The sequence below is a fragment of the Canis lupus genome, chromosome 32 (genome assembly GCF_048164855.1).
Source record: "Canis lupus baileyi chromosome 32, mCanLup2.hap1, whole genome shotgun sequence".
NCBI classification, from domain to species: Eukaryota; Metazoa; Chordata; class Mammalia; order Carnivora; family Canidae; genus Canis; species Canis lupus.
In genome coordinates this window covers 8888439-9147262 of record NC_132869.1, presented here as the reverse complement: position 1 = coordinate 9147262, position 258824 = coordinate 8888439, and the positions used below count along the sequence as shown (strand labels likewise).

Genomic DNA, 258824 nt, shown 5'->3' with positions numbered 1-258824 from the left:
GATGGTCGGCCAGATTTGGGAACTGCAGCCTAAGTGCTGTTTTTGATAGCCTACCTTAGCTCTCCTGAACGGTGTTGTGTCCCTTCCAGGTGAAAGATACTAAAGGAGATACATCCTACTATTCCTTTGGAAGGTTTTGAAACAGATCAACAAAACATTCAGATCATTCATAATCTGAAATACATTTCTCTACTCAGATATCAATAGAGACGCACAAACATCTAAGCCCTGGATAAGTGTGTCCATTAACACCTATTTCCCCACGCAGAAAAGAAGAAATAAGACCTTCTTAAGGGTGGGTTTGTAAGGAAAGAGGGATTCAAGTTACAAGATTTCCTACACTTGAGTAAGGAATAATGTGAACAAATAGATTAAAAGCACTCTTTAAATTTCACTGGATAGTTCTAATCTGATGGGATTTATAACTAAAAATTCTATAAACGCAGCAGTTTCTGAGTTCAAAATATTGCTTAAAAATGAAACAAGAGGGCATCCTGGGTGGCTCAGCGGTTTGGTGCTGCTTTCAGCCCAGGGCGTGATCCTGGAGTCGTGGGATTGAGTCCCACACCGGGCTCCCTGCATGGAGCCTGCTTCTCCCTCTGCCCGTGTCTCTGCCTCTCTCTCTCTCTGTGTCTCTTATGAATAAATAAATAAAATCTTTTAAAAAATGAAACAAGAAAATGCTATCATGTATCAACTGAAATTCTGCCCAACCAGCAGTAACTTCTAAAACACCTGTTTGGAGAGCTTTCTAAAACAAAGGGAAGAGGAGGAGGGCAAGATGGTGGAAGGGTAGGGTCTTCAACTCATCCGGTCCCACCAACTCACCTAGATAACTTTAGAAACATCCTGAACACCTATGAATTCGACCTGAGATTTAAAGAGAGGACAGCTGGAACGATACAGAGAGAAAAGTAAGTAAGCAAGCAAGTAAATGAAGGGAAGGGAAGGGAGGAGAGGGAAGGGGAAGGGAGGGGAAGGGAGGGGAAGGGAGGGGAAGGGAGGGGAAGCGGAGGGAAGGGGAGGGAGGGGAAGGGGAGGGAAGGGGAGGGAGGGGAAGGGGAGGAAAGGGGAGGAAAGGGGAGGGAAGGGAAGGGAAGGGACACCTGGATGGCTCAGTGGTTAAGTGTCTGTGATCCTGGATCTCAGAATGGAGTCCCACATTGCGGGCTCTCCGTGGGGAGCCTGCTCCTCCCTCTGCCTGTGTCTCTGATTCTCTCTATGTGTCTCTCATAAATCAGTCAATCAATCAATCAATCTTTTTAAAAAATAAAGCAAAGTGAAATTTCTGATCAGAAAGACTTCATCAAGGAGATTTTTGTGTGTTCTTGGGGACCTATCATATATAAATAAACATTTTTCTCTCAGCTTTTAGGATATGGAAGAAAAGATTGACTTTTTCAACAAATATACAATTTGATTCCCTCAACTGAAATAGCCATCAGATTCAAGAAAAAGATAAAAAGTGCAAGGATTTTTTAAAAATTTCATGCTAGGTAAAAAATATTTTGAGCTTGTGCTAGTGATGGGAAAGGTCTGCTAGAATTTGGTGCAAGTTATAAAGATATGTACTAATCAAACTCTAGGACTAAGGCATGGGTCAGGTTAAAGAATGGTAGTTGGTCATGGTTATTAAGAAAAATACTACAGAAATAAAGAAATATTTCTTTATAATGTGGCACTGCACAAAGATAAACAATAGATCTAACAGCAGTTTCTTTCAAGGTATGGGTTGTAGACTGTAAGATTTTCAGTAATCTCAAGATATTTTAAAAAGTAAGTAATAGAAAGCAAGAAATAATGTGTTCATAAATTAGTCCCTTAACAATCAACACATGTGTTCACAATGACTAGTGTTCACAAATGATTAGTCCCTTAACAATCAACATGTTAACAAAAGACGAAACTAGATAAATTGGACTTCATCAAAATGAAAAACTTTTGTGCTTCAAAGAACACTGTCAAGAAAGTGAAAAGATGACTGATAAAATGGGGGAAATATTTGCAAATCCTATATCTGATATGAAACATGTACCTAGAATATATAAAGAACTCTTACAACTCAACAATAAAAAGACAAATAACTCAGTTAAAAAAATAGGCCAAGGATCTGTGCATACATTTCTCCAAAGTAGATGTACAAATGGCCAATAAGCCCAGGAAAAAATTATGGACATTATTAGTCACCAGGGAAATGCAAATTAAAAACACAACCACTAGAATGCCTATAATCAAAAAGCCAAATTATAATTCCCATCCTATATATTCATCTGTTTTATTTCTTAAATTCCACATAAGAGTGAAATCATATGGTATTTGTCTTTCTCCAACTGACTTATTTCACTTAGCATAATACTCTAGTTCTATCCACATCATTGCAAATGGCAAGATTTCATTCTTTTGATGGCTAAGTAATATTCCACTGTGTGTGTGTGTGTGTGTGTGTGTACTATATCATTATCCATTCATTAGTCAATAGGCATTTAGACTCTTTCCATAATTTGCCTATTGTTGATAAATATCAGGGTGCATATGTCCCTTTAAATCTGTATTTTTGTATACTGTGGGTAAATACCCAGTGGTACAATTGCTGGGTTTAGGGTAGTTCTATTTTTAACTTTTGAGGAACCTCCATACTGTTGTCCAGAGTGGCTGCACCAGTTTGTATTCCCACCCAGAATGTAAGAGGGTTCCCCTTTTTCTGCATTCTCACTAATATCTCGTTTCCTCTGTTGTTAATTTTAGCCATTCTGACAGGTGTAAGGTGACATCTTATCATGGGTTTGATATGTATTTCCCTAATGATGAATGGTATTCGGCATCTTTTCATATGTCTGTCAGCCATTTGTATGTCTTCTTTGGAAAAATGTCTATTTAGTCTTCTGCTCTTGTATGTGAATGTTTGTAGCAGCATTGTTCCCATAGTCAAAAAGAGGAAACAGAAGCACCAACTGATGAATGGATAAACAAAATTCAGTATTGTCATACAGTGGAATATTATTTGGTCATAAAGAAGAATGAAATGCTGACACATGCTATACTGTGGATGAACTTGAAAATATGCTAGGTGAAAAAAGTCATAGAAGACAGTGTATGATATGTATGATTTTACTTATATGAAATGTCCAGAATAGATAAATCCATAAAGACAAAAAATATATTAGTGGATATTAGTGGTTACCTAAAGCTGGCGAGAACAGGGAATGGATTTGGGGAGTGATAGCTAAAGTGTCCAGGGTTTCTTTTTGAAGTGATAAAAATAGTCTAAAATTGAAGGTCAGAGGTCCCGCATTCCTAAGTGTGTTGGTACAACTTGTTTGTACAACTCTGTGAATATACTAACATACACTGAATCGTATACTTTAAGTGGATGAATTGTATGGTGTGTGTGCTATATATCTCAGTACAGTGGTTAAACGCCCCCCCACACACACACAAATTAAAATGACATGTTGAATTTGAACTGCCCGAAGCAAAAAACAGATTTACCAAGGTCCCCATATGTAAGTCTAATTCAGAGATGGTGTATCAGTAAACCCACTTGGCCACACATTGAAAACCACACTGTCCAATCAGCTTTATTAGGCAATAAAGATTTTTTTAGGGGTGCGTGGGAGGCTCAGTCAATTAAGTGTCTGCCTTTGGCTCAGGTCATGATCCAAGGATCTTGGGATGGAGCCCCAAGTCGGGTTCCCCACTCAGTGGAGAGCCTGCTTCTCCTCTCCTCTCTGTTCCTGCTCTCTCTTGCTATCTCTCTCTGTCTCTCCCTCAAATAAAATCTTTTTTTAAAAGATGATTTTTAAAATCTACATCTTTATAAGTCCTATATATGCACCTTTCACCTGCTCCCAAACTCTGGGGAGGAAGAGAGAGGTGTAATAAGGCTGATCATTAAAACTTCAGTATAGTATTTCAGCTTTTTGTTCAATTCCATGAAGCTATCTCCCAACTGTCCAAAACATTATTTTTAATTTAAGTTACTTTCTATTTGCTTGCCACCAACCAGAGCAAAGGGAAACCTCACTCAATAAGTATTTAATTGAAGCTAAAATTTATAGTAAAACCAATTTAATTTAGGAGTAAATGTTATAGAATAATATTTAGATGCATTTAAAAGGAAAGAATCCCTTTATCCAGAGTCCTTTAGCTGCTTCCTATGACTTCAAAATACCCTAGAGTCCAAGTCCTGTATAAATTATACTGTTGACGGCGGACTCATTTTTCATTCCATTCTCATCAATCCTATTTTATTACCTTAAGTTGCCAGGTTTCTCCTAAATTATAGCCAATTCCATTCATTACTATTTTGTGGTTTATTTCAAATTGATTACAAGACAAATTTAATGATCATTAAACTAGAAGGGACCATGATTAAGATTTCTGAAAGTAAATTTTACCTGGAGTCTGGATGTGATATCTTTTAACATATAATTTTTCTTTCCCCAAAGAAATAGTATCAAATTAGTCCTTGCTCTAATAAATTATTACATAAAACTATTTTTTAAGAATCAAGTAATTTTCATGTCATTCTAAAGTGCATGCTTGAAAAAAAATAGGTAAGATTTAGCACTGTTGGAAATGCAGTAGTCTCTCAAAACAAAATTAGTATCTTTATACCTGAAATGAAAAAAAGCATAGGTATGTCACAAGTCCCCCCCTTTTTTTTGTATAATTTGTGACAAATTTCCAATGGTTATGTTTTCTTGAAATGCTAAGATAGATGTTGGCCTTGTTACTTAGAGTGATGAGGTCATATTACATTGTGTGCTGCAAACCAGGAGTCTGAAATAAAATGGATAGGCATTGAAAGGACACTCAGGATATGAGATCACAGAAGAATCTGGGAGATATTTTTGAGCCTTGTTTTATGTATATATATATGTATATACATACACACACACACACACACACACACACTCACTCTATAAAGCTCGATTTTTTACAAGCAGGGAATGCTAAAATGCTGATTATCCATATAGAGTTTGGAAATGCCAGGCAGACCCCAGCATTCCAGCCCCCATGTCATCCTCACCCACTTGCTCATTTCTAGAATTCCACCAGACATCTTGTGTCAGTGTTTTGGCTTGACCTCGTGTCAGTCATTGAGATACAAAGGCCACCCAGCTCTGGGATTCATAATGGTTTAGAAACTGGACAAAGTGGGAAGAACCTGTGTTTTAATCCTCAGCTCATCACATGTTAGACTACAGAAACAACACGAGGACTTAGCTGCAAAGACTTGGCTTGCCATCGTACCTGCCACAGTACTGAGTATTTTATAAAAGCTCGTTGAAAGAGAACAAATGCCCCAGCATTCTGCTCCCGCAAAGAAAGCATCAGACTCTTACAGGCCTCTCTGGGACCAATCCTTTAAGATCACCACCTGGCCACTCCCAGGAGAGTTGGGACCTTTGCAAAAACTCAGACCATCCCAGAGCCAATGCCACACTTGTCCACCAACCGCATCCCCATGCTACTTTAGGGCAATTTTACTTCAAAGGACCTTTAGCCAGGGTCCATCTCAGTGGTCCACTCAACAGGACTCCCTAACTTTGACTCTTTCAGGGTACAGAGTTTGGGATATCAGTTCCTTCCACCCCAGGAGACCCAAATCCCCTTATGACAATTGTTCCACTTTCTCCCCTGGGGCTTTGCTTTCCGGTTCAGACCGCTTCCCAGTTTTCCGAGAGCAACAACAATCTGTGATATTTGGCCAAATCATAGAACTTTATCTGAAGACACAGGGAGCACTTTGTTATGAACTGGTGACAGACTTTACTAGATAGTAGAGGGTGTTCCTTCTATTCTCACCACTCTTGTTCCACTTTAGCAAGGTAGCAGTTGGAGTGGAGCAGATCCAGACAATGCCAGAGCAAAAGTGGGGAGGGGAGCAGAAGGGGGCTCTTCTTGCGAGGGTCATGCCATGCCAGGGGTGGGGCATCTTATCTAGGAAAAGCAATGCCTAGCAATGATCCCAGAGCCATATGACAGAATGGGAGAGGAAAGGGATGTGAAGGTGGGTGGCAAGAGGATGCTGGAATGTAGAAGCACGCATCAGGTATTCTAGCACAGGAAGGAAGCAATTTCCTGCGAAGACTGGGTCAAAGGCTATTGTTTAGTTGCAGGATACATAGTCTTTCGTTTACATTTTTAATTTTTAAAACAAAAGCTGAGATGATTGGCTCCTAAGACTAGAATATTTTAAAATCTAGAGTAAGTACAGCAGACTCCTCTAACAGAGTTGGCAGGGAGCTTAGAGTTATTCAATTCTCCAATAGCTCCCTGCATTGAACTTGCCCTCCAGCCAGCGACTCCCACAGCCCCTCCTTGGACACCAGTTCTCTCACAAGGCAACATATCCTGATCGTTGGACCAAATTATTGGATTGGCAGGCTCTCTATCAGACTCCAAAATGGATGGATTCAATGTCCCCAAATCACTACTATTCACAGATCTGCATCCTAGATTAAAACAAACAATGTTACAGTCTATGAGGTTTCAGTTCATCTCTCAAGAAGGTTTTTTTTTTTAAAAAAAGGAATACTTTGTTATTGAACAAAGTGTTTATCTCTTCGGGGACCATTATCAGGAATCCAATGATTCTGAAGGGAGAGTAGCCAAAGGAAATAATGCATTTTCCCTATGAAACCAGATGGGGTGTCATATACACACAAGTACCTATCCATTGTTTTATCCAATCAGCACATACTAAGGACATACTATGTGCAAGACTTTATGCTCAGAAACAAAGGAGTCCAGCACTCGATGAGCTAGTCTACAACTCAACAAAAGAAATTTCTAAGACCCCAGGGCCCTTAAAGATACCCAAATTGCTTTAAGAGGTTAAAAGAACTGCTTTGGTTCTCTTGTAGGGCTTTGGAACACAGATCAACAGAACTGTGCTCAAAGCGAGCTGGGTTTCCCACGAGTGGACCTTTGGAGGTGCTGTGTCCCAAACCCTCATCCCCGATGTCTCTGTATGCCTCGCTCATGTTCTCTCTGGGAGAACAGGGGAAGGATTCATCTGAAGAGGGTAGGCAACTTACAAAAGGGGAAACGAGGAATTTCAATTACCTACTGTTCCCATGCTTCTGGGACTTCTTCTCATCTGAAGCCATGCAACATAAAACAAAAAGCCCTGAATATAAGTGATTTCAAAGAGATGCAGAACTTGCTATGATTCTCTAATTCAAACACACTGGAGCCACCAGCTGGCAGCCAGTGCAGCCCAACAGAATAAGGAGGAGGCTCTAGGAGGAGAAGTGGCCACTAGGGGGGACCGCAGCTCCAGGGAGCAGAGGGAGAAGCCGCAGGGACATTGCGAGGGTATCGATTTCAAAATTCTTACCCAGAGGATTTGTGCCTCTTCTCTGAAATATCCACTAGCAGGAGAGCACCCAGTGCTGCATTTACACATTAAAAACAACCGATAGAAACAAAAGGATATTAAATACAAAGTAATTGAGGTCTCCATGAAGGGTCAGGAAGTTGAGAGTCTCATCTCAACCTGTCCTTTTAATTCTATCATAATTTTTTTTTTACTTTTTTAAAATTGAAGTATAATTAACATGCAATGCTGTATTAGTTTCAGGTGTATGACATACTGATTCAACAACTCTGTACGTTACTCAGCGCTTACCAAGACAAGTGGAGTCACCATCTGTCACCATATGAGTTATTACAATATTTTTGCCTATATTTCCTGTGCTGTACTTTTCATCTCTGTACTCATTTATTTTATAACTAAGTTTGTACCTCCTAATCCTCTTTATTTTTTTCATCTGTCCCCGTACAAGTCTCCCCCCAGGGAACCACCAATTTGATCTCTGTATTCAATAATCTGTGTTGGGGGTGCACCTGGGTGGCTCAGTCTGTTAAGCATTCAACTCTTGATTTCAGCTCAGGTCATGATCTCAGGATTGTGAGATTGAGCCTCACGATGGACTCCATACTGAACGTGGAGCCTGCTTGAGATTCTCTCTCCCTCTCTTTCTGCCACAACCCCTGCCCCGATCCCTGCTCACGTGTGTGCCCCCCACCAAAAAAGGAATTTGTTTTTTATTTCTTTGTTCATTTGTTTTGCTTTTTAGATTCACAGTTTTAGCACGAACACAAAACAAGAGCTAGACGAGATAGAAGGGGGGGAAATCTCATATGTTAAGGGGCAAAGATGCTCAGACCTAGTAATGGGATCGTGATGGAGAGTAGAGTCATCGCCCCACCCTGCTTCACCGAGGTCAAAAACTTTCAAACTGTACAGACTGGCAAAGGTAATGTTTTAGAGGTGAGAGGCATTTCAGTTACTTGCATCTCTTATCAGCTCAAGAATGTGACGCCTGCCTCTCCCTGAATAAGACAGGTGCCTCGCTGAAAACACCCAAGACAGGATGGGCTCAACTTTCAGAAAATTCACAGTAAATTCGAGATTGGATGGAACCTATAAAATAACAAGATACAGACCTCTATTCATGTTACAGATGTGCTCACATTACAAAAGCACTATCACTTTTTAAAAGGATGTGCTTGTTGTGGGTTTTCATTTGAATAAAATCTTCCTAGTATATTTAAGATAGGTGAAATTGCAAAAATTTAAAATATGTGAATTGCCAGAATTTTAGAAACATACCTTTTCAGCAATGTATTTATGGCACGCTGAATTACACTCATAATAGACAGAGAAAGCAAATCTTTATATGAAAATCAGTGCCATTGCCATCGCTTTTTTATTGAGGTTAGTCATATGCACAACATAATTATCTAATAATGGTGGTAATTAAAATATTAGATGCAAGACATTACCATTTAAATTTGCGGAGGAAAGATCAATTGTTCAAAAAACATGACAGACACATAAAGGGCAAGCTTAAGAGCAACAGGAACAAAATCTCTACTCAAATTGTTTTCTCCTTTGTTCCTAAATATTTAGCACTTCAACCACTTACTATTTAAATGCGAAGATTTCCATTCTACCACTGAACTGGAAATTGCTGAGATCTTCAAAAATATAACTTACAAAGGGAAAGAAAATGTGCATGAGCCCCCACATTAAATAAAGTTATGGATATACATTTTTCAGGAAAGATTTGAGCTTCTGGTTAATCATCTCTGCTTCTGACTAGAGGTACCATAGGCTCTAAGAAAAGATGGAATACGAGGAACTTGAAAGGCCCATCCACCCTAAAATAGCATCTGTTCCTCCCACCCCCTGGCAACCAGAGTGTCAGGCAAAGAACACCTCTGGCAGCGAACCGAACCAGTAGGGTCTAAGTTTTGCACAGGAATGACCCAGACCCAGGAAAGCGAAACACCCAGCAGCTGGGCCTGCAGGTCTGGGGTAGGCAGCGGGGGGTCAGGTTAAGCAGCTGCGCCCAAGTCTCTTGCCTCCAATCCAACCCAAGCAGCTACATCTGTTTACAAATTGGGCTTCCAAGTACGATTTTATTGGAAGAAAAGATTTTTTTGCTGCTAAAAAATATTAACTAGAGGACTTAAAAGTGCTGAAGACTTCTCTCTGGATGATTTTTATTTTGGGGATCATCAGTGATTATTCTCCTATTTTTGCATTCCACATCTGCAGGGCATCCTCATCAGGTGGAGGCCAGCAGGTAGTGACTAGCAGCGTGGTGAAAGAATTCACCAGAGGCAGAGCAAAGGAGATAGAAGTTTATTGAATACACAACAAGGGAGGGGTCGGCGGGACAGCAAAGGAGAGACTGTCTGTCCCAAAGAAGGAGGCAGTCGGGGAGGGGGCTGGAGTTAAGGGGGAAGGTGAAAATGTGTGGGAACGTACTGAATTCTCCTTCTGGGTTACGTGTGCCATGCTGTAAGTAGCCCCTTGGCTACCAGTAGCTCGGGCTCCTGGCTATTTTGAGGTGGGTGACCCAATAAGCCTGTCTATTTTGTGAGTGGGGTCCCTGTGGGCCTTTCTACCTGACTCAGGCTTCCATCATTCAAGTTGTTTACCTAAAAGCGGCCTCTCCAGCATCTTCCAAATTTTCAACCATGAAAAGTCTTACTTTTATTATAAAACCACACACAAAGTTATATCAAAATAAAAGAATAAGTTTTGCCTACTTCTCCAAAAAAAAAAAAGTGCTGAAAACAGGCTTTCCGCTAGGATCAGGGCATTTTGAATGTGAGTTGCAGTTTTCAAACATAAAGCACAGCTGTTTTGTCTCTTACCCTGAAGCTGTGAAAAAGGGGAAAGATTCTGAAAGCAGGAACAGGAAAAGACGATTGAGAAAAGTGGCTGCTATTTCTAGGCTAATGTCTCCCTGGCAACACTGTTCTCAGAGGCGATGCCTTCTTACACGGTCTTATTGGGATTCATGAGTGATGAATCCAGAGGATTCACTGGACCCAAAGTCAGCAGAGACCAGGAGAGATTTGAGACGAAGCAGGGAGTCAGAGCAGGCCGGAGAGATGTGATAGACCGTTCACTGCAGGCGGTGCAGCCTCATGAGCAGTGCAGCCACCTGGTCCCCAGAGACAGGCTGTGAGGTAGGAACAGAAAGGTCTCACTGGGCTGACAGCCATGCAGGTAAGGATGAGGGTCCTGGGATGCAAGAGGGTGGAAGACCTCAGGGACTATGGCTAAAGAAAAAGTGCAGCTTCAAGAACAGTTACAAAGAGCAGAAGGTGAGCTTAGTCACCAGTTGGCCCATACAGGAAAACTGAAGCATCATAAAAAAGTGGTACTGGAAATCGGGAGTAAGAAATGATTTAGAAGTGAGAAATTCTAAAGCCAACGCCATCCAAAAACAAACAAACAAACAAAAAAACAAAAAAACAAAAATCCCACCCACACAAAAACCCTAAGCCCAGGGCAATTTTAGAACAAAGTGCAACAGATAAGGCTAGTCCTAGTTTTCCTGACTAGATCACAGAGATTCTCTGTTCATTTGCATAAGGCAATACATGAATGCATGAATGCAAGGAAACAGCGATACACCAGAGATTTAAAAAACAAAAACAGGAAACTTGCATCAGAAAAGGCATAAAAAACATACATAATGGAAACTGGACTGCACCTGGTACAGGGAGAGCCTGAGTGCCCTTGGTAATCATACATCTGAAGCAATGGCTCTCAAAGGACGGTCCCCAGCCCAAGAGTTCCAGCAGCACCTGGGAGCTTGTTGGAAATGCAAATTCCCAGGCTCTGCCTCAGACCTACTGAACCACGAATCCCACCCCCCCTGCAGTGAGGGTCAAAAGTTTGCTTTAACAAGCCCACCAGATGATTCTGATGCTCACTACATTTTCAGAACCAGTGGTCCACAGGCATTAAAATCATCAGGAAAAGCTGACTATTGAACACAGCAAAGCAAGGAAAGCAAGCAAAGAGCATTATGCCAAATGCAGCCCCTCGAGGACTGTGACTCAGCGCTCAGTCCCCATGGCTAGAACGCTTACCAGTGTCTCTACCCTAGTAGTTCAAGTCGCCACTCTCGCCTGGACTACCATCGCAGCTCAGTGACCGTCTGTCCTGGTTTGGCCAGGGAAGTCCCGGCTGGAACCTATATGGTCCTAATGTAAAAGGTCTCATTTTCACTCTCAAAATTGTCCAGATTTCTTTTTTAAAGATTTTATTTATTTATTCATGAGAGAGAGAGAGGGAGAGAGGCAGAGACACAGGCAGAAAGAGAAGCAGGCTCCATGCAGGGAGCCCAACGTGGGACTCGACCCCAGATCTCCAGGATCAGGCCCTGGGCTAAAAGCAGCGCTAAACCGCTGAGCCACCTGGGCTGCCCTGTCCAGATTTTAAATATTATATGGCTCCCCTAGTGACAGCCTCCTGATCACTTCTGCTGCTTCTACCTTCGCTCATCTTCAACGTGTTCAACATCTTTCCAAAAGCCAAAAGTATAAATTTTCCATGTTATTCTTCTGCTACAAAACCATTCAATGACTTTCCATTGCTTTGAGTTAAAACTCAAATGCCAGGGGATCCCTGGGTGGCTCAGCGGTTTGGCGCCTGCCTTTGGCCCAGGGCACAATCCTGGAGTCCCGGGATCGAGTCCCACGTCAGCCTCTTGGCATGGAGCCTGCTTCTCCCTCCTCCTGTGTCTCTGCCTCTCTCTCTCTCTCCCTCTGTTTCTATCATAATAAATAAATAAATAAATCTAAAAAAATTAAAAATAAAAATAAAACTCAAATGCCGGACAATGGCCCACAGTGCCTACCTTCCATCTTCATTTAATTCCGTATCACTCCATGCTTTCTTTGTTCCAAGTACATTAGCCTCCTACCAGTACCTTCCCAGGCCAAGTTCCTGGACCTCAAGGCTGGTCCTTCTTCCTGGAGGGTGCCCCAATCTCCATCCCTCTTCCAATGTAGGCTCTTGTTTTCATTTAAGAATATCTCAAATGGGGCAGCCCCCGTGGCGCAGTGGTTTAGCGCCGCCTGCAGCCCGGGGTGTGATCCTAGAGACCCGGGATCGAGTCCCACATTGGGCTTCCTGCATGGAGCCTGCTTCTCCCTCTGCCTGTGTCTCTGCCTCTCTCTTGCTCTCTCTGAATGAATAAATAAATATTAAAAAAAAAAAAGAATATCTCAAATGATTTCTCAGATATTCTTTGAAGGTATTATTTTAATAACTGCATAATTTCCCATCATGTGGACGTGACATGATTCATTTAGGTATTCCCTGATATTGTTGATTAAGACTCTTCCCTATGTGTTTGCTATTATTAAAAAAAACTGTTGTATGAATTAGTTATGGTTCTTGGTTGCAACCAACTCAAAGTAGCTCAGGCACAAAGGGAAATTTATTGGAATATTAGAGTTTCTCCATAAATGGAACAAGGGTTAAACAATGAAACTGCAGGAAAGGCAGGGTTAGAAGTACATCTGGGACCAAGGACGTAAATGTGTACCAGGACACACTCAATAGATGATTGATAGATAGTATGTACATGTGCATATACACATACACACACACATATACATATATGTACACACACACCCATATATGTATATCATTCTTTCTACTTCCAACTTCAAAATTCCCCAAGGAAGGATTCTAATTGGCTCAGCTTGGGTCAAATGCCCTCTCTTGGATTAGTCAGCTTTAAATAGCATCTGTACAAACCCCATGGTTACCGAGGAGGATGAAGCCCAGAAAAAAGGGACTGCTCTTCCCAAAACAAAGGCAGAGAAATTCTGATCAAACACAATTATGAACATTTACTAGAGGTAAAGATATTTTCTGTAAGGAAACGGGAGAGGGTTTTTTTAAAAATCACATGCATATTTTTAAATAACTTAAAAGTCGTAAAAGGAAATGGTTTTTAAAACCCCTAATTTCAATCTCCTAAATGTCTTTTATTTTTTGCTATTTCCCCTCAAATATTTTCTCACATGTATAAGTTTTAATCAATTGCATTCAAATTAAACAAAAAAATTATATATTAATGATTTAGCTATTTAATATTTTATCAAACATCTTTTCACACTTCTGCATTTTTTTTTTCCTGGCTTTTCTTTTTATCTCATTATAAAAATATATTTGCCCACTTACTACTACTATTAATACTAATGACTAAAAAAATAAAATAAAAAATACTAATGACTAAATTTTGTATGTTATAGCTTGTGTGCTGGACACTGTCCTATACACATTATTATATTTTAATGCATTTAATCTTGGCTCACCTGCCTTAGTCTTGACTTCATGATGTGGGTGCAATTACTATCACAATTTGTTGGGAAGAGGAAACCAAGCACTGAGAAGTTAAGTGACATGTGCCCCAAAGTTGCAGAGCCAATCCCAAAGAGGCCAGCTCTTAGATCATCCACAGTAGCAACACATAGAGGAAGCTGGAAAAACACCACATGTGATCCTGACTCCCTCAGGCTATGTCTATTTACATTTTGGTATAACTTCCTCACCTCTCTGTTTTGTTTGCCTTCTCCTTAAACACCAACAGGATGGATGGCAAATATTTGGCAGGAGTCACACCATTTCCTCCCCTGATCCCCATCCCACCCCAAACAACAACACCCCATGTCTGCTTTCATTCACACCATTCTGCCCACTGAGTTCAGATATGGCCTCAAAATCTACCTGAAAAAAAAAAATTAAAAGGACTGACTCATCATCAGTTCTGGTTGATAAACAAGATAAAACTATATACAACTCCTGTAGGCTGTAGTACATATCATTCTGATTCTTGCAGAGCCCCATGTTGCTGAAGATCTTTTAAAAACATCACTTTTAAGCCACTTTTCCATTTCCTAAAGATGATCATTTAAATCATTTAAGTATTTCCCTATTATTAATAGTATTTAAAAATAGGGCTATTTTTAAATAATACATAGGGCTGGAATGAATAACATAAATTTTGTCTTGACTTCTATTTTTTTTTTTTTTTTTTTACTTAGAATAGGTTCCAGTAAGAAGCAGAAATGTCAGACCTTTTATATCACAACTTCCTCAATTTTCAGTTTTTCATTTGTACTTATTGTTCAGGCAGCTGCACTGGGGCGGGGGGCAGAGGGGCAGGAAAAGGAGGTACAGATTGATAGAGCAAGGGAAAAGGAGATGCTTCTTCCTTACTCCTGATATCACCAGTGGAACACCTGGCCCCCTTCACACCCCCTCCCTCACTTTTTGTGGGTGGGAGTGAGAGTGGAGAAGTTTGGGTCTAAAAATCAGGCATGTTTGGAATTGCCCTATTATTTCTGAATCAAGCCTGCCCTCAGGAAGCATCTGTTATGCTCAGCCCCTGCATGCTGAATGTTTACCAGGACAGACATCCACGTCAGGGAGATATTTGTGGGTACGGCTATCTCATCCTAGCCCTCAGTTAGCAAATCCAGTAGTTCATAGACACAAGCCATATTCTCCAATAGGAGCTTTGTCAGTAACATACGGGGAATATTTTAGCCCATCTGCCCAACTTCTATTTCTAAATCAGCTCAGAACTTGGGCACAAAAGATGGGTGCTGTTCACTGTTCCCCACATCCTCAATAAGTTGGAATACTTACAGTAATTTTCATATTTTCCAAACTCTAACATATTTTAAACTATCTTTGCATTTTTATATACAGCTATGCCGTGCCTAAACTTACTTGTTTATGACCATTTGCCTCAAAATTTTGGCGATTTTGCTACATTTGCACCTGGCCTTTTTGTTTCACAAGTGAAAGATCTGTGGCCGGCCTGGGTGCTGTTTCTTTATAGGTAATTTTGCTCCTGCATGAATGTTTTTAAAATCATTTCTAAAAATTACTGTTGATTTTTCTAAATTTCAGGTTATGCTTAAAGATGACTTTCTTTTCACTGATTTTGCCTGGAATGTGGTAAGCTAGTTCCATTTATATATCCTATTTATTTGATTTTACTTTTTAAGCTTAGGAAAAAATATCTTTATCTTTGGTCATGGTATATGCCCCAGTCATCCTTGTTTTTATTTGTTTGTTTGTTGTTTGTTTATTTTAATTACCAGAAACATCTATTCCTTCTGGATTAGACCTCCAATTCTTGTCCTCAATGTCGTTCATCTTCTCAGCCACATTCATCTCTTTGTTCTCCCTGCATTTTTTAAAATCTTCTGAAGTTTGTCTTCTACATCTCCGATTTAATTTTTACCATGTTAACTCTGCTCCTTACTACTTCTGTTTCTGTGCTTGGCACATAGGTGAACATTACATATTTTCTGAACAAATAACAAATGAATGATTACTACTGGATTTCAGTTTTTCTATCTGCTCTCTTCTCTCCTCTCATGTATCTCTTTTCATTCAATGCCACTTTTCATGTAAGCTATACTTTTCCTAGTTTTTTGTACACATTTCATAGTCATGTCTTCCTATATCCTAGAAGTACTCCAAACAATTTTCTCCTGGTTCTTATGATAAACCATTTTTCAGTTATCTGTCTTTTCTCTGAATCTTGAGAAAGATGCTTTTTTCCTTTTATTCAGCAATACTTTTCCCCATGAGACCCACATTTCACTCTGTCTTCTCATCCTAGAATGAGGTGCGCTCCATTGAGAGCTTGTGTTGTCTGATACCTACATGGAGTGCATGCTTTTCACTTGGCCCCACTCCAGGTGGGGTGCATTGAGTACCTTCTCAGATCTACACTTGATGTCTGTGGATGATGAGTTGATGCACACAATTTTTAGCTGGCCCCCAATTTCTGGCAGGATTTCGTCTAATAGGGATAAGCTGAAATGAAATAGAATCTTGCCATGCCGCACCGCATGAGTCCCAGATGCTCTGAACAGATGGAATTCATAAAGCACGACAGTCCCCATGCACCAACAATGCTTCCCGACCACTCCCACCGCAGCTCTTTACTTGTGGGAATCAAACCTCCCAGGATGAAACTCAGTCCTCCATTACTTCCTGCCCAGTTGTTTCCTGAAAGTGTGTTATTCTGCTGAATACAGAAAAAAGAGGTACAGATGGGAAACAGGGACAACACAGGCTGCTTCAAAAGAAAAGTGCCAACACAGGAGAGGGAAGTCTGCCTATTTTTTCATTTGGTACAGATCTTCCATTTCTGAATGACAGATGAAAAGTGGCTCATCTCATCTTTGTTCTGGTTTGCATCATAGCATGTAATAGATGACCAATGGTGTCCTTAAAACCAGCTACCTGGCCTTTATAATTGCTATAAAATTCTTCCAGATTCTGACACTGGATTGACTAGTAGTCAACCAACATTAGGAGGTGATTTTCATAATGTAAGCTTCCAGAGTCAGAAAGGCTTCCATTTGCATCCTGGCTTCTCCATTCACAGGCTTGTTGACCTTGAGAAAAACTCCAAGTCTGGTTGGCTCATCAGTAAAATGGGGATGATAATAATGTCCACTCTATGGACAGTATGTTTAAGAAAATAATTGAGTTAAACATCTATCACATGGTAAATGCAGAGACTCTTAGTGCTGTTGTGTTTCCATCTTTGTATCTCCACAGGCTTTACCAACTAATTTTTCTGTCTTATAGAATTAATGTATATTCATTGTATAAGATTTGGAAAATGTTGTCAAGCAAAAAGCAAAATAAATATAAATCACCAAGAATCATACCATGCAGAAAAAAATGCTTGGACATATTGTGTGTTTTTTTAGTTTTCTTCCCATGAGTGTTTGTGTGGTGGGGTAGATGGGGGGAGGTGTGGGTGCATATACACAAAAGCAAGCCAATCCTATTTTTCTGACCATTTTTTCACTGTTTTCTATAAATGTTTTCTCTGTTACTATTCTTTGACATCACTTCTGATTGGCTGCATAATATGTCATTGTGACATATTATGGCAGAGCTTATTTAATTTAACTTACCATTGGACATTTAAGATTCCTGAAATTATTTTACTATTAGCAACATATAGAAGGACATTCTTATAAACGTCTCCTCTTTATCTATGTTCATTTTCCAAAACAAATTCCTATAAGTGGAAGTGTTGGGTCAAATGACAAATGATTCATAGGTTTAGTAGGTGCCTCTTACATATTGCCAAATCACCTCTGCAAAGTCCATAGTGGTCATTAATAAGTATTACCTTCAACAGCACAAAAATGATAACTCCTTTTTGGTATAATTATAAAGAATGAACATTTTAATAAGTTTATCAGTAGTTTAAATTTCTTTTCCTTTTTTTTTTTTTTGTAAATTGCCTACTTGTGTTGTTTTCTGTTTTTAATGAGACCTTTTTTTCATTGACTTTTAAGAGAGCTCTTTATTTAGTAAGTACTTTAGTCCCTTATCAGTAGGAGATATTTCTTTATTAAATGTTTGGCATAATTCACTAGTCAAGTTAAATTAGCCTGTAATTTTCTCTGTGGGAAGGTTTTTAATCAGAGATTCAATTTCTTCAGTAGGTATAGGACTTCTCAGATTTTCTAATTCTTTTTGAATCAGTTTTGTTAAATTATGTTTTGCTAGCAATTTATGCTAACCCCATCTAAAATTCCAGAGTATTTACCAGAAATGACTTTATAATATCTTTTACTTTTTTAATTTGTAAGATATATATTGATGTCCTTTTTTTCATTCCTATTGTTAATAATTTGTGATATCTCTTTTTCCCTTGATTAGTTTTGCGAGAGGACTATCCATTTTCTTGGTCACATTGCTTTTACATGTGTTTCTACTGGCAGTGTATTGATTTACAAAAGTTTTATATTATTATGTAAGTCCATCATTTTCTATCTTTGTAATTACTTTTTTTCATGTTTTCCCCTCTCAAAATCAGATATTTATTTGTGTTTTCTTTTAGTTGTTTTTATTTCTTTAGTAGTTATTAAATTAAAATTTTAAAATAAAAATATGACCATATTTAAATAAAACATACCAAATGGTTCAGAAAGGTAGAATATGAAGAGTTACATTCTCTTCACCCCCACTCCCTATTTTACTGGATAGGATTTGTGTAATGGATTCTTGTGTATACTTCCAGAATTTATTTATGCCTAGACCAGCATATATGTGTGTGTGTGTGTGTGTGTGTGTATTATTTTAATGCATTTTCAAACAGACATGGGACTCAAGAATCTGCATTTTCAGAAAACCATCTGAGGCAATTTATACCATCCCTGCATGTTATGATTCTGATCTGGGGACCAGACAACTGGGGAAAAGGTTGCTTTTCCAGAGGAAGCAGGGAGAGGCATAATTTTTAAAAAGTAACAACAAACTGAAATAGGTGGCTGCCTATCACTAACAACTATCATTGATTAGACACCTCCTAGGTGTCCTGCACTCTTTCACCTTTTACCCCCTTTTTTCCTCACAATGTTATGATAAAATGGGGCAGCAGAGTTGAAAGAAGTGCTAGTAAGTGGTTCACTGTGCTGTGAACCCGTGCTTTCAAGGCCTATTCTTTTCCTGTTCTGTGCTGCCTCCACCATTGCTTTACCTGCATGACATAGGAGGTAGATGAGTGCACTCCTATCCATGTAGTGCCCATTGAATGGAGGGGTGCTGATAGTGGCAGAATTATTGGTGCTTATTATGTGGATGTGCCAAGTGACAAAGAGGAGAAGAATGGCTGAGTCCTGTGGGCATCTGGTGATATGGAGAACCAACCTGAACAATGAGAGCTCAAGTAGTTCTCAATCTAACTTGGCAGATTGGCCAGTGGCAATGCCTCATTCTCAGGCAACTCTTCAGTCAATCAGCCTGTGAGTCACCATCACAAAAAAACACTGAATGTGATTATAGAAACCCACCAGGCACCCAGAACAGTTAAGCATTTGGAGTCTGGGAAGGCCCCAAACGAACATTGCCAAGATCTCCTTCCTTCTAATTTTTAAATCCATGCGTGCTTCTTGGAAAATTTAATCCAAGTGTTTGGGGATCATTTATATTAAACCCATCAAAATGTAATTTTATAAGACCCACTTGAAGTCTGAGAAGCCTGATGTACTTTCTCTCTCTCTCTCTCTCTCTCTTTTTTTTTTTTAAGATTTATTTACTTATTTTATAGAGAGAGAAAGACAGACGGCATGAGTGCAGAGTAGAGGCAGAGGGAAAGAGTCCCAAGCAGACTCCCTGATGAGCACAGTGAGACTCCGGACTCCATCTCATGACCTGAGATTATAACCTGAGCTGAAATCAAGACTTGAACACTTAACCGCTTAACCGACTGAACCACCCAGGTATGCCCCTCTTTTTTTTGTTGTTAATCCTACACCTCTAAAAGCACATCCTTTCTCACTCCTACCCCTAGCTGGAAGTTATATTTTGTCAATAAAAACCAAGCCTAGAACCTGAAAACAGGCAACCTCAAGCCTAACCTAGTGTATGAAAAGTGACAAGTTTTAAGTCTGGACAAATATGTTCTCTCATTTCCCAGAAAAGTCCCCTAGCAGCTGTGGGAAGAAAGCCCACCATGCTGCAGATTCAGCCTCCTCCACAGACAGCCCTGCGCCTGGCAGGGGAACACAAGATGTATTCCAGACCCTTGTTTTTAATTCAAAGAGCACTCTGCCCACTTTTCTCAGGGCAGCATTCTGAAGCCCAACAGTGATTCATTCCAGTGAAATCCACAGGATACCAAACCATGATGAATAGACTTCAAACTGTTTCTGTCTCACTCTCATGGAAGTGTTTCTTTGGGAAGACCATCCCAGCTTTTGCCAGGTGCTGATCACCCAGAGCCTCTTTGGGGATACCTGAAATAGAAGGAAAAGAGTGAGCATTATCCTCAGCACAGTTCCAAGTAGGGAAAGAGTAATTATATCCAAATCCATTGTTCATTATTTATTTCATATGGTTTTTCCCCTTGTGCTTTGCTAAGTTGGTTGTAATTGCCATATAGTTTTTCTAACTTGAGGCTATTATTAAATTACTAATATTTAGACTCTGTTTTCAGCAGTCTTCTCAAAAGCAAATCCAAATCCTGGGTGAATCTTTCCCTATCATGAGATTCCATTTAAAGTTAAAAGGGATAAATTGATAAAAAACAGTGTGATGATTCCTCAAGAAATTAAAAATAGAATTACCATATGATACAGCAATTTCATTTCTGGGTATATATCCAAAAGAATCAAAAAGAGAGTCTCAAGAAATATTTGTACATCAATGTTCATAGCAGAATTAGTCACAAAAGCCAAAAGCAACCCCAAGTGTCCACTGACAAAAAATGAATAAACAAAACATGCTGTGTATACACACACACACACACACACACACACACACACACACATATGCACATAATGGAATATTATTTAGCCTTAAAAGGAGGGAAATTCTGACACATGCTAAAACATGGATGAACCTTGAGAACACAATGCTAAGTGAAATAAGCCTGGCACAAAAAGGACAAATACTGTCTGATTTCACTTATATGAGGTATCTAGTGGACACAAACTCATATAGACAGAAAGTAGAATGGTGGATGCCAGGGGCTAGGGGAAGGAAAATGGGGAGTTAATGTTTAATGGGTTTTACAAGATGAAAAGTATCCTGCAGGAGCATGTGGGTGGCTCAGTCAGTTAAGTGGCTGGCTCTTGATTTTGGCTCAGGTCCCCATCTCAGGGTCCCGGGAATGAGCCCTGTGTTGGGCTCTGCCCTCAGTGGCAAATCTGCTAAAAGATTTTCTCTCTCCCTCCCCCCTTACGCCTTCCCCAACTCTTGCTCTCTCTCTCTCTTTCATAAATAAATAAATTTTTTAAAAAAGAGTTATGGTGACAAGTGGTGATGGTTGCCCAATAATGCAAATGTACTTAATGCCACTGAACTATACACCTAAAAATGGTAGGATGGTAAATTTTATGTCTATTTTATCATTATTAAAAGAAAAAAGGAATAGATTGAACTCAATAGGTAATGAGTAGTTATTTATTGAAGTTATTTTGTAACACATCAGCATGTGTTTTGGGAAGTGTAATCTTGGAAAAAGCCTGAGGGATAATAAAGCCTTCTAGAATAGGTGGGCAGAGTGAAGTCAGATATTAATTACATCCTTCAAAACCCAAGAAAAACTATCCATAAATAAGCAGAATCAAGTGAGAAATATAGGCGCACAATCTTTAAAAAGTGGTGACCAAAAAAAAAAAAAAAAAAGAAAAAGAAAAATGTAGAAGCTAACTTAGTACTCCTACCTCCCCCTCCAACATAGCCCTCTAAATCAGTGGTGGCAAAAAAAAAAGAGTGGAAAAAAGTCCCTGAACCAATGAGTTTAGAGGTGGGTTGTACTTTTTTACTTTTAGGTGTCTTATCCTTTAAAATACAGTTATACTCTAGAGTTATGGCAAAGAATGATAAACAATCCCTTGATTTTTTTTGACTTGGACATTTATCTTCATCTTTAACATTTTGAATGAGACAAGAATTTAAACAGCCCTTGTAGGAGAGAGATACTGTGTAGAAACAGATACTGTGTAGAAACATCTTTTCAAAAAGAGGGGGTTGTAGGTACATGCAAGTTAGGATAGAAAATGTGTGACAATATATAGGGGCTCTAGAGACTGACCTCTTGAAGAGGAAGGGAGCAGCTCAAAGAAAATGTGGGCAAAAGTTTTTGATCATAGATGAAATCCTGGAAGACAAGCATGCACATTGTTACACTTGTCTTGCGATTACATGTCCGGAAATGTGAGGTACAGACCAGAGGGACTTGAAAGATGATCAGGGGAGCTTTTGGTGGAAAAATGAGAATTTGGATCTCTGCCATGGGAGAAGTTCAAGGGATGACTGATGGGAGGATCCCTGTGCATTCTCTACCATACAACCGGAATAACATTGAAGCTCTCCCACAGTGAGTTCCATCTTGGATATCATATCCAAAGAGAGAAACCACAACCTCTATTTGATTCTTAGCCACTGCCTGACCAAACAGGAAGCTTGTCCTAATGTCTACAGAATTCAAAATGTTTGTGGAAGGTGGAAGTCTTGCCAGCACACAATGAGTCAGCCGCCATTAACCAGAGGAGTGAGTTAGGGCAACCACTTTGGACAATATGTTATTTTGGAAGTGAGGATTTCTTTTACAACATTTGAGCCTGGGAACATGGTGTGCTTTATATAAAGCAGAAAATAAATAAAAGATTTCAAGGAATTCCTCTCCCACATGACCAATTCAAAAACCCAAGCTGACAAAACCAAGTACTAAATAGATTCAATGAGGACGCATTTACTCCAACTTTAAAAATACAATACACATGAAACTATTTTAGAAGTTCTTTCTCCTAAAAAGGGAAGTTCCTGAAATAGAGACAATTGGCCACAATAATTTTGTTTTTTATCAAGTGTGGGCTTACAAATGACATCAAAAAGGAATACCAGAAAGAATTGGTCTTTTTCCATAGAAGGGTTAGGGATCATGAGTTTGATGTGATGTTAGAAAGCCAAAAATCAGTCCTATCCAAAAGAACTGATAATAGTTTAGCATTGGTGAGTGAACTATTTAAGAGTATCTTGTTTTGGGGCAGCCCCGGTTGCACAGCGGTTTAGCGCCACCTGCAGCCCAGGGCGTGATCCTGGAGACCCTGGATCGAGTCCCACGTCAGGCTCTTGGTGTGGAGCCTGCTTCTCCCTCTGCCTGTGTCTCTGCCTCTCTTTCTCTCTGTGTGTGTCTCTCTCATGAATAAATAAATAAAATCTTAAAAAAAAAAAAAGAGTATCTTGTTTTTAGTTTGGGAAGGGGGCACTAAACACTACATTACTTCTTGTTTACTATTATAATGAGAGTTCTTTTGTGGCTGAATTACTTTTCCCCAATTATCCACCTTCTTCTCCTTCCATAATAAAACCCATGATTTTTAACTAAGCCCATGGCTGCTTGGAATAAAGACCATTGGTGTGGTCATGTGACTAATTCTGGCTGATGCAAAGAGAAGTGGTATATGCAACTTTCAAGTGCATCTTTAAAGAGAGGAGGCAAGCTCTGCTTTGCTCTCTTCCTTTGTGTAAGTCAGGATTCAGATGTAATGAGTGAAGTACTAATAATAAGTTAAGGCCATGGGATTCCTGAGAATGGAAGTCATGCTCAGTGAAGCAACACAATCAAAGGAGCCTAGGTCTCTGACACTATGCAGTGCCACAATTGTCCTGGACTGACAATCTCTAGATTCTTAGAACATGAAAGGAATAAATATCCACACTATATAAGCCATTGTTATTTTAAGTCTGTCTGTTACTTGCAGCCAAAGCTAATCCTAGCTAATAATCTATTTTAAAAATGTTTTGCTTGACTAGGGGAGTTGCAGAGAAGTCTAAATTCTCTAATATGTACAACTTAAACCTGGTTTTAAGATGACATGCTCATTATCAGCTACACTATCCCGGTCTATTATTTAGGCATTTGATCCTGTGGCTTCCAACACCTATGAGAGAACTGGGAGGGCTTTGAAATGGAACAGTTAAGAACAGTGAGGTTCTCCACCAAGAATAGATACAATATAGGCCAGATTCTGTATTTTGAAGGTAAAAAGGACCTGTGATTGCTCACATTTGTCAGGGAAAACTCTGACTGAACGAAAAATCCTAACGCTCCAGCTTGACATCTCATCACTAGGGTTTTGTTTTTGTCTTTTTTAAGATTTTATTTGTTTATTCATGACACACACACACACACAGAGGCAGAGACACAGGCAGAGGGAGAAGCAGGCTCCATGCAGGGAGCCTGACACCAGACTTGATCCCGGGTCTCCAGGATCAGGCCCTGGGCTGAAGGTGGCGCTAAACTGCTGAGCCACCGGGCTGCCCAGGTTTTGTTTTCTTTAGGTTAAATCTTTAGGTACATTTCTCTTTTAAAATACAAACTCACTGAAAGGCAAGAGTAAGTCCCTTACACTTTAGTGTAAAGCTTATCCTATTTCATTACTGATTTTAGAAAAGTCTTTGAAAGATAAAAGATAAGTATGTTGGAGGAGAGGAAAGAAAAATTTGAAAATTGGGGAGTTGGAAGTAGGAGAAAAAAGTGACTCAAAAAACTATCTTCAGAGATTTCATAATTATGCCAAGCAACGACCATTCCCTGGGTGTCTAAAACCATAATAATTTATGGTTATTTATTATTATTTATTATTTATTTGGTCTAAAAAAGTGACTCAAAAAACTATCTTCAGAGATTTCATAATTATGCCAAGCAACGACCATTCCCTGGGTGTCTAAAACCATAATAATTTATGGTTATTTATTATTATTTATTATTTATTTGGTCTAAAACCAAATAAATGACAAGACAATTCTGTGGAATATGAATCACATGATCTAAGCTGCAATTTTGCTCAAAAAAGTGTAAAGAAAAAAAATAAAGAAAAAAAAGTGTAAAGAGGTTAAAACTCAGTAGGAGAAGGAGAGTGAACACAGGTATTGGTAGGTTGTATGACATTATTCAAAACAATCCATTTGGAAGTTTCAGTGTTCACTTGACAGCAACCATTGAGCAAATTAATCAGCTGTGCTTTCCAACCCCTAATGAAATAATGAAGCTAGACAATAATCATCGATGACTGCTAAAACTATTCATTAAAAGCTAATAGGGATTATAAAATGGATGGGTCAAGCTGACAACATCAGAAATCTCTGATCAATCTTAACATCACAAATGAGAGACAACAAAGCAGTACAAGCTTCCTGATGTGATAGAGTAGCAAGTACATGATGCCACCTAGGAAGACTTCTTGCCAAAATTTGGAACCTGAATCTGATCAAGCTTCTGGCTCTAACTACTCATTTCCTGGGAAATTCAGGAAGTACAGAAACATGGTGAAGCTCTCTTGGGGATGCAATCAACAAAATCTAGGATGTGGGAAACTCTAGAGATAAATGAATGGCAAGGAAAAAAGACAACAAAAGGAGGACCTCTTCGATTTAAAGAGACTTGAGAGACTTATCACACAGATGCAATTTATGGTCTTTGCTTGGGTTCTTTGGTCAAACAAACACCAATAACAAAAAGACATTTTTGAGATCATCACAGAAACTTGGATATTGACTACAAATTTGATAATATTAGGAAATTGTTGTCATTTGTTTAGTTGTAACAATAGTATTGTGACCTTGGATTAGGCAGCAATCCTAAACATGACCCCAAAAACACAAGCAACAAAGGAGATAATAAAATGGAGTTCATCAAAATTTAAAACTTTTGTTCATCAAAGGACACCATAATGAAAGCAAAAAGAAAGTTCACAGAATGGGAAAAAACAGTTATAAATGATATTTCTGACAAGAATCTTGGATCCAGAATACATAAAGAACTCTTAACAAGGCAACAATAAAAAAGATAAATAACCCAGTTTAAAAATGGGCAAAGCACTTGAATAGACATTTCTCCAAGAAATATCTATAAATAGCTAATAAGCACATAAAAAGATGTTCAACATAATTAGTCTCTGGGAAAATGCAAATCCAAACCACAGTGAGATATCATCTCATACCTACCAGGATGATTATAATTAGAAAACAGATAATAACAAGTGTTAGCAAGAATGCAGAGAAATCAGAACCACACACATGGCTGATGGGAATGTGAAATGGCACAGCCACTTTGCAAAAGAGTTCAACAGTTCTTCAAAAAGTTAAACATACACTTATCATACAATCCAATAATTCCTCTTTCTCTCTCTCTTTCTCTCTTTATATATATATATATATATATATATATATATATACACACACACACACACCCACAAGAGAAATTAAAACATACACTCTCACAAGAAGTTATATGTGAATCTTTATGGCAGTGTCAATCACAATCCCAAAAAGTAGAGGTAACAACCCAGATCTCCATCAACTGATAAATGGATAAACAGAATGTGGCATAGCCATACCATGGAATATTATTCAGCTACAAGAAGGAATGAAGTACTGATAGCTGCTATGACATCAATGAACCCCAAAAACATATATGCTATGTGAGAGAAGTCAGACAAAAAAGGCTACATATGATAAAATTCCACTTATGTGAAACATCCAAATTAGGTAAATCTATACAGTCAGAAAGTAGACTAATTATTGCAAGGATGCAAGAAGCATAGAATTGGAAGTGACTGCTAATGGGGTCCTGGAAATGTACTGGAATTTTCTGTGCTCACTAGGGTGAAGGATAACTGTAAACAATAATACTAAGAGCAATTGAATTGTATACTTTAAAATGGCTAAAATGGTGAGTTTTATATTTTGTAAATTTTATCTCAATAAAAAATTTTAAATAGTAATAAATATAAAGTCTTTAAAAAGAATCCTCATCCATTAAAGCTGCATAGTATGTTTATGAATGGCATGATGATACCTTGGATCTGCTTTTTTAAAATCTAGTGGGGTGGGGAGTTGGGGGTTGCTTGGGAACTAGAAGGGTATGGTTGAAACAAGATTGGCCATGAAATCATATTTATCATATTTATTGAAGTGTTAAGTACATAATAATCTGTTATATCATTCTCCCTATTGTTGTATGTGTTTGAAATTTTTCACAAATAAAGAGTCAAGTCAACCTATTGGTTGCTATTGGATCACAAATGGGTTGGCCCTTAATAATAGTGGCAAAGTCCTAGCATGTTAGGCATAGATGGGTCCTTACAGATCATCTAATTCAGCTTACTCTTTATATTTAAGTGGAAATTGGTACCCTGGGAGAAAAAAGTGTTGGCCCAAATGGGCAGAGATAGGTTTAGAACAGAAGTCTGCAAACTGTGAGGAGACATATAGTAGATATTTTAGGTTTTGCAGGCCAGTTTCTGTTGTAACTAATAAACTCTACTGTTAGTATAGAAACACTACTCTCCCAAAGAGTGAAAACACTAACTCAAAAAGATACCTGTACAATAAAGTTCATAGAAGCATTATTTACAATAGCCAATACATGGAAACAACCTAAGTGTTCATCAGTGGATGAATGAATAAAGAAGTTGTGCATACAGTGGAATATCATTCAGCCATAAAAAATGAGGGAATCCTACCATTTGCAACACCATGGATGGAACTTGAAGTGAAATAAGTCAGGCAGAGATAGACTAATAATGCATGATCTCATGAATATGTAGAATCTAAAGGAACAAAAACAAAACCCAAAGTCATAGAAAAAGAGATCAGTGAAATGACAGGACACCTGCACCCCAATGTTCCTAGCAGCAATGTCCACAACAGCCAAACTGTGGAAGAAGCCACGATGTCCATTGACAGATGAATGGATAAAGGAGATGTGGTCTATATATTCGATTGAATATCACTCAGCCATCAGAAAGGACAAATACCTATCAATTACATCTAAGTGGATGGAATAGGAGGGTATTATGCTGAGTAAAATAAATTAATCAGAGAAAGACAATTATCATACGGTTTCACTCATATGTGGAGTATAAAAAATAGTGAAAGGGAACATAGGGAAGGGGTGGGAAGACTGAATGAGGAAAAATTAGAGAGGAAGACAAACCATGAGAGACTCCTACCTCTGGGAAACAAAGGATCACAGAAGGGGAGGTTGGTGGGGGGATGGGGTAACTGGGTGACAGGCACTAAGGAGGGCACTTCTTGGGCTCTCTTTATTAAACTATGGTTGCTATTATTTAAACCTCATCTACCAATTATACATTTTTGTGTGTGTGGGTGGGAGGAAAGAATCTGATTAGTAAATTTCCATGCTGTTGCTATTGGGCAAAAATTGAAAGATGTTGCATTTTTGTATTTTTAACAAATGGCTTCAAGACTCACTGAAATTTTTTTAGCTACAAAAATTTAAATAGGCTAGAAAACTATGATTCCCACTTTTAAACTGCTGTGCAGATGAGAGATTTTTACAAGTGCCAACCTGATATCATTTGCAAAACCAAAATCTTGAGGTGATGGAAATGTTTTTCAAACATTCCTTTTTCAAACATTCTCCATAGCACAAATTTCTTTTAGAAAGTGGTTCCTTGCTTACTGTTAAATATCATCGTTACTTTAAAGGAGTAGACCACGAATATTAGTTTTTTTAAAGCTGCTAGGTAATGTATAGACTTGTCTAATTACTATGCTGTATACTTGAAACTAATGTAACATTGTATGTCAACTATAATTTTTTAAAAATCTGTTAGGCAAAAAAAAAAAAAATCTGTTAGCATACTATCAATAACCAAATGGCATCAGAAAAAAATATCAACAAATTTAGTACACTTCATCTTTCACAAAACAAATCTTGTACTTTGTCCTCCCTTTCAGTGGAATTCTGCTTCCATCTTTGGTGGACTAGGTTGCTTCAGAACTACATTCCTATTTAAAATAACTAGAAAAATTAAAAAAAAAATTAAAAATTTATTTGAAAGTATTAGAGAGCCACTTAAGGTGGTAAGGAATTGTGGTCCAAGACACAAAACAGAGTGGAACCCAGAGGTGGCCCCAGCATTTAGAGCTGCTTTTTTTCCTCTGGGCAATTGCCAGTCTAAAAAGTGATGGCTGAAAGGCTAAGCAAGCTTCCAACAGATTCATAGGAGGAGCCCTGGTAAATATTTCACAGGCTAAACCTCTAAGTACGTTGAACAGAAATAAATTATCCCTCTCAAAGACTGAAACCTAGCTTTGAAGCATGTCAATTCCTTTTTGAATTAAGGTTATATGAAGTTGCCAGCATCCCTTACCTAGATGACAAAGCAAAAGGAAGATAACATAATCCAAAGCTTTAGAATATTTCTTCAGTGTCAAGATATCAAAAAAATAAAAACAAAAACGGGCATACAAGAAGGTAAGGCATAACTGACAATCAAAAGAAAAAGCACACTATAGACACAAATACACCAAGGATCCAAATAATGAAATTTTCTTATACAACCTTAAAATATAGATGATTAATATATTCAAAGTAATTTAAAAAACAAATCTAAGAATAATGGCAGAGAACTGGAAAGTGTAAAATATAATCAAATAAAAATTTTGAAATGAAAAAACAATACATGAAATTAAGACTTCAAAGGGTGGATTTAATAGCAAATTAGGCACAGCTTAAAAAAACTTGTAGGCTGGAAAATAAGTCAGGAGAAAATATCTAAACTGAAGTGTTAAGAAATAAAAGGATAGAAAATAAAGGAGATAGACAAGTACAGACATACCTTGGAGATACTGATGGTTCAGTTCCAGCCCACCGTAATAAAGTGAATACTACAATAAAACAAGTCAAATTAATTTTTTGGTTTCTTAGTGCATACAAAAGTTAAGTTTATACTCTACTGTAGTCTATTAAGTGTGCAATAGCATTATGTCTAAAAAAATCAATGTACATACGTATTAAAAGGTACATTATTGCTAAAAAAAAATGCTATCATCTGACCTTTCAGCGAGTCATAATTACTACTCACAGATCACCATAACAAATATAATAGCAGGCAGCCCAGGTGGCTCAGTGGTTTAGCACCACCTTCTGCCCAGGGTGTGATCCTGGAGACCCGGGATCAAGTCCCATGTCAGGTTCTAGATTCTAGGGAACCACCTCACTATTTTGAAAACTAGTAAGTTGAGGGAAAGAATCAAGCATCTATCCTGCCTGTTTGATATAAGCCTAATGGTAACCCAATAGTTGCTGAGAAAACTTCCCCTTCCTGGAAGCATCCTAGTTCATAAATGAAGAAACAGAAGAATCGGAACAGCATCATTTTGTAGTGCTTAATGAATTATTAGAACCAAACAGTGAACACTGATGGCTAATAATATCACAAAAAGAAAAACAGCCATACACCATCTCCTAATAGAAGCATGCCACCCATGAATTTATCTCACCAAGGAAAAACAAACCTGCATCTGACCAAGACTCTTGATCCAATTTCCAATTCCCACAAAATACCAGGTACATACTGGGGGATGTTAAATCACCAGAGATATAATCAGTAAAATCCAGACCTTGGAAACTACAAAACAAACAATGTCATTTGATCTTCAACAAAAATTTGCAAGGCAAGGACACCTGGGTGGCTCAGTGGTTGAGTGTCTGCCTTTGGTTTAGGGCATGATCTTGGGGTCCTGGGATCAAGTCCTACATCAGGCTCCCTGTATGGAACCTGCTTCTCCCTCCACCTATGTCTCTGCTTCTCTCTCTCTGTGCATCTCTCATGAATAAATAAAGTCTTTTTAAAAATTTTGCAAGGCAGAAAAACAAAATAAATTAAGAAAGACTTAAGAGATGTATCAACTAATTAGAGTGTATGAAACTTAAATGGGTCCTGATTCAAATAAGCAAACTGTTTTTAAAAAATTATGAGACAGACAATGAGATATGAACATCGACTTGGATATTTAATTTTAAGGAATTACTATTAACCCTTTTTAATTCTTTATAATTGTATTGGTTATATTTTCATAGGAGTCCTTATTTTTTAGAGACACATATTGAAATATTTACAAATTAAATGATAGAGATCCAACATAAACCTTTTAGAATTTTCTTTAGAATATTTGAGATAGGGAGAAAGTTAAAGTATAAATAAATAAGATTAGCCATGAGCTGATAATTGTTGAAGATGGGTGATACGTATTTTGGATGCTTCATCTTATTTTTATCCCATCTATTTTTGCATAGGTTTGACATTTTCATAATAAAACCGCCCCCCCCCCCCAAAAAAAACTAGTGTGCTATCTCAAACACAAGACCTCCACAGATGGTATTCACAGGGCACCAACCAGGCTAACAGGATGACTGCGGACAGAAGTCCAGCCCTGGCCTCTCTTGCTAAGCCATGTGTCTTGGAGGGCAGCGGTGTTAGCAGGAAGAAGGAACATATTTTTTTTAATGGTTCATTTAGAGAGATCATCTTTTTACTCTTCATAGAGGGGAAATTATCATTGAAAAGCTCGCACAAAGGTGACTACCAGGTAGCTCTAGAAAGGGGTGGCATTGAAGAGGTGGCACCACTGAGTAGTACAACCTCCTCTCTGTTTGGAGAACTGGCAGTGGAGTTCTAAGAGCAGCACCGACATTGTACCAGGAGGTGCTTTGGTAAGATCAGTTGAGAGAGAAGTGCACCAGCTGCATTCTTCCATGCATCTGCAGAAGGGGACATGGCTCCTATGAGCTCATGACCACTAGGAGGTGTATTATGCTCACTGTAGCCTTGGTGATAGGCAGGGATAAAAGGCATTCCTAGTTCTGGAAAGTGCTTTGCATGAGGCTCAAAGCATCCAGCTTGGAGTTATACTCCAGCCCATGTCCCTAGGATGGGGTAGCCTCAGGAAACATAGGCCTACAGAACACATGCACACATACCACCCTATCCCAATGCATTAATAGGTTCTTGATACCCACATGATGCTGGCTAATACGTCAGAGGTGGCCACTCACAGATTTCAGGCAGCTATGTGAACCTGTGTCTTCCCAACCTAAATCTATGCTTATTAGGTAACTAGACATTAGGAGCTTAGTTTTCAATGGGTGCATTTCTAAATGGTGATTGGCTTTGCTTCAGGGCACTATTATTCCAGAATGGCTAAAAATGTGTTTAAATTGCAGGCGGTCAATTGATTAGAAGTCAGTGTCATCACACTGCAGCACATGGTGACTTTCTCCACACCACTCCTCACACTCAAGCATGGACACAGTCTCCACACATTCCCACACTGCATGTGTACAGACGAGAAAATGTCCGTTTTCAGACTCGCCACATGGGGAGCCGACTTGTCGGCTTCCTCCCTGGTGATTTCCCAACTTGGCTTTCTGCAGGAAGCAGATCTGCTTTTCTCCCAGAGGAGGCCAAATGTCATAGAGAGGAAAAGGCTGCGAGCAACAAGGGGGCCCCAAATGAGAGAGCAGGAGAAAGGTTGGACCCAAGATCCTGAACAGATCATTTTACCAGAATGGAGAGAGAAAAATGGTTTTTCTAGGGCTGATTCATTTACTCCACACACTTCTCATCCTGATGTCTCTGCATTCCTTCCTGGATTTTGTCCCCCGCTCCCATATAACCCCTTCATTGCTAGTTTTGGAAATCAGTGAGTGATAGGTTAGCATGGTGATCATCCCATGGTGTCACCTAGCAACATGATGTTCATAAATAGCCACAATCATCTTTTCTCCAAAAATGGCTAAAACTTCTTTTAAAGACATCAGGAAAAATGCTTAGCTCTTTCAGAGCTGGTATAAAATATTCCCTTGTCTCAGCCCTCCCACTCCCAGCCTTCCTCTTCCCCTTCTCAAGTTGACCTCCCAGTATGTTTATTGTTTATACTCTGCTTTTTTTTTTTAATGCACATTTCCTTCTACAGGGTCACATAACAGCTGTTCATGTAAGAATCTCCCAGTAGTTTTGTGAACTTCCTTTAGCTCAAAAACAACTCAAAAGCCAAAAACAGTCCTTTTTTTTTTTTTTTAAAGATTTCATTTATTTATTCATGAGAGACACAGGCAGAGGGAGAAGCAGGTGCCCTGCCAAAAACAGTCCTATTTAACCCTCATCCTTTGCACTGTAGAAGAATTCAAATTAACAGTCATAGATTACTAAAGCTGAGGAAGAATTACGTCTAGGTAAGACCATATCAATTAGATGACACTGACATACAGTGACACAAAAGTCTTACACTTTGGGGGCAGCCCCGGTGGGGCAGCCCCAGTGGCACAGCGGTTTAGCGCTGTCTGCAGCCCGGGATGTGATCCTGGAGTCCCAGGATTGAGTCCCACGTTGGGCTCCCTGCATGAAGCCTACTTCTCCCTTTGCCTGTGTCTCTGCCTCTTCTCTCTCTCTCTGTTTCTATGAATAAATAAATAAGTAAAAAATCCAAAAAAAATAAGTCTTACACTTTTGTTAAGAGTGTAAATATAAAAGAACAAAAAGGGTTCCTTTAACTAGACCAGTAATCAGCAAACCTTATTAACTCATAGATCCAACACATATATTTTGGGTATCTACTATGTTTCAAATACTGTGCTAGATAATAATACAAAGATGAATAAGTTTACACCATTGAAAGGCTCAGTGTGTTGAGAAATGGCAGGAAATGTTCATTGCAGATGGACTACACAGCATTCAGCTAATTCTGTGGGCATTAAAAATGGAGAGCTTTAAAATGGAGGGCACAGATGAGCAACCTTTACATAAAAGGTGAGGACCCAACAAAATGCCAAAATTTTATAATAGTATAGAGTCTCAGGTCCTTGACTTGAGCAAGGGGATGTATGCTGGTACCATGGCTCAATGAATGGACTATTATAAGAGCATGGGCAAGGAGAACAACAAGTGGTGGTGAAGCTCCCTGAGACAAACCACAGCACAGAAGGTTGATCAGCTCTGTGCCTGAAGGGACAATGGGAAGAAGGGTGGGCTTACCAGAAGCCAGAGAGAATAGCTGTGGTCACTGGAGAGGGCCGACTCTGATAGAGGGTACTGTCTAGCCATGGTGAGCAGGCAAAGAGGAAGACAGGGGAATGCACGCTGGACCTCACTCTCCTCCTACCTTCCCATCTATTGCCAATGATCCAATATCTTTCCCAAAGAAAGATAGCTTGGTGATGCATAATGCATAATGCCTAATGGTCAGCCTCAGAGAGACGGCACAGAACAGAAAGGAGATGGGAGGAGAGTGAATCTAGATGGGAAAATGAAAAACATCTGGCATTGCATTCAAACGGAGATGTTAAGAAGGTTCTTTTGGTTATTCCAGTCTAGGATTCAGGGAGGGTTAGACTCGGAGATATAAATTTGGGAGCTCTTCAGTTAAAAATGGTAATGAAAGCCATATCCCCGATGAGATTACTCAGAGAAGACAAAAAGGCTGGGGCCTGAACCCTGGAGCACAATATAGCAGCTTAGCAGAAGAAGAGCTAGCAAAGGGGTCTGAAGAGGAGAAACTGGACAGTTTAGGGAAAACCAGAAAGTGGTATCCTTAGAGCTAAAAGATGCATGTTTCAGGAGAAGGAGGAGAAGTCTAGTGTCCTGAATTGTTTTTCACATAGAGATAAAAGGATAAAAAATACTCCACAAAAATGTACTCATTTTGTTGAATAAGTGGAACTTTAGGGCACAACAAAAAACAACTTAATCCCTTTCTCACAATTGCCTTAATAATTCTTTGAGTGGGCTAATTTTGCCTCAACCAGAAGCATAGAATTTAGGCCAGGCCCATGATTTTTCTGGTCACTCTCAGATATAATTACTTTAATTATTCATGGCTTCCTGAATGTTCCTTCTGTTGGCTATCAAACCCAGACAGGCCCTTCGATCTCAGGGACCAGTGGGCAGATGCGTTCTGTCCCTACAGGATCTCCAAATAGACAAACCCACATGCAGAAGCAATCCCAGGTATCAGGGGCAGCAGGGATGTCCTACCTAATCTTCAGCCCTCTACATTTCCTCTTCCAGGGGTCACTCACTCTCTGTTGCACTATTGTGGATCCAATGATGTCAGTGCCTTTCTGGGTGATTACAGACACTGAGGAAAACAGATCTACTAACTTGAAGTGATCTAGTCCTGAGGTACTTAGGCCTCGAGATAACCAGAGGAAGAGGGTAATGCTTAATAGTATTCATTTATTTTAAAAATATTTATCAAGCTCCTACTCTGCTAGGTGCTAGGGATTCAAATGATGAACAAAAGTAAACATAGTTCCTGGTCTAATGGGAATTATAGCTTACGATTTATCAAACAATCACATGAGTAAATGTCAAGTGCGTGCATAAAGCCATGAGAGAGCATAACTGATCAGGGAGTCCAGGGAAAGCTTTCTTGAGGAAATGATGCTAGGCTTCTCGAAAGGTGAATAGGAGTTTGTCAGGAGAGGAGGTATAGTGAGGGCTGTCAAGCTGGGGACTGCACAAGCAAAGGCCTTGTGGTGACAGTATGGATGGAAAGAATGAAAGAAAGCCAGAGGAGCTAGAGCCCTGAGGCTGAGGGGCCTGTAGAGAGCCTGCAGCACCATTAAGGGGCCAGTGGGAAGCCATGCAATGGTTCAGACCAGGGGAGGCACGTGGTCAGATCTGAAATGTAGAGAAGGGGTTGAAGGAGATGGGCCAGGGCACAGATGAGTGTAGGTGGCATAGTCTGGGTGAGAGGTGATGGCAGCATGGCCCAAGGAGGTGGTGCTGAGCTGTGATCCCAGGAATGGGGCTGCAGAACAGAGTGGATCTGAAGGATGCTGGGTTTCTAGCTTACAGATTGGTCTGATGGCAATGACAATCACTGATTCACAGAGCAAGGCAAGGGTAGAAGACCACAAGTAATGTGAGGAATAATGCCATCTCTTGGTAGAACCTGCTTTCAGCCATTTCTGTCCTTTCTGGGCTACCATCACTACAAAATAACCACCAATTTTGTTAAGGAAACAGTAAGCTGCTGAATGTAGTATTTCACTCTTCAATATGGGCAGGACTTTGCATAAGATGCCTAAACATTTTCAAAGCATGTTCACAACCAGCATTTTATTTTATCCTCACCATAATTTCATGAGTTCCCCCTACTCATCCTTATTTAAAGATCAGTGCGTTCACAATCTCGATCCAATTGTGGTGTGTATTTCTGGGCACATCATCAAAAACCTGCAGCTGCTAAATCCATTCTGAAATCTTAGAGTCTCAGAGGTTTAAGGGAACATTAGCTCCCAGTTACTTCCAAACCACTCATTTTACTTAGGCCCAAAGAGCTAGCTAGAGACCAAGCCAGGATGATAGTCAAATAAAACAAGTACACATCCAATGAATACTCACAATCTCTGATAGTTACTATATGACTTTCATCTAGGGTTAAAAAAATACATAGAAAAGTTAAGACTTACCTAAGCATGTCTCCATCATGCTAACATGACAATCCAGTTCTTCTGGTCGTCATCAATCAGCAAAAGGCATGTGGCTCCCTGCAATGTGCTATTGGCACAAAAAGACAAAAAAGGCTCAGTCCCCTCTCCTCTGTCCCTCCTGGGAGGGGGCTGATCCACACTAGGCACCAACTGTCCTCTTTTAGAAAGCTGCCCCTAGCCCTAGAACTTTGATAGAGACCTTCCCAAAGGGTGAATAGGTGAATCAGTAATGTCCGCTCTACCAGGGACCTGGGGTAGTTCTTTGAAGGTATGCTAGGGTATTGTAAATTGGGTAGTTGCCTGGAACTTACTGGTTGGGGATTTGAGGACAAGAAGACAGATAAAGGGATAGGAGATTATTTTTTTTTTTAAGAGTTGATTTCTTTTTATTCGGGAATAACTATGGTCAACTTTCATGAAGGTAGAAGTTGACTGAGAAATGTTAAGAATCAAAGTGTAGAATAAAGCTGATACCCATATTTAACATTGTAGTTGGCTTTCAGTTACAAAATATTTAGAATTTCTCTCCCTAAAACATTCACAGCAGAGGTGTTCATCTCACTTGCCTATTTCACCTCTAAATACCACCACAGTTAACTGGGATTGTGTGAGGTAAAGAAACAAACCCAATGGCTATTAACCCAGCGTGGCTCTCTGGAGTTCTGACAGAGAAGCTGCTTACAGCCAAGTCTTACAAAGTGCTTAAAGCTCAACCTAAGACCTTAAATAAAGCTAAAATCACTATTGCCTGAGTCAGTTGCATGGTGGTACTAAAACAAACAAGTAAACCAACAGAGCTCCACACATATAAAATGAACCCCAAAACTCCTAAGACCACAACAGTATTCACAATGAATTTTTGTGACTCCTTTACTTTTTGAGTTGCCCTTGATGTTTATTTGTATCTGATATGTTCTGCAGGAAGATGCTAGAAGCAAGAAATGAGAACGTTCCAAACAGAGGATTGTCCCAAATTTAAATCTGATCTCTCACTCTCAGGACTCCCTCTGCCTCAGGTCACTTGTTCAGCCAAGATTCCTTGAGTTCTCGTCAGTGCTAGGCTTCATGATAGGATCTGAGATCTTGATACAAACATGGAAAAGACACTTTTCCTGTCCTCCAGGGGAGTATAGTCTAGTGAAGATCCAGACTGCTCAACAGATAACACCATATAAAGATTGGTGCTCATTGGCACAGGAACCAGGAGAGACATAACAAAGGAGATGGTGTTTCACTGAAGTTCTGGAGTACATATAATTCGACAGGCAGCTAAGAGTATCCTGGGAAGAGGAAATAGGGTATACACAGGGCACAGAAACATGGAACCACGGAGAAGATACTGTCAGGTGATGGTAGGAGATAAAGGACCGGAGGCAATCCACCTCAATACATTCTATATATGCTCAGGGTGTTGGCACACCCTGTAGAAGCTCATTTTGCTACAGTGATGATGAAGAACAATAACCAGAATCTCAGTGGTTTGCAGCAACAAACCATTCATGTTATGTATCAGTAGTAGACCACCTGAGATTCAACAGCTTTGTGACACTGAGGTTCTGCTCTAGGTTGCAGGTGGAATGTGTGTCAGCCCCAAATCTCTTCCTGTTCTAGGACTCAGGCAGACTGAGCAGCCCATGTAGGATACTCACTGTTCTTATGGCAGAGGGCATGGAGCAAAGTGCCCCCATATCCTTAAGAGCTTCCACTTAGGAGTCACGTCTACTCACATTTCCATTGGCCCAAGCCAAACAGAGGAATAAGGAAGTAGACTTACCCTACAGGAAGTTATAACAAGGATGGTAATGTAAAATGTTCCTTCCTTTTGAGGGAAGGAACAGATGATTGGAAATGATAACACAATGTGCCACAAATGGATTGAGAAGGAACAAGGAGAGGTTGTTGCTGTAGTGAAAAGTTAATGGCAGTGTTGGCTGCATAACAAATTATTCCAAAATGTAGCGGCCTAAAGCAACGACAGTCATTTTATTATTGTTCATGGTTTCTGTGGGTCTAGGATTCAGGAAGGGCTCTGCTGGTTGGTTCTAACTTGGGGGTTTATAATGTACTTGCAAAAGGAGTTCAAGTGGACTGGAATAGCTCTTTCTCAGGGGCTCTCCAAATCATCTGGTTTGCTTTTTTCTACAACATGCTGACGCCAGGGCACTCAGTCTGCTTATGTGGTGGCTGAAGCCTTCCAAGTTCAACACTGCAGTCAATAGGAGAGAAGTGCACTACCTTTTATGATCTAGCCTAGGGAATTATATAACATCACTTCTGTTGTACTCTAGAGCAGGGATTGATAGATAGCCTTTTTCTATACAAGCCCAGACAATAAATGTTTTAGGCTTGGTGGGCCATATCATAGGTATCTGGCACAACCACTCATAACTACTTACGTTGACCACTGTAGTACGAAAGTAGCAATGGTCAATTCAAATCGAGAATGCTTAATTTATGGAAAATAAATTTGAATTTCATATAATATTTATGTCATGAAATATAATTCTTTTGACTTTTTTCAACCACTTAAAAATGAGGGAAACAAATTCTTAGCTTGCAGGCTATGTAAGAACAGACATCAGGTCAGAATTGGCTCCCATACTATAGTTTACCAAACCCTGCTCTACTGGGGAGGTGTCCAGTTGGTTATGTTCACAGGCAATTGGAAACACAAGTTTTACACTCACAATAAATACTGTGACCAGCATTACAGAATTGGGTGTCACCTGCATATGAGTGGCAGCTAAAGCCCCTAAAACCAATGCGATTTCCCCAGAAGTGTGCACTTTGTAGGAAGTCAAGATATCCTGGGATGGAATCCTCAGAACTCAAGAATTCAAGGAGTGATTTGAGGATCCAATAAAGAAAGGCCAGAGTAGAACCACAGCCCAGCCTCCCTTTCACCTTTTTTCTCCACTCTACATTTCAATATTTTTGTCTCCACCTCCCATTCCTGTCCCCAACACCAACTTTTCACTCCCAGACACTATTTTCAAAGTGCGAGTTAGACAGCAAGGCATATGACACTTGTAATTTGGAGGAGATATGCTTCACACTCCTTTCTATCCCATTCACTCATGCAAAAAAATGTAGTAACTTTATTTATGAAATCATGTATTATTTAAGTACTAGGTGGCATTATTATATGTTAAAGATTTTCTTAAAGCTTGCATAGTTACAAACCATAATGTTTACCAAATATAGAAACAGACCAATAACTTTAACCATATGAATTAGTATTATTAGTATTATTTGCACTTTATTGACTGAGAAGGAAAATAAATTTCTGTAGAGGAAGCACTAAATTGCAGCCTTTTGAAAGACTGGAAGTTGCTTAACTATGTTTTCTCCACTTTAATCTTCAAAAGTCTGTTCAAAACTTCTTCAGAGGAGGGGAGCTAAAACCAGGTAAATAAATAAGGTAATGAACCCACTTTCTATCCAGTGTTGAGGGGGTAGAGAATGATAGATTTCTTGGTACATAAAATGTCTGTACAGAACAGGAAGTAGTATTTGATAAGCAAGGTATTAGAAGAGAGTACAGATAATTTTGCAAATTGAGGCCAAGATAAAAATGACAAAAAGAATCATTAGTATCCTAATGTATAAAAGTAAAGTAGTATCCTAATGCAAAAGTAGTACAATCATGTGACAAGTTCTGAGAAGACAGGTTTCTAAGTGTGGTGAGTTAGGAATGTGGGAGATGGGACCCTTGGGGACCTTCCCCTTTCTGTGATTCACTGATATTGTTCCATGTGGCTTTAAATAACATGTAGCCAATTATTCACTTATTCAGCAAATATTTAGTGAACTTCTAAGCCGAGATATAAATCAAAATGAAGAGTACTCTGTCAGGCTGGATGATAAACAACATTTAAATAACATTCAATCCCTGCCCAAGGGAAATTATACCCTGTTAGGGAAGATTCCATATGTACATGAAAGGATTGCAATAGCTGACCTCCTTGTCTAGGCTGAGATTACTGGAAACTCTGCCTCAGGAAACTGTCATTTCAAAGTCTGGTTTGCTTGTGGTGCTGATGGACATTGGTACCCTTGTTTAAGAAAACACCCTAGAGATGGGGTGCCTGGGTGGCTCAGTTGGTTAGGTGTCCAACTTTTCATTTTGGCTCATTATCTCATGGGCCATGGGGTTGAGCCCTGCCTTGGGTTCTGGGCTCAGCCGGGAGTTTGGTAGAGATTCTTTCCCTCTCTCTCTGCTTCCCCATCCTTGCTCATGTGCATGCTCTCTCTCTCTCTCTCAAATATACAAATCTGAAAGAAAAAGGAAGGAAGGAAGGAAGGAAGGAAGGAAGGAAGGAAGGAAGGAAGGAAGGAAGGAAGGAAGGAAGGAAGGGAGGGAGGGAGGGAGGGAGGGAGGGAGGGAGGGAGGGAACCCCAGACAGTGTTTTTATGCAAATCAGGTTCTGGAGCCCAGTCTGCAAGACTAAACTTTCCAGCCAAATAATCTAAGAGATTATCTGCTATCTCCTTGACAGATAGGGGAAATTGTTGCCTAACTCTGAATTGCTAGAGGTTACTTTAGAATTTATAGTATAAATATTTACCAGTCAGCCTTCAAGTTCTAACATTTCATATACAGTCTTAGAACCATATAATTCTGTTTCTCTCCTCCCAGCTTTTGTGCTATTGTCATAAATTCTATTTCTACATCTTTATAAACACATACTACATTGTTTTTTGGTTAAACAGTTAATATTTTTGTAAAAAAATTAAATATGAAGTATTTATTTGATCATGTAGTTACTACTTCTAATGGTCTTCACTCCTTTGTTTAGATCCAGATTTCCATCTGGTATCATTTTTATTCTGGCTAAGACTTCTTTTCACATTTATTATAGTGTGGATTTGCTAGTAATGAATTATTTTGGCTTTTCTATACCTGAACAAATCTTTATTTCACTTTTGTTTTTAAAATATTTTGCTGGATATAGAGCCTTGATTTTATTTGTCCCTTTTTATTTGGTCCAATCTTTCCAGAGATTTATCAATTGTATTAGTTTTTTTCCAAACCAACTTTTAACTCTGTTAATCTTCTATATTGTATGTTTTTCAGTTTATTTAATTCCTACCTTATTTTCTTCCTTTATAATCTTTCTTCAACTTTATTATACTATTTTTCCTATTGGCTCTTTAAGTAGCACATTAGTTTTAAGACTTTCTTCTTTTCTAATATTAGAATTTAAAGCTATACATTTCTCTCCAAGTATTGCTTTAGGTACATTTTACATGTTTTGACATTTGATATCTGTAATATTTATTATTGCTTTGGTCTAAGGAATCTTAAACTTTTATCATAAGTCCCTCTTTGAACCATAGGTTATTTAACAATGTGATTCTAATGTACCTTCTATGGTTTCCTTTTTAATAATTATAGTTTTATTCCCTACCTTCAATGAGATCAGAGATCTGTCTGTGATCAACCTTTTAAATATACTGAAATTTGTGTTATGGCCCAATATATAGTCAATTTTTGTGACTTTTCTAAATGTACTTGATAATAAAATATGCTCTGCAATTTTGGGGTACAGTATGTGTTCATTAGATAAAGCTTACTTATTATGTAATTCCTAATCCTCTGAGCCCCACAAAATGAAAACTAAAGGTAAAAGCAAAATAACATATACCAATTTTACAACTCTAAATCTGATTGCTCCTTAAACTAATTTATATATTTAAGTTCCTATTCAACATCTCCATTTGGATGTCTAATAGTCACCTTAAATGTGATATGGCTTTCTTTTCCACCCCCATCAAGACTTGCTCCTTCCCTAAGCCTACATACGTCAACATCCCTCTAGACTTAAGCCCAAAGATTATTCTCTTTCATTCATTCCCTCCTCTCACACACTCCTTTTAGTCCATTAGGAAGTCCTTCTGATGCGTCCTCCAAAACTGCTGTGGAGTCTGTCCACCTCTGTTCATGCTTCCTAACACTACCCTGATCCAAACGAGATAATTCATGAAGACTACTATAACAGCCTTCTAATTGGCCATCCTGCTTTCTGTTTTGCCTTCCTCCTCCTCAATCATTTCTCCATAGAATTACCAGAGTAATCTTTTAGAATTGTAAATTATAAAATGTCACCCCCCAGTTAAAACCCTTTCATTATTTCCTCTCATACTTAGAGTAAAGCAAAAAGTCCTTACCTCAGTTTACAAAGCCTTTATGATCTGACCTCTGTTTTCCCATGCTCACTCTACTCTTCTTCTGGTCTTCTAGCTCATCCTGAAAGCTACAAAACTTGTTCCAACCTCAGGGTCTGCATGACACAGGATAGGATAGGTTATGTTCCTGCAATATAAAATCCCCAAGTCACACAAAATATCCGGTGGGGCTAGGCAATACCATAAGACAACTGATGTCCATGATGAGGACTCAGTAATTCAGGCAGCCTCAATCTTGAGCTTCCACAATTTCGGTATGCAACTTCATCAATATCTATTGTAGTAGAAGAGAGGGTCATACATCAGCCAGAAAGTTGTTTCTATCACTTTTTCTCATAACCAGTTTTCCAGAACTTGTCCATTACCCCATGTACTTGCAAGATGGTGGGGAAATATAATCCTTTGTATGTTAAGGAGAAGCAAGTCAGATAGGAGTTCCAGAACTGTTCTCTATTCCTGGAATGTACTCTTCTCATTTTCATATAGCTGGCTTCTTATTGACATTTGGGCCTCATCTCAATAGCCAGTCTCTTAGGCTGTCATTGGCCACTCAGGTACTCTGTATTCCAACTAAATATTGAATTTCTGTACACAACTTTCAATCCTCTGATTTAGTTGTTTATTGAACACTCTCTTCCCTACCTAGAATATAAGATGCATGAAAGCAGGTAACACGTCCATCTTGTTTACCCTGGTATTCCCTTAATAAATATTTGTTGAATAACTTAAAATAATCTCTTGGGGCATCTGGGTGGCTCAGTCGGTTCAGCATCTGACTCTTGATTTTAGCTCAGGAAATTGTACTTAGGGCCCATCTGCATAACCCAAGACAATCTATCTCAAGATCCTTTTGTTAGTCACACCTGCAGAGACCATTTTTTAATATAAGGTAACACAGGTTCCAGGGACTAGGACCTGTTATCTTTAGGGACAATTATTCAGCCTACTACAGTAACTTAAATCTTTTTTTATTATCCTCCATAACTAAATCTGAAGTGGGTTTTGGAGGCTATACAGCTTTCTCAGCTTCTTGTTGGTGAAAGTTCAGTGGTCCAAGGATTGATTTAAGTCTTGAACACCACTTTCCCAAAGTTCTTGTTCGATTCTTCTTAATTGATTTCTTCTACAATTTTCTAAATCAGATGAGAAGCACAGGAGAGTTTGGAAATTAGATACTGCTACCACTAATAAATAACAATTTATTTCTGCTTTAAAACACTATCATGGAGCAGCCCAGGTGGCTCAGCAGTTTAGCGCCACCTTCAGCCCAGGGCGTGATCCTGGGACCCTGGGATGGAGTCCCATGTCGGGCTCCCTGCATAGGGCCTGCTTCTCCCTCTGCCTGTGTCTCTCATGAATGAATAAATAAAATCTTTAAAAATAAATAAATAAAACACTATCATGTATCATTAGATTTACTCATATTAAAAATTGAAAAAAATTAAAAGCTGAAGAAAAATATTCATATAGACAAAGATAATTTTTAAATGTTGAAAAGGAGAAATTCTCTATTAAGACACACAGATTAAACCAAAAATAGAGATGGTTTTAATCAATTGTGGATCAAACTACAGGAAGAAATGGATGAGTGCCAGTATTTATTAAGCACTATAGACTTAATGTTATCCCATTACCAGGAAGAAAATAATGGCCTCTTTACCAGAATGTAAGGCACTGCAGACATATGCTACTGAGGCTCAGCCTGACTTCCCAATTAGTCATCTTCTAAGTCTTCAAGACACAACACATATGCAGACTTAATATCTTTTTAAGGTTTTATTTATTTATTGGAGAGAAAGAGCATGTGTGAGAAAGCATGAGGCAGGTGGGGCAAAGGGAGAAGCAGACTCCTCACTGAGCAGGGAGCCCAACACAGGGCTCCATCCCAGGACCCGGGGATCATGACCTGAGCCAAAGGCAGATGCCTCACTGACTGAGCCACCCAGGTGCCCTCAGGCTTAACATCTTTAAATGGCTTTTATGTAGATAGCAGTTATGAAACTAATCCTACAGACGGCCCTTTGAAAATCGAGTATTGAGTATCATTTGTGGATAAGAATAGATCAGTGAGTATAATAAGAGGAAATGCAGAATGTGAGAGAAAAAAACCCGAGTCAAGAATTTGAAGGAAAAGAAGGCAGAATAAGCAAAAGCAATAAAGGAATATAAATCAAAGTTGAGGAGAAACCAGGGACTTCAGGAGGGGACAATGGAGGAAAACCCCCCAGAGGCAGAACAGTGCCAGGAAAGTGGGAGTCAGAAAGAACAGGGTTTCGATTGCAGTTCCCACTATTAAAAAATGTAGGTAAGTTTCTTAATTTTGGTATGCCTTCAGTTTCCTAATTTGTGAAATGGCAATAATCATACCTACTGCAAAAATTATTGAGAAATTAGATAATATATGTGAACCTCTTCAACACAGTGCCTGGCACCTAATAGGCATATACACATCAAGTTCGCTTTCCTTATTACCTGACCACAAAGTACAAGTGGGAAAGAAAAGGAGATAATTGTCATTATGAAAAGAATGTATCTGAAACTATGATAATGGAAAACACAAATGTTCAATGGACAGAAGGTAATAAATCAATTCTAAAAATAAGAGACCTGAGAAGAGAAAGAGTGGAAGCAGGAAGCTGTCACGGAAGTACAGGTAAAAGGTGAGTGAGGCTTGGACTAAGATGGTAGTGGTGCACATGACGAGAACCATTCAGATTCAGTCTATCTGAAAATCTTTGATGAGGAAAAAAGCATTCCTTGAGCAACTGGGTAAACGATGATTATTTCTTAAAATAAGGCAGATTGGAGGTAGAACAGGTGTGGAGCGGGAGTCAAGGGTTGTTGTGGTCTCATGGAAATGGAAATGCCAGAGATACCCATGTGGAGATGTCAAGTAGAAGACCTAACTGTGGATACCACTAGCATATGTATGACAGGTAACTGGGACTTAGTGAAATCTCCTTGGGGGGAGTACTTCTAGAGAGAGAATCGATTACTGTATCCCAAGGAATTCCAAACTGTAAAGATTGGAAAAGGGGGGAGGATATTAGCAAAGAGAAGAGGGACCAGTGAAACAGGAGGAAGTCAGGATAGTGTAGTGTGAGAAGGAAAGAATATGTCAAAAGCTGTTCAATGAGGTGAGGTCTATCTAAGAAACATCCATAGGATTTAGAAACGAGGTTGGGGAGAAACGTGAGTTGGTGGGGGACTTTATTGAGAGCATTTCAGTGAAGTGGTCAGGACAGAACTTGAGGTAATACATGACAGCCCAACATCCAAAACCAGTATTGAGTCTTCTATTGAAAAAAACAATTCACTGGGGTGCCTGGGGGCTCAGTCAGTTAAGCATCTTCCTTTGGTTCGGGTCATGATCTCAGGGTCTTGGGATCGAGCCCCATGTTGGGCTCCCTGCTCAGCAGGGAGTCAGCTTCTCCCTCTACTCCTTCTGCCCACTCCCCTCCCTCATGTGCTCTCAAATAAATAAAATCTTAAAAACAAAAAGTTACATAGGAGGCAGACCACTTTTGATGTTTCTTTAGGGAAAAAGTCAGTTGTAAAAAGCAAAGAAATCCTTTTGAATATGGGCTCACCTGATTATGGAGCTACTCATTTACTTACGATGTGATTAGCAGTAGGATCCCAAAGGTTTCCAGCAATGGACTCTTCTTTCATCTAAGCTCTTATAAAATGACCACCACCACCACAAATAGATGAGCTTTTATTATGGCAGGGGGTGGGGAGGAAGCTTTAATAAAAGGTGAACATACAGTTTAAAGTTTATCAGTTTTGTAAGTTCGTGCCTTACAGTTCTGTTGCTCTTAAGTCCCTAACTGGTCCTAAATGCCAAAGTATTCTTCAAAGTCCCTATCATTTGATGCCTCAATCCCACCATAAAGCATTTCTTTTGTCTGAACCCGGGTATATTTCATTCTAGATGTCTACTTTTTATCATCATCTTGTTGCAGCCTAAAGTGCTTTGCCTTCTAATCGTATTTTAAAATATAGACCATCATTTTTTATTAAAAATAAAAATGTACAAGGAATTCAATGCCTAATCCCCAACTGATGTTGGCATCAGTAATGAGATGATGTCTACTAGTATAGTGGCAGTGACAATAGAGAACACAGGTTTGAGGGACATGCCACAAATAGAACTGTAAAAAAATGTGAATTAATGGTGGAAAGTAAGAGAAAATGAGAAACTGATGATGACCAGGTTTGTAGCTGAGACTACTGCATACACAGTGCTGTCACTACCCATCAAGAGAGAGAAGAGATAAAAAGGTTTGAAGAATGGAGGTATATCAGTTTGGCCCTTACTGAATTTGAGGTGCCGGCAAGAGATACACTTCAAGAAGCAGGATGCATGGTTTTAAAAATACAGGCTGTGTTATTGAGTGAATGACCTTGCATCAACAACTTAACCTCCTTAGGCCGGTTTCTGAATTTGTAAAATAAGCGTGCTGTGTGAATCTGTAAAAAGGGATTAGTATAGTCTCAATCCTAAAATGTCAGTGACCTCAACTTTATCAGCAATTTTAAGTACTTTGGTTTGCATCCTTTTTTCCTTAAAGTTTTGGAGTATTATCCTATGTGCATTTCACCTTAAAAATTTAATAACTTTAATAAGAACCATTAACTAGCTAGGAGTTCACAAATTAATACATCTTGTTTTCTCTTAAATTTTAAGTGATAGTCAAACGCTGGTTTCCCTTACTGATGAAAGACCTATATTTAAGCTTCCTGGTCATTCCTGGGAAGAATATAAGCATTTTAAAAAGAATTGTAATATACTGCTGAAATTTCTTCTCCATGAATTTTTTTTCCCCTCATGAATTTGGAGAGGTTGGAGACATTCCTATAACAGGGACAAGGAGGGAGGAAAATGCAGAAGATGCAAAAGGGGTTTATGTTAGACAAGTAATACCCTTAAGATATTCTCTATCACATTTTAAAATGAAAAAAATCATTTAGATAAGTATCTTACAATTTTACAATGCAAAATTAAGAATTAACAGAAATGAAAATTAAACAGGTCTCCTTAAAGTTTTATCATCCAGAAAGATCTTATTGCAGTATTAAGAATTGTGGAGCTCTTCCTGTCCTGTCTTCCTGTCCTTTCCAAATTGCACCCAACCTATAAACCAATATAAATTATTTCTAGGTTAAAATGAAGTTTGAGGGAAAGAAAGGAGACACTAGCCTCATGGTGACCCGTGTGTCAGTAGCCCTGACACTAAATGCAACTCTGGTTCAAAGACCGGCTTTCTGAAGAGTTGACATACAAATGGCTCACTATTTGAAAAAAAGAGTCCAGAATCCAGGAGAAGACTCATTCTGAGAACATTGTTTTCTACTGCCTCAACAGGAACTATCACTGCTTTGGTGAAAAAGAATCCCTCAGATTCAGAATCTTTAGGGAAATGCCATCCAATTGAGCCAAATGAACAATACCACAGGCTGGACAGCATGTATGTCTTCAGTACTTTCTATTGGATCAGCACAAACTGATCTATCTTGATGAAATGTTTAAGTACTATCACAATCTTATTCTTTCAATTTTAAGGATGCCTACAGGCCAGTTGCATAGTGCACCACAACTTAGTGAGGTAGATGAATAGTTCAACAAGAACTGAAACAAAAAGAATTAAGTTATTACTTATAAAATTTTCCAGTTTACAGAAAATTTCATTTTAACAGAAAAAGTAATTCTGTTAAGTACATCTGTAACCCTGATTACACACAATTGAAACACACAATTGTATTGTGACTAAAAAGTAAGACAATTTGGTTCGAATCCTGGTGCCTCTAATGTGATCTTGGGAATATTTTTTTAACCTCTTGAAGCCTAAATCTCTTTAGTAAAAAAGAAAAAAAAAAAAAAAGAAAAAGAAAAAAAAGGATCATTTAAAATATATTACATAACAAAAATAAAACCTGTTAGACAAAAGAAAACACCATTTCAACTATGATTTTGTTAGACTTTTATTATGAATATATTTTTTTGAGCCATCATTTCAAAGGATCTCTATAAAACTGCAAATCTTAAAGCAGTTAATTTTAAGAGTCAACAAGTTTTATTAAGACCAATGTTTTTTTTCTTTCAGGACCACTGTGAGCATGGACCACTATGATGGCCAAGCAGAAACCCTAGTTTTCAATTTCTCTAATGTAAAAACTATTTTACTTACTTGTGGATATTAACTTGATTGTGAAGAATGTAAAGCAAATTTCTGAAAATCTGTAAATAAACACGAGACTACATTTCATAATTCATGGCAAACAGTTAATTCTTGATTCTTCAAGTAAATATAACTGTAATATAGTAATCCAAAAGTTACTCTGGTGTTGAAATAAGCTATTATTTTTGAGTACTGTCCCCTTATTAATTTATCATCTAGATTATTATTTTTGTATATTACAAATGCAACTCTGAAACCGAGTAGGACACACAAAAAATCAGTAGTAGTCTTGGGCTAAAAATTTCCCACATATCATTCAAGGATTATCATTTAATCCAGATTTAGCAGTAACACGTTCTCAAACCAATAAATATAACGTGTATATTTATTGTATGTACCTATTTATAGGTACCAGACCATAATAAATCTGGATACAGTTAAGGATGAATAAATGTCAATAAAATGAACTATATACATGAATTTTCAGTTAAAAATATACCTTAAAAAATGACCAAAATAGTCCATTTCTACTGCTTTCTCCTTAAGTAATTATTCTCTTATGTGACAGTTACCCTCTAGAAGAGTAAGAAAAAGTCCTTTCATATTTAATGATAGGTTTAATCAGGTAATTAAAAACAAATTCTTATGATATCATCTGATATGTCCAATTACATGGGTATGATGTAACAAAAACAGTTACAAACTTATATATGCATATTTACATTATATATCCAAACTATCAAGCTAATCAACTATATCTAAGGAGATACATCATGACATGAGTTAAACAATTTTTCATTGCTTATTAGAAAGAATGCAGTCAGGCTTTTAATGGAATATACAAGTGAGGCACTTCTGAGGTCAAGAAAAAAAAGCAAATGACACTACATACTTGCAATGTTCACAAAAATCTCTGTGTATCTTTAATACAAAGGTTTTTCAACTAGATTATTCTTGAAAAGTTTCAAAACTAGCAACTTATGCAATTTAAGGAGCTTTCAGGAACAATGGCTAACATCAGTGTATCAAAGCATATGAAAGTTTTATAACCACCTGGCTGCTAGGCAAACAGTACCTTAATACCTTAAAGCCCTTCTTTTGTTGTTGTTGTGGATTTTTTTTTGGGGGGGGGGGGGAGGTTATATAAATCATCTCAGGTTGTGATTGCTTAATGTTTTGACTCATTCCAAACACCTTATGGTACTATTATTATCATGGTTTATAGGCCAATTTTTTTTAAGTGCAACAACAATGCAAGTTTCTAGTGCTTTCCCTTCTACTGAGAAATGTGGTCCTGGAACTCAAATTAAGAATGAGAATATTTGGTGAAGAATCTGTTTTCTAGGTAACTAAAGTTTTCAAAGTTTTATATGTCGAAATATGTTACACTTGCTTAAGGTATCTTTGGGCTAAAATTAAAAACCCAATCTTCCCGCATATTCCAAACAGTAATACCCGAAACCTAAATTTCAACAAAAGAAACATCCTCTAAATTGCCCATCTGGAAGAAAGTACGTTTTCTGTACTTTGTAGCTTTGTATGTATGTTAGAAAACACCTCTGTGGTATTCAATTAAGGGGGGGGGGGCAGTGGGGAGAAAAAGAAAAGAAAAAGCAAGACTTACCCAAGGTATCAGATGGCACTATACACATGAATTGAAAGTGCATTTGTATTACTTCAAAAGTTCATTTTAGGCACTGCTGAATAACCAATGAAAATAGGTAGTTTCAAGTTTTCCCCTTTAAATTTTAACCCCTGTCCCAACATCATCCCAGAGACATACACACACTCTCTGAAGTTGTCATGATCAAATATAGGTGACGTTTATTTATTTTTTTAAAAAAAACTCTCCCTGGCTGGTAATGGGAGGAAAATTAGAATACCATTTTGGTAATGGCTTTTGCAAGTTAAAAGAATTGGTTTTATAAATGCTTCGGCACATCCATTAAGTTTGATTGCCAGTTCTGAATATCAATAAATATTTTAAGACAGAATATGTAAGAAAAAAGTGCTTAAAATCTTTCAGTGACCAAAAGACACATTAGAGAAAAGGTTCATTTTACAGTTCCTTTGAGATATTTAACTCTTGCTTTGTTTGGAGGTGGCCACTACTTAAATAGCCCTTTTTATTGGTAGTAGTGATGAACCTGTCAGATCCTAATTGCCACCTTATGTCTCTGGTCTATGAATCATCCAGTAGGTGGTGCTGAAGTTCCATACCTCAGATTTCTTCAGAAGTCAAATGATTCCCCTGTCAAGGCAGGAGGAACATCATTTATGAATTATTAGTTCTGAACACAAGAAGCCTTCAGACCAAAGTCTTTGTTATGCCATCTAGACGATTTCGTTTTCAATATTTACTATAACTTAAGCTGGTTTAGCCATTTGTTTATGCTACCAGATTAAAAGCAAAGAGAAAGGTTTCAGAGGAAAAGCCAGTTGGCAGTGCCAAAACTGTCTGCAGAAGAAGAAAATATTCTTGAACAAACCTATACAAGTTTTAAGAATGAGGAATTTAAACTATCCTTTTTACACATTCTAATTCACTCAAGAGAACATTTTGACATAGGGATTCAGGTAACATTATATTATCAGTTAGTCTTCTAAACTGGTTTGGAATCTGAGTGTGTTAATTATAAAGATCCAAGGTGAAATAAAAAACATTTCATCACTATAGTTTTTAATGAAGAAACTTGTTTAAAATTGTAAAGGAAAAAAATGGGAATGGGATGGCAAAATCTTAGCAGCAAAGTGGTTAAACAAATTGAAAATATTAATGCACAAACATTAAAATATTAAAGCATATATGTTGCATATAAAATACAGTACAGAACCAGGAGTTGCACTATACTGATTAGTGCTTAACAGAAGAAATGATTAAATTTGTTCTTCCCAGAAGTATATACACAGTTCATTTCCACAGCATATTCCTATAAACCCAGCAAGTTATTTTCTTCAGTTATTCACACCTTGCTCAAACCTGAATTATGAACTCAGCACTTACAAATAAGAAAATTCATTCACAAGGAAAATCAATATTTCCATTTTACCAATAAAAAGTAATTTTGAAAGTTAACAGTCTATTCTAGGAAACCAAGTTTAGCTGAAAACTTCAGGGATGAAGATCATCTGATGTAGCAGTGTTCAATTATATAAACAGTAAAAATAAGTCTTAAAACTGCTGCTACAGTGTCATATTTTGGATTTAGTTCATCCAATTGATTTTTTAATACAAAACTAGAAATAACCTCTTCTTCATAACATCTATAGTTATCAATATATTTTTCTTCTTTTCAATGTGAAATAATACTTCAAGATGATCTATATACACAATGTTGTCAGTTCAAGCTGTCATATAAATATAAATGCTTTCTTAAAAAAAAGTATTTTACAGACAGTGTTATATACATTGTTCAGTTTGATCTGGGGCAAAAGAAGAAAGCTAACACAAGCTTAAATATGGTATGTAAAAAGAATGATACATAAATGACATTTTAAAACCTGCATAGAAATGAGCTTCAAATGGTAGTGTGATTTTAATCTTATCACTTCTGAAACTTCAAGCCATTAAAAAAAAGGCACACTTCTCAATTTTATCCCTCTAAGGGAATGTTCTTAAAGAACCTTTACTTGTTAGAGTTTTAATGTAACACTTACCAAAAACAAAAACAAAAACAAAAAACCAAAAAAACAACAACAAAACACCCAACCAGACAAATTGAACCCAACTACTTCAAACAATCTGTTGGAACATTTATCCAACTACTTTGTAAATAAAACATCCAGCAATACAATGCTCTGCAAAAGAAATAAAATTATATGTACAAGATATTTCATTCACAATGTTGGATTAAATACTTTCCTGGGATAGTTTAGTATTTATTTTAACATAAAATAATTTTGCTTTTGGCAAGTTTAAATAAAGTAAAATGCAACTGGGAAAAGTTATTGTTACATGAATAATATAAGCACTGAGAATGAAGCTAAAAGATGATTAACACAGCTGAACATATTCTAGTTTAGCAGAATGATAAATGGAGATCTCAGGAGAAAACTTTTACATGAACTATCCAGTTACATTTTTTGCTTTGTAAAACATTTGTAAATGCAATATGATTTTTTTTGAAGGAGGAAAATCTGAAAGAAAACAACTTGCTGGTTGAATACCACAAAAAACAAAACAAGAACCCCAAAACCTCACTTTTTTCTATGTTTACTCAGTCTTTTAATATAAAAATAAGTGTTACATTCCCATCAGAACATTAGACAATTACATCTGTGCTTAAAAAAAAAAAAAATTGGTCACTCAAGGCTATTAGAATATTTTTAAAGGTTTTAGATTACCAGAATGTATTGAGATAGAACTCAATATAAACTGTAGCCAAAGGGAAATAAGGATGAAAATATCAAATCATTCACATGGAATAAAAACGTTATTAACTAGATGAGTAAAATATTCAAAATATAATGGAATGTGACAGTAGATATATGTACATCTACTCCAGAACTAGGAAGGGGAAGAAAAGTTTAATATGTGATAATTCGTACCTTATATTTAGTTAAATATAAACATTTGTTATTTATACATAAAACCGCTTTCAAAAAACAACTAATAAATGATTTAGTTGTACTTGTTTTACTTCTTACAATTCCCAAGTGTTAACTTTTCTTAGACTGAAATCAACTGTCCCCTAGTGCACTTTTAGTTCATGTCTTAATGAATTCAAACCTTTAAAAGTCCCATCACCTAATGCATAAATATACAAAAATGCCAAAAATTAATCCCTTTTAGTTGGATATTTTATGCTCACTTTTTATAACCAATAATCAGAAACTGTTTCCTTTTGCAAATACTCTTTACAACCTGTAACAAAACATGCCATGCACTGAAGGGAAAAAGTTAGGCATGGCTAGCATCTGTGAAATGCCAAGAACTAACAAGTTCTGCTTCCTCCACGTGTGGCCCCAATGATACCAGGCAAGATTTCATATTGCTTGCCAAAAGCTTCCACAAATCCAAGTTATCTAATTCCTGGAAACAAAGATTTTAAGCTCATTTTGGCACTGGATCCTTTCATCCAGCAGCTTTATGTTTCCCGCCACAGCACCCACATGCCTCACCACAACGATGGCACATTCTCAAAGGGACATAGCAGCACATACATGGTACAATGAAAGACAAAGCTACTAGGGCTAACCATCGTAAGCAGAACTTGTCATCACTAGTGTCACATGAACAGGGATCAGAAAAATCTCCCTCTGAGTCTGACATACAATGATATAACATGCTCTCTGCACAGAGCATGCAACTAACTTGATATATGCATCTTTTAATAGGGTCTGGAGCATCCTGACATTTTCCCCTGCCATTTTCTTCATGATTAAACCTTTCCTGGCAGTATACGCAGCGGGAACGTTCACCATCTTCTTTTCTTCGTTTTGACTTCTTAAATTTTAACGAGGAAGGCTGTGTCTTAAATACCACAGAGTCTTTGAGTGAACTTAACTTAGTCTCATCCCCACAAGAGTACAGATAGTCTGATTTTTTACTGTCTGGTTTTGAAAATTGAATATTGGAATCAGTATCATCTCTCTCTAAGTCATTTTTCCACATGTCAGGATGTCTGTAGTCTGCATAACGACGTATTAAGATATCTCGAGGGTTTATTCTGACAATCTCATCCTCATCTTGAAAGCTGACATGTCGGATTGATTTCAAAGGGACCTTAAAAGGAAAGAAATGAAATTGGCAATAAGAATGGTGAAGGTTAATTTTACCTGTCAATTTGGAGGGGCTGCAGTGCCAAATATTTGATCAAACATTATTCTGGATGTTTAAGTGAAGATGTTTCTTGGATGAGATTAATCTTTAAATTCATGGATTGTGAATGAAGATTATTATCTTCCACTACATAAGCAGACTTTGTCAATTAGTTGAAGGCCTTAACAGTATAAAGGCTGACCACTCCCAAGCCAAGTCAGAATTCTGTTAGCAGACTGCCTTTGGATGGGACTGCAACTCTTCCTCAAGTCTCAGGCCCGAGAGCCCACCTGCATATTTTGCATATGTACTTCTATTATTTCATGAGCCAATTCCTTAAGATAAATCTCTGTGTATATATACACACAACTAGTTGATTCTGTTTCTCTGAAGAACCCTGATTCATTATAGATTCTAGTACCAAGAATTGGAGTGTTGCTGTTAACAAGGACCTAAAAATATAGAAATGCCTTTGGAGCTGGGTAATGGGTAGAGGCTAAAAGAGTTTTGGGGTGCATGTTACAAAACAGCCTGAGGAGACTGTTGGTAAAATATGGACATTAAATGTGCTTCTGGTGAAGGCTTAGATGAAATGACACTGGAGGAAAGGTGATACAATAAATTGGTAAAGAATGTGGATGAATTATATGCTAGTGTTCTGTGGAAGACAGAATTTGTGAGTGATGGACTTGGATATCTGGCAGAGATTTCTAAGCATAGTGTTGAAGGCACCCGGTTTCTCCTTGTGGCTAATATTAAAATGTGAGAGGAAAGGGATAAAGTGAAGTAGAAATTTTTAAGCAAAAAGCAGATCTTAAAGAGTTGGAAGTCTACGGATAGTGCAAAAATTGAGAAAGCACGTTCTGGAGAGAATACCAAAGGTGTGGCTGACCAATCATATAATAAAAAGATTACGATGTGATTCCTGAATCTAATCAACCATCTCAGTGACAATGCTGCCACATGGGACTACAGGGAACAGGTAGGATGAAATGAAGAACAGCTTTTGCACTTCTAGGATTTACAGGACTGGCAAATAGAGCTATCTGACTGAAAACATGTGCTATCCTTTAAGAATAGGAAAGAATGATCCCAAAGGTGAGGCTCTCTCACTTCCACAGGGCAGGGTCAATTCTCAGCTTCAGTGGATCAGAAACCTGAAACCTTGGGTATGAAGCTATATTACCCACTGTTGAGGGTTTGGGATCACCACTCTGCTGGGCCCACAGGACAAAGCATTGAGCCAAAGCCAAAGAGGATTATTTTCAAGGTTTTAGACTTGCTTAGGACTCATGACTGCTTTCTTCTTTCCAAGATTTCTTCCTTTTCAAAAGGGAGTATCTATTCTGTCTTTCCCATCATATTTTGAAATGCTGTCTTGCTTTACAGGTTTCCAGGTAGAGAGGAATCACATCTTAAGTCTCATCCACATTTGAGCTAAGATAAGATCCAGGACTTAGAATTGATACTAGAATGGGTTAAGACTTTAAAGGCTGTTGTGAGGGGATGAACCTGAGAAACCAGAGGGTGGGATGTTATGGGCTGAACTGTGTACTCCCTAAACCCCAGTACTTCAGAACGTGACTACATTTGAATACAAGGCCTTTAAAAGGTAACTACATATAAATAAAGTCTTTACAATGGGTCTTAATCCAATTTGACTGGTATCCTCTCAAGGAAATCTGGGGGCACCAGGGTGGCTCAGTCATGTAAGTATCCGACTCTTATTTTCAGCTCAGGTCATGATCTTAGAGTTGTGAGATCGAGCCCTGTGTGGAGCTTCACACTCAGCCAAGAGTCTGCTGGAAATTCTCTTCCTCTCCCTCTAACCCTCCCCCTGCTCACAAGTGCTCACGCTCTTCCACTCTCTAAAATAAATAAATAAATCTTTAAAAAGAAGCGGGAGTGGGGTGCAGCCCGGGTGGCTCAGCGGTTTAATGCCACCTTCAGCCCAGGGCGTGATCCTGGAGACCCAGGACTGAGTCCCTCGTCAGGCTCCCTGCATGGAGCCTGCTTCTCCCTCTGTCTGTGTCTGTGTCTCTGCCTCTCTCTCTCTGCCTCTCATGAATAAATAAAATCTTTAAAAAAAAAAAAAAAAAGAAAGGTTGGGGGAGGAAAGAAAGAGAAATTTGGACATACAGAGAGAGGCACCAGAAATTTGGGTACACAAAAGAAAGACCATGTGAGGATAGAGCCAAAAAGTAGACATTTACAAGCTAGGAAGAGAAGCCTCAGAAGAAACCAAAGATGCCAACATCTTAATTTTGGACTTTCAATTTTCAGAATTGTGAGAAAATAATTTTTTTGTTTAAGCCACTCTGTCTGGTATTTTGTTATGATAGCCCTTGCAAACTAATATATAGACATACATGTATACAGCTTGGCTATATGAATCTCTGAAAATGACTTAAAACACACTACACTCACTTGTTCTCATTTCCTCCCTTTCTGCCTTCTCCCACCCCCTTTCTGAGTAGACGTCTTCCTGAGGCCAGGGAGCAAATTAATCTTTTTGGGGATAAATCAAATGGAATCTAAGTCAAAATAACCTTTCCCTTTAGTTTATACAAGTGGGCTTCTTGTAGTCACATTTGTATTTCCTAGTCCCAGTCCCTGGACACAGTGACTGGCCTACAGGATAGCACCTGATCCAGGTTGAGACAAACTTCCATTCTCAAGATATTTGGAAGTGGGGCTAAAAAACACCTTTAGATCTGGGCTAAAGGTGGAATGATGGATACAGTCTATTCAATTAACAATATATAATTCCTATTGGCTTTATCCAGTGATAAATACACAGTGGCAATTCCCAGGCTCAAACCAGAAATTTAAATGAAATTTAACTAATAATGTTTATAAACATGCATGTAGCAAATCTATACATGAAAAAAAAGTTTTCTAGTATAATTCAGCCACATGGAAAATAGAAGGACTAAAAAAACTTCACTTGTATGCTAATTATATTCCATATCAGAAGATAAAACTAAGATCACTTACCCTATTTTGGGACTTTAGGCTTCCACATTCCTTGGATATTTGCCGTTGTACATATTCTATACTTCTGTCCTGAATGTCTAGGCCTGGATGACTGAACATTATCTAAAATATAAACAATTTCTACTTCAGTGACAAGAGAATGTATTTATTTTTAATAAAACTATATACAGTGTGTATTCCACAACTTCCTAGCCTATTAGTAGAGAAGTTTTTCAAAATAGTTTTAATAAAAATCATTTGAATCACTCCATTTATTATTTAAAGTCGGGTCATCTGTTACACATTTAAACTTTAATTTCAAAAGTAACATGAACTTCTGGTTTCTGATTCTGCATGTAAGGAACTTAGTAATGCTACTCTGTCCTAACAAGTAAAAGATCCAAATAGAAAAAATTTCACCAACTGTTCTCAGATCTGTAAGAGAGAGGAGTACACAGCACAAACCACTGCTTCCAAGACTGGAGAAAGACAGGAAAATAAAGGGAATCACAGCTCACTAGAGCAGATTCATGAGCAGAAACTGCAGCAGAAACCAGTGCTAAGGTAGGAAAACCTGAACTGTAATTGATGAGTTGCCGGAGCTCAAGGTATATAACTCAGGGTCAAAAACTCTAGGTGGACCCAGTCATGGTGAAGCTCTCAAACTTCTGAGTTACTGCCAAGAGCTCAACCAGGTTCTTGGGAGTAAATATCAGAAAAATCCCTGCCTGCTTTCCAGAAGGGGGAGGGGGATAAGGAACCATTTTTGAACTGTGCTAGAATACTCTGGGTATTATTGTTTGTTTGTTTTACAAGGTCTGCCCTCAGAAGAAACTAGTTAATCAGAGCCTGACCTACTAGAATATTATCAGACCCTACATGACCTAGGAGAAGAGAAATAGCCAACTCTAGTCAACTCTAACCACCTGACCCAACTAAAAAGTTAGAAAAAAATGTGAAATACTTCTGGAGTTCACAGTCTAAAAGCAAAGGCTCATTCTAAAAGACTAGTCCTAATCACAGGACTACAGAATGCTTCCCCTCCCCAGCCATACCTCACTACCACATACTAACGCCCTATTTATAGCAGTTCCTTTTACCCAGTACATCATGTCTAGCTATTAAAAAAACTGTAAAACATACTGAAATGCAAAAACACAATTTGAAGAGAAAAAACAAGCATCAGAACCAGACATGGCAAGGATGCTGGAATTAACAGACTAAGATTTCAAAACAACTATGATTAATATGCTAAAGGTTCTAATGAATAGATAGCATGCAAGAACAAATGAGGAATATAAGGAAAGAGAGTAAATTCTAATAAGGAACCAAAAAATGCTAGAGACGACAAACACTAAGAGAAACGAAGAATGCCTTAGCTGAACTAGACTGGACATTACTGAGGAAAGAATGGGAGTTATTTAAAATAGTAACGACTGAGAATTTACCTAAATTAATGTCAGACACCAAGCCACAGACACAGGAAACTCAAAGAACACCAAGCAGGATAAATGCAAAAAAAAACCCCAACCAACCAACCAACCAAACCAAAAAAAACAAAAAATAAAACAAAAAACAAAAACAAAACAAAAAAAAAACACACTATACCTAAGCATTTCATTTTCAAACTAGAAAAAATCCTGAAAAATGACAAAAAAAAAAAAAAAAAAAAGACCTTACTTATAAAGGAATAATTACATCTGACTTCTCCTCAGAAACCATATAAGAAGGAAATGGAGTGAAATATATAAAGTTGGTGAAAGAAAAAAATCTGCCAACCTAGAATTCTGTGCCCTGACAAAACAAACAAACTTCAAAGGAGATACAGACTTTCTCAGGCAAATAAAAACTGAAGAAATTTGTTGCCAATAGGTCTGCCTTATAAGAAATATTATGAAGTTGTTTAGAGAGAAAGAAAATAATACAGATCAGAAACTCAGACCTTCATAAGAGTAAAGGAATATTAAAGAAAGAATAAAATAATTTTCACAATAAAATTTTATTTTTTCTTATTAATTGAGCTAACAGAATAGCTTATTCAAAAATAATAACAACGTATTCAATCATATATGATAATGTATACATATGTATGTATATATATAAAGTGAAATAAATAACAGCAATGATATAAGAGATGGGAAGAAGGGATTAGGATTATTTTGTTATTATAAAGTAATCCCAAAGCTTGTAAAGTGGTTTAGTGTTCTTTGAAAATGAACACAGATAAGTTTAATATCTTACATACTGCAAACCACAAGGCAACCACACAAAAAAGGTAAAAACAAATATAATTTACATGCTAAAAAAAGGAGAAACTGAAACCATATAAAATGTTGACTTAAACCACTAAAGACAGAAAATAAGTGAAAGGCAAAAATAGAAACAGAGGACAAAGGTGACAAATAGAAAACTGTAAAAAAAAAAAAAAAGGTATTAATTCCACTGTTTCAATAATCACTTTGTTAATGTCCTATAGGTATCAGTTAAAAAATAGAGACTATCAGAGGGAATAAAAAAAGCTAAGACCCAATTACAAAAAAATACTGTAAGTATAAAGACACACATAGAGTAAAAGTAAATGAATGGAGAATACTACACTATACTAACATTAATCAAAAGGAAGCAAATTTAATTCATTTCAGACAAAGCAGACTTCAAAGCAAGGAAAGCTATCGGTCAAAACAAAGGAGCATTATATAATGTTATGAGATTAGTTTTCTAAGAAGACCTAGAAATCCTTAATGGTACATGCTTAAGAACAGAGCATTAAATTACACAAGGCAAAACTTGATAGAACTGCAAGGAGAAATAAATGTACCTATTACCACAGCTGGAGTCTTCAATGCTCCTCTATCGGAAATGGAAAGACCCAAAAGGCATAAAAGCAGTAAGGATCTAACTGAACCCAACACCATCAATCAAGTGAATATTAAGTGAAACCTATAGACTACTTAGCAGCAGTATTTTCTCAAGCTCACATAAACATTAACCAAGAGACCACATTCTGGGCTATAAAACAGACTTTAATAAAATTTAAATGAATAGAAATTATACAATGTTCACTCTTAGACCACAAAGGAATTAAATCAGAAACCAGGGCAGCCCGGGTGGCTCAGCGGTTTAGTGCCGCCTTCCGCCTAGGGCCTGATCCTGGAGACCCGGGATCAAGTCCCACGTCAGGCTCCCTGTATGAAGCCTGCCTCTCCCTCTGCCTGTGTCTCTGCCTCTCTCTGTGTGTCTCTCATGAATAAATAAATAAATATCTTTAAAAATAGATAAACAAACAAACAAATAAATAAAATAAACCAGAAACCAGCAACAGAAGGGTAAGTGAAAATTCCCCAAATATGTGGAGATTAAACAAAATAACAAATTTCCAAATAGCAAGTAGATCAAAGAAGAAATCAAGAGAAATTAAGAAGTATTTCGAACTAAATGGAAATGAAAATTGTGGGATGGAGTGAAGGAAGTGCTTAAGACGGAAATTTATAGCATCAGCTATGTATATACATATTAGAAAAGAAAAAGCTATAAACAATAATCTAAGTTTCCACCTTAGAAAAAAACAGAAAAAGAAGATCAAATCCAAAGCTAGAGTTTCTAGCTAATTCAATAAGAGGAAATAAAAAGCATATAGATTGAAAAGGAAGAAATAAAACTGTCCTTGTTCACAGATGACATAATCATCTATGTGGAAAATCTGAAAGAATTGATAAAATAACTCCAAGAACAGCAATTATAGCAAAGTTGCAGGATACAAGATTTATATAAAAAAGCCAATCACTTTCCTATATACGAACAATAAATACACAGTTTGACATTAAAAACATGATACTATTAAAAAATAAAAAAATAAAAAAATAAAAACATGATACTATTATTCACAGTAGCACTCCCCAAAATGAAATACTTAGGTATACATCTAACAAAATATGTATATAACATCTGTATGAGGAAATCTATAAAATGATAATGAACAAAATAAAAGAAAATCAATGCAGAGATATCTCATGTTCACGGATTGGAAGACTCAATATATCAAGATGTCAGTTCTTCCCAAATTGGCCTATAGATTAAATGCAATCCCAATTAAAACCCTAGCAAGTTATTTTGTGGATATTGACAAACTGATTCTGAAGTTTACAGAAAGGGGTAAAAGACCCAGAATAGCCAACATAACACTGAAGGAGAATTAAAGCTGGAGGACTGACGTTACCTTACTTCCAGGCTGAAGTAATCAAGACAGTGTGGTACAGGCAAAAGAACAAATAGATCAGTGGAACAGAAAGATAACCCTGGTTATGGCAATGACTTTTCGGATACAACACAAAAGGCACAATCCATGAAAGAAAGAACTGATAAGCAGAACTTCATTAAAATTAAGTCTATGTGCTCTGCAAAATACAATGTCAAAATAAGAAGAAGACAAACCACGGACTGGGAGAAAATATTTGTAAAAGATATCTAATAAAGGAATGTTATCCAAAATATACAAAGAATTCTTAAAAAACAATAAATAAACTACCAACTCAATTTAAAAAATGGGCTAAATATCTCAACAGGCACTTCACCAAGAAGATACACAAATGGAAAGTAAAGAAATGAAAAGATGCTACATACCTTAAGTCATCAGGGAAATACAAATTAAAACAATGAGATTTCACTACACAACTAGTAGAATGGCCAATATTCAGAACACTGACAACACCAAATGCTGGGGAGGATGTGGAGAAACAGAACCCTTACTGACTGACTGCTGGTAGGAATTCCAAATGTTACAGCTACTTTGGAAGACAATTTGGTAATTTCTTGTAACACTAAACATATTTTCCCCATATGATCCAACAATTGCACTCCTTGATATTTATCCAAAAGATTCAAAACCTTATGTCCACCCAAAAATCTGTACACCAATGTTTATAGCAGCTCATATTTGATTGCTAAAACTTGGAAGCAACCAAAATGTCCTTCAGTAGGTGATAAAGTGTGGTATACCCAGACAATAGAATATTATTCAGTATTTAAAAAAAAAAAAAAGACGTGGAAGCATTTTACATGCATATTACTAAGGGAAAAAAACAATCTGAAAAGGCGATATACTTTATGATTCCAACAATATGGCTTTCTGATACAGGCAAACTATAAAGGTAATAAAAGGGTAAGTGGTTGCCAGGAATTGTGTTTTTGTGGGGTAGAGAAGAGGTGAATAGGTGGGACACAGAATTTTTAGGGCCATAATGATACCATAATGATGGATATACGTCATGTATTTGTCTGAATCCACAGAATACAAAACACTAAAAGTGAACTCAAATGTAAATTATGGACTGTGGGTGATTATGATGTGTCAAGGTAGGTTCAACAATTTTAACTTTCCACTGGAGATACTTTTCACTTTGGCACTATATATTTACATACACACTCATGTATGTTTGCATTTATGTGGATCTTTGAAAATTTAGTGCTTCCTTACACTTGTTACATTATAGATACGTTTCTGTTTGATACATAGAGCTTTACCTTATTTCTTCTTAATATTCCATTGAATGAATGACTTAATTTATGTAACTAGTCTAATATAGTCTTTCCCCAGCTTTTGCTATTATAAACACAGCTGAACAATATCTTTATACAATAACTTTTAATACACATGTTCAAATATATTTGCATCACAAATTCCTAAAAGTAAAATTGTTGGATTAAAAAGTTTGTATACTTTAATTCAAAAATGAATTTAAATGGATATATCCAACTTGAACCAACTACTTAGTAGTGTCTTAAACAAAAAAGAAGTTTAATAAAAAGTTGAAAAAAATAAAAAAATAAAAAATAAAAATAAATAAAAATAGTTAAGGATTCAAAGAGGTTATTTCATTCCCAGCCTTGTTTCTTACTGTTTTATAATTTTACTTTCATTAGCACTTTAATCACATAGTAGGACCATAAAGAGAACAGAAGCAATCTAATTTTAAGCATGAGGTAGGACTAGAGGATTAATGTAGGATGAAGTACAGTTTCTGGATTATGGTGTTTACTCTCTCTAACCTGTCTTTATTATGCATTCTCCAATGTCTACCTTCTTCTATCTAGTGGGAAAAATTATGAGCTACTATTTCCCAGTTTTCCTTTTAGTTTCAATATATTCAACTCTATTTGATATCCTAAAAAATATATAGTACTAGGCATTATGGGAAGCATGATGTAGAAAAAATGGTTCTTAACCTTACTGACATAAACTTATGTAATTATAACTTAAGGTGGAATATGTAAGAATTCAGGAATTAATGGGAAGAAATCACTGGATTCAATAGTCTGGGATGGTGTCATGAAGAAAATGGGACCTGAAGTAAACACAGAATGAAGTAAGTATTTGGGCAGATTTAAAAAAAAAGGATCTAAAACATGCAACTTGATATATGAAGATGCAGCACAGCTTATCAGTGGGGGAAGTAATTCAATAAATAGTATGAGGACAATTAATTATCTATATGGAAAAAAATAAAACTGGTTCCCTACCACAGAAGAGGAATTAATTTGAAGTGGGTTACAGATAAAACTTTAAAACTTTTAGAAGAGGGAGAAAATCTTTGAGATAAAAATAGGGAGAAATTTGTAGAAACAGCATCAGGAAAAGAAGGGTAAATCAGTTGCATTAAAATTTAGAATTCATCAAAAACACCTTTAAAGAGAGTGAAAAACTACCATTAACTAAGAGATATTGCCTATATATAAAACTCAAAATGGGGAAATATCAATGAAAATTTTATTACTTGGATTGCTTGGGAACAAGGTCATATAGAACACTACATAATGAAAATCATTTTATAAAGGAAAAATCATCTATAATTTTGCAAATGCTCAATAAATATCTTAGTTATAGAACACATGAATCCTATATGCTAATTTGTCTAATTTGTCCAGAGTCTTCTGTACACATCAATGTCAAAAGCCCATTCTTATACACCTGAAGAAACTCTTGCATATGAATAGTTGGAACAAGAAAGTTTGTACTAGCAGTATGTTTAATAACAACAAAAATATGGAAATTACTGAAATATCCACTGGCCAAAGAAGAAGAAATAAATGGTGAAGATACCAAGAAAAGCACAGGAATGCAAAGCAAACAAAATCCAAGGTAATGGTTACCTCTAGAATGAAGGCAAGGGGATAGGACTGGGGGTGCTCCTCTCTTTGTTTGCTGGTTTCTACATATATTGTTTTCTATGTATTAAATATGTCATAAATTTTCTATCAGAAGCTCACTGATACATGTGCCTTTATTTGTCCACAATGAAATGACCTTCAGGAACTTGAAAGTAAGCAAAATCGAGTAAAAGAGACATAATGACTTCTAGGCCTATTAGACCTAACTAATATCTGACTGAGAGCATTAGCATTTTGAAAGAATGTACCTATCCATCAAAAGGATTTAAATAGCCCATGGAAGCACAGAAAATGAGTCAAAGACAAACACAATGCCTACCTAAGCATAACTTGAGGAAAAGCTAGTGTTTTTTTCAGCTAATGTTAGGTAACAATTCTCCATAGGTCTCATTTCTGCACATCTAATGAGGAAAGATGCCTCTGTTTCAGACTATCTATGCAAAGATGGGTATAAAGCGAAACCAATGAAAGATAGTGTCTTTCCTGTTTTCAGTTAGGTTTGTTTAATATCCAATATGACTATGACACTGTGTCTTCCCTGGCAGAAATCAGGCAAACCTTACTATCCTTTATAAAAGACTTTGGGTTCCCTAAGCCCAGGGTTCCAATGCTGCAATGCAAACCAGAGTGTGCAACATCCACCCTGAGCAGCTTAGCACCATCCCCGTGGGACTTGGAAGTTCAGGGGACCAACACAAACATGAACCTCATGCTACTTCATTGTGCTATACAGTAATAATGTCCTTTGTCTCTCATCTACCAGTCTTGTCTTCTGTCAGCATCCATACAATTGGCAGGTTAACCTGTTAGCCAGGATAAAATCTCAGACTGTTCATATTTCTTGACAGTAAGGAAGGAGTCTAGTCCTTTTGGCAAAATTGTTCTTCTGTTGTAGAGAAGAAGGCTCCATCAAGCTACCCAGTCAAAGGCAATTAAACATTCAAAGCACATAAGTACTCTGCTGAGCATATAAGCATGAAGCTAGATTTGGGCAATGATCTACATCTCATAAAAGACCTACTTTATGTAGACAATGTACTAAACAAGTTACCTCTAGTTCTACAATCCACAGGATGGCTTAAATTTTACATTCTAATTTTTACATACCATTTTCTTAAATTTAATTATTTTAATCCATGAAAGATGACTCCAGTCTTAACATCCTGACAAAATATGGTTTCTTTTTTTTTTTTTTTTTTTATGATAGTCACAGAGAGAGAGAGAGAGAGAGAGAGAGAGAGGCAGAGGGAGAAGCAGGCTCCATGCACCGGGAGCCCGATGTGGGATTCGATCCCGGGTCTCCAGGATCGCGCCCTGGGCCAAAGGCAGGCGCCAAACCGCTGTGCCACCCAGGGATCCCTAAAATATGGTTTCTGACCTTCAAATTTAAGGACACGTTCTGTTGTACTATGGGAAATTCACCATGTGAGGCCTATTGGGTGACATCCAAATGGAGAAATTATGCCACTATAACAGGGCTGTGCCAAATACAAGTGTGTATTATTCCTGTTAAGAAATTTCTGTAATTACTTATTAAATTCATAGGTAATATCTACCATAGCTTTAAAGGAGAATACGTGCTATATTCTAATTCCTAATAAACTGAGTTTGCTTATTTTAACATCAGCAAATGTGTGTAATTAAATGTCTAGTTCTACAAACTCATAAAACGTAACTCTTGTTTCTCTATGTCACATCAATCTTGGAGATAAGGAAAATATTGTAAAAAGCCTGGAATTTAGACCCAGAAACCATGTTCAAAATCCCTATGCTAAGAGCTTCCTGCCAAATGTTGTTTATTTCCCGGTTTGCAGTTTTCTAGCATTATTTTGTACTTTTCTTCATGTTGACCACAGACTTCAACCACTCCCACCACTATCATTGCCATTTTGGGAGAAGGGCTCAGTTTCTTCCCTTCAGTCAAAAGAGTAGCTTAAAGTTTATAGGTAGCCAAAAAGGTAGGTCAAATAATTCCCAGGGTCTGGGATCATAAATATTAGTCTATTATAACTTTGTGTTACATTCACGTTTTTTTTTTTTTTAAGATTTTATTTATTTATTCATGCGAGACACAGAGAGAGCGAGGCAAAGACACAGAGGGAGAAGTGGCTCCCTACATGGAGTCTGATGCGGGACTTGCCTGGGATCATGCCCTAAACTGAAAGCAGACACTCAACCACTCAGCCACCCAGGGGTCCGTACATTCACCAAGTTTTTTCTCACTGCTCAAACTATAGGAATCACTTGTCTAGTTCAGGATGTACATATATCCACTCTCTCCTCCACTGGTAAGTTTCTTCTGCCCATCACTCAAGATACTAGAACATATTTTGTATTTAAAAGTGTCAAACTGGGTATCTCTAATCTTAAATATCTTATTTCCTAGGATGTCTAGAGGGTGCTGATCAAATATAACTCCAGATGGATTATTTTGATTCCAAAATCCCTGGAACAGTGTAAGTGAACTATTTTCAGCCTCTATTTTTGCTATTATTTTTTCTCAAAGTAAGACAGGCTTAAAATTACTTTCTTCCTTCTTGTACCAATATTTTAATGTTTTTCTTAAATTTCTTATAATATTTCATAGTAAACTTAGAAAAAAACATGCACAAACTATAGACAATTTCTGTCCCCCAAATGAGGCAGTTTGCCATAGCAGTTGTTGTGAAGATCAATATGAGTTATATAGTGCTTTAAACAGTACTCAGCATATACTAGGGACCAGCTATGATAAGAATTAATAGGCCATACTTATCAGACTTAATGAAATATAAAGCTGCTTGTTTGCCATAAAACGAAATATTTTAATCTGTGCTAGAATACAAAAGGAGGAAAAAGGATGAAGGTAGAAACATTAACATTTGTAAATAATCTCAGAATTCTAATAATTCAGTAAGTATTAATCTAGTGACTTTGTTAAGGTATTTAACGATCCTATGCATGAATTTCTTCAGTGATAAAAACTAAAGATACTGGCTCTGCTAAAATGAAATACTGGAATCAAGAGCAATTAGTGAAGTACCAAAAGACTATAAAAATCTCTTAAATAGTCTTCTTGATTTCCTAAGACAATTACAAAAGTCAGATAAAATTATTAAACATGAAAACACATATAACACTTTAACAACTAATCTGCAAATAATTAAATATGAGAAGGAAAGTCATCTTCCAAAGTAAAACCAGGATGATTCTCAGAAATCTGAGTGTTGCTTTCAGTAAAGTTTTTTTATGTATGCAAAACATCAGGAAAAAATACTAACAGGTCTAAAAAAAAAAAAGTAATAGGTTTCATTATGCCACTTCTACTATGATACTAGAGGGGGAAAAATGTAAAGAGTATCACTATAATTGCAGTTGTACTTTCTGGGGGAACAGAGACCCATGTTTGACAGAACAAATTAAGACAATCAAACACTATCAAAGAAACAAGAGTCTTATCTTCTGAGAAGGAAGAAAAACCCTAGCAATAGATGATATTTGATAAATGGCCAACATGAACATGAAAGGAGCTATAAAATCTGAAGTCGGTGGGGAAAGTAAAATTTCAGTTAAGTAAACAATTAAAAACTATCTGATAAAAAAAAACCTATCTGATCACAAGAAATGTTTAAGATCCATCTTTTACCACCATGAGATAATCATGGCAGTTTATTTAATCATGATACTAGTCATTGAGAATATAAAAGCCTACATGTCGTAACATACAACCTCTGAATATTAGGCAAATCATCCACTGTGCTCTCTGACAGGACTGAGAAGTGGGAGTGGTTTCAGAGGTAACTCTCCCAGTCTTCTCCATCTCAGATAATGGCAACATCACTCATTCAACTGCTTAGACCTCAAACTCAGAAGGCATCCTGGACTCTAATCTTTCTTCAAGACTTTTTTGGTTTTTCCTCCAGAATTTACTCCTTATGTAATCATTTCTCATCATTTCTGTCTAGTCCAAATCACCAAAATCTTTTACCTGGATAAAAACAATAGTCTTCAAAATTGGTATTAATTCCACTTGTGACCATATCCTAACTGTCTATTCTCCGCACAGAAACCATAATGTTTTAAAAATGCAAATGAGACCTTTACTGGAGGTTTAAAAACCTTCCAACTGCTTTTCATTGAAACTAGAAAATGAGTCCAATTCTTCCCAATAGTCTGTCCTATCCAAACCTTATCAAATTCTCTCTTAACTTGTAGTAATATACTACACCTTTACTCACTAAACTGCAGCTCTATCAGCCTGTTTCTCTGAAATACCAAGCTGCTGCTTGGATAACCCGTCCCTCATCCCTGGATTTTCATATGGCTATTATGTTCGTTTTGATATTATTCATATCTCCATATAAAAAGCTCCCCAGAGGATTTTCCCTATCATTTTATTGATCTGTAGAAGTCCCCCTTTATATTCATACTATTCTACTTCCCATTACTTTGTTTCATAGCACTATCACTATCAGAAATATTATTGGTTTAACTTATTTACTGCCTGTCTCCCTTACCAGCATTTCTATCTTTCATGAGGCTAGGGCTCATACCTTTCTTGTTGACAGCTATTCTCAGGGCTTAAAATAGGGCCCAGCACATAGTAAGTGCTCTGACATTTACCACATGCATATATCTCAAATACATATCAATGCATCAATCAGTGATCTGCTTTAGCCCCTAAAATAATACTATGGGAGTAAGTTTTATTATTACTGATATTTACATATGAGGAAACAGGAAGATGGAGAGCATTAGTTTTGTAATTGTAAGTAAATTAAAAGGACGAGATTTAAAACTAGATCTGCCTGCATCTGAAGCCCAAGATCTTACCCACTGTTGGAGACATTTCTGTCCAGGGAATAACTTTTCCCCAATGCCTAGTTTGGGTCTATTAAGCAAACAGACCTTATGCAAAATGGAAAAATAACAAGTTTAGGCAGGAAATATAAAACTCACGGCTTAAATTTACACAAGACAAAAAGAAACATCTCCTTGCTCAAAGGTTGCCATGATTCGCCTTGCCACTCTGCCCATCAGCTGTAATTAGGATTAAACCAGGATTTGGCATTTGACCCAAAGGCAAACCATATACTTGTAAGATAGACTAGAATAAGAATGGCAATGTTGGATGGAGTGTGCATCATTTTATCTCTTCTTTACCTAATTGGCCCATCTTGCAACCTTGGAATGGACAGCCATACAGAATTTATAAATAAACTTGCCCTAAGTTGAGCCAATCACTTCCTTCTTATAAGAATATGGAATTAGTTTGGGACTATAGGGATCTAGGCTGGAATGTCAGTCATGTCAACTAAAGAGCTGAGCCTGACACTCTGATAGTCATAATACATTACTAATCAATGAAGCAACGAAGAACCTAGGCCACAGAGAAAAAGAAGAGAAGGGATATGTAAAGAGAAACAGAGAAAAATGGCCATGCTGAGTTTATATGAATAAGATAGAGGGCAAGGGTGGGAGTAGGGAGAGAAGCTAATGCCTAGCATCTCAATAGCTCTAGCTGTTATTTATTCTAAAATGAATTCTGAGGAATGCCACTGAGTCACTAAAATAAAGTCCATTTCCTTAAGCTACTTTGTTTTTTTGTTTTGTTTTGTTTTTTTAAGATTTATTTATTTATTCATGAGAGACGCACAGGGAGAGAGAGAGAGGCGCAGAGACACAGGCAAAGAGAGAAGCAGGCTCCATGAAGGGAGCCCAACGTGGGACTTGATCCCGGGTCTCCTGGACCACGCCATGGGACAAAGGTGGCACTAAACCGCTGGGCCACCCGGGCTGCCCTCCTTAAGCTACTTTGAATGGATATGTTATTTGTAAAACCAAATGATCCTAAATGCTGAATGATAGGACCAGGAATAAACAGAGTCCAAACATCATTTGCTTCCAAGGTGATGCTGTTAGCATTTATTCATTGTCTCATTCAATAACCAGAGGCTCACTTCATTCAGAAACTTCTGGGTTTCTAAAGTTATCAGGGAACAAATAAAAAGTACAAACAGAAAAATAATAAAGTCAGGAAATGATAAGTGTTATGAAGAAAAATAAAGGAGAATAGGGATATAGAAATAGAAAAGTTGCTATTTTATTTAGAGTGCCCAGGAAAGGCTTCACAGAAGAAGTGACCTTAAATCAGGAGCAAACTCGGTGAAGATCTAGGGGAAAAGTGTTCCAGATAGATGGAAGAGCAAATGCAAAGTAAATTTCTTCCCTAACAAGCTGCATGTTTGAGATCGCTCAAGTTAAAATGAGAATCATTAAATGAGAATCAGGTAGGCTTTAGTCATAGCTATTATGGCCCTGGACATTGATGCATCTTATAAATATCATCTATCAAGAAATATTTTATTTTTTGAGAGAGAGTGTACACATGCACACACGAATATGAGAGAGGAGGGTGAGAGGGAGAAGCAGACTCCCCACTGAACAGGGAGCCCCATGAAGGACTCAATCCCAGGACCCTGGGACCATGAACCAAGCTGAATGCAGTTGCTTAACTGACTGAGCCACGCACGCACCCAAGAAGAATAAATATTTTAAAACATTTTTTAAAAACCACTTTGGTTGGCTTCTGACTTTGTAGACATATACCATAGGGTATGGTTTAAACCACATGAGTTCACAAAGAAAACAACTAAAATGCTTATTTAACAATGAAAGCACTTGTTAATACCACTAAGAGAAATGGAGTCAAGAATGGTCTGACAGATTTGGTAACATTTGTGAATGGCATGAAAATAGAGTTATAGCCTATCATTAAGGTTTCCTTTTGAGATCAAGCTGGAGCAATTAGAAGGTTGAATACCCAAAGGAAACACTTTCACTGAGCGGATTTAGGAGTACATTATTAGTATGTGAGGTGAAGCTACAAGAAACAACTCTATGAAATTTATCAATGTATTTGCCACAGATATATTTGCTTGGGATATTTTTCATAGTATCTCTGATCTGAGAAGTTTCACGTAAAGCTCAGGAAACTTTTGGTTCCTAAGAGACTGAAATGCCTTTTTCTCCCAGATAATGAAAATGTAATATACTTTCTTTTTCACTTTTGTCATCAAAAAATGTGATGTCAAATTTATGGTTTGAGTAAGTCACATTCTCCTTAGATTTTTGTTTATTTTGTCTAATAAAAGGAGATGGTCTTAATGTCCTTCTCTAATACATCCAATTTCTATACATATGAATAACACACTGAAAAGTATTTAATCTTCTCACCTGATTGGCTGGGTTTTGCAAGTAAACTCTTCTGGCATTCAGATCTTCAAAGGCAGAAGGTCTTGAGCTTCTATATGGCTCACTGGTAACAACTGTCTCTTGCTGGAAAAGATGATCTTTCACTAGAGAACTGGAAGTATCCTCTTCAGTTGCCTAAAGGGAATAATCCCCAAAATTCATTAGTTGCCAGAACATAAACAAAAACAAACTAAGATCCTTTCAGTCTAGCAAGTATTTAGCAAATCATTATTTACCACTACCATCACATAAATGGCAATTCCCCAAACTCAAACAATCATGATTAGAGGCCAGGTCAAAATAAAATATTAATAATAAATCAGCTTTATGAGCAAAATGGGCTTCCTAAGAGAAAACTACATAGGAAGAATTAGAAACCTAACTATGGCTCGTGAGAAAGATAATCTAATTAAAATAAAGCTTTAAATTTTAACCAGAAGTGATACACATACACAGAAAATAAAGAAATTATTAGAGAATACAAATCAACTGGAAGTGTTATCTCACAAGTTAAAAAAGTATATACCAAGGACTGTGCTGTGCTTAAGATACAGGGGATCAAAAGAGAAAACAGCAGTCCATGACCTCACTGAATGAAAGATATGGGATATGCCCAATGACAGTCCCTAATGACATGCTTTTTTTAAAGAAATGAGATCATTATTTGCCATTACTTTTCTTATTACCATATAATTATTTGAAAAGATTGTGACAGCCAAATAAAAATGACAGAAATACCTTCACTGGCTTAACCTTAAATAATTGGAGTAATTACAACAGGAGTAATAATCTTAAAGGTATAAACCTTTATGAGCTTTAAAAAAAAATTTTTTTTTTAATTTGGTGCTCCAAAACGGAGCAATAGAATTCACAAAATAGCTAACATATTTTAGTTTATAAATTCACGTTCTAGTCCTTTGCTCTGGAACAAAGTAGGCTTGTGACATTTAATTTCTTTGGAATTGGGGCACCTGGGTGGCTTAGTCAGTTGAGCATCTATCTGCCTTCAGCTTGGGTCATGATCCCCGGGTCCTGGGATGGAGCCACATGTAGGGCTCTCTACTTAGTGAGGAGCCTGCTTCTCCCTCTCCTCCCTGCTCATGCTCTCTCTCTTGCTATCTGTGTCTGTCAGATAAATAAATAAAATCTTTTAAAAAAATAATTTCTTTGGAATTGGTTTTCTCAATTACCAAATACTTTTAATATCTATGCTATTTTATTACATGGATTTTCTTAAGGATTTAGTGAGATGATAATAAATGTGAAAATGCCCTAAAGCAATTAAACCTTTAAAAATATATTTGAGAATGTGTTATCATTGAAAACTAAATATGTTAAACCCAGTTAATTGTTTTTAAGTTAATTTTCATCACAGTTGTCCCTATGTGTTGATAGTTAATGCTAAATTAATTACTGGAAAGAAGTTGGTTAAATACTTATAACCAGCAAACACACTCTTTCAAAATGCATGATCAAAACTAGAAACAGTAAAAATTTCAAGAAATATATTTCCATGTTCTAGACACTTTTGAAAATAAATGACTCAAGTTAATTGTCTAAAATCATAAGCAAACTGAATAAAAGAAAAACATGAGAGGTGGGAAGGTTAACATTTAAGAAATTAACTTCTCTAAATTATGGGTTTATTATAAGTTGGTATATTTGTACTAATAACTTTGGGGTTACCTGAGATACTCAGATTAAAATCTATAAATAAGCATGAATTATTACTGTAGTTGTAGTAGTAGAAGTAACATCAGTAGCAATTACAAAATAATTATAATGGTGACAACCATTTGGATCAGGTTGTTTTTACTGAATTCCAATCTGAGGAGTCATTTAAGATTTGTAAGGTAAGGGCAGCCCTGGTGGCTCAGCGGTTTAGCGCCACCTTCAGCCCAGGGCCTGATCCTGGAGACCCGGGATCGAGTCCCACGTCAGGCTCCCTGCATGGGGCCTGCTTCCCCTCTGCCTGTGTCTTGGCCTCTCTTTCTGTGTCTCTCATGAATAAATAAATAAAATATTAAAAAAAAAAAAAAGATTTGTAAGGTAAAATAAAGCCTACTGAAAAATCCGTATCTGAACAACAAAAACTTGTTACATGACACAAGTATTTTACTCTACTGACTTGGGTTAATTCTACTTATATTCTGTACATTAAGCAAAACTTTTTTTTTTTTTAAAGATTTTTATTTATTCATTCATGAGAGACAGAGAGAGAGACAGAGAGAGAGAGAGAGAGAGGCAGAGCCACAGGCAGAGGGAGAAGCAGATGCCATGGAGGGAGCCTGATGCGGGACTCAATCCCTGGTCTCCAGGATCATGCCCAGGGCTGAAGGCAGTGCTAAACCACTGAGCCACCTGGGCTGCCCGCAAAAACTTATTTTTGGTTAAGAATTCATTTACTTTTTAAAGGCAACTATCAAGAGTGTTATTTCATTATTAAATAAATAAAAATGTGTTTATTGTTTGGGTAACACATGATTTAGCTGGACTTAAAAATGTTTGACAAAATAGCTAGAATTAACCTAACTGCAGTTCATATAAAACAGTAAATTTATAACTATGCACCTAAATGGGTCTCAGCTAATAAATAACAAAAACATCCTTCAGGTGTCTCATATGGTAAAAGCACCCCCCCTCCCCCACCTCAATCTGTTGTAGAGTTTAGAACTTACAATATTGTGAGAAACAAACTAACATTTTTATAGAATCCTAAACTGGGAGAATATTTTCCTACTACTTAATTATACCTCCTTCAGCAGTTTATAAATTTAGATGTATATGACAAAGTTTAAAAAAAAAAAGTGGTGATAAGTAAAATGGCCATTCTTATTCATTCCTAACTCTATATAGACAAGTAAAATCTGGAACAACCATTTATGAAAAGTGATTTTAGTAGAACTATCAAAAACTTTTAAAACAAACACTTTGAAAAATTCTTGAATCTAGCAAAAAAAAAAAAAAGTACTAAATGGAAGAAGCTTTAGGAAAAAGTATTGTTCTCAGAATTACTTTTAAAAGCAAAAATGAAGAAATAACCCAAATGTCCCCAAAATAAGGGAATGGTTACATAAATTATGGTATGCCTACTTTATACTGAGTGGTCATTTGAAATTAGGCTTATGAATAATATCTGCTATCTGGGGAAATGCATAATGTTAAAAAGTCAATATGCAAAATTTTATGTACAGTATTATCATAATCATAAAAAATAAAAATGAAAGGATATAAAGAGGAATGTTAATACCTATGCTTGCTGATGATTATGAGTAATTTTCCAATTTTTCTAGAACTTGCTTACTTTTATGTTGACCACAATTTCTCTTAAAATCTAAGTATATACTTTCTCCCTTGTTTGTGATACAGAATTGTCATATTTTGAAATATATTCTATTAAAATATCCAAGTAATTCAATGAAGGAATTAGTCGTATGCTTTTTGGCTTAAATATATTTTTCCCTGACTCTGTATCTGAAAAAATCAATTAAGACATTCTTCAACCCTTGCCCCAACCCCTTCTGGATTCGTGCAAAATACCCATCGATTAAAAAAAATTATTTTCTAAGCAAGTTCATCTTCTGAGTATCTTTCAAATCCATTTTTTCTCATGCAAGCCCTTACTATCTTTTTTGCGTATCTTATTTCAGTAGGATTTTAACTGATCTCCTGGTTTCCAGCCTTGGGGAAGGCTATTCATGCAAATCTATTTGATTTTTTGCTCAGAACCCTTCTAAGATTTCCAATTATCAAAGCTCTGTTGGGGAATCCTGTACATACAAGATAGGAAAGTAGAAGGGAAGAAAATCAGTATTATCTGAGGAACATCTTCTTCTTTTTTTTTTTAATAATTTTTATTTATTTATGATAGTCACACACAGAGAGAGAGAGAGGCAGAGACACAGGCAGAGGGAGAAGCAGGCTCCATGCACCGGGAGCCCGATGTGGGATTCGATCCCAGGTCTCCAGGATCCGCTGCGCCACCCAGGGATCCTCTAAGGAACATCTTCATAAGAAATGTAATTTACACAAATCTGTAGAAGTGCCCCCCCCCCAAGACAACACTGACATGCAAGATAAAAGTCCAATTTTATTTCATAGAGGGGAAAAAAGGAAATAAATACGTGAAAAGATTGAGCTTCATTTCTAATTAAAGTCATAAAAACATAATGCCAATTTTTTTATATAGACTAGAAAAGATAATACTTCGTGCCAACAAAGACATGGGGAAACAGGAATATTTTTGCACTGCTGGTGGTAGTGCAATTCTTTGAGCAAGTGATTGTATACGTAGATACACACACACACACACACACACACAAATTATGGTAGCACTACTTTAACAAAAAAGAATAGGAAAAAAAAGAAAACATCCTTTGGTTATATCAGCAGAGGGCTGGTTAAAAATTATAAATACATATACACACAAACACACACATATGTATGAATGGTGGAATTCTATACAGCCAATAAAAAGATCTATACACAGCACTCACAACAGCTAAATGAAAGAAAGGTATAGAACTGTCAGTAATGACATGATCTCGTTTGTCTGATAGAATATTTTAAAATTTTTTCAGTACCAGGATAGATAAACACTGATACATATTTGGTATTTCCCTAAAGAAATATTTTCTATAAAGAATTACATATACATAATGACTTAAAGAATGAAAAGAATGTGTATACTTGTTACTCAACTTTAGAAAGAGAATATAACCAATAACATAATGGCTGCTATCTGTTTCTCCATGTTTTCATCCCCTACTTTGATTACCAACAGGAAAACACAATCCTAAAGTTGTTTTTTTTTTTTCATTTTCGTACTCTATGGTTTTACCACACAAGTGTTCTTGCTAAAGAATATTTAGTTGCAGATGCTTCTGAATTTTATTTGACTGATATGATGCTATAAGGGACTTACTTTTGGGGGAGCTAAACTCATTCATGTTGACATGTATAGCAATAGCTCATTCACTGTCACTTCTTGGTAGCAATGATAACTAACACATATTGAGTATCAGATATCGCCCCAAGTACTTTCCATGAGTTAACTCATCTATATCCCCACAGCAACCCTTCAAAGTAGATAGTATTCCCTCTCTACAGACCACATAAAGAAATTAAAGCTCAAAGAGACGATACAGGGGTGCCTAGATGACTCTGTCAGTTAGGTATCTGACTCTTGATTTAAAGTCAGGTCATGATCTCAGGTCCAGAGATTGAGCCCTGCCTCCTGCTGAGCATGGGGCCTGCTTGGTATTCTCTCCCTCTGCCCCACCCCTTGCTGTGTGCACTAGCATATGCATGCAGCTTGCATGCTCTCTCTCCAAAATAAATAAATAAAATCCTTTAAAAAAGGAGAGAGATTAAGTAACTTGCTTAAAATGAAACAATTAAAATTTTCTGCTATTTCAAACAATGATGTTAAGAACATTCTTTTACAGATCTTGCTGTATATATGTACAAGTTTTTTTCTGGTAAATATCCAGGAATAAAAATGGTAAATTACCTACGTTCCAGTTTACATAATAAAAATTAGTTTCCAAGGCAGTTCTAACAATTCACACATCTACATTCTCACCAAACCCAGGCGTTATCACTCTTACGTATCTATCTACTATTTATTTCTACAATAATGGATCAGTCTTACTAAAAATTACATAGTATTTTCTTTCTGCAAACAAGAAATTCTAAGAATGAAGAAAAGAACTAACAAAAGAATGCATAGGTTTGTTATTTTACCATGGCTCCTAATACTATTTCATCCTCAAATATTTTGGTTTCAAAAATATTGATGCACTTGTTTCTTACCATCTTATCACTTTTATTCTTTGTACAGGTCATTTCCTCTGCCCACAATGACTATTTTCAATTTTTCCACAAGAAAAACTCTTTGTAACATCAGCTATAAAATCTCTTAAAAAGTCTTTGTTGATCCACTCCCAACTTAATCATTCCTTCCTCTAAAGTTACTCAAATATACTTGTATCTATCATCCTATATACTAAGTGTTCTTTTCTTTATTTCTACCCACAGTCAGTAATGGGAGACCTTGCCTAGTCTAGAGACATTTTATCTCTAGAATTTATAATTATGCCTATCATACAGTGAATATCTCTATGAATAATCTCTAATATGTAACCATCCACAAGCCAGATCACATTATAATAATATGAAATCTCGGGAGTAAATTTGGCATAACAGGATAAAAAAAATGTAGAAAAAGAACTCCTTAACAAAAAAAACTTCACCCACAAATGAAATAATTTTAATAACTGTAAAAATTCAAATTACACAAAAAAATTGTTCCCATAATCCCAATCCCAAGGAATAACAGCTACTATTATTTGACACAGAGCTTTCCAGACTTCTTCATGCATGTACCTTGGCTCATATCCTATGTACAAATATGATTCCATTTATATTGTAGACATTCTATCTGTGTGATGCTTTTTTTTCACTTCATAATATATCATGGGCCTCTTATCGCATCAACATATAAAGATGTATGTACCTTGTGCTTTGAAATGCTTGCAAAGTTCAGTATTTGTGTGTGTCAACTATTCTCTAAGCAAGACAACTGATGGACTTTTAGATTACTTCCAACCTTTTGTTATATATATTGCAATGCACGTCCTTATACGTATATCTGATGCAGTGGTAATATTATTTCTTCAGGATTAATTCCCATAAACAGAATCCCTGAATAAAGAATATGCATATATTCCCATTATATTACCAAGCTACTTTTATAGGGAGCTTATGTATTATTTGAAAACCACTCAATAATATACGACTGAGGGACCATTTCCTCACATCACTGTTCACACTGGGTTTTACTACTTACTGATCTTTTGCCAATCTAGTAAGAAAAATATTTTGTTATTTTCCAAAAACATTACCTGTACTATTTTCCATATTTAAATTAATAATAACCACAACACGTAAGTTGGATACAAGTAAGTATTCACATTTAGTCAAATTTGAATGTTTTTAACTGAATTACAACCCCTTAAAACTAACCATTACTATGGGAACATGGACATTTTCTAAAGTTGGTTGGTGAGAAATGCCAAAAATCCTTCACAAAAGCAGAAAATTTAACACGATACACACATTTGCATGATCTCCAGCTTTAAAAAAATTATCTATAGCAGTCATATACATTCATATTCAATGTTTTTAGGATTGTGCTGGCATAGGCTTATCTGTATTATCTATATAGTAACCTATGCCAATATTTGATGTACAATGGAAATCTGTTTCACTCTCAGAGGCTAGTGTAATAATTATTCTCCTATGGTTGCTATGAGATTGTTTAGCTTTTTCTTCTTCTAAGACTACTAAAGCAATTTTATGTGTATAGGCAAAAGGATGCTGGGTAAAGCCAATAAAATAATTCCAGCTGTAGCTCTCTATCAGGACATAAGGCTAGATGACAGTTGCATAGAAAACAGAAACAGACTTTGCTTCTCTTCCCACTTTGTCCCCTCTTACTGTGTAATTCTGAGTAGAGACAACTTAGCGTTGTTCTGCAAACCTTTTTAAATACAGGACTCCAACAAATAATTAGGTGTGAAAAAAGTATTACCAGTCTACCTATTGCTCAAGAACTGGACTCTTGTAGTTGTGTATTACAAAACACAGGTTTGAAAATGCATGGCTGGGTTATATCCAACAAGAAGATTTTAGTAATTATATTATTAATTTTAACATGATGAAAGAATTTTAAAATGTTCTTTGATAAGGATGTCTTAAATTTTAGCATTGCATGTTAAAAATGCTACCAAAAGTGCTATTCCTTTGGTATTTAAAATTATATACTCAAATATGCAAACTTGGGAAGCACAGAAAAAAATTATAACTATTCCACAAGCCCAGTAAAATCACCATTAATATTTTGGTACAGCACTCAGTACAACAATTCATTTTAGATTTGAACACAATTATCTTCTATTCTGTTCATTAGATTCCTTTAGTTCATTTGATTAGCTTAAGGGTAAGAACACACTAAACTGCGGGGTTTTTAATCTTGCATTTGTCTATGAGCTTTGTCTAAAAGCATTAATAGCACATATAGAATCTTAGCACAGTAAGCAGTAATGAAACAATATGGAAAGAATGATAAATGTATCAAGATTATGATATCTTACAAAAACAGAAAAAAGTAAACAAGTCCTCCACCCTAGATTAATCAACACACAAACTAAACTACTTTTTCTAATAAAGTTAGCTTGACTAATACCTAATACCAAATGTGGTATTATGTTTTCAGGAATTATTGTCTGTAAATTTGTTTTTTAGTTATGAGGCAGCAGTTACATAGTTCCTAGTAACTATATAAATCTTTACACAGTCCTTTAACTGATAAATCTATTTCTAGGATTCTATCCTAAGGTCACACTTGGAAATACCAACAAAAATTAAGGTTAAGAGTCTGTGGGAAATAAAATAAATGTTCAATAAAACATGAATGGTTAAATAAATTGTTTGGCAACAGTTACACGATTATAATGACTAAATACAAAAACTCTGAAGTTGGACTTTGTGAGTTCAAATTTTAGGATTTATACTACTTACATTCCAATTACTACTATCACTACCGTCAGCAATGCAAATGAACGCCTTTCAAAACACAATCGAGGGGTACCTGGCTGCCTCAGTTGGTGGAGCATGAGACTCTAGATCTTGGGGCTATGAGTTTGAGCCCCACACTGGGTATAGAGACTTAAAAGTAAAATCTTTGGGCAGCCCCAGTGGCGCAGCGGTTTAGCGCTGCCTGAAGCCCAGGGTGTGATCCGGAAGACTCGGGATCGAGTCCCACGTCAGGCTCCCTGCATGGAGCCTGCTTCTCCCTCTGCCTTTGTCTCTGCCTCTCTCTCTCTCTGTGTCTCTCATGAATAAATAAATAAAATCTTTAAAAAAAAAAAAAGTAAAATCTTTAAAACACACACACAATCAATCAAAACAAAGAAGAGACTGATTCTCATGGTACTTAAAAAAAGAAGTATGCATTCGAATACAATACAAAAGAACAAAGAAAAACCTAGGTAGAAGTATCTAAAATATTAATAGTGGTTATTTCTGGGTAGGAATAAATGATTCCTGATTCCTTCTTTACAATTTTCTAACTATCCAAATATTCTACTTGAAGAAGTATTATTAGTCTAAGAGTCAAGAAAAAAATGTAAATAACAAAACATCACACAAAAAGGTTATACAGTTCTTTTGCTCCCTTGTTAGATAATAAAATTCAATCTGAAGTATACTAAGGTTTTGGGAACTCAACCATGAGCAACTACTTAATGTAGGATGGTGATAGTCACAGTAATATAACATCCATTTGCTAGCTAACTAATGCCTATTCACAGGGTGTTGTGGTGGGTCTATTCATTGGGTATCCGACTCTTGATTTTGGCCAGGGTCATGATCTCAGGATTGTGAGACTAAACCCCTAAGATTTTTTTAAATCTTAAAAAAAAAGTGTATATCATAATCTCTTAAATCATTTTGGCTCAGAAATGATACTATCAAATTCTAAAAGAGTAAGTTAGTCAAGTATTTCTCAGTAGCCAAAAGAAAGAAGACAATTTTCACTTCAGATCAATTAAGTGTCATCTTTCTTCTTCCCAAAAACATGAAATCTGAGATCTTTTCTTCTTAGAACCACAAGCCTGTTGAAAGGTGCGTCTTATGGGTTTTGTGACCAATCTAGCATATCTAAACAAAAAGAGCTGTTCTATGGTCGGAGAAGCACTTTAGAAATGTTCTTGTAACAAATATGAGCTAGCATTTAAAAACAAAAACAAAAACAAATCTTAACTGGCTCATTAAAATAGTCAAAGAAAAGAACCAATGAAAACAACATTCATACCTTTTTTTTACAGCTGAGGTTAAAATCCTAAGTGTGAAGGTTTTTCTTTAAAAAACCCTACTTGGGTACCACATAGGTATATGATCATCACTGTACTAAAAACACGAGGGATAAAAGATGAGAAAGATGTGATTTTAAATCCAAATGATGATGTATTTCATATAACCCTTCAAAGACAGATATGAAATAAAAAGGTAGATGTCCTTCTGTTGATTTATGATAAAGACACTCAATTGTTGAAAGCTGAAAGGTGACCAAGGGCAAAGAACTAAATGTCTAGTATAGCTATAGAACAGAAAAGGTGCTCAAGTAATTGTTGAATAAATTAATAAATAAAATGAATGGCACTAAGGTAACTTTTAGAGTTTCCTTAGGCAGTTTTAATTCTGGACATCGGTTCTTTAAAAAACTTTTCAAATAGGAGGTTCAGAAAAATTTATCTCACATATTTGCTAGCATCTCAATATCCCCTACTCCTTTCTTGATATAATTAGGGTTAATATATTATATAATCAGGTCAGACTTTTTTAAACAATAAAGATGACTTTTTTCCTACCTGAATATACTCTTTATTATAGAAGGGCTATAAAAACTAAGATACAACACAATTTTCTATTAAAGACAGAATTCAGCATAAGCTAGAGATCATCTAAAAAACTGAGAATAAATGAGGATTAGGGTTAAAGGAACATGATAGATATTAGCTTTTGTTCTCCTATTTCCTTTCTGTTCATGTATTGGTTAGCTATTCCTGCACAATAAATCACCACAAAATAGCAGCTTCAAAGACCAAACATTTATTATCTCACAGTTTCTGTGAGAAATTTTGAAGCACCTTAGCTGAATAGTTCTGACTCACAGTCCTTCAGAAAGTTGCAGCAAAAGTAATAGCCACAGCTGCAGTTATCCGAAGGCTTGTTTGGAGCTGAAGGAGTTTCTTTCAAGCCTGACCTGTTTCCTTTCTGGCTGCTGAAACAAGGTCTCAGTTCCTCACCAAATGGATCTCTTCACAGAACTGTTCAAGTGTCCTGGCACATAGTAGCAGGCTCCTCACCTGGTGAGTGATCCAAGAGAGTAAAATGGAAGCCACAAATGTTCTTAGGACCTACCCTCATTTCCTTCACATTTTATTTGTTAGAAGTGAGTCACTAAGTAGAGGGACACTCAAAAAAGCCAGGAATTAAACTAAAGACAGGAGTATGAAAGAATTTGTGGACCTATCTTAAAACCACTATTGTTCACCACTCTTTGGAAAAATAATTTACTGTTTTCTCACATGCAAAATACACTCATCCCCATCCCCAGACTCCCCAAAAGTCTTATCCCTTTAGAGCAACTTCACATCCAAGGATGTTGCTATCTAAATAGATCCATGTATGGATGAAACTTCCCAGGTATAGTTCCTTAAGACAATCCGGAGTATATTCTCCCCCAACATAAAGACCTGGAAACTAAAGTGACAAATCATCTGCCCTACACACACCCAAAATACAACAGTAGGACAGGCAGAGGAAAACTGCTATAACACCATCCTGTACAAAATAAAAGAAAATGGGAAGCACAAAGAAGTCACTGATCCAAAATAATTCTGAAATCAAAGTAGAAACATCTTACAAGTTGCTGGAAGAGAACCTGGACCTAGGAATAATTCTCCACGGCTCCTGGCTCTGCCCTTGGAGATTTGGTCTCTGATTTCTGAGTCACCCTTCCATTTTATGAAAGGTAGCCCATGTTGTATACATACATGTGTATAGAATGTTTTAACCTGCCTCCTACCAGTAGAATATTGGGTATCTAAAGGGTCCAAATTGATGATACTTCTGTCAAAATAACTCTTTGAAAACACTGTGGATCTCTTGTGATTTTTATTGGAGTTCACATCATTAGATTAAAAAGCACTGTCAGATATCTGAGATAAACTCTTCTCTATTTTAAATTTCTGCTAAGGGACACCCTAATCTGATTATAAACCCTATCACTTTGATGGAAAGGGTCTTGAAGGCACACGTTAGATCTTTCTGAGGTCGTAAGAAAGGATTTTTTAAATCATACACTTGGATTAATCTTTAGACAAAGCTATTCTGAAAGCACCTTGGATTTGACCTTTGCCTGGAAGCCATTTCCTAATTTTAGCATAGTTTGATATACTGAGAGGATAAGCAGGTCCTGGCTCCATTTTGTTTAGGAGCCCTTCCTTACCCTATATACTATAAGTAAAAAGAAGAAACCAAGCAACAGTTTTAACCTTTTGCTTGAAAATCTCCTTGATCACCTAGCTGATTCAATACATGTTCTAGGGCCCACATTACATTTTTATGTATTACTGCAGATGACAGTGTGCTAACCTTTCTGCCACTATATAGTGACTCCCTTTCTTCCAGTTTCCAATATGGTTTTCATTTAAGCCTTTACTAGCAGTCTCCTCAAATGCTTGACATTAAACTTCCCATCGACTGTCCAAGTTCAAAGTCTAACCTGCATTTTAAGTATTTGATATGGCAGCACCCCATTTATGGGTGCCTAAATCTGTATTAATAACAAATTACCCCCAAACTTAGAGGCTTCAATTAACACTAACATTTTATAATTTTCGTAGGTCAGAAATTCAGGAACAGCTTAACTGTTAAATAGGTTCTGGCTCACAGTCTCCAATGAAGTTACAGTCAAAACATCAGCTATAAGGGCGCCTGGATGGTTCAGTCAGCTGAATGTCTACCTTTAGCTCAGGTAATGATCCCAGGGTCCTGGGACTGAGCCCCACAATGGGCTCCCTACTCAACGGGGAGGGAGCTCCCTGCTCCCACTCTCCCTCTGCCTGCTGCTCTGCCTGCTTGAGCACTCTGTCAAATAAATTAATAAAATCTTAAAAGAAACAAAAACAAAAAATACATCAGCTATGGCTTTAGTCATCTAAAGGCTTGTTTAAGAGTAAATGACTTGCTTCCCAGATGGCTCACTAGCATTGTTATTATCATAAGACTTCAGTTTCTCACCACATGGACATCTGTATTGGATTACTTGAGTGTCCTCATTCCATGACACTTGTCATTTTCTAGGACAGGTAATCCAAGAGAACCAGAAAGAAGCTGCAATGTCTTTTATGACCTACTCTTAGAAGTCCAAACATGTCACTTCTACCATAGGCCTATTTGTTAAGAAACAACTAAGTATAATGCATACTCAGGGGGAGAATTAGATTTTATCAAAAGGAATATAATTTAAGAATCCATTTTAAAAACACCACAGAATGTAAAACCAAGAATTAAAACTTGACATAAAAATTGCTCTTAGTAAAATTACATTTAAATGGAAGCTTACTACTATAGTCTCTAGTAACATTGCATATTTTCTATCTTATTATGAAAATAAAAAACCAAGCAAGTGATTTAGTCTAATAAAGCTAAAATATAAATAAATAACTCTTTTAGGGTGGTATACGTGTAACATTTTGGATTAAGGGCATTAGAAACATCTTACTATGAAGTAGCTGTCCCAAAGAGCTAGGAGAATAACTATCCTTACTGCTTTTCGTTATATGGTAACTGTACTAGACTCTTCCTAATTTTAACTTTTTACTCTTTCATCTGCTTCTGCGATAAATTTATTATTCTTCACTCATATCGTCCCCATTTTTTACTCATATCAAAACTTTGACAGGTACAAGTAGCAAATATGATCATGAAAACAATAGTTTTTTACAAAATCCATTGACTGTTGTATGTACAAAATGGTATACAAAGAAATGAGGTGAAAACAAATCACAAGATATAATGTCATTTTAATATTCTTGTGATTGGTTTCACCTCATTTCTTTGTATACCATTATGTAAAGGAAAAATTACTCCAGAACATAATTGTTTGCAATACTTTGTACATGAGTGCTCACTTCAGCAGCACATATACAAAATAAAAACGTTAAAAATTATAAACTTGAAAAAGGACACAGAAATAGTATATATTTCAGTGGAAAAAAAGACTACAGTATAGTGATATAATAACACACATACATACACATTTACGTGTATACAGAAAAAATCCCAACGGCTGTATTTAAAAATATATGGTCATCATGGATGGTAGTGTACTTATGTTTGTTTGTTTTTTTTTTCTTTAAACTTTGCTATCTTGCCCAGCCCCAGTGGCTTAGGTGTTTAGCGCCGCCTTCGACTCAGGGCATCATCCTGGAGATCCGGGATTGAGTCCCACATTGGGCTCCCTGCATGGAGCCTGCTTCTCCCTCTGCCTGTGTCTCTGCCTCTCTCTCTCTCTCTCTCTCTGTCACTAATAAATAAATAAAATCTTAAAAAATAAACAAACTTTGCTATCTTTCTCAAATTTTCCAAAATAAAAACATTTTCATTTTCTGATTATAAATGCACATAAAACATTTTGCCATATTTTTAGGTCATAACTATTTTTACAGTAATATAAATAACTGATTATTAATACTGGGTATATAAAAATTTGGGTTCTTTTACTGTTCTAATATTGTTATGAAGTATTAATACTACATCAAACTTGAAAAATATGGAAAAGTTCTAAAAAGAAAGTCATATAAGCTCAGAATCCCACAATTCAAAAGTAATAAAAATATTTAACATTTTAGTGGAGTAGTAACACCATATAATTTTTATGTTTTTATTACTCAGTATATTATAAGTGAATTAATAAATAGTTAAATGTTTAATGATTGCATGATAGATATATTCTAATTAATTCAATCATTCTGTTTCTCCTACTTAAATGGCTTATTTTTTATTATCAATACTTTAAATACACAAAACCAAAAATCTGTGTGTAAAAAATCTCTGTGCAAGAAAAAAACAAAAACAAAACAAAAAACCCAAACACTTTGTGCATTTCTATTCCTTAGTATAAATTACTGAAAATCTGTTCACTAGGGTCAAGAGGCTTTCAGGTTTCTGTTTTGAAGGCTTTTTTTTTTTTTTTTTAATTTTTATTTATTTATGATAGTCACACAGAGAGAGAGAGAGAGAGGCAGAGACACAGGCAGAGGGAGAAGCAGGCTCCATGCACCGGGAGCCCGACGTGGGATTCGATCCCGGGTCTCCAGGATCGCGCCCTGGGCCAAAGGCAGGCGCCAAACCGCTGCGCCACCCAGGGATCCCCAAAGGCTTTTTAATATATACTACCAAACTGCTTTCTAGAAAGAATCTACAATCCACATTTTTTTCCAGCAGGGCATCAATCTGTCAATCTCAGAGACAGTACCGGGCAGTGTCAATTTTTATTTTATTATTTTAATTTTTAAAAGATTTTATTTATTTGAGAAAGAGAGAGAGAGAGAGAAAGAGAGAATGAGAAGCAGAGGGGTAGGGGGAGCGACAGGCAGAGTCCACACTAAGCATGGAACCTAACACAGGGCTGATCCAGGACCAGGAGATCACCACGGGTTGAAACCAAGAGTCAGATGCCTTTCTTTTTTTTTTTTTTAAGACTTTATTTATTTATTCATGAAAGAGAGAGAGAGGCAGAGATACAGGCAGAGGGAGAAGCAGGCTCCATGCAGGGAGACTGATGTGGGACTGGATCCCGGGACTTCAGGATCACACCCTGGCCCGAAGGCAGGCACTAAACCACTGAGCCACCCAGGGATCCCCCAAGAGTCAGATGCTTAACCAACTGAGCCACCCACACGCCCCTAGAGGGGAGTGTCCATTTTTAAACCTTTATTTCATAACTAAAAAATGTTAATTTACACTACCTGTTGCTTACCATAGTTCATATGTGCTTATTTTATTAACAATTTGCAATTTCTTTTCTGTGATCTCAGGGTCCTGGGATCAAGCTCCCCGCAGAGTGGGGCATCTGCTTCTCCCTCTGCCCCTCCCCACCCCCATCTCATGCTCTCACTCATTTGCTCTCTCATATAATTAAATAAAATCTTTTTAAAAAATATTGTGCAGGTATTTTCAGATGTGACTAGTATTTAAATCAGTACATTCTAAGTAAAAGATATTACCCTTCATTAAGCAGACAGGTCTCATTATGAAAAGACTTAAAGACTGAGGTTTACCAAAGAGGAAGGAAGTCAGCCATGAGATTCTGCCTTCCAACTCAAAACTGAAACATCAGTGTATCAAAATTGTGGTACATGCCTGCCTGCCTAACCTGTACATTTCTGACTTGTCAGTTCCCACAATCACTGAGCCGATTCCTTTAAAAACAAACCAAAAAAACCAACCACCACCAAACCAATCCAAGGAAACCAAACAAAACCAAACTTTCTATAACACATGCATACCTATATACATGCCCATATATCCTATTGCTTCTGTTTCTCTGTATTTCTTGACAAATACAGTGTCTTAGAAATTTATGTAAGTTGCTTATTTATTAAAGATAGTGATTTCCTCCCCACCCTTTATGTTCAGAAATTCCTTTCAAGGCAAACTACTTACTTGTAAGTCATCTTCTGCTCCTCCAGCTTCATTTTTAAATGTTGGGCATCCTAAAAAAACCAAGCAGATGTTAATTAAGCAAAGAATTTTTGTCTTAGGTTTTAGTATTATTGACTAATTGATTGAATCATAATACTGTAGAACTGTTCAGAGATCATTCTGGGCTGCCTGGCAAAGTCAGATGTTGGCTACCCATATCTGCTTCTTTGTTAGAAGAATAAAGTGATTATTTCCTTCTTCTACGGGTATATTTCTAGTTATTTATGAAAGAGGTTTTCTTGAAAGTGTGCTATCTCTAGCTAGCCCTGCCCCTGATTTTTCTAAAATGCGCAAACTGCTACACAGAGTACACACATTACAACTCCTCTTGTGTTTAGATGACAGTATTTATTCTATTTTCTAAATATTCTTACCCAGAAAATACCTCAAGATATTAGTTGCTTTTTTAAGAGAGAAAACAAGCCTTAAACCACGATTGATAGCCAATAACCAATTGTTGCTATTGATCTTTGTGCATCAATGTTTCTCTGCACGTTTTCATGCTGTTGAAGAGTGCGTTTAGTTTCAATAAATAAGGAAGGATGTCTTAGCAAACTATGAGTTTATGCTAACTTTGAGAGACGTAGGTAGCATCGAAGATGAGAAATCTGTCCTTTGGAAAGGGTTGCATGGTTTATTTTTATTGTCATGGAAGACTAAGAGAGATTTAATGGGATTGCTGAAAGTCTACCAGTGGCTGGTAATAACAGTAATCAGTATGTTTTAAAAAATGTTCAAAAATAATGAGACAGATTAGTACTATAGCCTACTCTACCTGGCTAGGAATTTTAAGCTCCTCCATATATATCTAAACTGTCCTTTAAAAAGTGAAACCCAGGGACACCTGGGTGGCTCAGCAATTTAGCACCTGTCTTTAGCCCAGTGCGTGATCCTGGAGTCCCGGGATCAAGTCTCACATTGGGCTCCTTGTGTGGAGGCTGCTTCTCCCTCTGCTTATGTCTCTGCCTCTCTCTCTCTCTCTGTGTCTCTCATGAATAAATTAAAAACAAAAACAACAAAACCCCATGAAACTCAATCTATTTGATACTAGTGAAAAGAAATATGCTTTTATGAAGACATGAGTGTGGGCTTATTAAAAGCAATAAATACTTTAGGGAATACAAACTGGTGCAGCCACTGTGGAAAATAGTATGGAAGTTCCTCACAAAGTTAAAAATAGAACGACCCTACAATCCAGTAATTACACTACTGGGTATTTACACAAAAAATTCAAAAATACTAATTCAAAGGGATACATGCACCTCTATGCTCACTGCAGCATTTTTTATAATAGCCAAATTATGGAAGCACCCCAAGTGTCCAATGATGGATGAATAGATAAAAAAAGAGGTGGTATACATACACACACACAAACACACACACACACTGGAATACTATTCAGCCATAAAAAATTTGTATAACATGGATGGAGCCAGAGAGCATAATGCTAAGCAAAGTCAGTTAGAGAATGATAGATACCACGTCTTCATTCATACACAGAATTTAAGAAACAAAAGAAATGAGCAAAGGAAAAAAGAAAGAGACACACACACAAACCAAGAATCAGACTTTTAATTATAAAGAACAAACTGATTGTTACCAGAGGGGAGGTGCTTGGGGGATGGATGAAATAGGTGAAGAGGATTAAGAATACACTTATCATGAGGAGCACTAAGCATAGTATGGTTCAATCACTATGTCATACACCTGAAATTAATGCAACACTGTGTGTTAACTACATTGGAGTGAAGATAAAAAGCTTAATTAAAAAAGGTAAAAATAAGTTAAAAATTCTAGCAGCCACAGATAATGATTGTCTTTTTAAAGTACTGGATCTTGGACACTACCTAAATATCAGAGTCAACTGGCAAACTTTTAGAAAATATACTGGTACCATAGTATATTCTCAAACTGGTATTGTCAGAATCTGGGATGAGGCAGGCATAGGACATCACATATTTTTTATTTCTTGCAGTGGTTTGAGAACCACACCACTACTGGAGAATCTCAGGAACTCCCCCCCCCCCAAATTCATTATATTATCATTTTGCAATTTTCCATCACATCTGAAATAGATAGGAACGTGAAAGAAAGAAGAAAAGAAAGAAAAGAAAAGAAAAGAAAAGAAAAGAAAAGAAAAGAAAAGAAAAGAAAAGAAAAGAAAAGAAAAGAAAAGAAAGGAAAGCCCCAGCTCCCCTCCCTAGATAGACAGACTTGACTAGTCTGGAGTGGGGACCAGTTTTTCTATTTTCCAAAGTGTCCCAGGTGACTGAAATGTATAGCAAACAATGAGAACAATCTAGAAAGAACTTATAGGTTCCTGTCATAAAGCTAAAATGACTGCTACTATTCCATGGAATTTTTCTAAACTGTAAATCACTTTGTTTACCAATCATTAATCCCTGAAAATAGATAAATAGATTATTTAAGCACAGGTTCATGCACCAGCAGTACAGATTTATACTAAGCCTTTCCATGTTCTTGCCTATTGCCAGTCTCATAGTTCATTCATTTCTTCTAACTTTCCTATTAAAATATCTTCAAAATATACAAATCACAATGCTAATATATTTTGATTATTACTTTATAAGAAGGTTATTTCTATTTATAGAGACAATTTTCCTTCTTAATTAGAAAAACAAATCAAGCCTTAATTATAACCTCGTTGTGGGAAAGAAATGGGCCTTAAAGTGCTTCTTTTTGCTTAATTAAGCAGAGGCCAGTCTTACACGTAAATACATTCTTCTTCCTTTTAAAACCTGCAAGCTTTAGAGTTAATAATCTTAACAGACTGGCAAAATATACAAAGAGGTAGATGGGGCTGTGGTCTCTGCCAATCCTCAATAATGAAACCAGAAAAAAAAAAAAAATGAAACCAGGTAAAAAGCTAAGAATTTCAAGAAAGGGTTCGCCATAGGAAAAAATAGAGTCTACATATGAAAAAGAGAAAATTTCTAATAACCCAATTCAATTGAACCTTGAACAATGCAGGTGTTAGGAACACCCACCCCTGCCCCGCCCAAATGCAGCTGAAAATCCACACATAACTTTTGGTTTCCCAAACACTAAATAATCTACTGTCCACTGAAGCATTATCAGTAATATATACAATTAACACATATTTTGGGTATCATATGTATTATATACTGTATTCTTAAGAATAAAATAGAGAAAAGAAAACATTACCAAGCAAATCATAAGGAAAATACATTTATAGTACTGCACTGTAAAAAAAAAAAAAAATCCACATATAGTAGACTGGCACAGTTTAAAACAATGTTGTTTAAGGGTCACCTGTTTTTGATTATTTAAATTTTTCTTTTTTATTACCAAAACAAGGATATAATTGATATAACAACACACAAAGATTTTCAAAGTTCTGACCGCTCCCTCTTCTTCATGCTGTTACTTAGAACCATTGGAATCATCTGAAGTCTGTACTGATGAGTTTGAGGTAATACATGTAAGTGGTATATATTATGATGTGACAAATATAAAATGGATTTTAAAAAAGCATGATTTTATCTTTGCCTAGAGTGAGTTTTCAAAGCTAATTACATAAATCACAAAAGCTGTCTTGCTTAAAGTCACTCTACTCTACCATATAGGTTAAACAAATTAAGAAAGCAGTTAAGAAAACCTACCTTGAGAAATATCTTCTATAGCTCTTCGAATGCCTCTATCAAAAGCCCTAGCATCAGCAGGACTTTGAAAGGTAAGGCCAAATTTCTTGTCATCAATCTTCCAGTGGTGAAATGTTGGAGTGACCTTATTGTAAATGAGGTCTTTTTTAAGCATACATTCCAAAACCACCTGCCAAGAGTTAAATGCCAAAGATTACTATACTTATATCACATAATCTAATGTAGCTCTTAAATACAAATGGAGGTGAGAATAAGAGCTATTCTATTTTAGTAAATGCATTTCCCCCTTCTATTAATACAGACGTCTTGCTAGTTAATCTACTTCATAAAGTCACTCAATACAGAAATCAAAATGGGATTAAAGAGGATTCTGGAAGATGACAAAGTATGAAGGAAACTTTCTCCCCACTTAGACAATAATTACATTGGCAGAATCTGTCTGATGTAACTATGTTGGAAATCTGAAGTCTGTTGAAGGTTTGAACTCCCAAGGGAAGACGTGGACAGCAAACTGGGGTTAACTTTGGTCAATCTCTGCATTAGTACAATAGCAACTATCCATTTCCCATGGCAGGAAGATATGCACAACATATTCCTGGAGCACCCTGCACATAAATCACAGGAGCCAGGGTGGGTAAAAAGAACCCTGTCCTCCACATATCAGGGATCTGTGCTCTGATTACTGATGACTAACTCTGATCAGATAGGTGCAAAGAAGGGGATAGCCATAGTTGTTATATCTTCCCTTACTGTTTCAAGTCCCTCCTCAACAGAATCAAGAGATGTCTAGGTTATTTAAAGGATCAGCATCCTTTTTTTACCTATCATTTATTTTTTCCCATTTGGGGTGCTAGACATTAAAGACCAGGACATTCAAACAAAATTACATTCATGGGGAAAATTAGAAACTGACTATTCATACCCAGGGAAATACTCAGAAAAGACATGAGAAGATCTAAATTTATACGTTAGGCAGATCCTCAGCATAGAGACAACCTACAACGATTAAAAAAATAAATAAAATCTTACAGAAGGGACAACCTGACAATCTGATTTCCAGAGTTAGCACACTATTTGATTTAACGTTCAGTGTTCAACAAAAAAAACCTTAAGGCACACAAAGAAACAGTAAATTCATTTTTTCCTTTTCCCATTGTAAGAAAAAAAGAAAATCAACAGAAACTGTCCCTAAAAAAGGCCTTACGGCAGATTAGGCAAAGGCTAAAAAAAAATCCCACAAAACTGTCCTAAGGAGAAAGTCAAGAAAATGATGTACAAACTAAAGTATCAATAAAGAGACAAAATCTAAAAAGAAATTCTGGAGCTTTAAAGCATAATAAATGAAAAAAAAAATTACAAGATTTAAAGCAGATTTGAACAGGCAGAAAAAGATCTATGTACTTGAAAACAGACAACAGACATTACTGAGTCTGAAGAACAGGGGTAAAAAAGATTAAAGAAAAGCAAACACAGCGGGAACCCTAGGTGGCGCAGTGGTTTGGCGCCTGCCTTTGGCCCAGGGCGCGATCCTGGAGACCCGGGATCGAATCCCACGTCGGGCTCTCGGTGCATGGAGCCTGCTTCTCCCTCTGCCTATGTCTCTGCCTCTCTCTCTCTCTCTGTGCTCTGTGTGACTATCATAAATAAATTTAAAAAAATTAAAAAAAAAAAGAAAAAGAAAAGCAAACACAGATTAAAGGACTTGTGGGATACCATCAAGAGGACCAACATAGGGGTGTCTCAGTTGCTTAATGTCAGATTCTTGATTTTGGCTCAGGTCATAACCTCAGGGTCATGAGATCAGGCTCTGTGCTCAGCATGGAGTCCACTTGGGATTCTCTCTCCCTCTCCCTCTGCCGCTCCATTATGTACCACCCACTCTCTCTCTCAGAAAATAAATGAATAAATCTTAAAAAAAAAAAAAAAAAGAACAAATACACTGTAGGAGCTGCAGAAAGAGAAGAGGAAAAGGGGAAGAGAGTATTTGAAGAAACAACAGTTTAAAACTTCATACATTTGATGAAAGACATCAATATTAACATCTAAGAAACTCAACAAACTCCAAATAAGATGAATTCAAATGAGAGCCACATATCAGACACAGAGAGAATCTTGAAAGCAGCAAGAGAGATGTGAACTGTCACATTCAAGGGATCCCAAAAGAGTATTAGCAGATTTCTCTTTAGAAACTTTGGGGGACAGAAGATACTGGGCAGATATATTCAAAGTATTAAAAGAAAAAGAAGTCAATCAAGAATCCTTTATCTAACAAAACTGTCCTTCAAAAGTAAGATAGAAACTAAGACATTTCCAGATAAACAAAAGCTGTCCACTAGACTTGTCCTACAAAAAAAGGTCAGAGAAATCCTACAAAGTGAAATGAAGTAACAAGAGACAGTAACTTGAGGGAGTATGGAGAAATAAAGATGTCAATAAAGGTAAGTGCATGAGCACTTTAAAAAAACAGTAAAATTGTAAAAATACTGGTTTGTAACTGACACATAGTAAACCTTCAATAAACAGGAATGGAAATGGTGATGTTAGTCATCAGGTGATACCACTAATTCATAATACAACAATTGCTATGAAAAACTAGGAGACCATTACTTATGAGAAGAGACTTTTTTTAATAAAGGAGGAGATATTTGAATGATAAATAAAGGCATTCAGGAGCTCAAAGAGCTTATGGGTAGATTCTGAGAAGGTGAAGTCAACAGATTCTAAAGCCTGTGAAAAATTTCAATCTCTGATGCTTTTCCTTCTTCTGAAAGAAATTTTAGGGTATTTTATAGGGGAGGGGGTGAAGAAAAATGCCACAGTCACTAAATAACTAAAACTTCTGAAGATATATTCCGAGTTATTTTAGGAAATATAGAGCAAAACTCCTGTCATAAAATTACTGGACTGTTTGCCAGAAGTACTTTAAATAGACCAAGTCAAAAATGGGTACAAGTGCATTTTTGTTTCATTAATAACAACTAACAGTTTGGGAGAGCAGAGTAAAATTAAATATGTACTTTCAAACTATGTACTTTATTATAGTTGCTACCTTACAAATAGATAATTACATGTTTACAAATTGTATTATCTAAGAAGTAGTATAATTCGTAGCTAGACAAATTTTTTTCAGCAGTAACTTTCTGAAATATCTTTGACTCTAAGGAAATATCATTCCATTTTTGAAATAAAAATGCCAAATTCAAATTAAATTACTCCTAACCAAAATCAGTAATTGGTAGCTCATATAGTTGTTTCATATTATGAGCCTTAGTTTTCTGGATACAAAAGCTAGTATCCTTCATAAAGACACCAAGAAATATGAAATTATGCATATTATCAAATACATAATTTTACTAATTATCTATTAATAAAAATTTATCTTTAATGCTATGCTCTGAGTTGAGTTGGATTTTAGACATTTTTATAAAGGAACAGAAGGAGCAATGGCAGTGTTTCTCACATAACAGCAGTTCAGCGAAAACAGAAGGGAGGGAGCCAATATTCTTTAAATATATGCATGTCATAAAGGAGACTGGGGAACTGCTCCAGATTAAAAGAGAATAAAGACATGTGACAGCTAAATGCTATGTGATCTTGTACTGATGGAACAAAAAAGTTATAAGAATATTATTAGGACAGTTGACAAAACTGGAATATGGACTGTAGATTAATGTAGCATGTTTATGTTAAACTTCTTAAATAGGATAATTAAACTATGACCTTGTAAGAAAATATCCTCATTCTTATTTTTTATGATTTTACTTATTTATTCATGAGACACACAAAGAGAGACGCAGAGACATAGGCAGAGGAAGAAGCAGCTTCTCTGTGGGGAGCCCAGTGCAGGACTCTATCCCAGGACCCTGGGATCACAACCTGAGCCATAGGCAGATGCTCAACCACTGAGCCACCCCAGCGTGCCAAATACCCTTTTTCTTAAGACAAATACACTGAAGTACTAAGAGGTAAAAGGCAGAATATATGCAATTTACTTCAAAAAGTCCAGAAACAGGGATCCCTGGGTGGCGCAGCAGTTTAGCGCCTGCTTTTGGCCCAGGGCGCGATCCTGGAGACCCGGGATCGAATCCCACGTCGGGCTCCCGGTGCGTGGAGCCTGCTTCTCCCTCTGCCTGTGTCTCTGCCTCTCTCTCTCTCACTGTGTGTCTATCATAAATAAATAAAAATTAAAAAAAAAAGTCCAGAAACAAATAAGCGTGCATATGTATGTGGGTGTGTACACTGGGGGAAGGAGAGACACTGATAAAACCAACATGGCAAATGTTAAAAAATTGGTGTATTTGGAGGAAAAAATTCGGTGTGTTTGGGTAAAAGATGCACAGGAGATCTTATACAATTCTTGTTAGAAGTTGATTCTTTGCAAATGAGAAATGAAATGGATAAACAAAAAAGGCATAAAAGCACAATAAATGGGGGTACCTGGATGACTCAGTCTTAGGTGTCAAACTCTGTTCCAGCTCAGGTCATGATCTCAGGGTCATGAGACTGAGCCCTATGTTGGGCTCTGTGCTCCTCTCTGCTTAAGGTTCTCTTTTCTCTCTCTCTATGCCTGCCCCACCCGCCGTGCACTTTCTCTAAAACAAATCCTTTAAAAAAAATACAAATCATCAATATTCAGGAATGAAAAGTAAAACAAAACAAAACTGAAATCACAGCAAAACTTTAGAAAGAAAGAAAGAATACAATGTAAGGTTTTATAAACCCAAATTTGAAAAACTAAATGAAATAGCCAATTTCCTAGAAAAACTGTAACTTAATCAAAACTGGTTAAAAAGGAAACAGAAAGTCATTAGAGACCTGTAACCATCAGAGAAAATCAATAGGAAGTGAAAATAAAAGGGGATGAGGGATTGTAAAATGAGATATACTGTGATTCCTTCAGCACCTCTGAGAAGTCAGGCACTAGAGACCACAATCAAAAAGGTTATCCCCTGTAGAGAATTTAGGAGGAATTACTATCAGCAGAAAGAGGAGAAAACTGTAGTCCCTGACTTCTAATTAAGACACTGTTCTAGGGCCAGCCCTGGTGGCGCAGCAGTTTAGCGCCGCCTGCAGCCCAGGGCGTGATCCTGGAGACCCTGGATCGAGTCCCGCGTCAGGCTCTCTGCATGGAGCCTGCTTCCCCCTCTGCCTGTGTCTTTGCCTCTCTCTGTCTCTATGAATAATGAATAAATAAATAAAATCTTTAAAAAAAAAAAAAAAGACACTGTTCTAACTCCCGGTGCCCACACAAACAACAACATGAAATTCTTGGGCACAGGCAATAATCCCTGCTTCTTCACCTGGCTCTTTCTCAAGCCCCCATAGGCGGTTAGATGTCTGAATTGCCAGAGTAATACTAAACAACCTTAAATAATTCTCTTCTCCCTCAACTGGGTCTGCATAATTTGGAGAGGGGCCCATACAACTTTGAAGAAGCCATCTCAATGATCTAAGGATCTAATAGCCATGAATCTTTATTAATCAATTTATACAGCAATATCTATATAACATAAAAACCATTTAGAAACATAAGAATATTCAAAAACATAATAATAGTTGGAGAGTTTCAGCATCCTTCGAGCTGAAGTAGACCAAAACAGAAGAGAAAGGATATGTAAGAGTTGAAAAATTTAATAAACAAGGTTAAACTTTATAAACCCAAATCTTTATATTACAGTGAATTGAAGCTTTTCAAAAGGCTATGGACATTGGAATGTGGAAAGGTCGCAAATCCATAACTGAAGTTCCTCCCCAAGAAACTAGAACAAGAAAAACAGAGGAAACAGAAGGAAGAAAATAATAATAAACAGAAACCAATCCATTGAAATAATCAATCAGTGAAAACAGAAAAAAAAAAAAAAAACAATGAAACAAAATGCTGGTTTAAAGAAAACACTAAAATTGATTAATCTCTAATAAGACTGACAAATTAAAAATGAACACACATCACCAATTTCAGGAATGAAACAAAGGATTTACTAAAGATCTTGCAGCCTTTAAAACTATAATTGATGTACTAAGAAAACTTTTCCTTCATAAATTAGATAACTAGAAAGAAATGACCCAATTCTCTGAAAATTGTGTATTATCAAAACTCGATCAAGATAAAAGATAACCTGAATAGTCCTATAACCATTAAAGAAATTGAATTTGTAATTAAAAGCTATTCAAGAAATCTCTCTATATTAAAATGATTTAACTGGAGAATTCTACCCAATATTTAAAGATGAACTAACACCAATTGTACAATATCTCTTCTAGAAAACAGAAAAAGAAGGAATATTTCCCAATTCATTTTATGAGGTCAATATTACTTCAATACCAACACCAGACAATGATAATACCAAAAAAACCCATAAACAAACAAAACTACAGACCAATACCTCTCATAACTTAAATACAAAATTCCTTAATAAAATAGTAGCAGCAAATCAGGACACCTAGCTGGTTCATTTGGAAGAGTATGCAACTCCTGATCTCGGAGTCATGAGTTCAAGCCCTATATTGGGTGTACAGATTACTTAAAAAAGTAAATAAACTTAAAAAAAAATAGTAGCAAATCAAATCCAATGATATATAAAAATATTATACATCATGACCAAGCAGGACTTATTCTAGGCTACAAGGCTGGGTCAACATTCAAAAATCAATCAACAAAATCTGTCGTATCAACAAGCTAAAGATATGATCATATCAGTTGCCTACAAAAAGCATTTGACAAATTCTAGCAACTATATATGATAAAGAATATCAGTAAGCCAGAAATAGAAGAATTATCTTAATTCATGAAAGAGCACTATAAAAAAACTGTGCAGTAACATCTTACTCAAGGGTAAAAGACTGAATGTGTTTTCACTAAGATCTAAACAAGGCAAGGACGTTTCCTAATACCATTACTCTTGAACAAAGCACTTAAAGTTCTGGTCACTACAATAATCAAAGAAAAAGAAATAAAAAGCATACAGATCAAAAAGGAAGGAATACTACTGTTCCTATTTGTAGATGACATGACTATCTATATTTAAAAAAATCCCAGGGAATCCAAACACCTCATAGTTCAACAAGATAACAGGACACGAAAATTAACCACATCTCTATATAATGAGCAAGCAGAAATCAAAATTATAAACACCAATACCGTTTACAATTGCTCCAAGAAAAATAATACACTTAGCAAAACAAATACAGGAGTTACATGCTGAAAATCACAAAATGCTAATGGAAGAATTCAGACCTTACTAGAGACAAACCACATTCATGAGTTAGAACATTCAACATAGTAAAGATGTCAATTCTCCCCAAACTGACCCATAGGTTTAATACAATTCCTATTAAAAATCCTAGTAAGGATTTTGGTAGACATAGGTAAGATTATTCTAAAATTTATATAGAAAGACACAGACCCTAGAATAGCTAAAATAATCTTAAGAAAGAAGAATAAAATGAGAGAAATCACTATCTTATATACAAGGGAAGGGAGGGCTTAAAAAATAACTATAGTAACACAAGTGATACTTGTGGAGGGATAAACAGAGTAAATGGTGCTGGATAATCTGGACATTCACAGGCAAAACAAAACCCACTTTTACCTTAGTATTATACCTCATATAAAAATTAACTCAAATTTGACTGAAGACTTAAATATAATATAAAATATAAAAACTATAAAACTTTTAGGAAAAAAATAGGATAAATCTTTGAGACTTAGGACAAGACAGAAAGTCCCTGAACCGGACACTAAAATCATGATCTGTGAAAGGAAAAAAATGATACACTGATCATAAAAATTTAAAACTTTGGCTCAGCAAAAGACCCACGAAGAAGACAGAAGAAAAGCTACAGACCGGGAGAAAATATTTGCAAGCCATATATCCCAACAAAGGACAAGTATATAGAAAATAAAAAGAACTCTCAAAACTCAACATCAAAAACAAAACAAAACAAAACAACAAAAAAACACACACAATTCAATGAGAAAAATAGCTAAAGGACATGAATATTTTTCTGTTCAAAAAGCACATATAAAGATATTCAACATCATTAGCCATTGGGAAATACAAATTAAAACCATGATGAGCTCTCACTACATACCTATCAGAATGACTATAAGAAAAAATAGTAACTACACAAAATGCTGGCAAGAATGCCTAGAAATTGGATCGTTTATACTTTGCTAATGGAAATGTAACAGCATAGCCACTCTTGGAAAAAATTGGGCAGTTTCTTACAAAACTATCATATACTCAAGAATTGCACTCTTGGGTCATTTATTCCAGAGAAATAAAACTTAGGTTCAGAGAAAAACTTGCACATGAATGTTCAGAGCAGCTTTATTTTCAATAGCATAAAATTGGAAACAGCCTAGATGTCCTTCAATGAGTCAATGGTTAAACAAATCTGGTACAAAGACATCACAGAACACTAGCCAACAATAAAAAGGAAGTATTGATACACTCAACAATCTGAATGAATCCTCAGGGTACAACAGTGAATGAAAAAAGCCAATCCTGAAAGGTTACTTATTTATGATTCCAATTATACATTTTTTGAAATTACAAAATTACAGAAATGGAGAATAGATGAGTGGTTGCCAGGCCAAGGAGGAGGTGGATGTGGTTATAAAAGAGTAACAGGAGGGATGATTCTTGTGGTTACTGAGTTATTCTGTATCTTTTCTGTGGGTGGTAAAACTGTATGGTTCTAAATACACACCAATTTGTACATGTAGGAAAATCTGAATATGATGACTTGTATCAATGTGAATATACATTCTGATTATGATTATACTACTGTTTTGCACAATGTTACCAATGGGAAAACTTGGTAAAAAGTAACAGGATCTCTTCATATTATTCCTTACACCAATTAGTAATCTATAATTTGTCTGAATAAAAATATCAATTACAAAGTCTCTGGAACATACGCAAAACTAGATTTCAAAAAATGAATATCAACTTCCATGAGGGAACATAAGAAACATTAAGGACACTTTCTTATAATAAAGGATATCTGAAAGCAGTAAGTAAATCATACTTGTGTCTGCAACACTAGAAATTCCATTAAATTCACAAAGAAGCCAACATTAGCACAAACATTTAACCTTATTCTGAAGTTCTAACTATACAATGCTATACAAAAGGAAGATAAGTTGCATGAATGAGCTTTAAAGGATATCAGAAATGATCTCCCCCCCCAAAAAAAATCATTTACAACAGTCACACATTTTTTATGTATGTAGGCAAAAAACTTAAATGAGTGTACCTATACCAAAAGAAAAATTGTTTAATGTTCTGAATGAGCAAAAAGGGTAAAGACGAATAATGAGGGGGGAAACTAGTATTAGCAGATATTAAACTCTACATAAATTAAAAGTAGTTAAAAAGTGAAATATTTGCTTAGCAATTGACAAACCAGGAGAACTGAATAAGCACTGGTATGGATTGAACTGCATCCTTCTGAAATCAAGAAGAAAAGCTCTCATCAGAAAATGAATCAGTTGGCATCTAGATCTCTGACTTTGCAATAAATTTCTACTGTTTAAGGCAGCTATCTGTGGCATTTTGTTATGGGTGCCAAACAGACTAATATGAGAAGTCTATACTTCTTCTTAATATAAGAAGACTTCTTAATATAAGAAGTCAAACCCTCAGACTGCATATCATAAACTTAAAAAGTCTAGCAGATAGAAGGCACTCAAGTACCTGTTGATTGATTAAAAGAATAGTATCAATCAACTAATCAGTTAAAGGTATGCTACATTATATTTAGATTCTAATAAAGCAAAAGTAGTTAGGAAATGTTTATAGCTGAAGTCAATAATTTGGGGTCCAAGAGTTTGAGCTTTAATTTAGCTATCAGGGAGGCTATTAGCTATTGTTAATAGTTTAATGGCAGTTAGAATGTAATGGAAGGGATGTGCAGTATATCACCATCAGGTATAAAGCAGAAATATGAAGCCAAGATAATCCTGATGAGCCTGAAAGACCATATTAACCAGTATAAATCAATCATTAAAGAATGAAATATTACTTTAAAACTAATAATTAAATATTAAAGAGGAAGTATACTATAGGTAGTTAAAGAGAGTGCTGAAGCAAGTGTTAAGCTGAAGTTTTCTGAAAAGACAAAATAAAAGCAACCAGAAAGGTAATGTGGGACATACTCCAAATCTTAATTTTCAAGGAACAGCTATTGCTCGGCTCCAGAAGAGAAAGAATAGAAATGACAACAGGCAGCTTTTTTTCTCAAGGAATATTGGCAAAGAATAAAGAATTAACTCTTTAATTCTTTCTCTGCTGGGAGAAAGTCGCAAAATTCACAGCAAGACATATAAGTCATTAATAGTACAATTTATTATCTTTTCAATGGATTGACCCTAAAAAGAATTGGTAATTTTGGATTAGATGAATATTATTAGCATTTCTTGCATTCCAATTCTTCCCAGGAAAACTGGTTTGCCCAAGGTGCTTTCTCTAACACAATTTTCCTGTTTTTTCTATCTGTGACCTTACCTGTGACAATAAAAAGGCAATTGTTCCTTCTGTTACCATTTCCTCAGTACTCACAAGCTGTCTGCCTACGTTCTCTATTCCATATAAACTCTTAACATGCTATCTTTACAGTTATTTAGTTAATGTAAAAGAAGGGAAGGCATTTCCATAATTTCAGTACATGCTTTTGGTGAATCATGAATGAATAATGCAACATCATGAAAAGGGACTGCTTTGGGCAATAGGCAGATAAATTCAAGACAGCTAGGAAAAAAAAAAAAAAGAAAGAAAAAACAAGTAGTGACCAGATTATAATTTTTTTTGTGTTGAGATAAGGAGACAGAACTGTCTCAAGGTAATTTTTGGATTACTAAAGAAATATTAGACCCAGGTTTTATAAGTTCAGTCTGATAAGCAATATAGAAGCTAGAGAAAGTTAAGTAAAACTGGGCCATGAAAATTATTAGGAGCTTTATCTACAGGAATACAGGCAAGACAGGAGAATAGCAGAGATGAAAAGAATGAAAGAGTCACTTTTTATTTAAAAACCACTTTTTTTAATAAATGGAAGAATCGCTAATTTCTAGGTCTACGACTGTTACTGTTGAACGATATGAATCCATTCACCAAGTCCACAAAAAAAGTTCAAGATCTTGCATAGTGTAGCATAAAGTCTCAGCCAAAAAATACAGATTCCTCTACTTTAAGGATACTCAAGACTTGAAAATTCAAACATATAAACTAAACATAAGGCCTTATCCAAATAGAAATCTTTACTCAAATGTTACCTACTTTTTCTCAATAAAACCTTCCTTGGTTATCCCTACCTAAAGTTTTAACAAGCCTCCTTACAAAAAATTCCCTATCTCCTTTCCCGGATTTGTTTTTTCCCCTTAGCACTTAGAACTGTCTAGCATAGTATTTGTTTTGTTTATTATAATATTTCTTTGTCTCTCACCAAATGCATATTGCCTTAAAAACTGGGATATTGTTTATTTACATAACCCAGTGCCTAGAACAGTGTCTAGCACTAAGTAGCTACTCAATAAATATTTGTTACATGAAATACTCACTTTTACAAAGAGAGTATTTCTTTTTAGTAGTGCAGGATTCAATGAAGTTCCTTAAGTGCAAGGTGAGCCAAGAACTCAGCACATACTGGCGACTGAAATATGAATGAGCGTGGTTTGAATGATTGACAAGAAAAATTTAGACTGGCTTAAAAAAGAAAATAATAAGAAAGATACTGAAGCCAGAAGGAGTCTAGTGAAATCAGGAGAAAATTGGAGGTACAAAGTGATACAGTAAGCAGAACACCCTAAGAGCAAGAAAAGGGGAATAAAATAGAAATGACAGGAAATTGTAAAATTCCTCAAATAGAACAGCTTTGAATAACAACCAGATCCAGGAAAGTAGGTTGCTGAAATAAAGACCAGAAGGTCAAGACTATGCAAAGAAAAGCCGCCAAAAACAATGATGAGGCTCAGATGTGGAAAAGTTGGCTATGCAAAGGAACTGCTACGGCCAATGGATGAAAATGAAAGCTAGAGAATGATCTGAATGGCATAGTGTCAACAGAGGGATGTATATACATGGATGATCGAGTAATATTCTACATAAGAGGAATAAGGAGCAATAAAAATGCTGAACTATATCTACTCCCACTCTTCCCCCTAACTCTGTGGTATTATGGTTATGGTGAATAGAATCAGTAGCTTTCAAGAGACAGAGCTCCTGAATCCTAAGAGAAAAGCTAGTTAATTTAATTGATTTTCAGAGAAGGAAAAGTTCTCTAGAAGGACTGAGGTTTCACAATGGAATAACTCACAGAGGCACAGTGGGAAGGCTAAGCAGAAAATCGTTGTTCTGTACTTTTATAAAGTTCATTCCAGGGCAGAAAGATGATCAATCTTACAAGGTTTCCAAAGGTGGAGAGTAGGGGAGTCTCATTTTTAAAAAAGCCACTGCTATATATTAACCACTTTATTTTCTTCCTAGGAAACAAACATTCTAATTTTGTTTTAGGCTCTAGTAACCAGAAGGAAACCCCATTTTAAAAATGTCTTTTAAAACAATAAAACCATTATCTTATAGGCATTTTAACTTTTAAAACCATTTCTATCCACAACCTATTTACTTTAATCCAAAAAACAATTTTGAAAACTATTCCACCCAACCCCAAGTGTCTAGAAGAAAGGTAACATTTCATTATCTCAGGCTACAATACCAAAGCCTGGTGTTTCTTTTTAATTCCTTCTCAATCACCAATAAAGTATGAAAGTCAATGTAGAGCAGAACTTCCCAACTGCTTCCTCAGGCATACTTAGAAAAAGAACATTTGTAACACAACCAGGAAAGAGGAGGAGCAGCTAGCTGGTGGTGAAGAGGCAAGGAGTCTAGAGGCTCCAGCCACTTTAACCTATTCATGGCACACAGGTTGAAAAGCTCTAATTTAGAGTATGAAAGGGTAGCCTGAGAAATAAATTCTACCTTTGTAAGCATCATAAAAACAGGCAAGTTATAGGTATGCATCATAGTAAATAACTTCCAACCTGTCTGAATGAATGAACCAATAAATGAATGAATGAGTACTGACCTAATTACACAAAATGCTACCTTCCTGATAAAAATCCCAATCAGCCTGCTCTTTATTCATGTTCTCTCATAAAAAAAGGTGAAATATAACCCTTTGCGAAGTGTAACAAGACATTTTTAGTACAAGTAAATGTAAATCAAATGCTGGAAAAAAATCTTCTACCAAAGTGTTTTTTACCCTTGAGAAAAGCCATCTTTCTTCTTCACTACTATTAATGAAATCAGTATTCTAACTTATACATATTCTTTTTTTGTTTTTTAAGATTTTATTAATTTATTCATGAGAGACACAGAGAGAGAGGCAGAGACAGGCAGAGGGAGAAGCAGGTTCCTTGCAAGAAGCCTGATGCGGGACTCGATCCCAGGACTCTGGGATCACGACCTGAGCTGAAAGCAGACGCTCAACCACTGAGCCACCCAGACGTCCCTATGCATACTCTTTAAAATATTACCTAGTATTTCTTTAATTAACTATACAAGTGGTCTCAGATTACTAATTACTGATTCTTTCTTAAAGGACACAAGTTTTTTTAATGGGGTATGAAAGGCAGGTATGTTACTTCATTTCTAGAATTCATGTAAGGTAGAAGATTCTAAGATGTAACATAAAAAATGGGTACAGAACACAATGTTTACCAAGCGTTGATTAACTATTACATAGGGACAACAGTAAAATGCAGTTTACTCACCAAAGATTTTAAAGTCAACCATCATTAACCTGGGAAGAATTTTTAAGCTTACAGACTTGATAGTCATAAAGTACTTTTTTTTTTTTTGATAAATCATGAAACTAGAATCCAGAAAAGTGGATTAAATAAAACCAAGCAATAAAAATATCTACAGATAAGGATATTAATGATCCCAAAATGTGGTGATAATGAAAAAGATACATACTTCAATTCTATTATTGTTTTAGAAGTATCTTGGTCAGATGTGTATTACCCAGGAGAAGGGGCCAAATAATCTGTTTATTTCAATGTCCCTGTCCCATTTGTCTTGAGATTCCACAAAACTTTGCTATTTTCAATTTATATCCATGCATTACTTCCTCTGCCTTTGGTCACACAGGTCCCCATAACTCTAAAACTCTTTACTACAGCTAATCCCTATTAAGTGGCAAACTTCCAACTGAAAGTGATTTTCCTTTAATGTCTATACAGAGATACACTTATCATCCCTGTCTCAAAAATAACAAGATTCCTCTAGGTGAAATGGTCAGGTGAAACAAATGTTCTGATTCCTAGGTCAGTGCTTCTTTCAGAAAAACCTATTTTCTTGTTAATCTATTATTATGACTCTATACCCTAGGATTAGGTTACGGCCTCAAATTAAGTCCTGACATAAGGAAATAAGTTTTGTGTGTTCTTTCTGAATCCCAGTTTTATTCTCAGTAGCTTTATGTCAAAGCCACACTCTGAACAACCATCAATCAATCAATCTGAGCTTTCTCTGACCAACTTCACTCCTAGTTAATGCAGATTTAATCCTGTATTGAATTATCTATCCTAAAGTAAACTATCCATTTTTATTAATGTAATTAATATTCTGTTTCACTCTGATTTTCTTTTCTCTAATTGACATCAAGGTCATCATTTCTTTGTATTTATGCTTTTTCTAGCAAGCTTTTTTCTCCAACTCTTTCTCCATCTTTGACCTCTCTTCTTTTTTCCTAAATTAAAACATGCCTTAAATCTTCACTATTTCACTCAGTTCCTAAAATCTACAACTTCCCCAACAACACCCGTTATTATGAGCTCAGACAAGCATAAATTCCAAGGGAGGTGACCATAGGTTCTTGGTTAAAAGTTTATATGGCTTATTTAAAGAAGCATTAGTATATGCCATCCACCATCTTATGCAAGGTCAAAACCACCTTTAAATATTTAAACTTTTAGAGATGATAGGTTAAATTTATTATATACACTTATGACTTCAACTGGGGTTTCCTACAATCCTAAAACCACATTCTGGTTAATTGAGAGACATTATCAGGAATGCATCATAAACTCAAAAAACAGAGTTGGAAAGCTTTCAAGAGCATTTACAGTAACTCCCCATTTAACTGAGGCAGAAACTGGGGCATAGGCAAGTCGGGCAACTTGCTAAATAACTAAAGGGATTCAGTAGTAAAAAATAACTAGAAACCAAACCAGAATTAAAAGTAATTATTTAAAACGTTTGTGTATTAAAAGAATTATTTGGAACTTAAAACACATTTTCAATAGAATAACATTATTGATGCTAAGTGGGCTCACAAACTAGTCCACAATTGTGCATTGAAAGGAAATTCTAGTTATTTTCAAGAGTCTTGGAAATTCTTGGCATTTTACTCTCATTTTGCTTCGAAATGCATGCTTTCCTTTTGCTTGATGCAAAATGACATTAACATTACTCAGCTTTTCAGGTATGATCACAGTTGAGTTTTTTTGAGGGAGGCTCAGAAATGAAAGAAAAAAAAGAGCTTTCTACACCAATTAAAAGAGAGTAAATGCCTAACACTATCAAAGTTTAGACTCAAATTTTAAAATACATGGATAGAAGAAAATACTCATCTGAGTAGAAGATAGTAGTGTAAAAACTAGGCTGGCAATCAGTCTTATAAGCCTAGAATAACTAAATTAATAGAGAATTAAGAGAAAGAACCTGAGAAAACAGAGTCCAGGGTAGGAGCCAGTAAAATTTTCCATGAGGGTCCAGATACTTATGGTCTCTGCTGCAACTATCCAGTTCTGTCATTATAGTATAAAAGCAGCCACAGATAAAATGGAAGTGAATGAGCTAGGTTATGTTTGAATAAAACTGGATTTATGGACATTGAAATTTGAATTTTATGTAATTTTCATGTGTCACAAAATTATTACTCTTCTTCAGTTTTTTTTTTTTTTTCAATCATTAAAAAATGTAAAAACCATTCTTAACTCATGGGTCATACAAAAACATGTGGCAGGCCTGGGTATTTCCTAATACCCAGTGGAATATAGTTTGTCAGCCACTAGTCTTGGGGGGTAGTGAGAAAGAAGGAAAGGCAGAGGGTAGCTGGTTTAATAGCTGGGGGGACTATTCATGCATTAAACCTAATTTTTAAAAAAATGCACCTTCCTTCTAACACATACATATTAATGAGTACCAGTTGGAAAGAAAGAGGCATATTTCTCCGTCTTTAACATTAAAAAAGCTTAGAAACATAATCACTGATCCTGGGCAAAAATCATTTTCCTAATGGTATACTAATCAAACTTTAAGTAGATAATTCATCCTATAGAATCTTAAAATTATAACAGTAGACACATTATTACCATTTTGTCCCTGAGTCGCTCTCCACGGATAAAAAAGTCAGCACAGCCATTCTCTTCCTGATGAGGGACTTTGAAGACAGTGACGCAGCTTAGTCCACTCCCTCCAAGTGGTAACCATCCACCACTTGAGTCATCCCGGGTCATCACCACAGCTCGCACTCGTGCATAACTATTACTAAAACAGATGCAAAGATTAGAAATTAGGTTTCCCATAAACAAGAAACAGCCAAACTGTCAGTCTTATTTGAGAAATCAAAGACATTAATTAATGTGTGGTAACTAAAATGTTTCCTATTTCCTTGATAGTCCACAAAGTAACCTACTTAAAAGAGGTAAAAGAACCAGAAACTAACTTAAAAGGTTAATCTTTATTTTGAAGACAAACCTTACAATCAAAGACTGCAGATCTCGTGTTTCAATTCATCATTTGAGTAGTTCAAGCACATGTGATTGCCATGGAATAAGTAATAAAAGATCCCCACAGATAAATACTGTAAAACTATATAGACCACCATCAAACGTCTATTTATGTCCACCTGTTGCAATATAACCAAGACAAATCACTGCTGTATTTTAGCACATTTAATTGTGACATCTCTACGTTTCTAACATTTCTAGACCATAAATAAAATGCTGAAACAAACACACTTAGTGCAGATGCCACATTTCCTATTTCTTCTAACAACTTCTAATCACAGATCATATAGAGACAAATGTTTTATTTCACGAACTTATCAAGCAGATTCATCTATAGAAACTCTTCATGCTCTCTTTTTAACAGACTCTAAAGAGACCACTTTCTAGTTCTAGCCAATATTAACCACAACTGTTCTTTATGTAAAATCTAAGAAATGCATCACATAAACTAATATTCTAGATTAATGACATCTAAGTATTTTAGTTCCAAACTTTTAATATAATATTAATGAAATCCTTTCTACAAGTGGTGTACCTTGATGACTTCTTAGAAAATTATATTAACTATAGCTTAAACTTATCTTGGTTATGTGCGTATCAATTGAGGATCTATATAATAGTTCTATGCTACTTAGTGTCTTTGCATGTTCAAAGTGTTAGGATGCTGGCTTTCATTTCTGTTGTCCTAGTCCTTGTCTAAAATCTCCTCCTAGCTTTTTTTTTTTTTTTCCCGCTTTCCATATTTATTTTGCTGAGCTATACTTTACATACAATAATATACTGATCTTAAATATAAAATTCAACAAATTCTGACAAATGTACACATCTGCATAACCAACATGACAATCAAGATATGGAACATTTTCATGACTCCAAAAAATCCCCTTAAGCCTCCTACTCATCAAATAGATGACCACTGTTCTGTTTCTAACAAATAACTAGTTTTGCCTGTTATGGGCCTTCAGTATCTACAGAATCATACAATCACCATTTGTACCCTTTTTGTCTGACTTATTGGACTCATTATGTTGTCGTATTAGTTCACACTTTTTTTTTACTGCTAAATAGTTTCCTCACTGAATAAATACATCACAATTCATTTATTCTTTCTTACGTTGATGGGCATTTGGATTGTTCCTAGTTGCCGGCTATTACGAATAAAGCTGTTAAATATTCTTGTAAAGGTCTTTTTATAGACAACTGCTTTCATTTCTCCTAATTAGAGGAATGGAACTGATGGGTTAACAGGATAGTATGTGTAACTACAGAAGAAATTAACAAACTGCTTTCCAAAGTGGTTTTACCATTATACATTCCCATCATAATACATGATAATTTCAGTTGCTCCATATCCTTGCTGATATTTGGTGTTTCCAGTCTTTTAAATTTTACTCATTGTAGTGAGTTTGCATATATTGAGTCTGCAGTGGTAACCCATTATGGTTTTAATACCAATTTCCCTGGATAACTCCTGGTGTTGAACAACTTTTCATATGGCTATTGGCCATTTTTATGCCATCCTCTTTTTAAGTCTTTGGTCATTTTTCATTATGCTTTTATTACTGATTTTTAGAAGTTCTTTATATATTCTTCACAAAAGTTTTTCATCAGAAAGCTGTATACTTTGAAAGTGTCACTATGTTGTGGTTGAATGAGGAGTCTAAAGTCGTATTTTCACAAGTTAGATCCTGGCTCAGCAACTTACTAGCTGTTTGTTCTTGAGAAAGTTACTGTATACACTTTCAATAAATGTAAGCAATGCCTGACACATAAACAATACAGAAGTACTAATTATTAATACTAAAACAGAGAAATAAAATTGTAGTCATCATCCTGGTAATTCAAAGACCTGGGAAAAAATAAAATGTACACAGTCAACCAGAATTCTCTGTTATTGGAGTCAAACTAATTCTTTAAGGGAAGTGCTACAAGTCTTTAGCTTTACAGGTTCTGTTCTAAAGTTTTTATTATTCAGTTATTTAGAGGCCCTGATTCCTCTCTAGACCCCATTCTTACCAATCTTCAACTCAAGAGAACTGGTTTATGCTGAGTACATTGTGTAAAAGCTGGTCTGACAAAGGTATCAAATTGGAATCCTCCCCAGGATGGATGGGGAGGATGAGATCTCATCTTAGGATGAGACAGAACAAGTACTTCTACCATAAATAAGTATGACATGTATACCAAGAAGCCAGGGAAGCCTGTTACACTGAGAACCAGCTTGGAGGGATAGAATCAATACTAGACAATGGGCGTTTGGATTGTTAACTATTTAACCTAAGGATTCCACAGAAGCATAGCACATAACTTAGAAATATTAGGTTCAGCTTAAATGTCTGTGAACTATAAACTCATTCATTTAAAGGTCAATACCTTTGAAGTTTAATGAAGTCACAAACGTAGAACTTGGGTAAAAACCAAAATTCAAGTTCTCAACAAGCATTTAAGTATTTATTTTACTGTAAGATCCTGACTCTTCCTTATCTAATTATGCAGTAAACTGGGACATTTAAGAATTTTATCCTAGGTTCTACAAGACTTAGAAAACCCAAGGAGTAAAATAACCCATTCAGAAGCTCAGGGTATATTTTGATTTTAGAGTATAAGAGTAGTTAACTTCTTTAGAGAACAGACCCTTATTTTTTCATCTTTGAATCTCACTAATTCTCATTTACAATTTGTATAATGTTTCTCGGCATATTTTTTATTTTACAAAAATGTTTGTAAAATAAACATACAAAAAAACTCCATAAATAAAATTACTAGAAAAAAATATAAAAACCTTAGGTAGCTTTTTGGGATGGTGAAGTAAGGTATTTTCCCTTCAATTCTGTTTCTTCCAAATTATTTTATAATTAATATCTATAAATTAAAAGTAATTTAAATATAAAATTTATATCTTAACTATCTTGGCTTTACTCAAGATACTATAAATATTTTAGAACTTTTAATGCATTTTTTTTAAAGTATCCCTAACATTAATTCGCTTTGCTACCCTGATTACATTTTCTACTTTATAAAGTGCCACCTAGAAGAGATGTATTGTCCTTTCCAGGAAAGTCAAATAAAACAAAGATCATTTTAGGTAGAAGAGTAAGGCTGCCTGATTCACTGTTCATTTTACAATAAAAAAAGTTTTAAAGCTGATCAGTAATTTATATACTTTTTAAAAATCTCATGCTTTCAACTATACCAAATATGTCAGTTTCCCTTATCTATTCAAGCTGATCCTTCAAGCTTTAAAGTATTCCATGAGCTTATATAAATAAATTTGTATTCCCCCCACCACAGCCTTTATTAGTTTATAATTTAATAACAGCCTCCAGCTTCAAGACCTAATATTAGAATATGTACCATAAAATTTTTCAAGTTGTTCCATAAATGTGTGGGGCAGGGTTTTTTGTTTGTTTTTAAAGACAGGCCTTCCTTCCTGCCAATGTTAATCTTTTCACCTGTGCTTCTAATTCTTATAATCTATTTACCTTTCTATAATCTATCTACTTACAATCTATTTACCTTATAATCTATTCAAATGTATTCATCCCAAATAAAAGTAGTTAACTCTTTTGTCTAAAATATGTAACCTCATCTAAAGAGTAATGGCAGCTCATACAAGTTGTCATATCTGCCTTGTAGCATAATAAAATTTGTACTTGTCATCCTCTCCTTAGATAAAAGTGACTTTAACTTTAGAGCAAGGAACCAAATTGTATTATTCTATTCAAATTAACAAAAAAACATTTTTCCCTGATCATGTAAACAGAAGCCCATTTTAATAAATGTGGAAAATAAATAAAAATAATACTTGGAGTTAAAATGCTAACAACTTGCTGGATTTTCACTCTCTCTGTGTATCATATTTGTAGTCTATCACTCTTAGACAACAGCTATTTATGATGACAACTTATTCTTTTTGCTAAGAACGCACAATTTCTTTCCTGAGCTGCTTTAATACTTAGTTGAAAGGTACTTGTTTTTAGTGATTCATGTTTTTATAAAAAGTCTATCTGACAATAATTAGTTCTTTAATATAATTTTCTGAAACAGTTCAAACTAAAGCTCTATTCTTCCCTGTGGTGGTGGACTACATAATAAACACTTTTCAGATTAGCTTTTATTCTAATTAAATTTAGAGGCTCTTATTGTAAAACATAGCTGGGTTTCCATTATATTCTTCAAAATCTAAATTGTATCTCAACTGCTAATCTCTGATCTCAGCTGAACAATTGTATCAAATATATTCTTTCTCCTATAGTCAGCAAATTAGAAAACTAATGCAGAAGTCCAGGTGAGAGGTAATGCTGGATTGGCCTTGAGTGACAATAATGGACACAAAAGAAATGAACTGATTTGGGATCTATTTCAGTGAAAGAGCCAGGAGGACTTATTGACTGGGTTAAGCAAGTGTTCTAAACTATCTAAAATTCTTAGTCACCACCCTTTACTTTCTAGAATTTTCAACTGGTACTTCAGTAAAGTTAAAGGCAAAAGAAGAGGACCAAATACGAAGATAAATTTTGCCTGTCTTACGTTGATCCATGTGGTTTCTTCTGAAATAGCAGTACTGTGTTATACATATTTCAGAATAACTCTAAAACTGTACATTATTGTAGTTTATGGTAAATGCCTATTACAGTTGCATTTTCAAATTTGCACATTGGAAAAAACATTTATCAAATCAGTACAGTTATGGAAAATCCTACAAGCCCCAACACTCTAATATACAAAATATCCTTGGCCTAAAAATGGCCTTCTTTTTAGTTTCCCATCTCCCTTATAGAATACTCTTGCTCTGTTATTAGTAAGCCTATTATATACATCGACCCAAATGCCTTCTTGCTCTCTTCATTCTTTCTATATTATCTCTGATTTTCAACTGAGTTGTCTTTCTTCTACTGATTTGCATAAATTCCCTATATAATAGATGGTAATCCTTTGCCAATTATGTGAATTATAAGTATATTCTGATCTATGGCTTTTTTAATTTTTGTAATGTCTTTCAAAGAACAAAGCTTTTCTTCTACCATGGTCAAATGTATTTCTCTTCCTTTATGATTTGTGCTGGTGACTTTCTATAAGATATCATACATACCTATTTTAATTTTAAAATCATTTAAGCAAACAATTCTCTACTTCCTATGAAAGTAAGAAAGTCCTGAAAATCACCATGTCTGGAAGTACAAATATTCATGTATCTACTGAATTGTATAGCCCATGACCACTGATCAGAAATTAAATCCAACTTGGTCTTTGCTTCTCAGACTTCTGTTCCCCTGGGCATGGCAATCAAATCTGCTGTATATAGTGCTGGTGAATTGAGACCTACCTTTATTAATTTCTTTTTCTATCTAGGGTCCACTCTCGTCTAATATGGATTTGTACCAGAAAATTTCTCCATTCCATTTCTTTTTTTTAAAAAAAAGAAAAGATTTTATTTATTTATTCATGATAGACATAGAGAGAGAGGCAGAGACACAGAGGGAGAAGCAGGCTCCATGCAGGGAGCCCGATATGGGACTCGATCCCGGGACTCCAGGATCACGCCCTGGGCCAAAGGCAGATGCCAAACTGCTGAGCCACCCAGGGATCCCTCCATTCCATTTCTAAGCTTAACCCAACCTCTAAATCTTCCTACCCTTCCATGCTTTACCACTTCTAGGTGTATCTTTTTTTTTTTTCAATTTCACCTTTTCCATTACTTCAAATGGAGCTCAATTATATTTTCACCAAAACACTGCCCAATTATTACAATGATGTTGCCAATATACATCATTTACGCCCTTACCTGAGAAGGTTCCTACCTAAAGAGGATTTTTCATATATAAACTTATAAAGCAAAAAAAAATTATAAAGCTTGAAATTACAGAAAAATGTTTAACAAGGAGAGAATGGTTATTACTGAGGAAGTTATTATAACAAATTTTACATACTAAAGTACCTTAGTAACTATATTTACATAAATAATTCTGATTATCACTTTGTCACAATACCACAACCTGTAGTGGAATGTGGGAAATGAAGTCTATATTTCCAGTCTATATTTTCCTGTGTGCCCAACTAAAAATTGGGAGAGAAAGAGAGAAAGAAAGAAAGAAAAAAGGAGAAAAGAAAAGATACAAGGGACTATCAGCAGTCTCTAGCAGAAAAGAGGGGGAAAAATCACAAACACTTAAGACCTTGGAACCAAACTGTTCTCAGAATGAAGTCCATTAGGAGCACTGGGATCGGACAGGAAAGAAGAAAGAAGAGAAGGACAGAGAGAAAAGGAGAGAAAAAGGGAAAGTATTTCAGAAATGATAACTTTAAGAATAGTCAGTTAGACCATTAATGGCTGACCAATAGGCAATTAGAAAGGTACACATTTAGGAAACAGATCTGAGAAAAAGCTAGAACTGTACAAGTAATTTTGTTTGTTCTGTACAGTAATGGTTCTTAAATTGGGGACTCAGGGTAATCACTGATACTACTGAAATTGTGATTAAAGCTACAAACTATCTCCCCTGAAGAAGATACATATATAGCTTTAAAAAAATCATATTTGAATACAATTTGGGGGATTCACAGTCCCTTCCAAGAGGTTTACAAGCCTGAGATTAAGAATATTCTATCTAAAGGGCAAGGGCAAAGATGCTCCGCAAAAGACTTTTAGGCCCCATAATTTACAGATTTGTGAAGATGATATTTCCATAAATGAGTTAACCTGAATGCTGGTTAGGTGGAGTTACATTATTCTCTCTTAAGCAAATCATAAAAATACCATGCTTCCAGTATATTCCATGAAATACACTAACATCCAGAAAACAAAAATGAAACTAAAGATCAATTGAAGTGGGAAAAGGGGGCAGAAGAGGAAGTCAGAATCAGAGATTTGAAGATACTATACTTCTTGGCTTTGAAGATACAAAAAGGGGTCATGAGACCATGAATGCAGGCCTCCAGAAGGCTGGAAAAGCCAATGGAATGGATTCCCTAGATCCTTCAAAAGGAATGCAGCCCCACTATACCTTGATTTTAGCCCAGTGAGATCTATTTGGATGTCTAACTTTCAGACTACAATATAACAAAACTGTGTTATTTTAAACCACTAAGTTTGTAGTAATTTGTTATAGTAGCCAACAGGAAACTAATACAAAAGATGAGGGCAAATCTTCCTGAGGAGATAAAACCAATTCACACACAGGAGGCAAAGATAACTATTTTCCATTCCCCTCCAAAAAAAACACAAAAACAAAAACCAGAATCCCTTAAGATTTGTTCAGTACAATAAGACTTTATATTTTTTCATAAGGATATATTTACAGTGACCAAACATTCCATGTCTTCAAGAGTATATTTAAAGTAAATACTACTATCCAGGTATTAAATATTATTACAGAGGCTGAGTATAAGAGTTAAAAAGGAAGCATTTAATAGAAGTAAATTACAATGATATAGAACTTCACAGTATAAGTACTTGTTTTCTCAACTATAAAACATGCAGATGATATTCACACGATAATCCCATTACTACCCATTCATCTATTCACTTATCCAGTAAGCATTTATTCATATGCCTCATACATAAACAAAATTTAAAAGTTATGATCTCTTCCTAGAAGCTCAAAATTTAGTGGGAAATGTTAACACAAAATGGGAAGTATAAGAGATAGCTAACATTCATATTTGATGTGGGTTTTTAAATTTTTTTTAAAGATTTATTTATTTATTTATTTATGATAGAGAGAGAGAGAGAGAGAGGCAGAGACACAGGAGGAGGGAGAAGCAGGCTCCATGCCGGGAGCCTGACGCGGGACTCGATCCGGGGACTCCAGGATCGCGCCCTGGGCCAAAGGCAGGCGCTAAACTGCCGAGCCACCCAGGGATCCCCTGATGTGGGTTTTAAACAGCAGTCTATCACGTGGAAAAAAAGCTAATGACACTCCACAGAGGGTACATGACATAAGTATGTCATGTTTAAGGACCAATATTAAGTTAACTTTCTGGACCTTTCTGTATCAAGTCTTTCATACCATACTCAAGGTTAGTACTCTATTTTATCACAATAAAGAGACCACAGGGTGACAACTATCAACAGAGTAGAATACTCTCATCTATGTTTCTAAAAATCTCTCTAAGACCAAGAATAGTAGAACTTGACTGCATCAACCCTAATGAGATAGGCTATTTCAACATTTTACAGATAAGGATATGAAAGACAGAGTTGGATTATAAAGATAAAGGTCTCGAATTACTCATTTGTATTAACAATTTTAAACTTGGAGCAAATATTATTTTCCACAGTAATCACCAAAGCATCACATGGCAATTAATAGCATTGTGTTTAACAGTCAGACTTCTTAGATTCCAAAGGCATTTGCATCATTTAAAAGCTATAATCTTGAGCAAATTAAATTATTTTGCTCTCCGTACCCCTAGTCTCCTGGTCTGTAAATGGGGATAATAACTATCTACTGCTGTGTTTGAAAAGTGAATAAGGAAATCCAAGTAAAGTGCTTAGTATTGTACCTGGCTCACAGTTTGCTGCCCAATAAATATTACTATTTTATAATGCCTTCACATATTAAAACAACTATATGATGTTAAAATATCTGCATTATGAAATTGTCTAAATTTCTCATTCTGCATTTATTTGTTAATAAACCCAGGAGATAGCTTTTTACTTTGAGTAAGAATTGTTAGCCACAGCTAAGTATTAAGTACCAGTTCTCTAGCTCTTGCACATACTGCTTATATGATGGAAGCACTTCCAACCAAGACATAGGCATCTAGGGAAGTCTTCCAGAAAAAGGAGAAACAAAACTAAAATCTAAAAACGATAAAGGGTTACTCACAAACTATCCCTGTAGAGTCAACTACTCTAGGTTCTGCTAAACAGTATAGTATCATCAACCTACCAAAGTAGTTTAAAACCCTTACAACTTTGTATGTCTCCTGCTTCTGGACCCAACACTGTTAATTCTCCCGATTCTTTAATCACCAGCACTGATGATATGATTTCATCTTTTGAAGTACTTTGTTAGTATTTTGTTAGAAGACTTGAACTATAAAAAATAGTCATTGTCACTAAGAGATCAGAACACAGAAGACAGGGAACCAACAATACCAGAATTTGTGATGAGATAAAAGCATTCAAATGAAATGAAATGAAATGGTTAAGTTTTAAAATAATCTTACAGGGCAGCCTGGGTGGCTCAGCAGTTTGGCGCTGCCTTCAGCCCAGGGCATGATCCTGGAGACCCGGGATTGAGTCCCGCATCGGGCTCCCTGCATGGAGCCTGGTTCTCCGTCTGCCTGTGTTTCTGCCTCTGTGTGTGTGTGTGTGTGTGTCATAAACAAATAAAATCTTTAAAAATAAATAAATAAATAAAAATAATTTTACAGCATGAAAGGCCTAAGATCCAGAGGCCATTACAAAATAAAAGGATAAATTCAATTATAAAAAACAACCCTGCATAGGAAAAACACCATAAACAACATAGTAAAAAAAAGGAGTAACAAAATGAGAAAAAAAATGTATAGCATAGGGGAACATAAGTGGTTCAGCAGTTGAGCATCTGCCTTCAGTTTAGGGCGTGTCTTAGGGCATGACCCAGGTTCAGGGATTGAGCCCTGTATTGGGCTCCCCGCAGGAGGCCTGCTTCTTCCTCTGCCTTTGTCTCTGTCTCTCTCTCTTATTAACAAATAAAATTTTTTTAAAAAAAATGTATAGAATATACCTATTCATTTTCTATTGTTTCCATAATAAATTACTGAAAACAGTGGCTTACAACAACACAAATTTATACAGTTCTGTGCCCTGGAAGTCCAAAGGGCTGCACTGAGCTATACTTAAGTTGCTAGCAGCTTTGTATTTCTTTCAGGATGATAAAGAAGAGAATACATTTCCTTGTCTTATCCAATTTCTAAAAGACACCCACTTCCTTGGATTGTGGCCATTCTCCAAGCCAGGAACATTGCTTCTCTCTCATCCTTCTGTAGTCACATCTCTTTCTGACCACAGTCTCACTGTCAGGAAAAGTTTTCCACTTATAAGAATGCAATACTATTTAGCCATGATAAAAATGAGGAAGCTCTTTATAGTGTCAAGTAAGCTGATCTCTAAGTTCTATTAGGTTTTGGGTTTGTTTTTTTTTTTAAGGTACATGAAAAATATCTTAATATATCTTTGCTAAGGTTCATTAAATATACATTTAATAAGGTACCTTATTAAAAATAAGGTTCAGGTATCCCTGGGTGGCTCAGCGGTTTAGTGCCTGCCTTTGACCCATGGCGTGATCCTGGAGTCCCGGGATCAAGTCCCACATCGGGCTCCCTCCATGGAGCCTGCTTCTCCCTCTGCCTGTGTCTCTGCCTCTCTCTCTCTCTCTGTGTCTCTCATGAATAAATAAATTTTTAAAAATTTTTTTTAAAAATGTATTTACCAAACTCTTAAACACACACATATGCACACTTTTTGAAGGGCTATGATCTCAAAATGGTACTTGTCTGTAACAAGAGCTAGCAGTTTTTGTACACTTGTCATTATACTACAACAATGAATTTTTAGCAGAATGCAGATTGATTTTTAACAGCCTTGTTGCCCTCCCTGATGTCAAAACCTGCCCCGCTCTGCAGGCTGAATCCCTCCCAAGAACCTGAAACAATCAATCTTTGTTCCCATCTATTTACAATGTATAGTTCTCCCTAGAAACAGACTTGTTCAAATATAGCCTAGCATCTCAGCCTCCTCCACACATTTCCATAGAACAACCCACAAATTAAATTACATCATATGCATGTATTTCTTCTAAAGATACTAAGCTCATTAAGGAAGTAAGGTTTTGCCTGAAGAAAGTTGGATACTCTCATGTTGGATATATAAATAATAGATATATTATAAAGCAATACAAACATAGAAGGTGGAAAGGCAGGGGAGGGAATTCCTTAGTCCTCCTAATATTTCACCCCAGATCAAGGTTTTGCGAAGGAAAGGCTTGAGAAGGATTCCAAGCAATAGAAGAAAAATGATTTCTACCTTTGAAAGCAGACATAGCTTTAGCAGAGAGGAATTCTTACAGACTCCAAGGTGAACACGGGCAATCTCTAATGACAGTACATTATCTGTATTATTATAGATATTATTATATTTCTTACTTTTCAAAAAATCTTCCCTAATGCCTATCATTAGGCTGAGGACCTTTTGTAAATGCTTCCATCATATAAAGTGTGAACAGAAGACTCAACATATTTCATACTTGATAGTTAGCTATGATTAATAATTCTTCTTTAAAGCAAAAAACGGTGACACTGTCCCATTTTTCTGATTTAGGTAAGGTACATGATATCCTTGTGTATATCCCTATGTAATTATATGAGAAGTTCCTTTTTTTTTTTTTTTTTACCACACAGAAAGACACAGTAATCTATTTCTCTCGTTTCTCGTTGTCTTTGGTAAAATTATATTGCCTGATCTTATCTGTGCTACCAGAACTATTAATGAAAAATTTGTGGGTTTATGACTAAGATGATTCTTAGATGAGAAGTAATTCTCATCTAAGTACATCAGGTCAATAGCAAGAACATCTGGTAAGAGATTACTCCTCTTTGGTCAGGAAACAGATGCAGGGAGATTCAGATGTCACTCCTGAGAAAGTAATTCTTTCATTGTCAACATAAATAAGATGTTTTCACTAAAGAATTCAGCAGAATCCTTTATATTAGGATCCCCAACTTTTTAATATGTTGCCAATTCCTTCTATATGATTTTACACATGTAGCCTTATTTAGTAGAAATGTTGAGCATTTACTTTTTCAAATACATCTAGAGGCAAATATTGAGTGAAGCTTTACCCATGCTGAGAATGTATACAGTGCCTTGGCATTTAATGGCAAGGAACCGAGGAATAATGAGGATAAGCTGACAACTCTGTTTATCTAGGATGCCAATTCTTCACTGATTATGCAAACAAGGTGAGGATGCTATAAAGTTATGGAGCCAGTGGTAGGGACCAAAATTAATCAGCAGAATAATCTCCTGAGAAAAAGGAAATCTCTCTCCATACAGTTATTTTAAAAATCACCAAAATAAATATCTAATGGTTCTGGATATGCCCAACACTTGAAAGTCCTAAGAGTACCTCCATAAAGCAGATATTTAATAAATGCTTGTATAATTGAATCCAGAAATAAAAAAGAAAATCAGATGAAGAAGCACGAAGAATGCTCAGAAATTCTCATAAATATCTATCAAGAGTGTTTCTGGAAAAAAATCAGACAGCCCAACTTGACTTAAACACTTAATCAGGGGCGCCTGGGTGGCTCCGTCAGTTGGGCATCTGCCTTCAGCTCAGGTCATGATTCCAGGGTCCTCGGATGGAGTTCCACATGGGGCTCCCTGCTCAGTGGGGAACCTGCTACTCCCTCTGTCTGCTGCCCCCCCCTGCTTGTGCACACTCTCTCTCCTCTCTCTTTCTCTCAAATAAATAAATAAAATTTAAAAAATAAACAATCAGATGAGAATCTAGTCAACATTTAGGAACCTTCAATAATGTAGATACATAATTACACAATGTTAATAATATTTCATCCTATAGAAGTTTAGAGGTTCCCTAAAAATGCCATACTAGTAGTCTGAGAATTAAAAAGTATAATGGCAAGGATCCCTGGGTGGCTCAGCAGTTTAGCGCCGGGATCAACTCACACATCAGGCTCCCTGCGTGGAGCCTGCTTCTCCTTCTGCCTGAGTCTCTGCCTCTCATGAATGAATAAATAAATAAAATATCATTAATAAATAAATAAAATCTTTAAGAAAAAAAGTATAATGGCAAATAGCTAATCCTAATTGTGCAATTGCAGGACCTTTGAGAATTTCAGACATTACTTCACTGAAAATGTAATACCTTACGGCAGTGTGGTCTAATAGAAATATAATGCAAGTCATATATATAATCTTTAATTTTCTAATAGTTACAATTAAAAAGCAGAAAGAGTAGGCTGACCGTGAAAACACCAGAGAAGGTTAGCTCCAAGGGCCGACCCCCTCAACAGAAATACTAAGAAGCAAAGCAAATAGAATCAACTTTGTCAGAACTCTAGAAAATAGTCAAAGATTTACAGCAACCAAGCAAATGTTACATCTAAGGGCAACTTAAGAATGGTAGGAAAGCTTTGTGGCACTTGCCCTTAGTCTAACCCCATCTCCAAGGTGGTCTTAAACATGGCAACCTATGTTCTCAGCATGGGATCCTGGTCCCTGGCTCTGGAGAAAGTAGAGCCAGACTTCAGTCTCAAAGAACTACATCTGGAGGCACGTAAAGGTGCCTGCATTCTTCAAACACATCGTAAGGCAAACAAACCATCAGCTGCTGTCAAGGGCAAAATATTACAGATGGCCAGTAATAAATGTACCAAAAACCTGGGAGGAAAAGCTGGAGAGACAGTTTTAAGTAATTAGAGCAATCAAAACTGATGTTATAGACTGGGGAATTTAGAAAACCACATGCACACCCAAGGCAGAGAAGCTCTAAAAGACTTTAAAAGTTTGAATCTCGGGCTGAACCTCTAACCTCAGCACAAGTGGGAAGTAAAGGGTAAGGCAGCTATAAATGGCTTGGCTAAGCACTGAAGAAGTGCTCTGATAAAGAGATAACGTGACAAGACTGGGAGAGTTTTTCTGTCTTTCTCAGCTCCTAGAGTTCAAGGAAATGTCAAACATGAGATGATCCCAGGTTATAGGAAGAGAGACTTCAGAGACCACACACAGCAAAGAATAAAGACCTTATAGTTTAGAAAATTAAACAACTACAGCCCACAACCAGCAACAAATTCTGAAGAGTGGGAAGAACCTGATTTCCAGAGCTATAACATCATAATATTCAAATTGTTCAGTTCATCAAAAATTTACAAAGCATAAAAAGAAATAGGAAAGCCTGGTCCATTGACAGATGAAATTAACAGAAACTGTCCCTGAGGAAGCAAAGACATTTGGACTTATTAGACAAGCATTTCAAATAAACTGTCATAAATGACCTCAGAGTAAAGAAAACCAGGAAAATGATTAAAGTTATGTATGAACAAATAGGAAATATTAATAACGAAACAAATTATAAGGGGCACCTAGGTGGCTCAGTCAGTTGAGCACCTGATTCTTGATTTTGGTCCAGATCATGATCTCAGGGTCCTGGGATCCAGTCCTGCATCAGGCTCTGGGCTCAGTGCAAAATCTGCTTGAGGATTCTCTCCCCACCTTTCCCTCTGCCCCTCCTCCCACTCGAAAGAAAAGAAAGAAAAGAAAGAAAGAAAGGAAGAAAGGAAGAAAGGAAGCAAGGAAGAAAGAAAGAAAGAAAGAAAGAAAGAAAGAAAGAAAGAAAGAGAAAGAAAGAAAGAAAGAAAGAAAGAAAGAAAGAAAGAAAGAAAGAAAGAAAGAAAGAAAGAAAGAAAGAAAGAAGAAAAAGGAACCACACAGAAATTCTGGAACTTATAAGTATAGCAACTGAAATTCTTAAAAAATTCACTAGAAGGTTTAATAGCAGGTTTAAGTAGGAAGAAGAATTAGTGAGCTTCAAGGTAGGTCAACTGAAATGATTCGGTCTGAATTGGAGAAAGAAAAATAAAGAAAAATGAACAGAGCCTAAAAAATTTATGACGCACTATCAAATGTACCAACACACATTAAATGGAGAATCTCGGAAAGAAAAAAGGGAAACGGGCAGAAAGTATATTTGAAGAAATGGGAAAAAAAACATTTACAAATATGATAAAAGACATAAATCTACACATCCAAGAAGTTAAACTCCAAAAAAGATAAAGAGGTAGTTTTGAAATTCAAGCACATTATAATCAAATTGTTAAAAGACCAAAAGTATTGAAGTAGCTGGAGAGAAACTACTCATCATATACAGGGATTCCTAAGGGATTAGCAGCCAATTTTTCAAAGAAAACAATGGAGGCCAGAGGCAGTAGAATGACTTAAAGATCTGGGGAGAAAATGTGAACCAAGAACTCTATATATACAAACTATCCTTCAAAAATGAAATTAAAATAACTAAAAAGCTGAAGAGTTGCCCCTAGTAGATCAGCTATACAAGAAATGCTAAAAAGAATCATTCAGGATGACATAAAAGGACACTAGACAGTAATTCAAAACCATATGAAGAAATAAAGAACTGTTGTTACCACTTAGGTAAATATAAAGCCATTAGTATTCTATTTTTGGTTTGTAGATTTTGTTTCCAATCATTTTAAATCTGTATTAATGGGCCCACTAATGTATGAAGATGTAAGCTGTGACAATAACATACAGTGAACCTGTATAGAAGTACAGCATTTATGTGCTATTAAGACTAAGCTAGTATCAATTTAAACTAAGTTATTATTATTTTTTTTTAATTTTTATTTATTTATGATAGTCATACAGAGAGAGAGAGAGAGGCAGAGACACAGGCAGAGGGAGAAGCAGGCTCCATGCACCGGGAGCCCGACGTGGGATTCGATCCCGGGTCTCCAGGAACGTGCCCTGGGCCAAAGGCAGGCGCCAAACCGCTGCGCCACTCAGGGATCCCTAAACTAAGTTATTATAAATTTAGGATATTAAATGTAATCTCCATGGTAACCACTAAGAAAATATCATATATACATATATATACATATATACGAAATCAAAAGAGAATTAAAAATACACTATAAAAAAATAAAATGCACAAAAAAGGGGAAGAAAGAGGAAATGAGAAACAAAAGGTGTAAAACTACAGAAAAATGGCAAACAGGCAGAAGTACTTCATTATCAGCAATTACATGTAAGTGGATTAAACACTGCCAATCAACTGGCAGACAGGAATTTTAAAAAACATCATCCAACTATACACTGTCTACAAGAGACTCACATACATTGTCTACAAAGGACTCACTTCACATCCCAAACTACCAACAGGTAGAAATGAACATATGGGAAAAAAATATTCCATGAAAGAATAACCAAAAGAGAGATGGAATGGATATATTAAAATCAGAGAAAATAGTTTCAAAGTAAAAAAAAAGTTACAAAAAGAAGGTCATTATATATTGATAAAAAGGTCAAGTCATTAAGAAGGTCTAACAATTATAAACATACATGCACAAAACAGCAGTCCTAAACTATACGAAGTAAACTCTGACAAAATGATAATCTGCAGTAAGAGTTGACTTGAAAACCAAACTTTTTTTTTTTTAAAGATTTTATTTATTTATTCATGAGACACACAGAAGCAGAGACATAGGCAGAGGGAGAAGCAGGCTCCTCACAGGGAGCCCAATGTGGGACTCGATCCCAGGACCTGGGATCACACCCTGAGCCAAAAGCGGACACTCAACCGCTGAGCCACCCAGGCATCCCAATATTACATTTTTAATATTGAATATAACATCATCTATAAAAAAGAATTAAACACTGATATGTAACAATGTGCAACCTCACAAATATTACTCTAACTTAAAGAAGCCATACACAAAAGGTTACATATTGTATGATTCCATTTATATAAAATATCCAGAATAGGTAAATCTATAAACAGAAAATAGGTTGTTGGCCTTCAAGTTGGGGAGTAGCTGCTTAACATATATGGGATACTTTCTCAGGGTGATGAAACTATTCTGGAACTAGATAGAGATGATGGTTGCACAACACTGTGAATGTATTAAATACCATTAAATTGTACACTTTAAAATGGTTAAATATGGGACTTTTTCCTCAATTTAATAATAGTAAATTTTAATTAATCCAACATATCAAACATAACGCCATTTTAATAGATAATATAAAATAATGAGAATTTTCCATTTTTTCATACTAAGTCTTTGAAATTTGGTGCACATTTTACATACAGCACATCGATTCTGACTAGTGCTCTACAGTGATGTATGACTAAGAGCTACCACATTGGACAAGGAATCTAACAAGACTAAAAAAAAATCACTGTCAGGTGAGCATATATTGAAAGACATTCTTAAAATCTGGAATGCTCACTTTTTCTCATACAACACTCGCAGCTAATCCCCGATGCCTTCTTTTGGTTACAAACTGAAGTAGTCACCAAATACATTAATATATGCATATTCCTACCTTTCATTTTATTTTCTCTTCTGGAATGCTCTTTACAGCAATACAGAAGGCTTCTCCTTCTGGTGAATTCTGTGTATTTATTATCTCTATCTTTCATTATGCGGTTACTAGTTATGATTCCTCTAACAGTGCCTTATATCATTTAGCATTAAACTTCACCCATTTACCCTATCTTAAATTTCCCATTCCACCCATAGTGCCCTGTAAAGACCAAGAACTTGATTTGACATTCAACATCTTCCTGTTCCATCATGAGTCTACTACAACTAATGAATACTATTTCATCTGCAGGTAATGATAAAATCAAAAGAACATCTACAACACTTCTCTAACCAAAGTCCACACAATGTGAATTAGCTATTTAGCATCCTTAACTCAAGAAGACACCGCACAGAAACACAACAGAGCAACTTCAAGACATTCTCTTCAGCAAGAGTCCCCACAGCAATTCAGGGGCAATTCTTTTGCTCCTTAACTGATAGTTCAGTTGTGAGGGAATAAAATCCTATGGGTATGAAATCATGAGCGTACAGAATCATTCCTAGTTTAAAAGCTCCACAAAGGAACCAAAATATCTGATAACAGCACCACGCACATAGCTTTCTAAATTCCTGGAAAGGGATATGCCCAAGTAAAAGAATACATACCCCATGCTCAGGGCAGAGTAAAGCTCTGGCTTTCTCCCCCGATATATAGCTTATTCACTATTTTCCCAGTCCAGATGTTATTTACCAATCAGCAATGTTGCCTAGTAACACAACCCACATTCCAGAGGACGAGAGCTTAAGAAATTAACCCCAAATCATTTTCCATCCAGAAGGAGAATGGAGGGGCACCTGGCAGGCTCAGTCAAAAGAGTGTGCGATTCCTGATCTCAGGGTCGTGAGTTTGAGCCCTACACTGGGCACAGAGATTACTTGAATAAATAAAACTTTAAAAAAAAGAGAGAGAGAACAGATTTGGTTAAGTTTTTACTATTATCGAAAACAGATTAACTGCCAATTAGACAAGGGCACGCATATATACTGTTTTATTTAAAAAGGTGCTAGGTCGGGGCGCCTGGGTGGCACAGTCGGTTAAGCAACTGTCTTCAGTTCAGATAATGATCTCAGGGTCCTGAGATCAAGGGTCCCCACATCAGGCTCTCTACTCATCAAACAGTCAGCTTCTCCCTCTCACTTGCCCTCTGTGCTTGCTCTCTCGCAAATAAATAAAATCTTTAAAAATAAACAAACAAAGAAGTGCTTGGTCACTGTAACTCATTCTATTACTATCAGCTATCAGAATATGGATATTGCCTCATTATATATAACTTACTGTAATATTCTAACTGTACAAGAATAGAAGTCAATAAAACAGGACTTTAGTACACTTACACATGTTCTTTAACAATCTGAGTCATAAATCTAAAAGCATTGCTGCTGCTCTTAACAAATAAGACCTACTCTAACAATAGATTATCTAAAATGTCATTGTTTAATAAAGGGAGGAAAAAAATCCAGTAGCATTTTATTTAAAAAGTGGACTGTGAAAGAACCTTTTGAAAGAACAGCAAATATGTACCTGGAGTTGTGGGGAGAGAACAGGAGAGGAAGTTCACAAGACCTGTCAGTCAATTTATACTGGAACTAAGTAGATTTTTAAAAGTGGGAAGACAGGACATAGGCTCCTCTGAATCAAGCATTCTGAGGAGAAAGTCTGTCGGCCTACAATGAACCAAAAGAACAGGGACCCTTTTGGGGATCAAAACAAAGACACTTGATAACATTTCTCTGGTTAAGACTAAAATAACTTGGGACGCCTGGGTGGCTCAGCGGTTTAGCGCCACCTTCGGCCCGGGGCCTGATCTTGGAGACCTGGGATCGAGTCCCACATCAGGTTCCCTGCATGGAGCCTGCTTCTCCCTCTGCCTGGGTCTCTGCCTCTCTCTGTCTCTCTCTCATGAATAAATAAATAAAATCTTTTTAAAAAAAACTATTTAAAAAAAAGACTAAAATATCTTGGATTCTATTGTAGAGCTAGTTTTTCTTACAGTGAGATTTCCTTAAACCTTCATTTTTACCATACCCAACTAAATAGATAGTGATAGAGCAAGGTTTCAAATACAGGTCTGGAGAGAAAGCCTCTGCTTCTTATCATCATTACAACCAAGCCAATGCATGGTTAATGTAACTCACTGATAAAAAAATTGTATTCACATTATTAAGTATACATCTACTCAAAAATACATTTTTATCTCAAGGTTCCAAAAGCTTTAGGATTCTCACAGAGTAAGTTAAAATACTATTTATCTTGCACATGTCCACATACACACATGTGCATACACACACCCCTGCCTGCATGTGGCTACAATATAGAACTGCCAATATGGGAAATTTAGGATTCCTGCTATTATACTGTTTGAAGTATACTAACAATACTTGAAATGAAAGGGGTTTTAATTTTCTAAAAAGTGATGTCATTTTAAAATTGGCTCTAGGGGCACCTAGGTGGCAAAGTTGGTTAAGTGTCTAACTCTTGGTTTCCACTCAGGTCATGATCTCAAAGTTGTGAGACTGAGCCCTACATTGGGCTCCACGCCCAGCACCAAGTCTGGTAAGACGTTCTGTCCCTCCCCCTCTCTCTGCTCCATCCTATGCTCACTCATTCATGCTCTAAAAAAATAAAGTTGGACCTAGTTAAGATTCCTATTTATCTCCCTAACCCCATTAACTCCAAATTCACAAAATCCTCATAGTTGCAGCAGAAACTGCCTCTTCTGAGTTCAAAAGTCCTGGAATTGAGTCTCATTCTCTCTGATTTGCCTAACTTGGGGTATTGGATAATTCCTAAATGAATCATACCCATGGAAGGTCATGTAACTCAAACCAAAGGGCCTCAAAGTAAAGAAGGGATAATTTGCCCCAAAAGGTAGGGAGCTCTTCTTGTAACAGAAGAATCAAGTTATGGTTGGCATACTAAAACAATGGATGGCCATTACAAAATTAAAGAAGAAAATACGGGGATAGATTCAAAGTAAAAAAGTCATTTAAAGTAGGTGGAACATGATGAAAAAGACTGAGTGAGTGTACAGTGTATATGCTATTCTTGTGTGAGTTGGAAGATTACTGAAGAGGAAACAAATTAGACTAAATAGGAATCCTATTGGTGATGGCTCTGCATATTCAAAAGGGAACTGTTTTCTAGGCTTCTGTGCCAGGGGCAAATCATTGAATTGGTATTGAAGAATAATTATATTAAAAAACAGAATCAGGAAAGCTTGGAAGAATCAGGAAGCAAAGACAGGCAGCTAGGAAGATGCTATATGAATATAAATACTATTTCAGTAATGAACTCTGGGAATACAACAACGTCTTTACAGATAGAAGTACAAGGCAGAGTCCTAGAGCCATTCTTTTAAACAAAACTCACAGAACAAATATTATGAAAGTAAGAAATAGAGAATACAAAAAATACAGGAGTCAAACATAATCTCCAGGATTGTAAACTTGTAAAGATTCAGTCTAGTGGTGCTGCACGCAGTGCAAGGGATGCAGTTGTCAATCTAGAGTAGGAGTTCCATTGTCAAGTGTAGTAAGAACATTCAAGGGAAATAACTAAAAAACCATGGAGAGCATAAGTAATTCAACAGTTCCTAGCACATAACAGATAAGAAAAATCAAATAGATGCATGGATGGATTGGAGGTCTTTCACAAGCCAAATAATATAGTGAGCAAAAAGTATCCAAAATGAATAAGATACAGTCTTTGTTCTCCAAGAAGTCACAATCCAACTAACCAGAATAAATAATAAGGGCAAGGATTTTTTTTTAAATAGCCATTAGGGTTCAGAGGGAACAAATGATTAATTCTGGAAATGAACTTTGAAAGTGAATCCAAAGCCTGTGTAAAAGATAAGTAGAATATGCTATTAAGACTAAGCTTTAGGAGAAATATTCCTCCTTTTAGGAGGAAAGGAGTCAGTGATTGGGGTCACAGTACTTAAAGTAGGCAGGAAATTCTGAGGAATAAAGTGTAATGAAAGCCAAGACAATGGTTTCGGTCTTAAAATGTGAAAGAGAAGTCTAGTTTATTGAAAGTATGATTTGAATGCAAAAGTACTAATGGATTGATACAATAACCGTGGAACACAGAGAATTATTATTCAGATTCTGTTAATATCTTTTTGTTAAGCCATATCATTTTAAGTAAGACAGTCTGCCTTTTATAAGGAATAGCTATAAAATAAATATTTGAATTTTGTATCTCTTCTTTCACAAATGAGACTCAGATTCAGTCTATACTGATGATAACTGTAACACAGGTTCTTAAGCAGAAATCAAAACAAACTGAAATAAGAAAGATTACTGCTTTTAAGTGCTTATAATACTTGCAGTGGTAGAGATTATGTCCATCTAAAGGGAACACTTGACACTCCACATTCTACTCCAGCAACTGCCTTACAGAAATGTAGGCTCAGTATTATGAGAATGTTTTGATCTTTTTTTTAGAGAAACTGGAAATCTTGCCTATATGAAATCTGAATTCAATACTGGTTTGTTTATATATGGACTAGTTTTACCTAAAATTTTCGATTTCTGTTTTAAACAAATAACAATTCTTGAGTTCAACAGAAATATAAATTATTTTTATCCATTTTTACCAATACATTTCTCTTTCCTTTTTAAACTAGAAAACTATACAAAAAATGTAGCATGGGGATGCCTGGTTGAGCGTCTGCCTTTGGCCCAGGGCGTGATCCTGGAGTCCCAGGATTGAGTCCCACATCGGGCTCCCTGCATGGAGCCTGCTTCTCCCTCTGCCTGTGTCTCTGCCTCTCTATCTCATCTCTCATGAATAAATAAATAAAATCTTAAAAAAAAAAAAAAAGTAGCATGTTTTCCGATCTCTTCAACAATGCAAAAAGAGCAATTAACCAATCAGTACTTTATTCTTCATTCCTTAAACTGACACTTTTTTTCCTTAAACTGACACTTAATACATTTTTCATTTTAAAGCACTAAATACACTTTGCTCTTAAATATGAAATATAAAATTTGTATAATCTCAATAAATTCAATTAATAATAACCAAACAGGTAACCAAAAACCACGGACAATCTTGTTCTAGATAAAAATTTCATTGGTTCAAAGACTCCACAAATAATCATCCACTTGTGTCCTTTGGTCAACTAATTTTAACTTGGGGGAGGGACTGCAGAAGAAGCAACTCTAGTGAAATAGCTACAAAGAAGTAGATTCTTAAAATCCAAGCAAACCCCCCAAAATATAGAACTTTTCTCAATTATATGTCATTCTAAGAAGACTACCCGAGTGATGAGTCTTTCTAGGAACCAAGTGTACTCTGGATCCTAAGAGAGTGAAGGATGGGTAAAGGCAAATTAGAGACTGAAGGTAGAGGGTAGTAAAGGAAGGGAAAGAAGAGTTTCCTGAAAGACTACTTTATGCAACTGAGACCACTTTCTTCAAGAAGTTCATCATCTAAACAGCATTATTAAATGGCATTACAGGGGCACTAGGGTATAGCTCAGTGGTTGAGCACCTGCCTTTGGCTAAGATTGTGATCCCAGGATCCTGGGATCAAGTCCTGCATCAGGCTCCCCACAGGGAGCCTCCTTCTTCCTCTGCCTGTGTCTCTGCCTCTCTCTCTGTGCCTCTCATGAATAAATACATAAAATCTTAAAAAAAATTTTTTTTAAATAAATGGCATTACAGACAGTACAAGCAGCAACATGACAATGTGCACATGAATGAAAATACAGAGAAACATAAGGAGCTAAATCTTAAATATAAATTTGATAAATTTAATAAAGTGAAAAATATTATTTTTAAATAGGTATTTACATATTATTTTATATCCCAAGATTCAAATGCTGAAAAAAGAAACTACACTGGGAATCAATAGTTTCAGAAAAACTTTACTACCTTCAATAATTCTTTTAAAAAATTTTTAAAAATTCAACATCAATTCTTGAAAATACACTTTGTAAAGAACTGTTAGAACGGTACTTCCTGGTGTGCCTGGGTAGCTGAGTCAATTAAGCGTCTGCCTTTGGCTCAGGGTCATGATCTCAGGGTCCTGAGATCAAGCTCCCCTTTTGGGCTTCCTCCCTGCTCAGCTCCCCTACTCAAGCACGTGCACAAGCACTCTCACGCTCACTTTCTCTCAAATAAAATCTGAAAAAATACTTCCTTTAAAAAAAAAAGGAACTTCCTTAACATGGGAAAGACTATTAAAAACTCAATAATTGGAGTAGCAGAGTGGGGGGGCACCCCTCAATAATTATTACCATACCACAAAGTGAAACACCTGGGGCATTTCTATTATAGTCAGATACGAAGATATTACTGAGGAGGTTAAAAAAAAATTAAAGTTACAATATTATGATCAAAGAGGAGGGTAGAAAAAAATAAGCATTGATTAAAAATTAGCATTATTTGCAGATTTTATGATCACTCACCTAAAAAATATAAACCAAAATTTTTATTAGAAAAATAAAAAAGTACTTTAGGTTTCTACTCCAGCCTAAAAGTTGCTTTAAATCCACTAGTGTGGGGCAGCCCGGGTGGCTCAGCAGTTTAGCACCTCCTTCAGCCCAGAGCATGATCCTGGAGTCCCCGGATCCAGTCCCATGTCGGACTCCCTGCATGGAACCTGCTTCTCCCTCTTGCCTGTGTCTCTGCCTTTCTCTCTGTGTCCCTCATGAATGAATGAATGAATGAATGAATGAATAAAATCTTTTTTTAAAAAAAATCAATCAATCCATCAATCCACCAATGTGGGGCAGCCCGGGTGGCTCAGCCGTTAGGCGCCACCTTTGGTCTAGTACATGATCCTGGGGACCTGGGATCAAGTCCAACGTCGGGCTCTCTGAATGGAGCCTGCTTCTCCCTCTGCCTGTGTCTCTGCCTCTCTCTCTCTGCATCTCTCATGGATAAATAAATAAAATAAATTAAAATAAAATAAAATAATAAAATGAAATAAAATGAAAAATAAAATAAAATAATAAATAAAATAAAATAAAATAAAATAAAATAAAATAAAATAAAATAAAATAAATCCACCAGTGTGTGCAAACTGAAAAGTCAACAACTCTTCCTGAGCTGTAAAAGAAACGTAGTCACAGACCAAACCACTGCCCCCAAAATTGGAGACAGGCAGATAAATACAATGAATCACAACTTACTGGAACAGAAAACTGAGAGAGACCTCTGCAGGAAACTGCGGTAGGATAAGGAAACCTGACCTGAGTTGTGACAGACAAATTACTGGAGGCTCAATGTGAACAACCCTGAGATTAAAAACTCCAAAGGCAACCAGACACTAAAGCTCCCCATACTTTTTTGAGTTTTACCTCTCGGAGTTCTACCAAGTCCTCATGGTGAATATCAGAGAAAAATCCCCTGATGCTTCCAGAAGAGAAGAGCACCCTGTTCTTCCTAACAAAATTTGCTCTCAGGAGAAATTATTTAAGCAGAGCTTAATTGACCTCCTGAAGTTTTATCCGAACCAAAGTGACCTAGGGAAACGGAAATCCAACTACAGCTCTCCCAGTCACCCTGTCCTATTTAAGCAGGGTGAAGGGTAAAAATCACTTCAGTTCACAGTCCATAGGCAGCCCTGGTGGCACAGTGGTTTGGCGCCACCTGCAGCCCAGGGCGTGAACCTGGAGACCCGGGATCGAGTCCCAAGTCGGGCTCCCTGCATGGAGCCTGCTTCTCCCCCTCCCTCTGCCTGTGTCTCTGCCTCTCTCTGTGTGTCTATGAATAAATAAATAAAAAATAAAATTTCTTTGATGGTCTCAAAGACATTAATAGACTAGATGTAGCTAAGGAATCTCTAAGTTTGAGGATATCTCAGTAGAAATCTCCAAAACTAAAAAGCAGAGAAAAAGGTCTAAGAACTGTGAGACAATTAAAAACTGTGTAATAACAGAAAGAAAACTGAAAAACAGAAGAAATATTTGAAACAATAAAGACTGAGACTTTACCCAAAATAATATCAGACACCAAATCACCGGTCCAAGGAGCTCAAAGAACACCAAGCCGGATATAAGTGAAAAAAACTCTACCAAGGCACATCATTTTCAAACTACAGAAAATCAAAAATAAAGAAAAATAATCCCAAAAGGGAGAGAAAAACAATTTACCACTACAGAAGCAATGATAAGAATTGTATGACTCCTCCTCGCGAAACCATACAAGCAAAAAGAGACTGGAGTGAAATATTTAAAATGTTGAGAGAAAAGAAACAACTGGCCAAAAATCAGTACCCTCCGAAATTATCCTTCCAAAGTGAAGGAGGTATAAAGATTCTTAAGCAAACAAAAATTGAGAGTATTTGTTGCCAGAAGATCTGCTCACAAGAAATGTTAAAAGAAACTCTTCAGATAAATGAAAACTAATATAGGTCATGAAAACTTAGATCTGCATAAAGGAAGAGAAGTGAAAATAGAGTAAGTGAAGGAAAAATAAAATCTATTACTATTCTTTTTTTTTAATAAATTTTTTAATTATTTATTTATGATAGTCACACACAGAGAGAGAGAGAGAGATAGGCAGAGACACAGGCAGAGGGAGAAGCAGGCTCCATGCACCGGGAGCCCGATGTGGGATTCGATCCCGGGTCTCCAGGATCGCGCCCTGGGCCAAAGGCAGGCGCCAAACCGCTGCGCCACCCAGGGATCCCTCTTATTACTATCCTTAACTGATCTAACAGAAGTTTAAAATAACGATGTATTTAATTATATATGTTTATCCCTACGTGGATATGTGTATGTGTAGTATATATATGAAACAAAATTATATAAGTCAAAGAAATCTTAAGACATTTAAACATATTTTTAATTAAATAAAAATTAAAATGAATTTGTCAAAACTTGTGAGATGCAGTGAAAGCAGTGCTTGGAAGAAAACTTAGAATACTGAAGGCATCTATAAGGAAACACCTGGGGGATCCCTGGGTGGCTCAGAGGTTTAAGTGCCTGCCTTGGGCTCTGGGCCGTTTCCTGGAGTCCCAGGATCAAGTCCCATATGGAGCCTGCTTCTCCCTCTGCCTGTGTCTCTCATGAATAAATTCTTTAAAAAAAGAAAAGAAAAGAAAAGAAAATCTAAAATCAATTACCTCAGCTATTAAGTTAGCAAAGTAGAAGAGCAAATGAAATACAGAAAAAGCATAAGAGATGAAACTAAAAGTTAGAGCAGAAATCAATTAAATTGGATGCAGAAAATTAGCAGAGTAAATCAGTAACACCAAAAGCCAAAAGCTGGTTCTTGGAAAAGATCAATAAAATTGATGTATCTCGCCAAGCTAAGAAAAAAAGAGAGAAAATAAAAATGATCAATACCAGAAATGAAAGAGAAGACATTGCTATAGATTCCACAGACATTAAAAGAATGATAAAGGAATACTCTGAACGACTGTATGTCCACAAATTTGATACCCTAATGAAATAGATCAATTCACTGACAGACACAATCTGCCAAAATTCACATTAAAAAAGTCTGAAAAGGCCTAGATATATTTTAAAAATTGAGTCAATAATCAGTAACCTGCCACAACAGAAACCTCTAGGCTTACTTTGGTTCACTGAATTCACCCAAACATAAAAGAAACTTTAAGAAAGTATACCAGTTTTCTACAATCTCTTCCATAAAATAGAGAATACTTCCTAACTCAATCTATGACATCAGTGTTACCCTAACATCAAAATTAAATAAAAACTACAGACTAATATCTCTCATGAACACATAAGCAATATGTAAAAAAATGTATAAAAAATTTACAATATGTGAAAAAATATTATATACCACCACCAAGGGATTTATCCCAAGTATACAAAGCTGGTTCACCATTTTAAAAAACTCAATTAATATAATGTATTGTGTCAAAGGCTAAAGAATAAAAAAATCACATAATTTTATCAATAGCTGCAAAGCATGTGACAAAATCCAACAGCCATTCATACATAATCAAAACTGTCAGTAACCTAGCAATAGATATGGAGTATCTTAATAGAGAATATCTACAAAATACTACTGCTAACATTATACTTAATGGTGAGAACCTAGAAGCTTTCCATCTAAGACAAGGAAACCCCATCTCACCACTCGTTTTCAACAATATATTTTTTTTAAAAATTTTTGTTTATTTATGATAGTCACACACAGAGAGAGAGAGAGAGAGGCAGAGACACAGGCAGAGAGAGAAGCAGGCTCCATGCACCGGGAGCCCGACGTGGGATTCGATCCCGGGTCTCCAGGATCGCGCCCTGGGCCAAAGGCAGGCGCCAAACCGCTGCACCACCCAGGGATCCCCTTTCAACAATATATTATAGAGGTCCTAGCCAATGTAGTAAGACAAGAAAAGAAAATATATACAGATTTCCTAACACTATACCTGAATTTCTAGATAATTCAGTTAAGACAAGAAAATAAAAGGCATTCAAACTGATAAGGAAGAAATTTTAAAAACCATGACTGTTCACAGATGATATCATTTATGTAGAAAATCTGAGAGAATCAGCACTTAAAACTTCTAGACTGATAATTATAGCACAGTTGCAGGATACGAAGTTAATGTACAGCAGTAGAGAATATAAGAAAAATTAAAAATTAACTGGCTTTTCTATTTACAGAGGAGTTAGAAATTGCAATACAGGGGATCCCTGGGTGGCTCAGCGGTTTGGTGCCTGCCTTTGGCCCAGGGCACGATCCTGGAGTCCCGGGATCGAGTCCCACGTCAGGCTCCCGGCATGGAGCCTGCTTCTCCCTCCTCCTGTGTCTCTGCCTCTCTCTCTCTCTCTCTATGTCTATCATAAATAAATAAATCTTAAAAAAAAAAAAAAAGAAACTGCAATACAGAAAGAGCCAATTCACAATAAAAAAATACAAAGTTATTAGAATAAAATGTACAGATCAATATGAAGAAATCTATAAAGCTTTAATGAAGAATATAAAGGACTTGAAGAATAAAGACTTCCGTTATTTTTTTTTTTTTAAGATTTATTTATTTGAGAGAGAGAGAGCGAGCATGAGCAGGATGGGCAGAGGGAGAGGGAGTGAATCTCAAGCAGACTATACACTGCTAAGCGCAGAGGCTGACATGGGGTGGATCTCATGACTGAGACCATGACCTGACCTCAGTGGAAAGACTCTGATGCTAACTGATTGCAACACCTTGGCGCCCTGATGTCCTAGGTTTTCTAAAAGCAAAACTCAGTATTATAAAAATGACAATTCTAAATTGTATGTATTAGAAATACAGTTTAAAATACCAGTGGACTTTTTTTGAGAAAGAAGGTAGCTTTAAAAAAAAAAAAAAAAAGTCTTAAGTACACCTAGAAGCCAAAAACTTTTGAATGGTCTTTTAAAAACATAAGTCAGGGGGCACTTCAGTGGCTCAGTTGGTTAAGTGTTGGATACTTGGTTTTAGCTGGGGTTGTGATCTTAGGATTGTGAGATCAAGCCCTCGGTCAGCAAGACAGCACGGAGTCAGCTTGAGATTCTTTCCTTTTCCCTCTGCCCCCACCCCATTGTACGCACTCTCTCTAAAAGAAAGAAAATTTGGGGCACCTGGGTGGCTCAATGATTGAGCATGTGTCTTTAGCTCAGGTCGTGATCCCAGGGTCCTGGGATCAAGTTCCACATCAAACTCCCCACAGGGTGCCTGCTTCTCCCTCTGCCTATGTCTCTGCCTCTCTCTGTGCATCTCTCATGAATAAACAAATAAAAATCTCTGAAGGAAAAAAAGAAAGAAAAATCTTAAAAAAGAAAAAAAAAAAGTAAGGTCATATGATTCTTGCTTAAAACCCTGTAAAAGGGACAGCCCCGGTGACGCAGCGCTGCCTGCAGCCCAGGGTGTGATCCTGGAGACCTGGGATCGAGTCCCACTTTGGGCTCCCTGCATGGAGCCTGCTTCTCCCTCTGCCTGTGTCTCTGCCTCTCTCTCTGTGTGTGTCTCTCATGAATAAATAAATAAAATCTTTAAAAAAACAAACAAAAACCCTGTAAAAGCAACATTTTTCATTCACAGTAACAGGCCAGTCTAAAGACCCAGTTTTGGAGAAATAAAAAGATAAAATGTGTACAATATGCCATAAAGAAAAAACAATCTGAAAAACTTACAAGTAGCATTTGGAGGTGACCTTTATTTTCCTCTTTTATAATCACAAAAACAAACTACCTAAAATGAAACAAAGTAATCCAAGCTTTTAATAACACTTAATAGTAAACATTTGTCTAGGTCTTATTATCTGCATAGCCTACTTTGGGTATTTGTTCAAAGATATCTTCCTTAATTCTGAAAATACCTCTGCAAAATGGTGTTATTCCATATCACAGCTGAACAACTGAAGTTTCAAAATCTTAAGTGACTTGCATCACTTGAAAGTACTGAGCAAGGATTTAAAACCCATGCTGTTATACTTTTGCTCTGCAACCTAAGTCGCTGTGACTATAAAGGAAAAAAAGTCACTCTTCATAGTATTTAATATTAAGAAATATTTGGAGTAAATATTCTCTATCAGTTCTGTTTTTCAGTTTTCTACAATTTCATAAGCCTCAATGAAGCTCACAGCATCTACTCAAAAAAACAGGATTCCACAATTATGATTCCCCCTCCTGCACAGAGCAAATCAAAACCCTATAACCCTATTCCAGGAAGTAAACATCTCCACCTTGACAACACATCCTTTATATAATGCTCCTTACACCTTCATCCTCCAGCCCAAAAATGTTCAATTAACCCATGGAAACACTAAAACTTAGAAAACACTTTTTAACTGTGAGCAATACTGGATTTAAATTGGCATCATGGTCCTCATACACAGTAGTTTAAGAAAACACTTAACAAAACCAGCAAGCCAGTAAGGACATTACAAACCTACAAACCATGGTCCCTACATGGAAGAAAAACACGGAATGGTGAAATAAAAACCATCATGAGGCAAGTTTTAATCATCATCAGACAAATTATAATCTATCAACTTTAATTTCATAAGTCTTTTTTTTTAATTTTATTTATTTATGATAGTCACACAGAGAGAGAGAGGCAGAGACATAGGCAGAGGGAGAAGCAGGCTCCATGCAGGGAGCCCAACATGGGATTCGATCCCGGATCTCCAGAATCGCGCCCTGGGCCAAAGGCAGGCGCTAAACCGCTGCACCACCCAGGGATCCCTATCACCTTAATTTCAAAAGTTGTAATGAGGGGTGCCTGGTGGCTCAATTGATTAAGAAACCCACTCTTCATTTTGGCTTAGGTCATGATCTCAGAGTTGTGAGATTGAGCCCTGCATCAGCAACCTGCTTAAGATTGTCTTCTCCCTTTCCCTCTGCCCTCTTGAAGGAAAATAAACAAAACAAAACCTGGCAATAGGCAATAAGTAAAAGATTACAGTAAAAATGCATAGAGGTACGCCTGGGTGGCTCAGCAGTTGGGCGCCTGCCTTTGGCTCACCTGGGCTGAGTCCCACATCCGGCTCCTTGTATGGAGCCTGCTTCTCCCTCTGCCTATGTCTCTGCCTCTCTCTGTGTGTCTCCCGTGAATAAATAAAATCTTTTTAAAAAATTAGAAAGCTGTATAGAACACATTTCCCACCGACATTAGGAAATAAGTAAACATGAAAATTTTCAAGAGGTCCCAAGATTCGAAAACTCTAAGCATTGTATAATACCAGTAATCCATTTTGTAGCTTTTATATCAGACACAGCTGGAATGAATCCATGGCTTCTTGGGCAGAATAAGGAATAAGGAATGCTTAATACCTATACAGTAAACCCACACCCTTTCTCAAAAAGACTTTATTTATGGACCATGTAAGCAATATTATAGACCACGGATGATCTCAGTAGTTTGGTGTCGACTGGAATATGACAATTCAAGGCTCAATCATTTAAAATAAGTGAAAGCTTTTTCATTCCCATAAATAAACCTCTTATAGATATATGTAAGTTTATATATATATATATATATGTCACAAAAATGAGATTAATGGGGACCGACAGATTTTTCTTCATCTATAAATCTCAAACTACAAGTTTTGTTTGAAAGGTATGCATTTTATATATACACAAAAAAATATGAACCTTTCAGAAGGTGGAAACCTCAAAACCAGGGTGGTGTACTAAGTGTATAAAAATGAAAAATATGGACTCAGGAAGTTATAAGGAATCTGAAAGACCTAGACTACCCTGACACACAACACAGCACTCCTTTCAACAAGATCCATAGAGATGGATCCTTTCTCAGTCTGAAAATAACAAGAAACCCCAGACTTCATGAGACAGTCCATTTCATTGTTAATCAAATTATATCATTTAGGAAGTTTCTTTTGTGTAAAACAAAAATTTACATCACCCTTTAATTTTCACCCACTGCTTCTAGTTTTACTAGAAGGAACAAAAGAGTCTAATATATTCCTAATATCTTATGAGGTTTATCAAGTATTTGGAGACAGCTAATATTTTTCATTGATCAACTCTTCTCCAAACTCAGCCTGGCAAATTCCTACAACTTTTTCTCATCTAACCTAAATTCCTAAATACCTCATCATACTAGTAGATTATGAAGTTATCACAATGGTTATGTGCATCTAAGAAAAAAACAAACAATAATCTTTTATTTTTTTAATATTTTATTTATTCATGAAAGACACATAGAGAGAGAAAGGCAGAGACACAGGCAGAGGGAGAAGCAGGCTCCATGCAAGGAGCCCGACGCCGGACTCGATCGCGGGACTCCAGGATCACGCCCTGGGCCAAAGGCAGGCGCTAAACGCTGAGCCACCCAGGGATCCCCAAGAATAACCTTTTAGATATGGATATTAGGTGATGGGCTAAGCTCACTTGGCATTTAATGCTCTCCCTTTTAATGTGCCATCCATTCTGCAATTATATTCCTTTTTTTATTTTTTATTTTTATTTTTTAAAGATTTTATTTATTTATTCATGAGAGACCCAGAGTCAGAGAGAGAGAGGCAGAGACACAGGCAGAGGGAGAAGCAGGCTCCATGTAGGGAGCCCGACATGGGACTCGATCCCGGGTCCCCAGGATCACGCCCCGGGCCGAAGGTGGCGCTAAACCACTGAGCCACCCGGGCTGCCCTATTCCTTTTTTTTTTTAATAATAAATTTATTTTTTATTGGTGTTCAATTTGCCAACATACAGAATAACACCCAGTGCTCATCCCGTCAAGTGCCCCCCTTAGTGCCCGCCACCCAGTCACCCCCACCCCCCGCCCTCCTCCCCTTCCCCCAACCCTAGTTTCCCAGAGTTAGGAGTCTTCCATGTTCTGTCTCCCTTTCTGATATTTCCTACACATTTCTTCTCCCTTCCCCTCTATTCCCTTTCACTATTATTTATATTCCCCAAATGAATGAGACCATATAATGTTTGTCCTTCTCCGATTGACTTATTTCACTCAGCACAATACCCTCCAGTTCCATCCACGTGGAAGCAAATGGTGGGTATTTGTCATTTCTATTCCTGAATGATGGTCAAGAGATCACAATTTAAGCAGTTCTTTTAACAATTGTTTTTGCTTATGAAAGAAAATGTAGCCTGCTGATCCATATACTCATTAACTTCATAAATATAGTGTCCAACCAAGTGTCCTAAATAACCAAGGTGAAAATACAACATTTTTCATCTCTTAGTCTATCTTTAGATAAAACAGATCTAATAGCATAACTCAACCATAATTACCACCATGAAAATAATAATAGATTAAAAAGAAAAAGATGTTAACAGTGATTTTGGATGATAATGATACACATGAATGTTAATGTACTTTGCATTTCTCTTTGTGTTTTAAATTTCTTTAAAAAATACGTAAGCATTCACCCAAAAGCTATTTCTCACTGAGACCCTATTTGATTAACAGGAGAACCTAAACAGTGTTTTTAGAAAAGCTTTTTCATTGACCTTTTGCTCAAAGGGATTCTTCTGATCAAAAGCAGTATTATGCTCTTATAGGCTCTGAAGGCAAATGAGACATTTCTCTTTCAAATTACACTGGTTATATTTTAGGAATCAGTGTTGATTACTGGTATCAATGATTCCTAAAAATAAAGAAAAAAATTACAACCCTAATAAATGATCTCCTTAAGAGATTGGGGTTTCCATGAACACTGGGAAAAACATCAACAGGAGAAAGAACACAGAACAGTCACAAAGCTAATTTCCACTGAGACTGACATATTGCAACTGCAATATTTTGGGCAAGTTATTTTATCATTCCAGCCCTTAGTACCCTCATCCAAAAAAAATCAGAGACACAAGATGCCATTTAATCAAAATCTTTTCTCCTTCTAAATTTCTCTGAGTCCATGACATACACAAGGCTTCTAACATATCACAGGTAGCATCCCATAAATAAATACTCAACATATTAGTGTTTATTCTATGGTATGAACTTTTAATGTTCCTTTGCAATGAATTACTACTTCTGCTAATAATAGTATTAGGAGGCAGCTAACACTTCAGTATTTGCTATGTGCAGACACCATACAATGCCTTACATGGATTACATTTAATCCTCACAATAACTTTTCAAAAGAGATATAGTTATTACCCTTTTACAGATGTCCAAGATCCCAAAACTGGTAAGTGACAGAGCTGGGTCTCAACCTTGGCAGAATGAACTCAAAACCCCAAAAGAGGTATATAGAACAGACTTGTTCACCAAATCTTCAAAATCAGAACTAAGGGACACTCTGAAAGCCTAAATAAAATACATATAGAACAGGAACAGTATTTCACATAGTAAACAGTACAAAAGCTGGATTTAAATAACCTTATTTTTATTAAGCTTTATAACCTCAGGCAAGTCACTCCATTTAAGTCTCTTTGCTCATTTGGAGTATGAGAAAAAAAAAAAAAAAAACAAGATCTACTTAAGATGCTATTGTAAGAATGAAAAACAACATAAAGCGCTTACATGTGATTAGCAAATACATCGTGTAACGGTTGCCCATTACTAAAATTATGAAATGACAGTGCACTGAAAGAAGACACATAAATACATGTAAATCTAAATACTACATACTTATGTCATACATATTTATCTGTAATACATAAATCACTAAGCCTTTTGGAACCATGGATAAGTAATTTACAATAGCTATACCACCTGTCCCTCTCTACCCCTTAACCATATATTAGGGGAGAAAAGTCACAGTAAACAAGCAAAAAAATGTTCTCAGCAAAATGTCCCCTCAAAACAAGTACACACATAAATACTACCAATGTCTACGACAAACTTACCCATATCAGGCATATAATAAATATTTGAGATTGTAATGACTATTTTCTGTCTTGAAATAGTTATACCTATTACTGTCAAATAATTTTCTTGAATATTAGAATTAGATTATGCCCTGCTCTTGCCAAGAAAGACAAATAACAAAATTAATGGAAAAACCAGTGTAAAAAGGAATATTATAGTAATATAAGAGAGTAAATAGAATCTGTACCCTGGACTGAGAAGGCCTAAGTTTATGTCCCAACTCTATCACTTTCATCTGGGTGTTTTGAACAAAACTTTTAACTTTCATTTTAGTTTTCTTCATCTGTAAAATGGGTACCACCAACCTCATCCTAATGCCAAAGAGCACACCTAGCACTGGGATAACAGCTTCTAAATATAATTCTCCAATAAAAGGAACCAGAGTTCTTTGCATAAATGGAATTACTAAAGCTGAAGTGAAGAACATGTAAGATGAGCCTGGAATATTTTGTGAGGCCAAAAAGAAAAGTGCTCAAAAAATAAAGGAACATGTCAAAAGGGCACAGAAGCCAACCTGATGGGGCTCCCACTGGCCAAGTATAGGTCAATAGAGCACCAAAATCATTACTGCAATACTGACAGAAATACTTAAATAAATGTAGAGAGAAGAGAAAGCTTCTCTATAGAATTCCGTAGTAGTAGAAAGAGTGATGGAAATAGAAAATCACCCTTGGCAATCATCACAATAATTGTTGCAGGCAAAAAATCAACAGATGTCAAAAAAAAGTAGGCAAGTATGTGATAATAGGATATTTATATAGTCTCAAAGTATCTCTTCCCACAATATGCTTATTATAAAAAGAATTTACCAGCTGAGAAATCTGGCAGACATCACCTTAACCAAATGATCAAAGTTCATTATTATCAGTATGGGATATATCAACATCATGGACCTTCTGATTTGAAGCATGAGGATATCACCACTCTATAGCAGTGTTGCCAGAAAGGCTCACCTTGAATTTAATCACAAGTGAGCATCAGACAAACACAAACTGAGAAACACTCTATAAAATACATGGTCAGTATTCTTCAGAAATTTCACAGCTAATGAAATAAAGACTGAAGAGCTGTTCTAGGTTAAAGGGGACATTAAGGGGATCCCTTGGCTCAGCAGTTTAGGGCCTGCCTTTGGCCCAGGGCGTGATCCTGGAGTCCCAGATCGAGTCCCGCAACGGGATCCCTGCATGAAGCCTGCTTCTCCCTCTGCCAGTGTCTCTGCCTCTGTGTGTGTGTGTGTGTGTGTGTGTGTGTGTGTATCATGAATAAATAAAACCTTTAAAAAATATAAAAATAAAAAAATATAGGGACAATACTTCATATGTGATGCAAGAGTATATCCTGAACTAGAAAAAGGATATCTGTGGCACTATGAAACTTGAATAATATTATATCAATGTTAAATTTCCTGATTTGGCTATGTAAGAGGTTAACATCTTAGGAAGCTGACTGAAGAATATATTTTTTCCTACTTGTAGGTCTAACATTATTTCAGAGTGAGTGATATGTATACACATTAGAATTTTCTGAAAGAACACAGCATTATAAGAACTAGGTTATACTTAATTTACCAGTAGTTGCCACATATCTTTGAATGACAGCCCTTCAGGATATAATAGTGAAAAACTTTTCAAGATTACATAGGATGGTAAGAGGCACTGACACACCAGCATGTTTATACAATCCTTTCAATGCTCCTACCTTGACCTCTCATCCATAAAATCTCCAATTTTTAGTACAAATAATTGGGAGGAAAGGAAGAAAAATTATGGTTCAGTAGATTAATGACAAGTTGTTTATGGAGTTTGGAACCACAACCATGTACTTCACCTAAAATGCCCCTTAGTCTTTTAATCAGAAATCTGGGCTTGTTTGGACCATTTATCTGATTTAGAATGACACATCTTATGCTCTCATATTAAAGTCTGACCCAAGTGGGCTAAATAGTTACCAATTACTCATTAGCAAGCTCTTCTTAATGAAAGAAATTATTTTCTAAAAAAAAATGAAGGTCCTACACATTCTATAAATAATGAAGTATCATCCATATATAAAGTTTTATTTATAATAAAGGCTAAAGTTATAAAAACACTAAGTTCACAATATCTGATGCTAAGCTCTAAGTTCACAGACACTGCATCTTTTACCTTTCTTACAGAATCAATACTGCCACACAAATTTCAAAGTCAATCCATAAGACTGTAGCTACTTTGTCACATTACAAGACCACTGAAGGGTCTATAAAGTTAAGCATAACACATAAAAATGCCTCTTCAAAATGAAGTAATTTTTACTCTGAACAGTTTTTCTCACTCTTCTGGGAAAACTATATTTTTTCCTAGCAGAAAAATCATATTTCCAAGTCCTTCATTACCAAAAAACCACTTATTTCTAATACCAGATTGGGAAGTGAGGGAGGGCAAAAATATTGCTTCTACTCATCTACTTCCCCAAAGCCTACTGCCTTAACACCAAGAACACACTAAACCTCAAAAATGTTAGTTTCAAACCTTTCTTTGACATAATATTCAATAAATGTTTGTTGTAGCTATTTCATTCAATATCAACATTAATGGGTGTGCCAAACCTAAGAGCATTGTAAAATCCAGGAGAGAAACTAAATTTGACTAACACTGCAACATTCTGATCTCTGTTTGGTGCTTCTATCAGCCTATCATTCCACGGCACATGTGCATTGTTCCTCTTGGACCCACTGCACTAAAACATTGAACTACCATGAAAATATGCAGCATACACATAATGGATTTGAACTAAAAGATTTTTCCTTACTGAAAAAGGCCTAAACACTGCTTTCACAAAACCTAAACACTTTAACATCTGAACAATAAATAATACCTTATTTTGGCAATGTACATGAGTAATTAGGTGTTTATTATTGGGTTTGACACTTTGTCATTCAAAAATTATTATGCCAATAAATTATCATCTATCACTAGAATTATAATTTTAAAATAATATTTTATCTCAGAAAAACTCAGTACTTAAAAGATAAAACAAAAAAACCCAAAACATCTACTAAGCATGTAGCAGGTGATAAAAATGATTGGCTTAATAAAGAACTATCTCAAGGACATTACCTAGAAATGTTAAAGGAAAGAATTTCAATCTGTTCAGGAGATATATGTACAAAAGCTTATGTGGAGATCAGTATACACTCACAGCCACTCCGGAATTTTTTTAGCTGCTTAATACATTAAAAATATTCTATAAAAAAATTAAGAGTTAATATAGAATTATACAATGCAATAAAACATACTAAATTGTTTCACATTTTAATACTACAAAGAGAAAATACAAATAACAGATTATTCTAAAATTAAACTGTACAGAAAAATCAAATTATAAAACATTAGAGCCAAAAATGCTACAAATCATCTGAACCATCTTACTATAGCAATGAAGAAACCAAGCTTTTGTGAGAAACTGCTTTTTAAAGGGAAGACCACACAATAGACAGTGCTAACACACAATAAAAGGACAAAATAATCAACACTCACCATTACAAACATGTATAGCCCAAGAGATTGATGGAAGCAGGGGAAAAAGAGAAAAAGAATATAAATGCATAAATATGAGTATTTAAAGAGTTACAATATCACATCAGTTAAGAGGCTGGGCTCCACAGCCTGACTAATCTGAATCCCAACTCTTTCATTTACCAGTTTAACCTCAGTTTCCTCACTGGATGTAACAGTACCTACCCAACAGGGGTGTTGTGGGATTAAAAGAATTTATTAACTCATGCATTTTTATTAATTCATGTATTTAGAACAGTATCTGGTACACAGCACTGAAAAACATTTTACCAAAAATCATTAGATAATAATAAACTAAAATTTTATATCTGGTCTTATATTGCTAGTAGGGAGTACAAACTATTTGGGGACACAATTTGGCATGACCTTATAAATTTTAAATCCACACATACCTTACAATCCAACTCTTTTACTCCTACCTATATACTCAAGAGTACCTTTAGCATGTATGTGTCAGAAGCATATGACAAAAATGTTCATAATTGCAATGTTCATGATTGAAAATATCTGGAAGCAACTCAAATACAAGGGTGTATAAATTGTGGTCACTTCAAACTATATTACAAAGCTGTAGTTATCAAAATAGTGTGGTACTGGAACAAAAAAAAAGACACACAGATGAATAAACAGAATAGAAAACCCAAAAATGGACCCATACCTCTATGGTCAACTAATCTTCAACAAAGCAGGAAAAGAATATCCAATGGAAAAAATAACGATCTCTTCAACAAATGGTGTTGGGAAAACTGGACAACAACATGCAGAAGAATGAAACTGAACTGCTCTCTTACATCATACACAAAAATAAATTCAAAATGGAGGAAAGACCTAAACGTGAGACAGGAATCCATCAAAATCCTAGAGGAGAACACAGACAGCAACCTCTTTGACCTTGGCCACCAGTAACTTCTCACTAGACATGTCGCTAGGCAAGGAAAACAAAAGCAAAAATAAACTATTGGGACTTTAAGAAGATAAAAACTTTCTGCACAGCAAAGGAAACAATGAATAAAACTAAAAGGCAGCCTATGGTATGGGAGAAGATATTTGCAAATGATAAAAGGTTAGTATCTAAAATCTCTAAAGAACTTATCAAATTCAACACCCAAAATACAAATAATCCAGTTAAAAAAATGAGAAGACATGAATAAACATTTTTTCAAAGAAGACATCTAGACAACACATGAAAAGATGCTCAATATTACTCAATATCTGGGAACTACAAATCAAAACCACATACCACACCTGTAAGAATGGCTAAAATTAGCAACACAGGAAACAATAGATATTGATGAAGATGTAGAGAAAGGGGAACCCTCTTACACTCTTGGGGGGAATACAAACTGGTACAGCCACTCTGGAGAACAGTATGGAGGTTCCTCAAAAAATTAAAAATAGAACTACCCTATGATCCAGCAATCGCACTACTAGGTATTTACCCAAAGGACACAAAATACAGATTGAAAGGAATACACGCACCTGATGTTTACAGCAACATTATCAACAACAGCCAACCTATGGAAAGAGCCCAAAAGCCCACTGATTGATGAATGGATAAAGATGATGTGGCACGCATGCGTGTACACACACACACACACACACACACACACACACACAAAGGAATATTACTCAGCCATCAAAAAGAATGAAATCAGGATGCCTGGGTGGCTTAGCAGTTGAGTGTCTGCCCTTGGCTCAGGGCATGATCCTGGAGTCCATGGATCCGGTCCCCAATCCAGTCCCCCATTGGGCTCCTTGCATGGAGCCTGCTTCTCCCTCTGCCTGTGTCTGACTCTGTCTCTCATGAATAAATAAATGAAATCTTAAAAAAAAAAAAAAAAGAAGAATGAAATCTTGCCTTTTGCTAACACATGGATGGAGCCAGAGTGATTATGCTAAGTGAAATAAGTCAGTTAGAAAAAGACAAATAAAAAAATAAAAAATAAAAAATAAAGAAGAAAAAAGAAAGAAAGAAAGAAAGAAAGAAAGAAAGAAAGAAAGAAAGAAAGAAAGAAAGAAAGAAAAAGACAAATACCAGATGCATTCACTTATATGTAGAATTTAAGAAACAAAACAGATGAACATATAGGTGGGGGGGGGAGAGAGAGAAGGAAGGGAAGCAAACCATAAGAGACTCTTAACAGAACAAACTGAGAACTGATAGAGGGAGGTGGGTGGGCAATGAGCATTAAGGAGGGCTCTTGTTATGAAAAGCATTGTGTGTTATATGTAAGGATGAATCACTCAATTCTACCCCTGAAACCAATATTACACTCTATGTTAACTAACTAGAATTTAAATAAAAATTTGGAAAAGAAAGTCAAAGAATTTATTTTCCAGTATGTGCTTTCAGAAGTTTAAAAACCAAAATGATTGAATTTCCTGATGAATAACCATCCTATAGTAATTCTATGATTCTCATCGTTATAAATTTCAGTGGATACTAATTCTAATATTTAATTTTAATATTATGATCAGGAAAGTACCTCAAGTCATACGTTACAGAGGGGTATAAATAAAAATTCTGATTAGAGACATTTTAGCGATATAGTCTTTTCTCCATGTTATACTACTAAACAGACAACTATTTTGACACTTTTCAAAATAGTGTGCAGAGAAGCTCCAGATATAAAAACTACAATTTAAGGGGTACCTAAGTGACTCAGTTGGTTAAGCATCTAACCCTTGGTTTTGGCTCAGTCATGATCTCAGGGTCATGAGACAGAGGCCCACATGGGATTCTGTGCCCAGCACAGAGCCTGCTTAAGATTCTCTCTCTCTATCTCCCTCTGCCCCTCCAGCATGCACAGGAGCTTTCTTTTTCTCTCTCTAAAAGTAAATAAATAAATCGTTTTTTAAAATTTAAGAAATTTAAAAATTGCAAAGGTGCATTCTGTACCTTGATAGATAATTGTCAGTAACATATGACTAAAATTAACATTCACATTTTTGATACATTAACATCAAGTGTATACAAGTCAAAGCATTTTAAAGTCATACCGTAAATTCCTTTTGTTCTTATACCCATTTGTTGTGTAAATCATCATGAAATTATTTGATTCACAGCTGCTGTAATCATCTTGCTAAGTTGCTAAAATGATTCATAATTATTTTATGATAGTTTTCTTTAAATGAAATAGTTAGATATTCCAAATACATTTTGTCATTGTATTTGACTGCATTTCAAATCATCTATTAAAAATGGTAAAATGTCATCTATTTTTTAATGTCATCTACTTAAATGGATTGTTCTTTAGTATAAAATCTTTTGTACACTCTTCCTCTGTGCATTTGCATTCACTTTAATTTTTCAGTGAGAAAGCTTCATCACAATTTTTAATCACATTCAAAAATCACCTATTGCTATTAATGTTGTATCTTTTATAATTTGGTTACAGAGCAATCAAAAGACAGTATATAGGTCACATTTATAAAAGCCAAATGTATTAAATACTCAACTAATAAATTTAAAATTATGTAGTGGCCCCTTAAATATCCTTTTCTTGCTCTGATCTTTATTCTTAAGAGGTCTTTTACTTCTGTCACTAAAAATGTTTAGATATCTCAATATTGTTGCCATTCACAAGAGATATGAAATCATGATTCTCACAGTTTTAGTCATACTAACTAAAGACTTCCTCACTTTAAATTGTTTAAATAAATGTTAAAGGAGGGATGCAAGGGTAGCTCAGCGGTTGAGTGTCTGTCTCTGGCACAAGGCATGATCCCGGGATCCTGGGATCAAGTCCTGCAACGGTACCCCCATGAGGAGCCTGCTTCTCCCTCTGCCTGTGTCTCTGCCTCTCCTCTGTATCTTTTTTTTTTTTTAATTTTCATTTATTTATGATAGTCACAGAGAGAGAGAGAGAGAGAGGCAGAGACACAGGCAGAGGGAGAAGCAGGCTCCATGCACCGGGAGCCCGACGTGGGATTCGATCCCGGATCTCCAGGATCGCGCCCTGGGCCAAAGGCGGGCGCCAAACCGCTGCGCCACCCAGGGATCCCTCTGCCTCTCCTCTTTGTGTCTCTCATGAAAAAAAAATAAAATAAAATGAATGAATGAATGAATGAAAGAAAGAAAGAAAGAAAGAAAGAAAGAAAGAAAGAAAGGGAAAAGGAACTGGATATCAATTTTTATTTACTGATTGGATTCCAAATTATGCACTTACTTTTACTTACCTTAAATCACTTCTATAATTTTTATAAGACTTTTATTAAATAAAAAGAGGCTTAAATAATACATTTTTATTAAATAAATTATATTTCACTTTCCCTATTCCCCAAACTGATCTTATACTCAGTGTTAATAAAAAGCTAGGTAGAAGACCTAGCTTGAGGTAGAAGACAGAGCTGGGGGATGAAGCCTAAAAAGGGTTCCTAAAAATAAAAGGGAGGGGAAGTGTGGGGGAAATCTAGTTCTGGTTATCACTCAAAAAATTGAAACGTCTACTTTTTCGTTCTTTTGTTCCTAAACTGTCCCCTTTATTCCTCAATTAAATACAAAAATTCAGTGAAGGGTTAAAGTGTGCTGAGTATTTATCACAACCAAGGAAAAGCAAGAGAAATAAATTCAGGTATCTTCAACTATGTGTAGTTATGTTATACACCACTTAGAGATGGTGAAATCTGACCATCACTGATTTTAAAAACAAGAAAACTGACACATAAGAAGATGAACTGATTTCATGGTGACCTATAGACCATCAGTGATACCACCCTAAACGCTAAGCTAAAGTATTTGACTATCTTGCAGTTTGGAAAATAAACTTCCAATTTAAATAAATAAATAGGGGATCCCTGGGTGGCTCAGCAGTTTAGCGCCTGCCTTTCGCCCAGGGCGCGATCCTGGAGTCCCGGGATCGAGTCCCACGTCGGGCTCCTGGCATGGAGCCTGCTTCTCCCTCCTCCTGTCTCTGCCTCTCTCTCTCTCTCTCTCTCTGTCTATCATAAATAAGTAAATAAATTTCAAAAATCTAAAAAATAAATAAACAAATAAATGAATTAACTGGTCACTCCACACAGTGGAATATTATACAGTGGTACAAAGAAATAAAAACGTATGCCAAAAAAACAAATACATCTTAGTATTACTGAATATAAATAAATAGATAGATAGATTAAAAAAATCAAGTTCCAGGAATTGACATATAGTAAATATATTCCCTTTGTTAGGCATACACATATATGCGATAAAACTTTTTTCTTAAATAGGAAAGGAATAGTAAACACATAACTCAGGATAGAGTAACTAACCTCTGAAAAGAAGTCAAAAAAATATGATCGAAACATATTAGGTGAGTGCTAGTTATCATTAATGTCCTGATTCTTGGACTGTTCTGTATTTATCAAGTAAATGAAAAATTAAAATAATAGGCTACAAAGGTCCATACATAAACCAATGATGATAATGTGAACCAAAATAATGATTAGGCCAACTCTGTGCACCCAATTTTTTTTTAAAAAAAGGAACAATAGTTATGTGTAAACTGCTTTAGAGTGAAGTATTAACTGAGGTAATTCATGTCAGACATATAGCAAAATGCTTAATACATCTTACCTTCTGTCTAAAGTGGCATGCATTATCAGTTATTATAGCATAAAATACACTTAAAAATGTAAATCTCTGAAACTAATACAATACTGTATGTTAACTACACAGGAATTAAAATTCAAAAAAATTTTAAATCTCTTCTCATGGGCAGCCCCAGTGGCTCAGCGGTTTATCGCCGCCTTCAGCTTCAGGCGTGATCCTGAAGACCCGGGATCGAGTCCCACATCAGGCTCCATGCAGGGAGCTTCTCCCTCTGCCTGTGTCTCTGCCTCTCCCTCTCTCTCTCTCTCTCTCTCTGTGTGTCTCTCATGAATAAATAAATAAAATCTTAAAAAAAAAAAAAATCTCCTCTCACTCTAAACCAACCTCTTTCCTATTTCACCAAAGCATTTGGAAATCACACCTAAAAAAGACAGAGTGCCTCAGCAAACTGGTGTCACAACAGGGCAACTGATTCTCTACCAATTCAGCTCTCCTTGCACTAGAGATCAGTATGTCATACATTTGTTCTTCTTTTGACATTCACTACCATCATCAATTTTTCACCTTAAATGTGGTACCACATATATTACCCAAAAAATGTTCCTAAAAGATTTTAATCACTACAGCCAATTTAAAACAACAAATCACAAGCATAAATAGATAGTAACTGTAAAATGTAATACAGTAAAACTCAAACTGTCTACCGGAGACTGAGGCTGATATTACTCCTTCCTTATTAAACACACACACACACACACACCATTTTTCTTAATTAAGATGCAAAAAGTATTGAGAAAGGAATAACTTTTCAACTTAATGTCATGTTTGTAAAACAACTAAAATTATCTTACATACCATACTTTGGAAGATTACCTCCCTATTTTAAAAAATTAGAGAGTTCTTCAACAAACTGGCTAAGATTGAATACAAAACATGTCACTGTTTTCAAAAAATCTGCGGAATTGAAAGATTAGAAATTCTCAGGACCTATGCTATCTAATACAGGAATTACTAGTTACAAGTAGCTATTTAAATTAAAATTTTAGTTCCTCAGTCCCACAAGCCACATTTTAAGTACTCATTAGCCAAAGAGCCACACAGTAGCTACCATGTTGAATAGCTATTACAAACAGAATCTTTCTACTATCACAGGAAATTTTATTGGAAATGATTCATTAGATTCTAACTAAGTGCCATATGGTAGCAAAGGTAATAAGGAAAATTTTAGGGGAGAAAAAAGTATCCTTCAATAAAGTAACAGAATCATTTACAAAGAACTGTGCGAGGGATGCCTGGTTGGCTCAGTGGTTGAGCGTCTACCTTTGGCTCATGGCGTGATCCTGGATCCCCGGATCAGAGTCCCACATCAGGCTCCCTGCACAGGCAGGATACTCTGCCTGTATCCTGCCTGTGTCTCTTCCTCTCTCTCTCTCTCTGTCTCTCTCATGAATAAATAAATAAATCTTAAAAAAAAAAAAAAAACTGTGAGAGACAATGAATTAAAAAGCAAGTAGTAAAAATATATTTTCTTTTTCTACAATTCCTTTATAGTCTGATAATTTCAAAGGCTGGACACGTACTAAAGCAGGCAGGAATCCCTCTACAACTAAAGAGAAAGCTGTTATTGCAAATGAATGAACTTTAAAATTTAAAATATAAAGACTGAGGCCATACCTGAACGCATACTGGTAAACAGTGCCTACTGTGTACCAAATACTGTTTTAACACATGAGCCTATGAAAACTCTTAAAATAACCTCAATTTCATTAATAAAGCAATAAGGAAGCTCAAATAACAGAATGTCAGTAATATCTCTTTTTAAAATAATGAGTCTTGTATAATGAATTCTCATCTACCATCTCCTGATCAACTTAAAAATGTTTGGGAACTCCCTACCTGCCCTATAGGATCTCAACATCCTTGTGAATTTATTGTTTTGTTGTAAACAGTGTTTTAAAAGGTAATTTTTCTAACCCATTTGATACACCACTCAAATGTTCACTTTAACTATGCAGATATTTTGCAAAGCTTCCCAATATATAGATTATATAACCTTTCACTTACCTAACAGACTCCTTACACAGATCTCAGTATCTTCCAGAACAGGCTCAGGCTCATTTTCCTTGCTTTCTTCCTCTCCCTAAGGTTTTGCTAAAAACCTTTTATTTTTCTGTTTGCCTTTCACTTTACCTCCCTGTTTTATTCCAATCCTCTAGAAAACCCTCCTTTTTACCCTCTATGTAAATCAAAACTCTTCTGTAAATAAATCTGCTTATTTACAGTTTTCACGAAAAAGTATTTATGGATGAGAAAAGATTACTGTCCTCATTAGCACAGACACTAAAAGATTTTTTTCTAAGTCACATAAGTGGTAAAAATAAGACCAGAATCTGAGTTTTCTTTTCTTTCATATGCAGCTTTGCAGATTTTCTAGAGTGCCAATTAGCACAATTTTATTCTTTCTAATGCAGGTAATTTACTGTCTATATAAATTGTATGATCTACCTGATGTTTTTATAAAAACCAAAATTTTTTTTAAAGATTTTATTTATTTATCTGACAGCACACATGCACAAGAAGTGGGAGTGGCAGGCAGAGGGAGAGGGAGGATACTCCCTGCTGAGCAAGGAGCCTGATGCAGGGGCTCCATCCCAGGACTCTGGGATCATGACCTAAGCAAAGGCCAACACATTGTGATTGAGCTACCCAGAAGCCCCTAGAGAAACTTTAAATTTAAGATCACTCTTATATATTGCTGCCTTTATAATACTTTAACTATAAATAAGTGCAGAAAAGAACATTTTTCAATGGATAATTTCCCATTGTCTTCCCAGTTTCCTACAATGTAATTATATTGCTTTTGTAATTCAGAAACTTTATATTAACTTTTGCTGGGTCCAAAGGCTCCTACTTGTTTGAAAATGGCAGCCACTATAATTATAGGACACAATCATGCCCTTCACTTCGGACCAACACCCTGATGTACCTCAAACACTGTCTCTCAGCAGAACACACTTCCTCCAAGGAATGTGCCACACCAGATAGAAACACACACTGCCTCAGGATATAAACATGCAAAGATTTGATGGTTAAAAGCTTTCAACTTTTCTCTAATATAATCAGAAATATCTCATACTGGAAATACAACTATAGTATTGATTAAAATGCAAGATTTACATGAATCTTTGAGATCGATTACTAGATTTCAAAACAATTTTATACCTTTTAAAGGCTGCTTTGGGATGCATTCCCTTATCATTTGGAACACTTCAGTGAAGAAATCTAGCAAGGACGTAACACTTGTTACCTATAATCTAGATAGAGCAATTCAAATATGAATTCCTCTGAAGTTCCTCACAACTTGACCTTGAAATGCACTCCACTGAGGATTCTATGCCTTTCAGTATTATCTTATTTTCATGAAATAATAAGCTGAACATAAATGTAAATCTTTAGTAACAATACATACATCCTCAGAGGACATCCTATATGCATTGTAGTTCAGAAGTGGGAATTTTTAACTACAAAGTCTTGACCAGCGTTATGTTTTTATACAGAATAGGGAGTGGGCACAAAGGGATAAAGGAGAGTAGGAGGTACAGGTTTCCAGTTATGAAATGTGTAAGTCACAGGGATGAATGGTACAGCATAGGGAATACAGTCAATGGTACTGTATGTAATAGCATCGAATGGTGACAGATAGATGGCAGCTACACTTACTGTGGTGAGCATAGCATAACATGTAGAGTTGTTAAATCACTATGTTGGACACCTGAACTTAATGTATTAACAATATGCGTCAACTATATCTCAATTAAAAAAACAATACAAAAATTGACTTGTGTCATCACAGTATGTCTAAGCTGTTCTACGAAATGATATGTCTATCTGAATGTATGTATGTATGCATGTACTTTTTACTGCCACAGTCAAAAGTTTAAAAGCCTATTTCAGGGAACACACTTTAGAGCCTACCAGCTATGTAATCTTTGCCAAATTCTTTAAGTTTTTGATAAGCTCCTGTTTCCTCGTCTTTGTAAATGGTAGTACAGTAATTGTAACAACATTTTAAATGGTTGCTGTGAAGACTAAATCCAGGGACGACTGGGTGGCTTGGCAGTTGAGAAAAATTATATGTATGGAACTAAAAGCAATTGAAAAATCATGCTGAGTTTTTTCTTTCTTTCTTTCTTTCTTTGAGGTAATTATTGCTCCTTGTCCTCCTCAAAACAAAGAAAAGTCAATGTCTTAGTCCATTCAGGCTTCTATAAGGAAACTCCACAGACTGGGTAACCTATAAACAACTAAAGTTCTGGAGGCTGAGAGGTCCTAGATGAGGGCGCCAGCATGGTCAGCTGAGGGTCTTCGGCCTGGTTCATAGCTGAGGCCTTTTCACTGTGCCCTGACATGGTAGTCAGGACTAGGATCTCTCTGAAACCTCTTTTTTAAAAGGCGGAAGCCTTCGGCTCGGGTCGTGATCCCAGGTCTGGGGATAGAGTTCCACATAGGCTCCCTGTGAGGAGCCTGCTTCTCCCTCTATGTCTCTGCCTCTCTCTCCATGTCTCTCATGAATAAATAAATAAAGTCTTTAAAAAATAATAATAATAAAAGGCACTAATCCCATTCAAGGAGGGCTCTACCCTCTAGATTGTAAGCACCTGCCAAAGTCCCCACCTCCTAATATCATCATCTTTGAGGGTTAGGATTTTAAGATGGATTCCCAAAAGGACACAAATATTCAGACCATACCAGCCAATTAAAGGATTCAGCTCAGTTTCACCATTTTCCTACTATTACCTAGCTAAATCTGAGACAGGGTAAATGCAAAAATGTGACTTAAAGTTAGCCAGTAATTATAAGTCTAACTATTTTTATGTGGTGTAGGCTGCAGCCTTGTACACATGACACAGGTTCAGATTCGACAGCAATAGGGTCTATATAGTCAGATAAATTATTTTTTTTTTTGGCTCACTTAGAAGCTAAGTTTGCTCTCTCCTGAAGGAGCAAGTAGAGGAAGAATTGCTAAGGAAAACTAAGGTGGTTAGAGGCTAGCTTGTCTCATTCATCTGTTTCTCTCCTCTTCCTTTTCAAATTTATCAAATAAGGAATGAAGAATATCTTAATCTGACATATTTAAAGTTATTGGGCATATGTTCTTAACTTTTACTAATTAAGTCTGGGTTTTTGCATTAAATAATTCTCAAGAGAAAAAGCATATATAATTTTCATCATCATTATTTTTAAGTTCCTGATTATGTTCATTCAAGACAACTTCAAATTCATCCCTAAATCAAGTTTCAGTACTTATGTATCTAAAGCAACTATTTTTTAATTAACAAATTACAGTTTCAGAATAATAAGCTAATTAGGCTACATGAAAATATAAACAGACTTTTGCTTTCGTTTTTGGTAACTAAAACAAACTAAGTTTACAGACCTTTAGTGGTCCAAATTATAGGTAACAGATTAAATCCAGAGCTAGCAGATTTAGTCTATCTCATCTAGAAAGTAGAAATCTTAGTTTGACTACAGCTGCAAAAAATTAAATGTCTAAATCTTTAATAAGCTGAAAAAAATCTTCCTCTCCACCTTCTCTCCTACAAAAGTAGATTTTATGCCTTCCATATAATGATATTTTCCTGAAAAAGATGACTTTTTCCATTGAAAATGACACATGTCAAATCTACTCATACTTCCAAAATGTACTCAGGTATTAAATTGCTTTAATTAACAAGCTCTAGAAATACACTCCTTACATAATTAGTAGTATTAAGTGTCAAACAAAAAACTATCTAGAGCCAGGTCTTTGCCTGGGGTCTTGCTCAACACTTATTTATTTTTTTTAAGATTTTATTTATTTATTCATGAGACACATAGAGAGAGAGGCAGAGACACATGCAGAGGGAGAAGCAGGCTCCATGGAGGGACCTGGATGTGGGACTCAACCCCAGGACTCCAGGTTCACGCCCTGGGCCAAAGGCAAGGCGCTAAACCCCTGAGCTATCCAGGGATCCCCTAAACACTAGTTATTAACCTAGCTACCTCTTCTCTCATTCTTTGCTTAGAATACAAAAGAAGGGACGCCTGGGTAGCTCAGCGGTTGGGCATCTGCCTTCGGCTCAGGGCGTGATCCTGGAGTTCTGAGATCTAGTCCCACATCGAGTTCCCTGCATGGGGCCTGCTCCTACCTCTCTGCCTGTGTCTCTCAGCCTCTCTCTCTGTGTCTCTCATGAATAAATAAATAAAATCTTAAGAAAAATACAAAAGAAAATGTTCACAACATAGATTTTTTGCTTGTTGGAATTTTTTTTAATTTATTTATTTATTCATGAGAGACAGAGAGAGAGAGAGAGAGAGAGAGGCAGAGACACAGGCAGAGGGAGAAGCAGGCTCCATGCAGGGAGCCTGACGTGGGACTCGATACTGGGTCTCCAGGATCACACCCTGGGTTGAGGGCAGCGCTAAACCACTGAGGCATCCGGGCTGCCCCTGCTTGTTGGAATTTTTAATGTTTTTCCAAAAAGGGGCTTCCTTAACATTTAATTTGAAGTACAATTTTTCCAGCAGGTCAATAATCCTTTTTAAAAAGTAACCCTACCTTAGACTAAATAAAAATGAGCACTGATTAATTCACGGACATAGTACGTTTCTTCTCAAGAACTAAAAGTTCTTTTTAATATTCTCTTATCTCTAATCAGAAAATGTTTGGCCAGTGCGTGAGGTTACTTTACCTTAACATCCCTTGAAGTAGTGACATATTATCCTGGTTTTACAGATGGAGAATCAAGCACAAAGACATGTTATGTGATTTGCCACTCTTAATGTGGCAGTCAGCAGTAACTGCAGGACCATGTTAATTCTGAATACCAAGTTAATATAGAAACTTAATTAGTGAATTGTTTTTGAAACGGACTTTCTAACTACATTATAACTAAAATACCCCCCCAAAATACAAACCCTTTTTTTTTTTTTTTTTTATTTATGATAGGCACACAGTGAGAGAGAGAGAGGCAGAGACACAGGCAGAGGGAGAAGCAGGCTCCATGCACCGGGAGCCCGATGTGGGATTCGATCCCGGGTCTCCAGGATCGCGCCCTGGGCCAAAGGCAGGCGCCAAACCGCTGCGCCACCCAGAGATCCCAAAATACAAACCTTTTGCCAAAGACAGATGTATCTGGATAAAACACTACAGTATCCATCAACATCTTCATTAGGCTCTCAGAAAAAACTTCTCAATAAAAGTTCTCAATAAAATCCAAATCTGGAAAATTTATTCACATATCTATCTTCCCTTCTCTAAATCCCAACATCCCTCATTCCTCATTGCACCATTATTACAGGAGATCCAATCATTTCCAATACTCTCAACTCTTCCCAGCTAGACCCTTCCCTCTCTTCTCCTTCCACTGACACCCTCCTTCTTCAACTTCCAATCCCCAAATCCTTATTCCAGTCTCTTCAAATCATAGAGGCAGATGTCCTACTGTAAGTCGCTCAATGCACGCGCACACACACACACACACACACATTAAATGCATTGGTGCTGGCTCAAGATTCCTTTCCATCTCAACTCCGGATACCATCCAACCTAGCAACTTCAACAGCCATATTGTGGACCTTTTTTATAAATATCCTAGCAGATCCTGGTTTTCTACTTCAACAACCTTTTCTACTTTAATATTCTCTCATCTATCATTACACTCTGGAGTCTATCTTCTCTGATCAGTATTTCCTTTTTGATTTTTTCCACTTCCACTCTACATGCTCTTTAACTTTACCAAAACTTCCAGTCCCTCAAAACAGCTGTCAATTATATGCATCACTTCAACCTTATTTTTACTTTAATATCAAGTCTGGCCATTAATGGTATGAGATACAGTGTGATACAAATACAATGCAATTTGGATCTCACTTCAACTACTTACTCCCTTGTGTGGCTATGAGCAAGTTACTAAACCAGTCTTAAGTCTCAGTTATCTCCTCTGTAAACTATGGATAATACTTAGCTCACATGGTCGTTAGAAGGATTATATCTAGCACAGCATATGACAAACGGTAAAAAGTTTGATAGACTTCTCTTTCCTGGACCTTGTTCTACCTTTTGCCCAATCTTTCCTTAAATGTTTTTTTCTCTTCCTCTCCACTATTAACATCACCTCAACAATAATCTCATCCCCCAATTTTCCCAAATGTACCTCTATTTATTCATTACTTCCCATTTTGTCTTTAATACTTTCTCTCTAATCTTTCCTACCTCTCAAGACTTTTCTTTTGGTGTCCTTAAAAACATCACCGTTTCTCACTATTCATCTCTCCATTACTACTACTAAATATTCTTCTTGGGTAATTTCTCCCTGCTTCAACTATCACATATGCTGAAGACATCGCTTCTAACTCTACCTTCTCAACCTTCTTTGGACATCAAATCTATATTTAAAACACCTTATGAGACATCTTCTACCTTGATATCTAGAGGTAGGCAAGTTTTAAAAGGCCAAATTTGAGATGTTCTCCCATTAAAAACCTCTGCCTCTCTCACTTCATTTAAAAGCAACAGAGACCCAAATTTAAAACTCTGAAGTCATCTCACACTCTTCCTACTCATTCCTTCACATCCAGTCAAGTAATCATCTAGACACCTGAAATGCCCCACAAATTCATCCTCAACAATTCCAAATGCACTATTTCCTGTTTTGCCTTGATTATTCCATCTTCCTTATCAATTGTAGTTCATGTTCTTCTCCCTCCAATCAACTGTCCAAAGGAGTCTCAGTATTCAGCTTTCTACACAAATCTGATACCACTTCCTCACTTAAATTAACAGTTCCGCACTGCCTACCTGGTAAAGACTTAAACTGGTGCTTCTCATTAAGTATCCTTACTGACCTAAGACTTGCAGTTAGGAGTAAGAAAGGCAAGAAGCACAAAGAACAAATTTTCTTTGAACTCTCAGTGCATTATCTGAAAAATTAATGTGAACTCTTCAAAATTGTTATCACTGACAAAATAAATGTTCTCATCTTGTCAAGAGAAACTGGGGGTGCCTGGGTAGCTCAGTCAGTTAAGAGTCCAACTCTTGATCTCAAGGTTGTGAGTTTGAGCCCTATGTTGGGCATTCCATACTGGGTGTGGAGCCTACTTGAGAGAGAGAGAGAGAGAAACGGATTTTCAGGAACTTCTTTCACATTCATCTTGTGTGGGTCATGCTCCTGGGCTAGCCACCATCCTTTGCCCTAAGGATGCTGATAAAATTTAAGCACAAATCTAGACTTCTCACAATCGCTTCCAACATTCTTCTCTTCCCACCACTCCTGAAAATAAGCATATCCAAAAAAGTACTGCTTTTCTCTCAACTTTCCATTTCTCCTTCATGCTTGTTCTTGTTTTGTTTTTCCCCCTCCCTTCTTGAAATGCCCTCCCCTTTTTCATCAACCTTATCTCTGGCTGACTCCTAAAATTCTACCTCTTTTCTGGAGCTTTCCTTCAGCCAGCTCCTACACTGCCAGGCATAATCTTTTTCTCCTTGAGCCTTGAAGAACTTCATATGCAGAACACACATCACATTTCAGACATTTCAGAGGAATCCGGTTTCCTTGTTGGATAGTGAAAGCAGTTATCAGGTTTACTTATCTGTGTATCTCCAGGGCTAAGGAAAAGTCAAGTACCTAGCAGGCACTCAAATGTCATTGCACTAAAATTCTTGAAGAAAAAGTTACTAAGGTATCTGTCCAGAAATACCAAGAAATTCATATATATAATGCAAGCAACTGAAAGTCTGAAATGCTTTTATATATTATTAAGAGGGCAAACCCAAAACTGACCCCTAAAATTGATGAAAACATCAATGTAATTCACAACAAAGCAGTATAAAAAAGTTTGGTGACTTCATGCCAAATAAAACATTCTGATATGGTAAGTTATGATAACTGATAAAGTGTATCAGAAAAGTCACAATTCACTAAATTCCATCTAAATTTTTGTGATCCTACTACAGGATGTTAATATTAGAGAAGCCATCAACAAAAACTGTGTATTTGTTAAAATAATCTCTAATCAGGTGAATAGACATCATGCATCTAATCATATGCAATAATATTATTAAATATTCCTAGGGAAACAATTACAATCTACATTCCCAAATCATAATGGCCTTTATCTAAACTATTATCCCTGTTATATACGATTTAGAAATAAAATTATAAAACAGGAAATATATTAAAATTTAATTTTCAATTACTTGAATGTAAAAAAGCTTATTCTTTGCCTTCGAATGTAAAAAGAAAATGCCTTCCAAGATAATTCAAGAGGTTCAGATACAAGGTAACTTCCACCAGTCAATCGTACCTTTATGAGTAACAGGAATGATACATTAAATGTGAATTTCAGAAGCACAAAGAATATTACTTAGAATTCTAGAATTCTTATACCAAAAACTATCCTAAAGTTGACCATATCCAATACCCTCGTTTTAAATGAGAAATATTAAGTCTATAAATCTAGAAAATAGAAAAGTAATATAAACCTACAGTTATGAATACACACTATAAATCTATAAATTATAAACATTTACATCCATATTATGGGCAGAGACTCAATGACAATACTGCACTTTTGGCACTTAAGACTGTATTATTTCTCTTCCTTAATCTTCAAATGTAATAAACTACATCAATTTTCTCACATTAATCTATTCATGAAATGTCAAGATAAACCCAGTCTGACTATGAGGCCTTGTTTTGTATTTAGATCACTGAATTGGGTTTGATTTGCTACTTCTTGAAAATTCTCAGCCATTATCTCTGAATATTTCCTCTCCTCCATCATCTCTTCTTTTGGAACTGTTTGATGTATGTTGGACTTCATTTTACCATTCATGTTTCTTAATCTTCCAATTTATAATTTCTATCTTTGGGTTCAGCCTTCTGGGCCTCTGTCTACAGCAAGAGATTTTAACCTTTTGTGCCAATAGACTTCTTTGGCCATCTGATGAAGGCTATGCCCCCCTTCTCAGAACAGTATTAAAGGCCTAAAACAAAATACACAGGATTACAAAAGAAATCAATTATACTGAAATAATTATCAAAATATTAATAATTTTGACATAGTAATATATGGGGTTTATTAACATTAAAATACATATAAGCCCTACCCATGTTTAATAACTGTAACTTCATTTATTTATTTTTAAGTAAGCTTTACACCAACAGGGAGCTTGAACTCATGACCCTGAAATCAAGAGTCACGTGTTCTACCAATTAAGCCAGCAAGGCATCCCTACTAGAACTTCAAAGTAATGATGACTCCAAGCATTACTTCAATACATCTATAACAAATGAATAGCAATTGTACTATAACAAAAAAAAATCTGATCTATATTGGTGTTATAAGTTGAATAGTATCCCTCTATTAAAATATGTTGAGTTCTAACCCTCTATCTCAGAACATGACCTTATTTGGAAATAGGGTCACTACGAGGCAAGAGGGGGGTCATACTGGAGTAGAGGTGGCTCCTAATCCAGTAAGTCTGGTGTCACATGACCACTTGAAGATACAGACACACGGGTAGAACATCATGTGATAGATGAAGGCAGAAAATGGAATTAGGCAGCTGCAAACCAAGAAATGCTAAAGATTGCCATCAACCACCAGAAGCCGGGAAGAGACAAGGAAGGATTCTCCTACCAGTTTAATGGGAACACGGGCACTGCCAACACCCTGATTTTGGACTTTCAACCTCCAGAACTGAGATAATAAATTCCTGTTGTTCTAAGCTATCCAGCTTGTAGTACTTTGTTACATTAGGGCAGTCCTAGGAAACTAACTACTGTCACAAGTATCTGTAATGATGCTATGGTTTGTTGGAATTTCCTTCAATTAAGAATGTAAACAAGTTTCGATCAAAGATTAGTAAAAACACTCTTAATTCTAAGAACCCTATGTCTAAAGCAATGTAACACCTCAGTCTAAAATCCACTACTAATGAACTATGTTTCAACAAAAATAATGAACTACATTTAAACAAAAATACATGAATAGATCTTTCTCATTTCAATCCACTCTAATCCACAAAACAGTGCCACAAAAACATCTTCAGGGATTTGTAATGACTTTGGCTCTGTATTCTAAAACGAGATGCAGCTATAACATAAAATTTGTCATAAATAGTGAATTAAATATATTAAAGAAGGGCAGCCCCGGTGGCGCAGCAGTTTACTGCCGCCTGCAACCCAGGGCATGATCCTGGAGACCCTGGATCGAGTCCCACATCAGGCTCTCTGCATGGAGCCTGCTTCTCCCTCTGCCTGTGTCTCTGCCTCTCTCTGTGTGTGTGTCTCTCTCATGAATAAATAAATAAAATCTTAAAAAATATATATATATATATATATATTAAAGAATGAAAAATTCATTATCTGTATTAAATTAATTAAGTGTAAAATTATCCCTAGTCTTAGGTTAATATAATTAGTATGAATAAATAACCAATTGAAAAGCCTTACTTTTGACACTTCTTAGCCGGTAAGTAAAGCATGAGAGCGGTCTCTTACAAGTATAGTAGTCTTTTTAGATCTACCCAAGTTGGCATTTAAGCCCAATAGCCTTTTGCTCACTTATTCATCCAGAGGCTATATTTATTTAAAAGGAAAAAAAAAAAAAAAAAAGGCAGTACAAAGAGCTCCATCTGTGAGGTGTGTGTGTATATACACACACACACACACACACACTCACACAATTAAAGACATGTGGTTATTAAGCCCAAAAAATAAGATCTTAAAAGATTATGAATGTACCGTCTCCAAAATGTTTTATCTTGGCTCTTCAACATTCATGCTTTTACTTCAGCATCCTACCAAATCTCTACTGGAAATCTTTCATTTGCTTAAATATGTCAAAAACAATATAATAAAATTTATCCAAAAAAAAATTAATAAAGACATATGTTCCAAGTCCGTGTCTTGCAATGTGCCTTTCACTGTATTACTTTAGGGTAGTTTAGTACAGGAAGGGCCAATAATGATGCTTAGCTCAAATTGCCTAAACGAAATGAGAAAACTGAGGCCCACAGAGGTTGTACTTGTCCAGAATCACAGAATAATTAGTGACAGCGAGGACAGAAAGGCATCTCCCAATTCCAAGTTGAATGCTCTTTACATTATACCATACTACATAAAAACTGGTAAGTTAAGTAAATTATCTGCAAAAGGCTTTTGTATGATCATTTTAATTCTATTTGCAATACAGTATTTTTTTTAATCTTTTTTTTTTTAATTTTTATTTATTTATGATAGAGAGAGAGAAAGAGAGGCAGAGACACAGGCAGAGGGAGAAGCAGGCTCCATGCCCCGGGAGCCCGATGTGGGACTCGATCCCGGGACTCCAGGATCGCGCCCTGGGCCAAAGGCAGGCGCCAAACCGCTGCGCCACCCAGGGATCCCCTGCAATACAGTATTTAAAAACACTCTGGCTGCCCAAAACAATCTAACAAGTTTTGGGAGCTTTTTAATCAATTTCATTTTCCCATCTAGCACATTTTAAAAATAGGAACATTGATCTCATTTCCACCTTCAAAATTGGCAAAAATGTTTTCAAAGAGAACTGGACAGATCCTTTAAGACATAAGCACACTCACATGAGTTTTTTCTTTTCTAGAGGACAATTTAGCAAAAAAGACCAACTTAAAATTTGCATCCCCTTTAACTCCATTCCTACACTATCTTAAGGAAAGAGTAAAAGATTTGGATGGGGACAGAACTCAGGATCAAATGCAGCACTGCTCAGGAATAACAATATCCAATAGTAGACTGGTTAAAACTAACCTCTGTTATGCATTGAACATAATGTAGCCATTAAAAACTATGTTCTAGGAAACAGTCAATGACACAGGAAAAGAGTCACAATATATTTGGGTATGAAGTTTCTACAATGCAATTCCACTCTATAAAGAATATATGTACATACATAAAATAATACAGGAAAAATTCATCATAGTGCATGGCATCTAGTAAAAATCCAGTCAGCGAATAGGACTCATCATCGACATCATAGGAAAGGTTTGATTATAGTATATCAAATGTTAAGACTTAATATCTGAGTAACAATACACAAATAATTATTACTCCCTTAAAAGATTATTTTGGGGCGCCTGGGTGCCTCAGTCGTTAGGTGTCTGCCTTCAGCTCGGGTCATGATCGCAGGGTCCTGGGATCAAGCCCCACATCAGGCTCCCTCTGCCCAGCCGGGAATCTGCTTCTCCCTCTTCCCCTCCTGCTGCTCATACTCTCTTCTCTCTCTCTCTCTCTCTCTGTCTCTCAAATAAATAAAATCTTAAAAAAAAAAAAAAAGATTATTTTGAAGATTATCTGAAATTCCTACTTTTGTAAGGAGGAAAGTTGTTTGTTTTTTAATTAACACTTCAAATCAGTTCCAGTTATTATTGAAGGATGGAAAAGGGACTTTACCAACCTTTCCTTAAATTTGGCACTGTGTAAGATCAAGTCTTACATGTAAAAGATCCCTCATTAATTATCGATTAAATATACACTAAGAATCAACTTTTGGTCTATCTATTTCTCCATACAGAACTCTAATCTCAAATAATAGAGCGTGTATTAGAGGATTTCAAAATGAGGCCTCTAAAGCCCTTACTGGATTTTACCACAATGGTTACCCAAAAAAGTTAATAGTTTCCCCAAGATACTGGTGATTTTCACTTTTTAAAAGTGGAAATCAGGTGAAAAAATATTCAAGTGTTAAGAACAGTCTCTAATGTAATTAAATTCCTATTGATTATGGCTTCTAAAAAAAGGAGAAAAGAAAGTAGAAGAAAATTTATGTAAGGCCCAGATAAAATCCGTATTACAGGGCAGTTTTACTATGCTGAGGCTTTAAGGGCATCTACCATAACATACATTTATCTTTTGTGTCTTCATACTATATACAATTACAAGTAATCAATTGCTATTTCAAAACATTACATATTAAAGATAAGGTAAATTATGGGAACAAAAACTACATTCCAAAGAAATTCACACTTTGTGGTTTAGGTAATGTACAATGTTGGCTCTAAAAAAAAAACCCGATTATCAGGTGAACATATCATTTCCTAAAATAAAATAAAATAAAATAAAATAGTAAAACCCAAGGATTTGTCCCCATGAAGATTCTGTATCTCATTAAAAAATACATAATCTAAAACATTTTTTTTTCCTGTTCTACCAAAACTAACATAACAAAGCCCCTCGGGAATAACTTCTTAATAACGCAGGATAAATTTGTGAGAACAGAATTCTAAAGGTCTGGGTGAAGTGAAGTAATATACTTTTAACTACATTTAAATACAGCTACATTTAAATTAAAAAAAAAAAAAAAAAGGAACTCTCCCACCTTGTCATTTGGTGTCTCAAATATCAACATCTTCGTTGTTAAACTACTGGGAATGTTTACTCATTTCCAGCTTAACAGCAGTATCATTCACCAATATCATCAGTTCATGAAAAAACTTGCATTCTTAAGTCGTCCATGGCAAGTATTATAAAAAGAGCCCACTTAGAAACAATACATTTTACAGATTTGTCCATTTACATTCCCTCCTTTGTTTTTCTATTAGATGCATCCGAAAAGGGAACACTAATATTTTGCTTTAGTATGGTAATTCGTCTTTCCTCATCAGTAAAACAGAATTTGACATTTTGATCCAGGCTACTTTCTTAAAAGATACCGGTAAAAATTACCGTCCTCCCGTTCAGGATTTCTAGCAGTTTTCCCCCTAACTAAGCGTTATCTGAGATACTTCTTGATCTCTCTCAAAGTAGGTCTAATCTGCGGAAGGCAGTGAGACAGTGTACTGCACTGTGAATGGACAGCCAGGTATTTTATGAATGGAGGCGATCACGTGATCCCAGCACCTCCCCGAACTGATATTTCCCACATAACTGTGTCAACATTCTGAGAACAGGGGTAGTTGTTTGTGTGTGCGCAGGTTTTTGGATTTAACCTGTAACTTCGAATTCTCCTTGCTCCCTGAACTCAAAAATGTACATGCAGACAGACAGTCAAGCTTTGAGTTTTTGTCCTGGGAAATCCTTTCAAGATGTCCAAGGTGATGGATGTTTAATTATTTTTTTATGAATGAAGAGTGTGCTATGCAAATGAGGGCGATTCACAAAAAGAGAGAGAACATGGCGGCCACTTCTGCTTCTGGACTGCACTGACACTGCAGCGAGCTACCTTCTCCCACACCCGCTCATCAGAGGAGTGTGCTGGGGGAGGGGTGGAGGCTGCAGGAGGAACGCCGCCTGGCATTTCCCAAGCTAGTTTACGCTAAGCAGGCCTGGGCTTCGGGTTTTAAAGTTCGCTCAGAAAGGTCTGACTCGAGGAATGCACTTTATTTAAAGGAATGCATCCTAGGACTTAGTCCTGACTCCCCTTAACTCTTTACAACCCTCAGAAGATAAACAGAACTTGAACTTCGTTACGAGAGAACGGGCGCAAATGCCCGGCAGGGAATTAAATCCGGTCTCAGGAAAAACTGTTACGGCACCATTATTCTTTCTGGAGGCCGTTACGTTAAAAGCAAAACACTTAAAAGGCGGCGTCTGTCGTCTGGAAAACACACAGCCCAAACAAAAACAAGAACTCGAACGGGGCACGCCAGAAGGTAATGAATGAAGCCATCAACACAGTCAGCGAGGTAAACACTGTTCAATCAAGGTAAACGGTTTTCTCGACACAGCTGAAGGGTACAAATTAACATTCAATAGTCCTCAGTGCCCCTGATAAAGACCTGCCCAGCATTCGCAAAGGTAAAATGTAACAGCCGTTCAACAGCTCCCCCCCTCCAGGTGCCCTTAAGGTCACTAAAATCTCAGTGTTTCCCTAGTCCCAATTTTTTTTTTTTTTTTTTTTTTTTACAAGACGCTTACAGGTCATAAGTTTAAAAGGGGGGGAGGGGAGGTTTAATCGGTATTTAAGAGTCACTGACTCATCGAATCTTAAGATTCAAGAGCGGTTGCTGCAGGGGGTTGCTCCCACACAGTAGTTTCCAAGTAAAATAGCTATAAAGGAAGCGGAGTGGATATTCAGCAGGGCACGCCGGCCGAGTGTGCTAAGGCGAAAAAGGGCAGGCCAGGGGTCTTCCCGGCGAAGAGGGCACTCGGGCCCCGCCACCACCTCCACCCCCCCACCCCCCCCACCGGCGTACACTTGCCACCCCGCCCGCCGAGGTTCACTACCCTCCCCCACAAGTAAGCAACTAAATGCGGGGGGTGGGGTGGGGTGGGGTGGGGGTGCTGCCATTAAATAAAATGGCTAAAGAAATCAGAGGTCCTCTCCGGAACGAGATGCGCCGAACTCGGCACCCAAGTCCCGGAGGGGTCGGAAGGGCTGGGGTGGGAGGCGGGGGTGCTGGCCAAGACCGATGGGCGCTTACTCGTTGTCAGAAGTCGCCGTCTCCTCGCTCATCTTTCCCTCACCGCGATCCGATCTGGAGATGGAGGAGCGACAGCGGGCGGAGGAGCAGCAGCAGCACCGAGGGGCGGGCGGCGGCGGCGGCGGCGGCGGCGGCGGCCGGGGGGGCGCGGGGGCAGCGGCTCAGGGGCCTCACCATGGTGGACGCCTCACCCGGAGCGGTGCCCCCCCAGCCGGGAACCCCGGCCGCCCCCGCAGGGGGGTGGCGGCAGCCACCTCCGCCGTGGCGACCCCAGCCTCTTCCTCCGCCTCAGCGCCCGGCCAGGGGACCCGAGGAGGCCCGGGAGGGTGGGTGCGGAGGGAAGGGGACGCGGGGCTGCGGGGCGCGGAGGCCGACCGGGGAGCTGCTCCTCGCGCTCGCGCGCCCGACCGGGGTGGAGCGCGGCGGGGTCCGGCCAGGAAGGAGCGGGCGGGCGGGCGGAGGAGCCGGGAGCAGAGGCGGCGCTTCCCTCAGGGATGCGGCGAGGAGGAAGCGGAGCTCCGCTCGGTGGGGGCCGGCGGGAGGGCGCCGAGCCCAGGCTCCGGGCGGCGGCGGCGCGGTCCCGCCGGAGCCCACCCCACCATCTCCCACCTCGCCGCCGGCGGCCCGCTCAGCGCCCGGCGGCGACCGGGGCGGTGCTCAGGCACGAGCGGGACCGGGCGCGGGGGCCTGGCGGCGGCGGCGGCGGATTCCTGCAGACACGCTCCAGCCGGGACGCCTCCCGCAGGGGAGGAGGGGGCGGCGGGGAGCGCGGGGAGCGCGCGAGGCCGGGGCAGGCGAGCCGACCTCCCCGCCCGGCGCACAGGGTCCCGGGAGGCCGCGGGGAGCGACGAGAGCGGCCGCGGGGCCCCCGCCAGCCGGTGCCCACCAGCAGCTCGGCGGGGCAGCTCCTCGCACCCGCCGGAGGGGAGCCGCGAGGGGGCGGCGGAAGCGCTCACGCCGCCCGCTCCTTCCGCCGCCGCCGCTGCCCGAGCCGGGGGCGCCCACGGGAGACGGAGGCGAAGTAGTCCCTGGCGACGGGTCCGGGCCGCCTGCCTCCCCCGGGGGCCGCGGCGGGCACGGGGTGGGGCTGCGGAGCGCGCCGCCCGGGCTGCGAGGGCGTGTGGGGAGGGCTAGAAGCCGCGGCCTCGGGCGAATCACAGCGACTCCAAGTCGTGTGCGGCATAGCAAGTTTCAGGAAAGTAGTTCCCTCCTCCCTGCCATTTCCCAAATCGCCGCGGAGCCACCGAGCGGGGAAGGGAGGGGAGGCGGAGGGATACGCCAGGCCCGCGCTCGGTGTGCGTGCGCGCGCTCCAAACTCTTGGCACGCCGCGGAAGGGGCGGGGGTGCGAGCCGCCGGGGAGCCGCCGGGGAGCCTGCATTGTTGCGCCGCGCTGCTCCCCGGCGCTCCCCGGCGCTCCCCGTTACTCGCCTTGGAATATCCGGGTCGTTAGAACGGGGAGGCTAGGATGACAGTGTGCTCGAGGGGGAAATTGGAGGCTGCTTTGTTTTGTTCTGCAGTGTGTGTGGAGTGTGTGTGTGTGTGTGTGTGTGTGTTTTCCTTGCAGAGCAAAGAATGGAACTGGCACGAGTTCATTTTTTAGTCGGTGGGGGTTAGAGGGAGGGACCGTACAAAGAGAGCTCCGCCTGCTGTCCCTCTGCTTGCATTGCTGCAGTCCCTTAGCTGCCTGCACAACGGGAGTGTGTGCGTGTGCGTGTGTTAGAGTTAGTTTTAATACCTTGGATTCTGACTGCGCAAGGGGTATGCTGTGCAGGGCATTCATCTCCGAAAGCTAGGGTGGTTGTTAATGGAGAACGACTTCCATTGAAGCCCGGAGTAGGCGTGTTACATGAATCTGGCGCAGCCAGAAGCACAGGAAATAACTCCCGCTGCGAGTGAGGTTGCATAACTATAGCGCAGAAGATGCCTCTGTGGCACGAACTGCTCTGAACGGAGGCGGAACGGTTCTTGAATAGGCAGCTGTCACTTTTGCATTGTTAGAGGACAATGTATGCATTCATCTCGAGAGGTTTTTGCACAGAAACCTGCTGGGGTTCCAGCCGGGAGTCTAGGGTCTGCGGGACCGGAGAACTCACAGCTCCTGGCTCTGTAAATTCTGTTACTTAGCCCTTTTCTACCTAGAAAGCCAGCCTGTTTCCCGTGCGGCGGGGGACTGAATCCGAAGTTCCTGACGCATCTCCCTAGCTATCGGTCTAGCTTTGTGTACAGTGCTGTTCTCTTCGTTCTGGGGCTTGTGTGACCTGAGAGTAAGGGTTGCTGCTCCTGCCGCCTTGAGGGATAGAACGGTTCCCCGGGACAAGGAAAGTGGGAAGACGCCCCCCCCCCCTCCCAAACAGGCCAGCCCTCCTCATCTGCCCTACGTCTCCAGCAGGTTTCAGGATTGCTGCTTTCTAGAATGCATGTACACTAGCCTGTTAACAGTGTTTTACACATAGTCGATGCTTAATAAGCATCGGAATAAAGGAGCCAAACTACTCAGGTGGCCTCCCCAAAAAAAGCCCGTTGATTTCCAAGGTTTCTTTATGTAACTCTTGCTTCTTGCGTGGGCAGCAGCATTGTCCTTGCTGAGAGGGAGAAAAGGGCAGTGGTGGTGGCTGGAAGACGTGAGGGGATCTGTGACAGAAGTTACCCCCTGAACCCTAACCATGTTTTGTTGTTGTTGTTGTTGTTTTGTTTTATCTTGTTCCTGGGAAGACCCTGTTACTGGGAGTGTTGGTACTGGCCTGCTCTCCTTCCTACAACTGCTGCCCACTTTGGCTTCTCAGATTTGAATCAAGTCCCATCAGTTATAATTTGTGTGTTCCATGCAAGTTACCTGAAGTCTGCCTGTGGAACATGGGGATAATAGTGCCTAATTCATGGAGCTGCTGTCCTGATTAATGAGGTGATAATATACATGAAGCACTTACAACAGATTAAGAGCTCAATAAATCCTAGCTCTTACTCTGATACTGTAAAATGGAGATGATGGTACACTCACTCCATGATGAGATCGTGCCAGTGGCTCTGAAGGTGAAGCGCAGCTTCGTTTGCTCATTCAACAAATAACTATGGCTTTTCTTCTGTGTGCCACTCTTGCTAGACACGTGGCCTGGCCCTTAGCAAGCTATCAGTAAATGATTGCCCTGTGAGAGTCATGATTAAGTACAAGGAAAGTTGAGTCACTTGCAAAGGCCTCCTTTCCTTTTGAAGAAATTTGCATCTGCTCCAGGTTCAGCTGCATCAGGGAAGGTATCCATTACAGGCTTTGGGAGAAAATACGAAAACCGTCTTGGCTGTCCTGTGCAAGGAACTGTGCTGGCCACTTTCACGCACATTGCTTACCTGACGGGGCAATATATGTTCACTAGTCCAAATTAATGAGTTTTAGATTGTTCCCAATCCTATAACCAAGACACAGGCCTGAAACTTTCCTTGCCTTTGGTGTCCCCCATACCACTCTCAGGACATTTTTGTGCCCTTCTTTTGAAGGTTACATTTCTAGCCCTCACCTCTCACCTAGTTGTTGAAGATCTTACCAGATTTTTTTTAGAAAATTGTCTTGGTCTGGACAGAGAATTCTACTTTCAAATAATCGGAAATGGTCCTATGTCAAGATTCAGGGGCCACTTTCTGTCAGCAGCTACCGTAAGCTCAAGAGGCTGCATCGCTCTATCCCAGTGTCTGCACCTTTACCAGTACAAGAGACAGAGGGACCAAATGCAACGTGTGGATCCTGATTTGAACAAATATTTTTCAATTTGAGATGATTGGGGAAACAAATGCTAAATGGAGATTGATGATGATAAGGGACTTTTTAAAATATTAGTGTTGTGGTTGTGTGTTTTTTATTTAGTCTTCATCTTTTTAGAAATACATACCGAAATATCTACAGATGAAATGATATATCTGAGGTTTGCTTCAAAATCCTTCAGTGGGGTGAGGAGTGGGAAGAAATAGGGATAGAGATAAAACAAGATTGGCTATGGAACAACAATGAGCACATTCTCATTATTATTTCATACATTTGAAATTTTCTATAATAAAAACTTTTTTAAATATACTGCAAGAATTGCTTTAATGCAGATTTCTTAGCTCCACTCCCAAGATTGTGATCAGCAGATCTGTAATGAAACTGACAGATCTGCTCTTCCAGAAGTATGCCAGGTACTTGGTCCTTCTTAGCCGTTCACAGTCTTCTCCCCTTTTCCTTGCAACTACTTTTCATCCTGTCTCCAAACACATCCCTACCTAAGAACCTCCGTTCCAGCAGCACACAGGAAAGAATGGCCCAACATATATCATAGGCTAAGACAGATCAAGGCCAAAGAGTTGGTTCAGCTAGGGAAGGGGTATCTAGTAAGACTTGAAAAGCTGTGTGAGAAGATAAATACAGATACAGATCACAGTTTCTACCTGAAATTCCAACTCCATTCAGTTGGCACAGCTACCAATGAGCACTAGTCAAAATTCTGTGGCCCTGTCATGGGTCACCAGGGCTGAGGTGTGCTTGTATTTACTTGGTTGTGTTTTCTCAGGTGGGTCTGAGAAAGAGGCTGGTCATGCTAGCTGCTGCTCACAGGTGGCTCTCATTACTATTGTCATCAGTTTTAGGAATTCACCACGACCACTTACAAACTTGTTAAAGATGATTAATTATCAAAAGCATGTATGGGCCAACAGTACAAGTGCCAAGTAACTGCTGGGATAGGACATCATCACAGTTAAGAAGGAACAAGTGGGGGACGCCTGGGTGGCTCAGCAGTTGAGCACCTGCCTTCAGCCTGGGATGTGATCCTGGGGTCCTGGGATCGAGTCCCACATCGGGCTCCCTGCATGGAGCCTGCTTCTCCCTCAGCCTGTGTCTCTGCCCGTCTCTCTCTCTCTCTGTCTTTCATGAATAAATAAATAAAATATTAAAAAAAAAAAAAGTACAAGTGGGTTCTGGGTCCTAGGTAGGTAGGGTTCAGACCAGGGTTCACAAGGTCAGCAAAGGTGGCCTGTCCTCACAGAGACACTGGCAGATGGCAGGTAGCACTCCAACTCTTCCTCAAGGCGCTCTCCCTCTTTCCAGACTGCTCAGTCCATGGCGATCATCTTTCTTATGAACCCAGATTGTATCTTCTCAAATTTTTTTATTTTTGCCTGTACTGTTTTACCCTTGTGTTGATAATTCTCTCTCTCTCTCTCTAATCAACTTGTTCTGGATTTATGTTGGTTTTCCCAGTTAAATTTTAAGTGACTTGAAGGCAGGGGCTGCATTTCATACATTCCAGCAGTTGTTTTAAGTATTGAAGGCTTTTCCGGTGAAATATGATCCCAAAGCCCCTTTATGTATAAAAATGAAGCTGTATTGACTGACACAGTGATGGAAATTCAGAGCCCCCACCCCCACCCCTCAGCTACTTACTGCGACCTGAACACTACAGCATTACAGCAGTTCAGCATTTCACACCCGCCATCCCTTGTGCTAATAAGCTCTCAGCAGAGATTCGTATACTTGAAAAGCCAAAAGAGGAGATAATCGTGCCAACATGTGAGGTTCTAACAGTGCATAAAATACATATTCACATTTTCATTTCTAAACATTACCCCTGCCTGAGCAGATGTTTTAAAATTTTAAATTTGAAAACCATAGTTGAATGTGCCTAAATCAAAGGGGGTTGATTCTATTTTCATGCTGTACTTTAATGAACAATCTTTTCTTCATCTTCCTTTTTTTTTTTTTTTTAGTGTAACCAGTGTCTTGGCTAATGAGCTCTGCCTCTCAGTGGAATTACTAAATGGTAACCATGTTTCTAAATAGTTTCCTTGCCTCTGGCATGGGTCTGTTTCTCCATCACTAGGGTTTCCATGTTCCTCCAAACTAATACAAAGTATAAAGGATAAGTATGCTATTTTATTTTTCTCCCAAAGGACTACAATTGTTGGTCTGGCAGTATCCGGTGAGTGTGAAATCAGTTTACTTTTAATGCTATAACTGCCTTTTACAGGAAGTTTCCACAAGATTACAACCAGTACAAGGGAAATGAGCAGTGTGCGATTTCCTTTCTTTTCAGCATAATCTTAGCAGGGAGGATGCTTACCAGGCTCCACGCTGCTAAATAAAGCACTTCTCCTTTACCATCATTCTTCCAAACGGATTTGGCATGCATGTTCCTTGAAGGTTATACCCCATTACAGTAAATCTAAAGGATTGAAATATCTGTTACATAACATTTCCAAGGCTATGTGCATGCAACAAATTCAGTACAACAAACGGTCTAGATGATTCCTTGGATTTTGTTTTAAATATGGCATTTGACTTCCCTTTTAGTAAATAATACTTAGTCATTGTATACAACTATGAAATCTGGAATGTCCTTTAGGAACTTACCTTCCTAACACCTTTGCCTACTAGGTATTATCACCAATTCCAATTTACAGAAAGAATTAGGACCTGACGATTAGAGAGTCTAGATGACTTACCAGAGGTCACATGTTCGTGAGGCTGTAGCTAGAGCTCAAACTAAAATTTTCTCCATGAAAAACCTGTGTGTGTTTTCCTTTTTTTTTTCCCTCTGTGTGTTTTCGTGTGTGTGTGTGTGTTTGTGTGTGTGTGTGTGTTTTGCTATTAGATATAACTTCTCAAAGATGAGGTCCTTGGTGGGATGGATATGCCTTCTATTTCAAGTCGTTATTACTGTGGGTGATGACTTGGCAGGAGAACTGGACTTTAGAAAAACTGAGGAGTAAATCCCTTGGCTGTTATAGCTGCCTTTTATGGTGCTCAGGTACATCAATTCCCTTACACCATCAGTTCCAGAAGCAAAAACATCTGGTTGTCTTTTGGTTGATGCTATTAGCTCTCATGGTCATTGTAGCCACTAGCTATGAGTGGCTGTTTAAATTAAAATCAATTAAATTCAATAAAATTAAAAAATTGGCTCAGTGGTTGAGCATCTGCCTTTGGCTCAGGGTGTGATCCTGGAGTCCTGGGATCGAGTCCTGCATCAGGCTCTGCCTATGTCTCTGACTCTCTCTGTGTCTGTCATGAATCAGTAAATAAAAAAATATTTTTAAAAAAAGAAGTCAATATTAAAAAATTCACTCAGTGGTCATACTAGCTACATTTCAAGTGCTTAACTACCATGGGTGGTTAATGGCTACTATTCTGGAGTTCAGATATAGAATACTTCTACCATCACAAAAAGTTATTTTGGGTACTTTCATGTGCAGATGTGTTGCTTAAACAACACAGGTATTTATCTTGTTATTAATATAGACATCTAACAATGATGCTTTCAAATATGTTATTAGTTTGAACTGTACATTGTATTCCCTCTTTTAATCTAAGATATGTCTTCGTTGCCATCAACTGAGTTTAAAAAAGAGGATAATTTCCTACTTAGAGCCTTTGATAAACCCACAGAAGATATCTATATTGAGAGGCAGTAATGCATTTATTTATGTATGTATGTATGTATTTAATAAAAATGCTTTAAATCCTTATGTTAAATACTGTATGTAAATCCTTGCTACTCAAAACAGCATAGCTTCCCCTGGGAGCTTGTTAGAAATGCAAACTCTTGGGCTCCACCCCAGTCCTGCTGAATTATAATCTGTATTCTAACCAGATCCCTAGTTGTGATTCAACTGCACATTAAAGTTTAAGAAGCCCTGCTGTAAATCATCTCTGTCTCTGGCAGGTGGCTTTTCCTAACCTTGACTAGGTGCATCATTCTCCAGGCTTGTCTAGCATCAAAATATATAAAAGCCCTTGTTCCTGCTCCTTTTCCCCCAAAAGAGGATTTTGTTCCTATTTTCTTTTATCCTCTTCTTTCTGGTCTAGAATTTAGACCACTCAGCATCTTCTCTCTGCTCCCCCTAGACCAAGTCCAGAACACTCGGAGGCTCCACATAGTTCCATGACTCTCCGCCAGGGAACTGTGCCGTGAGGGCTGCATGTCTCCTCCTCCCTCCTCATCTCACTTTTCTCTTACATCTCCCTACTTCCCTAAAAAGCATTCCTTTTTTCCAACTCTCTTTTTCTGACTTACCTGAAAGCTTCCTCCTCTTTCTACTCTGCAATATCATGCTTTCCATGAGACTTCATCACACTCTCTTGGGCATGTTAAAGCCTGGCAGTTGTCCACAAGCCACTCAGGGGGTCTGAAAACAATCCATCTTTGCTATAACTTCTATTTGCTCTATTCTGACTTAAAAACAAAACTTAAGGACGCTTGGGTGATTCAGTGGTTGAGCATCTGCCTTCGGCTCTGGGCGTGATCCTGGGGTCCCAGGATCAAGTCCCACATTGGGCTCCCTGCAGGGAGCCTGTTTCTCCCTCTGCCTGTGTCTCTGACTCTCTGTGTGTGTCTCTCATGAATAAATAAGTAAAATCTTTTGAAAAACAAAACAAAAGTTATGACCTGTCATTTACATACCGAATTGGCCCTTCCAGCCCTCTACCTGGGATGGTAATGTATGTATATGTTTATATATATAATCTATATTGTTTAGCAGTTGTAATAACAAGAATATAGAAGTTTAGGTGATGGGGTGGGAAGAAAGCTATAAAGGAAATGTCAGTATTAGAGGGAAAAGATAGCAGTTATTTTTATTACCTGTTTTGTATACCATCTTGTGTTATCTAAGTGTTTCCTTTTGGTTTTCTGTGTCTTCCTAGATATGTCGTAAAATTTTGGAGACCAGCAAAAAGGCTGTTGCAAAGGTCTATGTAAGAGATAATTAAGGTATTAGTCAGGGGCTAGAGAGAAGAGGATGGATGAAAGATATGTAGGTGAGAGAATATTCAGGGCTACTTAGATACTAGGAGGAGGCCTGCTTTCCAGAAATCTACAGTCTAGCTAGGGAGACATGAAAAACCAAAAGGAAACATTTAGAAAAAACAAGATGTTATCTGAATCAATGCCATGACAAGTAATAAAAATAAGTGCTGTTGTTTTCCTCTAATGACACTAATCTTCTTAGCATCCCCAAATACGTCCATTTTGGAATTCTATGACAGTATCTTTAAAGGTCTGGGTAAGAAAATCTAAATATACGCCATATTGAAGAATGCTACATTTAAAAATTCTTAGATGCGAAAATAAAATTATTAGATGTGGAAAAATTCCATTCTGGTTACATCTGGCCAGTCCTTACCTTACCAGACAGAGATGTTTTCTTTCTCCCCAAGATTTTAAATCCTAAGAAGACACTGACCATCCTTCATACTACAGAATGCCACCCTCAGCCCTAAAGCTCTTTATCAGGAAGCTAAAACACTTCACACCCTTATTGTCTTCTGGGTCTTAGCCAATCTTTGTTTATTTCAAGTTTCCTTCCTTTGTTGAATCATCCCAGTCTTCCTTCTGGGGCCCCTGCCAAGCTGTGCCAAGGACTTAGTCTCTCTTAACCTGCCTTATTGTACTTGCTTATTTTAAGTGTGTCTCCTGATATTTTCCATGGAGCTTTCTAGAATTGATTTGGGAAAACAAAATTGCTTGCTACACCCTACATTATTTGGTCTAGTCTACATCCTAGAAATGTGGTTATTCTTCCTACATCCCATGATTCTATTCTTAACTGTGTATTTGTTTAATGTCTATATTTAGTTACCCATTATTTCCAAGTTCTTCTAAACTCCAACATACATCTGTGTCAAATTATTTTTGCATAATAACTTATAAAGTGAGATGTTTGGTAGGTGCTTATTAACTGTCATTTTATACAGTACTGGTAATTGATTGCTCTTAAAGGACAACTTTTAATTTATATTTTGTATTTCTATCTCTGAAGCTCCTACTCATTCAAATGTATAAATGATATTAGAGATTTTGGCCAAACTTTCATTCAAATTCATAAATTCTATTTATGTATTATCCCAGGTTGTCCTTTGCTTTTCATGTAGCTACAATATCAAATTTCCTTGGAAATCACTTGAATGTAACTCATTTAATTCTGACAATAACCATTTCTTGTTTTGTTTTGTTTTTTAATTCTTCCTCATGGTGTTCACTTCTGATAGAGAGCTTTTACAAAACCAAAGTACTTAGTAAAAGATAGAACTTTCAGATAACTATCATTAGGATTTGTTAGAGAGTGGTCCTTAGGAGCAACTCTCAAAGGATCCATCTTTGATACAGTCACAGACGATAACTATTATCAGAAGAATTCATTAACTAATTAGTTACTGAAATATGCCAGGCTCAGTACTAGGGATGAAATTAAAGCAGCACTTGACTTCAAGGAGCTTGTGTCCAGTGAAGATGTAAATACATAAATTCCCATTCCCATGGGAAGTGCTCTGTGTTATGAGTGAAGTGCTATAGGAGCAACTCATTTGCTTCACAGAAAATGGAGGATTAACAGTAGGAGAGCGTTTAGGGAGAAACTTAGTATTCCCCCTTTTGTGTAGGGGAAAAGCCCAGTTCTGTGTTTTCTCCCCTGCGTGTCTCCTTTACTTTTACACAACACACTTCACTTTGAGGCAACAAATAGGTGGAGCTTTTTCCCCACACCAAGTATTTTCTTGCAACACCAGCTGGGCATCCTACAATTTAACTCATTTCTGATACCATCTACCCCAAAGTGGCATCAGATTCCACAGGTTAAGGCCCTCAGTCCCATAAAACTGTCTGCCCCTATCCTCCCACCCCCACCCCGATCCTGACCACTGCCCCTGCTTTTGCCCCAACTTCAGAAGCCAGTCACAAAAAAAAAAAAAAAAAGAAAAAAGAAAAGAAAAGAAGCCAGTCACAATCCCAGGCCTTCTAACCAACAGGCTCTAGATCAGAGGTTCCAACAACACCCCCCCCCCAGGTTTGTTTAATTTGCTAGAGTGGCTCACAGAACACAGGGAAACATTTACTTACATTTACCAATTTATTTTAAAAGGATATGATAAAGGATACAGATGAACATCCAGATGGAAGAGATGAGTAGGGCAAGGTATGTGGGAAGGGGTGCAGAGCTTCCATGCCCTCTCCAGGCACATCACTCTCCCAGCACCCATGTGTGTTCACCAACCTGGGTGCTTCCTGAACCCCTTACTGTTGGGATTTTATGGAGACTTCCTCACGTAGACATGATCAATTATTAACTCAGTTTCTAGCCTCTCTCCCTTCTGTGGAGAATAAGGGGTATGGCTAAAAATTCCAAGCTTCTAATCATGGCTTGGTCTTTCTGATGACCAGCCCCCACCCAGAAGCCATCTAGGAAGCCACCCAAAGTCACCTCATTTGAACAAAAGATGCTCTTAATGCTCTTATCACTCAGGAATTTACAAGGGTTTTAGGAGGTCTGTGTCAGGGACGGGGTCAAAGACCAATATTAGAACAAGAGATGCTCCTAGTGTTCTTATCACTTAGGAAATTACAAGGGTTTTAGGAGCTCTGTGCCAGGAACTGGAAGCAGAGACCAATATATGTACTTTCTACTTTTTCACAGTGAGTTACCATAAAACATTACTGTGAAACATAAACAAGGACAATGAAATGAAAAACCATCCTTGAAAATGGCTTCACCCATGTGTTCAAGGAAAGTGTGAATAGGAAAAACAAAATGCTGATGACTGTTTTATTCATGTAACTTCAACCTCTAAAGGGACAATTGGAGCTAAGAGAGATCCGATCAATGTTTGGTTCTTTTTTGCATACTTACAAAAGAAGGTCAGAATGCTGAAGATGAAGCCCCCTCTAAGGATGAAGTGCTCACAGCCACTCCCCACCCCTCAGTCTGTTTAAATATGTAACCCCTTTCACCAATACCTATCTTCATTTTCCTGGGGAGAACGTCTGATAAACTATGCAGTGATCTGATGGATATTTATGTGGCTGGCTTATTTATTTTCAGTTGTATTATCTGGAAGTTATTTATGGTTGGTTTATTTCAACAATCTACTAATTAGTACCAAAATGCTCCAAGAATATAATCTTTTACACAATGCACTTTGTTTTGATTCACAGTTCAAGAACCGTCTATGGTTGCTTTTTGTATACTAAATGCCCAAGGCCACCTGTCCTGCTTCTTATCTCATCCATCCCAATGTTGTTCCCACTGGACTTTCCATTTCTCTGGTCTCTCTACTGAGTGCATGTAAAAATTCTCCTGGACATTATTCTGTGTCTATTTTAATCCACAAAGTGTTCTTAGGTTCCTAGGGTATGTCTTGAATATCAAATTAAGAAAACAGAAGTTCTGCTTTCTAAGATTTCTTTTATCTTCCCAGAATGTCTAGTGTTGTACCCTCAACGATGTTGAGATGGAAGTTGCCCATTGTCTTCCCAAAATCTGAAGGGAGCTCATGTGAACCTGGGTCATCGTGAGCAATTAAAAGCAGTAATATTAAAAGGCATGAAATAATTAATATCAAGATGAAGAAATCCCAAGACTTAATCAGCTACCTCAAGCCAGATATATTGGAGTTGAAGTTTACTACAGTGAATTTAATATATATATATCATCACAGTAATCCCCAAGTGCAAAGACACAAATACCAAACTGCCTTTTTTGTCTTTTATTTTTTTTAATATTTTTTTAATTTTTATTTATTTATGATAGTCACACAGAGAGAGAGAGAGAGAGGCAGAGACATAGGCAGAGGGAGAAGCAGGCTCCATGCACCGGGAGCCCGACGTGGGGTTCGATCCCGGGTCCCCAGGATCGTGCCCTGGGCCAAAGGCAGGCGCTAAACCGCTGCGCCACCCAGGGATCCCTTTTTTGTCTTTTAAAACTAAAACAAGTGCTTCTGGCAAAAACTTAGAACTCTACAGGAAAGCAGTACAGAGTAAGAGGACTCCAATTTCATATGTCTCAAAGGTGACTACTATTAATAGTTTAGAATATATAATTTTAGATGCTTTTCTATGTATTCACACATACACATAATACAAACAAATTTTATATATTATTCGCCTTCCTTTTTAACATACCATGTACATTGTCAATTAGTATTCTTTTAAATGGTTATAAAGTATTTTATAATATATTATAAATTATGTATCTATTTTTCTCTATCAATGCACATCAGTCTGATTATTTCCAGATTGGGGTGTTTTTTTTAGTAGAAACAACACTTCAATGAGCATCCTTGTTTACTTATCTATGGGCTTAGGCATCAAGATTTCTCTCAGAAAGATTTGTTTAAGTGAAATCACAAGGTCAAAGAGAATGCACATTTTAAATAAGAGAAGATAATGCCAAATTGTCTTCCAAAAACAATCTTCCATTTTTTTAATCAATTATCTTCTCAGCAAGAATGTATGAGAGTACCCTTTTCTCTACACCCTCAAAGTGGATATTAACAATCTTTTCATTTTTGTGAGTGTAAGGCCACCCAATATGGTATCTTACTGTTGTTTTATTTTGCATTTCCCTAACCACTAGGTTTCATGTTAGTCATATTTCTTCTTCAGTGAATTCCATAATCCATCTGTTTTTCATTAATTTATCTGTCTCAATTTCCTGAGATGTACTCTTAGCTGAATATTGTTGTGAAGTAACCTTTATGAATATACTTATTTCTTAAACATGGTTATCAGTGGGCCACTTTCTTTTCTGGCAAAAATAATAAAAAGGAAAAGTATTGTTTATAATGGCTTTTCAAATTTTTCTTTCCTATATTCAATATTCTATTTTTAGTTATGTACTTTTATTTATTTTTTTAAGATTTTTTTTAAAAATATTTATTCATGAGAGAGAGAGAGAGGCAGAGACATAGGCAGAGGGAGAAGCAGGCTCCGCGCAGGGAGCCCGACGTGGGACTCGATCCGAGGTCTCCAGGATCACGCCCCGGGCCGAAGGCGGCGCTAAACCGCTGAGTCCCCCGGGCTGCCCTATTTATGTACTTTTAAAATTCGCTTTTTTTCCAGTCACACAGAAACACTGTATACGATGTACTCAGACTAGCAATAACAACACATATACTCTAGGCAGGAATTCAATGGAAGTGCATATGATCTATTACTGTAAAATATTAATTTGTCCATAATGATCCCCCAGCACAGCTTCCCCAACACAAAGGTGTTAACCAAAATTAGCATTATTCCTATTATGAGGAATAACCAGCATTATGAGGTGGATACCTAACTTTCTCCTCTCCCAGGCTAATAATAATAATGTACAATAACCCTTTCGATAAATACAAGTAGGCAAATGTTGCTGGACTTTTCTATATAAAATTGTGGTACAGTTTTCTTCCCTGGTGGAGGACATGAAGACCCTCATAATAGCTAACATCGGGTGCTTACTGCATATGCCAGGCTCTGCTTCATATGTTTACATATATTAATGCTAATCTCATCGTGGGATAGGGGATTAGTATCATCTCTGTTTTAGGAATGAAGAAATGAAAGCACGTAATGCTAAATACCTTGCTTGAATAGATTGCACAGCAAGAACGCAGCAGAGTCCTGATTCAAACTCAGGCCATCTGATTCCAGAGCCCCAGTCATAGCCAGAATGCCTGGCTTGCATGATCCGTGTTTGACTAGAGTAGTAACAGAGGAAAATGAACCATAAGATAAAGGACATGGACAAGGGAAGAAAGCAAAGAAGTGAAGAATAAGAGAAAGAAAGGAAAAGAGAAAAAGAAAGAGAAAAAAGATAAAGGGAAAGAAGTAAAGAAGAGGGAAAGGAAGGAAGGAAGGAAGGAAGAAAAGAGAAAAAGAAGAGAAAGAAAAGAAAGACAAGCTGAAGCAAAAGAAAAGGGAGGAGAGGAGATATGCAAGAAAGAACCCAGGGAATTAGCCTCCCACCCTCACGCTACCAATTCAATGGCCAACTGACTGGGCCTTGGTCACAGTGTCACTGATGAAATGCACCGCGTTGTGGGTCTAGTGTTTCTTGAGCTCCCTAGCCCTTGACCCAACTACCCGTTCTCTCTCTCTCTCTCTCTCTCTCTCTCTCTCTCTCCCACACACACACATGCACACACACATGCCCCATGCAGACTTTCTTCTTCCAACTTGGAGACTTATCCTGGTTTGCCCTTGCTGTACTTCACGGAGTCACAAAAATTGTAGAGATAGTGGCTCTTACAAAGAAAGGTGGGATGGCCTCTACACTGGTTGTCTGATTTGTGCTTTTAGGCATAATACAAGCAATAATCAAATGTTTACAGAGTGTGCCCTTAAGACAATTCTAGAAGAAACACTGTAAAAGCTGGATTTGGATTTCAAATTCTAATTCTTTAGACTCACTTCATCTTGAATACAATAAAAAAAGATAATGGGGATGTGCTATGACAGTGGTTCTCAACTGTGGGCGATTTTCCCTTCAGGGCACCCTTGGTGATATCTGGAGACATTTTAATTCAGTGTCACAACTGGGGTAGGGAGGTAGGATAAGGGAGGGAATTCCACTGGCATCCAGTGGATTGAGTCTGGGGATGATACTATGAACAACCCCTCACACCAAAGAACAATCCATTTCAAAACATCAACAGAGCCAAGGTTAAGAACCTCTTTTCTGAAAGGCAATGCTACTCAGGTCAAATACAGCTTCTCTTCAGTGGTATGGGAATTTGTTCCCTAACAGAAATACAAAGCAACTGAAACTTTTCCTTCCACCCAAACTCTACTTTTTCCTTACAACTCCTTCCTTCCTGCCTGGCCTAAGGCCAAGCCTTCATGGAAAAACAAAATGGTGCAAAACAAAAATAGTATAAAGGTCTAGTCCAAAATATTTGAGTGCAATTTCTTGCTAGAGTTTTCTACCTCTGGCCATGAAATATTTTGCAGAAGGATTTTATTGATGACGTTATTTCGATATTTTTTGTAAAGCCATGGATTGAAATGAAACTAAGTATGTGTTTTGAGGGCTAAGTATAACAGAAGAAAAGAAAGGAAATCCTTTATTCTAATGAAACTAAGGAATAATTATTACTCATTAATTAGACTAGGATATTTGGGTTTTCTCAGTGCATTTTTTATTTTTAAATTTGAATTCAATTAATGAACATAGAATGTATTTTAGTTTCAGAAGTAGAGTTCTGTGATTCATCTGTATTATATAACACCCAGTGCTTGTTACATCATGTGCCTTCCTTAATACTCATCACCCAGTTACCCCATCCTTCCACCGCCGTCCCTTCCAACAACCCTCAATTTGTTTTCTAGGATTAAGAGTCCCTTATGGTTTGTCTCCTTCTCTGATCTCATCATGTTTTATTTTTCCCTCCCTTCCTCTGTGACCCTGTTTTATTTCTTAAATTCCACATATGAGTGAGATCATATGATAATTGTCTTTCTCTGATTGACTTATTTTGCTTAGCATAATATCCTGAGAGGAGGATATTATTCGTTATCTTAAGAAGAATATTCCTTATCTTAAGAAAACTTATTTTACAGATTTGAATATTGCCTTATGTGTCAACTAATAATGTGATATATTTAGAGAGCCTAAGAAAATAATCGATTAATAATCAATTTAAGATTTATATGCTACTTAAAATTTTATGTATCAGATAACTGCTTAGTCCTATGTTGGTCATCTCATGTCAGCCTCAGGTACCCATTTAGCAGATGTGGAAAGTGAAGGCTCAAGATGGTGAACTTATTTGCCCATGTTTACAAAGCTGGTAAGAAGCAAACCAGGATTTGAATTCATGTTCTCATGCTCCAACCAAATCTAGAATTATTTGTACAAGATGTTTCTGCTTTGGGACGCCTGGGTGGCTCAGCGGTTGACTGCCTTTGGCTCAGGTCGTGATCCCGAGGTCTTGGGATCGAGTCCCACATCAGGCTCCCCGTAGGGAGCCTGCTTCTCCCTCTGCCTGTGTCTCTGCCCCTCTCTCTGTGTCTCTCATGAATACATTAATAAAATATTAAAAAAAAAAAAAAAAAGATGGGCAGCCCAGGTGGCTCAGCAGTTTAGCGCCGCCTTGAGCCCAGGGCGTGATCCTGGAGACTCCGGATCGAGTCCCACTTTGGGCTCCCTGCATGGAGCCTGCTTCTCCCTCTGCCTGTGTCTCTGCCTCTCTCTCTCTCTGTGTCTCTCATAAATAAATGGATAAAATCTAGAAAAAAAAAAAAAGATGATTCTGCTTATCTCATCATCCCTGTTTCTAAGAGCATTCAAGAAATGGAATATAGTCCTATTGTTGATTTTTGAAATACAGTCCCAAATAAAATCAACACATACATTATATACATATACTACTATATTAATATATTATGTTCATTATAAAACATGCTCAAATAAAATTTTTTAAATGGATGAGATATAGAACAAGTAGAAATAAAAGTTCTGATACTGTATTCCTACACCTCCCTGGATGGTCGTCTTTAATACTGCCTGGATTCTCCCACCTCCTTTGGAGAACCCTGGAATAATAGGGTCAGCTCCTCTTTGCTGTATGCATCAGACTAAGAGACCTGGCCTGTATCAGTGCCTCCTCAGATATCCCATGAGAAATGGCTTTCGTCAGATCAATATTAGAGTCCAATCCCAGTTCAGACGCACACTTAAAATCAAATAACGCAACAGTGACAGGAGAGTACAACTTTCATCCATGAGAAAAGTGTGTGCAGAATGTGGCAGGAAGGGGACTTCTGTGCCTTTATCATCACCAAGATAACTACGTCGTCTGTGACAAGGCGGATACACTACGCACAAGATTGAAAGCTTCCCAGCACTGGGTCCCAAAGCCCTTTATCTCAGAGTCCCAAGAAAATAGGCTTATAATTCTTCTCCAGTGCTTCCTGCATAGAAATCATTCAATAAAACATGTACTGGGGCCACTCAGTGAAAATGAAAAATGATTCTACTGTAAAGAAATCTTGAAAAAAAAATAAATCTTGAGGACATGAATTATAGGCAGAAAGGCAAATTCTAAACATGCCATTTAGTTACGTTATTTAATTTGACTGTGAGACGTCACTAAAGCTTCTTGAATTTTCTCCTGTTTTACTTCTTACCAGTACCCTCACTTCCACCCTTTGTGCCGATGGAGCCCTATCTCAGCTGGGACTGAGGTAAGGTGAATAAAATATCAACATTTTTAAAAAGATTTTATTTATTCTTAAGAGACACATAGAGAGAGGCAGAGACACAAGCAGAAGGAGAAGCAGGCTCCATGCAGGGAGCCCAATTCAGGACTCGATCCTGGAACTCCAGGATCATGACTTGAGCCAAAGGCAGGGGCTCAACCACTGAGCCACCCAGGTGCCCCAAAATATCAACATTTTTAATGACAGTGGAGTCTATCATTTAGCTTTCCTGGGATTGTAGAAATAATATCCATTCTATCTCATTTCTCCGGTTAGGCAAGAAACTACTTTATTTAACTCTCTGATGTCCTGAATGAAAGTAATCCTTTAACCCCACCCCAGGTAACAGATATCCTGTTTTGCAGTCTGCTCCAGTGAAAACACTTTATGTCAAAATATAATGCTTCTATTTGGCCACCCTGCAAGGTCCATAATCCCTAAAATCTTTGACTCCTAGAAATGAAAGAGATAGTACATATATTGGATGTAATTATTTTCATCTCAATTACTAGATGGTTTAATGGCTAAGTGGCTAATTTAGTTCTTTTAAATGGGGAATGTAATGTGAGGATTCTAAGATATCTAATTACACAGAGGACAGGAATGCATTGGGCCTAATTAAGAATCATGGATTTAAAAGTTGTATCTGTCATTCTGTTCGACTTCTGTGTCAGCTTCTTTTCTCTATCTATTGGCAATTTCTACCACTCAGATCAATTTGGGGGAATTTGGCCAGCAACCAGTAGCAGTTTGTATAGTCCCAGTTTCAGCCACCAGAAGGCTGATACTAATATTTTGATTCCAGTTCTAAAATTCCATGAGGAAAAAACCTCATATTGGCCCAGCTTGGGAGTTCCTATGCCTGGACCAGTCAACACTGGTCCATGGACAGGGTTAGATTGTATGGATTTGGTGATTAGTAGTATGGTCCCACTGTAACCCCACATATGATGGAGTCGAAGGAGGGCAGATCCCCTACTAAGTGGGAGCCTGGCAGGAAAAAAAAAATCTGTATCTGCGCAGAAATAATTTAGGCCTAAGTCTTTCATATAATAAATGATGAAAATGAGGCTTAGACAGATGGGTTGACCAAGGCTAGTCAGAAAGCCAGAACTGGATCCCAGGTCTTCAGAGTGCCAGATTCATGTTCTCTTATTCAATAGACCTTTCCTGAGCATTCAGTGGTGCCAGGCCTGGTTTCAGGTGCTCTGGTGGATTACAAGAGTAAACAACAGCCACAAAAATCTTTGTCCTCACTCTACTGCTTGCTTGTTAGACCCATCAGATTATCTCCAGATCTTCCTTCTTCTGAACAGCTTCTTTCTTTATCACTGCCCCAAATCTTCCTTACTGAACACTCCAGAATATATCTGTCTCTCTGCCTCTTCATTGCTTTCCCATATGCCAATTGCTTCCAACATTAGTTTTTTCTAGAATCCACATGAAGAATGACTACTCTGATTGACACCCAGTCATGAGGTGCATATTTAAACATACACAAGGTCTCTGAAAAGATAGGGATATTTTCACCATATAGGAGCCATGTTGTAGGTGGAGAGGAAAAAAATAAACACCTTTAGATTGTAGTTATAATGCCTCATTTACTACTTTCCCTCAAAGAATGAAAATTTATATGTAACAGCTGCAAGTTCTTTGGGAATTTTTATGCAACTTCAAGAAGGAAAGAAAATTAAGGAACAGATGTTAAATTGAGTCTTGGTTTATAGTCAGACATCACACTTTCCATTTGCTAGTTACGTGACTTTCAGGAGTTCATTAAACTTCTCTGTGCCTTAGTTTCCTAATTTACAAGATTGGGGACGAGACGGTTTACTGAAATTATTTATACTTTGTTTTCTTGCTATGTTCTCAAAAAGATTGGAGAAGCCAATGAACTATAGAATCCATTCCAATGTCAAAATTCCACATTTTCATGAAAGCAAGTCTTTTCACTATGCTTTGCAAAGATGAATAGCCCTTGAACTTTACCATTTGTACACAGATCCTAAATGATCTAACTATGTTCAGCAAATCAACCAGATTTCTTAAAACAAGATGGCTTTGTCTTCCAAAACCAAAGAAATGTCTATTTTGGTAGCCAAGAACATCTCATACTGGTCTTATAAGGAAAAATGCCACCTTTCCAAATGATTTCTTCTGTCCCTCCCTATATTAGAAGGCTGAGATATGGTATAAACAAATAAGTGATATTATTCAGCATTCTCCACACATTTCATTCCACAAAAATCTAAGAAAAGAGCAGTGGGGAGGAAATATATTTCATTATTGCTCCCTAGATAACTCCAATATGCCTACCTGATTAATTTTTTTAGGTCTGCTTTATTTTTTTTTTTAAGATTTATTTATTTATTTATTTATTTATGATAGAGAAAGAGAGAGGCAGAGACACAGGAGGAGGGAGAAGCAGGCTCCATGCTGGGAACCCGATGTGGGACTCGATCCCGGGACTCCAGGATCGCGCCCTGGGCCAAAGGCAGGCGCTAAACTGCTGAGCCACCCAGGGATCCCCTGCTTGAATTTTTTGAACCTGGTCAATGCATATTATTTTTTGTCTGGTACCAAAACATTTTCATTTGAATTCTATAAAAAAATAATATTGGATCCAGCATTTCCACCCTGCCTTGGGTTCCCTTGACTACCAGAGACAGCAATGCCTTGATGGGCCCTAAAAGGGACGGTATGTGAAATGTGCCAGTTCCCAGAAGCAGCATAGAGCCCCTGTGGCTGGATCCTAGATAGGCATTCCTGGAAGCAACCACTCAGGAGAGCTACTTTTAGCAACAATAGCAGCTAAGATATGATACAGGACATGAAGCTGTATCTTTTCTAAGTATCTTGAATGAGCCACTGTTTGTGGGTGCCTCCTGAGCTGATGGCTGAATGCTAGTCTTCATGTAACATAGCCATCAGTGTTCCCCCACTCAAAAGTAGCAACAGAGAAAAACTTCTGGAATGGCATCTTGGCAACAGAGGTCAAAAGTCTTAAAAACACACAAAATTTATCTCCATAATTCTCCTCCTTAATAATTTGTCCTAAGAAAATAAATATGTAGTATAATGGCTGACACATAGGAAACATGCAATAAATGTTATATATTATTATAAAAGTCATCACAGCTTAGTTTATAATAATGAAAACTAGATTGAACCTAAGTGCCCAAGAAAGAGAGATTGATTAAATAAATGGTATCATGTCTATATAATATACTTTTAGGGCAGCCATTAAAAAGTATGTCAGTGGTTTCCAGATTTAGGTATGCATCAGAATTGGCTAAGGAACCTGTTAAAAATGAAATTTCCCAGGCCCCATCCAAGATATTCTAAGAATAACTGGAAAGATCTATAGGTAAGAGAGAAATTAAGTTTCATATAAAATCAATATATTTAATTATACAATATATATTATTTAATATAAGGAATTATATATTAGGAATATTAATTTTGCTTGAAGGATGATTATTTATATGAAAGACTTGATGACTTGTCTTAGTTTCTCTCACCAAAAAATCCATCTATTTTAAAAGGAGCCATTTAGATCCTTCAGGTGATGGAAAATTGCTTTGACTTGAAAGGTCTATCTCATTCAACACATTTCTTTAAAGGGGCATTACTAGAGTGCCTGGGTGGCTCAGTCGGTTGGGCTTCTGCCTTTCACTCAGGTTATGGTCTTGGGGTCCTGGGACTGAGTCCCGCATCAGGGAGCCTGCTTCTCCCTGTCCCTCCTCCCCCTCATAGTGTGTCCTGTCTCTCTCTTTCTCTCTCTCTCTCTCTTAATAAAAAATCTTAAAAAAAAACAAAACAAAAAAAAGAACATCACTATAAAATATTTATTCCCCAATCCTCCAAATTATGTAATCCTGTCTCTCTATAGATAGATAAATAGATAGATATCTTTTAATAAAGTAATAACATTTTCCTTCAAGAGCAGAGTCCATTTGGAGTAATATTTCACATTTGGGACCATCTTTCAACCTGCCTTCTCTGTGTATGTTTCCATAACATTTGTATTACAGTGAAAGGTAGTTGGAAGGCTGTCATTGAGTATAGTAAAAATGTCTATCACCTCTGAAGATTGTTCCAGCCCTAAGATAAATAACTATCTATAATTCCTGTTTTGCTCACAGAAATATGAACGCTAAGAAAATGGCCAAAATAGTGTTAGATTGATTAAACAAGGAGGCCATCAGACTGAAGTGGTTCTAATGCCTCATAGTACCTGCTGAGGCAAACTAAAACCTAAGCCTGAAATGCCTCAAGGTTAAAAAATCAAAACCAAAGGACAACCACCTACAAATAGCCAACGTGGCTTTTCCAAATAAAGCAAACACTTAAGCTATAGCCAATCAAGTCATTTTCCTGCTTTGCTTCTGCCTCTCTGTAGAGTTTTTCCACTAGCTCTTGTCGGTAAAGCACTCTTAACCACTTCCGGTTTGTCTCTGCCCAATTTGAATTGATTTTTTTGCTCAAATAAATGCTTAGAAACTTAATATGCTTCAATTTACCTTTTATTCTTTTTTAAAAATATTTTATTTATTTATTCATGAGAGATACAAAGGGAGGGGGGTGGCAGAGACACAGGCAGAAGGAGAAGCAGGCTCCATGCAGGGAACCCGAAGTGGGACTCGATCCCAGGTCTCCAGGATCATGCCCTGGGCTGAAGGCGGCGCTAAACCGCTGAGCCACCCAGGGATTCCCCCTTCAATTTACCTTTTAGCAACAGTAATCGTTTTCTTTTAGACATAAACCGTCACTCCAAAAATTAATATAATGATTCTATTGTCATTGGAAATTCCAGGGTATTCCTTTTTTTCCTGGGTATTCCTTGCCTGCTTATCATTAGTATCCCAAAACAGGGAGTTGACCCAAGAGCCTCAGAGTGACTCAGGGAGTACTGATTTTTCACGTTTAGGAAGAGTGTTAAAGTCCTAGTTTCTTATTCCTTCCCACACAACTTCTGCAGTAGCAGCTTGCAATGATACAAACATTTATTACTTAGTTCTAACCCTGTAAGACAGCAGCCCATTTTACAGATGAGGAAATCTCACCCCAAGAAGGCTAAGATATTTGCCCAAGGTCACACAGTTACACACAAATAACCCATAACCACTCTAACAGCCTTCACGTGTAACCTCTAATCCCAGATTTTTTTCCCCCAGCTCTTAAGTATACCAATTGGGGCTGACCTGTGTCTCAACTACCTGAGAAGCTATGGGTGAGGGAGAGGATACAAGGGACCTCCTTGGTAGAGGGAAGTGCCTCAGGATAAAACAGGAGAACATTCTTAAGGTGGTTGGGAATGCTGCTTGGGATCCCTGGGTTGCTCAGCAATTTAGCACCTGCCTTTGGCCCAGGGCGTGATCCTGGAGTCCCGGGATTGAGTCCCACATCGGGCTCCCTGTGTCGGGCAGACCTCTCCCTCTCCCTGTGTCTCTGTCTCTGTGTGTGTATGTGTCATGTCATGAATAAATAAGTAAAATCATAAAAAAATAAATGCTGCTCATCTCTGCCTGTGACTGGCTAATGGCCCTCAGAAAAGGTATTTCATTTTCCTGAACCTTAGTTTCCTGTTCTGTAAAAAGCTGATAATTCCACTTTCATTATGTCCTCATAATGAAATAAGATAATATATGCACAATAGACATAGAGAAACCTTAGCTGTCGTCTGTCCCCACCTCCAATCAAAGGAAAGAAAGTTGAGATCTTTGAACTAACCAAACTGAAAACCAGGTCCCTGAGTAGACTTTCCTAAGGACTGGAAAAACAAAACAAAACAAAACAACAAAACAAAAACCTAAAAATAGATGGCAGTTGTAAACAATACTTTTAAATATACTTTTACTACATTTTTTTTTTTTACTTTCTTCCTTCTCCTTTTCTTCCTCCTCCATGTTCTTTTCCCTTCACTTCTCAATACAATACTTTTTGAAAACCTCCAGCTTTGACTCCACTAGGAGGGAAGAGGAGGTTTTAACTGAGGCCAGAAATCTATGGAAAGCAGAGTGCCCTGGGGGACATCCCAGCTGCAAAACAAAAACACAAAAGCTGGCTGAGCTGGGAGATGAATATTCTAGAGGGAGGAAGTGTTGGGGATGAACGAAAATTGCAGATTCCTTCCAGCCTGGGATTGACTTTCCCAAGTTCTACTTTTCTTAGACCGTTGATTTATTTACTGGAAAGTTGCCCTTTGCCTAGGCCATCTTACACTTCACTTTGTATTCCCTTAGACTCATTTCTATTGTTTCAGGCACATGTGGCTCACTTGCCATCCAAATTGCTGGTTAGAATAAGAAAATGCATCTCTTCCTTTAGTTCTATCTTTGCTGCGAAGGGGAGGAAATTGTGCTTTGGGGACAAAGAGCCCTGGGCTAAACTTCAGCTCACTACGTAGACTGGTGAGTTTGGGCAAATCACTAGGCCCTCTAACTTCATTTGTAAAGTGGATGTAGGAATAGTGACAACCAGAGGCACCTGGGTGGCTCAGTTGATAGAGCCGCTAACTCTTGGTTTCAGCTCAGGTCATGATCTCAGGGTCCTGGGATCAAGCCCTGCATTAGGCTATGCTTGAGGATTTTTCTCCCTCAAATAAGTAAATAAATCTTAAAAAGAAGAGTGACAGCCATAGACGTTTGTTTGATTGAGCTAGCACATGTAAAGCACTAGCAGAAGAAGGGAGCCTGAGAAGTATTTATGTACTGAGTACTCAGTTTAATACGAATTCAATAGATGAACTATATGAATGAAATGAAGATATACCATCCGTCAGGGCAAGAGATACAGCAAAAGCCTTACTTCTTTCCAAGAGGTTGAAAAATTTTGATGTTTGAGGTTATGTTTTAGACAAGAAAAGGAAACACAGAAACATGAAAATAAATACAATGGGATATCCTGAATAGTTGTCATTGTGGTTAAGACATCTTATTTACATAAATGATTTTTGATTGTCTTAATTACCTTAGCAGAGTACCATATTATTTAATAAGTTCAAACAAACAAACAAACACAGGGCTTGGTTCCCATGAAACTAAAACAAGTAATTTGAAACAGAACAATTCCATTTTAAAGACTGAAGGAATACTTAGATTCCTCCCCTTGAATTAGCAACTTTTTAGGTAGATGAGGCTACCTAGCAGGTACATTTTTGCCTCTACGTAACTCTTTATTTTCATTCTAAGTGACTTGTTATTTCATAATATTTAAAATACTAAATACATATTTTATGCATATATCATGTACGAGGCACCTGGGATTGAAAAATGTACAAGCCACTGTTGTAACACTGGAAAATAAAAATAAGATTGCAAATGTCTTGAATGCATGGAAATTGCTACTCAAGTAATGTAGTCCTGCTCACTTGTATTTATTATAAGGCTAGAGTGTGATCAATCTGATCATTCCTTACTGTGTCCTGGTAATGGAAGGAACTCTGCGTCCATATGTATTTTCCAGGTTGTTGGTTTACTAGGTTAGGCGGATATTTATTTTCCAACTTGTGAATGACAGCAAAAATTTATGCCCTAGAGTCAGAAGCTTGGGTGAGCCATTTGCTAGGGCCCTGAAAACCACCTTTCTCTGTCACACAAGCAGTTGTTGTAATCAAATTGGCACTATGCCTAGAGCAGGCTGTGTGACTCAGTGACAGTTGCAATCAGAGCATGGAGTTGGAGACAAAGAAGTCATAGATCAGGAAATCACAGTGACGATGCCCAATTGGGATTGGATGGTTTTATATGAGTGGAGGGGTTTTTTTAGGAATGTTTTTTCTTTTATATCATTCATCAAAGACAAGTTTAATCCTGTTACTTTTGTGTGAGATTTAAACTACTTTTTGTCCTACTAATACTCTATTCGAGTGATTCTGTGCTAAGAGAGAGCCCCAAATATTATAACAACCATTCAGCATTTCCAGTGATTTCAGATCCATGCTTGGTAAGGGCATACATGCCTACTCTTACTTGAATTAGATCCACTTCTTGAAATTACTTTGATTTTAACATCCACCTCAGGCTACATCCAATTCATTCTAGTGAAAATAGAATTAATTTCCAAGAGAAATCTTAAATCAAAAGTTCTCAAATATTTTGAAGTCTACAATGTGTATATTTTATTAAAAAACGATCAAGCACTTAACGTTCATATCTAACTAGTTATTGTAGTTATAAATATATATGGCAAGTGATAATAAAGGTAGTTTTTTAAAAGATTTTTTATTTATTCATTCATGAGAGACAGAGAGAGAGAGAGAGAGAGAGAGGGAGAATGAGGAAGAGAGACATAGACAGAAGGAGAAGCAGGCTCTCCATAGGGAGCCCAATGCAGGACCCAGTTCCTGACCCCGGGGATCATACCCTGAGCCAAAGGCACACACTCAACCACTGAACCACCCTGATGTCCCAATAAAGGTACAGATTTGTAACTATTGATTAACTGCAAGGGGAAGGTGTAAAAAATTAGAGAAAAAGTGAATAAGGGTGGGAAGTTGTGGTTATAATACAATTTATTTCTTCTCTTCTACAATACCAGTTATATGGTCAAACAATGTGTAACTACTCTGGTAATCTCAGAGGCATTGTCCTTACCTGGTTGGGAACTGCACTATAGGGTAAGGATGAGCGTAACCTGGAGACAGTAACAGAGAGAGGTGCTAGATTCTGAAATAATATCTTCACATAAACTTAAAATATTAAACATGGGAGCAACTACTTCATACTATACTTGGTGTGCTTCTGGTATGAAAATGCTCTCATAACCCCTTATCATGGCTGTATGGGTCAGACTGAAAAAGCCATTGAACAAGGCCAGGGGAATTGTAATGCAATTTGAGACAGATGTAATTGTGTGAAGATTAGATCATATCACCTCAAAGTGAAGAGATATTACTTGGGGAAAGAATTGGAGTGATCACTGTAATTCAGTTGACCAGGTACTTAAAATGAAGACTTATGTGACTGGATCACTATATCAGGATCTCCCACCCCAAGAACCATATACCATAATAAATTTTATTTTTCATTCCTTCCTCCCAAAGGAATTTGTTTTTGTACTGGTTCATTGTTTGAAGATGGAAATTTTGTATTTTATTAGGAACATACTTGTCTGCATTGAGCAATGTATCAATATCACTTGCAGAAGCACCATTCAATCAATATTTATTGAGCAACTATTATATTCTAGATACTTCTTCTCTAGGTTTTGGAAGACAATGATGAATAAAATGGATAATGATGCCTCTCCCAATAGAACTTATATTTTAGCATGGGTGTTTGACAATAAATACTAAGTCTAATAAGTAAGTAAATTAAATAGTATGGAAAAGTAAAACAGTATAACAGGATATAGGCTGAGAGGATGGGCCTCACTGAGAAGGCAACATGAGCAAAGACTTAAAGGAAGTGAGAGTTAGACTTGTAGCTATCTGTAGAAATGGCATTTCTAGAAAGAGGGAATAATCAGTGCAAAGGTCCTACAGTCCTTATTTTCACATGGCTCATTGTTTACTTAAAGAGTATGGCATGCTACTCACGGAGAGGTTATTTTATTCTACTTTATGGAATTGGAAGAAAGATAAACCTTTTCCCAGCTTTCTATCTGGGATTCATAACCCCTGATGCCTTAAATAATTTTTGGCTTGAAAAGTGATTGTGACCACTCTTGGTCATATTTTATGGAGTTTGCCCGCCTCCTTCCTTCAACATGTATGGCATAGGGAACCAATTTGATTGTGGGGTATTATTTTTTTTTCCTGTTAAAACCTTTTGGGAAGGAACAATCATTGCATACCATCTATATCTATCAACTATAAGATATATGTATTTAAGAATAATTGTCTCCCCAGAAATGTAACTGAACTTGGAAGCATCATAACTACATTAAAAAACGCTGCATAATAAATGATTGATATGGAATACACACACCCCATATACATTTTTTCCTATGTGACATTTTGTTACAAAATTTTGTTTTTTTTTTAAAGATTTTATTTATTCATGAGAGACACACAGAGAGAGGCAGAGACACAGGCACTGGCAGAGGGAGAAGCAGGCTCCATTCAGGGAGCCCGACATGGGACTCAATCCTGGGTCTCCAGGATCATGCCCTGGGCCAAAGGCAGCGCCAAACCGCTGAGCCACCCGGGCTGCCCACAAAACCTATTCTTGGTAGTATTTAAAGTACGTGTGATATGTGATGTATTGGTACTGAAGGTTTATTATTTACTTTAAAGATTTTATTTATTTATTTGAGAGAGAGAGAGAACAAGCCAGGGCGGGAACAGAGGGAGAAGGAGAAGTAGACTTTCCACTGAGCAGGGAGCCTGATGCAGGACTCGATCGCAGGACTCTGGGATCATGACCTGAGCCAAAGGCAGATGCTTAACTAATTGAGCCACCCAAATGCTCTTGTCTTAAGTATTTAATAAGCAATTTCAGATGCAGAAATGCTATTTCATGCCATATAATATTGTGGCATCACTGATATAAGTGAATCAATAATATAAATAATTGATATAAATAATTATACATATGCATGTGTGCTCATGAGCACATACATGTATAAGGAAATAAAAAAGAGACTCATTCCAATTTAGGAAATATAAATAGAAACAAAAGCACACATATCACTTGCCCAGACAGAAAAATGCATTATTAGGCAAACCACAGAGATCATTAACAAATATTTAATGGGCACCTACTCTTGGTGGTCCTGTGGCAAGGGTCCTTGTTCTACTGCAGAACTTGAATTAATTCTGCTTCCATGGGGAACACAATGTAACCACCACTACCACCATCACCACATACTGAGTGCTTGTTACTTATCAGGGAATGTTCTAAGTGCACGTACTTGCATTATTGTATTATCGCAATATTGCATCATTTAACTCTACACAGTAGGTACTATTATTGTCAACCAATGAGAAAACAATGGTTTGAAGAAACTAAGAAACTTGTGTAAGACCTCAGAACTAATCAATTCTAGATCAGGGATTTAAAAGCAGGTATTGTTTCTAGGACTTGCAGTCTTAACCACTGTAGTGTGTTGCTTGAAAAGGATCTCAGAAGTAGTGTGAGAAGACTGAAGTTAAATGAGACCCAAGTTTAAATCTTATTTCTGTTTCTTATGTGGCCGTAGACAAGTTATTTAATCTTGGAGACTAAGAGATTAATAGTATGAATACTATCAGCTAATGTATAGTATTTGTAGTGCTACAGTATCTATATCTATAGATATGGAGATCTATAGTACTCCTATTTAATATGATAGATAATAATATTTTCTTTGCCCAAATTATCATAAAATTAGAGATAATGGACGTACCTGTCACATGGTTGCTACTCAATAAATGACTCAATAAATGATAGTTGTGATTTAACTGTTATCTCTGAGTCTAAATAGAGTCGCAGAAAAAAACTAATCCAAACTCAGAGTGCACCTAACTTTTCCTTTTTTTCACTAACCAGAGCTACTGGTGGTGATTTACTTGGTAATTTCTAGAATCAAGTGTAACCATTGCTGGAGGAAAGACCAGGCAATGCATTTGCCTCCGGCATTTTGCACGACTTAGAAAATGAAGACCGTTAATTTAATTTACACCAGAGTTTTGGCACGGTGTAAAGTCTTCCTCTGGAGAAAACAGACAACAAGCTAATGTCCCAAGGAGGGAGAAACAATTAGCTAATTCATGAACTAAGGTTGTAGTTACAGTGTACTCTTTTAGCCAAAGATAGTAATTTGTTAGCTTAAATAACACCAAACCAAGATTACCAATGTTACTAGAGAAAGTGCTCCTTAAGGACAGGTCGAGCCCTACATAATGAAATTGAAATCCAGAAATGTTTGGGATGCTCAAAGATGTTAGGATTTTCACAGATGATTTTGCAATAAAGATAGAATATTAAGCCTGAAACAAGTCATTATCCTGAACAATAGGAGTAGAAACAGACCCTAATTAATGGGTGGGGTTTTTGTTTTTGTTTTTTTTGAGGTGATAATATGATGTCAGAGCTGGAAGGGTTTTCAGAGCTCCTTTATTCACACACACACAAACCGTTTTTGTTTTGTTTTGTTTTTTAGTAGAAACTGAAAACCAGAAAAAGGAAATGCTGGAGCCAGTTCCATACAATACAGTAAAATATTTCTCATCTTGATTCGCTCCTGGGTGAGGTGACCCGGCTTAGTGAGAAGCATAGTTTATAGGGGCTCTTAAAGCCAGGGGCCTTGCTAAATTTAGACTTGGTTCCTGCTTATGTAATTTTCCTTGTGTTTTCAATTATTTATACGAATATATTATTTATATGTCTGGAACTTGTGCTTTTAGCACTCAATAAACAGGAATAATTTATAGGATTATGGAGTGCTTCCTGTCCTTACCTTTCAGAATATGTTCTTTTGCATAGTTAATTAATTGTTATATTAGGTTGTGCACAACTTCCTCTTCCAGCAGTCTTGTGGTGATATTTAACCAGCCAGAGAGAGCTATATTAGAATCCACCTTTATTTTCATACTCAGATTCCAAAAATCCAGGTTAATCATCCTATCAGCCATTTCCCTAACAGGCTATCTACGGGGTTCGGGGGTGGGGGGGCTGAAGGGGGGGGGGGCTCAATGACATGACCCAGCAAATCACGTTCCTTAAGGAGAATCAGACCAGATTGACAGATCAAGCAGACTTCTGTTTTTTTGTAAGATTTTATTTATTTATTCACGAGAGACACAGAGAGAGAGAGAGGCAGAGACACAAGCAGGTTCCACGCAGGGAGCCCGACGTGGGACTCGATCCTAGGTTTCCAGGATCACGCCCTGGGCTGGAGGCAGGCACTAAACCGCTAAGCCACCCAAGGATCCCAAGCTTCTGGTCTTAAATAGAAGCTGCTTCTGCTTCAGGTTTTTCTTCATTGCCTCCGCTTTTTTTTTTTTTTTTTTTTAATTTTTATTTTATTTTATTTATGATAGGCACACAGTGAGAGAGAGAGAGGCAGAGACACAGGCAGAGGGAGAAGCAGGCTCCATGCACCGGGAGCCCGACGTGGGATTCGATCCCGGGTCTCCAGGATCGCGCCCTGGGCCAAAGGCAGGCGCCAAACCGCTGCGCCACCCAGGGATCCCTTATTTATTTATTTATTTATTTATTTATTTTTTAATTGAATTCTTGACATGCTCCTTCCTCTGTCTGCTCTCATCACTTGTTATCCTTTTGCTGCCTTGCATCAACCATGGATACCAATGTCATCCTGGCTTGTGGGCCTGGGTCTGGATTGTCCCAAAGAAAAGAATTCCTGATTTTTTTCCTCTTTCCCTACACTTCCAAGATTCCCTATATCTGATCCCCTTTGTTCTTGGTTCTCACCTTGTCTTGGATTTCTGAGGGTCTTGCCCTGTAACCCACATGACTAAACAACAGCTGCTAGGAAGAACTTCTATGGAAAGAGGTTAGGGCTGGGTGAGAGGCCAGTGTGCGGCCTCTGCTTTGCCCCCTTTTCTTCATTACCTCTTCAGCATTTCCAGAGCAAGTGGGAAGAAGTCCTCAGGTGTTTTTTCCAGAGCCTGGAGGGTTACAGCTCTGTAATCAGTTTTTAGGAGAGTAAATGTCAGCTACCTAAACCTTCCCTCTGTGGAAAGGGAGGACAAACTGAGATGGGCTGTCTCCTTTGCTACTGTCTCTCAGAGGCATGATGAGGTCTTCGGCTCTGGCTTAGGCCTTGGACCATGGGGGCCTTTCCTGGCTTTCTTCCATCTCTTTGATGGAGCCACCAGGTAAGCAGCCCACTCTCAGACCATTTAATCTGAAGGCAAGAAGTAACCTTCCCACAGTCATGAGTGTTTATGAGGATAGAGATCAAATATGTCATTGACATGAGAGACTACTGCAATATAAATGAAATAATTCTTAGGAAAAGTGCTATCGAGGGAAATTTCTTTCTTTCTTTCTTTCTTTCTTTCTTTCTTTCTTTCTTTTTTTCTTTCTTTCTCTCTTTTTAAAAGATTTATTTATTCATTTTAGGTGGGAGGAGGGGGGGTGAAGGGGGAGGGAGAGAGTTATTTAAGCAGACTCTGGAACCCAAGGAGAAGCTTGATCTCACAACCCATGAGATCATGACCTGAGCCAAAATCAAGATTTGGATGCTCAACTGACCGCCCCATCTGGGTACCCCCTCTCTTTTCTAAGCATTGCCAGTAATTTGTTTTCTACCTTGTGACATGAAGCATAGTAGTCAATCATAATACTAGGTGTCCAAATATGTTGAATGAGGGATCAGTGGGTAGATGAATGAGCATCTCACTGAAGATGTGGAACTCTCCAGACCAGAGCCTGTTCACACTGGGAACTTCTTGTAATACTTTGTATACATGTCAGGAGCCCTGACAGCAACTTTAAAACCATAAGGGATGCATCTGGCAAGGTACTTCCTTGTGTGGGACTGACCGGCCATGGCACTGGATGTCTGGAGCCTACACTTGGGGCTATTTGTTCTCTAGCATATTTCATGGATAGATGCCAGAAGGTTCTGGTGCCCTTTGGTGCCAACTAGGTGGCCAGGGAACCCGACCCAGTCCTAACTGATTAGGCCTTGTAGGTGGTAGTTAACTGTGTTAAAGGAGAAGGAGGGACACCTGGGCGGCTCAGTGGTTGAGCATCTGCCTTTGGCCCAGGGCATGATCCTGGAGTCCCGGGATCGAGTCCCACATTGGGCTCCCTGCATGGAGCTTGCTTCCCCCTCTGCCTGTGTCTCTGCCTCTCTCGTTTTCTCTCTGTCTCTCTCTCTCTGTCTCTCATGAATAAATAAAATCTTTAAAAAAAAAAAAGGAGATTGTTCTGAGAAATATAAATGCCCTGAGGCAAAGAATTTTCATACATTAATCTGACTACAAAATGTGTTTTAGCTCCATATTTAAAACATCTTAAATTTTAAGAGTGATTTATGTTTATCATAAAAGATGCAAAAAGTATGGATGAATAATAGTAAAGCCCGCCACCTGTGTAAAGCCCTAGTCCCACACCTGAGGAAGCTCAGCTGACAGTTTCTTGTTGATCTTTTCAAAAAGTGTTTAATGTACATAGAGGTGTATCAAATGGGCTGAACGAAATGATGGTGAAATCAGAAAAGTTGCTTTATTCTTCGCCTCACATACACCCTTCAAACATGTGCTACAAACCCCCTTGGATGTTATCTTGGGCAGATCCTGTAGCTTCTCCAAACAGGTGTAGAGTTAAAAACAGTCTTTCATTTTCCAATAGATTTAAAAGGTCAATCTGATCAAAGTCACAAGTTGCTTCTGGGGGTGCAGGTGGCTCAGTCAGCTAAGTGTCTGGCTTCGGCTCAGATCAGCATCCCAGAGTCCTAGGATAGAGCCCTGCATCCGGCTCCCTGCTGAGACTGCTTATTCCTCTCCCCTGCTCGTTCTTTCTCTTCAGATCTCTTTCTCACACGTGCTCTATCTCTCTCGGATAAATAAATAAGTTGCTTCTTATATCCAGTTAAAATTTTTCTTTCCTTCCCCTAAGTTTAGACCCGATTCTGGTTCAGAGGCCTCCAAGGAGAAAGAGTATGGGATGTGGCTTTTTACTCCCCTTCACCCTGCTTTTTCACACCCCCGGGCCCCTTGCTGAACCTTGCTGCCTCCAGCCCTTCCAGGACAGGGCTGCGGAGGCCATATGAGAGGTAAAAGGACAAGGCCTTGCTCAACAGATGCCGTGTAATCAGACATCTATGCCCTCTGGTAGTGGATACCTAAGGCTGGCTGCTTCTTGCGTGGGGTGGTTCTAAGGATTTATTCAGACGCTCTCTCCGCCCGATAAGGGACTCTGCTCTCTGTTCTCTGAACTATTCTCTGTTGTGGAGATGCTCTTAGCCTAGCCTCTCATGACTCTCCAAGCTCTCAGATTCCAGCTTGCTCACGCTGGGAACTCATGCAATACAGTTCTGTGGCTCCCCTCCTCTCCCAGAATGTTTCTTTGGGGTTATCTTGCCCCAGCAGGCAGGGCTCTGGGGCAAGATCTTTTCAAGATGGCACTAGCCTGGCCACCTTCTAGGGTGATCACTTGGCCTCTGGGAAAACCTGACATTGTTGCCCTACCGAGCCCTAGAAGAATGGCCACTCCCACTGCAGCCCTCTTTCTTTGCTCTGCCCTTACACGTCATTCTAGACAACCATTGGCCTTTAACATTTCCTAGACAAGAGGCAGCCCCCTCATTCTGTTCCCCTGAGTTCTAGGGAACACAGATTAAGCTCACTTAAGGGCTCTCTCAACCACATTCTATGAAAAGAGAGGCATGGAGGGACCTTTTGAACTTTTGCAGATTATCAAGCAATGAGATGGGGGTGAGAGGTTTGTTTTTTTTTTTTCCTCTGTCTGGCAAGACTTTTCCTCTCTCAGGGGGTTTCTTTCTTCTCCCTGTCTTGGCACTTCATTCAGCCTCCCTCCTGAGAAACAAAATCCATGGTACTAAATACTATTAGACCAAAAATGCTTCTCCAAGCTCTCCTTTTCTTTCTCACTCTAACATCCTCTTAGATAGAGATTGAAGGTGGGTGATGAGCTAAGAGTCACAGTATATTTTGTTTATGTTTTTGGAGTTCTGAATGGATAATATAGTATCTCTATTTAGAATATGGGATGGGAATATGTCTCTTATTATTATGAATGTTGAAACCTCAGCCCAGATTCCGATAGAATAGGAAGTCTAACACACACACACACACCACACACACACACACACACACACACACACAGTTCTAGGTATTGTAGATCTTTTCTTGACCTCAAATGGGAGTGTAACTATGTTTATTGTTATAGAGCTTTTCTTAAGGACATGTCTTAGACTATGGGACCACTGGAGGATTGCATTATATGGCTGTTTCCAGATTTCTGTTATGACAAACGATGCTAGAGTGAAGAGTCTTTGTATCCTTTGAGAGTGTATCTGCAGAAATAAATTCCTAGAAAATGAATCATTTTGAATTCACAAGTAAAATTTTGATAGATGTTGCCATTTGCCAACTTTTATGTTTTCACTCTAACCATTAGAACATAGAATGCCCATTCTCCACACTTCTACTAATCAGGAGGTTTAAGAAGCATTTATGTATTTGTCAGTTTGGATAGGTAAAAAATTTGGCATATTAACATTATTTCAGTTTCTACAGTTTCTTTTTTTTTTTAAGATTGTATTTATTTATTCATAAGAGATAAAGAGAGAGAGGCAGAGACATAGGCAAAGGGAGAAGCAGGCTCCCTGCATGGAGCCCGATGCAGGACTCAATTCCAGGACTGCAGGATGACACCCTGAGCGGAGGGCAGACACTCAACCGCTGGGTCCCCCAGGTGCCCTAGTTTCTACAGTTTTTATTTCTCCAATTATTAGCATGATGGAACGTCTTTCTATACATTTCTTTGTCTTTCAAATCTTATTTCTGAATTGCTTATTTATTTCCTTTGCTCATTTTTGAATTCCTGATCTTCATATTGATTTTTAAAGAGCACCTTCTATGTTAAGGACATTTGCTCTTTTCTGATAAGTGAAATGAAACATTCATTGCTTCTAGTTCTTCTTTGACATGTTGACTTTGTGTGTATCTCTTATTTTTTTCCTGTAAAGAAGTTTTACAATTTTATGTAGGTTTTTCCTTTGTAGCATCAGGAATTTATGACATCTTTGAGAAAGTCTCCAAGTTTCTAAAAATATTCACCCATTTTCTTCTAGTGTTTTTATGCATTTTTTAAAATATTTAATTATTGATCCTTTAGGGTAAAGTGTGAGCCTCATTTTGCATCTAACAAAGCACACTTTTTCCTTTCTGGATTTCTTTAGCTCCTGTTTCTCTTCTTCATCTCACTGAACGAAAATCGAAGTTATACTCAGAGCCCCTCTTCAAACACATAGCTTCTCACATAGTTAAACCCAAAGACAAATAAAACAGGCAAAGCATTTTTTGTTTGTTTGTTTTGTTTTAAATTATGCCACTGCCCACTTTCCAGGATTCTTAGCCTATCTCTTCTAGGCATCAGTCCCTTGCACCCGTATGTATTTTCATGACAGTTCTAATGTATTTTCAAATCCAATGGTGAAAGAGGTAAAATATTTGCTCCTCCCCATTTTTACAGTGGAAGCCAAGAGAGGGGAAGCAAAAGGCCCAAGGTCACAGAGCAATTTAGGGTGTTGAAATGCAAGGTTCTGAGCCATCTAGCCAGTTGCACTAACCATCAGACAACATCACGTACAAAGGACAGGTAGAAAGCATTCTTCTTCTGATTGCATCATGCACCGAATTACATAATCCACAACAAAAACAGCTAAAGGGCATTGGACAGGGTAAAGCTTAGCCCATTAAAATGCACAGATGTTTCAGTGAATTGGGGAAATGGCCTGCTCGTAGAGATCATATATAATATTTGACAATGTGAGTCAGACTTGGGCATCATTCAAGATTAATTTTGTGCCCTTAATGAAATAGCTGATTGTTTTGACTTGTTCTTCTCTGCTTGTTCCGAGTTGCCTGACAGTGTGTTACAGAGACAGTTTTGCTGTTCTGAAGCTCTGTTCTCAAACGCTGAATTATGGAGTCCATTTACAAGTTCAGAAGATCTGTTTGGAGAGGCAGGAATCCAGTAAAGCTTCTAATTTTTCCATGATGATTGATGGATTTGGAGCACTCTTAAGGGGCGGCTGTATAATGCTAAGTGTTTAGCATGTGCCAGCTTTGTCACCTTATGTGAACCCTGTAACCACCTTTTATTCCAACCTCATCGTCTCAGGCTGCCTCTGAGGGAAGGAGAATTTCTGACTTTGGATGTTGGAAGAGACCAGAGGGAGGGTGGGCAGGGGCGATGAGGAGGCACTAAAGAAAACTTGTCTGTGTCTTAATTACCTGGCAGCTTCCCTTGCTTTAGTCTCAGAGGTCATTGGATTTCTCCCAGAAAAGTTGTTTTGTAAAGGGTGTGTGGAGTAGTGTAGGCCCTCTGGTGAATAAGATACTCCTTCCCAGCAACAGGATATGAGAGAGTTCAGCACCAGGAAGATCCCCGTGTCCAAAATGGTGGGGAGAAGTCGGAAATGGTCTCTGTCTGACCAGCTGCTATTTTCTCTAAAATCAAGTGGTTCTGGGGATTGGCTCCCGCACCTCATAATACTGGGAGACTGTGTTTAATCCTAGGTGCCTGAAGTTCTTCAGTTAGTCTGTGGTTTATGTGGTCAATGCTGACAGCACCAGCTAAGTTGGAGTTACAGGCAGTGATTTGCTTGTCACAGAAATGGTTCATTCCTTGATGTACTTTCAAGCACTATGTCCTATGAATCCTGTTGGCAAGAAAACTATCCTCCACCCTAGCACTTAGTTAATAAATATGGCTTGAAAAGCAGCCAAAAATGCATATGTTTTCTGTGCTGTTAGATTTCTTCATGAAAGGGAAAAGCTCTTCTGAATGTGATGCACAAAAGATTCTATTAATTAGGAGAAATTTGAATGTCTCCCTATAGAATAAAACAAAAATAGTAGCCTACATCACTATTCTATCAGTTCCTTTGTTGGATAAAGTTTATTGCTCTTGCTTTTAGCGGAGGGATTGCCTCTCTGAGCCCTCAGTTGTCTTTCTTATCCGTGCACTGTGCACACACAACTATTCATTAATGTCAACAAGACTTATGAGAGCATATCCGGTGGGGTGGAGGCAAGGGGACTAGATCCCAAAGTCAACATCTTCGCAATACATTCCAAGATGAAAATGATCAGAGTCCCATTACTCTTCAATGACTACAGAAAACAAAATAGAGCATTGAGGACACAGGTTAAAGATGGTGCAGAAGACTTTCATTTTCTCCCCCTGAATTGTGTCATATATATGCCAGACTCTAAAGCATTCCAAGCCAAACTTTTCTCAAGGTATTGTAGGATAGGGTCATGAGAGATCACTTGGAAGTAGAAATTCTCAAAAGAAATGTAAGCTTCCAGGAAGCTGAAGGAGCAAAGAGCAGCCACTCAGGCAGGAACCAGGTGCTAAAGATTCTGAAGCACACATGAGGGAGTAAAATCAGCTAAGGAGATGTGTGTATTGAATGAAGGTACCAGGGAGGGGTCTTTGTGTCTCAAGGAGACAGAGTTATTTCTTAGCTACTTTCTGCCTTGATGAGTTTGTAGTTATACTGAGGAGGGCTCCTAAGAAAACCTTGTCCCAACTCTAAGAACAATGCCTTCGGTATACTCCTTTCCTCCTTTGTTCACTCCACTGTAAATTTTGCATGCCCTTGAAGATTGACACTACACCTTTCTCTACTCTGAGCCCTATGTGGCTGATGTCTGTGGACTAAATCACCTGGGCTCCCTTGCCTCTGGCTTCTATTTGGGTTTGGCTGACAGGAGGGACTGGCAGGAAGTCAGAGGGAGGCAGGAGAGAGAGGTGGATTTGCTTATTCCCCAGTGCCCTTCCTGCCAGGCCTCAGGTTATTAGTGGCTGTGTTCTTCTAGAAAAGGTCACAGCTCCTGTTGAGAGACCCTTTCCTGCCATGCAGGTCTCACTGGGATTCAGCAACCACTTCCTCCCAAGGCCATTCGGGCCTAGGGTTGCTGGTGGTATCCCTCTCTCACTAGCCCAGGGATGTTTCACCATCCTTTGTCAATCTTCCTTACCCGTAATTATTGTCTTACATACCCATTGAGTGGGCCATCTGTTTTCTGCTAGAACAATGACATGTACATCTATCCATATCAGCAAGGCTGCTTAGAATAGGGAGCAAGTGGCCAGCCCTTGACCTACATCCAACAGTCATACTCTGTAGGAACTGTGGATCCCTGGTAGTTGTTCTACCTTTGGAGATGTTGTTCTCAAGCCCACATTTTTAAGTTGTCACTTTGTGCCATGCTGTGCTTCTATCCTCTGGCCATGTTAGCTGTTAAGTGGCAGTCATGGCCTCTCTGCTCTCTCTCTCGCTTTTGATGATCTAAGTGTTTCCTACAGGGCAGGTACTGTGCTGAGCTCTTTATCTATTTTATTTAATTTTCACAATAAATCATTACTACCTTTATCCTCATTTTGCAAACGAGGAAACTAAAGCTCAGAAAAAGTTGCTAAAGATCACACAGCTGGGAACTGTAGGGATTCAAATCCTGTTCTGCTCTAAACTACCAAACTGTTGGGCAGCCAAACTGTGGCTCAGCAGTTTAGCGCCGCCTTCAGTCCAGGGCCTGATCCTGGAGACCTAAGATTGAGTCCCGTGTTGCGCTCCCTGCATGGAGCCTGCTTCTCCCTCTGCCCATGTTTCTCATGAATAAATAAATAAAATCTTAAAAAAAAACAAAAACAAAAACTACCAAACTATGTACTAGCTGATCCTCCGGCTTGGTTCTCAGAGCCCAGTGTAATTGCATGCCACGTTTCTATATATACTGGTGCTTCTTCAGTGTTTTCTAAACCATGGAGACATCCTAGCTGTTCAGATTTCTCACTGGGCTTCTAGTCCTGGCCCATTTTCTGCTCCTCCCAATCTAGAACTTGATCTCTGTTTTAGTCTGCTAGGGCTGCCATAACAAAATGCAACAGACTGCATGACTTAAACAACAGAAACTTATTTTTCATAGAAGTCTAAGATCAAAGTGTTAGCATGATAGGTTTCATTCTGAGTTCTTCTCTGTTGGCTTGTAGGTGGTCACCATCTTGCTGTGTGTTCACATGACCTCTTCTTTATAGACACGAAGAGAAAAAGTGAGCTCTGTTGCTTGTTCTTCTTATAAGGACACAAATTCTATAGAATTAGAATGACCGTACATAAACTCTGTTACCTCTCTAAAGCCACATATACAAATATAATTACATCGTGGCAGTTTGAGCTTCAATATATGAATATGGGGGTGGCAGCAGAGACATAATTTAGATCATTACAGTCTCTCTTCCTGGGAACCTAGACTTATCATTGATTCCTGACCCGTAATGTCAAAAACAAAAATCAGACCGTCTTTGGTAGGAAAAAATTCCCTATCTCTCATACCTAGAAGGAAATAAATCTTCCCAAATTTTTATAAATGAGCATAAATATTTTTTTAAATGCCAAGATTTGGGAATATCACTTAAATCAAACTCAGTTTAAACTATATACATATGAGGACTTTGACAGAATATTTATAGTTAGAACATCATATCCTAACTTCAGGCAGAGGAGCAGCATTACATCATCTTGATAAGATGTGATCTGTACCATACTTAACCATTCTGTGTTGATTTTATATGCTCCTGAAGAATCTAGGGTTTACTTCTACAGTGTGAGAAGGGTGTGGGGACAAGAGCTGATAGTCATGGATAAAATGGATTGGAGGTGCTTGATTAGGGAACCGAAGAAAGGAAAACTGTGATGGTGGAGAGACAGAGGTAGATGAAATGTTTTGTCCTTTGAAAAACATTTTTTTGTGGTAAATCATATGATATAAAGTTTGGTCATATAATCAGTTTACCCCCCCTTTCCCTAATCTTTTACCATTCCATTCCATTCCATTAAATCTGGCCAGCTGTTTTGTTTCTGCTGAGTTCTACCTCTATAGAAGTCAGTCAGATTTTATATAAATATAAAATATATACATTTTAATTCAGCATGTATAGTTATAGGATGTGTCTCAACACAGTTAAATCTTTGTGTTTTGTTTTATTACAATATACACTACAGAAAGGAAATCTAGTTTACACTTGTGGTACTGGCCATTGAAGGGGGGGCCACATCTAAGAGTATGCAGTCCAGACGTTTGTTTCTCCAAAGTCCTGCATATATTTTTAAACTGAGAGGTTAATAGAAAGAAGGAAAAAACTGGGGGTCCCTGGACAGTTACAGGTCTAGGGCAGCTGGCTTCTGAGATAAAGGAGACAAAAGTCCTTCCTGAGACACATAAATAAGATGTTTAACACACTGATGTGTCCTAATTTTACTAGTGTGGATTATCCTGATCTGTTAGGACTCTGATTTTTTCAGAAAGCAGAGTCCACAGTCTCCCTCATTAGGCCCATTTAGTTTATACTTCTCTCAATCACACAGATCTCTAGAAGTTCAATCACCGATGCTAAGTCTAAGCCATTGTGTCTTGTTCCATCAACAATGAAGCTAAAAATCAGCTAGTCTGCATAATGACTCTTATTCCTGAAAATGTTCTCTTCACTTTTTAAATATGTTGCCCCTCTTCAAGCTATACAAAGACAAGGGAAAAAAAGAAAACAAAACATGGGTGTGGCATTAGATCGAATGTCCTTAGAAAGTCCTTTTTAAAAAAAAATATTTTATTTATTTATTCATGAAAGACACAGAGAGAGAGAGAGGCAGAGACACAAGCAGAGGGAGAAGCAGGCTCCATGCAGGGAGCCAGACGTGGGACTTGATTCCAGGTCTCCAGGATCACACCCCGGGCTGAAGGCAGCACTAAACTGCTGCCACCCGGGCTGCCCTAGAAAGCCCTTTATTCCCTCCAAATTCTCTGACTTTCACCTTTTGCTTACTTTCTTGAATAAGGGGATACATGGACCCAACATCAGAGCATGTTATTTTTTTTTTTCTCATGAGCAGAAGGGAAGGGTTTTGCAAATTAAAAAAAATAAAATGCTAACGCCATGGGGAAATCATGGCTTATCATCAGTGTAGCCAGTGTGGTTAAACTGTAATACAAAACTCCTATTTCTTCACATAAGCACCAAAGCATCACAGGGAAGCTACTTACATGAGATATCCTTTTTATCTTTCTTTTATTTTTTAAAATATAAGAGTGTGGGAAAAGACTTTCAGCCCTTAGATATTGGCCTTTATAACTTCCTTGTTGAAATTGTGAAATTTCGAAGTTAATGTTTCCCTCGGGGAATTTCCTTGACAAACTAAACAGTTCTTGCCTTATTCTTCCAATGTGGGACACTGTCAAGAGGGGAGGTCTCTCAGCCACACCTTTTTACAGAACATCTCATCATTCCACTCTGGAATGTGCCACCTACAGGGTCTGTGGAGGTGGGAATCCTGGGGACCACAAAACCCATTGTGCCTCTTCTGAAACTGTTTGGTCTGTTCAGAAACTGTCTAGATTGAGCTGGTGTCCCAACGGAGATGCCATGATCTATGGGAGCAAGTACATTTGGGAGTAGATCCCACGAATATTTGGATTAAGCAATTTGTTCTTCAAAACCCAGAAGGATCAAAACCTCACTTATTTATTTGTACCAATAGGTACTTGCAATGGTTAATTTTATGTGTCAACTTGATGAGGCCATGGTACCCAGGTATTTGCTTGAACATCATTCTAGATGATACTGTGAAGGTGGTTTTTTTTTTTTTTGTTTTTTTTTTTAGATGACATCAACATTTAAGCCGTAGATGTTGACTAAAGCAGATCACCCTTCTTAACATCTAATCAGTTGAAGGTCTCAATAGAAAAAAGATTGACCTCTACCAAAGAAGAAGAAATTCTGCCAACAGTCTGCCTTTGGACTCAAACAGCAATTTGTCCCTGGGACTCTACTCTGTCAGCATTCCCTGCAGATTTTGGATATGCCAAGCTTCTATAATCATATGAGCCAAGTCCTTAAAGACGTCTCTCTCTCTCTCTCTCTCTCTCTCATATATGTGTGTGTGTGTGTGTGTGTGTGTGTGTACAGTTTTATTTATACACACACATCCTATCAGTTTTGTCTTTCTGAAGAATCCTAATATGGGAGTATACATACTATAAAACTTAACACATTTTTGTGGAAGAGAGTGATTTGTATTATGCTTTGATAAATTTATGATACTGTTCTTTTCAGGCTGTGGTTCCCCGTGAGGCTGATATGAAATATTCAGTCATAGGAGACACTGCAGGTATAGTGATTTACTCTTTACAACTTGACTTTCTAAAACTGTTATGTTATACTTATGCTTAAAATTCTTTACTGCTCTCAAGATAAAGGTCAAAATGATTATGTGGCCTATGAGTAGTGTGATCATATAGTTATCCAAAGAGGAACAGTTTTGAGAATTAAAGAGAGTGAGATTAATAGGATCACACAGTATCTACAAGACCTTGTTCTGGCTCCTACCTCCTCTCTTCTACTTCCGAGTTCCACACCATTCACCCTGCTTGGGCACCATGCTTCTTCCTGTCTTAAGGCCTGTGTACCTGCTGATCTTTCTGCCTGAATACAACCCCTGCCAAGTACCCATAACTCTGCCTTGCTAATGCTTCCTCCTCTTTTAGATCAGCTCAACATCATTCACTTATGGACTCTTCCTTGGTTCCCTGAATGAAGTTGACATGATCTCAAAGCACCATGTACCTTACTTTTGTCGCACTTCCCATTTTGTGACTACCTTTTCATTTTTATTTATTCATTTATTTTTATTTAGGTCATTATTGGATTCAAGTTTGTCTACCCAACTGGCTGTAGATATCATCAGGACAGGGCTTTTATCTGTAGTTCCAATGCTTATGTGCTTGGCACACAGTAAATGTGCCACCCTAAATGTTTCTTGAATAAATAAATGAGTGAATCCTAACCACTTGAACCGCATATGAATGGTTATTTTCACAGGTTATAGTTGAATTGGCTTCATTAAACACTCTTGGTCATACAGTGGTAAAATTAAGTCTGTAGACTCAGAGCCCATGCACTTTCCACTACACCAATCTGCCTTTCTCGGCAGCCTGCAGAAACCAAAGGCAGAATGACTTAAGGAAAACATTTCAATCTGTGGTCTTCCCTTTCTGCTTCATCTCTAAAAACATGTCCCAATTCATGATACTACTAAGAGAAATGAGAAATCTATGTGTGTGGTTTAGAGAGGAACCAAACCTAGAGTATTTGTCTGGCAATCGTGTACTTATTATGTCTGAATAATCAAGCATTGTAGTGAAGCATATCACTCACTTGAAGGTGAGAATAAACATAGGAAAATTTTTCTTTTGTACCAGATTTTAGAAGGTGAAAAACTCACATAAAGGAGAGAATCAAACATAATGTATAACACCTTCACATTTCATAAAAATAGAGATTGAAAATCACATCTCAAATTTTTATACAATTCAAAGGTATTTTAGATATGATTCCAAATGATCAAAGCAACTGATTTTAATTGATTCCTAAATAACAATACTAAACCTGTCCTGATTGTCAGGTAGGTAATCCCATTTCATTTTAGAAACACAACAGTTTAAGAGTTGTGCAATCTTCCTTGGGTATCATGTACTGAGCAGACAGCTCAGACAGGGAAACTTGCATAAATCTAATCAAAATGGCCTTACAAGGCTGTCTCCTGAATTTCAGACCCACAGGGCAGTTTCACAGCCGAGTCTGAAAGACTTGAAAAAACAGGGTTGAATTGGAAGTGCTGACACAAGCCCAGCAGAGAGAATGGCCTCACTTTATTGCTACAACAATCTGAGCAAAAATGAATAATTTGGGGGGTGTGCATTAATCTTCAAGCTGCTTCTACGTGACTTGAGAATATGCCACCGAAACCGACATAACTCGGCCATGTAAATTGTGTGTACATTCCTACTGAATAGGGCCCTTGATCACATTCCTGACAATTATGCTGTTCTCAAAAAGATCTGAACTAAGTCCTAACATGTTAAGAATGCTCAGGGGAAAAAAACAACAGTGGAGAATTTTGCTTCTCTGTTACAAAAATAGAAGAAGGAGGGGCTTATGGCAATAGCAAATTAAGACTTTTTCAAGAAACTGTGCCTGACATGAAGTAAGCTGATCAACAAGTTATTCTTAGGTGAGCTTAGGGCTAACATGATGGCAAAGAACGACAGGTACTATAGGAAAAATTATTTTGGTAATACTCATGCTTCCACAGGACTTGGTATTTCTCTTGAAGCATTTATCTCACCCTGGGCTAATAGCAGACATTTGCATTTTTGCTTTGCTTTTCCATGTCTGCACTCCTGCCCCCAACTCTTAGACTTGAGTTGCTAAAGGACAACTTTTAATCCCATAAAGCACTCAGTAAACTGCCGTGAACATAGCAAATGCAAAATATTCATTAGCTGAGTTCAATACTACTTAGTAACTGGTGACCTGTACGAAATGAAATATGGGCAGAGGAAATATATCCTGGCAGATAACATAATGACAGTTCTTGAATTTTATAGAGCCACCTGGACCTGAGATTGTTTGCGTGTTTTATTATTAGCCTCTTGAACACTAGAGCTCGTAACCTAGACCAGGTCACCTGTCAAACCCAATTGGCGGCATTGTTTTTTCCTTTGAAGGAGCATTGAGAGCTTGGAGTTAACAATACCATCACCATCACACAGCCTCTACTGTTCGGGCAAATAAAGATTTGAATCCCAGTTTTGCCAGTTCCTGACTGTGTGACCTTGGGCAAATTTCTTAATCTCTCAAAGGGAAATGGTCTAGACGAATTCCAAATTTCTATGGCCAGAGGGTGTTTCATGTGCTTGCAGCATGAGTTTGTGTGGGTGAGCTGGGTTCATTTAAAGGCAACAGGACAGGACCGATTGGAAGCTATAATCCACAGCAGGGAATCTCGAGAAGAATGGGGTTTGGAGACTCGTCTATGACTTGGGCATTATCTGCTCTTCTAATTTTATCTGGAGAAGTAGGGTAATAATGACTAACAATCAGCCACTGTGTCTGGATTTGGAAATTGCTTCTTGTACATTGAAAGTGTATGGCAATTCTGCACATATACCATATATAATCCTGAACCTCTGCTATGGAGGCTGCTGCCGGGAATCCCAGTATTATCTCCATACCATTGAACTGTAAAAGAATTCTGGAAACCCCCAGATGTTACTTCTGTTGCATTGACCCATCATAGGAAGCTACCATGCTGTGTGAACTTTTCAGCTTTTTAGGATTGGGAAAATGGTCTGACATTTCTGAGAAGTTCCTGTGAATCATTCTAAAAATTCCAGGTTGCAGGTTAGCTGTTGGCACCTCACAGTGCTAATGCTTTTAAGCACTAGCCTACGCAGTTTGACACTCGGTATACATTTATGCGGTTGATGAAGTGTCACCAGTGGTACAGTTACGGGGGCTGCTCCTGGGAAGACATTATTCTTATTTTAGAGTTTAAAAAGGACACCTTGAAGGGAAGCTTCTTGCCCAAGGCCATGTAGCAGGAATGCAGTAGAGGCCGTAGTCTCAGGATTTTAAGTCCTATTGATTTGATGTCCCTGAAAACTCTTCTCAGGACTGGAAAGGCTGCAGCGTGGCACAACCTTCCCGTGGTCCCTCTCTCTGAAATGGGTTGCATCATCTGATTCTCTGAAAGTAAGTTTCCTTTAAAAAAAAAAAAAATTAGTGGGAACTTTTATTACAAAGAGTGCAGCATGTTAACAACACTGTGTGATTCAGTGAATCATTTCAGAGACTACTTACATCACAGGGATTTCCCTCAGGCCATGCCAGTCATGGGATAGAGCAGGGATGTCCTACTGTAGCAAATCAATTTTTCTGCTCCCCTTACCCGTGCCCTGTGGGAACTTCGAACTCAGTCCAGTCCTTCACTCTGCTCAGAAGGGGAGGGGAATCCTTGAGGTGAGGGGTGAGTATCTTAGGAAGTGCAGTCTTTCCTACACACTTCATCTCTGGGTCTGGTAATGCCAGCGTTTCCTGACCTGACCACAGAGCCATGTGCCTGTCTTGTCTGCTCTGTCTTGGATGCCTCAACATTCCACCTGTCAATCATTCCGCCTTCTCTTCTTTATTTCCAGCAGATGTGACCATCTTCCCTATTATAGAAAGTGAAGAGGATGACTGACCCCATGTACAAGAATCTGTCAGGGATTCTTTTCTTGCATCCCATGTCAGCCAGTCCCCTGTAGCTCTCCTCTTTTAGGAGTGAGGACCCTAAGAACCATGCTTGTCTGTCCTCCTTTCTTCCCTTCAGGACAGTGTCAAGACCTCTTCTTCTAGCAACTATTTCTTCCCACCTCTACTAGTGGATTCCTTTCAAAATAGAACAACTAAGGTTTTTTTTTGGGGGGGGGGGCGGTTGGTGGGAAGGATGGGACAGGTGGCTTTAGTTACACTTGCTTGAAAGGATAGCAGTATATGAAACAAGGAAATTATCCAGATATATTTGAAACTTTAGTTCTAGTTCCCTATGAGGTTTTTGCTATGCTTCAATTAATAGACTTGATTTTTTTAGAAAAGTTTTGAGTTTACAGAAAATTGGGCAGATAGTACAGAGAGTTCCCATATACACCCTCTTCCCACTCTATGAGGTTTTAGGCACTTAGTTTTGGAACTCATGAACTGCTTGAAGAAGAAATGCCATCTTGCAAGTAAGCACCACATTTCTAACATGCTGAACCACTGAGAGACATGCAGAGAAATGAATAAAATCAGTATTTTAAGTAGATCACTTATTGTCTTGACCTACAGGCTATTTGTAAAGGCAAATTACTAAAATATACTAATTACACAGCATTTTTAGTTATTCAGATAAGAAGTACAAATAGTGAAGTTTTTTTTTTTTTTAAGTTTAAAAGAGGCACAATACAATTGGGTATTATTCTAACAATAACTAGAATTTTCTTATTGCTTATCTCCTTTTTCAGTTGCTTCTGTTCTGGGTTCCCATTCTAGTCAAGCCCATTTGTCCAGAACCACAAATTGGTTCTTAAAAGCTACCTGTGGTTGAAGTATGGGAGCAGAGTGGGTGCTCTATTAACTGTGTGTGGTTTCATCTTTCTGCAGCTAAATCCCCAAAGCCTTTAAAAGGGCAGGGAGTTCGAAGTCTTCTCTAATGATCTACTAATGGTTGAAAAAGCTTGTTGAAAAGGTTGTAAATATTTGTTGATTGATTGTCAATAGAGAAAAAGGCTTTTACTCCTCCATGGCAGCTGAGCTGAGCCGAGAGAGTGAGGGAGGAAGCTTTTACACACCCATTTGAATTCAGCTTTTTTATTTCTCTGCTTTGAGGTCCTAGACATGGATTTTTAAAAAAAGATTTTATTTATTTATTCATGAGAGACACAGAGAAAGAGGCAGAGACATAGGCAGGGGGAGAAGCAGGCTTCATGCAGGGAGTCCATGTGGGACTCCATCCCGGGACCCTGGGGTCACACCCCGAGCCGAAGGCAAGGCAGAGGCTCAACCGCTGAGCCACCCAGGCGTCCCCCTAGGCATGCATTTTGACCATAGACCTTTTCTTTCACCTTCAAAAAGAAAAATTAGAAAAAAAACCCCACATTTTTCCTAGGTTTCATTTTATAACACAGGGAAAATGTACAAATCGTGTCACCAAGTTGGACAAGGCTAAGCACAGCTCCTCATGAATAAGAACGAACTTTTTAGTTTCAATCCACTGAAGGGAGATGGAGTAGGTGGAGTAGGCAGCTGCTGATGTCGTGAGATGTGAACATTACCAAGACTTGCCTGCACAAAAATATCTTTCCCCTGGGTCTATCCTAGTTACTGAAAGGCAGCCAGCTATTGGAACCGCTCTTCTGGATAGAGACACTGTCTCCATTACGTGCCATTAAACACACCTCTATTCCTCAGGAAAGGTAAATGTTCTACATTAGAAAAGACTTAAAATGTGTGTGTGTGTGTGTGTGTGTGTGTGTGTGGACTTTTTATTCTGAGATCATTGTAGATTCACATTCAGCCAGAAGCAGTGATACAGAGAGATCCCCTCTACACTTCACCCAGTGTCCCCACTTTGCGTAGTGACAATAGCACAACCAGGAAACTGACATCCATACAATATGCAGACCTTATTCGGATTTCTCCAGTTTCACATCCCCTTATTTGTGCATGGGCGGAGTTGTAGAAGTTTTGTCATATGTGTCATACATATGCTGGTGTAGCTACCACTGTAGTCAAGATACAGAAGATCCAATATCCAAAGTCTATCACAGGGTCCATTGGGAGCCCCAGAACAAAGTTTTCCTTTCAGCAGAGTCCTGCTACAAGCAGCAAGGGCCCTGCCTTAATTCTCTTTCTGAGCTCAGTCACCGGTTGGGAGCAGCCTGAGGGGAGTGTGGTCTCAACATAAACGCTGCAGGGGCCAATTCAAAGATGTGGCAGCTGGAGGCTATAGGCCAACTGCATTCCTCTAGGCAGGTTCTTTCTTGAGAGATAGGACAGGCACATTGCCAGGACTGTCATTTCTTGGTCGTTTATGGCATTGATATTTTTGAAGAATATCTTCCTTCTATTTTAATAGAACATTCTTTTTTTTAAAAAATTATTTATTTATTCATTAGAGATAGAGAAAAAGGCAGAGACACAGGCAGAGGGAGAAACCTCCCTCCACGCAGGGAGCTGGATGTGGGACTTGATCCCGAGACTCCAGGATCACACCCTGGGCTGAAGGCAGGCGCTAAACCACTGAGCCACCCAGGGATCCCCTGGACTATTCTTCATTTGGGGTTTGTCTTATGCTTCCTCAGTGTTTTACAGACATTTTTTCGCGAACTCTTTTACTGGTAATTACCTATTAGCATCCCTTTGAACTGCTACTCTATGGAACAAACTTTGGGAAACTGCACATGTTGCTGTTGCTGCAGGAAACAATCTTTCTCCTTTTTTTTTTTGTCTAGTGACTTTCCCCCTCCTTCAAAATTCATGCATTCCACAGTAGTAGGTGGGCATGCGCGGTTCCCACAACACACTGTGCCTCTCTCTGCCGTCGTACCTATCAAGGTTGTCTGTCATCGATTGACTTGTCCAATTTGCTTGAAACTCATTGAGAGCATATTCAACAAATGAATATGTGGAGTACTGTGCTATTTCCAAAGAATAACATTTCTAGTAATGTTAACATGTACTTAAATTTTATTTATATAGAACCAAAATATAAAGTGCAAATGATTTGGACAACTCACAAGAAACTAAAAAGGAGAGGGGCGCCTGGGTGGCTCAGTCAGTTAAGCACCTGACTCTTGATTTTGGCCCAGGTCACCATTTCAGGGCTGTGAGATGGAGTCCCACGTCAGGCTCTGTGCTCATCAGGAATTCTACTTGAGATTCTTTCCCCTCCTTCCCTCTGTTCAGGCTCTCTCTCTAAAATAAAATAAATAAATAAATAAATCTTTAAAAAAAACAAGAAAGGAGAATATAGTACAAGAGGAGAGAATACAGCATATCCTCTTACACTCTGGTATCAAAATCTTATTAATGGGAATTCTTAAGGAGTTTTTGTAGTAGGCCACTTATGGCTATAAATACAGTCCAATGAAGATGCTACTTGGCTACAGAAGCTCCAGTCCTAATATTGTTGGTGAGACTTGAAGCCCTGAGAGTTTGTGTTGAATTCAGAGCTGGAACAAAGCATGTGCATGTCCTGGGCAGGCTAATAAATTGACATGCCCACAGTTCTATTTTCTTTAAATATTTATGTAGAGGAGAGGCTGAGCACTACAAGGGAGAGTGTAGAAGAAAGGTCACTGGAAGCAGAGCTCTTTTTAGGTCCAAGCATTTTTGTACTGTCCTCAACTCACCAACACCATGCAGCAAATCAGAAACCCTGAAGTTAACTTGACCCACCTCTTTAGAAAATGGGGCCCTCACCATGCTCCTTTGAAGGTCTCATACCCCATCCCAATAGTTGCCTTATCCAGGTAGCAGTAAATGTTGGCTGCTCCCTAGTATGTTGACTTCCCATAAAGTAGCCGGACTGTCAGTCCCTTAATCTGACTCTGAACTTGGGGAACAGAGAGATATTATCTTGGCACCTAAATTTCTACTTTTTATTTATCCTTTGTTTTAGGTCCCAATATTAACCTCCATTTTCATTTTAAAATAATTACCTACTGAATACATGTATTGAATACAATCTTTATTTTTAAAGATTAAAATTAAGATTAAGATTAAAGATTAAATTAAGATTAAGATTAAAATTAAGATTGCTCATTATCTTTAAAAATAAAGATTATATTTATTTATTTATGAGAGAGAGAGAGAAAGAGAGAGAAAGAGAGGCAGAGACACAGGCGGAGGGAGAAGCAGGCTCCATGCAGGGAGCCCGACGTGGGGACTGGATCCCGGGACTCCAGGATGATGCCCTGGGCCAAAGGCAGGCCCTAAACCGCTGAGCCACCCAGGGATCCCATAAATACAATCTTTAAAAAAAAAAAAAAGGAAAATTCTTTCTGGTTAAAATATATTTTCTATTGACTTACTACTAGGTTTTAAGTTATTTAACTAAAAAAGAAATAAAAGTAATACATTGGATAAAAATAGAAAATTCAAATGAGCAAGAATAATAAAAATTAAAATACTGCCAGGGTGCCTGGCTGGCTCATTCAGTAGAATATGCAACTCTTGAGTTTGAGCCTCATGTTGAGTGTAGAGATTACTAAAAGAAATAAATGAATTTTAAAAAATTGAAAATAATCTCGAAATACCTGCCAGAGGTTTTATAACACAACATTTTGATGTATATCCTTCCAGGGTTTTCCTAGAAGGATATGCTTATGAAAAAAGTATATGTATATATATGAAAAATATATTTATGAAGATCAGATGGTTCTCTGTATTATGCTATGTAACCTACTTGTAATATTTTATAATATATTATCAAAGAATTTTCATGCCAATAAATATATATTTAACATAGCAATTATTTGCATATTATCCTATGAGGTAGATTCTTAGCTATTAATTAATACACTCTACTGTATGTAACCATTCCCTGATTTGGGGATATTCAGATTATTTCCAAATATTCATTATGATACCTGGCATGTGGTAAGCATCTACATTGCACCCATCTTTGAGTTCAGTTGTTATCTGTTTTTTTTCTCAGAAGTCTAACTGGTGGGTCAAAAGGTTTTCACTTTTTTTTTTTTTTTTTTAAGATTTTATTCATCTCTTCACTAGAGCCACAGGGAGAGACAGAGACATAGGCAGAGGGGAAAGCAGACTCCCTTGCAGAGAGCCCCATGCACAACTTGGTCCTGGGACCCCGGGATCATGTCTGAGCCAAAGGCAGACGCTCAGCCACTGAGTCACCCAGATGTCCCAGGTTTTCACTTTTTTAAGTCTTTTGCTAAGTATCACTGATTCTTGCTACTATTTTTTTGAAAGTCCAAAGATCTCGGTCCCCAGAAAAATCCTAATAGCTATTTGTTATTGGAAGGGAGACCTGGAAGGAATAATTAATTAAGCAATAACCAGGACCTGTGGAGCAGATTGGCTTTGGGACTCTGGTGAAACTAGGTGAACTCATCATTTTTTAAATGGAGAGGGCTGAAGGGATTTTTAGTAGACCAGAAAGGTGAGTGAGTAGTTATCATAGTAGCCTGTGCTGTTAAGTGTGGATGGAGCAGGAAAGAGTACTAATGGGAGGTGTGTGTGTGTGTGTGTGTGCACATGTGTATGTGTGTGCACATGCGGAGAGGAAGGACTGAGTACAGACTTCACTGTTTTACAGTTTTGCCTGCTGCATGTCTTGGAAGAGAACAAGTATTTCTACTAAATTGGTCATGTAAAACTAATAATGTGTGCCTTTCTTTGCGAAACTTACTTCAGTGTTACAGTAATACATGTCTGCAGGTTATTTTTTCATACTTTGGGGTCTGTAACACCTTTATTTTCCACCTTATCCATTTTTATTTGTTTATTTCTCTTTGTTTTTTTTTTGGTGGTTAGAGGTAGGGAAGTATTGATAAAAGGGAGTCTTGAATCTCTCACAGAGAAGTAAAGAACACATAACCTTGAAAAATTGTCTCTACTCTACTTTAGCCATGCAATCATCAGCAAGCTATTGAGCATGAGAACATCCAGAATTGATTATTATTTAAGTTAAGGAAAGAGTGAGGTCTCAGGCAGGGAAATCAACCGGGGAACAAACTGTGGCATCATCAAGGATAAAGCACCTTTTGGGGAGTAAAAGAAGCTGCAACAAATGCCAACTGTAGGACTACTTACTGATTACCTAAAAAAGTAACTGATGATATCTTGCCCTGAATGTCCAGTTGACCATTCACTGGTGAGAGGTGCTTGAACCAATACTCACCATGTCTTTTCTATGCTTCTCTGTCTCAGTCTGTAAAACAAATGCCCTCTAGATTTCAGATCATTACTTGGAGACTTAGGAGAAAGATAGCCTCTAAGTTAAAAATATAGAAAAACTTGGTGTTATTGTATTAGAACAATAAGGCTTATGTCAGATTTTATTTTCTAAAAATAGGCCATAGCAGTATTTCTACAGCTACATGCTTCCTTCAGAACCAGGAGCCTTCAGAATCACTTTGCCATCAAGAGCTAGAGTTTATTTCCACTTTCTCTGAACCTGGGTGAACTCATGACTTCTCTGACCAGTAGAATAAGGCAAAAGTGATACTTTGTGACCTCAAAGGCTAGGACATGTTAAGGACACAGCTTATAGCTGGCTATCTTTTTTTTTTTTTTTTTTTTGCAACCACAATATTGCAAAGAAGCTCAGGCCACACAAATAGGCCATGTATATGTGTTTCAGTCAACAGCTCCTATTAAGTTCCCAGATGACAGCTAGCATTAATTGTGAGCAAATGAGCCTTCACATGATTCCATTCTCTGTCTTCAAGCATTTCATCATCAGCCATCCAGTAACAGATTTAAACTATTTCTTCTGTGCCCTGTCCAAATTCCTGGCCTACAGAATAATGAATAATAATGTTTGTTTTAGTCCAAACGTTTGTTTATCACCAAATTTTCTGGTAATCTTTAATGGAAGCAGAGTGAATAAAACAAAGCTATTGGCCAAATTCAATATTGTAATCGGTTAATCACTAAACAAACAGGTCTTGTGAGCCTGCTCTAATCAATGTACTCTGCTAGACCTGTAGAGTTTGCAAAACGAAAAAACAAAAAACAACAACAAAACATGACATTCTTTGTTCTTGAAGAGTCCTACAGGAATCCACATGTGTAGCTGCAATAAGGTGGCTAACAATATGTAGTAAGTGCCAAGTGAGATAAGAAACACATGCTGTAAAGGTCTTGGGTGGAGGGAGACTCTGGATAGAGCAGAAAGACTGGGCTTCATTAGGTAGCGCAGCATCCCGGTGCACAGTAAACACTAAGGAACTGGTCATGTGGGATCCCTGGGTGGCTCAGTGGTTTGGTGCCTGCCTTTGGCCCAGGGTGTGATCCTGGAGTCCTGGGATCAAGGCCCACATCAGGCTCCCTGCATGGAGACTGCTTCTCCCTCTGCCTGTGTCTCTGCCTCTCTCTCTCTCTCATGAATGAATAAATAAAATATTTTTAAAAAAAGGAACTGGTCATGTGACCAGAGAAGAAGACAAGTTAGGGATTGAAGAAAGAGTGTCAGGTACTTGGGGAGGAAAATGAAAGTATTTTAAGCAGATTGGAACACAAACTATCAAATCTGGAGTACTGAGGTTTGAATAATAACAATAATGCCAGGGTACCTGGGTGGCTCACTGGTTGAGCATCTGCTTTTGGCTCAGGTAGTGATCTTGGGGTCTTGGGATTGAATCCCATATCAAGATCCCTCTGCCTGTGTCTCTGCCTCTTTCTCTGTGTCTCTTATGAATAAATAAATAAAATAGTGTGTGTAACAGTGCACACGCTACCAAGTACTTCCACAAACATTACATTGAAGTCAGTTACCTCATCTCTATTTTATGAATAAAGAAACTTAAGGTCAGTGGCCTCGAAACCACTTTGATTTTATCAGAACTTTCTGGTAGGGGTAGCAGTAAGTGCAACAGTGCATAAAGGGAGCTAATGTCTAATGGGCACCTATCAAATGCCAGGCATTTTGTTTGATTATTCTTTTAAGATTTTATTTATTTATTCATGAGAGAGAGAGAGAGACAAAGAGAGAGAGAGAGAGAGAGGCAGAGACAGGCAGAGGGAGAAGCAGGCTCCATGCAGGGAGCCTGACGTGGGACTCGATCCTGGGACTCCAGGATCATACCCTGGGCTGAAGGCGGCACTAAACCACTGAGCCACCCGGGCTGCCCTGATTATTTTCATAATTTACTTAACAGCCTGAAATCCAATTTTATAACAACTTTGGAAGTAATCGTTAGTATTCTGATTATATAGGTGAGGAAATCGAGGCTCAGAGACATCAAGTTACTTTCTTAAGGTCATACAAGTGGTAAGTTAGGACCTAGGGACAGACATTTCCAAATGTGATGGCAAGTTCAGCAAACCTCCTACATTCCTGTGGGACAGAGGCTCTCTGCTCCCCTCTGCATAGTTTCAAACAAACCTCCCTTTCACATTTCCACAGAAACATCTCGATGTTGCCTGTCTAAAGCACTCAAGGCATTAATATGGGAATGACCAATAGGTTTAGCACCTTCCCAAAAAAAGGAGCTAGTTGTTAACCTCAAAGAATTTCTAGCTGGTAGAATATGAAAGGGAAATCTGTCTCTGTCTCTGTCAAATAAGCAGGGACACTGATGATATACCCAGAAGTTCAGCAAAGAGCTAGGAATATGGCCTTGAGCGAGCCACTGAAGTCCTCTGAGTCTGAGCTTCCTCACCTGTAAAATGAAAGGTTTGCTGGATGGTCTTCAAGGTCTCTTCAGAAGGACTGTTTTATGTTTCCATAAGCCCAGAACTAAGATGTAAAATAAGGAATTCACTTTTTTTAAAAAAGTGACATCATTCAACCTTTTGCCTTTGTTTACCTTTGCAAAGTGAGTCTGTTCCACTCACCGAGAATCATAACTGAGAAGATGGGGTCTTGGCTCAGTGATGTTCTGAAGAACTTAATATGCAGCAAATCCTCTCTCTAGGAGTGGTGTTCCAGACCACCAACATTTCACAGATCCCTGCAAGCCTATGGTCTCAAAGTTATTTATGTAAGACTGTTCTACCTATTGAGGTGATTTCCCAAATGTTGCTATTCTAAGTTTTCATCTGCTAAGTACATGACTGTTTTTCAGTAGAAGCTTTTGAGACATTTCTGTGAGGTGAGATTGCTCCAAGTTCCAACCATTTGTTCTCATCAAATGGCAATAGGTTCTGATTGCATAAAAGTAACCACTAAAAAAATCCATTGCAATCCCGATTTGATAAAGCTATTGAAATTATGATGTTAATTGTTCTCTTCCACTTTATCTCTGTGTTAATTGCCACTGATTATTGCCACTTCCCAGGGAATCATAGAATCTGGGGATTTTAGGTAGGTGTTCCTCCCTGTCTATATTAAACCATTTGTAATAAAAAATGAATATGCAAGAGCTGGTAGGCAAATAAATTTATGGCCTTAATTTTATTGCTTGGATTAAGTTCATGTGTTCCCAAACTGTTTTTTAATTGCTGTGTCTCTGTCTATTTTTGAAAGCTTGGGCAGTTATAAGTTGTTACATAAGATCTAATGATTGGTAAAACTTCTATCTCCAGAAGTTGACTTATTATTTGTATTCTCTTGCATTTATACTTAGGACATGTCAAACAACTCAACACCAGTACACTTCTTGGTGATTTTCAATTGCTCATGAAACAACAGATTAGCATGGGGCTTCAAATAGGCTACAATTGGGATCCCTGGGTGGCGCAGTGGTTGGGCGCCTGTCTTTGGCCCAGGGCGCGATCCTGGGGACCCGGGATCGAATCCCACGTCGGGCTCCCGGTGCATGGAGCCTCCTTCTCCCTCTGCCTATGTCTCTGCCTCTCTCTCTCTCTGTGACTATCATAAATAAACAAACAAACAAAAAAACAAATAGGCTACAATCAAGCAAATGATTGATAGGTGCTCTATAAAGATTATGAAACCTAATTTCATTTTGCCTTCTACTTAGGGGCTCAATCTTTAAGGAAAATAAAAGAATGCTGTTTCCTTTCTAGATTTCAGTTCACATAGATAGCCCTTGAGTGCTGCTGGTCTTAGGCCCCAAAGGAAAGAAAATTTAATTTTAAGAATAGTAATTTCAGAATGATCCCCTGGATAACATGAATATTAATTGTTTGCCCCCTGCAAGTATAAAGGATTGACACAGACTTACCTATCACACTTTATTTCCAAGTGCTCTAAAAAGCCCCTTCTGGAACTCCCAGCCCTCCATGGTTACTCTCAAACCCTTTGCCTACAACGATCACAAGCCAGTTGTAAAAACATTCAAAGCTACTGAGATCGTGACTAACAAGACTGTCATTATTTGATGATGTCCAAATCTGTCCCAAACCGTGTTTCCTGTAGTGATGTTGACCATCTGATCTCTATGAGTACTGACTTCAATAATTTTTAAGGACTTGGAAAATAGGTACTAACATAACTGAAGCTGGCAATTAGGTTCATTTCAGGCAGGCTCATCTCCAGAAGCACATTTGCAAACCACAAACAAGAGGGTTGGTGTAACATGTTTTAATACTTTTGGAAGAACACAACAATGCCATAGACCACTGTTGACTAAACATGGTGATGTTTTGTAAGTTCCTCAAATTTGGGATTGATTGAGCTTCTCCAAGGTAGGGAGAGTGTCCTATCAAACTTGCTTTTATTACTTATCATTATCACTGGTTTTCTTATTGTGGTTGTTTCCAGCAGTTTAAATCGGAAAATGAAACCCTTATATCTAGGTGGGGAACCCTAAGCAGAACAGCATATGAGCACAGGAAGTAGCATATAGGCCACACAAACATTTCCCAGCTTTTGCTGCCTAGTAGGACTATTATTCTCCATCCAGGCTACACATCATAATCACCTGTGTGGCTTAGAAAATATTACAGGTTTCCAGGCTCTGCCATAGTTATTTTCATTCAGTTGTTCTAAGGTGGGATCCAAGCTTCTATAGCTTTAAAAACTATCACAAATTACTATGTGACTTGGTCAAATTACTTACTTTCTTAGCACTTTATAGTTTTCATTTGAAAAAAATGGGGATGGGTACTTACTTGGGTGGCTCAGTTGGTTAAGCATCCAACTCTTGATTTTAGCTCAGATCATGAGCTCATGGGTGGTGAGATCCAGCCCCGTGTCAGGCTCCTCACTCACCAGGGAGTCCGCTTAAGATTCTCTCTCTCCTTCTCCCTCTGCCCCTCCTCTGCCTCAAATAAATGGATAATTTTAAAAAATATTTTATTTATTTATTCATGAGAGACACACAGAGAGGGGCAGAGACATAGAGGAAGAAGTGGGCTCCCTGCAGGAAGCCCCACGTGGGATTCCATCCTGAGACCCCAGGAACGTGCCCTGAACCAAAAGCAGACACTCAACCACTGAGCCACCCAGATGTCACTAAATGGTTAAATCTTATTAAAAAACGGGAATAGTTGTTTCCAAATGAAATGGTGTGAAAATTAAATGAGATAATATATGCCCAGTACTTCCCATGTGCCTGGTATAAATATGTACTAAAATATAGCTGATTTGGTTTCTCTTTAGGTGTTTAATCTGGAGAAACTTGCACCTGAGTAGTCAAAATATACCATTAAAATTTGAAAGGCTACTTTATCTCTCTCTGACAGTAAGACTAGTGGACCTTTGAGGAACTAAAAATTGATGTCAACCTGGCAGTTGACATCAAAGCACTCGGAAATCAAAGGTTGGTGGCTTTTCTGATAGAGAAAAATGAAAAACAAAAGTCAGCCTTCTTCAGTATAAGGGGAGATGCCTAAAAAGAATGGTTCTCTGAAAAATAAGAAGTGATGGCTACAGGTTGTTGGCCAACTTTAACCGGAGAAAGAGCTGATCTCTTCCTACTCTAAACTCCCATCCTGGGAGCAGGAAGGCAGGTTTTTTTTCCCCCTATTCTCCTTTTGCTTCCATGGTTATTCTTACTCCCTTGCCTTGGCTTACTCCTTTTCCTTCTTCCAAAATCACTTAGGTCCGAGGTCCTTTTGTTTACTTTGATTTGCCCTACCTTTCCCCCCAACTTCTGAACTTCTGCTGTCTCAGCTAACAACTTACACTGTTTCCATTTCATTATTTTATGGATGTTAGTTATATCTTTCTGAATGGACTTCAAATTTTCTAAAGGGTAAGATATTCTTAACCTGCCTGTACATCTTTTTCCTTAGTCCAGATCACAAAACCCTTGGCATAAAAAGTTATCCCATAAAAATGGCTCAAGTGCCCAAGTGCTTTTACATGTGAAATAGAGAGCCAGTTAGGCCATCTTTAATGTTTGGTGTGCTAATGACTGTAGGTTCAATTTTACTGGCTAGTCTTTGCTTTCTAACAGAGACATGTAAAACAGATTATTGTAACTGTTCATTGACTTTCCTTGTTGATCAATTCAGACTTAGTTTGTTTTTTCTTCTTTAAATAGTGATTCTCAAAATTGTTTACATGTTTAAATCATCTGGGGAGCTTTAGAAAATCTTCATGTCCAGACTACACCCCAGACCAATTAAATCAGAATTTCTAGGAGTGAGGCCAACCCATGAGGAGTTTTTGTTAAAAGCTTCCCCAGGAGATTCCAATGTACAGCCAAGATTGAGAACCACTGTTTTAGATCAAATTATGTAAAATCTGATTACTAGAGCCCCAGACTGGAAACAGATAATAAACTTCCCGGAATGGGATTTCTTAATGGAGCCCCCCAGACCAATGGACTCCCTTCTGATTCAGTATTCTTTTCCTAAGGGGCTTTAAGGCACACTGCTTAGTGGACCTGAAGCTATATTTGAGAACAAGTGTGGGTAAGAAATGAAACTCATTGCTGCAGTAGGGTTCATGTACCCACTATTAACAGCTCTTGTATTATCCATATTGCTAACTGGCACCCATCATTTAAATCTCGAATTGAATGTCATTTCCTAACAGAAGCCTTCTCTGACCACTTTCACACTTCATCAGTATAGGAAGTACTAGTTATACTTTCTCAAACACCCTGCTTTCCTTTATAGCATCCAAGGTATATTGGCAATTATTTGCTCCGTGTAGCACTGCCCCTTCTATTACAGGATTTTAAGCCTAGTGATGGAAAACAGCATATCTGCCTTATTCACTGCTGTAGAGCTGGCACACATCACAGTGCATGTCGTAGGAGGTTAGTAAATACTTGGTAAAGGAATGAAAATCAGAGTATTAGTTTTTGATGGGCATTCGTTTGGGTGGGGGATGGGTGAATTCTGTGGCTCACTGTAGAATATTCTATCAATAGTGGTGGGCTTCCTTGGTCAACCAATTTTGACCGGCGATTCTCAAGTATGACATGCTCATGAGAGTTGCTTGGACATTTGTTGAAAATACAAATACCTATGCTTCATCTTTAAGAGATTTGACTTCTATTGAAGTCAGAAGTATAAAGTCAGAACTAGTAGTGAGTTTGCCAGCTGATTCTGATGCCCTGGGCCACATTCCAGTGTTTAGAAACTACTGCCTTAGGCATTGCCCTGAAATGACTTTTAGAAGCACAGTCCAATTTGAAGGCTGAAGCCACCATAGGTCAGTTATTCTTTTTGTTCTGTGATAAAACTGTGAAAGTGAGGTTGAAGGTTTTCTCTGGAGGCAACCCACATTGCTTTATACAGCTGCCGTGGAGAGAGAATGCTTTCCTCCTGCCCCCCAAGTCATCCACTCTGTTTAGTAGTGTGCCTAGCTAAACTTATGGTTTTTAAGAAATTGATCTAGCAAAATCTGATGATAATATAAAAAAATGCATCAAAGTAGTACTTTCTCCAAATGCTTGGGAAACCTAACCATGTTAGATATGGTCAGTGCCTAGGCTGACCTTTCTATGATGATCAGTATTGGTCATATTTTTATATACTTGTATCTATTTTCAGAAATAATTAACATAAGAAGTATCATATTAAGTATTCCTACCTTTTGCATTTATGCTAAGAAAAGATACACAGATTATAAAACTGTAGATGACCTATAGAGATCCTTCAACTAGCAAACTCAACCAGCCAGATAGAGCAAAAAAGAACTCCATATACTAAAATGGGTATTATAAAAACCATGTAATTAAAAGTGATTTTTTCATAGGAGATTCTATTACTCAAAATATATTTGCCATAATTTCAAACATAATCTAATTGCTTTGGGAAACCATGATTCACATACAATAAATACAAAAACATCAAAATCATAGCTACATAACACATCCTGGGCTAAAACTGTCCTCTATTTTAGTATCTGCATTCTTATATCCAATAGCTATGTTAACATTCACATATGTTAAATGATTATATAATGTAATATTTATCATAAATTATATAATTTGACATTTATCATAAACAATGAGAAATTCAGAGAAGATATTCCCATTTTATAGATGAAGAAACTGTGTACCAAGGAGGTTGAAGAACTCGATAAAGTAATTGTTATCCCTAATCTAAGAATCTTTTTGTTGCAGTAGGTTACCTTGTAAAATATAGAACAATCCTTAATAATCATAAATTTAATATGGAACCATCAAGCAACATTTATAAATTTAGCACATTCAGTTAAAAAATATAGAACAACCTACAGTATTTTACAAAAATGTCCATTACCAGAAGTTAAATTAAAATAACAATATTTGAACTTAGCACCCAAAATCAAATAATCCAATTAAAAATGGACAGAAGACACGAACAGACATTTCTCCAAAGAAGACATGCAGATGGTTAACAGACACATGAAAAAATGCTCAACATCACTAATCATCAGTGAAATGCAAATCAAAATCACAATGAGATATCATATTAAACCAGTAGGAATGGCTAGAATTAGAGACAAGAAATAACAATTGTTGGCAAGGATGTGGAGAAAAAGGAACACTCATACACTATTGGTGGGAATGTAAATTGGTACAGCCACTGTAAAAAATAGTGTGGAGTTTCCTCAAAAAATTAAAAATACTGGGTATTTACCCAAAAAGTCCACTACTGGGTGTTTACCTAAAGAAAACAAAAACACTAATTTGGAAAGATGTATGCACCCCTACATTTATTGCAGCATTATTTACAATAGCTAAGACATGGAAGCAGCCCAAGTATCCACTGATACATGAATGGATAAAGAAGATGTGGTATATATGTATAATGGAATATTACTCAGGCATAAAAAATAATGAAATCTTGCCATTTGCAACAACATGGATAGACCTAGAGAGTATTATGCTAAGTGAAATAAGTCAGACAGAGAAAGACAAATACTGTATGTGGAACCTAAAAAACAAAACAAATGAATAAACAATAAAAAGAAGAAACTGATGGTTTTAAGAGGAGGCAGCTAGGAGGATGGGTGAAATGGGTAAAGGGGAGTAGGACATACAGGCTTCCAGTTATGGAATGAATAAGTCATAGGAATAAAAGGTACAGCATAGGAAATACAGTCAATAGTATTATAATAGTATAGCATAGTGAATGATGGTTGTTGCACTAGTGGTGAGCTGGGCACAACACATAGAGAAACTGAATCACTATGTTGTACACCTGGAAACTAATGTAACATTGTGTGTCAATTATACTCAAATAAAAGAAAAATAATAAAGTTGGTTAACCTCCCCAAAAATAAATTAAAATAAAGTAACAATGTTTGAGTGTACGTAAAGGAGTGTTTGTTATATAAAAATCTCCAGGCACTTGGTGGCTCAGTCAATTAAGCATCCTACTCAATTTTGGCTCAGGTGCCTTGCAGGGTCATGAGATTGAGCCCCAAATGGGCTCCATGCCCAGTTTAAGATTTTCCCTCTCACTCTCCCTCTGCCTCTCCCCACCACCATCCTGCACTCTCTCATAAATAAATAAATAAATAAATAAATAAATAAGTAAGTAAATATTTAGAAATCACTTCTGTGAAACCTGCATTTAACAGGAATTCAGATGAAAAAGAAATATGCACAAACACACTATTCTTTTGAACTTTTTTTCCCCATCTACTATGAATTACCACCATTTCTTACATGCACATATTCCTTATGTGGTTTTGGCTATGTATTATTAATGTGATCTGCAAATCATTCTTCTGTGCTCAAAATGGCCCAGGAAAGGAAGAAGACAGCACGGTCAATTAAAACTAAAGAGGGATTTTTAGCAGACAGATAGTATATACCTGAACTGGAAGAGAGCTAAAACACTGAGACTAACTTCTCTGTAGAACGTGTTTAGAGATCTTAGTTCGTGCTAAAGTTCTGCTTAGCAGTATATAAAATAGGGCTATTACAATAGATTATGTAATTTATGCCTTTTCAAATTCTAACCTTGCACTTTATCTGCTTAATTCTCCAATCCTAGGATCAGACATTTAGCTGATATGAATTGGCAAAGAAAGTAATTCCATGTGCTCCCAGTCCTCCACCCAAAAATCCAAAAATGCACAGACTGAAGATTTTCTTATACAGACATTTATAGAGTTATTGTAATCCCTGCAAGGATGAAGGTGCTATTATTTTGCTACTATTTTATTTTCTTTTTTAATTTTTTTTATTTATTTATTTTATTGGTGTTCAATTTACCAACATACAGAATAACCCCCAGTGCCCGTCACCCAATCACTCCCACCCCCCGCCCCTATTTTATTTTCTACCTTATCCATTGATATATATTTTACAGTACTGTGCTGGCTATTGGCCTTTGACCTTTAAGGATTTGGTATTTTTTCCTAACGTATTTGCAGGTATAAAAACATTTATAGGGATCCCTGGGTGGCGCAGCGGTTTAGCGCCTGCCTTTGGCCCAGGGCGTGATCCTGGAGACCCGGGATCGAATCCCACGTCGGGCTCCCGGTGCATGGAGCCTACCTGTGTCTCTGCCTCTCTCTCTCTCTCTCTCTCTCTCTCTCACTGTGTGCCTATCATAAAAAAAAATAAAAAAAATAAAAACATTTATAAACATTACACCTCTGCATCTCTCTTGATATTAAAGAAGTAATCTCTCCAGATACTAATCTATTATTTCTTAATTACATTGCTCTTAAACTACAGCAGTTATTTTCCTTCTCTATTCTATTTTTATTTTTATTTTTTAGATTTTATTTATTTATTCATGAGAGACAGAGAGGCAGAGACACAGGCAGAGGGAGAAGCAGGCTCCCTGTGGGGAGCTGGATGTGGGACTCGATCCCAGGATCCCAGGATCACTCCCTGAGCCAAAGGCAGACGCTCAACCACTGAGCCACCCAGGCACCCCTTTTTTTTCTATTCTATTTTTTTAAAAGATTTTATTTATTTATTCATGAGAGACAGAGAGAGGCAGAGGGAGAAGCAGGCTCCCTGTGGGGAGCCTGATGCAGGACTCTGTTCCAGGACCATGGGATCACGACCTGAGCCGAAGGCAGACATTATACCACTGAGCCATCCAGGTGACCCTCCTTCTCTATTCTAAAACTAGGAAAACTTATTTAGAGTCACTACATCAAATTTTTCCTCATCCTCTTATCCATTAATTTGTTCATTGGTTATGCTCTGGTTTTAAAGTTTGTCCACAAATTCTTTGACACAATTGCTTGAAAAGGTGGAGAGTCTAATTCTCTGCAACTTAAATGTGGGCCATATGTATGGGGACTTCTTTTAAACAAGCAGAATGTGACAGAAGTCATCATTTGGGACTTCTGCGACTAGATCATTAGAAAAATATTACCATTTCTACTTGACCTCTCTTGGATTGTCCAGTGTGGGGGGAGGTTAGTTGTCATGTTGTAAGAATAGCCAAATAGCCTTGAAAGAGGCCCCCATGGAAAAGGACCAAGACCTCTGTCAACAACCAGCATGAACTTGCCAGCCATATGACAGATCCACCATGGAAGTACATTCCCCTATCCTACCCAAGCCCTCAGATAGCTGTAGCCCTGGCTGATGTCTTGACTGCTATCTTATGAAAGACTCAACCAGACCACACAGCTAGGCTACTCCCAAATCCCTGACCCATAGAAATTGTAATAGATAATGTATAAGTATTACTGTTTTTAAGGCATTAAGTTTTGTGATGATCTGTTAAGTAGCACTAACGCAGTAACCTTGCCAAGACAAGATACTGTTGCCTTTATTCTTTCAACAAATACTGACTGCACATGTGATTTGTGTCAATCAGTCTGTTGGGTTTTAATTGAACTAAAATAAATAGAAGAGATATAGTTCCTCCATTTTTTTAAAAAAATATTTTATTTATTTATTTGAAAGAGAGAGGGAGATAGCAAGAGAGAGCATGAGCAGGGGAGAGAGGGAGATGCAGACTGCCCCTGTAGTAGGGAGCCTGATATAGGGCTGGATCCCAGGACTCTATCTAGGATCAGGACGTGAGCCGAAGGCAGTTGCTTAACCAACAGAGCAACACAGGCACCCCTACTTCCTTGCTTTAGAGAACTTAGAATCTTGTGATGGATACAAACTCAAAGAGATGATTATACAATTTTTAAGTTACTATTAAGTCTGAGGGGGAATAGCTGGGCTATGAGTACCAGTGATCCTCAACCTGAAGGTCAGGAAAGGTTTCCTTGAAGAACTTCAGTTAACTGAGTAAAGAGGAAAATGGAGAATGGGAAAAGCTTTCCATGCAGAGGGACATGTAGGTGACAGCCTTTGTGCAGTGGCCCCACCTAAGACATTTCTGTGCTAGAAACTACAGGGAGATTTGTTTTCATTTATTCAATTTCTTCAAAGAAATACTATCTGAGCACCTACTATGTTAAGCACTATTCTAAGCCCTGAGGGTACAGTGAACAAATCAGGCGTAAATCCCTGCCCTTATAGAACTTACCTTCTGGTAGGTGAGGACAACAAATGCAAAGAAATGAATAAAATACATGAAATGGACTTCTGGTTTCTGGCCCAGCATGTAAAGAGCTTGGAAATTGTCTCCCTCCTCCACGCAACAAGGAAAAAGCTAACAAACGACAAAACACACACACACAAAAAATAAAAAAAAACAAAAACAAAAAAAAAAACGACAAAACAACTCTTCTTAGATTCATCAGAGAACTGAGATCATTGGACAAACCGTGGCTTCCAGAATCAGAGAGGCAAATAGGCAGATACAAAGAATCAGAAGCTCAGCAGCAGAAAACTCCTTAGGAACCAGTGCCAGGGTAGGCAAGCCTAATCTCTAACTGACAAATTGCTGGAGGCTCAGTGTGGACAAGTCTGAGAGATAAAAACTTCAGAGGGGCTCAGTCTTAGGTAAGGCCCTCACACTTCTGTGACTTTTGCCTCCAGGAGACTTATCTGGTTTTCAGAGTGAAGATCAGAAAAATCCCCTTGTGTTTCTTGTGAGGGAGAGGGAAAGTAGCCCTTTTGAAATATGCCTAGGGCATTCTGTTTTTCTTAAGGCTTGCCTCCAAGAGAAACTCTGTTACCAGAGCTTAACTTACTGAGGTTTTACTAACCTAGTGGAAAAGAAATGACCAATTCTAACACCCTTTAGCCTTCCTATCTGTCCTAAGGGGGAAAACACAATAAAACAAAACAAAGAGAAGTACTTGTGAAGGTCATGGCCTAGGGGTGTGTTCTCACTAAAGACCGGTCCTGATAACAGGACTATAGAATGCTTCCCCTTCCCCTGCACCTTGACATCACATCAATAGAGCTCCTTTGTAATAACAACTGAAAGAACCATGCATCTCAGATGATATTCAAGAAGTCCCTAGGAAAACCCAAAAACAGCAAGAGAGACAAAAGCAAGGACACCAGAGGAAAATTTAACCTCTGACCCCTACAGCTACAGTGAACAGTAAGTAAATAAGGCCTAATCCCTAGTCAGATAAACAAAATATATGATATGGCAGTTGGTGATAAGTATTGAGAAGAAAACTAAGCAGGTAAAAGGGATCCGGTGTGTTGCTGGAGAGAGAAGTTTGAAATTTTAAGTAGGATGATCAGGAAATGCCTCCCAGAACAGGTGACATCTGCGCAAAGATCTGAAAGCGGCAAGGGAATGAGTCATGGAGATAGCTGGGGAAGAGCAGAGGGAACAAGTGAAAGGTCTGGAGGAAGGAATGTGCCTGGTCTGTTGAATGAACCACAGGAAAACCATGTGACTAGAGCAATAAATGAGGGGGAGAGTCATAGGAAATGAGGTCAGGAGGTAAGGCTTGGGGCTAGGTAGATTGTGCATGACCTTGTGGACCAATGTAAAGACTTAGGTCCTTGCTCCTATGAGAATAGACTACAGGAGAGCAAGGGAGCCCACTCAGGAGGTTTTTGAAATAATTGAAGAGAAGGACGCCTGGGTGGCTTAATGGTTAAGCTTCTGCCTTCGGCTCAGAGCATGATCCCGGGGTCCTGGGATGGGGTCCCTCATTGGGCTCCCCACAGGGAGCCTGCTTCTCCCTCTGCCTATATATCTCTGCCTCTCTCTGTGTGTCTCTCGTGAATAAACAAATAAAATCCTTAAAAAAATCATTCAAGAGAATGAAAATGATGACTTGAGTCAGGGAGGAAGTAGTAGCAAAGGTGAGAAGTCATCAGATTCTAGATACATTTTGAAGATAGACCAGACAGATATTGCTTTTGGCCCAAGCTGTAAGACAAGAAGAGGAATCAAGGTTGACTCCTTAGTCTAAGCAAAAAGAGGAAGGCTGAATGAGGTGCAAGTCTTTTATGAGGGAGGTCAAATATTAAGTTAGAGACGCCCATTATACATCCAAATGAAGAGGTCGAGTAGGTAGTTGGGCATCCAGGACCTCCCAAGCCTCTCTCTATCCCTGTGCGGGGAGAGATCTGGGCTGAAGGTACAAATGTAAGAGTCAATGTATGGATCAATATGGATAGAATTTTGGGACACTTGGGTGGCTCAGTGGTTGAGTGTCTGCCTTTGGCTCAAGGCGTGATCCTGGAGTTCCAGGATTGAGTCCCACATCGGGGTCCCTGCATGGAGCCTGCTTCTCTCTCTGCCTGTGTCTCTGCCTCTCTTTTTGGGTCTCTCATGAATAAATAAATAAAATAAAAAATATGGATAGAATTTTAAGCCATGAGGACAAATGAAATTACTAAAGGAGTGAATCTATATGAAAAGGGGGCTGAATCCTGAGACCCAATGTTAACAGGTTGATGAAGTCAATAGAAATGAGCAAATAAGGCTTGGATGTAGGAGGAAAACCATGAGAGTGTGATGTCCTGAAAGACAAGTTAATGAAGTATTTCCAAGAAGAGAAAGTGAACAATGGTGATAAACATTACTGAGGAGTCAAATAAAGGAATCGGCCATTGGATTAGCAATGTGGACACCAATGATAGACGGTAGTTTGGATGCTCAGAAGAGGCAAAAGCTTGATTAAAGGGGATTCTAGAGAGAATGGTAGAATAAGGTGTAGAGATATGAGTATAGGTAATTCTTCAGAGGAATGGCCATAAAGAATGGAAATATGAACTTGTAGCTGGAGGGCAACATAGATGAGAGAAATAACATGTTGGAAAAGGATTGGGATCTAGTGATCAGGTGGAGAGTTCAGCCTTAGATGGGAATGTGGACAGTTCATTCCTGGTAACAGGAGAGAAAGCAGCATATAGGCCCCAGATGCTGGTGGGCGGGTGGAGGTGTTGGTGGGAACTTGTGGATTGTTTCTATTTTCTCAGTGAAATAGAAATCAAGGTCATGGGCTGAGAGTGAAAATGGGGGAGGAGGTGCTGAAAGTATGAGGAGATAGGACAACATATGGAATTGTAGTTCCTAGGATTGTAAATGGACTAGGGAAATGCACTATGACTGCTGGGCAGCATGATGGGCACGCCTGAAATTAATAGTTGCCATGAATTGAAAGGGAGACCTGTCATGGACAAATGTTTTCTTCTAGCTCCATTCAGCTGCATACATTCTGATTAAGAGAAATGTTTCTCCCAGTAAGTATAACATAGTTATTTGTTCACATCTAAGAATCAGCTACTAGGGCAGCCCAGGTGGCTCAGTGGTTTAGCGCCGCCTTCAGCCCAGGGCCTGATCCTGGAGACCTGGGATTGAGTCCCACGTCAGGCTCCCCTGCATGGAGCCTGCTTCTCCTTCTGCCTGTGTCTCTTCCTTTCTCTCTCTCTCTCTCTCTCTCTGTGTCTCTCATGAATAAATAAATAACATCTTAAAAAAAAAAAAAGAATCAGCTACTAAAGGAATCAAGAAATGACAAATTTGTATAGAATTTACTTCATTTAGCACTCACTGTTAGAGAATGGGAGGTCTCTGGTTAATCAAATATTTTAGATAATTAAGTCCATTATATCATATATGAACTAATTTTATTTTTATGAAATCTGAATATCATAAAAGTTTGGGGGTAGTAACAAATGCCTAAATATCTAATAGTGCTTCAGTGTCATAGTGAAGACAAGTAACAATCACTGCATATCCTAGGGAAAATCCTGATTATTTGATTTTTCTGGCAGTTTGGAATCTGGGTACATTATATTGAGAATTTAAAAAAAATACAAAAATGAAAAGGGATGTCATTAAATATAATAAAAATATCTTCATGGAAATCCACCTATTGTGTCTTGGTTGTAATGATAGTATTAGAATAACTTTCTTTTTCTCCTCTCAATTGCCTTTTTCTTGGCTAGTGAAACACTAAAGATAACATAATTAGATTCCAAATCTTTGGCAATGGCAATAGAATGCCAATGTCAGAGAGTATGATTATCTAGACTTGCTTCATCTTTGCTGCAAGACAGATTTATTTCTTTCTCAGCTACTTGTGTTTTCTAGTAGCTCAAATTATTCTTGTGAATCTGCTTTACATTATTCACTTATTTTTAAAAATAACTGGCTGATTATATAAGCAACACATATTCACTGAATCTAACTTGGACAATATGGAAAGGTAGAGAGAAGAAAATAAAAATTATTATCTCACTACTTAGAAATGAACGCGATTAACATTTTGGCGAATTTTCATCTAATATTTTAATTCATATATGTATTTATGTAGAAAATTTATATCAAGCTGTATATTATTTTATATACTTTTTAACTTAATATTTTATTGTGAGCTTCTCCCATGCCATAGTCTTTGAAAACACAATTTTATGTATTTTTTTTTCTAATTTATTATTTAAATTCAAATTGCCAACATTCAGGATAACACTCAGTGCTCATCCTATCATGTGCCCTTTTTAGTGCCTATCACCCAGTCACCCCATCCTCCCAACCCCATCCCCTTTCACAAGTCTTTGTTTCCCAGAGTTAGGAGTTTCTCTTGGTTTGGAAAACACAATTTTAAATGACTAGATAGTAGTGTATTGTATGAATATACTATAATTTATTTAACAACTCTCCCATTATTGTGTATTCAGGATGTTCTAAAACTTATACCATTAGATGAGCATGCTTGAACATCAACCTTTTTTGTAATGCTGATTATTTTCTTAAGGTCGATTCCTAGAAATGGAATTATGAAGTCAAAGGGTACAAACAACTTAAAAGTTAGGTGTACGGGGCGCCTGGGTGGCTCAGTTGGTTGGTTAAGTGTCTGCCTTCTGCTCAGGTCATGATCCCAGGGTCCTAGGATCAAGCCCCACATCATCTGGCTCCCAGCTCAGTGGTGAGCCTGCTTCTCCCTCTGCCCCTCCCTCTGCTCTCTCTCTCTTAAATAAATAAAATCTTAACAAATAAATAAACAAAAATTATGTGTACATTTTGCAGCTGCCCTCCTGAAAGATCACACTTTTTGCAGTGCCCTGGAAGTGATCACGGAAGTCCGATTCTCTGTACCCTTGACAATTCCATAGTCTACAGCACCTATCTGTACACCCTACCTATGTTCACTTCACTTCAGTTGAGTTCTCAAATGAGCTATTCCATAATGCTCCTAAGGGATTTTCCTGATCTTACCACTAAAATATTCTCCATGCTCCTGTCATAGCACTTTCCACACCACTGACCTTGACACTTCCCTGGTAAAAACCTTGGCTCCTCCTGGGTTCCAGCAGGTCATATGGCACTACTGGAGGCCCTTCCCAGTTGGTTCCAACCTCCCTTTTCAGCCTGGTGGACCATTCATTTCTAAGTCCTCTGACAAAGCCACACAGAATGTCTTTTTGTATACGTAACATACAATGCTACTTCATGCCTCCAAGGCTTTACACCATTTCACCCTGCCACCTTTCTTCCCTGAAACTGAATTCATCTTTTTTGACACAGAGCAAAGGTCTCCTTTGGCTATTCTTCCCTGACTTGCCAGGGTGAGGTGGTTGAGCATTGGCAGCACGTTGCATTCCTACAGCACCATACCCACATCCATACTACAGCCCTGATCACTCTGCCCTGCAATTATTTGCTTACCTTGAGTTTCCCATTGAGTCCTTCAAGGACCTTGTCATATTTATTTTTATCCTCAGTTCTTAGCTGGTTACAAAGTTGATGATCAATAAATATTTATTGATTCAGTGACTAAAAGCCAGAATTGGTTTGACTATTCTGTCATTAGCTTGGAAGTGTTGGATTTCAGGGGTAGAGTGTACCATTACCAACCAGTCCGCAGTAGTCTTGTAAGCAGCCTTCCCTTAGCTAGCATCTAAGCATATAGTCTGTCCTGGGCAGTCTTTGATCACAGGCTTCTGTCCATTCTTCTATCTCTTCCCATTATTTATCTTAATTGCGTTCTGTGGTCCACTCTCCCAATTCTTTCACTCTAACCATCCTGTTTTGATTTCGCTCATCTAACAAAGCTCGGTGCTATGAGCAGCTAATGGCTCTACTTCATACTTGCTTCTTTGTTCTTGCTGTTACTATTTTCTGATCCTTGGTATAGGTGGCTGAGTGTTGACTGGAGAAACACACAGAATTGTGCTGCCTAGAGCATCCTGCTTGCGAATTCTTTTCTATATTTATATATTTTCCCTGTGTCTCATTTATTTTTTATGGTTCTTTTAGTTTTTACTGTTCTTTTGTATGCCCTGCAAGCAACCTCTACCCTCAGTTGAACAAGGCAGAGTATAAGTGCATACATAAATCAGTGTGTAAATGAATAAGTATGTGCTGATTTCCATCACTACACACTGCATGCCCTCAAAAGGCCGTTGGGTGCTCCTTGCTGCTCACCTATATATATATTGGTTTGTCTTTTCATACAACTCCTCAGGATTGCTGTTTCACATCTTTTTGTGACTTGGCTGCAAGTTGACTTCAAAAATAGAAGCCATCTGAGGAGATTTTCCTCAACTTCTCTCTCTCACACCAAGGCCTTTCTTTCAGGGCAGTCCAGTTGGGCATCTCCAGGGTACCGCCTGTGTCATGGTGTGCATGCATGGTGCTTCTAACTGTACTTAGTAGTTTCTGAGGTCCTTGCTCCTCTGCCTACGGACCTGTCCACAAGCTGAACTAACAACTTGCCTCTCTGTCCTTTGTATAATACAACTTAATTTCTGACTCAGAGCCCCATTCTACTGATGTGGTTAAGAAAATATTAACAGCTTTCCTTCTTTGGGTTCACTGCCCCCCACCCCCGCACCCCCACCAGTGGAATTTCCGCAGTAGGATGGCTTGTGAATGGGGGGAGAATGAAGAAGGGAAGTGATGGGTCTCTTGTTCCTTGGTCCACTGGGTCATGATGCTCAGTCTGTTTCCACACTCCTTGGGGCATGGACATCTTTGCTGATCCCGCCCAGGTCCTGAATCCCCAGACAGGTCACCTAGTGCTTTGTCTCTCGGGTCCAGTCTCCGATGGGGCTGCTGGGAGGCAGAGTCTCTCCCCCTTCCCCCCGCCTCTGCCCTGGGAATCTGTGGATGGCTTTGTCTCTATTTTTCTCCTCCCACCTTGACTATGAAAACCCTTGTCTGTGGGAAATATGTCTCCCTTCATTTTTCCTCAGGAACTGATTCTTTAACCACAAATTCCCTAATTTTTCCTAAGGGTTTAAGAGTTGGGGAGAGCAAAAAAAAAAAAAAAAAAAAAAAAAAAAAAAAGCCAAGACTTTTGAGTACAGACAGCCCTGACTGCTTTAAAATATCAGAAGGAAAAACTCATTGACTAATATCTCAAATGGTATGCTCATCACAATAAACAAAATAAATACAAGCAAACAAACAAAAAAGTCCCTGATTTTTTCTCTTCTCACTCTCATTCTCTTCACCATTAATCTTTCTGAAAAAGCATCTGCCTCCATTGTCTCCATTGTCTTCATTCTGTGTTAGCCACACTTTTCACCACTTGCAATCTGGCTCTTCCACTCTCTAATCACCAACCTCAACTGTTTTTAGCTTTTTCCTCCTCTCACTTTTACCTCCCCTTTTTTCCTTCCAACCTCCAGCTCTTCCTCTGTGTTAGGACTATTCAGTTGTAGGTGCTGTGCTATGCACTGGAAACAAAAATGAATTAGACATTTTGTGTTTTTAAGGAATTTAGGAACCAGTGAGGTATATAGGTAACAATCGAGTACTTCACAAAAATGTGTTGTGTCTGTGTTTGATGCCAGAAAGGCCCTGGCCTTCCTTCTGCTATTTGTTCCTGTTTCTAAGTCTTCCTCCATACATTTCCTCATCCTTTTTTTTTTTTTTTTTTCACTAGCTCCTCTTAAATTTTCCACTCAGCAAACTCTTTCTGAGAGTCTGCCTTGAGTTTCTTCTCTCTAGGCTTCCTCCTTTAGAGAAATTATTGGTATCCATGGGAATGAATCCTAAAACCTCACCTTGGGTTGGCTGAACAAATTTACATAGATGTCCTCTTAACATCACTGTTAAAGACATCACCACCCTCTCTCAATAAAACTTAAGAGCATTACCACTTTTTCTCTGTTCCCAGCATGCAGCCAATTACCACATCCAAATGGTTCTTCCTCTCCAGGCTCTCTTTCATTCAGCTTTAACTTTCCTTTCTCCTCCTATCACTTGATTGGTACCATTGTAGCACTAAGAACATTCTGCTGTGTTCTTCATGCCTGGAATGTGGACCTGTCCCCTAAACAATCAAAATATCCTGGAAATTTGTCTCCCTGTCCTAAACTTTTTATGTATCAGAATAAACTTTCAAAAGAGCCACATCTATAATCATTTCACAATATATACACATATATCATTGTTGTATACCTTAAACTAATATGTTACTTGAAAATTTAAGGATTCTTGTATGAATTCCAAGCTAGGGGTGAAGGGGTTTCCACACCATCAGGCAATTCTCTGCTATCAGCTGAGTGTCCTACCATTCAACTCAATTCTGACACTATCTTCTGGAGACCTCAGTCCTATAAGCCTGTTCCCCCATCCTACTTCAGATGCCTGTCGAAAGTTCAAGTTGTTCCCTAGGCTTGTGACGGACTGGTTATAAACCAGAGGTTCCAATGATCCCTTCCTTGTGTTTGATTCATTTGCCAGAGCTGCTCACAGAACTCAGAGAAACATTCTACACGCTAGATTACTGGTTTACTATAAAGGTATATAACTCAGGAAGAGCCAGGTGGAAGAAATGTATAGGGCAAGGTATGAGGGGAAGGTATAGAGCTTCCATGCTCTCTCCAGGAATGCCACCCTCCCCAAATCTCCAAGTCTTCACCAACACAGAAGTTCTCCAAACTCTGTCCTTCAGGTTTTTATGGAGGCTTCATTATATAGGCATAATTTATTAAATCATTGGCCATTGGTGGTCAACTTCCAGGTCCTCTTCCTTCCTGGGAGGTTGAGGAGTGGGATTGAGTTCAAACCCTCTAATCATGTGGTTGGTTCTCCTGGCAACCAGCTCCCATCCTTAGGTACAGTCTAAAAGTCACCTCATTCGCATAATGAAAGACACCTTTGTCATTCCCAGCTCTCATCACTTAGGAAATTCCAACCTTAGGAACTGTGACAGAAACAAGGACAAAGACCAACACTACAGTCCTTATTTTAAATCACAATATCACACAACTTTAGATTAATAAAAGTCCCACATCTATCTTGTCATTTCCTTGCTCCAAATCCTTGTCTCTTTATCAACTGGATTGTTTGAATTCTTTACCCAGTGCTCAGTGCTTCTAGGATATACTCCAAATTTGTTTCTAGCTTATCTCCAAGTAGACCCTTATGCTGATACTACAGCATACGTGTACCGTTCCTCAGATGCCAGATATATTGCCTAATTGCTTTCGCTGGTACTCCAGGATCAGGCCCTGGGCCGAAGGCGGCACTAAACCACTGAGCCACCCGGGCTGCCCCTCGCTAGTACTTTTATAGCTAGAATATACTACTGTCTATTGCTACTTGTGGAACTCTTAGCCATCTTTTAAACTTCTCAGATGTTTTATTCTAGGGGTGCCTGGGTAATGCAGTTAGTTAAGCGGTCAACTCTTGATTTCAGCTCAGGTCAGGATCTCAAGGTCCTGGGACCAAGCTCCACGTCAGGTTCTGAGCTCAGTGTGGAGTGTGCTTAGGATTCTCTTCTCCTTCTGCCCCTCCATCCCCATGTGCACTCTCTCCTCTCTAAAATAAATAAATAAAACCTTAAAAAAAAAGTTTTATTCTATGAAGCTTTTCAAGTCTTCCTAATAGACATCTTTTCTGGCTTTGATTTCTTCATTTGAACTTCCTGCATGGTCGTTATCTTACTCTTTCTTGTATTATGGTTATTTTCTACTTCTCTTATCTCCTTGTTAAACTTCAATCTCCTTAGAGATGTGTCTTTTCTCATTCATGTTGCAGATTTAACAGTGTTTATCATTGTGCCTTCTTTATAGAGGGATCTAATACCTATTCTCTCTGTCTTGAGTAACAGAACTCCTTTTTTTTTCTTTTCTTTTTTTTTTTTTTCAGATTGATAATGTGCTCAACTAAAAATACTACTTACTCTCCAAATTCTCTTGCAGTCAGGTGGCCAAATGAGTCAGTTCTACACAAGGAGATGAAATTGAGGGTTTCTGGCTTTCTGGATATGGGCACCACATGGCTTTCTGCTTTGTTCTTTGTGCCTGGAACATGGCCACTAGGCTAGTCTTATGGCCGTTTGGTAATAAGCTTCAAGGTAGAGGTTAGCACATTGATTCTTTCATTCAACAAATATTACTGAGGGATGCCTGGGTGGCTCAGTGGATGAGCGTTTGCGTTTGGCTCAGGATGTGATCCTGGAGTCCTGGGATGGATCGAGTCCTGCATCGGGCTCCCTGCATGGAGCCTGCTTCTCCCTCTGCCTGTGTCTCTGCCCCTCTCTCTCTCTCTCTCTGTGTGTGTGTGTGTGTGTGTCTTTCATGAATAAATAAATAAAATCTTTAAAAAAAATATTACTGAGTGCCTACCATAGTGCCAGGCACTATTATAGATGCTTCAGAAAGTGGCAGAACAGAAGGATAGAAAGAGTCTGCATCCCAGATGGCATCATTAAACATTGAAACAGCTTTAACTGCCTACCTCTAGACTTCATGAACCCCCTTTACTTTGAGCTTTTACTCAGTTTTGTTATTTTCTGTTATTTTTAGCTGAATGCATTTTGTATTCATACTACGCTGTTAAATTACTTTTTAATTTAATTTAATTTTAATTTTTTAAAATATTTTATTTATTTATTCATGAGAGATACAGAGAGAGAGAGGCAGAGACACAGGCAGAGAGAGAGGCAGAGAGAGAGAAGCAGGCTCCATGCAGGGAGCCCGATGTGGGTCCTGATCCAAGGTCTCCAGGATCACACCCTGGGCCGAAGGCAGGCGCCAAACCACTGAACCACCCAGGCGTTGCTAAATTACTTTTTTAAAGCCTAGAATTTTAACTGAGACTGACTCGTTTATTTTTCTATCGAAATAATCATATGGATTTTCCCCCTTATCCATTAATTATTATTGTTTTTCAAATTTTCCATTCTTGAAGTAAGCTCTACATAACCGAGATATTATCCTTATTATCCTTATTATTATCCTTATTTTTTATCCATGACTTTAATTTAATTTAATTTGCTAACATTTTGATTGAGATTTTTGTATAATGTCCATGACAGATACTGGCCTGCAATTTTGCTTCCTTGTAATATTCAAGTTAAGTTTGATACCAAGGTACTGCTGGCCTTACAAAATGATTTGGGAGGTTGTCCTTCTTTTTATTATCAGAAAAGTTTGCTGAAGATTATTCTTATTCTTTAAATGTTTGGAAGAACTTACTGGTGAAGCATCTGGGCCTGGGGTTTTCATTGTTTTAATTATGAATTCAAATTCTTAAATAGAGGCCTGTTAAGATTTTCTGTTTATTTTTTAGTCATTTTTGATGAAATATGTATTTCAAAGAATTTGTCCATTTCATCTAACCTCAGATATAATTATCTGTTTATTATCTTTAATGTCAGTAGAAACTGTAGAGAAGTTCCTTTTTAAATATGATATTAGTAAGTTTTAATTGTCTATTTTTATTGATTAATTTTTCTTGAGGTTTATTAATTTTAAATTTTGTTTTCAAAGAGACATCTTTTTGCCTTTGTTAATTTTCTCTAGTGTATGTTTGCTTTCAATTTCTACTATTATTTCCTTTAAGTTTAATTTGCTATGTTTCTCACCCTAGTTTCTTGAGGTGGAAGCTTATAACCTTAATAGTTAACTTGCTTTCTAATATGTGCATTTAAAGTTCTGTATTGCCCTGTCAGCATTGCTTTAGCTATAGGCCACATGCATTGATATGTCTTCATTATTATTTAATTTAAAACATTTTCTAATTTTCATTGTAACTTCTTCTTTGATCCATGAGTCATTTAGAAATATACTGCTTAGTTTAAAAATATTTTGGGATATTTTAGTTACTTTTCTATTATTTATTTTAAGGTTAATTCTACTGTGGTCCCAAAATTTGCTCTGTGATTGTATCCTTTGAAATTTATTTTGACCTTATGGCCCAGCATCAGATCTAGTTTAGTAAATGTCTCATGCACATTTGTAAAGAATGTATATTACAAAGTTATTGGGTATAGTGTTATATATGTATTAACTATGTAGTTTTAAATTATATTATTAAAATTTCATATATCTTTACTGATTTTTTTTTAATTTACTTATTTATCTGAGAGAGAGAGAGAGAGAGAGCAAGCGCTCAGGTGTGAGTCAGGGCAGAGGGAGGGAGGGAGGGAGGGAGAAGCATTAGAATCTCAAGCAGAGAAAAAAAAAAAAAAAAGAATCTCAAGCAGACTCCCCACTGAGCATGGAGCCTGATGTGGGGCTTGATCCCAGGATCCTGAGATCATGACCTGTGCTAAACTGAAGAGTCATTCGTTTAACTGACTGAGCCACCCAGGTGCCCCTCTTTACTGATTTTTTTTACTGATTTTTTTTTTTTTTATACACCAATTTTCTTTTGGGTAAAGCTGGCATGGTATGTCATTACCATACTTTTACCTTTAACTTTCCTGTGTCTTTATATTTAAGGCTTATCTCTTGTCAGAGTGAGTTTGAATCACAGCTCTAGCCCTTACTAGCTAAAGCTCAATTTTCTGACTGTGAAATGGATACACACACACACATACACACACAAATAATAATTACTATTAACTATTGTAGTTAATAGATATACAACCTATCTTTTTAGATATAGCTTTTTTTCTTATTTTTATTCCAATTAAATATTATTCAAGTGTATTAAATACTATTTGGGTGTACTATCATTTTGTATTAAAATAGGAAGAAAACACCTCTCTACTTTTGTTTGAGTTTCTGATCCCTTGTTATGAAGCTAAATCTGGGGAAAATATTCATGCAATTGTATGCTTCCTTCTTTGTAACACTGCTTCAAAGAGGAAAGTTAAGAAAGTCCTAGTATTTGACTTCCATGACTTAGTAGGAGATTTTCTAAAACTTTTCTTGGTATGAAGACCAAAAAAACAAAATAGAACAAAAATAATTATTAACTATGTATAAACAAAAAAAGAAGTGATTCACTAAAGATCATTTACTTTAATTTGAAGATCTTCCTATTTATACTCTCACCATCCATTCTTCCACACATCTATCTAATCATTAATTCATTTAATGTATATTGAGGGTTTTGTAATGTACTTGGGAGTATACTAGGAGTAGCAGGTGCAAAATGAGTATGACGAAGTCTCTCCTTCTAGAAGAGAAGTAGGAAATTCTAGTAAGAAGGAAGATAGATATAAGGAAAATCTTATATTCTGTGATATATACAGTAATAGCAGTATACAGCATGCCATGAAAGTATATAGGAAAAAATGTAAATTTGTATCTGAAATACCCCCTCTGTTTTTGGCTATTCTGTGGATGACTCAGATTTCCTAGATGAAGGGGCATTTGAATTGGGGTTTATAGAGCGACTTAGAGGATGAAACTGACAAGTTTTTGTGTGGGAAATAATAAGGCACTCTACTACATATTTTAAATGGAAAGGGATTAAATATAGGTATATTTGTGCTTAGGAAATTATTGGAAGAGTTAGAAGAATGTGCTCTAGCCTGAGTCTTCAGTAAGGACTCACAGAATGCCTCCTATTCTGGGAGCTGCTCTCTTGTCACATTCAGGTGGTGGGAATCAAGAGGGTCATTGGTGTGGTGCCTGGGTGGCTCGGTCATTTCAACATCTGACTCCTGGTTTCAGCTCAGGTTGTAATCTCAGGGTTGTGGTATCGAGTATCCCATTGAGCAGTGGGGAGTCTGCTTGGGATTCTCCATCTCTCCTTGCCCCTCCTCCCACTCATGCTCTCTCTGCATCTCTCTCTCTATTTCTATTTCTCTCTTGTGAATAAATAAGTCTTAACAATTTTTTTAAAAAAGAGATCCACTGGACCTACTGATTTAAAAAACATGATACTGTAATTGACACCAATGAGTCAAGAAGCTGGACACTACTGCTGTTAGCACCCATGAAGCTGGAAACTTGTATTGGAATGTAGAAATATCCATATCTGCTTTCCTTGTCCATAGGAAATAAACACAGGCTTCTCCTTTATTTCTATCTGCTGATCTTTGAGAGACTGCATCTGATTGATGAAGCCTAGTTCACACTCAGAACACCAGAGTAAGGGAGTCTGAGAAATGTGATTTTTTAGCTTTGTAGGTTTTTCTATACAAAGGAAGGCACAGTAGGAGGAGATGGAAAGAGATGCAGAATGCAGATCAGCCATCAAACATACCAGGTGCAGATGAGGTGAGAGTAGGAGGGTCAGATGGAGGAAATAGTATCTAAAATGGAGGCGAAATAACACAGAAATTTGTGGGAATTTCTGAGATGTCTGGAAAGGAGAAACAATAAAAGATAAGTCTGGAGACAAGTATCATTCAGGTGATAAAAATGGACTGGGAGAAGGTGGCAAGAAGAAGAATATTGAACTTAAGTAGACCACCCAAGAGGTTATTGCATTAATCAAGCTGAGTGGCCATGGTGGCCTGAACTAAGGCTACAGTGATAGGAAAGGAGGGAAGAGACAATTGGGGAGCTAGTCAAAATAGCATGATCATTGTGGAATTAAGAAACAAAACAGATTAACATGGGGAAAGGAAAGAAAAATAAGATAAAAACAGAGAAGGAGACAAACCATAAGAGACTCTTAACTCTAGGCAACAAACAAGGTGGCTGGAAGGGAGGTGGGTGGGAGAATGGGATAATGGGTGATGGACATTAAGAAGGGCACTTGATGTGAGGAGCACTGGGTGTTTTATGCAAGTAATGAATCACTAAATTACCTCTGAAACTAATAATATACTATATGTTAATTAAATTGAATTTAAATTCAAAAAGTCAAAAAGAAATATCATTTTTATCACATACATTTCTTTTTTAATGGTGACTTTTCTCTCTGGAAAGTCTGTTTTGTTCTAGTTTTCACTTGTTTTTGTTTTTGTTTAAAGATTTTAAAATTTATTTGAGAGGGAGGGCTAAGGGAGAACAAGAGAATCCTCAAGCAGACTCTTCACTAAGTGTGGACTGACCCAGGGTTTGATCCCAGGACCCTGAGATCATTACCTGAGCCAAAATCATGAGCCAGCCGCTTAACTGACTGAACCACCCAGGTGCTCTTCACTTGTTTTAATTTAAGCTTACAGACTGTATTATTGTGGCCGATGGGGATTCTCTGTTTACTGAGCACCTGCAGCACTTGTGGTTAGTGCTTTTTTGATCCTCATGTAGTTTCATATGTTGGTTGCCTTTCCAGTTAGAAATGGGACTTTTAAAGAGCAGAGATTGTGTTTTATACCTACTTGATTTAATAGGATGTAACATTTGAAAACTTTAGCTAAGACACAGAGTTCATAGATATGTTTCCTGGAGAGGTTCCAGATCAAAATGTGAAGTTTCAAGGGATGTCTTAAAACCAATTACATGACTTATAACTTATACCTAGCATTGAGGGTCTAAAAGAATAGGATTTAGGAAGGATTTTATTTTATTTTATTTTTTATTTATTTATTTTTTTTAAATATTTTATTTATTTATGACAGATACAGAGAGAGAGAGAGAGAGGCAGAGACACAGGCAGAGGGAGAAGCAGGCTCCATGCACCGGGAGCCCGATGTGGGATTCGATCCCGGGTCTCCAGGATCACGCCCTGGGCCAAAGGCAGGCGCCAAACCGCTGTGCCACCCAGGGATCCCTAGGAAGGATTTTAAAGAGCATTTCTTTGGAAAGAGCTGGGCTGGGATTTTTAACTCTCCCTACAGGGGCAAGCTGAGGTACGCTCAGTACAAGGGACTTATGAGAAGCACTTACTGAACTTGATGTAAAATTAGGATACAGAGAAGACCAGAGATTTTCTCCTATTTGAGAAATCTAAAAGGCATCTGACAGGCGGGTTTGCTTTAGATGGATGAACTGGAGGAGTGTGTATGACTCATATCAAGGGAATCTCAGATGAGAAGTCCTCACTGATGGGGTTCTTTCTAAGAATCCACAAAATAGCTCATAAGAGTCAGTGTTATTTACCAGAGAGTACAGGTCCATTTCCCAATAGTACTAATTTGGTAAGCGTTTTCTTGTCTATCCCATCCTCTCCTTTGTCTTATCCCCACCCTTTGGCTTTAGAAGAAAGGATCACAACCAGATTAACAAAAAGAAGAAGGAGGAAGGAATTCCCCTCCCTTCATCCAACCCCTTTCCTAAATTCCTACCCATCGAAGTCTTGCAGGAGGGGAAAAGGGAAGAATTTCAACTCCAAATCCCGTTTGAAATTTTAATTATTGCATTTAATTAGATACTCTTAAGTATGAATTTGAGACAGTATTTGCAACTTGAAAGCACAGTTGAGTTTTTTATTACCTGAATGATTAGAACAATCATGGGACTTTAGGACTTTGGAATTTCATCCAAGTCAGAGGAAGAATGTTCCCCATTGATTAACCTTTAAAGGGAGAGTGTGAAACAACATAAAGATGCTTGGTGATTATGCCACATGAATCCTGTTTGGTAAACTACTGGCTAAACTTCGCCATTTCCAGAGAGTCTGCTGGTACAATCCTAGACAGTAAGTAAAGGCAACATGGTTTGGTACAAAGAGCCTTCTGCTATGTCATAGCTATGTGACCTTATGAAACACAACTAATTCCTATAAGTCCTGGTTTCCTAATTGGCAAAATAAAGTGCATACATAATATCCACTTTTTTTACTTCGCAGTATTGTTGGACAGATCAAATAAGATTGCACACTTAAAGGGCGCCTGCATGGTTCAGTCAGTTAAGTATCTGACTCTTGATTTTGACTCAGGTCATGATCTCAGGATTGTGAGACAGAGCCCTGCATCTGGCTCCTTGCTGTGTGTGGAGCCTGCTTAAGATCCTTTCTCCCTCTGCCCAGCCCCCTTTCTCAAAAAATAAAAAAATAAAAATAAAAAAAGATTACATAGCTGAGAATGTTTCTAAATTCTAATAGGTACTCAAAATCAATTAAATACTTGGTGATTAGTGTACTGTGACCAGATAGTACTTCAAAAACTCATAAAGTCTTCCCCTCTTGTCCATAGCCTGAGCCATCCTAAACCCATAGCCAAATAAAAACAATTAAAGAAGAAGAAAGCTCCAGAGAAGGATATTCTACAGAATCCTCAGTGGCCCCTTTCTATTCCTAACACTACTGGGATAATCTGTTCTGCCTGCGTATTCTTAGTGTTTTATCACCACTTACAAAAATCACCAACAATTTAGCGCTAATGAAAGTTTTCTTCCTTCATCAGTTTTTCAGCACCTTCTCCAACATGAGTGGCGAATTACTGGCCAATTATCTGGAAATTCAAGTGAGCCCAAGAGAGTCAGTGAATTACTAAGAAAAGTATTTACAGAGGGAGGTAACATCGACAGAGAAGATTACTTGAAAAAGCGTCTTTGTGTGTCTCATAGAAGGTCTAGGAAAGTAGAAGAGGGCATGAGGAGGAGCCTGGGGGACATCTTGACTCATCAACAACAAGAGAAGAGTGTGAACATCTCACAGACAATAAAATATCTGTCCATGGTTATGGCATGGGATCTCCCTGACAAAGCCATTAGGAAACTGGCTGCCACTAATTAAAAAGGGTTCTAGCAGTGCTTGAATGTCACAGTGTTCTGCTGTTTTGTGCAGAATAACAAAAATAGAGGCATTTGTGAAGGAAAATGGACCATGAAATCTAAGTGATGCTGGAGTTTTGGCAGGAAACCATTCCTCATCTTTCTCTCCCCAGGATGTTTCCAATTTAGATTTTCAGCTTCTTGAATCAATGATGATGGTTTCTACCACCTTCACCACCACACCCTATCTGCTTTTTCTCCTGTGAGTGATGCCATTTAAAAGAATATAGACCACCTCTCTCATTGCTTCCTTGGAGCTTATGTTTTAAATGAACTTTGCATTCATAGACCAGTGAGGGAATAAGTGGGTCAAGGAATGGAAATGACAGATAGAAAGCCTATTTTAATGATCTTGTGTTCAGATGTTAAAAGATATATTTGTATATACCTATTGGAATGAGTGAGGAGTAGAGGGTAGGGTAAAGGAGTTATTTTAGTTGTTGAAGAGATGGGAATCTAAAGTCAAAAGAAAAATAATATACTTTATAATATTTAAAGTTCTAACATTAATGATGAAAAGAACTAAAAATAAATGAACTCTCCAAACTAGGAAGGGAGGGGGAAGAAGTAAAATTGAGTTAAAGTGTTTCATCCTTACGGATGCCTGGGTGGCTCAGTGGTTGAGCATCTGCCTTTGGCTCAAGGTGTGATCTCGAGGTCCTGGGATGGAGTCCCACATCTGGCTCCCCACAGGAAGCCTGCTTCTGTCTCTGCCTCTCTGTATCTATCATGAATAAATAAGTAAAATCTTTTTTTAAAAAAAGTGTTTCATCTTTTATGGTGGGTAGTTAAAAGATACTGTCTAAAGTTAAATCAGGAAACGGGCAGCCCAGGTGGCCCAGAGCCTGATCCTGGAGACCCAGAATCGAGTCCCACATCGGGCTCCCTGCATGGAGCCTGCTTATCCCTCTGCCTCTGCCTCTGTCTCTGCCTCTCTCTCTCTCTCTCTCTCTCTCTGTCTCTTGTAAATAAATAAATAAATAAATAAATAAATAAATAAATCTTTAAAAAATCAGGAAACAGAATTGCAACATATTTCTTATAGTAATGAAGTGACTGTCACTGGTTATAAACACAAGAGCAATGGCTTTCCTAGGAGGCTAAAGCAAGGAAGACTTCAGGGGACACTATGGAGCAAAATGCATATAGGAATTGGGCTTTGCGTTCTCCCCTCCTCTATTCAACTAGAAAAACTCTTGCTACTTATCTGTTTTACATCTTGGCTTGCAGTGAACTATTTAGCTGGGGAAAAAAGTTTCTTTGCTTTCAAAATGTTTGGAAAACATCATCCTGGGACAAGAGGCATCTGTTACAAAGATCTGGATTAAAATCCTAAATTCTGGAGGGCCAAAGAAATTATAGGTAAATGTAAATAGCTTTTATAATACAAATCTTGGTGTATGATGGATTTAATTCTGGTAAACCCATCATAAGTTGAAATATAAATTTTTTAAAGATTTTATTTATTTATTCATGAGAGACACAGAGAGAGAGAGGCAGAGACACAGGCAGAAGGAGAAGCGGGCTTCCTGCAAGAAGCTTGATGTGGGACTCGATTCTAGATCCCCGGATCACACCCTGAGCCGAAGGCAAACACTCAACCACTGAGCCACTCAGGCATCCCTGAAATATCACAACTTAAAAATGCATTTAATACACCTAACCTACCCAACGTCATAGCTTAGCCTAGCCTACCTTAAACATGCTTAGAACACTTAAATTAGCCTATAGTTGGACAAAATCATCTGATGCAAAGCCTATTTTATATTTACATGTTGAATATCCTGTGTGATTTATTGAATACCATACTGAAAGTGAAAAATAGAATGGTAACACGAGTACAGAATGGTTGTAAGCATATCATCAGTTGTTTGCCCTCATGATGGCATGGCTGATTGGGAGCTGCAGCTTGCTGCCCAGCATTACTAGAGAATATTGCACCACAACTTGCTAGCCTAGGAAAAGATTCAAATTCAAAAACTGAAGTACAGTTTCTGCTGAATGTGTATTGCTTTTGCACCATTGTAAAATTGAAACATTTTAAGTCAAGTCATTGTAGTTGTAGATCCTTTGTTTACTACATATCCATATAATGTCTCCTTTGAACATGGATTCTCATCTACCCACAAGCTCCTCCAGAAACCCTGATTTCCTACCTAATTAGGCCATAGCTTATTGAACCAACAGTGAAGCCCACTGAAGTTTGAAGTTTTTAAATTTAGATTCTTAGGTCCTAGACTCTGAGATTTGAAATGAGTTGATACATACTTGGGAGCTGGGGTGAGGCTGTCTTTGCTATTTTGCAGATAAATAATAAAGAAGGAAGCAAATGAAGAGGAGGTGAGGAGGTATTAAGGAGTCCTAGAGAGAAAACATTTCCTCTCCTTTGCATTTCATAGTCCCTTATCCCTGATGAAACCATTAGATTCCATTATCCTAGATCTTTCCAATAAAGCTTCCATTATGTTTCTTAAGTGTGCATGGGTTTTGTTTCCTTGAATCTGTAAAGAAAAAGGCTTTGTTTAACATATAGAAGAGAATGCACAGAACTTTAAGGAGAGAACTTAGAATGATGTGAATGTAATAGGAGCAGATAATAAAATTAGTTCAGGAGAAAATCATTAGAATTTAGAGAAGCTCAGAGGACAGAGATTAAAAGAGTACAGCCCATGAGCATCAGAAAGGTGACTTAGTGTCTGGAGCTCAGAGAACCTGTTGAGATGAGGATCTGGTGACTGGGAAGACTACCTGTAACAAAGGAGTCTATCAAAAGCATCCATAGAAAACCCCTTTGCTTCCCTAGGGACAGAGAGAACTAAGGGAAGTACCCTTCCTTTGGGTTGGGTTTAGAAGTAAGGAGAATAAACAAATAAGAATATTTGCAGCTCTAAGTAGAGATAGCTGTCTAGAAGTGGTGATAGTAAGCCAGGAGTGACTAGCATGGGCTAAGTACCTCTTAAATCAATCAAAAGAATTTTTAAAAATCTGTTTTGAAGTAACTTACCTAACTTGAACATGACTTTTATCATGGCATTCCTATAAAGCACAGTGACAAAATAATTTAGCAAACCAGATGCTGGGGCTTCCTGGTTCCATGAATTAGACTCAAGTGAACCATCCACATCTACCAAGTTTCATTCCTAAACACATCAAGGTTCTTGGCAGAAGGGTCTTCTGGTTAACAGGCTCCATTCAGAAAGTATTGCAGGGACAGACAGCAGGCATTTGCTCTTTTTAGGAGTATCTGTGTGTTACTTCCAGTGAATTATGGGGGAAGGAGAAGTTTGTTTTATAAAAGGAAATATTGAAGGCATAAATTACTCATCTCAGAAGACATGAACAGACATTTCTCCAAAGAAGACATCCAGATGGCCAACAAACACATGAAAAAGATGCTCAACATCACTCATCATGAGGGAAATACAAATCAAAACTACAATGAGATATTACCTCATACTTGTCAGAATGGCTACTATCAAAAACACAAGAAATAACAAGTGTTGGCGAGGATGTGGAGAAAAAGGAACCCTCATGCACTGTTGGTGTGAATGCAAACTGGTACAACCACTGTAGAAGACTGTATGGAGGTTCCTCAAAAAATTAAAAATAGAACTACCCTATGATCCAGTGATTGTACTACTAGGTTTTTACCCAAAGAAAGCAAAACGCTAATTCAAAAAGATACATGCACCCCTGTGTTTATTGCAGCGTTATTTACAATAGCCAAATTATGGAAACAGCTCAAGTGTCCATGGGTAGATGGATGGATAAAGAAGAGGTGGGATATATATGCAATGGAATATTACTCAGACATAAAAAAGAATGAAACCTTGCCATTTGTAACAACATGGATGGAGCTATGAGAGTAGAATGCTAAGGGGAATTAGAGAAAGACAAATACCATATGACTCCAGTCATATATGGAATTTAAGAAACAAAATAAACAACAAAAATAGAGAAAAATGAATGGACTCTTAACTCTACAGGATAAACTAGTGGTTACCAGAAGGGAGAGGGCGTGGAGGATGCATGAAACGAGTGAAACAGATTAAAGAGTGCACTTATCGTGATGAGCACTGAATAACATATAGAATTGTTGAATCGCTGCATTGTACACATGAAACTAATATAACACCGTATGTTAACTATACTGGAATTAGAGTAAAAAATATACTCATGTCAGATTTTCTGTGTGTAGAAAAAGGTGTTGCTATACTATACCATGTACCTCTGAGAACTTTTCTTTTGCCTTACTGGACCCTCTTTTTTCTAATGATACAGATGACCCTGATAGAGTTGGCATAGCATTTCTCAAAGGATCTGAACCCTAACCTGAATTCTTGAGATAATTATCTACAATGTAGCAATTTTGATCAAGTGCCAAATATTACCAGTTCATGAATATATCCACAAAGACCACTGCCCTTAAAGATGTAGAAATATAGTGAAACATCTTTATTTTCTTTTTAAAATTACAAGCATAATAATGCTCCTCTTAATTAAAACCTAATGCTGCTTTTCTAATCTATGGATTTATGGAATTCTGTAAATTCCTCCATGATATCAATTGCATAAGCACTATTAAAGAAACATTTGGTTTAACCCTGCAAAAAGGTTTCTCTTTTCTGATTAATAGAAAAGAAACTCCTTGTATTTCTTATTTGGTGGTTACAAGCCTATATGCACACACCTATTTACTTAAGAGCATTTTCCTGTTGCCCTGAAGATACGTTTTCTTTTGAAATCAGTAAGGTTCTCCCACACTTTTATTATTTTGGCCAATATGCGCTGTTGTTCAGCAAAACCTTCAGGAGTGTAGGTGGTGTTGGAGAAATCATATGGTTTAATGGACAAGCAATCTGTGAAACTACACTCGTGTGCTATATTACATTTCGTAATCCATGTTCTTGCATAGTGCCATGGCTCTTCTCTGAAGGAAATTTGCATTATTGTCCTTGGGAATAAGAATAGATCAGAATTTGCTGTTATGTAACAATGATCCATTATTAGATGGTGTCTTTCATGCATGGTAACCAAGCTCCAAATGAACTTTATATCTATGGTCCCTACTGCAAGATGACAGAGACCAATCTGTTATACCAGGTTTTCTCTAGTGTGATCCACAGCCAACCTGCTTGGGAATCACCTCCCCTTAGCTCTACTGAATGCTTCACCATCCCAGCTACCCACCAGTTTCTCCACTCTTTGGGGTAGCATTTCTTAAACTTGGCTGCACATTGGCTGCATGTTGGAATCATTAAAGAATAACAATGCCTAGTTCCATCTCCAGAAATTTTGAGTCGATTGGTCAGTGGTGTGGCTTGAACATTAGGGTATTTGAAAGCTCCCTAAGTAATCCTAATATGTAGGCAAAGTTTAGAACCACTGCTCCAGGGCCCCTTAGACTGGGAGAGGAGAGTCTGGATATTTCCATGTCACTTCCCCTCATTGTGCTTGGCTTCGGGGCCTCAAGTTCTTCGGAGAGAACTTGTTCAGGGATATGTTGATGTGCAGATACTACAGGAAGTACCTCATTTCTCACTCTTCGTAGGTGGAGATGGTCTCAATCTTTCAAAAGGTTTTCTTCAGTATTGATGATCTTTGCCCTCTAGAATGCTCAATTGCCCTTTCCTCTAAAGTCCTGCAAATGGTATTAGGAGTAAACAGTCTAAGAGGTTGACCTATTCACAATCACACTCCAGGCTTCCATAGCCTCTGGACTATAACTATATCTTAAATGATACACTATGCACAAAATATAAAGAAATAGTTAGGTATACTTTGATATTGTTGACAAAAATTCTTAAGTCTTTTAACTCTTGTTCCTTTTCTTCTACCTCTCTCAAAAGTTCAAGAAGAAAATCTATGTGTCCCTCTTCTAGCTTCTTGCCATTCTTTCTGCCTTCTTGCCTTTGCTTTAAGCTCCTGTATTTTTGAAATGCCTTTCTATCTGGTGAATTAATTTAATTGTGCAATTTTCCCAAAAGCCGTTCCTCTAAATAGAATAAACATTTCTATGATTTCAAGGTACAAATCTCTAGGTGTAGGAGGAAAAAAATACTGTGATTTGAATTCATTAGATTTGGGTTTGACGAACAAGGGGTGGTGGAAAGGGAGGTGGGCAGGGGGTAGGGGTGACTGGGTGACAGGCACTGAGGGGGGCATTTGATGGGATGAGCACTGGGTGTTATGCTATATGTTGGCAAATTGAACTCCAATTAAAAAAAATAAAAAAATACAAACAGTTTGAAAAAGGAAAAAAAAAATCATGTTGTCCACCTTAAAAAAAAAAAAAGATTTGGGTTTGAACCTAGGCTCTATTGTTTATTAATTAGATGGTTAAGTTACTTCTTACCCTGAGCATTAATTTCTTTGTGACA

At 37.7% G+C, this 258824-nt stretch overlaps 1 protein-coding gene and 2 long non-coding RNA genes across 6 annotated transcripts; 1 reads left to right on the top strand and 2 right to left on the bottom strand.

Annotated features, from left to right (window-relative positions):
• Positions 1-15586: 15586 nt before the first annotated feature.
• Positions 15587-46083, bottom strand: LOC140622928 (uncharacterized). Of its 2 annotated transcripts, XR_012022586.1 has the most exons (7): positions 45957-46083; positions 42704-43471; positions 42520-42612; positions 42321-42433; positions 36129-36216; positions 29491-29539; positions 15587-20127 (listed from the first exon to the last, which is right to left on the bottom strand). It is a non-coding gene; the product is annotated as an uncharacterized lncRNA (long non-coding RNA). The 2 variants fall into 2 exon arrangements; XR_012022585.1 differs by having other exon boundaries at positions 42520-43471.
• A 2222-nt stretch (positions 46084-48305) lies between these two features.
• Positions 48306-169483, bottom strand: SPRED1 (sprouty related EVH1 domain containing 1). 3 transcript variants are annotated; one of them, XM_072808717.1, is made up of 7 exons: positions 169308-169483; positions 108018-108192; positions 91637-91805; positions 87954-88003; positions 71637-71789; positions 57279-57380; positions 48306-54245 (listed from the first exon to the last, which is right to left on the bottom strand). In XM_072808717.1, exons 1-7 carry the CDS (start codon positions 169337-169339, stop codon positions 53595-53597), a joined length of 1332 nt encoding a protein of 443 aa, XP_072664818.1. In that variant the 5' UTR covers positions 169340-169483; the 3' UTR covers positions 48306-53594. The 3 variants fall into 3 exon arrangements, with proteins under 3 accessions (XP_072664818.1, XP_072664819.1, XP_072664820.1); XM_072808718.1 differs by having other exon boundaries at positions 108018-108186; XM_072808719.1 differs by lacking the exon at positions 57279-57380.
• LOC140622929 (uncharacterized) lies at positions 158437-217772 on the top strand. The gene is made up of 4 exons (XR_012022587.1): positions 158437-169122; positions 212048-212102; positions 215448-215527; positions 217676-217772. It is a non-coding gene; the product is annotated as an uncharacterized lncRNA (long non-coding RNA).
• Positions 217773-258824: the final 41052 nt, after the last annotated feature.

Coding starts and splice junctions, on each gene's coding strand:
- SPRED1 (XM_072808717.1), bottom strand. CDS start 169,339: ATGAGCGAGGAGACGGCGACTTCTGACAACGA. Junction 88,004..91,636: donor TATAGAAGATATTTCTCAAG/GTAGGTTTTCTT, acceptor TGGTTTTTTTAG/GATGCCCAACATTTAAAAAT. Junction 71,790..87,953: donor GAGCAGAAGATGACTTACAA/GTAAGTAGTTTG, acceptor TATTCCCTTTAG/GCAACTGAAGAGGATACTTC.